General features: G+C 41.5%; 15 protein-coding genes across 18 annotated transcripts; 11 read left to right on the plus strand and 4 right to left on the minus strand.

Moving 5' to 3' along the window:
• Positions 1-568: 568 nt before the first annotated feature.
• Positions 569-12,271, minus strand: ubtd2 (ubiquitin domain containing 2). The gene is made up of 3 exons (XM_079237439.1): positions 12,149-12,271; positions 8,993-9,229; positions 569-2,090 (listed from the first exon to the last, which is right to left on the minus strand). The coding sequence occupies exons 1-3, from the start codon at positions 12,216-12,218 to the stop codon at positions 1,579-1,581; spliced, it is 819 nt and encodes a 272-aa protein (XP_079093565.1). The 5' UTR covers positions 12,219-12,271; the 3' UTR covers positions 569-1,578.
• A 15,805-nt stretch (positions 12,272-28,076) lies between these two features.
• On the minus strand, positions 28,077-30,468 carry adrb2b (adrenoceptor beta 2, surface b; the record flags this gene model as incomplete). The annotated part of the gene is made up of 3 exons (XM_079237871.1): positions 28,077-29,115; positions 29,936-30,227; positions 30,345-30,468. The coding sequence occupies 3 exons, from the start codon at positions 30,466-30,468 to the stop codon at positions 28,077-28,079; spliced, it is 1,455 nt and encodes a 484-aa protein (XP_079093997.1).
• A 16,982-nt stretch (positions 30,469-47,450) lies between these two features.
• On the plus strand, positions 47,451-84,516 carry LOC306753533 (actin-binding LIM protein 3-like; the record flags this gene model as incomplete). The annotated part of the gene is made up of 22 exons (XM_079237413.1): positions 47,451-47,469; positions 50,198-50,362; positions 60,616-60,799; positions 63,458-63,570; positions 64,955-65,081; positions 65,487-65,580; positions 66,011-66,098; positions 70,053-70,111; positions 70,563-70,643; positions 71,188-71,343; positions 71,551-71,580; positions 72,371-72,482; positions 72,761-72,865; positions 74,439-74,489; positions 76,994-77,131; positions 77,237-77,301; positions 77,662-77,803; positions 80,755-80,784; positions 82,044-82,102; positions 82,360-82,437; positions 84,108-84,188; positions 84,403-84,516. 22 exons carry the CDS (start codon positions 47,451-47,453, stop codon positions 84,514-84,516), a joined length of 2,091 nt encoding a protein of 696 aa, XP_079093539.1.
• A 2,560-nt stretch (positions 84,517-87,076) lies between these two features.
• LOC306751367 (actin filament-associated protein 1-like 1) lies at positions 87,077-100,987 on the plus strand (the record flags this gene model as incomplete). Its single annotated transcript, XM_079234933.1, has 19 exons — positions 87,077-87,098; positions 92,800-92,928; positions 93,788-93,868; positions 94,024-94,109; positions 94,194-94,311; positions 94,409-94,498; positions 94,659-94,873; positions 95,127-95,306; positions 95,409-95,492; positions 96,047-96,149; positions 97,515-97,670; positions 97,895-98,109; positions 98,266-98,411; positions 98,530-98,611; positions 98,803-98,911; positions 99,279-99,446; positions 99,552-99,718; positions 99,886-100,011; positions 100,152-100,987. The coding sequence occupies 19 exons, from the start codon at positions 87,077-87,079 to the stop codon at positions 100,176-100,178; spliced, it is 2,304 nt and encodes a 767-aa protein (XP_079091059.1). The 3' UTR covers positions 100,179-100,987.
• Positions 100,988-103,387: 2,400 nt separating this feature from the next.
• fgf13b (fibroblast growth factor 13b) lies at positions 103,388-114,293 on the minus strand (the record flags this gene model as incomplete). 2 transcript variants are annotated; one of them, XM_079214184.1, is made up of 5 exons in its annotated part: positions 103,388-103,967; positions 106,155-106,353; positions 107,652-107,755; positions 109,936-110,046; positions 114,263-114,293. In XM_079214184.1, the coding sequence occupies 5 exons, from the start codon at positions 114,291-114,293 to the stop codon at positions 103,828-103,830; spliced, it is 585 nt and encodes a 194-aa protein (XP_079070310.1). In that variant the 3' UTR covers positions 103,388-103,827. The 2 variants fall into 2 exon arrangements, with proteins under 2 accessions (XP_079070310.1, XP_079070309.1); XM_079214183.1 differs by lacking the exon at positions 114,263-114,293 and adding an exon at positions 110,569-110,764.
• Positions 114,294-128,847: 14,554 nt separating this feature from the next.
• On the plus strand, positions 128,848-135,229 carry f9b (coagulation factor IXb; the record flags this gene model as incomplete). The annotated part of the gene is made up of 8 exons (XM_079237873.1): positions 128,848-128,935; positions 129,382-129,551; positions 129,643-129,667; positions 129,760-129,873; positions 132,414-132,545; positions 132,857-133,293; positions 134,015-134,159; positions 134,670-135,229. 8 exons carry the CDS (start codon positions 128,848-128,850, stop codon positions 135,227-135,229), a joined length of 1,671 nt encoding a protein of 556 aa, XP_079093999.1.
• A 2,625-nt stretch (positions 135,230-137,854) lies between these two features.
• On the minus strand, positions 137,855-150,924 carry mcf2b (MCF.2 cell line derived transforming sequence b; the record flags this gene model as incomplete). The annotated part of the gene is made up of 26 exons (XM_079237388.1): positions 137,855-137,995; positions 138,150-138,262; positions 138,674-138,789; positions 139,310-139,482; positions 141,370-141,415; positions 141,537-141,615; positions 141,735-141,827; positions 142,046-142,261; positions 142,747-142,872; positions 143,558-143,650; positions 143,840-143,932; positions 144,087-144,156; positions 144,739-144,854; positions 144,934-145,000; positions 145,120-145,220; positions 145,676-145,764; positions 145,974-146,154; positions 146,234-146,425; positions 146,872-147,063; positions 147,715-147,834; positions 147,941-148,055; positions 148,223-148,347; positions 148,460-148,609; positions 148,838-148,954; positions 149,200-149,334; positions 150,874-150,924. The coding sequence occupies 26 exons, from the start codon at positions 150,922-150,924 to the stop codon at positions 137,914-137,916; spliced, it is 3,051 nt and encodes a 1,016-aa protein (XP_079093514.1). The 3' UTR covers positions 137,855-137,913.
• A 6,276-nt stretch (positions 150,925-157,200) lies between these two features.
• arr3a (arrestin 3a, retinal (X-arrestin)) lies at positions 157,201-162,137 on the plus strand (the record flags this gene model as incomplete). Its single annotated transcript, XM_079237874.1, has 15 exons — positions 157,201-157,208; positions 157,891-157,921; positions 158,038-158,098; positions 158,208-158,252; positions 158,355-158,545; positions 158,892-158,951; positions 159,062-159,138; positions 159,251-159,386; positions 159,536-159,620; positions 159,719-159,791; positions 159,878-160,015; positions 160,182-160,265; positions 160,368-160,391; positions 160,481-160,530; positions 162,079-162,137. 15 exons carry the CDS (start codon positions 157,201-157,203, stop codon positions 162,135-162,137), a joined length of 1,122 nt encoding a protein of 373 aa, XP_079094000.1.
• A 1,439-nt stretch (positions 162,138-163,576) lies between these two features.
• Positions 163,577-165,530, plus strand: znrd2 (zinc ribbon domain containing 2). Its single transcript, XM_079214142.1, has 3 exons — positions 163,577-163,732; positions 163,868-163,952; positions 164,129-165,530. Exons 1-3 carry the CDS (start codon positions 163,622-163,624, stop codon positions 164,563-164,565), a joined length of 633 nt encoding a protein of 210 aa, XP_079070268.1. The 5' UTR covers positions 163,577-163,621; the 3' UTR covers positions 164,566-165,530.
• A 449-nt stretch (positions 165,531-165,979) lies between these two features.
• On the plus strand, positions 165,980-168,182 carry fam89b (family with sequence similarity 89 member B). The gene is made up of 2 exons (XM_079238094.1): positions 165,980-166,390; positions 167,176-168,182. The coding sequence occupies exons 1-2, from the start codon at positions 166,136-166,138 to the stop codon at positions 167,431-167,433; spliced, it is 513 nt and encodes a 170-aa protein (XP_079094220.1). The 5' UTR covers positions 165,980-166,135; the 3' UTR covers positions 167,434-168,182.
• Positions 168,183-170,547: 2,365 nt separating this feature from the next.
• Positions 170,548-196,519, plus strand: ehbp1l1b (EH domain binding protein 1-like 1b). 3 transcript variants are annotated; one of them, XM_079233411.1, is made up of 23 exons: positions 170,548-170,660; positions 174,911-174,968; positions 175,471-175,566; positions 176,166-176,219; positions 176,318-176,496; positions 176,675-176,793; positions 180,711-180,885; positions 182,121-182,468; positions 182,594-184,438; positions 185,596-186,117; positions 186,423-186,527; positions 192,019-192,265; positions 192,363-192,511; positions 192,764-192,812; positions 192,937-193,261; positions 193,557-193,627; positions 193,822-193,858; positions 193,952-194,001; positions 194,401-194,521; positions 194,639-194,738; positions 194,824-194,897; positions 195,133-195,247; positions 195,540-196,519. In XM_079233411.1, the coding sequence occupies exons 1-23, from the start codon at positions 170,557-170,559 to the stop codon at positions 195,625-195,627; spliced, it is 5,031 nt and encodes a 1,676-aa protein (XP_079089537.1). In that variant the 5' UTR covers positions 170,548-170,556; the 3' UTR covers positions 195,628-196,519. The 3 variants fall into 3 exon arrangements, with proteins under 3 accessions (XP_079089537.1, XP_079089538.1, XP_079089539.1); XM_079233412.1 differs by having other exon boundaries at positions 194,410-194,521; XM_079233413.1 differs by lacking the exon at positions 182,121-182,468.
• Positions 196,520-197,395: 876 nt separating this feature from the next.
• On the plus strand, positions 197,396-204,098 carry LOC306753962 (CAAX prenyl protease 2-like; the record flags this gene model as incomplete). Its single annotated transcript, XM_079237875.1, has 8 exons — positions 197,396-197,505; positions 197,657-197,759; positions 202,439-202,522; positions 203,046-203,124; positions 203,212-203,379; positions 203,480-203,551; positions 203,733-203,795; positions 203,878-204,098. 8 exons carry the CDS (start codon positions 197,396-197,398, stop codon positions 204,096-204,098), a joined length of 900 nt encoding a protein of 299 aa, XP_079094001.1.
• A 6,473-nt stretch (positions 204,099-210,571) lies between these two features.
• LOC306750734 (uncharacterized protein) lies at positions 210,572-214,133 on the plus strand (the record flags this gene model as incomplete). The annotated part of the gene is made up of 2 exons (XM_079234205.1): positions 210,572-211,001; positions 212,212-214,133. 2 exons carry the CDS (start codon positions 210,572-210,574, stop codon positions 213,948-213,950), a joined length of 2,169 nt encoding a protein of 722 aa, XP_079090331.1. The 3' UTR covers positions 213,951-214,133.
• Positions 214,134-214,733: 600 nt separating this feature from the next.
• dpp3 (dipeptidyl-peptidase 3) lies at positions 214,734-223,648 on the plus strand. The gene is made up of 19 exons (XM_079234808.1): positions 214,734-214,769; positions 215,998-216,156; positions 216,276-216,420; positions 216,531-216,620; positions 216,784-216,921; positions 217,270-217,344; positions 217,593-217,683; positions 217,946-218,076; positions 218,390-218,520; positions 218,834-218,892; positions 219,809-220,003; positions 220,111-220,223; positions 220,311-220,403; positions 220,522-220,584; positions 220,745-220,869; positions 221,809-221,929; positions 222,245-222,424; positions 222,766-222,928; positions 223,136-223,648. Exons 2-19 carry the CDS (start codon positions 216,032-216,034, stop codon positions 223,276-223,278), a joined length of 2,181 nt encoding a protein of 726 aa, XP_079090934.1. The 5' UTR covers positions 214,734-214,769; positions 215,998-216,031; the 3' UTR covers positions 223,279-223,648.
• A 5,255-nt stretch (positions 223,649-228,903) lies between these two features.
• rbm14a (RNA binding motif protein 14a) lies at positions 228,904-233,798 on the plus strand (the record flags this gene model as incomplete). The annotated part of the gene is made up of 7 exons (XM_079214358.1): positions 228,904-229,064; positions 230,243-230,427; positions 230,726-230,905; positions 230,993-231,102; positions 232,169-232,450; positions 232,544-232,767; positions 233,342-233,798. The coding sequence occupies 7 exons, from the start codon at positions 228,904-228,906 to the stop codon at positions 233,796-233,798; spliced, it is 1,599 nt and encodes a 532-aa protein (XP_079070484.1).
• Between the last annotated feature and the right edge of the window lie 6,575 nt (positions 233,799-240,373).

The following is a 240,373-nucleotide window of genomic DNA, read 5'->3' on the forward strand; positions in this document are numbered from 1 at the left end:
GAACCTTGAGATCAGATCAGAGAACCCTGAGGTCAGAGCATAGAACCCTGAGATTAGAGATTAGTTTAGTTGCATCACTGGCTGGTTGATGTTTGCACATTTGTTCTCAACATGAGAACACCAGTTGGCAGCACTTCATTCAAACTGAACTTTAAACTTGCTTACAGTGGCTTCTTCTTTCTAGACGGCCTCTTTGCATCATAGTGTTTTTTTCAAGAAATATTCCATGTTCTGTCTGGTTGAAATGAGAAGATTTAAAAGAAGGAAATTATAATCAAAGGTGGTGGTGGAGGGGTGGGGAGGGTTTGTAGTTTCATCGACATGTGTGTTGGCCAATATGTCGGTGCAGCATATGTTGAAGGAAGAGGTTCACATTAAGAGTGGAAGGATGGTCAAACATCAGGCCAAAGGTGAAAGATCCACTATGGCATGCCAACTGTAAGAGAATGTAAATTGCAATAATACTGCTATAATGTTTGTTCCACTTCTATATAGAAATATGAACATATTCAAAGCAAATAATTAGACAGAAATTGAGGAATAGAAACAACGATCAATTTGAATTAAAAACATTTTATTTTTAATCAAAATATGCAACTGTGTTTCTGATGTTCTATCCTTTTGCCACACGAATAATTGTGATTGTGTCTTGATCATATACGAACATCCACGCACACATACGCTTATTCACACACACACACACACACACACACACACACACACACACACACACACACACACACACACGCACACACAGGCTGACTTACTACTTAATGTTTATTACACGATTGCTCTGATTGTTCTGTGAAGCAGAGTGAAATAAAGCATCTAATCCAGCGGCAGCTTGGTAACACAACGTCATGTGACTGCAACCTCTCGACAAGAGGGAGGACACTTGTGTTTACTAACTAGCAACCTTTCTGTACAGCGTGGTATACTGGCTTAATCCCCAAAAGACTTGAATAACTGTCACGATTGTTTTAGCATCTTTATTCTTTTACTTCTGAATGGGCCATGTTGAATTGTTTTGTAATGAACATGTATTTATATGTGTATGTATAACCCTGTGGCCTCATAAACAGAACAGTTTTGCCAGAGAGGAGAACTTGAGCGAAAACGGAAACACAGAAACATTTGAACATCAGTGTTGCTCAGAAAACCCTTTATGCCATCGGACATAGTTCTCTTTTTGTTGTTTGGTTTCCATTGGAACAGTTAAAAATACTTCAAAAAGGTCAAAATTTCAACGTGTAAAACCAAAAAGAAGAGTCTTTTCTCAATTCAAGAGTCCTTTTGCTCCGGCAGAGAGCCAACCTCTGCCCGAACAAAGTCCTTCTCAGCAAAAACTAGAAGAGAAGAGAAGATATCAGAAGAGAAGATATCAAAAGAGAAGAGAAGAGAAGATATCAGAAGAGAAGATATCAAAAGAGAAGAGAAGAGATCAAAAGAGAAGAGAAGAGATCAAAAGAGAAAGGTAAGAATCAACTTCAATTCTTGTGTCTCTCTATTGTTATCTTCCTTCTTTCTGAAGGCCAGCCTCCTGGCATGCCCACCTCCAGGCTGCCAGGTTGGGGGGAGTTAATTTTCCACCGGCGTCGGCTCTTGCGACAGTGCTGCCACTCCTTCCGCTGCCACTGGCCCAGAGGCCTCTGGCGTGTGTCCTGTTGTCGACACCGGCTCGGACTGTGGCGGCTGGCTGAGGATGACCTGCACGACATAGTCCCTGGAGATGTTGAGTTGGTCCAAGCGCAGCCTGTCAGTCAGTGGCCGACCTGAGAAAAACCAGCGCTGGATTGCAGCAGGCACACCCTCCTGGCTGTGTAGACGACGCTTCATCATGCCCACCGTGTCCGTGGAACGGACCGCCAGCCGAAGGTCGCGGCCTGTAGAGAGCCGGAGCCGGAGCTGGCACTCGCCTCCTGAGGCGGCGTCGCTGGCGCTGCCCGCTGACGGTTCTGCGGCCCCGGAGTCTGGATCTGAACCGTCAGGCTCATCAGAGCGCTCTTCAATCATGTTGACGGGCGGAGAGAGGCAGTAGACTGGCAGCTGGTATCGATTTCCTAGTTCATCATAGCATTCAGTCAGAGCGCCTGGAAGAATGGGACAATGTGTCAACACTTTTTTCTTTTTACAAAGTCTATTTTTACAGTTGTGACCATCATTCCTATCAGTTACGATAACATAATCTTCAGCTTCATTGAAAGTTTGGTTTGACACAGAACATTTTTCTCTGAGAGTTTAGACAAGTCTATTCTGACATTTCAAAGGAGAAAGTGAGGTTTAAACCCCGCCAAGTTACTTTAGGATTTACTGTAATGATCTACTGTACTTACCGCAGCTATATTCACATTTATTTCTTTATGCATTATATACATATGTACATACAGTATACCAATATAAACAGAACAGTGTGCATGCACAGTTATATTTAGTACACAAGGTAAATGTTTAACTGGGAAGTTCCAATACTAAGCAATTAACAACTGAAGTTAACTTTTCAGGTAAACCCTCAACGTTCCCTTTATTATTTTCCTTTCAAATGAATGGCCTTGATAAGGAGTGCTTTCGGGTGCCTTGCTATGCATGAGCGTGACAACTTTTTGTCACATTTTGTGTTGTATTTAAATTGCTGTTTACTTTTCTAAATTTTCATTATTGCATTCTTAATCTAAAAGTCAAACACTCGCAGAACTTTTTCTATTCAACAAAGCCGAAGCCTGAACTCCTATTCACATTTCGCTGTCATAAGATGAAATGGAGAAATGAGAGTCAGACTCAATAGAAAAACAAAGACTGAGGAAAGAGGAGTGAAAGCAGGAGAAACTTTAAAATACATTATGCCACTTTTGACCGACTGTGATTCAGGCACAGAGTAGAGAGTTGGATGTGAAAGGGAAAAATAAGATGCAGTGAAGAGGTCACAGGATTCCACAAACAGAAACGTAATCCAGTGGTGTTTGCAGGGGGGGATCCCAAAGGGTCCGCAAGGGGATTTCAGACAGGTCACCCTGCATAATAGTTTGTCACTACTTTGCCCACCTGAAAACACCAAGTAGTTTTATTGTGGTAATGGCTGTTTTGCTGGCCTTCTGTTTGTTTTTTTAACCCTTACAAGTTATATACAATTGTGAATCAAAATTCATCCCAGATGTTTTCTCTTTTTATTGGTTTTGAAAAGATTGTAACATTGTTGCCCCTTCAGAAAACATTTGGAGCAAATAATTAAAGACCAGGGAGAGAATTCTCCTCACAAAAGTCTTTTCTGTAAATAATTAAAAGGTTTAAAGTCTTGTATCGTTTTATGACTTAAACTGAGGTACGAGCTGCTTGAGAGAGACAGTGAATGTTGTGGTAAGTGAGACTGAGATGAGTCAGCAGAAACCCACAGGATGTTGCTTTCTGCTCGACAGAGTGAATGTGAGACAGAATGAGAGCTTCGCTCGCTTGTTTCTAAAACTGAAATGTGTGGTAATGTGGGTAGAAAGTGTGCAGCGCCTTATAACAATAGCATTCACCAAAAAACCCTCGGTGTGAAAAGAAATACAGAAGTTATTTCAAATCAAACAACCAAAAAACTCCTTTAACCGCCATCGTTTCCTATCACAGACCCTCTTCGTCACGCTCTATTACACACTCCTCTCTGGTGTGAAGCATAACTATTTAACTACCACTACAACCTCTGCTACCTCCTGCCTTTAGCTGTAAGCCCATTAATTTAGGCCTTTTAAACATCAGATCCCTAAGTAATAAGTCAGAGACGTTTTTATCATCAGAGACATGGTCATCTCAGGGAGACTGTAGTTCTTTCATTGAAACAACCCTCCAGATTGTACACATCTCCATCAACCCCGGCTGTCGGGAAAGGTAAGGTAGTTATCTACAGAAGAGTATATAAATGCAATCCCACTTTACAAAGCTGTTTACTTTGTTTGAACATCTTGGTTTTAGAGTAAAGTTCCAGTGGTCATATAAATCAGCGGTTCTCAACTGGTCTGGCTCCAGGACTCACCATCACCCCTTAATGACAAGCTGCGACCCAAATCGAGGAACATTTTCAACTTCTCAAATTTATTTAATGAAAAGATGGTGCAGTTTGAACCTGAGATAGTACAGAATATGTATGCCAACACAAAAACAAGTTTAATGATGAACCAAAACGAGCAGCTGGTGGCGATGCTATAGGGAACTATTCCTGTGTACACTCAATTAGCTGCATTTTAATGAAAAACCCCAAAGTGTATCTTTAGGACACGAGGTATTACAACATACATAACAATTCAGAATCTTCAGCTATTTTTAAACAGACTCAACAGCTTTCATGCACAAACAAGTTCAACAACTAAGAAGTAGTTTCAAAAAGACTCAAATTACCTAACTTTAACACAGAGAGCTCCTCTCATGTTTCATCTTCAGCTCATCTAATCATTCCAATACACAGATATTTCACAGCGACACGGCCATCTGGAAGGAAGTTAAGTGGTGAGCGAGAGTTGTGTGAAAATCGCAAACGCTGCTGTGTTTCATGTTTGTATCATAACATCGACTTGTATATCGATGTCTTTAATCTTCCGGTTTCCCTTTTTTAATAATGAACATAGACTATCGCCACCTGCTGGTACGGAGTTATTTCCTCTCACGCAGGCGCAGAACGTTCATGCTAGTTCGCCGTTGTCGGCAGTCTTTACGGTGCTTTCAAGTGAAACTTTTTTTGGCAAGACACAGGCAATGTGAGGCTGTCGGCCTTTGTTGCTGTGTCTGGGCCTTAAAATTCCTTTCACGTAACAGTGACTTAATATCTGTATAACAAGATAAATGTTACACGTGGTTCACTGACATTCTATAAACATGATTTGGATATGATTCCCTCAGTATATCTCACTTGCTCTTCTGCAGTTGGCTCCACGTGAATCCTAATGGGTTCCAGGTGGTGCTAATGTCTTTTGGCTTTTCATTAAACAACGAGTGTTTAGATTGGGGGTGTGGGATCAGCCGTTGCACCGAGTTCAAGACATTACATGGAGCAAGAAAACATTTGTTTACAGTAAAAAGTCTTTGTTGCTGCAGAGCACTTTTGCGTGGCCACCCAAAAAGGACTGAAACATAGGCTGATGACGATGTGATTCAGTAGAGATGACGTTTTCATTTGTTGAAGGTTGGAAAACATCCAGCATGTTGACCAACAGCTGATGCAAATGGATCTAATCTTCTGCTTCACAGAGAAACTTTTCAAGACCGCAGATCAAGTTGGTCACCAAGCCAATTAGACGCTCTGAAGGAGCCCATCAATTGATGCATCTCTAATGAGTGAAAAGTGTCCATAGTGAATACAGGGGGAGTTAAAAAAACAACTAAATACTCAACTCCATTTACTGAATGGCAACAATAAAGTCTGCACTGTATGTTCTAGTACAGTAGTAATGTTTCAGGATCATTGATAAAAAGCTTAATTGTTTGCCATGCTAGCAGCGTGGCTTTAGGGATGGTAATGTTTGCCAATCGGTCCACCGCTTTGGTTCAGACTATTGAATACAACTATTGGATAGATTGCCATGAAACATTATGTGCAGACATTCACAGATAAACACTATTAATTTAATTTTTAGAATATGTTATGCTTCTGATTTAATGATAATATAATAATAGCATAATTATGCAAGTACACACTTTCAAAGTGCAATATAAACTGATTTCTTCAAACATTGTGAAAGAATATTCTAAATAGATAAAAGACTTGAGAATGAAACCACACAACCAAAACTAAAATGAAATGGGCTCTCTGGCTCTGTTCAACAAAATGTGCAATGCCAAAGTATTATAATGGTAGGGAAAACCCTGTCTGTTGGCTAAAATATCCTTATGTAGACCAACACGTGTTTAAACACAACAGGCCATGTCGAGTTCAGCAGAAATGAGTAACGTCATGTCCATATGTCACATGATAAGTCGATAGCGTAATTGTCAGACAGGCCTAATGAATCCTGATGTCGTTGGTGATTCCCTGACTTTTCCATCTTGTGCCACCGTGCCACCACATATGTCCCAATTATTGGATGGACTGCCATGAACTTATATGCCATGTCAAAATTCATGTTCTTCTCAGGATGATTTGTAATCACGTTACGGATACCCTGACTTTTCTTCTTGCACCATCAAGTGAAAATTATTATTTGTCCATTAAAAAATACCCAACAGCCTCAGCGGTACTTTGTGTTTAGCGCTGATTAGAAAAAACGAAGATGTTTAACACAGTAAACATTACACCTACATTACACATGCTAAATATCAGCTCGTTAGCCTCATCAATGTGGGAATTTTAGCATGCCAACATTAGTTTTTAGCTCAAAGCACCACTGTACCCAGTTGAGCAAAAAAAGAGCAATAGAAAAGGCTGTGAGTGATGAAAACATTGAAGTGAGCTTGCTGCTCTTTGTACGGGAATGCTGGATTGGCGAAACGGTGACATCAGGCCTGGGGAATCCACAGCTGCAGCACATCGGGATCTGATCTGACCTGGCCAAACTAGTAAAGGGAAAGGAGCACTGCCTATGTTTAGATGCGAGGAAAGCCTGTCTGTTGGTAACTGCTAAAGCAAAATCCTTCTCAGGTAGAGCTGACCTTGAGAATTAGTGTAACTTTTGGCCTACTGAAAGAATAGATCTGTCTCCCTCGGGTTTTCTGCAGAGGAGTTCGCCCAGCCGTTACAAAATATTTGGGAATAGTCCAAAGTAAGTTTCTGCTCACCACCATGTTATCTATTGACTTTTGACAGAGCCAGTGTGGTGTTTTATATCAAAACAAGGCAGTAATCTCACTCTGTTTCAACATAGCAATAATCAATATTCCATCCACCTGTAGGGTGTGTATATGGCGGTACGATATGCATCATACAGAGGTTACAGTTTAATATTGCGATATAGTGCGGTACTGTAAGCAAATTGGTATATTGCAATTTTTTTATTTAATTCGAGGAAAACTGCCATAGAATAAAGAACACACCACAATGTGCATAAACTCTAAGAAACAATATTTACTTTTTGGATGGAATCAGAACAGTGAGATCTGCATTTGCAGTTATCACAGTCCCAGTAAAACCAGACATCTTGACTGATTTATATATATATATATATATATTTATATATATATATATATATATATATATATATATATATATATATATATATATATATATATATATAAGTTTGGAGGGACAAGTACAATAGAGAATGCCACCAAAGAGACACTATGTATCACCACCCAAAACAATATCTTAACAAGAGGAAGATAACAATTCGGCCCTGCTGATGCCCCTCCTCTTCCTCCTTCTGCTGACATGGATCGTGGTTATCTGGATCGTGGACCATGCCTACTACTCATTATATGAATCATTTCTGTGAGAGGGATCCTTCTCTGTTGCTCTCCCGAAGGTTTCTTCCCTTTTTCCCTGTGAAAGGGTTTTTACTATCTTTATTGGGTGTGTTTTTCCTGATCCTATGTGACGTCCTAGGACAGGAATGTTATGTGTACAGATTGTAAAGCCCTCTGAGGCAAATTTGTATTTGTGATGTTGGGCTATATAAAATAAACTGAATTGAAATTCCTTTCCTCAGTTGACGTAATATGGCTGTGTAAATTACACAAATTAGGAAAGCCTGCACAAGCGCCTGATAAATACCATGTGGAGTTGTTGAGCTTCTTGAATCTGAGCCAACTGTATTGATTGGTTTCTATGTGAATGCCCTCCAGTAAGTTCTAGAGGATACACTATCTGTATATGTACCTGAAGGATGACTTCATTACATCCTACCAAGGACACGCCTCTTTTAATGTATTATTTATTGATTCCTCATACGGTACAGTGTATACCTCCTAACAGCTTCAGTCTGAACTCTTCAATGCGGTCATTGAGATATACTTAGGGACTCAGCATCTGCAACTCCTTTTAACTGCTGGCTGAATACTGTAAATGCTTGTTGTTGCTTGGAATCAGGTCCATATCGATTAAACCCTCAATCATTGTGTACAGAAGCCACTCACCCAAACAGAAAAGAGTAGTCATGTGTGGCAAAGTTTACTTCCGGTTTATGAAACTTCAACATCAGATAACACTTGAAACTATGGAGGACGCATAAGCTACTTCCTGGAGAAGCTTTCTTTCGTCCCTTAGCTTCTCAATTCAAACTCTGAACTCGCAGGGATGTATGTCGTGGACGTAGATGCATGAGCTTAAGATGAATGTTTTATTGCTTCAACATTTCAAGCAAGACAAACATGGAGGTTGTTCTGAAGCTAACCACCAAAATCTGTGTTTGAGGCCAGTTTTTTATACGTGCAGTTGCAACATCATGTTTCCTTTGCTTTATTTATTTATTACTTTTTGGGACAAAAGATTTTGATTACACTTTCACATTTAAATCTAATTATTAGACATTTGCATCCAAAGAAGACTTTAAAAGAACGTTATTTTCCACCTGAATTCAGTGTGTTTTCATTTTGCCCGTCTGCTATCTGTTAAAACGTGTAATATACAGTATATTACTCTTCTACTCTGGAATGCAACGGCAACATTTCTGAAAGATTTTCACAGGTTGCCAGTGTCGTGTGTGTGGGCAGCAGCATGACAGCCCCCCAAAGTGAAGCCAAATCATCTGGATCTGTTACCATAGGAAGTGCTTGATTTGATATGCAGCAGAGTTTTCTGAATGGAGCACGCCTTTTAAACATCTGCAGTTGTTGCAATCGCAATTTAATCATGGATGCAAAAACTGGGATCTGGCACACAAAAATAAGATCTGCAGCTTCCAGAAAAGCCTCAAACTCTTCAGAAATTCTCTACAGCTGAGTTCCTGAGTTTTAGTTTCTCTCGAGAACCATAAAAAAGGGAGTTGAAATTCTTCAGGTAGTAATCATCAGTACCTCGAGCAGTATTTCATGGAGAGTAAAACAAACACAATGAGGTATCTGCTACATCTACCACTGTGGAAATGTGTGTTACCGTGCGGCAGTGTGATGCTGGCCCCGTCGAGGATGGCCTGAGCCAGCAGGTGGTCATTGCTCTCAAAGGCGCTGGCCGCGGCCCGCAGCGCATCCCAGATCTCCTTCCGGCCCTCGAATGCTGGCGCCGTGTCCCAGAACTCATCTCTCTTGCTGCGCAGCTGGCCCTCAGTCATCGGGTAGTCACTTTTCCATTTAGGCCGTTCTCTCTTCAGGGGCTGGTTACGCCCTAGAGTCACTGGGAAGGGGGGTGAGAGAGGAAAGGAGAGATGGAGAGAAAAGAAAGATAGAGGAAGACAGGAGGGTGGGAGGGGATAGGAAGGAGAAAAAGATACAGAGTATGAATGTGAGGGTGGGGTAAATGGAAAGATGTGGGGAAAGAAAGAAAAATGGGGATAATAGAGTAGGGGGAGGGGGAGAACAAAAACAGAAACAAAGGGCGATGTAGGGAAGAGAAAGTAGATAGACGAGGAGTGGAAGATGAAAGTCAGAGAGAGAGAGAAGGTGGGGGAATACACAGAGGATGAAAAGGAGAAGTAGGGATGAAGAGTAAAGGAGAAAGAAGGAATAACAACAGTTAGGATTCATCTGAAACAAAGCATCAGAAGACAGCTCACAACTAAACTCAGATGACACATTAAACATGAGCCTACACCATCATGTTATATATACATGGAACAAACAGACTGAGAAGAACCGGAGCTAGAAGTGTTGTGTTACTCAACTCAGTTACATGGTTATGGTTATAGCATCTAACAGTGCTCCATCTGCAGCAGAATGGCTGATGAATAACACCATCTGGATCAACACCGAAGGGGACAACAGGTACGGGACAGTGTGTGTGTGTGTGCGTGCAACACAGAGACCGAGGAGAGGATGACGGATCAAGGTGTTGAGTTACACCTGCTGCTGGTACACATGTTCTCGGATGATTACGTGACACAGTCCGATAACACCAACCTTCAACTGACTGTTTGTAGTAAATAGGAGCTCTAACTGAAAGACTGTTTACACTTACATTTACCTATTCTCTTTTTTGGTTGTGTATAATGCCATAATTAACTAGTATACAAGACATGCAAACTGTACAAAAGTATTCTCTTTTTAAAATGGCTCATAAAACCACCAGATTATTGTATTTAATCGAGGGACGAGGGGAAATGAGGTCCTTGGTTGACAAAATAAGCAACTTAAGTTGTGTGTGGGGGGAAGTTTAGATGTCTCAGCAGTAAACTCGAAAAGTTAATAGCACGACACATGGCTATGAAAAACAGCAGCAGCAGCTCATACAGACTCAAACACAGAATATGTACAATAAAATGTGTGTAATAGTGATCTGCCAGAAACACCTGCCTGAAACCATTTGTACTTGTTACCACCAACTTCACTGCTTTCTTCTTTTTAGACTATTCTTATTGCAGGTTATCATTAAACCATTTTTCAGACAATGAAAACTTTATAGTGGCGTAAAGAACACAAATAAATAAAAATAAAACACACAAATAAGTAGATATATATACAGCTACCACTATTACAGGGTTATTATTGTTGACCATGTATTCCACACCTTCTCCCGCCCTCAGACCTCTTATATATTTCAACACCGGTACCCATGGCTTATCAAACACTCGCCACCTTCCTACATTCTTGAATTTAAGCTTTCCACATTGACTATTCGTCCGTTTGTTCACTTTTGCATTAACCTACTTTCCAGCTCCTCCATCTGCAGATAATTTACAAATGTAGTTATGAACACGAGTCTATTTGCCTTTCTTTCATTAATTCCCAGAAAAAAATAGTGATGGGCCAGTCAGTATGTGTAAAAGATGATTTTGTACCAAGGTACCATCATGCTTGAACTAGATAAACCTAGTTATCACACTTGCTTTGGTGGAAACAGATACATTTGAACATGTGTGTTTGGGTCTAACGTCCTTGTGTCTGTCCTCATCAAGCAGGGAGTCAAGTAACAGCTGCTTGTCTGCATCTTGTTTTAACAGGCACAGCTTCTTGTTACTCCGAACGCAGATAAAGGGATCTCTGAAACCTGTGTATGTGACATCTAGACGTCCGGGAAGTCGGGGAGATAGCCGAACGTGTCGTCATGGCGGATGCAAATGGAAAAAAGGAAGTCATTAAGGAAACCAGGCTATAGCTCAGCATCACAAAGTGCTCAGTCCCCACCCCCCAACCCGCCATATCTTCCAATCTGGGATTAAAATAACTCACTGACCAGAAGTGGAACCCCCTTTTCAGACCAGACAAGCAGGAAACTACAGTACAAAGTTGTCTACAGCACCGTAGCTTGAACAATTAAAAGTAACAAAAGATCTACTGGTAAAAAGCAGTGTACCCTATGAATATGTGTTGTTATTAGGGTATAACATGTCCCATAACCTTAGGCATTGCATGCACTAGTTTATTGCTTAATAAATACAATAAACTTAATCTAGTCTGAACTACTCTTCTCATAGTTGATTAACAACATGGTGCTTATTGCGTTAGGGCCTTGATCTCCAAAGAACCACGGTTAAAAACACACATCCTTCATCATAAGGGTGAAGCACCCCTTTAACTTTTGACACCTCATCATCATCATCATCATCATCATCATCATCATCATCCTTTCTCCCAAAGACTTTACAGCACTAAACATGCCCCAACGCCTCGCTTACACAACTCAATAAAAAGAATAAAAAAAACGCTTCTGACATCCCCCCCCCCAAGTGCTGCGCGCGTTCAGAAACCAGTCCGGACATGATTACAAACAGACCGCATCCCTCCCTTGCAAGCCATCGCCGTCTGTGACCCATATTTGTTATGCATAAAAGCTAGCAAGCTAACGAGGCTACATTTTAGCCGGCTAGCTCCGTCAAAAGCCAAAGAACAAAAGGCAGCGTCGCACACGAAACACCCCCCAGTGTATAAAGTAGCGACGAGGCGTCGTCTCTTGCTCCACGGCCCCGCTGGGTGGAGGCAGATACTCGGGAGGGCTGCCGTGTGTGTCTTCCTCTGTCTGGCTCGGCTATAAAGGAAGGGAAGAAGACCTCCAGCCAGGACAACATGTAAAAAAGCCCACAGGAAGCCCCCCTAAAGAAATTAAAATAAAAGCCAAGCTCGTGCGCACTACAACGCGTTGCTAAGCCCCGTGAGTTACCTCCGGTGCCGTCCGAGTTCTCGTTCAAGCTGCCCGAGGAGTCGTGGTGGCTCCCGACACAGCCACCCATGGATGTTTCGGCAGAGAAGCCCGGGCTAGGTAGCTCACCCCCCGGCCCACAGCTAGAGCTACATCCACTAGCCCCTCTCTCGCTCCCTCTCTCTCTCTCTCTTCCCCCCTCCCCTTCTTTCCTTCCTTCCCTGCCGTCCTTTCTCCTCGTTTCCTCCCGTCCTTCCTTGTCTCCTTCCCTCCTCCTCTCAGCCTTGGCGGGGCGCAGCAGGCCCCCTCATCTTCATCGGTGGGGAAGGCGGAGAGAGAAAGAGCCACAGAGAGGCTCAAATCGGTACAAGGTGACCGAGAGAGGATTGAAGGAGAGGGGGAGAACGGAGGAAGAGAGGAGAGAGAACAAAGGAGGAGTGAACTGTTACATAGAGAGGATGCAGTCTCCTTTGGGGCAGCAAATGTTTTAGACTTTAGACTCAGTTGATGATAATGTTTTTTGACACATGTGCTTGGCTCTTGTGTGTGCGTGTGTGTGTGTGTGTGTGTGTGTGTGTGTGTGTGTGTGTGTGTGTGTGTGTTTGTCTGTGCAGAGAAGCTGTTTGCTTTCCTGAAGAAGACGCAAATCACGTCACCTTATTTGTGAATGTCAAGGAAGCCCCCTGCTGTTAGCTACTGTTGGATTTTACATTCATGTCAACAGAAGGCTGGTCTTATATTCTATTCTATCTTGGATAGTAGTGCCTTTTTCTCTCTCTCTCTCTCTCTCTCTCTCTCTCTCTCTCTCTCTCTCTCTCTCTCTCTCTCACACACACACACACACACACACACACACACACACACTCTAAATCTGTTTCGTACTGTAGGTTGATATAATTCACAACACAGTGAAACAGTGTTGTTGTGCTATTCTCATGCATGGTAGGGGAGATTTATTTATCTTTTTTGTCAATATGAATGGGATTTTACAACACAGAGAGATGTAGTTATTGTAGTCTGTCTTGCAAAGGCATTTTATTATACTATCAATACATTTCAGATTGGAACACATTTATTGATCAGATTTCCCAGTAGAGTGAAATATCTTCTATTCTATTCTTTAATTGTAGGGATTAGTGGTTGAATTGTGAAGGTGATTGTTCATTTAAACAAGCAGACAATTTGCGGATACAAATCCGATTTTACATCACATAGTGAAATGTATAGCTTCCTATCCTATTCCATTCTATGCTATTTTAGTCTGTCTTACAGGGAGGCTCTTTATTATAGTACCAGTCATTTTTAGGTTTTAACACACAGCATGTGGTCGCGTGAAAATTGGGTTATTATTCTATTCTGTCCTTCTCACTTCTATTCTGTTCCATGTTTTTCCGTGGCGTTGTAATCTTCTCTTCTCTGTCAGAGCAGTTCTACTCACCCTATTTCTGCATCTGAATGCTGCAATGTTACACCAGATGGACACTCTCCCGCCTGCTCACTATCTTTAGGACTGTCCTGAAGAGACTTGAGTGTAATTTGACTCACTCACACACACACACACACGCACACACACACACACACACACACACACACACACACACACACACACACACACACACCCCCCCCACACACACGCACACACACACACACACACACACACACACACACACACACATGCAATAGCAACGCGATAGCGAGGATACCTTTACAACAAAGCTGTGTGGAATTACAATTATTTCCCATTGCTATGAACTGAAAAAAGACATTTACGCAGCACAGAGCACTTGGAAACCCCTTTCCTGATTGTTGCATGACATAATATGATGTAACAAGTTACTCAGAACACACTTGACATGTCGCTGCATATTCTGAGATCAAGGTCACAGCAGGAAATTCAGCACATTCATTTTTATTATCTTCTCTATACCTCGTCTCCAATTCATGACGCAAGTGATTGCACTTTGCTTTTTATAGCTGGATGTTTTTTGTTCAGGAGGTTTCTCTCTTGCCTGACGGTAGTGATTGTAGTTTGGAATGCTGATCTTTTTGGGACGAGGAAGGGAATTTAAATAGAGATTACTGAAGCTTTATATAATCTAAAACCACCTTATTATAGGCATGGTCTGAGTCTGAGTTTCACTCAAAAGGTCTGAGTGAAACTTTAAACTTGAAAAAAAGATTGTTTATGTGGTTCCTAGACTACTGCTGTTTGTTCACTACAGCTTTGTTAGAAGCACCAGTAAGCTGTGAAATGGCACCGCACTGTTCAAGGCAAGAATAGGCTGTTGACCAAACAGAAAAGTGTGACAAGCTTATTTCTGAGATTTACAGTGACCTCGAGTGACTTCAAATTAAAGAGCAAAAAGCTTTAATAGCTAAATTATTTCATGTCGATAACACAAAAAAGGTTTAAAGAACACATATTGCCATGCAGCTGAATTTCAATGGCAGGCATGAGACACCCAAGACACTCTGTGGACAGTATCTTGAATAGCAAGGTTTGAAAAACACATTTGTGTTAACTTTTCACAGTATTAAAATGTTTGTCACAGATGTTGTTTCAAATTAGATTTGTTTGAAAACATCAGCTCCATATGTATGAGTGCATGCAACTTATGCCACAGTAAATAATATGTATAAGATGGCAGAAGTAAAATCACACAATTTATCCATTTGATGATGGCATCGATTCCTGCACATTTCCTTGTATGTTATGAACAAGAATTTGACAAATTTGCCTTATGCCATATTAATCAATTAAAAGTGTTTACGTGATGCAACTTTAACTTTTAAATTGTGATCATTCATTCCATGATGCCTGATATTTGCAGAACAACAGAAGAATAAATGAAGTTGTCTTCTGCTCGTATATGGCTCAGTCAGTAGATGGAGCCAGAGAATCTGAACTGCAGACGGAGGTACCGCAACTGTGTGTGTGTGTGTGTGTGTGTGTGTGTGTGTGTGTGTGTGTGTGTGTGTGTGTGTGTGTGTGTGTGTGTGTGTGTGTGTTTTTATGACTCGAGGGGACATAAATCTTTTTCCACAGTCCTATAGTAGGGTCTTCTTTATGGGGACAAAATGCACATCCTCATAACATTTAAGGTGAGGGTAAGGTTGAAGCTAGCAGCAGTTATGGTTAGGATAAGTCTTCAGGAAATTAATGTAAGTCAATGTAATGTCCCAAGAAGCCATAAAACACGACTGTGTGTGTGTGTGTGTGCGTGTGTGTGTGTGTGTGTGTGTGTCAGAGGAACAGAGAGAGTGATGGAGGCTAAAGGTCACAAGCATCCATGTTCTAAAGATTAAATGTAATTCTAGGCCCTTAATGGAATTCCAACAGAAGCTCAATATTTGTTTTGCTCTTGCTGGTTTAGACATTTAATTCACTGTATCATTTACGTGGGATATATTTGGCACCACTTATATGCACTTATGCAAACAAACTAATATTGTCATGCTTTCTCTCTAATCTCTGTAGCTGTTGTTTCTTTCCCCCTTTATTCCCCGAGACTGTCTTCCTTCTTATCTTTCATTTAGGCAACAGAACAGTGGACACAGAGGTTAATAGGTGTGTCATTGATTTCTTCTTAACTGCCTAGATCCATTGATTTACTACTATCTGTTAAGAACAACCCCCCCAAACCAGATCTATATAACTGGAGAGTGTATTTGATGGCGACTAGAGAGACTGGGACGTTTGGAGCTTTTAAAATCATTCACATCCAGCTGTGTGTGAAGGAGGCTGGCAGCCGGTACACACTTGATTGTCCTGTCATTGATTTAAAATGACCTGCTTTGTCATAGCAAACTGCAAACAAATTAATGACAGAGACTGGGGACAGAGCCAACAAGAGAATAAAGAAAAAACAATCAACGTTCAGCACAACATGCTTTTAAACTTAAATGGCATTAGACGGCAGGAGATGATGCTGGTGAAGAGGGACAAGAAACAAATAGCGGAGGGGGATCCCAACTCGCCTCCTGTGCATAGAGGGCCCATTCCTAATTGCGAGCATCTGTGCACAGATTCATTAAGTCTACAGCTTTATTTTCTTGCACACACTGTTTTGTGGTAAAATGTCAATATGAACTGCTGGGGACTGATGGCAGCATCATTAGAAGATGACAAAGGTGAGGGTATGGGTGAGGCTTGTAGCGATTAGGGTTAGGGTGAGTCTCCAAGAAATGAATGTCAGTCAATGTAATGTCCCCAAAAGTCATAAAACACAACGTTGTGAGAGAGAGATGTAGACAGAGAGAGTGATGGAGGCTAAAGGTCAGTAGCATCAATGTTCTAAAGATTAAGCGTAATTATAGGCCTTTAATGGTTTTCCAACTGAAGCTTGTTAATTTGTTTGCTCTTTCTGGTTTCTAAATTGAATAAAACGTGTTGCACCTGCACGACTCAGTGCACTCACATGAAGGCCATCGGCCCTATCAGCACTTTTTTGACTGGCATCTTATCTAATGTCGATCATCTACACTATCATTTCCATAGGATATACTGTATTTGGCTCCATTTATATGCACTTCTGCAAAAAACAAAACACTTTATTTTTCAAGTTGAAAAAACAAACCTTTTCACACACTGACCAGCTTTTCACAGACGTCTGAATGTAATTGTTCTTTATCTGGCATTTCTCTCTAATCTCGGTCGCTGTTGTTTCTTTCACTGTCTACCCCCTTTCTTCCCCTATAGATGGGCTTCCTTTTTCTTTCATCTAGGTAACAGAACAGCGGACACAGAGGTTGATAGGCTTGTTATTGATTTGTTCTTAACGGCCTGGCTCTTGTGCTGGCCCAAAGTCTTCAGCCTCACATCTGCCCTGTTATTGATCTGAAGCTGCTGTCCCAATTATGTGGCCATTTGAAGATGTTCAACTGCCCCATCCGTGTTGAAGATTTGGCTGCTATGGATCCATTGATTGACTACTATCGGTTAAGCGCCGCTCCACCCCAAACCATATCTATGTAACCAAAAAGTGTTTTTGATGACGACTAGAGAGACTGGGACGTTTGGAGCTTTTAAAATCATTCACATCCTGTGTGTGATGGCAGCCGGCACACACTTGATTGTCTTTCATTGATTTATTGTAAGTCGCTTTGGACAAAAGCGTCAGCTAAATGAAATGTAATTTAAAAATGACCTACTTTGTCAGAACAAACTGCCACAAATAAAAGATTGTGATTGCGGACAGAGCCAACAAGAGAATAAGGAAAAATAGACTTTTAAAAAATCTATCTTCTAGATGGAGACAAAAAAAAGATGAATCGTAAAATGTATCTGTGGATTTAGTCCTTGGGTTTTTGTAAATCGTGTTTACTTTCATTTCACACATACTGTAGTGCAGTTGTTTGTATGGAGAATCTACAAAATCAAAAATAAATTACCTAATGTGACAATGACCTCAGCATCAAACCAGCTCAACACTGAACAAGAATGTTAAAGTCCTTGAGTCCAAGCCCAGACCTGAATTCCTTTGATAATCTAAGGACCGGATATTCACTTGCATGATGAGCTCTTTACAGACACACCCTCCTTTACATGTATATCAAGCTGGAACAAAAATGTAAGGAATGATGTTAATAGCCTATGCAAAATCTAGATGTGCTAATCTCGCACAGATAAGTGAACGTTGTATACATTTCAAAAACCAAAGAGGTTTCTGCAAAGTGTTTAAACAGCTGAGTTCTTATTTACTTATAGGAGATTTAAGAGAAGATTCTTGTCATATTTTAGCTTTGTAAATTTACATTTCTTTGCATGAAGTTTTGTCAGGAATCTAAACTATGATCAACTTTGAACTGAGGCTGCGGCACCACACAATGCAGAATAACTCAATGGTTTACTGTGTTCTTTCTGTAGGTGGTGCAATGTAATATAATGGATGCATTATTAGACTCTTAGTCTATACGTTATCAGTAACATCAACAAGGACAGTAGCCCTTACTCATGGGACCATAACAGATGTCCACTTTGAAGAACTTATACATCAACGGAACCATAATTAAAAAATATTACAATAATGACTGCAGTTTGACATGAGAGAGAGAGAGAGAGAGAGAGAGAGAGAGAGAGAGAGAGAGAGAGAGAGAGAGAGAGACAAAGAGGGGGGAGGGGTAGCTGACCTTCTTTTACTAATTTTGGGCATTACTGCTGCTGTACTGGTGGCTTCGTATATCTTATCATTCCAGAGTCTGTCTTTTCTGTGTGTGTGTGTGTGTGTGTGTGTGTGTGTGTGTGTGTGTGTGTGTGTGTGTGTGTGTGTGTCTTGTCTCTGTCTTGTTATGGTAAAGCTTAGATATATGGAGATTAGTCTGTCCTCCTCTTGATGTGTCTCCCACCACTTACTGTATGTATGTACTATATAAACACAGCCATACGCTTTACACTCAATACATTACACTACTGGACATGCATCTTCACAACCGCTATAATATTTATGTTCAAGACAAATCTTGTTGCATGACTTCACTGTTCTGGTTGGTGATTTAGGGTGACGAAGTATTTCAAGGAGTGAACTCCACAGTGAAATACTAACCTAAACTGCTATAAATTGAAATTGATTGTTTGATCTTTGTTTCATTCCCCACCATTTGTGACCAAAATGGGAAAATATCAACCCCAATCTAGTCCATGAGAAAAACGTTCCTGAAATAAATACAAAAAGACCGACAAGGACTTGATCGTAAAAAGTAGAAAATACAGAAGATAAAACAAACAGAGCCTGTGTCTGACACCAACTGCCACAGAAGGATAGAATGTCAGCAGCAGGCTCGGGGTTAACTGCACCATCCATTATTTGTAATCATCTTAAACATATCATTGCTGTAGTGTTTGCAAATATTTAGCACTTCACTAACACTGCCATTTTCTTTATAGCTACGAGGACCGTTTATTTTGTGTTGATTTCGTGTTGATTTTGTAAGTCCCTGTGGACAAAAGCGCTAATGTTTCCGAGCACCAGGGTCCCTTGAGAAAACTTCTCATTTTACGGCAGCAGGGTCTGACAGTCTGCCTCTCTCAGTCCTGGTTCTGGTTCTCCTGTGCCTCCCTTCCCTACGGCAGGCGCAGAAATACTGCCTGAGTCTCCAGCAGCGTGGTGTTGGTGTTGGCTCCCAACGGTGGCACTGATGACAAGCATTAAGAATAACTAGTTAGAGACCAAAAGATTGGCTGATGGTCTTGTTTACTTATGGAGGCAATATACTGTTGAGGCATCAATATTAAATCAAGATTTCTTTATAAAAAGTTTAAAGTTCCATAACTTTAAAGAAAAGATTCCATAATAACATGTCTTAGTTTGAAGAAATATTGCACGGTCAGTAAATAATTGTGAGAAAATGGACAATTATATAATAATATTATTGTTATGAAATGGATTAATTTATAAAAAGTGAATGAATGATAAACCTATGAAGCTACACCATGAAATATGAATCCGAAACTAAATGTGCTTGGAGGGGTAAATCGGGTTTTACCAGGACACAGCTTTAATCATAATTTGGCTATCAATGACTTTGTGAATTATTTGAACCTTTACAACAATTACCCACTTGATCAGAGGAGACTTCATCATTCATCATGATCAGAGTTTCAGGCACTACGGGCAGGACGGCAGAGAGAAGAGTTTCTGTGAAAGGCCAGAGGTCAAATTGCAATCGTCACCCTGATTTTTCTTCCTTTGGTACAACATCACAACGTCTCTCTCAACATCTTTGTACTCGGTTTCCACAAGTGTCCACTGTAGTGAAAAAACACAATTTGTTTGTGGAAAACTGCAGCAGGCTTTGGCAGCTCTTAAAACACAATTAGCAACATAATGAAATAAACCAGCAGAGTCTCTTGTTTGACAAGGGAAGGATTAAATAGGTATGCCAACTAGTAGCGTAATACAAACACCTCTAAAGATGGAGGCCTGGTGCTTTCAAATATCAATGAACATTTCTTTCTGAGCTCTGAATCACGCAAGGCCTGAAAGTGGCTATGATACATATGCATGGCTACAATACTTCTTGCATGTGTACTTTTTGCATTATTTCTCTATGTTTGCATTGCCTTTGTCCTGTGTTTCACAGCTGGATGGCCTGCAGGGAACACAGCAATGTGATCAGAAAGGGAGCAAGATGCTCCATGTCTGATTTGGATCGTTTGGCAGCAGTGTGAGTCAAATTCGATTTTGGTATCACAGTTGTCTCCTAATGCCTCCTGGCATTATTGGATAATAAAAGTCACGATAAAACGACAGGAGTAACGACAGCCTCAGACAGCCAGCGTGAAGTAGAGAGGCTGGGTCTCTCACTTCTCTTTGTCGGTGTGGCGCTCCGTCTGCCAGGCTAAGAAGGTGTCTAAGTGATGCTTTAACTCTAATCCAATTAGATCTAATCAGGCCTGATGCAATGTAATTCAATGCAGCTAACGTGCAGTGATGGGATTTCTTAGAATGCCGACAAGAAACTCAGGAGTTGTAAACAGCAATAGCACTTTTGTTACGTTGACATAGAAAACACTATTGTACAATGGAAGCATGCAAGCATTTTGTTGTTTATTTCAGTGAAAAACTGTTAAAACATGAAATAAAACATTAGTTAAAGACTTAATAGACAACATTCTGTACATTAACATAGCAGCAAACAACTATTATCTATGCTAAGATATAGAGTTGTAGTGTCTCCCTGAGCAGAGAATGAAGTCACTCTCCTTCTGTGGGTTTTGTAATGTGAGTCTATGCTTTCTTTACTTAGTTGCACCGGTCAAGCATGTAGTGCATGTGAGACTCTCTGTTGTGACACACTGGCTAGCTATTGGACAACCCGCTGCACTGCTGCACACATTCAGCGGTTACCGCTGATAACGCTGTCCTGTCTCCCAACATTGGTGCGGCAGTGTAACACCCTTCCTCCGGTAAACAGTTTGCTTTGTCAGCACTGTTGCCATTGTTTGCACCGTTAGTGCTGTTAGCATCGTTAGCTGCAAGACTTGGCTGCCTTTATTTTCTTGTCAAAGTGAGACTTCCTTCCGTGCCGGTGTCAGGATGCAGTGCATTCGTATCAACAGGCTTACCAAATGGGAAAGCAGGACAATCAGGAATATTTAACTTCTTGTGCTGCCCATGAACTGTACCAAACACACACACACACACACACACACACACACACACACACACACACACACACACACACACACACACACACACACACACACACACACACACTCGCTACAGGAGTTACACAGACACATTGGTCACAGTCTGCAAATATGCATACACACGTTTTGCACGCATGAATATGCATACATACATGGATGCACACAGGCAGCCTGTTGCCAAGGCTGCCAAGTCGGCCGGTGTGACACCATATGTTGCGTCACAAATGCGTCACAAGTGTTCAGTCAGTGAGATACAAACATCAAAGGAATGTTGAACACTCAGGAAATAGCCAGGTCTCATTTTAACAGGAACGTAAACACGTTTATATTTTTGTTTAAACATTTCCATAATGCACACATGATAAATAGTATTTACATTTGGATGGCATTACACACATTACAATATTGTATTTATTATTATTCTTTTGTGGACTTTAAGAAAACTGTCTGAATGAAAAAAGTTAATGGACTAAAAATTCATAATCCAGAGACAAAGAGTAATCATTGACCTTGTTTGTAGTTTTGGTTGTTGCGTAAAAGGTTTTACAGATGCATCTTTTATAATGGTGGTCTGTGGGGGAAAACTATTTTTGGGGCGGTAGGGTTTTGTTTTTGTTTTGTTGCAGTACTCATAGCCACTGGGAAAAATTGGCAGAAAATTTACATCTTTATTATACTTTTTTCTGGTTAATGTCCTGGCTAAGCCAAAAAAGTCAAACATATCAGTATATTCTATCATTTGAGATTTAGAAAGAAAATCCACTTTTGGTACTTCCGGGCCAACTAAAATACTGTTTCCTCGCTAAGTTGAGTTGGCTCACGGGTAAACCCTCTGGCCACCTTAGAACAATATGGATCTGTCAAGTTTAACTATGCAGACCATGGGAAGGTCAACACACTCAGTTGAGGACTGTTTGACTTTCAACTTCCAGAATACCACGAAGGTCCCAAATACCACCCACAGCTGAAGTCGGGCTCCTTTAGTTTGATGGTTGATATTAGGTCTTTGAGTGGTACCAAGACTTCTCTGGGTTTCATACTTCTGTACAGCTGTAAGGATCTGCAGGTTCTGTCTGTTTATACTTTATACCATAGACCTCACATTTTGTGATCAATATATACCAGCTGGAATACTTCTCTGCTCCGTTCTCAGACACTCTGGAGAAGCAACAAATTTGCAGCGGCGCCATAGTGTGTAGGATAAGGTGCAGCCTATAGGTGTTTCTGACATGCTTCACTTCCAGTGTCTGCAATGTTTATCATCTCTCCCGTCTATCCTAGTATTGAAAGATGAGAAGCTACACCCAGGCCCAGGAGACCTTTCTTAGCATAGCATAGAGACTGGACAGCTAGTCTGGCTCTGTCCAATAGTATAACAACAACACAAAATCCACCTACTAGTACCTCTAAAAATAATTTAAGTGTAAAATAAAGTACTCATCGCTCCTCCACCCACACAAAAACCCTGCTTGTGAGATTGGGGATGTGATCCAAAACTAGATCATGTCTCATTTACAGTTAGTCGCCTGGTCAGTGTTTTACGGCAGAATGACGTGTGAGCAAGATAAGAGAGGCCATATTTATAGACCCAAGCTACAGTATCTGAACTGACCTAGTGTCGTGTTGAGTGGTTGGATACCATCTTGTGTTCCCATACCTGAGTTAAAATCTGAGACTGTTGCTGGTTTTGAAAACTTTGTGACCTTTCAGTCACAACATGGATACAACAGTGCTTTGAGTTAATGAAAGCTTATTTTCCTTTCTGCACTGTTTGAAAGCAGTTGGCAATTTTCCCCACTTAGGACTCCACTTACGGTCAGGATTTCTTTTGGAGCCTGACCTCAGCAGCTACAGTATAACAAGGGAAGGATTATCAAGTAGGCTGCTTCATGCCCATTAACCAATTTGTTCTTGAGCCTCAGATTCACAAGGCTCTGAAAGAGTGTTTTTCCATTGAACTGCTGAGAAGAAGAAAACAAACATCTCTGCTTTCCAAAAGTTGGATATTCAGGCAGGGTAGGCTGAGCTTGGCCACTTTCCTTCTTTCCACTAACAGACTGCCTCTCTGCTATTCATCCCGCCGCTCGGGAGCCGCTGCAGCTGCAGTCCATTTTTGTGACAGGTGTCAGAATGTTTGAAAAGGGTCAGGGTCAGGGTTTTTGGGAAAGCATGGCTTCCATAGCCTTGATTACCTGCCGTTTAGGTTTAGGGTGCAAGAGTATGACTAAGTACAATTTCACAGATGATGGACCTCCGTGTTTGAGTCTGGGTGTCCTGTTTCAATTCTTTGCTCTGTAATAATAGTGTATTACCAACCGTGACAGCTATCTTTGTGAAGACCGATTCAAGTTTTCAACCTTCAGAATGAATAAAGAATGAGGACATTTTGGCCAGTTCTCAATTTGGGAAAGACCTTCAAAGGCCTGTTGAAGATTCAGACTTGGTTTTAGGTTAGAATTAGGTTTGGATTAGAGTTAGGGTAAGGGTTGGCGTCAGGGATTTAATTGTGATGGTTAGGTGAGGATAATGGGCAATGCATTATGACTATGAGTGCAAGGTTGTTGTGTGTGTCATCATGGCAACAGCAGAAACTTCCACAGAGGTGGTTTTTAGTGTTGTGCCCGCCATAGCATCGCAACCTTGTTCAGACATGCACACACAAACAGATGTATGCTGGCACCGTATATTCTGGAGAAAATGGAGAAAATACTGTAGAGTAAAGCTGCCTTAGAAATGTTCATACCTTGCTTTATATTGTGTCAATGAAACTCCAGTGCTGTGTTTTATAATTTGTTGTTGTCTATTGTGACAACAACGTACAAAACTGACCCTTTAAATGAAGAATACAATAAATATTGACATGAAGGTGTTGCAACTAGAGATACTGTGCATGTTGTTGCCATTTTACAGTAGGTTTTCGCTGACTTTCGGGGTTGAAAAGCCCCCCAACTTAAACAGCACCTTCAGATATACAGCACAGCTTTTGGATTTCACATCATTTTTGGAGAAAATGCATGTGACACCATGCAGAGAAGGAATCTGTGAATTATTTATTGCTTTTTGGCTGGACATGGTGGGTCGGCTTCAGTTCAGGCAGCAACATACGCTCACCATCTATAAACTCTCTGTGATCATAAGATACACTTGGCACATCTCTCTCACACACACATTCAGGACACTGTATCTGTGTACAAATATTCTGCATAGCCAGTGTGTGCATGTGTGTGCCTCTGGTTACATGTGCTCATGTTTTTGCACATATGACATGAGAGAGCGTCTGTGTATGCTTATACTTGTGCATATGCATACATTTAAGGATGTAAAGTGTACCTACATGTTTGTGCCTTTTTGCAGGTATTCAAGACAGCGAGGGAGTGTACTTGTGTGTGTTTATCTAGAGGGCACACAACCAGCCCTGTGTACTGTGTACAAAGGCCTGAGGCACAGCCCAGAGGGTCTCTATTTTGATCTATAGGATTAAAATGCATCTGCCTGTAAACAGGGGCGTGTGTGTGTACGCATGTCTGTAATCATGCATGTAAATGCTTGTGTCTTTGTGGGCGACTGTTCACTCAGAATATATATCATTGCCGATTGCCAGCTTTATAACGCCAGTTAACACCTCGTAACAGGATACGTGCAGACAATGTTTGCCAGGGAAGTGAGGGCAGACACTTATATGTGACAAAGGAAGGTGGCAGGATGTAAAACATGTAAAGCATGCCGCTTGTAATTAGTTGTTTCTTAATCTAGCGTTGTAAACAGATACGTGCTCAGAAAGAGGAACAGAAGCTACTTGGTATTTATATCCATGCGTTAAAATCTGCCTGAACATTAGAACGTTATCACTGAGATTCAGTTTATATTTCATCAAAAATGGTTACTCAAATTAAATGCTAAGTATGCACTCTTTCATGTTATCAAACCGTTAGGTATACTCGCAGTCGTGGTGTGACAGACAAAAGACACAATACGCAACACTTGCAAACATTCAGAAGACAACCCCTTTGCAGGTTTTAATATTACAAACAAACAAAAGTAAGACAGGACACTAATAGATACAGCTAAGGACACAATATAAAAAAACATGCATATAAGATATATCCACCGTTAAATATTAAATTAGAAACTTGTTCCATGGAAACAGGTCACATTCACAGACACACAAGTAGGCCACACAGTGAGCTTTCCCATCAAACTGTAAAGTTGCATGTGTGTGTGAATTAAGGCAGTATAGCTGATTGTATTTCCTCTGCAGCAGCTGATACTGCAGCTGCTGTGACCGCCTGCACCTGTCACTGTACGTCAAGCCTCACACACACACACACACACACACACACATACACACACACACACATGCACACGCACACACGCACATGCGCACACTTTGACTTGAATGCAGACAGACAGGTTGAGTCTTCATGAATATCTTGGATGACTGAATAAGCACAAAAAGCCTCTGTCCCATGGGCTTAGTTAAAAAGGTTAAAGTTGCAGCGTGACGGGAATCACATTTCTGTTGACAAAGAGCCTTTTGATTTGATTTTATTATTGATTTTTTTTGCCCAAAACTGACAGAGTTATGGTTATTTCTAATAAGCCTTATGAAAATGAGATTAGATTTTCGGATGAATGCTCTGCTTGGTCGACCGCATGCTCGCGGTCACACTGTTTTTCTATAGCCCATTTGGCCACTTGACAAATCACAATGTGCAAAGCAGTAGTTGCCACTGTTTAAAGGAACCATTCGATTTGTACCCAGTCTAACAAACTGTGATTTCCTGATAATTTGGAACAAAAGAAAATAATAATGTAATTCAATTTACATCAAATCATAAAGTCAGCGGCTCGTTTATCCCAAATAACCTCAGTTCACCGGGACTGTTTGTTTGAAAGCAAGCTATGATATATCAAGGGCATGCTAACCCTCTCGCTCTCTCTCTCTCTCTCTCTCTCTCTCTCTCTCTCTCTCTCTCAGCCTGCCTCTTGAGATCACAGCTGAGCAACAAATTAAAACAATACAATATCAAAACTTAATTCTCACAAAAATATTGAAACGCTTATGAATAAATATGTGGAGAGATGAGGTGACATTGATGTGAGTCTGATGGAGGTAGAACATAGAATCTACTCCTTTGGTTAAAAGCTAAACACCTGACAACCTTTAGTTTGTCTCAGTAATTCAAGACAAATATACAGCTAAATATATTTTTGGGAGTGGAGACTCATGTGTCAGTGCTGCTTAAACTCCACATGTAACAACTAAACATGATACAACATTAAAACAACTCTTTTGTTCTTTTTTTATATTTAAATAATGTATTTTCAAAAAAAAAACACAACACATACAGATCATATTTACTTTACACACATGACACTTATTGACCCTCAATAACTTGTTCAGGAGTAATTTTACACACACTCACACACACACACACACACACACACACACACACACACACACACACACACACACACACACACACACACGCACGCATGCATGCGCGCGCACACACACACACACACACACACACACACACACACACACACACATTGAATAATTATATACATATAAAAGCAGGGTTGGGGAGATTATTTTCACAATGGAATTTGTCCACTTGTCTGTATTGTGTGTGTATGTATAATGTAATCTGATTGTGTGTGGTCTTTATAGATAAACCTTGTGCGGGCTACTTTATCATCATCACTTTGAATTTGGAAAACAAAGATATGAAAACTAATCGAAACACACTTTTCGTTTCTGAGTAGTATGACACGTCAAGATTAAGTATGTGTGTTATGTTTTTGACAATGTTATAAAACCACATCTCACTGCATGCAAGTAATCTCCCCAGCGCTGTCTAATTTGTGATGGAAGAAAGTGGAAGTTATGATAGCCACAAGTCTCAGATATTTGTCTGATACACAGAAATACACCAGTACATTATCTTGGACCAGCTGTGATGTTTATCAGGCAGGAATGAAAAACACAAATCTAAAGAGGTTAATATAAGTGAGCCTCAAATGAGACCCTCTATTTCAAATAAGACTTTTTAGCTACAGGGCAAACAAAATGCATTTTCCAATCTCTGCTTCATAGGATTTGGCTGTTTGAGCCAAACTCTTCAGGTTATTAACGCTGCAAATGTGGTGAGTGTGTGTAGAAAATGATCAGTCAGGGACTTGTATGACTTGCACAAAACACTGCTACAACAACTATAGTACCCACAGTAGATGTTGCTCAATACAATCTGAATAATTTTCCATTGTTGGTAAGCAGTCATTCACATGTAACAGTAGAATTGTCCTGAAATATTTAACTCCAATATTTGTCCTGTAATTCAGAGATGAGCAATAATTGACTGTCAATTAAAACATTACCTTTTTGTAAACTGGGGGTGAACAAAATAATAAAGACATCTTCCAATAATAGCCCCATTGTACCAATGTGGTGAAGCTCGTAATGTTTAATTTCACTTTGCTAATGCAGTTATCATTATTTTTGAGGCTGTACTTTTTGTATAGTTTTGCATTATGTACAACCTTATTGTACCTCAATAAGTTGTGTTATGATGCCTTGAAAATTCCCTGAAAGGTTGACGTCAGACCTTTCCAAATTACAAATACTGTTGAACGTAGTTCACTTGTGTAGCTGTTATTAGGAATACTACAGCTCTAAAGAGGGACAGTGATGTGAAATTTGAGTCGTTCTCAACCCAAAACCGACATGCTGAGCTCCATTACATTGATGCTCACGGCATGACTTTGCACACACAGTGTAAAGTCTAATGTCCTAATTGGTCAAGCAATAGAAGCAAGATCTTCCTCACAGCTCCCATTAGCAGAACTGTTAGCCTGCCAGTTTGTCAGGGAACCAGGAGCTACTTCTAAAACCTGCTCATGGCAAGAAGCTGGATGAGCCAGAGTCAGTGAGCTGTCCTGGATAGAGCTCTCCAAACTGCCCTTCCACCCTGACCTCTGCTGACTGTCCAGCCCCTTGACACCATTCAAGTCTGAGTTCCCATTGGTCCTACCTGGGGGCTTGGCGTAACAATCTCTGTCCCTGCACCATCCCCTCCTCCCTCCCCCGCTCCCCCATTTGCTCCTTAAACAGAGTACCTCCTGGAAAGCGTGCCTGAAGTCGGGGCTGCGGCAGTAGATGAGTGGGTTGAAGGCTGAATTGGAGTATCCCAGCCAGTTGAGGAGTCTGAAGAGCAGCTTGATATCACCCAACTTGAGGAAGGACACAAGGATGTTTAGGATAAAGAAGGGTAGCCAACACAATGTGAAGGTTCCCATGATGATCCCCAGAGTTTTCACAGCCTTGTGCTCTTTCAGACATAACTTAAGACGCTTTGCAGCAGAGTGTCTTCCTTCCCCTTTTTCTGTCCTTGCTCTGTTCTCGCCAGACTTTTCCACCTTAACATTGTCTATTCCTCCGGTTTTCTTCATGTTTATTATGTCCTCTCCTGCTTCTCCTCCGACCTCAGTTCCAGACAGATTATTCATTGCCGGACTATCATCGGGATAAGTCAGCTGTGCAGTGTAATGCAAGTTATAGAAGTGCCTCTCCCTCCCCCTGATCTTCTCCAGCTGTTTCTGAGCCTCCTGGAAGACACGGGTGTACAGGACAATCATCACCACCAGCGGAAGGTAGAAGGACACGATTGAGGAGGACACCGCATACGCTGCATTGGTGTTGAAATCACAACAGTACTCATCAGCCAAGCACTTGCGCGCTTCGTCATCTTGTGACACCCACCAATTCAGATGGATGGGCAGGAAGGAGATGAGGGAGGCCACTGCCCAAACCCCGAGGACCACTGCAAAGGCCCGACCCCTGGTAAGCGGAAGGAGACAAGAGATTAAACCTATTGTTGAATAGGGCAAACGTGTGAGTGAAGACAGACAGGTGAGATATTTTGAATTAACAAAATGTTGGCTGTCCAAAAGTGTAATAATGGTGCTTTAAAAGCAACATGATAGGCTCAATTTGTTAACTAACACACTATCCTGTAGGGCCACATCCTAAATGTAAGTGTATTAAATTGCACTTTTCCAGTATGTTGCGACTCTGGCCACACCCCAACAGGTTTTGGATTTGACGGTAGATAAAACAACACCTGCTGTGATAATACTGGTTGCCGTGTGGTCCGATGTTCCGCATGCTGGAAAGCTTGAACATGTAGGGAGTTGACGCTTCCTCATACAATGGTTTGTATGGTATCTTACGAAAAAGTGCACATTTTTTGTGAGTTTTACGACATGAGTCTTAATTAATTTGAGGAAACAAAACTGGTTAAGTTTAGTAAAAGATTGTGTTTCTGTTCATAAAAGAATTAAGTGACTTCTCATTTGACACGAGGCACAGACAGAGGTCTCCTGGGTGAAAGACCTTTGTTTGTTTGACCCCTCCCCTCGCTTTATACTTCCTTGTTCATTATTACGTGAATTACACATGCATTGATGGGTTATTTGTGGGGTATCTACGAAATAATTACAACTCATTCATTTTTAGGTATTGCGACAAAAGCTGTACGAGAACAGCCTGAGAGAGAGGTGAAGCATTTTCATTTTGAATAAAAGCTTTTTTTTTTTAAATTAGACAATTGTTGTACTTCAACCCCCACACAGCAAAAACTAAATCATCTTGGTCATACCTGGTGAGTAGCGTCGGGTAGCGAAGTGGCGAGGTGATGGCAAGGTAGCGGTCCACAGCAATCACACACAGGGTTTCGATGCTGGCCGTCACAAACAGCACGTCAGTTGCTGTCCATAACTCACACATGAAGTTTCCAAACTGCCAGGTTCCCAGCAGGATGTAGCTGGAGCCAAAGGGGACCACAACCAAACCCATGATGAGGTCGGCAACAGCCAGCGAGGCAATGAAGAAGTTGGTGACAGTCTGGAGCCGCTGGAACCGCAGGATAGCGGTTATCACCAGCACGTTACCTGGACAGAATAAAACAGATTCAGAGTCATTTTCAAAGTATTTTAGTCTTCAAACTACAATCAATTCATCCAACAAACCATCAACTAACTGAAATAATGAAATGCTCTGTAACTTACCAAACACTATGGCCAGAACAAGAATACCCATTGCAACACCCAGCAGCACCAGCTCTGCATCGCTGTACTCGGATACCAGGGAGGTGTTGCTGTTCTGTGATTGGTTAGCACTCCCATGTTCCATGATCTACAGTCAGAACACACAGCTTTGTTCATCGTGGATTAAGACAGCGCAAGTGTTGTAGGTTCCTGCTCAGGTTTCAAGTCTTTCCAAATTGGAACAGAAGTTTCAGATGAAAGAACCCAATTAGTTCAAGTCCTATGCCATGACCAATGAGCTATCCTGACTTGAACTACTTAAGGTCAATGCTTCAACTAGCTACACAGGGTGGGTCTTGGCAAGAAATGCAGTGGGATTCATATACACACGAGAGAGAGAGAGAGAGAGAGAGAGAGAGAGAGAGAGAGAGAGAGAGAGAGAGAGAGAGAGAGAGAGAGAGAGAAAGAGAGAGAGAGAGAGAGAGAGGGAGGAGGGAGGACATGCAGAGAGGTTCCTGTTTACATTGGGCTTCAAGACTCTGACCTAATCCTTCCCTAGCATATGCCGCACTGGTATTTGCAAAAGAGAAGATGCAGCAACACTGGCAGAGAAAGACCAGGCAGTGCATGAACTGTCTTATTGTACCTTTTGGCTCTGGGTGAGTTTGACTTCCAGTATGTTGCAGTAAGAAGATTACATATATACAATATGTTATGTGGTATGCTGCAGCACAAAGTAACTTGCCTGCCTAAACTGGATCACGATGTATATTTTTCTCATAATGATTGGGTAGGTTAGCTGTGCATGAAGGCTTGTTTACACCAGAGTCCCAGTTTAGAGCAGACACCAGGTGGTCTCTGTGTACTACCGTTCAGTAGCTGCTTGTCATCTAAGCTGCATTCTATCTGTTTAAGTGGCTGTGTATTTATTTTCATGTTGCTCTTATACAAGGTCTTATGTTTTGTAATGCTCTGACTAGCTCCCCAGGTTGTTTGGTCCACTGGTTATTCCATGTGCATATTCACCTGGATATATATATATATATATATATATATATATATATATATATATATATATATATATATATATATATATATATATACATATATATATATATGCGTTGGCTTTATTCCAAAACAATCCCAAAACTCACACAACACATGTTGATGCCAGCTGTGAAGGTTGAGTCACATTGATTCACAATAGTTCACCCAGTTGTTCATGGTTAATGAGCAAAGTGTTGACATTTGGGATTTCTTTCAAAAAGCCAGGATGGACTATGACAAGATTATTTTTATTACAATCATTTCACAGGTGGAATAAATTGCTGCTCCTTTTTTTTGTCATCCTTCCTTTAAATGTCTCAACATATTTTCCTATAACATAGAGGTGCCAGAGTGTGGTGCAAGTGATGGATCTGTTAGAAAGTTGAGTGCAAACTCATTTTAAAAATCAATCTTTCATTACTGATGCTTTGAAGGCTGTTTCATTTGTAATGAATAAAGCACGGCCCGGTCTCTCCCTGACAGATGATAATGCACCGCACTCAATCCAATACTAGGTTATTTATAACCAAAGGAACAACTTTTTTATTCATGTTTGTAAAATGTGAACTGCACTTGTGGCTTTCTTCATGAAGCTTGAAGATTACCCTGCCACCTTTTATACTGATGACCCTTGATGGTGCTTGTGACCGTTCACATTGAACAGATCGATAATCTAAGCGGCTGGAACACATATTCAAGCTTGCAAAAAAGGCTCTGGTCACTCTGCTCTACCGCCTTTGATCAGCCACACACACACACACACACACACACACACACACACACACACACACACACACACACACACACACCTACACACACACACACACACACACACACACACACAGGAACTCTCTGAGGCATATAATCAAATGCAAAAGATTTACTGACATAAATATCGCAATATTTAGGCAGAGATAGCTTGGTAGTGTTGATTGTACTGAGCACTGAAACACACAAAAATGCAGAACACCCAGCTTTTAAAGTAAGATTAACTTATGACAGAGATGTCTTTGTACGCTTTGAGAAAAGTACACATGCTCTAACAACTGAGCCACAAAACCTGTTGCTGTCCTGATCAAATAAACCATATACAAGATGAAAGCTAGTTTAACTAAAGAAACTAAACATTTCAGCTAAATTAGATTTGGTCAGAGGTCTTATTTTTGTGGTGGGGGTTAGGGGTTAGGGTTAATTGTGAAAATCTGCTCCTTTTATAGTGATAAAACTATATAATATGTTTTAGTAACTCCAGAAAAACTTGTTGATTTTGTATTTTTATTTCATTGAGCTGACCCCTCACCAGTGGGATAATTTAATAATTCTGAAACGTCTGAAACAGTAAAAACTAAGATAGCCGTGGTGTCATCACGAGTAGATGTTTTAATAAACATATGCATGCATCTATGTACAAACACCAGACTTGACATTCCAGTTAGTTTCCCTACCTCCAGGCTCCGTCCTGCGCTGTACAATCCAATGATTTGATCATCCAAATGCCTTTAAATCCACAACACAAAGTCTCATCATAATGTGTTTGTCAGGAGCTTCTGGTCTCTCCTTCTCTACTGCTGAGTTTTGAGTGTCTGGTTTTGTGTGTGACACACACACACACACACACACACACATACACACACACACACACACACACACACACACACACACACACACACACACACACACACACACACACACACACACTGCCCCGCTCTCGCTTTCCCATACATGTAAACACACTCTTTCAGCCCTCGACCACACTTGCCCTTTTGAAGCAGCTGAGCCCGTCACCCTTTTTTATAAGCAAGCCCCCATGACATCACAGCTAGACAGTAGCCTATCAGACGACGAGGAATAGCTTTTAGTGTATGCTGCACGTCTGCAATGGACTCACAGCTCGACAGCACTCATTAGTGAGAAATACTAGTTTTTTAACCTTTAATTTATTCAGGGAAGGACTTTTTCAGCACCACCCTACTTTACATTCACACATTAGAGCTGCAGTACTAAACCACAGCCTTCAGTTTTGGGCTGCTGGGTGGTTGTACTGCTGCAGTTGAGCATTAAAACACAATAACAACCTTCAACCTGAATGCTGTATACTACAGTGTATTCTCATATGCTTCCTTATCTCTTATTATTGCATTAAAAAGACACTGTTGCAAGTGCAGTTGCAGTTGAGCCAACTAAAACAACTTTGGGTTGGGTCAAGGTTGTAGTTGGGGTAAATTGAGACAATATAGTAAACACAATACTTCCTCTTGTATGTTGAATCGAGGTTAGAGGACACCACAAGACACAGGACGTTCAGTAACATGACTTCTGCTCAGCTCAGACAGCTGAACATCTATTTGCCAATCTACTTGCAGCTTAAGCTTAAATGGAATTTAACTGACTGTACTGAATCATGCTTCACAGTGTTCCTGTATTATTATGTTTTATATTTAAACAAAAATGTTGAGTATCTGAGTTATATTTTGAATTGAGCTAAAGTTTTTCATGTGTTATTGAACACACAGCTGATGATAAACTGCAGCAATTTAACGGCATCCAACCATCTCATCACAATGCGTTCATCCTGGCTGCATGCCGGATCAATACTCATCTATATTGATAACGTTAGGCATGTTCGTTTGAGTTCAACGCAAGTTCACAAGTGAGATTGAGCACAACTTTATATAAGTAATGTTCGAGGAGATAAGTCATAGTATAATTACACAGGATACCATCTGCCATTTATGTGATGTATCATCTTTTTTTTTACTTTGCCAAACGTCCGGCTGAATTGCTTCAGTGAGTCTTCATTTTAAGAAAGAAAGCACACTTAGATGATGTCCTGCGCGTTTTGTTGTTGTTGATGTCACCTCAGTCACACTTTGTGCTTTGCAGTAAACGCTTTAACCACAGTCAGAGCTTCTATATTTTGATAAACATGTATTTACTTTTCATGATGCATTTATTGCAGCAAGTTTGTAAAGAAGCCCAGAGCAGCATCCATGTGGCCAAAATGACTGATTAGAGACAACGCTCTGTGTGACCATTTGAACACCGTGATTCATCTAGAAAAAAGCAACTCAGCTCGTGCAAGTGCAAGCTGCAAGTGCAAGCTGCTATCATCCTGCTGAGCAAGCAAGCAGTTTATTCACAGGGCTTCATGTTCACATGAGGAAACCACATGAAGACAGAAAGTGGTGGCATGATTGGTGAGATATTACCATCAAAATGACTTCTGCATCTTGATCCAACCTCTCACTGAAACAATTTGCTAGCAAGACAAATAGGGAAATTCCAGAGAGTAATGCACTGTTCTTCATACACACAGTTAAATATAGTTGAATATGCCAAATGTTGACGTCCTTGAAGAAAATTAAAATCAACACCAAGCTACTTTCCCATCTAACAGTACACTCAAGTTTTTTTTCTCGCCCATAACTCATCTCAGTAAAATCACGCGGCCTCGACTCCCACTAACTTATTTAGCACACAGTCAACTTAAAGAAAAAACAAGCGTTAAATATCTCGGATCCTGCGGTCATATTGAAGATAGAAGGTGGAATAAGAGGAAGAGGTGGAGAAGGCGATTCACTTCACAAGGTTATTTGGATGTTATCAAAGTTAGCAGTTCCCTGTTATGTCCTTGTGTGTTGAGTTAATATTATATTGACAGATTGTTTTTTTCATACCGTTTCTTGGTATTCACTGCACGTTGCTGTCATGTAATCAAACCCTTTCAGAGAACTTTAGCTAATAAAGAAGTTTCCTTGTGCTGCTTGGAGGATACAATGTGATGAAGTTATCTTACTGTCACATTACCAGCGTGTCGAGTAATTGGATTTCCCTAACCTCGGGATTGCATTTCTCAGCAACAAACTAAATAAAATCAGCTGACAATAGCTTGGTCATTTGCATTCAACATAAAGGCTCTGTTCACTTATGTTATATCATTTGCTACAGTATGCTAATTGAATTGAGATTTTATGAATGAATCAAAAGTCCGACATACGATGTGATCCTACATTGTGTACATAGGTTAAAGGCCTAATAATAATAATAATAATAATAATACATTTTATTTATATAGTGCTTTTCAAAATACTCAAAGACACTTTACAAACCTAAAAATCATCATAAAAGAGCTATACATAAAAACATAGAACACACAATCACACATTCAAAGAGGTGGGTTTTGATTTGAGATTTTAATAAAGAAAGCTCAGAGCAGTCTCGGATGAGAGTTTGGGGAGAGAGTTCCAGAGGGAGGGGCCATCTATGGAGAAAGACTCTGTCACCGACTGTACTTTAACAATTGTAGAAGATTAGTTCAAATAAAACGGTTTGTCGGATGTGTCGTGTTTTCTCCCGCCAGTGAGGGAAAACTTGCTTATTAACAAGCTGAAGCCAATAAGAGCTGCTGATGGCTCACTTAGATAAACAGAACTGATGTAAGATTTGTTTTGCTTGTCTACTATCACTATACACACAATTTAATGTTTTATTTTGATGCCATTGTCCATGTTCTACAGATGTCTGCCACTGCACTCCACGTTGAATCCAATTTGATTGAGTGCAAACAAACTTAATTTACCACACCTAATATCTTATATGCTTTCTCTGTTATTACAATTTTTAGGCACTTCATTGGTCCCTGCCCTGAGAGGGGCACAAAGGCCAGGCAAGGGAAGGTGGTGTCCAAGAAGACAGCTAAAGTGGTCCAGATAAAGGAAGCAGCTGTGAATCCCCATGTTGTCCTGGACTTTGAGTGGGGCGATAAGAAGGCCACGTCACACCTCCACTCCTCGTACAGGAGGAAGCAAGAGGAATACACTGCAACCAGATGTTTCTGTTGTCATTTTTAGCTAACAAGTCTCAAAATTGTGTCAATTCAGTATATTTCAATAATTGTCTCAATTGGTTGTTGAGAACCTGTTTGACATTATCCATTGGTCTGTTCTGATTGTATTTGACAAGAAGTTCATAACTTCAAACGCTGAATATGTTTGATGCAGTGGCTTTAATAAATGTAATTTTGTAGGGCTATCTCTTATTATATTTCAAGATAAAAGCTTGGCACTTTCTCTAAAGCCCATGTTGCATTGTAAACAAACTTATAATGCATTATAATCTTATTGCACTGTAAAATTATTGTTATAATTTTCACAATGCTTTATAACAGCAATCACAAGACATTAAAAACGTTTAATAATGACTTACAAAGTCAAGTTTCATAATACTTCTCAATTGCAAGAACCATATTTGTCATACCTTATACATTTTTTAATAATGAATTATAGTCACTGTTATAATGTATTGTAATGTGTTTAGAATACACTCTAATTCGTACATTGTTTGCTTTAAGTATAGGGACAAATGTTTTTGGAACATTTTGTCTGTTGTTCTTACATAGATTTAATTATATTTATTCACTTTACTTAAAAAAAAAAAAATATTATTTATAATGTGATATTTTACAATTTATGTTATTCAAAATTGCTTTATAGTATGCTATGATTATTGTGATAAAGCAATGTAAATATTTAATGCATTTCGCAGTATTAAATTGGTCAAGGAGATTACAGTAGGAACACTTAAATAACAGTATAATGGTTTTTTGATACAGCTCAGTACTGTAATGTTTACAGTATTACACTGTTGTTGTAGATTACAGTAGGTACACTGTATAATTACAGTTGAATGCTGGATGTTGTAGCTGCCAGTAGTTTACTGTAATTTAACAGGGGAATTTGTTACATTATACTTTCATCTTGGTATGGGTCGGTGTGGCCATATCCTCCTGTCTGTTTAGCGCCAACACATTCCTCTTCCCACCTTTTCCTGTCCTTGCCCTATACCTTCCTCTTTCTCCCTCCACATCCTAGCCCCTAGATATGCTGCTATAGGCCTAGACTGCTGGAGGACATCTTAGGATACACTGCACTCCTCCTCTCCTTCCCTCCCTTTTTTGATCCTTCTCTCCTCTTTACCTCTTCTTTCTCTCCTTCTGGGTAAATGATTGTCTCTTCAATGCATATTACTAACTCTACTTTCTTTTTCCATGGATTCGTGGCTGCCTGGAACCAGGGCGGAGGACCCTGGTCCTCCCCCTGGCCCTGCTGATGCAACCATGGCCCTGCTGATGCAACTGGCCTGGAACCGGTCCTGCCTACTGCCATGGCCCTGCTGATGGAACCGGCCGGGAACCAGGCCTGCCAGCTGCCATGGCCCTGCTTTCTCCTCCCACTGCCCCTGGGATGCCCCTCCTCTCTACCTCCTTCTGCTTAATGGATCATGGCTATCTGGATCATGGACCATGCCTATTACTCATTATATGAAAAATTGAATGTGCTGTAACTCCGTTACGTTATTCATTCTGGCCACATGACATCTATTGCTTCTGTCCATCCGGGGAGAGGGATCCTCCTCTGTTGCTCTCCCTCAGGTTTCTTCCCCTTTTTTCCCTGTGAAAGGGTTTTTACTATCTTTATTGGGGGAGTTTTTCCTGATCCGATGTGAGGTCCCGGGATAGGGATGTCATGTGTACAGATTGTAAAGCCCTCCGAGGCAAACTTGTATTTGTGATGTTGGGCTATATAAAATAAACTGAATTGAATTGAATCCTCCTCTCCCTGTCACACCTTAACTCCTTATATCCATCCCTTTACAGCATAGCTCTGCGCCCGATACAGAACCCATTCGGGTCTATAATCTGATGTCTCAAAGTCGATACTTGTCAGCTGTTCTACCTGCTCTCACCTCAACTGACCTCAACTCTCCACCATCCAAACTCATGACTTTGTATGTAGAAACTTTTACAGAGTTCTGACATACGTTGGCATCTTTAATTCTGCTAATTTTGCAACACATATTCCATTTTGATTTTGATCAGTATAATGGAGAAATGTTTTTTAATGAGCGTAGATCATCAAGTTACAAAATGCTTACACTGCAAAACAGCCCGACACAATATCACTTCTCGCAATAGAACATATGCTAATACTGTTTGTTTTTTAATCTATTGTCCTGTTACTGAACTGACTTTGAATAAAAAAACAACAATAACAACTTTATTTTTGAACAAGAAAACATTGTCGTTGACATTAAGAGCAATATTTTTACACTTAAAAATTCCCCTCCAGCATTTTTCACAGCCAAGTCTTTGATTATCAGTCAAGGAAAATTAACAGCGGTAACAGTGAAAGGAGATTTTGAGATTGTGTGAATCTGTCTCACGGTCCTTTTTGTGAGATTCCTCTTCTAATCTTCTCTGTTACTTTCCACTAAATCCAATATCCAGTGAAGCTAAAAAGCTTTAAAACCTCTTCATAAAACCAGACTGCCTGCCTCTGTATTGAGTGGCTTCTTCAAGTGGTGGGACCGATCTATAACGCAGCTACGTATGTGAATCATGTGGGTGAAATTTACTAATATGCCACATGATAAAATGCATTTTTCAGCTGTAGTATTACAGCACACATTTGTTCATGCTATCGTTGCCAGGACATGTTACAGAGCAGAACCAATTATCTGTAAAACCACATTGGCTTTTATCTTACACAATTTGACTGACATCATTCATGCACACTGCACCAAGAAAGACATAAGAAGCAGAAATAATCAACAGCAATTATTTCTTTCATTTGCAGTGAGTGAACATCCATAAGAAAAACGGAAACATTCCCCGCCTCATATGTGTTCTTGGTATTACCTATTTGTTCTGCTAAAAGATGCTTGGTCTGGACAGTATATCCTGTATGTGCATCTGGACCAAATAGACCACATTTTACTGTTTCCTGCTGCTGTAATAACCTACACCAACTAGTCTGGATTTTAGCCCCATATCTTTCCTGCACCAATATCCGACAACGGCTGCATGGACTACCGTGTTCTGGGAAAATACCATGACCAAAATAACATCGTGAAAAAAGAGTCGACAATAATCAAATTAAGATTTGTGCAATATTCCAAGTTTTGTTGTAAAATTGATTGGCATCAGAGTTTCATTGGGTTTTTCTTTCACATACGCTCTACCACATTTTTCAGAATATGCAGGACAGATGCCAAAAAGGTAGCTGAAGAAAAGTTTGAATACTGAATTAAACTACGAGGTTGTACTGTGACGTACTGTGTGATGTACTACAGAGGAGCTGCCTTCAGCCATTCATCAGGCTTTGCTTCACTCTGTAGCACATAACATGGAATATGAGTGGAATGGTTCTGAAGTAAATCCAAACACAACATACCGCATACAATATATATATTGTTCACTATCTCCTGCTCAGCCTCACTCCTCCTATACCATGTTTATGTATACAGCCCCCGGCCCCACTTCTGCCTGGCTGAGAAAACTGTTTTGACAGATGTGATGACTGGAAGAGTCAAACAACGTGGCGAAAAACATTCATCATAGCAAGAAAATTGGACGATGACCCTTCTCTGGATCACAGTTGTTTTCAGTTGCTATGTCCGCCAGTAGACTCGGTCAAGTGTGAGCATACGTGAGTGAGTGTGCACCTCCGTGTCTGTCCACGGCTACTCTCGCGTTCTGCTGGGGCAAACTGCGAATTATCTTCCGGTGGCCAGTTATGGCCAGATGCTCAAAGAGCTTGAGCATCCGGCCAATTTGGTTACTCAAAACACATTTTATTGCCTGTGTACTGCCATTGACGGCCTGCTGACTCCTCACTCTCCGGGGGACGGTTAAGAGTATAGTACACAGCTGGGATAACAGTGATAACACAGCTGAGTGCATCTACGTCCCCCAGAGACACAGTGAGGGGTGGGAGGTACACTTTTATTGTTTTGGTCAGTGTGTTTGGCTAACAGTGAGTTTCACTATGTTTTTGACAAGAAGAAATGTCTTTTACAATACCCATTGGTGTATAGACAGGGGTTTAGCAAATTGTGGGTCGTATTCAATCACAGAGCAGTGGTCATTGCTAACACACCTGCTGAAGTCGGCACTCTACTGAGTACACATTTCTACACACGTGTTTCTTTCATAAATATAAAATGGCATGACTATGGTGTGTGTGTGTGTGTGTGTGTGTGTGTGTGTGTGTGTGTGTGTGTGTGTGTGTGTGTGTGTGTTGATAGGTCAGGAGAGGTGAAATGAAAGCCCAACCTCTCCCAGATCATGGATGAGGCACATAATACACCCTCTTTCTGCCAGTCAGCACCTTTCCTTTCCTTCCCCGCTCTGTCTGTCATCATCGTCACTCCCACTCTTCCTGTCTTTCCATCAGTGAACCTCTCTCCTTTTCTCTCCTCCCTCATCGCTCTCTCCTCTTTGAGCCCGTCTCTCCCCATCCACCGCCTCTCTCATCACTGCATCTCTACTTCCTTTCTTTGGTTGTTTCCTCATTGAGTAGCTCCTATACTCTGCTGCTCATCTTTCATCTCTACTTATTTTCCTAGTTCACCTGGCGCTTTTACCCACTTCCCTTTCCCCCACTTGTGTCATTTGTCATCCCCTTTAAAACACTATTTCCAAACAATTCTCAACAGTTTTCACCTCTTCAATATCAGCAGATGCATCAAGCGTTCATGAATTACACCAATAAGCATCTCAACAGCTTTGGATGTGGATCTTTTACACAGAGAAAACATTTATTCTGTATTTATTCTTACTAGAAACCTAAAGTCAGATTCAACATCGTTCACCCCTCCATATATCATAGTTTAATTCGGCTAACTCACTCGTTTTAATGAAAAATATATGTTCAAACTATTTTTTAGGTGCATTGGAAAAACCAAGATATAAATTGCATTAGTCTACCATAACATGTATTTTTTCCAAAAATGTATTTGCATTTTGTATTCTTTTTTTCATGGGCTGATAAATAGAGATGAGACACCTCTGCTGTTCAGGGTCATATTGACCCGCTCACAAAAAATCAAGCTAAATGAGTCATAGGATTCATATTGAAAGTAAACTTTATTTATGTTTATTTATAGTGTTAAAAAATCTACATTGACCTCAAGATGGTCTTCATCTTCAGACACTTACTCTTCTATGTCATTGTTGTGATCAAGGATGTACTCCAGAGCCTTCAGGGCCATCATCCTTTTGTTTTTGTTTTTTCATTTGAGTTTGTCCCTTTATGGTCAAATGGTCAAACTTGGGTCAGATATAGTATTTCCATTCATAGGTTACGTTAATGTATAGCTTTAGTGCTGGAACAAACCAATATGTAATTTAACTGTTACTTTAAACTCAACTGATAGTACCTTACAAACACAGTCACGCAAGAACCATTTAAGCTTTAGTTCAGTCAGTTATGGTACTCTCCTAATTGTCCTTACAGTGACTGGGATTTTGCCTTTCGAAAAACATGCTTAAAACAAAATATACAAACTGGAAAAAATGAACAGCCAACTCATTTGAGTGTCTTTTAGTTAGTAGGCGTCCGCACAGTATTTTGAGTTGTGAGAAATACCGCTCTCATCTGTCCTGAGTTGATTTTGTTGTCTCTGTGACTTTGCAGATAAAGGATCAGTGTGATTCTCATAGTGTTATCACAGTCAACAAAGACTGACTGAGATTATTTTGTGTCTTCCAATGTGAAAGATGACACCATTGGTTTAGTGGAATAACACACAACAACATGTGCTTTGGCTGAATGATGGTTGAGATAATCACCATCTGATATGGTGATGAATACACACTAAGAGAAAGCCCTGAGGTGATTTTACCATGACGTTTTGTGAGAGAGAAGAAAATCCTGAATACTTGCACTTTTGTGTTTTCATGCAATGTATTTTGGGACAAGGTGGGAGGCAAGGTATTCATAAATCGTCTATCTCAAGATAAGTTGTGTTTAATCTTTTATTTAGAGAAAGAACAAGAACATTGTGTGTTTTATCAGATATACTTTTATCTACAGTTATAAATCTTGTGTTTTTGGGAAGGGCAATGTGACCTTTGACCTCGAGATTCTGATTTTTTAACAATAACGGTGACTCTTAAGGTTACAAAGTTACAAGGTTACAAGGTTCATTTATTGTAATTGTGCAACAGCGTTGGGCAATCAAATGCAGTTTGTACCAGGACTGTTGACACTTAAACTAGGATTTTTTTTTTGTCTGCAAATAGGAAGAGAGACTCCTCAATGTGACTGTATATACCGGTACAGTACATACTTGTGTCTCCATACTGTCATAAACACACACTGGCAAAATCCAGTCTTACGGCCTTTACATTTAGGGGTGTGATGAATAAACGACACAAAATTATAGTAAAACACTTTTTCTATAAGGCCGACTAGACTTTCACAGGCAGAGGACCAACTACCTTCAGGTTTCTGGGATCTACAATCTCCCAGGACCTGAAGTGGGCCTCCAACATCAACACCATCCGGAGAAAGGCCCAGCAGACACAACCGACCTCAGGAGCTGCTGATCCTGTTATACTCAGCCATCATCCAGTCTGTCTGTTCTCTGTTCTTCCATCACTGTGGGGTTTGGATCGGCCACCAAACAAGACAGAGACAGACTACAATGAATAGTCAAGTCTGCAGAGAGAACTATTGGTTCCAGCCTGCCCTCCATCCTGGACTTGTGCACCTCCAGAGTCAGAAAGCGAGCTGGAAAGATCACTGCAGACCCCTCACACTCTGGACACAAGCTGTTCCAACTCCTCCCCTCTGGTTGGTGCTACAGAGCACTGTATGCCAAAACCACCAGACACAGGAACAGCTTCTTTCCACTGGCCGTCACTCTGATGAACAGTTAATCAGACACCTCCATCTGCTTTACTTGCACTACTCTGACTACTGTTGTCTTTAATTGTCTTTTTGTCTCTGTTGTATTTAGTGTCTTTTTTATATTTATCTTGTGTATTGTATATTGTGTATTGTGTATATATATCAGTGGTGGGCTGTCAGGGCCTGCTAAGCCTTCTCTGCTGACCTAAACAGAATCACGAAGTTATAGCTATTTTATATATATATATATATATATATATATATATATATATATATATATATATATATATATATATATATATATATATATATATATATATTTCTAATTTTAATAATAATTAAAAGTGATATCTATTTTATAATTTAATTTTTTTTCACAAAGTATTATCATAATTTTTTCCCTATTAGCTTATTTTCTGGGTGCGCCGCGCCCAGCTTGCGCAGGTAGAAAGTCCACGGCCCGCCACTGATGTATATAAGTAGGAAGAGCTATGTGAAACCGGAGTCAAATTCCATGTATGTGCAAACATATGTGGCCAATAAAGCTGATTCTGATTCTGGATCGTATTGACGCGGGGCAAAAGGTGATTGGTTGATTTGGGGTCTGACAGGTGAGAAAAATCGCCTTTTTTCAGACAAAGATTATGTTGATGTTTCACTGTGTAGTATTCACGTTCTCTGTAAAAGTACTCATAACAAAACAACAGGTCAAAAAATATATAATGGCGTGCAATTTAATCCCTTATTGATAAACCACACAAAATGATCCGCTGACTTTGCAGTTTTTCTCAGCTCTAAGGACATTTTTGTGTTGTTTGGATTTTTCTGGCCTAAAATGTTACTGTTTTTGGTTCAAGCTCACTACTCTGATCCACGTTGTCTTCATAAGGAGACAGATATTTCCCTCTCGATCTCACTGCAAAGGTATTTATTTATAGGCTGGTGTTGTGCCACATTTCCTACAGCTTGTTACTTCCTGTCCAAGAGGATATGACTACTTACGCCCCTCTCAGGCACCACACCATGAGGCTTCATCTTTTTTAATTTGTCTATTTGCTCCTCCACCCACAGCTCTTACACTGTAATGTGCAAACACAATGATTTACCTGCTTGCACTGGAACAGCAGCGCCCTCATCATGATAGTGCCATACTGTATTGTGAAACTCTACTAGTTTAATGCAACATCTTACCTGGTAGTGCACAATATGAAAATGTGAGCCAAGTGGAGGCCTCCAATCTAATATTACACTCGTCTATGAACATCTCAAAGTCAATGTGTGAATGATTTACTCATGTTGATAGTTTCAATAAATTCTCGACTCACATTGGTCCTTCTTTTTTCACTGAAACAGACGAAGAACAGCATGTGGTTGATGCTGCTCTTGTTCCTCAGTTCACATGTGTGCACATAAAACATATTCACTCACCCCAACTTCCCCATCAGCTGCATCTGGTCCGACTAGCCACTTCAAAAGACATCTTCTGTATTTCCTTTTTTGGAACATAATACTGTGCAAAAGCTTTCGGAAATTAAATATCTAACTTAATCACGGAAAAGATGCCTGCCTGAGTATTTAAACCTCCAATGTGGACATATGTGATTTTAAACTACCTGTTTCATGCCTCAGTTTTATTTGTTAATTAAATATTTTTATTTTGCTCACATGAACACGCACACACACACGCACGCACGCACGCACGCACGCACGCACGCACACACACACACACACACACACACACACACACACACACACACACACACACACACACACACACACACACATACACAGTTACGTTTAACACACAGTGCAGTTGCCAGAAAATGTTCTTTTGAGGGAACACCCCATTGTGTCCCAAGACTTGAGGCAGACTTGACAATGGGTCATTAATCACACCTAAATGTCCCCACAGAAACACAAGCTGGATGTTATATTCCAGGTGACATATTGTTTTTCTGACCCCCAGTTGACTTCCGATTGAAGTCATCAGCCAAGACCTGAACTCTGACTCTTATTCTGAAAGCATGTCAGGCAGAAAGGCCACAGAATAACTACTGGGATCTGACTAAAGGAATCAAACTCCTACCGACACTCAGAAAAGACACGACACGACACACACATGAGTACACTCACACGCACATGCACACAGACACACACAGGCACACAAGCTGAAGTTTGGCTTCTTCTTCTTCAGACTGAGAGGTAACTGTTTTTGTGTTGAAGAGGCCTTTGTATCGAAGAGAGAACATCAGTGTTCAAACTGGAATTATGTTTTTAAACAAAAAGAAAACTTCTGACAAAGAAATTAATACTTTGTTGTTTTAAAAATGGTGACATTGTTAAGACTGCATAATGGTTCTTATATGCAATTCATATAATTAGAATTGTCTTCGTGCATCACAGTGACAATTGTCATTGTTAATGCCAGTGACACCACTACATTATCCAGAATGCATCTCAGGTATTTAGTGTTGTGTTCTATTTTGATATTTCCGTAAAAATAAACAAATACCTGCACTCCCTTCAGAGACGTGGCTCAATGAATGTTGTCTTAACTTATGCTGCCACCCTTTGGTGTGTCTTTGTAGCTACAGATAATTGGCTCATTGTAGCCACTGGGGCTGCTAAACTGGTCTGTTCAGTCATTGTGAATCTTTTATCCATCTATAAATCTGGGATCAATGCGATACATTGATCCTATGTGGTATAAATGTGGTAAAGATAGATTCAAATTGCACTACTAAGTCGGTCAATATGAACAATATTTGCAGTGTTCTTTCTGTTAAACATTATTGGAACAGCACAATATAAATTACATTCAGGGTGGATTTTTCATAGATTCTCTTATGTTAATATATTATTATATGATCATTACAGTGACAATGAGATAAAATACCATGATTGAAGTGGCCCGCAGTCGGGCCAACATTAACTGACCATTGAGAGCCATTGACATACTTTCATATTACAGGAATATTACATAAATACCATAGGACCGACAAAATACCAAATTACAAACACGTCTCAAATCCCAAGAAAGTCCCCAACACATGGCGCCTGTTTCATTCCGAACAGGTGAAAGTGATAAAACGTCTTAATCATGGTGTTATATGCCACAGTGGGCCTCAGCGCCTGTCCCATCCCTCCCTCGTGTCATTGGCTGATGAATCTGGAGACCTGCAGACAAGCACAGTCCACCCGGTTGTTATTAAAAACGCGAAGGAGCTGCACGTGAACGATTTTGTTTTGCTCCCTGCAGGCCTTCGTTTATAGCTCTGTATTGCATATTATTGTCAGACTAATTTAATTGTCGTCTGTCCTTGCGTGGTTATGGAGTCAGGTTTTAGGTTAACTTTTCATTTGGGGTAGTTTATTCTGGTTTTATTTTTGGCCTTGTTATTTTAGCCAGTGTCTATGTTTATCAATTAATGTGCAAAATAACTCTCTTGCCATTCCCCTGGACTGTGGGGTCCAAACAGGACTATAAACCATGGGAGACCTTGGATTGTAATGAGAAAATAAGCTAATAGGGAAAACAAATCATAATACATGCAGTGTATTCGTGAAAAACAATATAACAATATAACTTTTAAATATAAAAAAAAAGTTTCCATTTTTTGTTATATTACATTTCAATTTAAATGTAAACTTTGTGATTCTGTTTAGGCCCGCAGAGAAGGCTTAGCAGGCCTAGACAGCCCGCCACTGCTATATACACATGTCTGCTGTACATTCAGACGGAGCAGGTGTGTTTTTTGCTCGCAGTTTGGAGCTCAGACGCTGGGCGGCGCCGTCGCACCGCCCGGTGAAAGACGCGCTGACGGGCCCGAGTCTGTGGCAAACCCTCAGACAGAAACTCACCACCCGGCATTTCAGCCTTCACACCGGAGCGCGCGGGCGTGCGGGAACGCACTGGCTTTCAAGGAGGGATGGACGCCTCTGCGCCGGTCCAGAGGACAGCTGGGGTGTGTCGGGAGGGAGAGGCTGAGGCTGAGGCTGAAGGCGCGAGGAAGAGGAGGAAGGTGCAGTCAGTTTCGATTTAACTCCTCAACCGGCTGCCCTTACGCAGGGCGGAGAGGTAGTCTGACCGCCTGGCTGTATAATCCTCTTGCCGGGAGGAGCAGGGAAAGCCCTCACCAGATTGAGACACAGAGAGAGAGAGAGAGAGAGAGAGAGAGAGAGAGAGAGAGAGAGAGAGAGAGAGAGAGAGAGAGAGAGAGACGGAGAGAGAGAGAGAGAGGATTTAAGTCTGACAGGGACACAGAGAGTTGACAGGAGTGCTTGGTCATATCTGGAGCTTGTGTCCTGCAGCTGGAAGCTTCATTTAACTGGCAGACAGACTCCGAGGAGGACTATCATTCAAGCTGTTTGAATTCCACTTCACATCATGAGTGGACCGACCAATGGTAAGCTGTGTGTGTGTGTCTGTGTGTGTGTGCGCGTGCGTGTGTGAGTATGCTGGTGAGGTGCACACGTGTAGGCTGTGTGTGTGTTTCCATGTGAGTGTGTATGTATGTTTGCTTGTGCATAATCAATAACATAATGTCCTGGGAGTGTTTAACCTGAAGTAGACATAAACAGCCCTTCAGTGAGGTTATTGATCACTGCCTCGCTTATTGACACTGTATTTCATCATGTTATTAGCCGGCTCTCTGTCAGTGAAGGTTAAAGACAGAGGCTGATATTGTGTATTGATATTTGACAGCATTCATCAGTATTTGCATCATTGTGATGGTTTCAAGCGGTGTTGATTTCTGTGCTTCTGATAACAACCAAGGGTCACAGGACCCACTCAATTCATCTATTGTTTTATTAAATAAATGTGTAAAATTGTTCTCTTTTTTGTGTGTGGGAGAGATCAGTATTCATCGCAATCAATAGTCAGGTAAGGCAGTCAGAAGAGCCTTGGACAGATATTAAGATACTTTGGAGAGAAGAAACAGGAAACCCGCGGTTCTTGGATAGCAGGAGGACAAAGCTGCACATCTCTGGTCTACACTGTGCCAGGCACATATTAATATGTCCCAATGTCTAAACATTGAACCACAGAGGGATGTTTTTTATTAATGTGAAACCACTGAATCCCAAATATATATTTTCCAAAAACAAAAGCAGCTCTGCGGACAAAGCGAGTACTCACACCTCCTGCAGCCGCTCAGTTTTATATCTCTCACCTAAAGGGAGATATTTCACCTATAAAAAAGGCTCTAGCGGGGCCACACTCTGATGCAATTATGACCATGTCAGTGTAGCAGAGGGGCCTCAGGTGAGCGACTGTAACCACAAAAATCTCCTACACAAAAGAAAATGATTCCCTTTCAGCAGAGTGGTTTGATTCAAGGGACACCTTATTGTTTTTTATCCAAAATGTCAAAGGTCAGGATAAATATGTGTTGCTGTCAAACGACTTTGATGCCACTCGCTGCAGAATTGTAGGCAAATAACATTACTTTTTTTTGAGTAAACAGATTAAATGTGTAGACGAGGGTTAGAGGCACAGGACATTCTACCTGGCTGTTGGTGTACTATGTGTTAAGACAATGCACACACACACACACACACACACACACACACACACACACACACACACACACACACACACACACACACACACACACACACACACACACACACATTGAAGCACATAAATTACATGCATAGTCCATGAACATGTTGTCACCATCATCAATTACATACTGTTAACTAGAACATACAACATTTAAACCTAATAATACCAACGAACACACACAAATTAACACATTCAGACTCTCTCTCTCTCTCTCTCACACACACACACACACACACACACACACACACACAGGTGGCTTTCTATGTCTGTGGTTCCAGTCCTTGTGCTGCCATCTGGCTACGGCGCGCATGCCAGCTTTTATGGTGCACACACACACACACACACACACACACACACACACTGAATAACACATACTGGTCATACAATTTGTTAGGATTTTTTGTCCCAATTGTACCTTTCTCTCTGGCTCTCTCTCTCTCTCTTTCTCTCTCTCTCTTTCTTTCTCTCTCTCTCTCTCTCTCTCGCTATCCACAACTCTGTCTTTCTCCTGCTGTCATCAGCTTAAATCGGGATGTTATGTGTGTGCTGTGATTGCATAATACTCTTGGAGGCAGCAGTATTAACTGTAATGTAATGTAATTGGGTGGAATACAGTGGAATCATTGTTTAGATTGTTACACAGTGGATAGAGGTCAGTTGATTATTACAGGAAATCTGAATCAATATTGATCGAATAGGCTGCCAGTCAGTGAAATCTATTCACAACTCTCCTGCTATGACACATAGTTGTGTGTGTGTGTGTGTGTGTGTGTGTGTGTGTGTGTGTGTGTGTGTGTGTGTGTGTGTGTGTGTGTTTCAGACAGCGTAAAGCAATTACTTGTTTTTCCAAAAGAGATTTGTCCAGTTTTATAAGCGAGGATAAAAGAGGTGTAATCCCAAAACAGCCCCATGTGCCCTTTTTTGACTGAAGGCCACCAGCAGTTTGAAATTGGTCTCAGTTAGTTAGTGTCCGTCTTCCTCTACACCTGTCCCTTAAGCCGCTTCCTGTACAATGAATGGCTGTAAGTCGCGCTGATCTTCTGGCAGAGTAACAGACTTTCCAGGAGCCACTACTATTTACAAAGTCAACCACTAAGCCTTCTCCGTCTCCCTTAAACCTTCACTCGATTGTGTGATCATGTTTGTGTTTGATATTGTGTATGTATTTGGGTGTTTTTGTCTTATTGATTCGCCAGGATTGTTTGCCATTGTGTTTGTGTGTGTGTGTGACAATACATATAAGTGTTTTTGTTTTTGAGAGGGACAACAAACAAACATCTGTGCTGATGTTTGAGAATGAGTCAACTTGAGGGTCTGATTTGTATTTACTTTATCTTCAAGATAAACCTGAGCAGCTGTTTCCAGATTAATTATGAATTAAAGCGAGTGTTTAGCTATCAAACGTTCCTGTAACAAGACACTTGCCTGGGAAAACAAATGCGTCACATCGTTTATCTTTTTTTCTCCATCACGTTGATATAAGACGTTTGAATTCAGTTGAAAGGATGACAGAAGTAAGGGCTTCACAATAACAATCCGCGACATGTTTCTGATCCTCTCTTCAGTTCAGTACCAGTCGGGCCTTTATGGAGGAAACAACAACAGCAGCTCTCCCCTCTCCAGCCGTGGAAATTCACCCATTGTGTGTGAGCGCTGTGGGGAGGTGTGTCGTGGGGAGGTGGTGCGCGTCAAAAACACACACTTCCATGTTCTCTGCTTCACCTGCCAAGGTAAGAAGCTGCCACACACCTACACACACAAACATGCGTCTGTATATTCAGTGCACATTAACACCTTCTCACAAACACTTGCATCCGCTTCCATTCTCTTCTCACAAACATCTCATATTCATTATTTTTTGTATTATTATCTTGGATTTATATGTTTCCTTGTGTGGATTCCACCCACACCAAATTGGATAATTAAATATTTAATAATTGCCAGTACTCAGACAATAAGGAACCAGCACAATTGAATCAATGATAGCTTCACTGAAATAGAAACTGAGCTGTGACTTCACCAGGATCAAAGTTGATGACAGAACATTGGTAATCGGATGCCACTCTCACCAAGAACAAAAGGTTTCATGTGATATTTATGATCTTTAAAACATTAGAGGCGTTGTAGTTGTGTTTCAACATCCCAGCGGCCACTGCATCACAATGATGCAAGTCCAATGGGGAACAATTAGTGTACATGTCATTTCTAAATACCAAAAACCCATGGCAGTGATACTGCACTACTACGGTTCTTCTACAATATGTGCCAGGTGAGTCACAGTCAGAGCATTTTCTTCATTTCAAAGTGAAAATAAATTGATTCACATTTTTTTGAACTTTTACAATCAATAATGGGCTTGAGTGCCCTTAAAAATTAATCAAAATAGACTAATGGAGCTTGTTAATCAAAAAAGTGCTCAGGGAGGAGACCCCAGACTTCCCGAGAGAGGTCCGGGCCCCGAATGTTCTGAAATCCTAGAAGGTAATAGCTGGCCTCTTACAGAAGCAAGTTGAGTATCCCTGTCAGCCCATATGGTATTTACACTTGATACATTCTGCATTTGGGACGATCAGTATGTATATTTTTCTTTGAGCCTCACCTTTAAAAAGTTGAAGTTGAGTGTGAGAGTTGGAAAACACATTGAATTTGTCCAGGTGTGTGTGTGTGTGTGTGTGTGTGTGTGTGTGTGTGTGTGTGTGTGTGTGTGTGTGTCTATATGAGTTTTTATGTGTAAAAATGCATGTATGAGCTCCACCACTGAGCAGGTGGGACAGATCACACAAATAGAGGTCTGGAGTCAGCAGCTAGCTTAACTGTGCTGTCAGCAGGTTTTCAGCCCCAAGTCAGACTCCAACCAGCTAACCTCCTTTCTCAAGCCAGGACCCACACAGTCCCAAAACACTGATCTCTCTCTTTGATCTGACAGTTACATCGAGTGAATGCACGCAGCCAAACAACACCAACAAGGAAGAGGGTTTTCTATTTTAAGTCTTAAAAAAACCCTGAGCTGAAATTGTTTGTTTGCTCAATCGCATCACTTATTCCCTCTGAAAAGACACTTATTGACGGAAGTGTTCTCCCTTTGATATTACAGTATTCATTATTACAGACAATTTATCTTGCAGAGTAAGCTTAATGACTTTGAGCTAATGGGCTCCATCAGCTGATGAAGTGGACAAGAATCAAATTGTCAGCTTTTCCAGGCATTTTTTTCTCCTCTTTCCTCCCCCTCTCCGTAGCTCTCTTGTCTCTCATGCTTTGTTTGGAGCTGTGAATGTCAGAGAGTCACAATGCGTCTTTTTTTGGTGAATGGTGTAATCTGCAGTTACTGTGGCTATTTAGGATTTAAAAGATTGTTTTGGGAGAGCGGAGAGGAGATTTGGGATAAATGGAATGGAAACAGATGAGCAGGGTGAGATAGATGAGTGTGTCGGTGTGTGATTTGAGATTGTCTGTTATTGGGTAGCATGGTGACTACTTTAGGTGGGGTGGCCTCAGTTTTGGATAGGACAGAGTTAGCCTTGATAGGTAAACTTTCTTCTCCTGATTTTAATAAGTGTATTATTTGTTTGTTCACTACTTTAGTCCAGACTAAAACTAACAACTATTCGGTGGATTGCCATTGAACGTGATACAAATATTCATGATCCCCTCAAGGTGAATCAATCGATTCCTGATTGATTCCTTAACTTTTCATGTAGCACCACCACCAGGTGAAAACTTGAGTTTATGATCAGTCTCACATTCTTATCCTTACTAGTTAGACTGTAGACTGTTAACCCCCCCCCCCCCCCTCCTCCTCCTCTTTGATCTATTCTGATCACACTCATGCAAATGCAGAAGAGCTTCAGCAAGAACATCCATCCCATGTTGATGATGGAAGACAGTGACAGGACGGTAGACGTGCGCTGGATGGGCAGATCGATAGCCTCATTGATACCTCCCCCGGGTCCCCCTGTCTCTTCCTCCACATCCTCATCCCCTTGCTTTGCTGTCTGCTTCCCTTTCTCCTCACATATGATGCCTTCTCGTTTCCTCTTCCTCTAATCTCTCCCTTGACTCCCATCTTGCCTTTCTTTCTCGTTTTCTCCTTGTCTTGTCTTCGGCCCGAGTCTAAAATAATCCTCATCTCTCCTCTTCTGCATCGGAAAATTGAACCCATGTTCATCATCTGTGACCTTACAGCATCTCTTTTTTGTAAAGAACAGTCATTCCTGGGGAAAAGGACAAATATAGCATATAGTCTGATTCTTACTGTGCATCGAACCATTTCATCCCATCCATGGAGACTTTTAGAGGATAATTTTCAGGAAGAAAATTAGCTCTCCTCGAAGGTGGAATACAACGGGCACACACTTCATTTATTTGAATTTATTGTACAACTGCAGGGTCTTCACCTTCTCAACAGAATATAAAACAGACTCATGATTATTTTTATCGTGTAAAGCTTACCAGGCCTGACCCACTTTTGTTTGAAACAAGTTTGCACACCATGGAGCGGTGTGTTTTATCAGTATTAGTGTATGCTCAGCCATACAGACAGTCACGGATGGCTCTTTCTTCGGAAGAGACTTCAAGGACAAACTGTGAAGCATTTATCGCTGTATCAGCTCAGCTGTGCGGCACTCTTTTGTGTGTGTCCTTGTATGAGCATTTGCATTGGGGCTCAGTGTGCTGTTGTATTTCTGTGCACACTTATATGTTTTCTTGCGTATCTGGAAGCTAAATCAGAAAAAGAGACAGTCAACATGTATATCAAGTAGAGATGTTTTGATACCCCTTTTTTCCTTCCCGATACTGATACCGATACCTGGACATGTTCAGGTATGAATTCCATATAACTTTATTTTATTATCTAGTTTGACAGTCACTGAAAAATACGAAAGGAATAAATAACAATTCTTCGAACATAATCATAATAAAGCGATTGTGAAGCTAACGAAGGAAGTAGCTAATGAGTGAGCCATCATCCAGATAGCTCAGATCAGATAGCGAGTGACACATGTTGTTGTTCCTGTGCTGCCTCAATGAGCAGGTAAATGATAACGTGATATCGGAAATGCCTCATTTTAGGCTGGATCGGGTATCAGCGAGTATGTGATTCTATGCACCGATCCAGCCTAAAATGAGGCATTTCCGATACTGGTATCGGTACAACTCTCGTATCAAGCCTCCAGGAGTTCTTGTTTCTTGCATCCATCTTCATTTATGTTCTTTCTTTTTAAATCAGTTCTTTGCGTTGCCTCTTTCTCTCATTCCCGAGACCCTGTGCGTGCGCCGCTGGCAGTAAACAAAGAAATCATTATTTGTTGACTTTCTGCCAATTGAGTTTGTATGCGTGCATGTGTGTCCAGACCCCAAGCACTTCAATCTAATAGGCTACAAATCACTGCTAACAGATGTAGAAGAAAAGTATCTAAATACTTCAGTGCCAACGACGAACTGCAGCTGAACCCGCCCCCCTGATGAGCAGATGGGAGGGGAAGTGGGAGGCTGGTGATGAATGAAACTGATGGAGCAGAGAGGGAAGAAGGTGATCGTCACATGAATAAAAGAGAGGAGAAAGAAAAAGGCGTTGAGCATGATTTCATTTATTGATTTGTATTTATTTCATTTATTTGTGACATGGAATGTATTTTCTGTTTGCTTTCCCTATACAAGCCTCATCTCCTTGGGATTAAGCCTTGAATACTCTGATTATTTTTCTTGTCACATCAATTGTGAATTTTAGGTGATAAATAAAAAGTTTCAAGCACTTTTTAAAGTCCCTCCAGTTCATGCGCTTTCCCTGTGATAGGTTTTCTGGAATGCCTTTCTTTTAAACCCAAGACAAAAGTCACGGAAACATTGCAAGTTAAACATTGAAAGGGCGAGGGCACATTGACAATCCAAGAAAGGCTTCTTCATATTTTGATTGTGACAGACATGTTTGCCGGTTAACCTCAATCTGGAGCACTCGCAGCATCAAATCACTCAAGTTTCTTCATTGTTCTCACTGGTGATCTTTTTATTTTTTTTTACGTCACTCATTTTGAGAAGCACTAGTAGGACTGATAACATCAACAATGGCTCAGTTACAGCAACAATTGCGATGCAAAGCAGCCAATAATCAGGGTATGTGTGTTGTTGTCTACTAACCCAGCATTATGTTTAAATCATACATTTATTTTGACTTAAATTGACCATTTGTTTGGGGTCGGTAACCGCATCGACTGCAAAACTTGTTCAGACTTGCTGAATCACTGAACCAATGGAGCTGCAGCAAAGATGGTGCCATTTACTTCTTACTGATCCAATATGACGGCTTACAAATGAGCCATTTCTCAGTCCTTTAATTTCATTATGTGGCCTCAATAATTTCCCATAAAATTTCTTTTGATCGTTATTTCTGTCTGGTGATGATAAATTATAGAAAGTCCTGCCACAGACGGAGTATGGATGTGCTAGATGGTGAGACAGAGTGGAGGCTGGATGACTCTCTTGATGGTTGTAGACGGTCATAAAAATGCTGTTACTCTCTCTGCCGGCACTTCAACCGTCCAGCAGAAACAATCGCCAGTATAGGTTGAATTCGCTTAAATTCAAGATGCCAATTTTGCATTAATGAAACCGACTAGTTACTGTGAATAGGACTCTGCCGTCTCTTAGCTGCTGTTTTATTTACCTGCCCAGTTAATGCTGACGTGGCACATAGAACCGCCAGAGTTTAGAGCAACAGGGGTCAGGGAACATCAGGGTAAGGTCACGTGGGGTCATATGTTTTTTTCTTCTTCTTCTTGACAGGTCATGGAGGCGACTGACATGTCTTTGACCTTTTTGAACATTAAGCTTCAGTCAGCAAGTTGAAGTGGCAATGGGAAGATTTGTCTCGACTGTCCCTGAAAGACTAAAATGTCATGTGACCGAGGGAGTAATGGATGGTTGCAGGCTGGCCCATACTCATTGAGTTGCTGTGGCAATTCTGTCTTCTATTATGACGTTGTAAATCTGCAAAATGAAAAGCTTAATGAAATGATTTAGGCTCAGACACACTGTTATACACATTTAATGGGATTCCTGACAGGTTGGATGGTTTAGTTCTGAGTTGTGACCTCATGCTCATCATACAGATATGGTGGGCCTCTCTGTACTTGTACTTGCATGTTGGAATATTTAGAAATAACAACCCATGACATTTACTTTCTGTCTCAAAGAAAAACAAAACCTCTCCATCAAATCTGCTGAGCTCTGCCAACTGTTCATCTTTCCTCGGAGCAAAGTTTCAGTACAAGACCTGAAATAGGTTCATTTCAGTCGAATAAAGATGCACTGACAGCACAGCTGTGCTTTGAACAAAATGCTAATATGCTTACAATGACAATCCTTCTGTCCTGATATTTATCTGAATTGTGTTTGCCATCTTTATTTAGCGTGTTAGTATGCTTTCCTTTTGCTAATGTGCATATTTAGTGTGAATGTCTGCACAAGATTTTCTTGCAATCCATCCAACAGTTGTTGAGACATTGCAGTCCGAACCAGAGGGGTGGATTGGTATATATAGTCTAATAAAAACACCACTTAAATAAGTATAGAAACTCAATTACCAAGACAGATCAAACCTATATTTAAATATGACTTGGTGGTCTTCAATGTCCAAGTTATGACATTACAAATACCCTAGTTGAATATTAAAATGGATGCCAATAAACACAGCCAGTCCATGCACAGATTTTGTTCGGTGAGGACAGTTCTTTGAAAATGGCCTGTGATCTGAAAATCCAAATATACCAGAGGTCCATCTGGAGACCAGCCAAGCCTCAATGGCTCCCTCTCTTTCCTGTTTGCCTCCACATCTTAATAGCTTTCCATTTAGACAGTGATGAATGTGTGAATGCTATCAGCAGAGTGAAAAAGGATAAAAGGTACCCGGCTATCTTCCTTCCTTCTTTCTAAGTGTGTGTCTCTTGGAAATAGAGGGAAAGAGTGTTTGTGTCCATATGAAGGTTTGTATATATCATGTTGTCACAGCTGCTGAAAACCACATAGCTCCATCTTTTGAATCCCAGTGGATAGTTTGACAAAAAGCTTGCCTTGTTGAACATCATTTTGTGACCAGCTTTAGTCTCAGACAGACTGATAAAGGTCAGGCTGATATTTTAAAGTTGTGCGACAGCAGCTTTGCCATGACAAGAATGCAATTATCAGAGACAGAGGGGGAAAACTAAAATACTATACAGCGTTTCCCGTGTTTGAGAACGATGTCCTTGTTTTTCTTTCCTTTTATTAATAAATTGATTCCATCTTCAAACTAATACAATGTAAGAAGATCATTCTCTTAATGAAGATGATGTTAAAGACATCACATCTGTGTTGGAAAATCCCCTTCTTCAATATCAATATTTTCAACACATATGCTGAACATGAACTCGGACTGGTCTGTATCATGCACGTGAACACTTTGCACCAAAGTTTAAATACAGTGAGGAGTGTGAAGGAGTTCCATCCTGTTTGAATGTTTTTCTGGCATAGCTCAGAAAGAAAAAGAAAAAATAGAAACCCATAATACTGGTTTAGAATTGAAATGGCCACATTTAGACAATTCCACAGACAATCAGCCTTTTTGGGTTGCTTTCATATCTTGCAATAATGCCTTTATTGTCTCTTGTTAAGCACTTTGATTTGTCTTGTTGTTGGAAGGTGCTATTCACATAAACAATCTGCCGATACTGTTTACAGTTATGTTGCTCTTGGCAATAATGGCATTGTTTATGGTTAACATTTAATGGATGTATTGCAATTGCAGGTAATCTAGGGACGAAGATGTGCAGTAAACAGCAATGCCATCTTAATATCTACATAATATTACAATAATACACTTTTAAAAAGGCATTGAAAGCTACCATGACATGAGCCCATAGTCTTTGGGCTTCATGAAAGTATTTCTCTCTTCATGAATGTGTTTGGCTCCATGCTTATATGGAGAAAACTGAACTACAACTCACTTAATTGTTTCTTTACTGTCTTTATGACTCCAGGTTGGCTCCAACAGACATATACATTAGGGAGCTGGACTGCTTGTCTTTGTCCACGGTGTCTCTTTCTCTGTCTGAGCCACTTAACACACTGGCTCGGATCAGATCGGATCCATTCACTCCATTGGGTTTAGAGCCATTAGCTTAATTAGAGCCCATTCAATTCACTGTCAGATATTTTGATCCGTTGGCTGCCTTTCAAATGTTTAACTTAGTGTACTTCCAGGTTGTATCATGGTGCAGTGTATACATCCACTGGCTGGCGTTGGGTAATACAGGTTATAACATGACAGATAAGTTGACTTTTCCGCAGCTGAATGGGTAAAGCATGACGCTGACAGCTTCAGGGATTCAATTCAGTTTGGGGGAAAAAATCTGTTGTGGATCCCGAATCGCTATTATGAAGTCTTTAAAACACAACCGATGGGAGGTAAGAGTGAGCTCCTTGCCTCCCTGATAGCTGGAGCAAATCATCGTTCAGCTCCTTTTTAAACAATCTAACCAACCAGCTCAGCAGAGACCACTTCATCCTCCAGCACAGCTGCACCAGAAGCAATCATTTGGCTGAAGGACTTTGCATTTGCTGAATAAAAGCCATACATCATGCTGTCAGTGAATGTAGCACAGTGTTCATGTGTTCCTTGGCCTAGACATGCATCCATCACACTGCACTCCATAGATGCATATTAACATATTTATTGTGTGTAAATAATGTACACTTGCAGGTACATATTTACAAAACCAGGTGTACACTCAGGGACACACATACCACATTTCTTCAATCGTACATGCACAGACAACCAAAACCTACTGTAAAAGAAATTACAGATTAGTTGGTTACTGATCTAATCCTCAAAATCAGATTAGAGTACTAACCCTTTAAAGGTCAGAAAGAACAACAGATTGCACTCTTAACAACCCCACCCCCTCGACGACCACACACATGCTAAATACTGGCCATGTGTACTGTTAACTACCCTCAAACCAGGCTGCCAGTTGCATAAAAAAAGACATAGAATTTGTCTTAAATATAACTTTCACTTGCTAATTGTTAGATTTTCCTGTTTGCATTAAGATTCAAAATCATATATAATAAATTCCCGATGAGTGACACATGTAACACTGTTGCCGAATGCATTATGGGTGAAGAAGAGCAGAAATGGCGGATGCAATAGCGACAGTGACAGCACACCACAACTAGTACCACAACTATGGAAGACGTCCTGCGTGGTACCGGTATTATAGACCAAGGACCCAAGGACCTCATCAGCTACGGTGACGTTGACAGCCCACCTGATGAAGACCCTGGAGAGGCTGGTCCTTGCCCATCTCCGCGCTCTGGTGAGTTCATCCCTGGACCCACTTCAGTTCGCCTACCAGTCTGGCATCGGGGTGGATGACGCCGTCATCTTTCTGCTTCAGACATGCCTCTCTCACCTAGAAAAGGCTGGAAGCACTGTGAGAGTCATGTTCTACGACTTCTCCAGTGCCTTCAACACCATCCAGCCTTTACTTCTGAGGGACAAGCTGGAGCAGACTGGGGTGGACCACCACCTGATTGCATGGATCCTGGACTACCTCACCAACCGTCCACAGTATGTGCGGATACGGGAGTGCGAGTCAGACCGGGTGTCCTGTAGCACGGGAGCCCCACAAGGAACCGTTCTGGCTCCATTCCTCTTCTCCATATACACCTCGGACTTCAACCACAGCTCTGCAAACTGCCACCTGCAAAAGTTCTCTGACGACTCTGCAATCGTCGGCCTCATTTCCACCGATGATGACAGGGAATACAGAGAACTAAATCAGGACTTTTTAGGATGGTGCCAGCGAAACTGCCTCCAAATAAACTCCGTTAAAACCAAGGAGCTGGTGGTGGACTTCCGCCGGGGTAAACACCCTCCTCCGGTACCGGTGAGCATCCAGGGACTGGACATTGAGATCGTCAAATCTTACAAGTACCTGGGTGTTCACTTGAACAACAAACTGGACTGGTCCGACCACGTACACGCTCTTTACAAAAAGGGACAGAGCAGACTCTTTCTGCTGAGGAGACTGAGGTCTTTTGGGGTGCAGGGAGCACTCCTGAAGACCTTCTTTGACTCTGTGGTGGCATCAGCCATCTTTTATGGAGTGGTCTTCTGGAGCAGCAGCATCACTGCGGCTGACAGGAGCAGACTGGACAAGCTGGTAAAGAAGTCCAGCAGCGTGCTGGGACGTCCTCTGGATACCGTGGAGGTGGTAGGCTACAGGAGGATGATGATGAAGATCTCGTCCATGATGAACCACGCATCCCACCCCATGCGGGACACTCTGGCAGCGCTGCACAGCTCCTTCAGTCACCGGCTGATTCATCCCCGGTGTCTGAGGGAGAGGTACCGCAAGTCTTTTCTTCCCGCTGCGGTCAGGCTGCATAACACACTGAGCTTCCAGTAGACCACTTTGACAATCGAACACTTGAACTGAACTTGGTCACTTTAGCATTCACCTGGTGCAATATTACGTGCAATACGTTTACGTACTTTTTTTGCATATACTTTTCTATTCAGTCTGTATCTTAATATTCTTCTCTACTGTTTTACTGCTTATTTATATTTATTTATATTACTTGTTTCTATTTTATTATTCTTTATTCACTTGTGAGCAATGCTGCTGTAATCCTGTAATTTCCCCACTGAGGGACTAATAAAGGATTATCTTATTTTATCTTATCTTACACCAAGTATAGGAGAAAAAAACAGCGGTAAATTACATAAATCCAACATTTGAAATAATTGTGACTGTGGTACAAGCGTCCAGAAAGTTATGGATAAAGAGTTCAAATGGTTAACAACTTAACACTAGCTAAATATAATGGATCAGCAAATGAAATAGTCAATGTTGCCCGACAGTGACTACATACAGTACAGTTTTCTCTTCTTGTGGAATGATGTGAGCTGATTCATGTTTTGGTTTCCTCCCCGTTTGTCCAGTTTGTGGCTGTGATCTGGTGCACTCAGGTTTCTTCCACCACTCTGGCGAGTACATCTGTACAGAAGACTACCAGCGGCTCTACGGGACTCAGTGTGACAGCTGTGACCAGTATATCACTGGGGAGGTGGTATCTGCACTGGGGAGGACATACCACCCACACTGCTTCGTCTGCAGCATCTGCAGGTATAGTTGCAACATACTTCTGTAACTTCTTGCCTCATATTCAGAAACATCATTCAGAATTCATTTAAAGTATTGTAATACAATATATTTCAAACATAGTATGGTTGGCATTGGTAGTAGTAATAGTAGGGTAATTGGATCCTCTTGGCACTGCTTCATTAGTAACTTGTAATTACAAAAACTAAAACAATTAATGAAATTCTCACAGAGCGCCACATACTGAGATTTAATGACTTCGCAAGTCTGTTCATAACCTCTTGCACACCGCAGGTGGCCCTTTACAATTAAAATGCAATAATGTATGACAACTGCGGGCCAGTAAAATCCAGTATGGTATCACTGCCTAGTGTACGCCAAAGCTACTGCACAATCACAACAGTGCTAAGAAACACTGGAGGCGATGTCAATGCAACTTGATATAGCTAATTAAAAGTAATAAATCAAAGTTTTTGTCCTCTATATATCCCATAATACAAGTTGAAAGCATATTTCCTATTTCCACGCCTCTCTGATAAGCTCCCAGATGTGTTTTTACTTAACATGACATCACTCGGGCTATTTTCATAGGCTTTGCATAAGAAGTGAACATATTCACTGTGACATCACCCATTGCTTTGAGGACTTTTGTTTTGAAGCCTCAAGTGAGAAATTCAGGCTGTCACCATCTTGGTTTTTGACTTGTCAACACAACTCTGAATAACACCGTTTTAGGTGCCAACATGTTTTTTTTATTAACTTTCATGAACTGGAAAGACACTGTGAAAGTTATAAGATGAAAACACGGACAACTCCTAGACTGAACCTGTTTTATGGTCTAATTTGCCCCCAGAGGATTTGTATATTATTATTAAAATATGAATATTTTTTGGAGTACCAATTATTGAACCACACTGGTACGTGCTTCAGTGTAGGCAAGATGTTGATGAGACTCATCGAAGATTAAACAAGTTACTATTTAAAATATTTGAAATATTAAACACTTCATATGTGCTTTGTGTCGGTTGTAGTTGGCTGGTCTCACTTTACATCATGTCAATTTAGTATTGGCTTCAGTTCAGTTCATTCAAAGCCGGAGTGAATGTAATAAGTGAATGAAGGGTGACTGTAAATATGATAATATGAAATGCTAACTGTCAGTTGTGTGTGTACGTGTTTGTGTGTGCACCCACTCTACTGAATAAGAACATACTGCACTGAAATGTGAATGGAGCTTATTCATTTTGAAAACAACTGTGTCAGCATATTTCAATAAAATTGTGTCTCTCAAATGAATTTTTATTCCAAGCATTGACCGACCTCTCACTCAGATGTGTGCAGAGTCTAGAAATGAAATCAGAAGAGCGGCCGTGTCGCATAATATAGAGCTGAGCCGTATATCGTTTATGACTCCCAGACTATTTGACTTGTAACTTGATTTTCTTGCAACTTAGCAGATATAAAAAAGGTCCTCACGTCATTGTTATGTTTTTTTTGTCCAGCTATAGTTGATATATATATATATATATATATATATATATATATATATATATATATATATATATATATATATACGTCATTGTTATGTTTTTTTTGTCCAGCTATAGTTGATATATATATATATATATATATATATATATATATATATATATATATATATATATATATATATATATATATATATACGTATATATATATATATATATATATATATATATATATATATATATATATATATATATATATATATATATCAGATTATATACACACATCACATGCTCTCACTGTCACTACAGTACAGAGATCAGTTGAAAATCTTCAATTACACATGACAAAATACAAATTGATATTGTCACAAAATAATGTTGAATCACGTTTGTACTTCCAATGAACTTTCTGTGTTTTTGAGGCGACTGTAGAACAACAGCGGCTACTTCATAATTTATCAGCCTTTGTGTTGCAGTTTTCTTATTTTCTACCCGAGGAGTCTTGGACACGTCTGCTGTGATCTGGATACAGATTTGTATACAATGGCAACCATTGTATTCAGATGTCTGCATTGCAGATGCTCACCTCTGCCCTTGCACTATGTGGCTACGGCTGAACCCTCGAGCTAAACGGCATTTACTGTGTGTCTTGATTTATACTTCAATGCCTTCTTGAATTAATATTTCAGTCCGGTCTGCTAAATCAAAAATGAGACATAATGGGGGAAGATTGTTGACACTCCACCACTGTTTCGTTGTTCAGGAAAGAAACCTGAAATATAATCGCAAATGTTCTTAGATACTGAAGGTCTATTGTTTTACAAAACCTTTTTCATTGGGGACTATGAGAAACAATGTAAGTTACAATGTAAGTGATTTTGAATGAATAAAGGATATACACAAAATCTCCTACTGGTGTTAAACTACATAAATGCTGCTCAGTCTGTTTTTTTTCAGTGCTATGAAAAGCACAGCTGCCATTCCATTTAAATCTATTGTGTTAGGATACAAATATCAGTTGCATTTGTCAAAATGTCTGCAAACAAAACTGTTGTATGTATTTGCACAGACAGAAACTGCACCACTAGGGGGTAAGAGTTGATTTTGTGTTCTGGGTGAACTGACTCAAGTAGAATTTCTGCAACACCATATCTGCATAGCTTTAGTGACATTTTATGTGTGTGTGTGTTTTCAGGAGTCCGTTCCCAATTGGAGACAGGGTGACCTTCTGTGGGAAGAAGTGTGTGTGTCAGCAGTGCTCACACACTCTGAAAAGCGACAAGCCCGTCAAGGTCCATGGACCAAGCTGTAAGAACCACACATGCAAACCACACCACACTGTTCATTTTGAATGTTCAATACACTATATTAGTGATAATTGACAAGCTGTGCAGTTATACAAAAAACAATGCATGTCGTTTTGAAAGCTTTTGTGGTACAATAGCTACTTGCCAGCAATCAATTAAGTTCACATTTTGAGTCATGACCAATAAAATATCAATACTTTGAAGGATAGGGACAAAGTCAAGACCAAGGCAGAGCGAGACCGAGTCAAGATCTGAAAGATCCACATTCCCATACAAACACCCACATAGTGTGTGTGCATGAACATGCCATGAAAAATATATTAAAATAATCTATTTTAGTACTGCCTAGGTGAATTGTATATGTGGGTCTTGAAATATCCAATCACCAGTCTTTTTTCTCGGAGTGTGACGAGGCTAAGACCTTCAAAAAGTCGTCTTGAGACCTGGATCGATTTTGAGTTCTACAGCACTGGTTTGTACTGTAGGCAAATATTTTTCAAAACTATTCACAGACATAAAGTTTCCTTTTTCTTTATAAAGGTTACGTAACACCCAGCCCACTGCAGTATTTATCAGGCATTACTCAAACAAGAGTAAATAGTGTATTTGTTGGTTAATATGTCTGCATTTGGGTACCTTAACACACATTAATTACTAAAGTGAGTATTTAAACCAGCAAGAAGGTACATATTGACTGAACATAAATTACAGTGCTTATGTAATGGTAAAGTTAATGAAGGGACACGTCAACAATCGGTGAGTTTTTTGGATATTTGCCGACTGGCACAGAAGAATAATCAGGCTCTAGCTACACACACAATGCATTGTTTGTTTCAGTCTCTCAGAAAAATGTAACATGCGACCAGCATTATTCTTTAATAGCAGTATGACAGAATAAATTACCTAAAAATAATGCATACCTGCTCATTTAGTAGCAAGGATCCTCTGTGGCCATCATTTTATGTAGCCTACATGTATCTAAATAAAATGACCTCCATCTAACTAATGCATCCAGCATGTAAAACCGTTTATTCCCCTAAAGGTGAAAAATAAAACCTGAAGAGGTCCACTGTCCACCTGCTGAATGCTGCAAAACATAGCCACATCCCCGGCAGCTGCACACCCACACACACACCCACACAGAGAGTGGCCTGCTAGTCTTGTAGCCCGGTTCTTGTAGCTCCATCTGGCAAAGACAGTGTGACTTTAACTACAGATGGGAAAGAGGGATGAGGAGGAGAGGGGAAGGAGCAGAGAAGGGATGAGAGGTTGGCAGAGCAGAGAGACAAGGACAGAGTGGAAGGTCAGAATGTTGAAGCTGCTCTTATCTTCTTTTTTTGTGTGTTCCTTGCTGCATTTCCTGATTCTCCTCTCCGCTCCTCTAGACTGTGCAGGCTGCGGCGAGGAGATCAAACAGGGTCAGTCTCTGCTGGCTCTGGAGAGACAGTGGCACGTCAGTTGCTTTAAATGCCGAACTTGCGGCTGTGCGCTCACTGGAGAGTACATCAGCAAGTAGGTGGCTTAATCCCCCGTATGTACAGTCTCTACTGTAGTTATATTTGAGCCAATATAAAATATTTTCTCTTTCATATCTGAAGCTATCCACTGTGACCATTCTGCTTTGAGAAAGCTTCTTGGTTATGTCACGTCATGGAAAAGTTTCACCATCACCTGTCTTCATCCGTTATTTATTTACAAAACGATAACCGACAATTATTCCATCCGTCTTTTCATCAACTAGACAGTATTACTCGGAAGTCACCATGAAAAATCTTAGTTTTTGCTCCAGTTGAGTCATGTAGCTGAATCTTGCATCAATTAGCAATGTGTTACAGGATACATAATAGTGGAACAGTTGCACAAAGCCAGCAGGTGAATTCAATGTGAGAACTTTTTTTTGTTGTTATACCCTGTCAGAGATGGGATACCTTACTGCGAGAGTGACTACCACACACAGTTTGGCATCAGGTGTGACAGCTGTAAGAGGTACATCAGCGGCAGAGTACTTGAGGTGAGTGCTCTGTTCCATGTGTGGATATGTTTGTATGCTTAAGACAGATGGGAAACAAGAGGGAGAATGTGTCTTTGTGGAGGAAAGTGTGGGTTTGTGTGCCCGTATGCCAGTATGTGTGTGTGTCCGTCTATAAAAAGCTGCGAAAAAACGCAGCTGTCCCTCTTTAAATGACTGAAGTGTTGACTGATGACGAAGCAGCTTTTCAAAACCAACAAAGCAACACTCTCCCATCTCCTCTATCCCAATTCATTCCTGTTTTTTTCTATTCCTTATCGCGCCTCTGCTCTCTCTTCATTCCTCGTTCTCTTTCTCTATTTCTTATCACCGCTTTGTTCTGGTTTCCTCATTTGTGTTACCCGTTGTCGTCTCTCTCTGCCTTATTTATTTCCTCTCACTTGTACTTCCCTTTCCTGTTCTTCTCCTCTAGGCTGGAGGGAAGCGATACCACCCCAGCTGTGCCAGGTGTGCCCGCTGTCACATGATGTTCCTGGAAGGAGCGGAAATGTACCTTACAGGTGAAGGATGGGAGGAGAGGAGGGGAGTGGCCGACACATTGCGCAATATATATGTAAATCCAATAGAATAGATTGTTGGTTTTGTGATATAAACGGGTTTCTGCGTATATACAGCTTACAGTCATAGTAATTGAATTAGATGAACCCTGAAAGTATCCAGATGGCCTATGTGTGTGTGTGTGTGTGTGTGTGTGTGTGTGTGTGTGTGTGTGTGTGTGTGTGTGTGTATGTGTGTCAAAGAGTACATATATATATATATATAAATGGTCCCCTGATAAGCTTTTAACAAAAGCACCTTTATATAGCTTATTGATCTCACATATACCACTCTTTACCACACTCAGTGGTAAAGACACACAAATACACACCCTTTTCCCAAGCTGATGTTTTTTTTGTACACAAAGGTTGGAGTCAATTACCACTCAACCTTCGTCTCTGCTGTGTCCATTACTCTGCGCCTGACAGAATTAATCTGAATGAAACCGACTTCACCGGAGGTTTAAATTGAATCATCCAGGAGCTTCTGCTTTACAAATGAGATGATAGTAATTCAAGTTAATAATCTCATTAACTCATTCATTAAGGTTGACATGAGGAACCGGCAAACCTTCTTGACCATGTGGGATAAACTCGCATTTTATATGCATTTTGCTTAATATCCAACTAAATGTCCTACAAATTAGTCTGAGAAGTAGCTGTTTTGCATGAGCAATTCTTTATAGGAGGAAATGCACCGTAATGTTGGCCATAATATTTATATGGAGCTACATATCATTTAGAAGTCCAGATGATTAAGTGCACTGGTCTTTCCCTGAGATTAATCTTAACCATACTTCAACCACAGTTCAGCTTAATAAATACATGCTTATATTGGAGGAATAAGGAAACATGCTGGCTGTGAACATTTTGCAGATAAATATAATGTCAACATGTCTGATATGTTGAGGAAAAATGAGCGACATATCTTTGAAAACATGATGGTAATGCAAATGAGATGCACAGGAGCATACTGTACTGAAGGAGATATGGTTGAGTAAACAGGCCACACATGAAAATAAGGGCGCTAGAATTCTAAACTACACAAATGTATCCTTAAGATAAGGGTGAAATGGATGAAGAAATGCAAATAGTACAGACACAGGTGATTTAGCCTGAGTGAGTTGAATCCAGATTAAATGTAGAGCTACTGTACCGTAACATGTGGTAGTCGCCACACAAGTGGACACCTCCTGTTTCCCCTCATTGACATGCTGATGCTCACTTGCTCACAACCAACAGTACTACTAAGAATTTGCATATTGTAACTAAAGTCTGTGTACGTGTGTATTAATCTATTCCTGGAAATATATGCACGTTCCATTTTCCGTCCATCCCTGTGAATCTGCTTGAAAATATGTTTGCACAATTTGTGTGTCTGAATATGAATGTATGTGTGTTTGCTTGTGTGCTGCGCTCCGGAGAGCTGGTTACATTCACTCCTTTTGATGACTTCACACATGTGGACGGCTGAGCAATCACCCTAGTGAGACACACTAAATTACACCACACGCACACACAATCCATGCACACACACACACACACACACACACACACACACACACACACACACACACACACACACACACACACACACACACACACACACACATTCAATCAATCTCATGATGCATGTCTGGAATAAGAAGTGGCGTGTGTTTGCGTGTGTGTGTGTGTGTGTGTGTGTGTGTGTGTGTATCTTGTTTGTTTGTTTGTTGTTTGAACATGAAACAATGTGTTCTCAATGTGTTTTCATTATTCAGCATTTTACAAACATCTGATGATGCGAGTGTGTTATATAACCTCCAAGTCCAAAATAATGGTAACACCTCCCGTAGGTTTCACTCAGGCGTTCTAAGTGTTGACTCTCTCGCTGTCCTCCTGCAGGTTTAGGACTGCAACTAGAATGTTTTCTCATCATTGGTGCACTAATTGATTCTAAAACTCTCAATGATGTCTAAATAATAACAAGTGGGGCAACAGACATCAGTAGGTTAAAAGAATGGAAGTAATCATTGTACAGATCTGGCTGCTAACGCTAGTCTGATGTGTATGCTGTTTCTCATGGCAGCATGATTCAGCAGAAAGCAAAACTCCTGAGGCCATTTAAATATCTGCTGCTTTATAACATTAGAATTTCAAATGACACAAGCATAAATGTCAATATTGCTTCCCTCGATTTCAAAGGCTGCATCCATCCCTTTTGAATATAACATAAGGAGGCCAGTTTTGTCCACTGACCTCATTTTGCATGAAGTTAATAAAAGAGTAAAAAAACAAAAGGCAGTATAAACATAGCTGAGACTTCATTCCTAAATGAAATAAACAAGAAGGACTCAGGAGATACATTTGAATTATAATTTGAGACAAATTTCAAGAAGCTAATTCTCTCAGAACTAATGTGCAGCGCTGCTGTTTTGGATTGAATTCCTTTTCTCTGCACCATTTAGATTTTCCTCATCCAGGAGATAAAGGATCTCGAGTCCAAGGCCATACGTCTGTTCGGCAACAGAGTTGAGGAGCGTGGGTGGGACGGGGGTGCACTGAATCACTACGCATGGTTCCTGTCTACAGTATTGATTTTGTGTGTGTGTGTGTGTGTGTGTGTGTGTGTGTGTGTGTGTGTGTGTGTGTGTGTGTGTGTGTGTGTGTGTGTGTGTGTAATCTCTGTGTATCTGTGCGTGTGTATGTGCAGGTCAGATTTATGATGTTGATAGTAGTTGTATATTAGAGCCATGATCAGCTAACTGAGTCCATTCGGTTACTGCATTGCCCCAAGGCCTGAGAAAGTGTGTGTGTGTGTGTGTGTGTGTGTGTGTGTGTGTGTGTGTGTGTGTGTGTGTGTGTGTGTGTGTTCAAAGGGTATATATTAATGTCATTACAATGCTGTAAAAGCAGTGGTTCTGTTGAGCATATGCTCAACAGAACCACTGCTTTTACAGCATTGTAATGACACACACAGGGTGTGCAATAAATGTGCATTTCTATATAATAAAAAAAACAATAAGACTAAATAATAAGACTTTCTTTTTCACACAATAGTCCAAAAATACATGTTATCCTCTTAGCTTTAGTGCTTTTTTTCAATCTAGATTGTTTTGGTGTGAGTTGCCAAGTGTTGGAGATATCAGCCGGAGAGATGTCTGCCTTCTCTCGAATAAAACAGGACTATATGGCACTCGGCTATATGGCAATCAAAAATACATTTAAAAAAAACTCAACAGCAATGTCTCTTTCAAGAAAGTCAAGATAATACCTCGTCTTCTGGCCAAAAGTTTTGGACAACATTACATTTGGACTTGATGATGAGGCAAAACAAAAAGAAAAGTTCCCCAAAGCTATTACAATTATCCTTGAAGGGGCATGAATGTGTGTGCCCAATTTTATTGCAATCCAGATTGTTTTCCAATAGTTGTTGAGACATTTCACTCAAAACCAGAAAATGTAGAAGTCATCGTTGCGCTAGAGGAAAAGTCAGCGGATTCCCGAAGTTGGTAGGATTCCTCACCAGAGGACCATAAGTCTGAACAGAATTTCATGGCAATCCATGAAATAGTTGTTGAAATGCTTCTGTGCAGAACAAAATGGTGGACTGACCGACAGTACCATCACTTAAACCACTCTGCTTAGCATGGCTAAACTATATCTCTCTCTCTATGTCTGTCTCATTTTCTCTCTCTCTCTCTGTCTTCCTTTATGTTTATTTGTGTGTGGAGACAAGAAGACGCACATCCTCTGTCCTCAGACCAGACAAACTGCCTCCACAGCCTCACGCACTGACTCCTGTGTGTTGTTTGATGTTGATGCACTGGAGAGAGGCTGATCTGCTCCTCATAGGATCCCATAAAACTGCATGGCAGCTGCCCACACACACTAAACAAAATAAACTGAGCTAAAATGGTCCGTGTTTGTGTGCAGGTTCAGAGGTTTGGCACCCCATGTGTAAAGAAGCAGCTCGGCTGGAGAGAAAACTGAGGGTAAGCAACACTCAAAATACCCACAACCCGCTGCCATTTCTCTCTATTTCTGTTTCTGCCCTCTTTGTTTCTCTCTGTATTGGAAATGTCTCATTCTTGGTTTACAAGTTTCTTTGCATTACAAGAAACTAACTAAAACCAGTGTCACTTCTCACGTCTTTTCTTGATAAAAAGACCTCATCAGGGATTCCTCCCAGTGAAAGATTTTGGAGTGTGTGACACGTAGTTTGAAAACCACAACGACTAAAAGACTCCTAATTACAGTCGTGTCGTGTGTGTGTGTGTGTGTGTGTGTGTGTGTGTGTGTGTGTGTGTGTGTGTGTGTGTAGATAGGTGTAATGCTGTTGTTGTATATCTTTACAATGGATTTCCATGTAGTTAAACTGGCTGTGTTTGAGCTAACTTTACTTTGACCTCAGGCTTGCTCTGACTCTTACATCTGTCCTAACAGCTGAGACGCACTTCTGAGACGGCGTCCATTTCTCCTCCGGGCTCCTCTCCTCTCCTCGGCTCCCCTCACCGGCTCATCTGTGTAAGTTGCCATGGTTATGCTAACAATGATATGGTGACGCCCTCAGCTGTCACCGCTTTCAATCAAAATATAACCGACAGTTACAGACGCACAAAGAGTCCCTGAAAACTCTTTCTGTCTCTAATCCATCTCTTTCTTGTTGGTCCTCCTGCTGCACCCTATTTTCCTTAATAGGGGGGTGTCTGCAGCACCTTCAAGCCTTCGTCATCTCAGAACCTTTTATTCATTCTATGACCTTTCTAATAGGGAATTGGTCTTAAGCTGTTATTAAACATACCCTCAGGTATTTTGAGGTAACCTACTCAGCCGTCAGTCTGTTTTATGTTTGTGTGTATCTGTATGAATCTGTAAGTCTACCAACAGTCTGTTTATGTTTATCATCACGCCTCTCTGTATTTTCTGTCATTTTGCTTCCTGCCTGTGTGTCCTTTTGTATGCACACAATTTATTTTTATACAGTTTTTATATGTTTCCATTTCCTCTCTCTCTCTCTCTCTCTCTCTCTCTCTCTCTCTTTCTCTCTCTCTCTCTGTGTCTCTTCCAGTCTAAAGCTGAAGTTGTGGACTATAAGCAGCTTGCAGCTCTGCCCAGGGTTAAAGCCGTATATGACATTCAGAGGCCGGACATCATCCCTTATCAGGCCGACCATGCACACACACACCTCTCAGATGACACTCTGGAGCGATACAGCTGCGGACAGGTACACACACACACGCACACATAAACACAAACACACACACACACACACACACACACACAAACACACATACACTCACACACTCAATCATGAAAGTTACAGTGGGCTAGTCTGAGTAAACATTTTTCTGATAAAAAGTCAGATGGCAGGATATTGATCAATCATTTTTGTTGTCAAAGTAATAAGAAATATATGTTTCTTCTCATCCAGTCATTGGGCTCCATATCACCATACTCCCATGTAAGTACTCCATCCAACAATTGTATTCCAGAGGTTTGCTTTATAGTAGTAGCTGTACTTGGAAACAACACAATTGGAGGCAAATTAATGCATATTTAAGAACGGTAAAGACGGTAAAGTTGATTGTGATGGATCAGTTTTCTGCAGCAGGGATCGGCACCAATGGGCCAAACATGAGCCATGTTAAAGACAGTTTCTTAATCACAGTGTTCCAGCACTATCTGTTGGGAGCGTTCAGTCACAAACATCAACTCGCTTTTTAGCGCCACATCAACTCCTATCTTGTTATTGTTGGGAATTAAACTGTTTTACACATTTCTGTTTTCGTGACAAATGCGATACAAAATCCCAAAGTGCTGGTAGATATTTTGTCTTTGAGGACAGGGCGAGGCTAGCTGTTTCCGTCTGTTTCCAGTCCTAATGCGCAGCTTAGCTAACCAGCTACCAGCTGCTTAGCTATATAGCATACAGATATAATTTGATCTAACTGTTGGCAAAAATGTGACTATTCCATACAAGTATGGCTGCTTCGAAATTAAAGGTATTTTAATTGTGTGTGTGTGTGTGTGTGTGTGTGTGTGTGTGTGTGTGTGTGTGTGTGTGTGTGTGTGTGTGTGTGTGTGTGTGTGTGTGTGTGTGTGTGTGTGCATGTGCAGAAACTTCCATAATATTAAACTGCTTTCAACATGATTAAAATTGTGTTTTGAAAGGATCCTTGTGTCGGCCCCTATGCTGCATTTAGTAAATGAAAACACATTCTCTCTCTGTCTCTCCCTCTCTATATGTCCAGGATCTCTTGGATGGTTTGGAGGTGAGAACGAGGCGTTCCTCCAGCTCTGCTTTCTCTGATTCCCCTGCACACAGTCGCCACGGAGGATCCCCACTGCATTATTATCTCCCCGGTAATGTGCCCACTCAAGCAGAGACACACGTACCACACACACACATTCACACAGAGAGGATAAGGTCCCTAACTGGAAATGTCGACTAGCTCTTTGAGTGGGTGCAGCAGGGTGTCGTGTCCCGTTCCAGCAGCCCCCCTGACACAAAAACATACACGCTCACATACATGTAATTCTTCAGGTTATCTGTCTTTCTGTTTGTCTGTCTGTGGGGACGTGGGCCATTCTGTTGCTCATGCTTTGGTTTCCCTCACTGTGATTGGCTGCGCTGGCTGTAGGCAGTGAGAGTGGCAGGAGTTCACCCTATTACAGTCAGCCTGAGCCCAGGTGTACCACACCCACCACCACCACCTTCCAAGCCCCCAAGCATTTCCATGTACCAGGTAGGCCGTCATCCGTAACGCTGACCCCTGACCTGTTTGCTAACCTGAAATGACCCACATCAGATCATAACCGACCCACCCTCCAGATATGTACTGAGCCCAGACTCAGTAATCACTAACGCACGTCCTGACCCCAGATCAACACTAGCTACTCTCCTAACAGACATACAACCTCATTCCCAGTGAGCCTTTAACCTGACCATGGTAATATGACATTTTTATCTGCATTATTATGAATGCTGAAGTTAGTTGTTGACAAAAAATGTATCCAAAAATTATTTTGATCATCATTTCATCACCATTTTTCAAGCAAAACTGCTAAATGTGAGTATTTGTTGCTTGCACCTGTTTTATTATTGAGGACATCTTTAGTTTTTGAATGGATGAAGAGAGAGAAAAAAATTGGGTTTGTGGGAAATTGTGGCTGTTTTTTTCCCCTTTTGCTTTATATTTTATAGAGATTCATCAGTAATTAAAATATTTGTCATTTGATTTCCGATGCCTAAGAAATGTCCCACACCATCTCAACAAAATAAAATCATCCATCCGTAGAAATCGCAGCAGTTATCCTTATTCTTCTCCCGCGGGGAGTCTGTCTGATTTATCTTACTGATCTAGATCTCTTGTATGAGCGCTTTAATGTAGCTAACTAGCCAGTTCATTTTATTTAAACACTTCATCAACCCTCCATTTTATCAAGTTAATGCTTCTCCCCTCCCTGAATGTTGTAGTCTTTGTTCCCTTCACTTTAAAAGGCCTTTACTTTTCACTGCAAGCTGTGCATTTGGTTTCCCTCCATCATTTCCTCCTTGTCCCTTTAGTCTATTTCTCACTGCATGTTCCCTCTCTCCGTTTTTTCCGAGGCTGTTATTCCTCGCCAGCCCCTGCGACATCACTCTCTTCATGCTTTTCAACACGGAGCAAAATATATTTGGTAGATGCTTTTATACAAAGTGCCTCACAGCATCACGAGTGCTTACAAATTTAGCATGGATAGCCCGTTGGGAGTTGGACCTCTAACTTTGGCAGATTTAATGGCACACTGCGCAGAACTTGGAAATATCTTTTAATGTTTTTTTTTTGTTGTTGTCATAGTTGTTTAATTGCAGCTCCTGACACCAATTCATTTTTAATTTACTGTAATGTGTTGTTGTATTGCTTTTCCAGCACTTAGCTGAGTGATTATAGAATATTCCACCAAACCAGAGCTACAAGGTACCACATGCTCCTGTCATTTCTAAGTTTCTCCCTCTCCTCCCCTTTATCTTTTCCTCTGCCTCTCCATTCAGCCCTCTATCCACCCTTCAACTGCTCTCCTCCTACTTATTTATTCCTGTGCCATCTGCTGCTCTTTCCAGTAATAAGCCTGTGAATCTGTATTAATCAGCCTGGATGCACGGCACTGTCGCCGCCGCAGCAGTTTATCACCCATGCTGTCAGCTTTACGGTTAAGGGGACTGTGAATGTGTCCAACTAATTTGGAGGGACGGGTTTAGTAAGGAAATCCACATTCCTCTATTTCCACTCTTCCCTTTGCTCTCCACACTCATCCTCTCGTTGCTTTTGTTCTCAGCTTCTGAGGAAAACAACATCTACAGGAAACCCCCCATCTATAAAAGAAAAGGTCAGTTGATTCCTCACAATGTTGCGCTTTTTATAGCTTTTATTAGGCTATCTACCTGTTAGTCCGTTGCTTGTCAATGACTTATCAGTATGAAACATGCTTCTGTTTGTCTGACTTAAAGAATCTGTTGGAGAAAAGATAACATCTAACATCTGCTGCTTCTTATGACGTTCAGTTCTCCAAGGAGAAGAAGTCGGAGCAAGTGAAAGCATTTTGTCTACAAGCCTGCACAGGCTTTATGCAGCCAGCGTGTTTCTAATATTATGTCTGTAAGTTATGTTAACCGACCAGCAGATTGAAACCTTTTTTATTTGAATTTGGAAGAAAAATGTCAGTTCACAGGATCCAGCTTCTCAAATGTGAGGATTTGCTGCTTTTCTCTGTTTTATACTATTCAAGATGAAATATCTTTGGATTCTTTGCTGGTGTTTAAATATACTGAGGTTGTATGTAAAAGCTAATTAGACAGCATTTATTGACGGCAGGAGGTCACCTAACTGTTGGTTCAGCTCGAAACAGCCTTTTTCACGGCTTGGATTACAATACATTCCAGCTGTGTAAAAGTTACGATTATTGCTGTGTAAGTAAGTAAGTAAGTAAATAAGCGTGAAAAATGTGATGCTGAGTGGATTTGTTATATTTTAAGGTGAATTCATAATGGAATTGCAAGTAGAAACACATCGTCCAAACTGTGTAGTAAAGTAGCAGCCAAGTTATTAGCCCTAAACACCATGTACAGTACAATCAACAGGTAGATCAACGGGTAACTTCTACTGAGTATTATCACTGGGGAGGCATCATATAAGCCCCCATACTGACCTTGATAAGATAAGGGGAGTGTTCTGATGTGACCGATCTATATTCAAAGTCAAATTCAGAGTTTCTGCTGCAATTAACACAGTGGGCCGCATGCTCAGTTTTTCGCACCATAGGAATCCCTGACCTTATGTTACCTTTAATAAAATAATTCCAGAGTTCCAGGTGGGGACATTTTTGTATTTGGTTAAACTAGAGGATTGCATCAGAAATCAATGTTGGAAGAGTTGAGGTATCTTAGCGGGAGAGAAAAAGGTTAGATTGTGGCATTCACCACGCATCACGTCCCTCCTTGTCTGAGGAATAATAACATGACTGTAACCTGACTTGACTAAAAACTAAACTAAACTCCACCTGAGACGTTGGGTAGTTGTAGCCACATTAGAGGCGAGATTACATATTCAATTGACGATTCAAAAAGGGAAGTAAAACGGAGAGAAGCAGCGCCAAATACTCTGAGTGTGTAGGTGATCCATCAGTGCTCAGATGGCGGGTCCAAAAGACATACAGTTCCTCTGAAACACCTCTGGACGATTTACGCTGAGCTACAAAGTGCTGACAAACCTCTCTCCTCAGTCTGAGCAGTCTGGGCTCTGTGGATGGATTTGAATTTACACCACGAATCATTTATAGAGCAGCTTTCATATTAAGGCAACGTTCCATAATCGGGTATTTATGCTGTATATTTAGTACCATAATGTATGTCATAGTCAAAACTCGCTGCAGCTCAAAAACAAACTTTTTCGAGCTACTGGAGGAGGTGTTGGGTTACATTACCAGACGCAACAACTGAGAACAATGGCGAGAGTTTGTGACAAGTAGCGCACAAATGATTACAGATTTTTACGGTTTTACGTTTTTCCTTTGATTCCTTTTAATGTTTCTGTCATATCTGTTTTAGATGTAAACATATGAACAGGATTGGGGTAGAGGAGGCGGCCTCGGCCCAAGACATGTATGCATGGCAACTGATTCAGAAACATTGATGAATGCATTTGTCGATATAAAGATTCTTTTTATCTTTTTTTTAATGACCTCAGAAAATAACAAATAGGGGAGAGATTGCTTCCTTGTTTTTTTAATCCAGTTGAAATTCGTAGTGTTCAAAGACTAAAAGTCTCATTCATGCATCCACAGCATCAATCGAAATATGACCTTTATTATATGTCACCCACTTTCTCTTTTCACTGTCTAACAAAAGTCCTTTCATCCTCACGAGGAAATCAACACCCTTGACAACTTTGCTTGCTTACTGGAAGTTGTGCATGATATCATATCTCATCGCATCTTCACTGACCTCCTTTCCGTTCTCTGTTCCCTTGCTTTTGATGCATCCTCCTCTCTTCCTCCCCCCTGCTGAGCCCTCCCCTCTCTGTGAGTAAATGAGCTATTTTGTCCGTCTTGCTTCTCCCGCGCGCACACACAAAGAGACTCAAAAACCCCAGTGAATCCTTTTTGAGACCAACAACAAACAAACAAACCAACCAATCCCAATTTGTTGATGCAAAACATGTTTCAGCATTCTTGCCCCATGGTTAACTCTTCCCTTCTCAGTGCCGTCTTGTTATTTAAAAAATGTGAATCAGACTAGAAATGCTTATGGTAAAAAAGGGTTTGCGATAGCAAATTGTGTTGAGGAATTCTGAAATTTATCTCTCTCTCTTTTTCCCTTATCGTCTCTCCCTCAGACATGTCTGCCTCGCCAACAGCCATTAAGAGTAAGACCAATGAGAACCTCCTCAATTCCAGTGGCCTTTCTACCTCCAACTGTAACAGCGTTTATCACCCAAACTCCAACTATTACCCATACACTGGCTCTCCAAAAGGTACTGTTCCCTCTCGTTCTGAAACACACACTTTGGCACAAACACATGCTGTATTTACACGTCCCATCCCTCTCTGCCTTTTATTTCCTCAATCTCTCGCTCTAGTCTCCAGGGTGAGGAGGTTTTCGTCCGGAGGAGAGGAGGATGGATGGAATCACAATATAAACAAGGTAAGAAAGGAAGACAATCTCCTGCTTCTCACTTTTTATATTTGAAGTGTGTTTGTTCATATTTAATGAGCTAGTTACTTAAATGCTTCTTTCCGACCTCGCCAGCTGGACATAATACAGAAAGATGCTCTTCTCCTTCTATCGTTTCATATTCATCCTTCTATCTGTCCAAACAACAACCATCACTTCTCCTTGTCTCATTCTGCTTTGTTCCACCACCATCTATCGACCCGTGCATCCATCCCACTCAACTAACTCGTATTGCTCCCATCTATCCGTCCATTTCCCCGCCTTCTTTTCTGGCCCCTTTATTTAACCCATCCTTCTATTCCTCCCCTCTCCCTCCCTCCCTCCCCACAGGGAATTGGCAGGATGATCCTGAAGGAGGAGATGAAAGCGCGGTCAGCTTGTCACGACAATGACCAGTGGGGAAGCAGACGCAGTTCTCGCTGTAGCAGCAGGGAGGCGCTGAACAATCTGGAATACGGCTCCCTCAATGGCTGTAAGTCTGTGGTTGTGAGGGTTGGATTTTGTAGATTTACTACATTTACTATGCATGGCAGTTTCTTGCTCATTTGCTAATTAGCCCTAAATACAAAGTAGACTACAACTGAGGCAGATGTGAATTACATTTATTTGACAGGTATTTGGTCATGAGCTTAAGTACTTCCAAAAAATGATCATTTATCTATTGATGGCAGTAAATAAAAAGTAAAGGGATCACCAAAGTTATTACAAATAATTAAAAATGTCATGGTGTTCCATCCAACAGTTATCAAGACCTCATGGAGGAGCTACAGGAAAAGTCAGGCGATCACCAAATGTCAGCTGGCTTTGTTCTCTGGGAATCCTAAATGTCTTTACAACATTCATGCAACAGAACAAGTGCAACAATAGGCCAAAGTGGTGGGCCGTCTGATGGACATTTCCATCCATAAAGCAATGGATGGCTCAAAACTCATCTCAACAACGATGGTGGGCTCGGCTATGAAAAGTGGTTGTTATTAGCGTAAGGTATCCATAATCTGTAAGCACTGACGTGGTCCCTTAAGGTCGCATTAGGGTTGAGACTGTGGTTTAGGTTAAAGACTGAAATTAGGATCAGGTTTCAGTTAGTGTAATGATGATGATTTGGCTGCTGTGGTGAAGGTTAGAGGTTAGGACATGAATATAGTCACCTAAACAAGAGGATATATGTGTCTCAGTGGCGGGCATTTTCTACCTGGGCCTTCTGTGCCGTCTGATATCGTATACATAAATACGCGCATGAACTCTTCTTACTACTGCTGAGTTCTGCTAGCTAGCCTTATGTTGACAAAAGTCCTGCTGGCCCACTGACCAATCACAGCGCATGTTAATGCTGACTTACTTCCAGGCCACCTTGCAGGCTCTGACATGTCAAAGAATACGCCCAGCATGTCAAACTAAAGATCTGATTGGTTGAAGTCTGTGACAATCATGACAACGTCCCCATGTACTTTAATCTGCAAAGGCCATCTATAAGACCTCGGGCCGCTCTGCTTCCATAGAGATGAAATCTGATTGGATAAAAGCTCTCCTTAAAAAAAGCTGCACTAGAAGCAGCACTCCAGGCTGGAAGCAGAGCAACAGAGGAAGACACAAGATGTGAAAGATTTTTTTTTTATAAAATAGCTTTAACTTTGTGATTCTGTTTAGGCCAGCAGAGAAGGCTTAACTGGCCCTGACAGACCACCACTGGTGTGTCTAATTGTGAATCTGAACAAGCTGTAATGAGGGGAGTTTTCCACTTTTGTAATAACTCTCCCATTGATCCCATTCCTCATTGCATTCAGCACGAGTGATCGAGACAAAGATGAAGAGACTGAGAGAAAGAAAGACAGAGAGTGTTTAGGTGGAGGTCAATTGGGAATAAAAGAGAGGGTGTTATAACAGGAGAGCCTGAGAGAGAGTGAATGAGATAGAGAGTGAATTAAATTCAAAAGAGAGAGGGAGTGAGGAGCTAAAGCAATTTGGAGCTGTTCAGATAAGATGTATGACATGAAGCCAAGGGGTAATCAGGGTCAGAGCGGTGGAGAGAGGGAAATTAGCTATGTGCACAGGGAGGTCAGACAGAGAGAGGTGTTGATAATGTGGGTGTTCATTGCTGCGTAACCACTGGGGGTTTATATAGACCGCTGTTATTGTACTGATTAAAATACTGAGACATGTGTGCTCATCTATTCTTCAGAGGAGGCTAATTCCAAAATGGGATGTCCACCGTTAAATAGAAGCCACATGAACTCCGACTAAATAATTGACTGACTAACGGATTTTGCTTCCTTCCATCGATGGCAATGTCAGTCTGACTGAAATGTCTCAACTATGATGTGCCATTACATTTTATACATACGCTTGTGTTCCCCAGAGGAGCAATCCTACTGACTTTTGTGATCCCCTGACATTTCCTCTAGTGCTAACATCACGATCATATGTAGTTTGAACTGATATATCTCAAAAACTATTAGGTGGATCGCCATGACTTTTCATCTATCGCCACCATCACCAGATTTCAATGTGTCCTTTGGTTTATGACTAAAAACTTGCTTTTGAAATACCTATACTTTGTTTTAGTGCTAATTAGCAAATGTTAACATGCTAGCATGCTAAGCTAGACAGTGAGCGCTATAAACACTATATCTGCTAAACATTGGCATTTTAGCAAGTTAGCGTGATAGAGTTAGAATTTACTTCAAAGCACCATTGTGTCTAAGTACTGCCTTTTTGTCTTGTTACTTCAGCAATTACGATGGTAAAAAAGTATTTAAAGAAATGAAAGCTCTATTCTCCATTTTATGTTTCTTATTCAAGCACCTGGTTTACAAAGTTCACTGGGTTGATGCCATAAACATATGCATTTTTAACATGAATGGCTCGGTGCTGCATGGCTGTGCCCGTGCTGCTTCATATTTTATAAGTTGTGTAGGTCACGATGGTGATTTGTCTGCATGTCAACGCTGTCCAGGGCATATCTTCACACAGCTGATGTTTTATAGATGTCCCACAACAGCTGGCCTTCTTTATTTTCCCTGCACTGAAAACTAACCGTCATTCCAGTTAACTGTTTGTCCTCATACTTTTACTATTTGACAGGTTTATGAGCTCCACGTAAACCAGTCTCACAGGCTGCACTTGTTTACATAATCACACAGACACTAATATGCATGTATCCATGTGCACGCACAAACATTATGTGTTTCTAAAATGCAGTTGGTATAGGTTATCTAAACTCCCAGTTACAGTTACAACCTCAGCTGATTGCTCATTTAGCACACATCATGTAAACACCTCCACTTCCTTATGATGAATACAGAGTGTTTGGGCTCAAGACACAAGACTGTAGTGACTAGAGACTTTGTATTTCCAAGGCGTATCGTGATGACAATAATTTACTGTCCTGTGTGTTTTCTCCCTCCTTTGCCACTCTGTCCTCAGCTCCAAGGTCCGCCTGCAGTGCAGACAGCGGTGAGTGGTTCATCACTCTTTTATTGCTGTTGCATGGATTTTAACCCAATAACAACCCAACTTTGCCTCCAAATTTGCTTTTGAACATCATACAATTGCATTATTGTGCATGCACATTGTCGTATGAGGGCAAAACCATACCATTTGAATAGAATAACAAATACGTGTGAAAATTTGATGATTTCAATGGCAGCAGAGATTACAGGTCACCACTATACTATAAATGATGAATGATCAATTGATGAATGAGATGCTCCGGGCACTCTTTGATGAAACAACCATATTTCCTAGACACACCCAACGACTAATCTATGAGACGTATTTCTTCGTGGAGAAAGATAGAGTTGTAGATGAGAAAACCCATTATAGTTCAGCATCTCACTACTGCTGTACAGTAGCTCTACACCAGCCAGCATTCTACTATATCACGGTGTTTCATCCTGGCTCTCTGACATCGCTGTGTAATTTAATTTCCTTCAACAACAGAGTGAACAAGAAAGAGAGCGAGAGAGAGAAAGAGAAGATGGGCAGAGCATGAAAGCAAAAGAGAGGCATGGCTGGGAAGAGAAGAGCAAATGACTGGCAGATAGTGAAGATAAGGTAGTGAAAGTACAATAGAGGACTGAAGAAAAACTTAAGGGGAACCGTGTGACTCCGCTGCCCTCTGCTGCTTCAGCTGAAGACGTGCACAACACACATGAGGGCCGGCCAATGGATGCTAGTGGTTACCAATGGTTACAAGAGAGGCGTGGCCATACTTTAAGATTTCCTTTAGATGTGATGGTAGGGTGTTCATATTAAAATGTGAAATGATGATGGGAAGCAGCAATACACATACGCTTGTGAATGTGAAGGTACATCTGCAGTTTATATTTGTATTTTATGAAGTTGTATTTAACCAGAGGATGACACGGCACATTTAAATGACTGAGATGTCATTTTGTGTGTGATCAGAGTCACATTTTATTATCAGGAGTCTGTCAGGTGGGTGTTTTGAGAGCCAGTAGGACCCTTGAGGTTTACGAAACAGTTACAGTATTATGTTTTTCAACTATTGTACCAAATGGGATAAACCGTTTCCCCAGTGAGACGTTCTCAGAAATTGTACAACAAAGATGTGAGAAACCCTTTTCTAATCCTTCCCCAGCTGCCAGTATGAAGAGATTCTGCACTCCATATTCATAACTTGAGTGTGTTTGTATCATTTTGCATACTTCCTGTGTTTGTTAGTGGTCATGTGTTTATTCTTGTTCCTGCAGACTCATACAATGCCAAATCGTCCTCGCTGCCAGGCTACCGCAGGAATGGACTAAACAGGGTAAGCGACCGTGCTCACTCATTGTGTGTGTGTGTGTGTGTTTGTGTGTGTGTGTGTGTGTGTGTGTGTGTGTGTGTGTGTGTGTGTGTGTGTGTGTGTGTGTGTGTGTGTGTGTGTGTGTGTGTGAAAACAGAAAACCCCACTGATGGGGCTTTTTCTACAATATTTTATGATTTCTCTCTACTATTTCCTCCATTTTAATGGTCAAATGTATCTTCTCACTCCATGTTTGCTAAACTGTTCTTGTGTCCTGGCAGCCTGGGAGCGCTGGTGCAGATTATTACCAGTATGACAGCAGTAATGCAGTTAACTGGCAGATCAGAGGTAAGACTATTGTATAGATCACATCTGCTTATTTTCTCCTTATTTACCCCCCCCTGATGTATATTGTTCAGAGTGTATACAATGATGGAAAGAGGCGAAAAAGAATGCAACAGTTAACATAATTGATAACGGCTTTTCTCTTCTGCTTTTCTTTCAGAATACAAGGTAAGACCGAGTAGACTGTTACTGAGTGAAAGGTCTCGATCAATGGGTAAAAGATAAGGATGATGTGTTGTATGTTCAAAGTTCATATTTAATTAATCTCACTCTGTAACACCAGCTTGACTCAGTGAAAGTTTGTGAAGCTGACTGACTCAAATATTGAAAAGTATTTACAGTGCTTTGAATACTAGAGAGTTTACCAGCTTCAGTGGAAACTAGGGGGAAATAATAGTTGGACTTACTCATATTCTTTATTGTTCTTCCTTCTCCTACAATAATAATCACATCAAAGAGTAGAGATCAGGAAGTGATTCATAGGAATAAAGGATTTATGTTGCACACACATTGTTTTTATTAAGTTCTGCAACTATTTCTCACTGAAGAGTTATGGGCAAAGGGTTGTCAGGAATTATCAAACAACTCAATAAGAGTTCAATTTTCTTTCTTGAACAACTAGAAAATAGATTCAAAGAAAGAGACTTTAAATTTTGTCAAACGTCATTCGGTGCATTTCTCGTCTTTTGTGTGACTGAAAAGAGTCAAATCCACTCTCTTTTTGAAATCATATAAAGTGATATGATTTCAAAAAGAGAGTGGATTTGAGTGGATTTGACTCTTTTTAATGTAGAAACTCTAAAAACATAAACAATGATTTTCCCAAATTCTATACCATTATCTGAACCACTTTTCCTAGTCAGGGTCGCGGGGCACTGGAGCCGACCCAGCTAACATTGGGCAGGTCACCAGTTTATTGCAGGGCACATCAAGAGATAGACAACCATTCACGCTCACAGCTACGGGCAATTTTAGGGTCTCCTAACCGATTTTATTAGTCTCCAATTAACCTGAGCCTAAACTGCATGACTGTGGGAGGAAGCCAGAGAACCCGAAGGGAACCCACGCTACCACAGGGAGAACGTGCAAACTCCACACAGAAGGACCGCCCGGGATCGGGAATCGATCGGGAATCGATCGGGTCCCTCTTGCTGTGAGGTGACAGTGTGAGCCACTGCACCACTGTGCAGCCCGATTTTCCAAAATTCTTTCAGCACAAAAACAGATTTCTCTTAATCTCTTTTTCAGTGAAATCCTTATGCCTGTGTGAATAATAGCACTAAACTGAAGGGCTTAATATGTTTTTCTAATTCATTTTAGCATCCATCATTGTTGTTGGTGCGGCTGTTGGCCAGTAGAGAGTGACAAAGATAAATACAAAATCAGTCTACCGGGAGCACCACGATAGCAGAATGGTTACTGTGCAAAGTCAAATACGCCACAAAAAGTTTACGAGTATTTTTTTAGTGGTGCATTTGATTGATGTTGTAAAAGTAAACCACTAAGAATTACATCATTAGTGAAAGTCTCTTGACTGAGCATCTGAATACTATATAATAATAATTTGATTTACAGTTTCTGCAGTTTGTGTGCCTTTTAGTGCAAGAAGTGAAATACAAGTTATGTCCTGTGTGTGTGTGTGTGTGTGTGTGTGTGTGTGTGTGTGTGTGTGTGTGTGTGTTAGATCTACCCATATGAAGCCCTAATGGTGTCAGTCAGAGGGCAGCAGCGTCTACCGAGTGATGTGGACCGAGCCAGACTGGAGGTACTCTTTTACAAAATCTTCTTCAATAACTGTCTTATAAACACAGACTGACCAACCTTACCATCCATCGAGCCATGACAAACATGTTTGATACATTTCTGAGACATATAGGGATTACTTGAAATTTCTCTTTAAGCTATTTGAAGAAAGTTTATACACGCAAAAGATTATCATTGACTTTCCCTGTCTAAATGTATCTGTCTCTTCCCTCCAGCGCCATCTCTCACCAGAGGAGTTCCACAGAGTCTTCGGCATGCCCATGTCTGCCTTTGATCATCTTGCTCAGTGGAGGAAGAACGAACTGAAGAAACAGGTCCGGCTCTTTTGAGAAAAGGAAGCCACCAGAACCGTGTGCTCTGAAAAAAAGCCACCAGAGAGGCCTGTTGACCCCAAATTGACTGTCACAGGGGAAGAAGAACAGGTCGAAATAAAAGTATTTTCTCCTCTGAGGCGCAGAAGCCGAACTGTTGGCCTTCTGATACCAACTCGCCAAAAATGGTAACAAAACTGCAATGAGAGGGAAAAGAACTGGAAGCAGATCATTAGGACTTTGAGAGGCAGCGGATGAGCCACACTGGAGCTGTAACAGACATAAAGGCAAAGAGTGGGAGGAGTTGTTCTGCTTTTCACTCTCTTCCCAGCAGGTGGCAGTGTGTTAAGAGGTTAAGAGGAGGACCAGGGAAGTCTGTACTTGACCACCCTGAAGAGGGGACTGTAAGCTGAAGTACCTCTTACCACACTGAGGGTCTGCCACGCTGCGCCACACTTGCACCCATGCTGAGAATTGGGAAGAGAATAGGCTGGAAGACCTTTGACAAGAATAGTGTGAGTCTCACTAACATATAGGGTTAGACAGTGTTTTTTATATATAATGTGCAAATATTGAAACCCAAAGGTTTTCTTCTTTTTTGATACTGGCATGTGTTTATTTTGTCAGTTTATTATTTATTTTGTCAGTATTTCTGAAGCCATATGAGTGTTTTGAGTTCTTCTTTATGACATGAGCAGACTGTACAGTTCACTAATTGTAGGGTTTATTGTGAATTAACTATGTCATAGAAATCAGGTTCTAGTAGTATACACGTTAGAAATTGACATCTTTGTTTAGCTTTTTTAAATTAAAAGGAATGGACGGTTTTGTCAATTAATACATGCAGCTGCGCAGTATTTTTCATGGATGAATATCCAGACCCTCCGAATACAGAGAACAAACAATGCTCAAGTGAAGGAAGGAAAGGAAGAGGTGAAGGAAAGAAGGATTGAGCACCAAGTGACAACGGAAGGATTGTGTGAGGAGATGAACAAAGAAAGATGCAAAAAAAGAAGTTATGACAAAGGGAGTTTAATACAAAGGTAATGGGTGTCACGAAAGTAAAGTGTAAAGAAAGGATTTGGGTAAAAGTGGTGTGTGTGTGTGTGTGTGTGTGTGTGTGTGTGTGTGTGTGTGTGTGTGTGTGTGTGTGTGTGTGTGTGTGTGTGTGTGTGTGTGTGTGTGTGTGTGTGTCTATAGGTCTTCAACAATTCATTAAAGCACACAAATGAATGTGTTTGATACTAACTTATTTTGTATTTATTTACTATTTACTGGAGTATAATTTGCAAACCTGTATCTGTAGCTACTTCTGAATAAATGATTCAAGCATCACTATTTTATTATTTATTGCCTCCATTATCATGTTTCACGACCCCTGGATGGTTTGTTCTATAGGCTTTTTATTTTTGGTATCATTAGGTCAGTGGTTTCTTTAAAGGATTCAAGTGGTTCTAAGTATATCGAAATGTTTGACTTCATTGTAATTAGATTCTGAGCTGTACTGTAATTTGGGGGAGTTTTTGAGAAATCAATGACTACTAATTTCGGTTATCTCACAACTTTCATCTTTACCTCAGTTCAGCAGACCAGCAGCAATTACATAGACATTAGCTTTTTGGCCTTTAATTCCACAAACAAAGCACCGTCTAATTGTGACAGCTCATTAACAATTGCCCCCTATTTAATTTATAGCGGCTCAGGGACCCCAAATTATTCACTAACTCACTTGAAAATGGCAAACATTGAAGAAATTATATATTTTGTTATTACTTGTATATTAATGTGACACTTTATAGAGCCTACTGTTGGGTAGTTTAATCTTTATAAAGTCATGTTTTGTATTCTAAATCTTAGTTAAAAAAAAAATATATATATATATATATATATATATATATATATATACATATATATATATATATATATATATATATATAAATATATATATATATATATGTATATATATATATATATATATATATATATATATATATATATATATATATATATATATATTCTGGTGGACTATAATACTTTAAATACTCTTAAATCTTTATATATTTGATCTTTTATCTTGTGTGTTTGTATTTCAAGTGGTAAGGCGCTACTGATGACGACAAAAAAAATTCCCCTTGGGGATTAATAAAGTATATATTCATTCATTCATTCATTCAGAAGGGGCCTCATTCTACCGCTGGCAGTCATACAATACAAACACTAATGAACAACATATTGTGGATTGCATCTCCTCAAATGTGACTAACGTTGCTTCAATATGAGTATTTTTATAGTCATGTTTTTTAAATGTGTGGTAAACCAACATACTGTAGTAGACTTTAGTAGAGCGTAGTAGAGTGTACCGAGACTAGCACTAGGACCCAGAGGAGCTTTGGTCGATGAACCAGCGGCTACCGACTCAACCGATAAACTGCAGCGGCCAGTCTGACTCACTTGGCCGCACGGAGGCTGGTGGAGCTCCGCTGTGGCGAACACGTCTCACATGGAAACAACCGTAACTTTGAAATGAAACTACTAAGGGAATATTACGGTAAATAAGCACAGCAAGTTTACAAGCGACATGGACTCCAAACGCCAAAGTGGTGAGTCTCTCTTTTAATACTACACGTAATTATTCGCGACAAAGAATCACAGTAACTTTGCGAAGAAGCCTCACAGTAAGCTAACTTGCATGTAAAGCCATGAATGTACTTTGAGGCACACTTCTTGGGCTATAAGTGCTCACAACCGCGCGACAAAAACATGATAAATACATTATAATAACAATGAGCCTACACTACTTGTCACTTAAACTCATCACAAGAACCGCTATCGTGGGCCAAACACGTTTGAAACAACTGAGGATAAGAAGGTTTTACTTTATGTGCGTCCTAATCCCATTAGTCAGTTTATCTGAGCGGTTCGCCTCGCGCCCTGCTCCTGTCTGACCGCTGGAGGCGAGTGACGTCACATCACTCTCGCGCCGCTTAGTGTGTGTGTGTGTGTGTGTGTGTGTGTGTGTGTGTGTGTGTGTGTGTGTGTGTGTGTGTGTGTGTGTGTGTGTGTGTGTGTGTGTGTGTGTGTGTGTGGACCACGGCGGTGTGGATGGAGGAGGTGTGTCCTCCTCGCTCAGGTAGTGTGACGCAATCTGATGCCAACGGAGGAAGTGCCCCGTTGGAAGCAGCGCTGCTGGAAGTGAAGCTGCAGCAGCTGAATGGCTGCTCTGTGTTTAAAACTCCTGCAGGAAGCTGCATGATGTGACACCAGCTGATGAAGCAGTGGCCTTGATTTGGAAATCTGGCAGACAGGCTCACAAGTGACAACAATGACCATTCTGCACACAAATCAATCAATAAGAGGAAAAGCCTCCATCCATGCTTTAATGCCCCACCATGTTGCCTACAGGTAATTGACTCAATAGGCCCAATGTTTAGGCAAGAATTTACACAAAAATTCAAACGGATCAGCTGAATAGATGGATGACCTATGACTCTATTCAAAGACTCAAATCAGCCTCCATACATTTTAAATAACATCAGTGGGGTCAGCTCATAAACAGCTGTTTAATCATGACTATCATGTGATGACTGTGGTGATATTAATATGAATTACGCCACCGTGGGTGCAGCATACTCACTATCAATGTTACCTTAATCACATCAGACATTTTGACTTACTAGTAAGAGAAGCAATAGCAAAATACTCTCGCTGTGGAAACAATAGACACGATTGATGATGGCGTTCTGTGCTAATATTGCAACTTCTGCAACAAACAGGAGAAGTTAAAGTTGTAAAATGGCTTTTGACGATGCAGCATTAGCACTTTGGGAGTAACTCTGTTTAGTGACTGACAAGCCTTGACCTCGACCATGGTACCTTTTACATTTCCTTTTCCCTCTTCCTTCTCACCCAGTGATCCTCCACCCACGCCACTCTTTCCACTCGCTTTCATTTTAAGTCTGTCTGAGCTCTACTGCACATCTAATCTACTCCATTAAAACTTTCTGCGACAGAGATATCCAAAGCAGCAGGTCTGTCCATGTGGTGTTGAGTTGGTGGAAACACCACTGATGTGGCGATAATACTCTTCTACCAAACAGGAAAAAGACCATCGTTACACACATTACGTGTGTGTCTTTTCATCTAACTCTTGTCTAGAAAGCAAAGCAAAGCCCTTTTCACAAATGTTGAACTATTTCTTTAAACTCTCTAGCTGGGAGTTTTTTTTCCAGTGGTTTCGACACAATCGGCGCCATCACATGACATGGAACCACTTGATGTCATGCTAATGTCAAAAACAACGTGTTGGTTAGTGAGCTCTAGAGGTGCTGGTATAAGCAGATATTGTCGCCTTTTGGACAGAGCCAGATTAGCAGTTTCCAGTCTTTATGCTAAACTAAGCTAACCATCCTCTGGTTGATATTGTTCATATTTACAGTAGAGACATTACAGTGGTATTCATCCTCTTATCTAACTCTCTGCAAGAAGGCCCTTTTATCAGAACGTCTTACTTTTCTTTCAGCTGGTGGAATAGGGATTATTTTTCACACCAGCACGCATCAACATCTTCTTTGTTGGGCTGATGAGCCAAGGCCTGTTGCTTTCCCTTTGTCACTGTTGGATGCCTCCTAACCTGGGGAAACCACAGCACAAGAGTTTGGGTTTTGAATTAGACTCATGCTGTGCCACAGTGTCTGCGCCAGTGTCATGCTTCTCTGTTTCCTGTGTGTCCTCACCATTTACTATCTGAGGAAAGTGATAAGATACTGAAAGAATGTGAAAAAGAGAGAAACCCACGACTATTTCCCCCAGCTGTTTCTTTTTAAAGATCTTGCCAGTTTGGTTTCTGAGGGGGGGGGATTTTGAAAGTGTCAGACTGAACACTAACCAGTGCAGTGACACCATCTACTGTTGTCATGAAAATATCAATTACAGGATACTGAATCTCTGAAGTAGTCTTTTGTCTGCGAGGGAGCTGGCTGGGAACGCCAAGACTCGAACTCTGACCTCCGTATGAAGAGGATGGGTGTCTGGAGAAGGGATGGATGAAGGCAGACGAGGGAAATGAGTTAAAAAGAAAGGATCAGAGAAGGAGGGAGAGAAATAAAGGAGTGGAAGGGAGAATGTGGGATCTGGAGGGACCTCAGCCTCGAGGAGAGTCGGGGAGGCAGGAAGAGGGAGCCTGCTGTAGCGCAAAATAGCAGCTTCACACGTTGGATGCATTAAAACGTATGTCCGTGTCACATGAGTACAACTTGAATGTTACTGTTTCAGATAATCCAGTGTGTCAGGCAACATGATTATCAATGAGTTATCAACATTATGTAATGCACTCATCGTTTTATTCCTTGTCCTGAAGGGAAATAAAATAAAAGGAAGGCATTGTTCGGATGGGAGAGGCAAGTCGGGGAGGAAGTGTGATTGATGGGTTAGATTTGAAATGGATGGGAGTAACAGTTTAAGATTAGGAGGAGAAAAGTATCTTTTTTTCTTTCACCCTGCCGAGTAGTTGTTGTTTTGTTCTGAGCTGCAACCAAACACAATAAATCAGTTCAAATGAGAGTCGCATGGCCCAGGTCTCATGACTGACCTTCCGCAGGAGGCCTGTCTGCGGTCGGACACACAAACATGTGGGTAAAACACACAAACACAAACGTATCTTTGCTCTTTGTAAGACTATATCGCTGTGTAGAGGGACAAATGAATAGTGCTCCCAGTAAGTTAAGTCCATTTGCAAATTCGAAGAGGAAATATGTGCCATTTGTGTGTGTGTGTGTTGTGAGCGTGTGTGTGTGGAATGGGGGGTTACAAAGATCCCTCTGTGGGTAAGACCGACCACAAGCCTCCAGAGCAGCTGATTCTCAGCCTCTGAACCCTCCGGTCCCCGAGAGAAGAGAGAGAGACACAGACTTAGAAGAGAGAGATGTAATTGAATGGTCAGCCTTGACTGTAAAGTCAGACTTCAAGAAACAGAAAATAGACCAAAGGCCCATTCTCAAACTCCATGAGTTTACTGGATTTGTTTACTCTGAGATTAATGACATTGAATCTTGTGTTTTTTCAGCCTGTGTTGGAACATTTCCTATAGATAAGTGAAGTACAATAGATCAATATAAACATTCGTCAACTGCTTCTTCAATAGAGAGTGAATGTGGGAGAGGAGGGGGAGACTCGCAGTAGGATGGAGGAGAGAGTCAAGATCAAGAAGGAGTGGAGAAACGCTTCTGTCGACAGCTAAGAGAGAAAACCACAGCTGCTGGCTGAGAAATACTACACACACACACACACACACACACACACACACACACACACACACACACACACACACACACACACAGCTGCTTGATATCCTATAACCCTGAATGCCCATGGATCGAAGCGATGCAGCTGTGTTGCACCACACCCCTCTTGTGTGTGTGTGTGTGTGTGTGTTTTTTTTTTTGTTGAAGTTTCTGACATTGTATTGTTTGCTCTGGTCTTGCAGAGCATTGTGGTCATCTAATTTTGGCCCTTTTGGATACAATAGACTATTATCAGACTGGGGGGGTGACGAAGGAAGCTGCGAGAGCGTTTCTCTCTCTCTCTTTCTCTCTCTGTCCTCGCTGTGTGAAAGAAGAGAATGTTTTGATCTTATTTGATCTTAACCCCGGTCACAACATGTTTTTCACAGTCATTGTAACGTCTGTCTAGTCGTCACTGAGGAAGTTTTTCTCACTACTTTATGGCACATTAGACACTTCTTCCTGATAAAAATGAAATTAAATGCTTGGTATAATGATCTCAGAGGTTAATCAGACTGTTTTATTATTTATTCCTAGAGACGCGTTATAAAGGAGGTAGATTACTTTCTCTATGGGCAGCTCATTGACTTGTGACGTGCCCTTGAACTTCCATTAAACCTTATTTGTGTTTTGGGAGAAGCAACATTGTTGATTTTACAATTGTATTGCCAAAAATGACAAAGATTTTGTTTCCCCCAAATATTTTTCTTGGCAGTGTGGAAAAAGCCAATTAAAGAGCATGTTGGTCATGGCCAACTTTCCACTGAACCCCAACTGAAATACAATATTTTTAGGGTTAGCAGCTCCTAAACTCTTAAATATCCAGTTTGTCTATTCAATGGTAGAAGCACTAATTCATCCTATCAATAGTGGCCAATATCCAGTATTTAATGAAAGGTCAGCCAATAGGACTGGAGCTGTCTGCTTAACACTTCAACTAATGTTCTTCATGTCAAGCGTCTGCCTCTCAGACATCTTTTATGAATGAACAATCAACTGAATGAACTAACAGGCAGTTTGGTAACCATATCCTATTCTATCTCAAGTGGAAGTACAGATTTTATTCTTTACTTTGGCTCCATTTCCTTTAGGGAAGGAAGCTTCCTGCCCCATCCTCCCCAGCTCCTTTTCTCTACGACTCCCCAACCTCCTCCATCCAGGCAGGATGTGTGAGAGTGTGTCAGAGATTTTGAAACAATGTCAAGGTCAACAAAACACACAGGATGTCAGTGTTGAACATGAAAACTATTATTTTTTAAAGAAAGTTTGAAATATTCAAACTGCAAGCGAACAGACTTTCTAATAGACAGAATGACTCTGAGGCGGACAAAATGAGTAGGGCGATGTGTTAGGATGTGAAATAGCTCCTCGCTGTCAGCTGTTGCAACAGGCGGTAAGATGGGTTCCAAAGTGACTTCATCACTCGTGAACTACCAGTTATGGCCTTGCATGCGTGTGTTAAATTTATATTTGATGCACTTGTTGTAATAGCATAAGAATGTTAGCCATGTTAAATGGGACATATCATCCTCATTTTCTTATTTGGGATTTCTACTAGAATATGTTTACATGCTTTAATGTGAAAAACACATTATTTTTCTTGAATGGTTTTGTCTGAATCTACCTCTGTTTAAAATGCTCTATTTTAGCGCCTGCCTCTTTAAGCGCCCCTCAGGAAAAAGCCCAGTCTGCCCTTATTGGCTTGCAAGAAAAACATGGCACACCTTTGCAAAATTAGTTTCCATACTCAGATGGGGGACGGCATATTCTAATAGGCCTACATGTGACATAAGAAGGGAGACAAATCTGAATGGCTTGTTGAATCATATCTCGGCAGCCCACAAAAACCTGCCTGGGTTGAGAAACAGTTTGTGGGTTGGTAGGCACTCCACATTCCCAAAGGTACGTGCACAAGCACTGAAAATGTTTTTTTAATTATATCCGTCTGGGCCTTTTTTATGGCGCCAAAGCACAATTTATTGTCACGCTGCATGATACTAATGTGTTCTTTTGTGGCTCTCAGTTGTGATGGAGCGACTTGTGAGCGAGCTCGGCTCTCTGCTGAAGATGCTGGACCACGAGACCATCAGTCCTGCCACTGCGGACCAGGTGGCCTCCATACGTAACATCCTGGACTCGACGCAGCTGTCAGGTACGGAATTAAGTCTCAGATGGAGGGGACGATGTGCATAACCATGGTTTTGTTCTTATTTCATTGAGACTGCATTGAGTTTTCTTACATCAGTGAGTAAGCAAAAGCATTTCTGAGTCGAGAGGTTTGTTCAAAGTCACACTATTACAGTGTTAATTCAGACGAGGACGGAGCATTTCTTTCTTCCTCATCATTTTTGAATGGGGAAACTTTTTTATCATGAGCTAGCCATACTGCATTAGTACAGTATTTGTATTGCATTTAGAAACATGCACATAGACATTGAATCTCAGTGAAGTCTTGACAGTAAATCCTTGTTTATCTGGGCGATGAACAGAAGGACATCGGAGCTGATAAAAGGATTGTGGTAAGAGGATAATGAAATGTAGAGTTAAATGAGGATAATGAGAGGTCAAAGAAAGGAGAAAAGCAAAGCATCCTGATAGTAACCCACCCTCACAATAGTTTAAATGGACTCTGCCTGCCCGACCCATACTCACATTATAATTTTCCACTTCAAATCAACTTTTTACAGCCAAATACTTGCAGGATTTTTTTTTGTAATAAAACGTCTGTTCCAAGAACGTCTGGGATGTTTGGTAAACGTTCCCACACATTTTATGACTTCTGTTATTTTGTTCTTTTGGTACAAAGATTTAAAAGCTCCAATCTGCACACTCCCTTATTGTCTAACTTAGGGGTCTCCATACAATTTGTTTAAAAATGCAGATTGTTCAGTAATGACACTCACTGAGCTCACTTGTCTCTGTACACTCTGGTAATCCTGACCCGAGCATATACCACAATCCTAACCATAACTTTCACACCATTTCTAACCCTAAATTGATCTTTTCCACAGTCAATGGATCAGACATCTACATGAACAGCTGTCTCTACGGCAACGGCACCAGTTTTGTAGAGTCGCTGTTTGAGGATTTTGGTGAGTCAAACCAGTTCAGTGATATAAAGTCTTATGAAGAAATTATCATAAGTGTATATTTCCAATCATACCACAACATCTAAAAAATGCATGATATCCCAAAAAGTATTATATGCTATCTTTATGATAACATGAATCCTCTGCTGTTCCATCAGACTGTGATTTGCACATGCTCAGTGTATCTCCAGAGGAGCAGAAAGAGCAGAAAGAGGAAGAGGAGAAGACTCATCTCAATAAATCTGTAAGTCGTCTACACGGTATGTAACCGTCAGTCCATTTACCTGTTGGCCTCGCAACTAAAACCTTGGTTTAACTTTCTCCTCAGACACCGACTGACACGCCCCCTCCTCTGCCAGCCACCCCTCTCCCTGATGACTACTATGAAGAGGCTGTTCCTCTAGATCCTGGATCCGCCCCCCAGTACTTTACCACCAACATGACCAGTTCTGTACACAAACTCCAAAACAAAAATGTGCACTAATAATTTCAACCAACCGAATTATTAGAAGTTCCTCCTTCATCTCATCTCCTCTCATGCAGCTTCCAGGAACTCAGTGGAGGATGCGTATTATGAAGACGCAGACGATAACTACCCTATCACCAGGATTAATGGGCCGCCCAAAAACTCCTGTGGGTCTACCCGCTTTTGTGCTTACTCATGTATTTGCAATTCAAATTCACAAATATAAACAGAGGCATGTTATGATCACGAAGAAGCTAGAATACATGAATGAACAGAACCAGAATTTATTTGTGTAAATGAATCAGATATGTTATTTTTGTTTCTCAGACAATGACTCTGATGCTCTGAGCAGCTCATACGAGTCTTACGAAGAAGAAGAGGACGAGGAGGCCAAAGGACGAGAACCATCTCAGGGGTGGATGGCTGAGGAGAGTCCCGATGGACCAGTAAAAGACTGCCACATCTGTGCCTTCCTCCTGCGAAAGAAACGCTTTGGCCAATGGGCTAAACAGTTAGTCGTTGTCAGAGACAATAAACTGCAGGTAAATGGAGGTGTTTAGGTGTGTGTGTGTGTGTGTGTGTGTGTGTGTGTGTGTGTGTGTGTGTGTGTGTGTGTGTGTGTGTGTGTGTGTGTGTGTGTGTGTGTGTGTGTGTGTGTGTGTGTGCGTGCGTGTGTGTGTTAATGTAAATCCACAAACTCTTTTCAAAGGTTATTTTTAGTACCAAGTGAAATCGCATCAAATGATACATCAAAGTATTTTTCTTTTATTACGGTATCCCACTCTCTCTTTACAGTGCTTTAAGAGCATCAAAGAGAGCACTCCCCACACAGAGCTCCCGCTGAATCTGTGTAACGTCATATACGTCCCGAAGGAAGGCCGGAAAAAGAGACATGAATTGCGCTTCTCATTGCCTGGAGGCGAAGTTCTGGTCCTGGCGGTTCAGAGTAAAGAGCAGGCCCAGCGGTGGCTCAAGGTACCTTCATTCACTACATCAGATAACTGGTGCTGAGACAGACAAGGGACAAGGGGGAATATGGCTGTGGGGAGAACATACGTTTTATTTTTCTGAAACCAGGTGGTGCAAGATGTTGGAAGCCAATGTAACAACACTGAAGGATCCACCTCTCCCATTATACAGAGGAAGTTGGAGCTTGACAAGGTGTGTGCATGTGTCTTTGTGTGTGTTAGCTACAGTGTGGTCTTTGTGTTTTTGCCAGATAAATCAGTCACAAATGTCATACAAGTGAGGTTCTCGCTGTTCAGTCAAACAGTTGTCTCTCGCTATTTCTTTTTATGTACTTTACTGTAATATGTATGTCATTCTGAATCTATACTCTAGTTTTCACATTTCAATGTCTGTCGCTGACCTCAGCTCTTTCCGCCCACGCATGACACAACTGTTCCTTTGGCTTCTAGTTATAGTGAGTGAGGTGACATTATGGCGGTTGCTGAGCTGGGAAGCCTTCAAAGAGCCTCTTGCCCGCAACAAAGTTTTGGCACAGAGCTGCAGAATGCGTGGTGACATGGCAGTTACACCCCATGTTGCCAGAATAGTTTTAAAAATACATAAAGGGATAAGACTTTTTTTCAAGAAACTTATGTGTAACTTTTGTTGACATTATTGGTCAGTCAACGGAAAGATGAATTTGTTGAAACAGGGTAGATATATTATGGTAATGTATAAAAATAAGTTTTCCACTTTTTCTTTGCCAGGTGCTGCAGTGTGACCGGCAGGCATCAGATTCAGACAGCGGGCCAACAGCAGAAAACCAGTCCACTGCACTGGGACCAGGACGGGACATCAGTGACTCGCTTAGTAGGTTTACCTTCATAAGCAAGCAATTATTGATTCAGCTGTCATTTTTTACTCTTTTTGCCATTTCTTACTCTTTGTGCCAGTTTGAATTTTTAACTGCAGTCCCTTGGTATGTATAGCAACGTGCATTTCATTTGAACACATGAAACAAAGCACGCTTCATGTTAATTGAGTGAATTCCAGACTGTGGTCACACACTTGATTCAAAATTGTCACTGTGTCTGGTAAATGTTGGCAGACTGTTCCATGTGTGAGCTCTTATTGAAAAAACTGACGGTCTCCTCATGGGTATTATACAGGCCCCTCAAGCCACAGATCTAGTGTATCTATCATCGATCAGCAGTTTACTGATTCATAAAAGCATGAGGAAGGGAGGAGCAAAGCCACACAGAATCTTATTGACAAGACAAATGTCTGTAAATTAGATGCAGTGAAGACTAAAATGTCCTTGCTTTCCAAAAATGTCCTCTACTCTCATGGTGTTGGAGTCAAGTCCCCGCAAACACAAAAGCCCACATATACATCCTTTTAAAGAGTCTGATCTAAAGCACATACTCTATTTCTGTGTATCTATCCACAATATCAGGAAGGGTAAACTAGAGGCTCTAAGATGTTGGGTCAAACAGTCATATTGTCTCAGTGTTGTTACAACCTGCTGTCTGACCGAGCGACTCTGATCCTAAAGAGACAAGAGCGAGAGGGAGGGAGAGACAGGAAGTGAGGCGCGAACAGATATGACATCCTTCCTGTCCTGTCTTCCTGTGATTGTCTCCCACTGACGTCATAGGAAGTAGGGTGGACAGAGCGCTGCAGCACCTGGTGCATGTAGTATGAGCACGCATCACACTCTCGGCATATATTGAATGAATAAAAAGAGACCTCTGGATACAGTATATTATTGTTGAATTCTGAATGGACAATGAATCCTGACTTCACAAGAATGTTTTTGTTTTAATGTAAATTATCAAAGGTATATTGTTTTTGCCTCCGCCCCGGTGACAGCATTCTCGAGAAGGCAATATCTCATGAACGCCTTGAGTCCACAGTTGAACTTGGTGGTCAAAGCTCACTGTGACCTCACAAAATACTTTTTTGACCGTAACTCTCAAGAATTCATATGATAATTAGGACAATTTCCCACAAGTGTCTGATAGTATATAATGATAAAGTGATGACATTTTGGACAGACATGTGTAAACTGCAACAGATTCATACTATTATTAACGCTGCTAATGTGACACAAACACAGCTAGATACTACATGACGGATGTTCATCATATAACAGTTACTATATAAGCTGTATATCAAGTGCTCCTCGACACGATGACCACAGGGTCAGTCTGACCAGGGTATGTTTGATTTTAGACAGGGGGAAGCGCGGAGCGTTCTCAGAGCTGACGGGGTCAATGAGCAGAGCAGCTGGGAAGAAGATCAACCGGATCATCACTTTCTCCAAACGGAAACCTCCGTTACCAGGAGAGCCGTCCTCGTCTTCTGGTCACCATGACAACCCACGCTGTGGTGAGGTCACATTGATCGAGATGCTACTTGGTTGATTGACTGACTGGTTGGTCAGTTTGTGGATTGCTTATTTAAGCGACTGATTGATGAATAAAGTATAGGCAGAAGCATTTGACATTAGATTAGTTTGAAACAAGTAATAGGTTAAAAATAATGTCCATGTCTGCCATCTTGTCATCGCTTTCATATTCCTCCTCTCTCTCTCTCTCCCCCCCGCCCCGCAGGCTTCCTCAGTGTGTGTGTGAGCGGCTCTTGGAAGGAGCGTTGGTGTGTTGTGCGAGGAGGAAGCTTGTACCTCCAGAAGGACCCTGGGGACCGGCGGCCCCCAGTCATCGTGGTACCGCTCAAAGGGGCCGAGGTGGCGACAGGTGGCCTCGGCCCCAAACATCCCTTCTCCTTCTGCATCCTGCAGGCTGGCAGCGAACTGGCATCTTTAGAGGTACTCTATGGCGGTGGCAAAAGATCTGTTTTAAGCGGCAGAGGAGATTTAATTTACATTCGTTTGCTTTTCTTGACAGAAAGGTAACACATGCACAGGGATGACACACCTAAATGTTTTCTAGAAATCAAGAAGCTTTGTTTGTGTGTCCATCAGGCCAGCTGCTCAGAGGATCTCGGACGCTGGCTGGGTGTGTTGTTCGCAGAGACCGGCAGCACCACTCTGCCTGAAGAGCTGCACTATGACTACATCGACGTGGATACGCTCACTGACATCCGGCACGCTGCGAGACACTCCTTCCTGTGAGTCACTTCCTACAGAATATGTTTGCGTGTTTCCACATGTATTCAACTGGAGTTTTCTGCCGCTTAACATTTGCTTTTATCCGGAAATACATCTGTCTCTGTGTTTTCCTTTCAGGTGGGCCACTACCACTGCTACTTCCTCCAGCAGCGCTTCAACAGACTCCAGAACATATGATGAGGTCTATGAAAGTGTCGCGGTGAGGACACATGTGAACCTGTGATAAAATATAATATCATTTAACTTTGATTTCTTTGGAATTGAACATGATTCAATTACACATATAAATCCCTTTGGCTGGACAGATTTTGTTTAAAAAAAGGCATTGATGCATTAAAATAAAATTGGCTCTAGAAATGTAGATTTTGAAAATACTTGTTTTTTCTCCAGGAAGGGGATGTTGAGAGCGTAGCTGGACAGGTGAGACGTCATGCCTCCTTCTCCAGCAGGGACTCTGAAAAAACTGAACAACAGGCAGCCGTCAAGCGACACGCCTCCAGTGAGTCTCCTTTCGTTGTATAATTCATTGTTGCTAGAAAATATGGGTGAAAATTGTTCTCCTAATCACGATTGTGGTGAAGAATAAAAGTTTAGATAGGGAAGATAGGGAAATGGCTCAATTAAATGTGTTCTTATCAATAAACTGCACCAGCATTAGGGGCCGATCACACCGGACGCGACTTTTAAAAGTACACACTGACATTGATGACCTGTGCGACTCTGCGCAAGGCGCTTAAAAGTTGAGGATATTTCTACTTTTAGGCGTGCCGAAAAAACGCTAGAAAAACGCAAAGCGCTGCATTTAAAAAGCGAGCATGAAAGGCGATGTGATCGGCCCCTTACTCTGTCTATTTATATTCTGTTAGATGTAAATCAGTACGGACGGTATGGAAAGACGCGTGCAGAGGAGGACGCCAGGCGGTACCTGAATCAGAAAGAGGAACTGGAGAAGCAAAAGGAAGAGCTCAGACATGCACTGATCTCCCTCCGCAGGGAGAAGAAGGAGGTGAAGGAGGAGATGACGAGTGTTACAGGTCAGAGACAAATCCTACACACAGCACTGTTTAGACTTCAGCTTTGTAGCAGTACTAACTTATGAGTGTGTGTGTGTGTGTGTGTGTGTGTGTGTGTGTTTGTAGGTCATGGTGTGGAACAGCGGTTAGCCAAGCTGGAGACGCTGTGTAAACAGAAAGAGGAGGAGAGGGTGGAACTGGAGCTCAGACTGACAGAGGTCAAAGAAAACCTGAAGAAATCATTGGCTAGAGGAGCCCTGGGTCCTCCCACCGACACCAAGATCAGCATCAAGGTAGGCAGCTACAGCAAAGACTGTATCTCTATCTTTCATGATCAGTCATTTATCAAGCTCTGGACATACAGTAAGACATACAATTACAGTAAATTCTAAATGAGGGAAATCTGACATTTGCGTTTGTGTGTTTTGGTGTGTGTGTGTGTGTGTGTGTGTGTGTGTAGGCACAGGGCAGTAAGGTGGAGAAGGTTTACAATGAGACTGTGCCCATCAACTCAACTGAGCTTCATCGTAAACGCTCACCGGCTCTTTACGCCTCCTCCAAGGGGAACGTCATGCAGAAGGCAAAGGTGTGTGTGTGTGTGTGTGTGTGTGTGTGTGTGTGTGTGTGTGTGTGTGTGTGTGTGTGTGTGTGTGTGTGTGTATGTGTGTGTTAGATGAGAACAGCTAGAAATGTTTTCCTCACTTTTTGCTGTGTCATGGTTTCCAGGAGTGGGAGTCAAAGAAGGGGACCTAGACTGAACATAAACGGATCTACAGATGGATTCATGGAGAGAGAAAAAAGCTGAGCTGTGAGGGGAGGATGTGTTAAAAGAAGAAACGTAACTGGCACTGGGAAGAAGAGGAAAGAGATGAGGAAGAAGAAGCAGAGGTGGAAGAGGAAGAGGACAGACTCTGACACAATCTTCCCTCCTCTATCAAGAAAAAGAGGAATCTAAGCAAGTAGAGGTAGCGCGGTGATGTCTCAACCACTGTAAATATGACAGACTTCACTGATGTACCAGTACAGTATTAATGTGGATCACCGTGAACAGTATAGTTTGCCTGTGTGTTTACATTTGCACAGCGCTGCAGAACAGGAAAATGTGATTATTTCATAGAAATGCATCACAAAGGGAGTGTGGTTCATGGACACTGTGAGTTCAGAGTTACAGGCAAGACTTCCACGGATTGTATTCCTTTTAACAGGATACTTGTCAATGTAAAATTAAAAACTAAAGTCAAGAAATGATTATTATAACCGTAAATTATCTTTATTAATAAGAGAAATATCCCACATTTTGTAAGGTGTATTTAAACCATAAGGAAAGCATATTGAGTATGACACTGTTCCTGAAACAAATGAGTCGATGTTTATTACTGCAATGTGAAACGATAGGTTTTTAACCATTATATGTGTAATTTCTTTGCCTTTTGCACTTTATCTTGTTGTATTTTGTGATTACACAAATGTCTTGGAAATTAGCCTTTGCGCCCCACTTCGACTGATTGATGAATAAAGTATTGCTTTAATGCTTTCCCTGGCCATCACGGCGACATGAACAAACACACATGTTGGATAAATGATTACTTTATCAAGACATGTTGTCTGTTCCTTTGTTTCAGCCCAGTTCCTCCCAGTATAAGTTCACTGGAAGAAACCAGCAGCACAATCACAACTCTGAACTATTAGCGCCACCTAGTGGTGAAATCAAACGTAAGCGCTTGTTTTAAGGGTGTCCAAATAGCATACTTTGGCTGTTTGTCGGGAATTCAACAAATCAACATAATTTATCAGTCTGTATTTATTAACAATGATACATTCAAAAACTTGAATAGGTTTTTCTTATGTGTTCATAGAGCGAGTTCATCATCGTCACCATCCGTGGCAGCCCGTACTTATTGTTTAGGTGTGAGCAGCTTCCCAACTTCCTTTTCCTGGCATTGCATTGTGGGAGGAAACACACTTCAAACATAGTCAAATAGCCAAAAATAGTTTTTTTTTTTTTTTTTTGTGGTTATGGAAATAAGTAAAATAGTTCCGTGACATGGGAGCGTTTATTTTGTTCATGCTCGGCTTTAGCCCGCACCTCTAATATCCTACAGAGGTGCGTGACTCCCATTTTGTAAGTCGCACGCGGGACAACCATGAACCACCATGAAAATGTTTGTTTTGAAAGTTATAATGTAGTAAAATATGGTTCAAAGCAAGATTTTTCTATGTACAAAAACACTTTATGAGTTTTGGAAGGGCTTCGAATTGTTTTCTTTCCATAAATGTTTTTACTTTTGGACTTTAAAAGGCTCAGAGTCACTAAAAGAGTTTGAATCATGCGAGTCAGAAATAAATCTCAACAGCAATCACTGTAATTAAAAAAACTACTTGCTCAATCTAAAGGAGTATAATTATGGGCATTGATTTCTTCATTTGGAAGGGATTTAGTTTGACTCTAACTAAAATCAGTTTGTTGGATAGGACAAAGCGCTGCTGGAGGAAAATGCGTCAACACGAGAATGAACGTAAGCAGTTTTTATTTTTAGTGTACTTTGAACATTGGTATATTTTTTGTATGCTTTACCAGTTTGAAAACAACATCCTCAAAACCTGGTTAGGCCTTCTGAAATATCAAAAGAGAGAACAGTTGTGCTGCATCGATCTGTATGAAACACAATCCTACTTGATACAAATAAAGGGTCAGTTCACCCGAGAAAAACAAGTCTCACTTTTCCACTGTGGTACATTGTCAAACAGATAGTTTACAGCTTATTTTCCATTTATTTAAACATGTCTCTAGAAATTCCATTACAATGGAGGAGATTGGAATCTAATTTATGGTGCAAAACGTTAAATACATACAAAATATTGAACGAAATCGGTAGAATCATGTCTCCTTTACTCTGATAACCAACAAGTTTTCAAAGAGCCTGTTTCTTCACAACACAACGTAAATCCATTCAACTCCATTGTAGTGAAGTGGTGGCAGAAATCTGAGATCGATGTCACAAAACCTGGCAAATAAAAGCAAAACTATCTGCATACCACGAGAGGTCGGCTAAGTATGATGACATATTTCTGTAAATGAGGTGAACTGACACTGACAACAGTTTTGTATAGCACATACAGTTGATTACATTTATAATATTGATGAATACTCAAAGCACTTCAACATAAATGGGCTAAACAAAATAAGACAAGACAATAACTTTAAAAAAAAAAGTGTTTATTTAGTGCATTTCTAGTTTGTCCACAGCAGGAACCAAAATATTAAGTTAATCTGTGCTCCCATTGGTCCAGGTGGTTCTGGCTCTGGTCCAACACCATTGGTCCATTACATGTTGTGGTGCAAAACTATTGGTGCAGTATAGTGTTCACTAGTGTTCTGGTATGACACTGTTGGCTCACTAGTGTTCACTTTAGGTCAGGAACACGTACGACCAGAAAAGAAAACGGACCTTCGGCATGCTGCTACTGAGCAGAGGTCCGCAAGCTTCCATGCAACAATAAACAAACAGCAAGGGACAACAACAACAACAAAACGGAAAGATAAACAACAGCATTACTTGTAAGAAGTAAGCATGGAAGCATATACAGTAAACCTTATTCTTACCTGCTAAAGCCCTCAGGAGGTTTGTCTGATATACGACAGATCTTAAAAAGGTAAAATCCCCCCCCCACCCCCCTCCTACAGATACATGCTTGCGCGCACACACACTCGCTTGCCCCCCCCCCCCACACACACACACTCCTACTGCAAGCACGGTGTGTACTTGATCACACACACACACACACACACACACACACACACACACGCTCACACAGGCGCATCTGCATGCAAACAAATAATCAGTCCTCATAAGTATACAAGGAATACATATGTCATTTTAAAAATATGACTTAACCCCATGAGCTCTGTGTAAACATAGCATATGGTAGAATAGATAAAGACTTCCTTCCTTTGTCACTAACTTTCTTGCCACTTTCCTTTTCACTGCAGTAACTTAGTTAACACTTGGACTCTTTGGTTCTCTGTAACAGTCTGTTTGTCTGACTTTGTGACTGACTGACTCTCTCTATCGCTCTAGTCTCCCTCCATCTCTCTCTGATTATAATACAGCAGGAAGAGTAGTCAAGGGCAGAGATTCATGGGTTCTGTCCCTCTGCAGAACAGAGCAGCAGAGCCAGACGGATTGATTGTCCTTGATTTATTTACATCACAGTCAGTCACAGTGGGCTCCGTTAAGTGGAAGAACACATTCCTGTCCTCCGTCATTTAGTCCTCGCCTCCTCCTACCCCTCTCCAGCCGGATGTGTGGGCATGTCGGCCTGAGATCTGTGTTTGTGTGTGTGTGTGTGTGTGTTCTAATCGTGTATGTATGTCTTCTGTGGGTGTGTGTGGGGTAGGGGGCTAGGATAAGTCATTGTTGCTAGGCGACTTCCCTCCTCCGTTAAGTAGGGCCGAAGCGCTGCGACTCTTGGTCGGTGTGCCGCTGCCTGACCGTGAGAGTTCTGTCAGGTCGTGGAGGGAGGGCTCCCTGTACATGGCCACTGCACACGGACACAGAAGACAAGAGGCATTGATTAATGGATAGCTGAGCTGCTGGTCGATCTGAATCACTCATGTTTGGTATGCACGCCTTGTTCAGGCAGTCAGGTACATGTAGATCCCCCGCACAACGGGCACGCAGAAAACATGGAAAGGTTTGCTTTATTGAAAGTCTAATTAACAAGAAGTTCTGACTTAACTGCCAATGATTTCTAGTCTTAAACAATCATAATCAATTATTAGTTTTCCTCTTAAACTGCAGTATTTTTCTCTTTTTTTTGCCCACACGGAGACAATATAAACACACTGTAATGCATTAATGAAATATATATGCAAGCATGTTAAAAAGCAGTTGTCTTTTTACACACCCAGCAGGTACAGAGCAACATGAGCATCATGTGGAGTCGTGTTTGTGTCTAATATTCTCCTTTTAGCTCCGTTTTGCTCTCCACTTATCTCTGAGGAAAACATCTGGCTCTTTAGCTGTTAACAATGGTGCTGCACGAATGAGTTGTAAATAAATCACGGAAATGAGTTTGTGTCTCAAAGTTTATGTTTTTCTGAGTGGGTTTTTGGTTACATGCCTGAGATGAGGAATGTGGTTATCACAAGCTTCAGAAAATTTCATATTTTGTTCCATGACCAAAACATATTTCAGTAAATACCCATCTTGAATTTTTAGGCTTTTACATGTCTTAAAAAAGGCCGTTGCAAAGAAGCGGCTAAATGAGACAACAAAGCGTTATCACATGGAACGCTTGTCCGCCTACAGCTTATATGTAATTATGTAATATGTGTTTTTAGAGCGTGTTCCCTAAAAACAGCTGCTTTTCACAGTAGTGGAAGTCATTGTTACTATAAAACTATTATTACGGCCGATCTATATTTTTCTCTCTCATTCTGTTTCCAAACTTATTTTATACTGTAATATCCACAGTACAGATTGTTATTAGCCTCTCATCTGATTAGTGCATGTGTCACAGATTCCCATGCACCAATCAGAAGAAAGGTAAATGACAATCAGTCAAAGTCTGATGACTGTGGTGGATTGTTTGCTTTTGTCGCTTTAGTCACTCGGCTGGGGCCGGGAGACGACCTGTTTTTTTACGTGCTTCACTTAGTCAGGCGCGGTTAACTGTTGGGTGAGGTTTCCGTTTAATCAATAATTCACTTTACAGCTAAATGACCCATGACCCCTGCATGATGAGACAGTTTGTTGCACCTGTGCTCATTATAGAGTTCACCTGCCACACTAATCTCCAGTACACATGCAAACTATATAATCAACGCTTCGTGCAGTCGCCATGTAGACTCTTATTGAAGCACATTAGCTTTTGAATGTTACATTTCATAAACAATAATTAGGTGTTTTTTTCGCCGCTAACATTGACGTTATTTGTTGCTTATTTAATCTTATTTATAAAAAAATCCCCTCCTGGTCTTTTAAAGGGAAGTTTTCATTTCTCCCATACATAACGGTAAATTAATGGAGGAGAAGTCCATCCTTTTAGTTCGTAAACTTTATTATCCGTCCCATGGAAGATTTTACTTGCTTCACTTTCGCTGTCAAAAGACATCCCGACATCCGGTTGTCAGGTCGGCCGAGTGGTCAGACAAATCAAATGGTAAAGCTAATGTGAGGGATTTTTTACATTTATTTAGTGCTGGAAATCCATTTATCTTTGTTTAGTTTATTCATTGAGCCTTCCTGCTAATTTACTGCAACTCCATCATCATCGTCACCGTTTTGCACATGTTTTTAGATGCAACATGTGATTGTCCCCTAAGGATGTTTTTATTCATCTCTGCTTACTGCTTCTAGAGAAATATTGACTATTTCTACACCAAGTTTTCACATTATTTAAGGCATATACAATTACACTTCTTTAAATAATAATTTGTCTGATCAATAAACCACGATTGGCTTCCACACTAGTTGTGGTGTCGCAAAATCCTTCATGTGTGAGCTGTGATTTATTAAGGTGAGCACAGAGTAACTTTCCCTCATCAGCAGATTCATGTGACAACAGCTTACTGGTGTCAAACTCTCTTTAATGTTTGTTACAGAGACATTCTATCGAAACCAAGTTTTCTGGTGCTTAAAATATAGGAATATGTGTAATGCAGAATAAAAGTCCACTTAACTTAAATTAACTTAAGCCTGTTTGAGAGCAGTTTGCGTCCTTTACCTTTGAGTGGTTTCGGTATGAAATGTGCGGCGGCCTTGTTCTTCTTCACGTGGTTCCCCTTCATGATTCCACCCTCCTTGTTGAGTCCGAGGTACCAGGCCCGACCCGAGGCCTGCTGCCGGTACAGCATGGAGGAGTAGGTGACGTAGTAGTTCTCAAACACCGACTCCTTGAACTTACACTCGGGGGTAAAATGTTCCTGAGGGGAAAGTGGGTCAAATATTAGAACAAATCACAAAAGAAAGAAGACACAACGGTGATGAAATGGATATGAAGAGGTGAGGGCGTTCGCCTCACCGAAGGGAGGAGTTTGTAACGGAAACTCCACTAAAACATGTGAGGTCATTCCACCATATTGCCATCAGTGTATTCGGTTGGCTGTTTGAGTCATTATCTCGGCCGGGCGATAGTCTCCAAAAACAAACTGCACCAACTTAGGACAGCTGACATTTGCATTTCCTTATTCCTGCATTTCCATAGCAGACAGCTACTCCCTTGAATATCAACCAGCCCACTGAGAGAAGGATGGTACCCAGGATGCCGGGGGGAACGGGAGGATACAGGAAGAAAGGATGCTCTTTCTCTCTGCCAACCATTAATTAATTTTAATCAAGCTGTGTGTGTGTGTGTGTGTGTGTGTGTGTGTGTGTGTGTGTGTGTGTGTGTGTGTGTGTGAGATATTGTGAAATAGATTCATTACAACTAGATGGACACATGTGCTTTGTGTGTCTGCATGCACACGCAGTTTGCATGCAGGTGAGAAGATGAAGGGATATGATATGATATATTATGGCCGACGTAAAGCCTCCAGGACTGGACACAATGGGCCAGATATTGAGGTGGTGTACATGCCTGCACAGGCGTAGCAGCATGACTGTTACTTTGAGGTGTGTGTGTGCCTTTTTTAATTTTCTACTTTGTTAGTTTTCATCTTTTAGGCTCGCAGGCTTGTTTAGATTGCTGAAAATGCGTGTTATTGTTGTTGATTTTTTGTTTTGTTATTGCATCTACACCGCCCACCATCACCGCTCAAGAGCTTAAAGCGAGGCACTTAGTGCACCAACACCGCCTTCTGACCGGTCTGAGAAAAGATATGCACAGTGGGGATGTTTGTGTAAATCTCAGAGGGAAAAGCATGAAAACAAATCTAGGATCTGTTTGTAAATGGACAAAAAGTAATCTCCCTTTCAAAGAATGGCCACAGGGAGATAAACAAAAGGAGGCTAGATGATGATCTGAAAATCAATCCTGTGAAGCCACAATATCAGTAGATGGATAGAGGAGTTTCACACACTGAATAATAACAGCCGTTGAGTCACAAGGCAAAACTGTAGTTAAAGCATTGATGTGGTGATGGGATGATGATGAGACTGGCCACACTAAGGGCTGCTGCTTCATTACTCAACCTGACCCAAAGAAGAGATTTCAGTCCCCCACAGTCTGTAATGATGATGATAATGGTGGTGATGTGTGTCTGTGAGAGTGCGGTAAACCTACAGAGGTGTAGAGAAAGCCTTCGTTGTTCATCGCCAGATAGAGTTTGGTCTGGACGCCCTGGATGGCCACCACACGAAGTCCCACTGGGATCAGGTTGAACACAGCTATGAATGCAAACAATAATCCACACACACACACACACACACACACACACACACACACACACACACACACACACACAAAACAAACGAGCAGTCACAGAGTGAACACAGGGGGAAACGGAGAGAAGAATCCTCATCAATAAGGAAGCATCTGGTCTGACGGCACCTCCATTTTGCCACAGAGAAGCTATCTAACAAGGTCAGTGAGGCGTGAAGGCCACGGAATTACACTAACGATTTAGCGGCCGGCATTGAGACGTGGGAAAGGCTTAGAATTGCCGAAAAGGCACATTGCAAAGCAGGGTTTAGAAAACATTTAGTAGGGCAATGACCAGTTTAAGTTTACAGCTATTTCTACTCTTATACATTACAATATTCCTACTGGAGCTACAACTAAGTATTATTTCCACTAGCAGCTCTTTTTATATCAATGGACTCATCATTTAGCCAATGAAATTTCAGAAGTTAGTGAGAAGATTACCCAAAAGTGACACCTTCCTTGTTTTGTTTGAGCAACAGTCAACGTTGTTTTAATTTACAATTATATAAATCATTTCATAGCAAGCAATATTCAAAACTGTCGTTGAATAATGTTCTTTCAATCATTTAATCAACTATCAATTATATAATCTTCTCAGGACTAATTCCTACTTTTGATCATGTAGAGTAAATATAATTTCATGGAATGTTTTTTTGATGCAGATATCATTGCCAAAATATAAGCCCTATGTGTTAACACAACCAAAGTAATATAATAACATTTCAAAAGCCCCAAATGTCCCTTGCGAGGCACAAGGGTTACACAGTGTGATGCTGATGTTCCTCACCCTTAATGCATGCTAAAGCACAGACAGTCTGATTTAAATGTATTCCAGCAATGTCAGATGAACAGATAGAGTCTACATTGGTCACAAAATAAGTATGCATATAACAATCATATTACACATTTTGGGGCGCATCGATAAATGACATCACAACACTGATTTTTTTGTTTCATATTATTTGTGGTTGTTGTTCTTGTTTTCACCATTTGTGTGCAGTCAGGCACAAGCAAAGCATAATTAATGTTTTTTCCAGTAAAATCTCTGTAGCAGGGACATAATTATCCCTGGAAGTTTGATGAGCCAGGCCCTCGTATAATTACACACATTTAGCCAACCATGTTTTTCATAATGACTGCGGTTTTATGGAGAACTGGATTACATGGATTACCCATTGAAACCCGGTCACGGGCGGCTCATTTCACGCATTTACATGATATATACACCTTGAAATCATCCAATTAAAGAACACGTCGCCTTTGTCGCCATGTCTTTCTCTTTCTTGTCCACACAACAGTTGGTGGCCCGGGAAGTAGCCGAGATTAATGCGCGACGCTGGCAACACCGACTGTGCACGAGGAGGAGAGTGATTACCGCCTGAACCACAATAGCAGAATGAAATTATCTGTATCAATCACACATTGTAGCCGTGTGTGTGTGTGTGTGTGTGTGTGTGTGTGTGTGTGTGTGTGTGTGTGTGTGTGTGTGTGTGTGTGAGAGAGAGAGAGAGATAAAGGGTGTTCTCTGGATCACTTCAAGTATCTTTTGCAACGTACATCCTGTGGATAGTTAATCAATTTCTTTAACCAGTTAACGTTTAACATCTGATACCATCTGACAGTTGGAAGAAAAGCAGCCACCAGTTTCCCAATTAAATGAACACCTGACATGTTGCTGTGTGACTTCCACAGAATGAAGTTTATCATTAGATTGGATTTAGCCACCAAAGTCGGGATTTGGGAATTGAACTGAAACAGACCTTGATTGATATGAAACCTTCGATATGTTACATTTATCTATTGTATTTTAAAGTAGTGGTTTCAGTTTCTACTGTATATTATTATATCATTGTATCTTCCTTTACTTTATAAGTAGAGCAAATGGAAGTTTTAAGACTATATTTGTGTCAGCCTTCAGTTATTTCTCTACACAAGCATAGCAAAGCAGTTGATGTGCATTTATATGATCAGCGTTGGAGTAACACATGCACATTTGTCTTTCCAGAAAGTTATCAGCTGATTAATCCTCAAGGAAAAGAACGGTTCGTTGCAGCCCAAGTTGGTTGTTGAAATACAAAGCAAATTAAGAACCATTTAAAATGTGGATGTCTACTCTATTCTGCAAGTCCAAAGGTGGACTTACCGTAAGTGCTATCTTCATCCTTGGTCCCATCAATGGTGCCATCAGGCTGCATCTGCAGCTGGAAGCCCTGGCTACTGGACAGCCTGGTCACAATGCCCTTTAACTGGGGCTCTGAGAGGAGCACAGGAGAGGACACACATTAACTGCATTCACTGTCATTTCATCAAATGTACAAAATCCAGCAATCACAAAGAAGCCGGAAGTATCAGGAGGAGAAGCAGATTAGTTTTCCAATCACTGGGCCTTAAGGGCCCGATGACGGTCTCTGACCCCTGTGCAAAGTGGCGCACACACAAATCCCCCCCCAAAAAATGGACAGATCCAACATGATAACAGGAGTATAGCTCCAGCTCTGCTTAAATGGGGACCCTGTTTAAACGAGCTCTCCATCAGCTATCAAAGACACACGCTGCTACAACACTTTGCTGCGGGACAACACAAAGTTGTTCACATGTGATGTTTGTGGTGTCACGCAACAGGATTAACTCCTGAACCACTGAGATGACTGGGGTGAGGGATGAAGGACCAGCCTCAGTGATGAGAGAAAATGGTGTTTGTTGGTGGTGGACGGTGATGATGATGATGATGATGCTGGTGATGGTTCCCCACTTTTTTTCTCCCCCACTCTCAGACCTGGTGGTCGTTTTCTCTTCCGTTTCTTCCTCGATCCAAACAGTTTGACACGCGAGAACACGTTCAGCTTGCTGGGCTTCTCGCTCGTGCCCTTGCTGTTGCTCGGGCTGCTGCTGCCGCGGCAGGCATTCGCCTTCTCCCGCGCCTGTCGCTTCTGGCGGATCAGGGAGCTCGCGATAGCCGCTGCCCGGGACATGTTCCCCCGATGGAGTGGAACAAGGCTGCGCGTCCCGGTTGGGGAGGGATGGCGTGGAGGTGGGTGGTGTTCGCGGATGAGGCGGTGGGGGTGTGTAGATTGCGGGGGGGTTTGTCTCTACACCACCCACGGCTCAGTTCGCATCACGAACCGGCCGCTGCAGTCTCGTGATTTTAAGAAGCGTCCAGAATCCTCCATCGGTGCGTCCGGGCGCTTCATGGTAGTCGTTAAACAATCCCAATAATGTGCCAGTGAGTGAGCGGTGATGACGCCGCCTCACGTCCCGCAGCGGGTCCAAAAGGGGCAAAGGCGGTCTGATCCCCCCCTCAGGTGATCCTCCTGGCTGTCCCGAGAGAGCGTGGAGGAGGAAGAGGGAACCCAGTCCTGGGTACAAGTGGCGAATCAACAGCTTATAAACTGGTGCGAACAACACCGGGGTGGTTGGTAATGATCACTGCAGCTGCGGCTTCTTCCTCCTCTGCTGCTGCTGCTGCGGCTCTGCATCGCTCCTCTTCGACGCTGTCCGTGACCGAAATGCAGCAACCGGAATGTTTGTCAATGAAACGGCTCCGAGGGAAAGGAGATCATGATGCATGCAGCCGTGCCGTGCCGTTCATAAAACTGCTGCAGCCCTGCCCGCCGTGAGGAAGAAGGACGAGGAGGGGGGGGGGGGGGGGGGGGGGGCATGTGTACGTGTTGTGTGTGTGTGCGTGTATGTGGAAGGGGTCGGAGAGGTGTGATGAGGGGCGTTTGGGCAGCTCCTCCTCAGTCACAGGGCACCTGTAGCCGTCAACCCCACGTGGCATGATATTTACATGTTATCCTGCATGTGTGATAGGCAGGGAGGTGGAGAGGTGGAGAGGGAACGGAGTGGAGGGTGTAATAAAGGAGGAGGAGTGAGAAAAAGGAGTGAAATGAAAGAGAGAGAGAGAGCAGACGGGCAGGTGAATTAATGGGAGGAGGACTAATGGGAAGAGGGGGGGATATTGAGTTTGGTGAGAGAGGGAGAAGCTTGTACACAACCTACAAATTAATTGGGAAAAGAGAATGATGAATGAAAGAGAGGAGGACAAAGGAGAAGAGGCAAAGGACGTGAGAGAGATGTACAATATTGAGTGTGTGAGAGGCTGAAGGAAGAAGAAAGGAGTTATATAGGCGACACGAGGAGGCATGATATGAGGAGGAAAGACAGATACATGCCAGTGAAGGGACAATAATGGAAGGTTGAGAGAGACCTAGGAGTGTGTGTGAGAGAGACAAAGTGGGAGAAGGAGGGGCTCTCATCTTATTTTGGTGCAGAGGTTCACCACTGCTGAGAGGCTGCAGCGTGCAAGAAGGAGGTGAGTAACGAAGACAGCACTTCAGTCCAGATGAGCCAAGTCTTTCTCTAGAGGTCTTGTTTGCATTCGCACCAGAGGCGATGCACACACACGTACAGCAGCAAACAGACAATTCATGCATGTCGACTGGCCGCAGGCAAGCCTCCACAAGAAAGCAGATGCACAGCTGTCAGCGGCAGATACACTTGCAATGGCGCATGGCAACTGCAACTCCCAGCTGGTCTTGAGGGAGACAAGGTTGCGGACAAAGAGCCGAGCAACTGACAGTGGAGGTCGACCTGTGGCACCTGGCGCCGAGCAGCAGGCAGAGCCAATGCATGCTGTTCACCAGAGGAAAATCGATGGCTGGAAAGCAAGAGGATGTCATGAGCAGTAAATTGCATGACTGGAGTGGACATCTCAGTAGTCCACTGTGAGAATAAGCCCGTGTCTGGAGGAGAAAGTGATGGACTGTGGACAGAAACTTGGGTCAGGACCATGGTCAGTGAAGCGGAGCCTCTGTCCTGTGCTTGACTGAAGGAGTTCAACTAACACCAATTGTCTTCTGGTTAGGTAAGACCATTGCAAATGTACAGGTGTATATATAGTTTAGGTGTTATCGTACAGCTCAACCCACTCCCTGCAGACGGCACTTCAGCCATGAAAGATTTCATAAGCAATCTGTGATGTCATCTAAAGCATCAAAATATGAAAGCAAACGTGTACAACCACTGTAATGAAGGGACTGAAAGCTAAGCCTTCATCTCTCATTTATGAGCTCCATGCTTTTAAAACCACCACGTGTCCCTAAAAGCAAAGGCAGCAAAGACCAGAGGTAACACAATGTAACAATAAGCTGCAGGACAAACAAACCAGATACCTCTGAAGAACATAATCACCACAGTTTATCACGCTTTAGCTTTAATTAAATCAGCACAATAACACATTGTAATGTTATAAAAGAGTATGTGAATCAAGAATCAAATTAAGTGAAATTAGAAAGATACATTTGAGCTGATATAATCTTTTATATGATTTAAAAGTGTCAACTTATATATGGTTTGGTTGGAGCTCTGTAGCTACAGCAGAACTCAAATAGGTTGGAGAAGAGGGAGTTAATCCTGACAGAAAAAAACTATACAGTAAATATCCAGAAAGAGCCTTTTTCTGTGTGATTCTATCTCTAACTATGAATTCCAGTTATGATCAGAAATCCAGCAGCATGTGGCAGTATTAATAATCAAGATAAACACATTGGAACAAACCGCTGAGGCCTTTCGAAGATCGGCCATCAAAGACAGCAGTGAACAGTGATGTCTACATCAGACTCGTTGAAGAGCTGTGAAATTGACGTGCTTTCCTTTTACCTGAATCCGTTTTGGGAAATTCTGAGTTAAAAAGCTGTTTTGCATGATCATATTTTGGTAGAGTAGACGATGTTAGAAACCGCCCTGCAGGCTGACATGGATTTTGACAGTAACAGGAATTGTGCTAAGAGCCGAGACTTTTGACTTAAAGTCTCTGATTTATTTAGCATTCCCCAACTGACACTTCTGTCAAGTTTTATGATAATTTAAAAAGTTGGAGTTGTGAAATCCGCCCTGTGAGCTTGGAGGACACCGACGGGACAAGTGCAGATCTCAATTCCTGAAATGCTTTGATATCGTCCCCAAGGATGCAAAGGATACATCAGAATAATACTAAGAGCATAAATTACAAGGCCATACATTATGAATGGATGGAATTGAGGGCATACGTCCAAACAAACGGTTTTCTCCAGAGTCCAGCAGTCTCTGAATAGAAGGGCGCGTCCGGCGCTGCTTTCAGCACCATGGACAGCGCTTCAAGTTTTAACTCAGTTAACAACACGTCTGACTTAGTTTCTACCAAAATGATCGACTTATTTCAAACACCACCATATAAAACCGAACATTTAGTATTTTGAGAACAAGTTAATGCCGAAAACAATCTGTATAAGTAGCATCAACAAAAGCACCGATGCAGCGTTTTAGAAAAGTCCCTTCAGAGACTTCCGTTGACCTCAACTCAACCATGTGTTTATCCATTTCCCCCTGTAATAGTATATTCCCGCAGCAACAGCAGCCGAGTTACGCTCGTACTTTTGGATTGCTAGGCCGGGTCAAATCTCTTTATTCCACATCGTTCCCCCCGGTCCTACCTGAGGCCGATCGGCGGAGAGGGAAACTCATGCTGCGCCCGTGGAGCTCCAGAGCCTTGTGCTCATGGCTTCTCGCACTTTCTGGTGTGCGCTGCGCTGCGCTACGAAAAGAGGAGGAATTACCGAAGTTCTAGCCGGAGAATTCTCCACGGGATTGGATCCATTAAGGCCGCGCGCACGGCGTTGACGGGAGATCATTACAGAACATTAGAGGCCATTAAGCCGTTGGAACCGGTCATTAAAGATTCATCTCAAGGCCCCGCTGATCTGGCACAATAAGAGGGAGAGGCAGCCAGGAGGCCGTTCCCAAATCCAAGGATCTATCGAGGAAGTGTGTGTGTGTGTGCGTGTGTGTGTGTGTGTGTGTGTGTGTGTGTGTGTGTGTGTGTGTGTGTGTGTGAGAGAGAGAGAGAGAGAGAGAAAAAGAGAGAGAGAGAGAGAAAATACTGTACAAGGAGGTGCTCTGTAGCCTCTACTTTAACCAGGTGGCCTACACTCCCAGAGGCCAATGCTATTTCTCCAAAAACCTAATCATAACAGCCAAGCAACTAAAGATTAGTTGTAATGAAGTGCTTGATAAGATGGTGTAGAACAGTGATTTTCAACGCTGTGTCACGGCACACCAGTGTGCTGTGAGAGATAGTCAGGTGTGCTGTGGTAAAATGTCTAATTTCACTTAATCGGTCAACAAAATATTATTATGCCGCAAATATTTTTCCATTGTTGAGTGTCTGAGCCTGCAATATAGTGGCTGGACTAGTAATTAAATACTCTTCCATGCCAGTAGGTAGTGCAATAATGACCTATACCATATATTATGCTACAATGTGACATTTTGTAACTTTTTGGGTTGTTGGTGTTTTTTTATGTAGAAAATGTGCCGCGGCTCAAAAAAGGTTGAAAAACACTGGTGTCGAAGATCATATACAATGCTTTCATGTTGAAATAAGATGATTTAAACTATCATAAGGGGACACAAAGGGGGTGAACTGTATGTTAAGGCTCTAATCGCAAACAAAAGTTTAAATCCAAGGATTTTGTAGAGCTTTGTACTACATCAGTGGGTCTGTGGGCTACACCTCAATGAATGCACACCAGCACAGCACATTACTGTATATAGTAACAACACTCCAGTCCAGAATTACACACAGCGTCTACACGGCCACCTATAACTCTACATTATCAGCCCATTACATTGTTGTGCTGTTACAGTGCTTCCTGTGAAGCAGCCTGTTAAAACACAACAGCATCCACATTACTGAGATGATATAAGTATCACAGAGTGTCTGCTGCTGCATATGCTCCAGGAGCCTATAAAAGCCATTGAAGGCAGCAGGATGTTGATGAGGAATATGCACACTCAGCATCTTGAAATGTCAAACTACTTGAAAAAGAAACATCAGGTATCTAAATCTCAGTTTTTTGGGGGGAGCAGTTGTGTTGTGTCTGCCCACATCATTGTATAATTATGCTGTGGCCTCCTGTTATGAAATAACTGTTGGATCAAGCAGATGGATTTGCTAGGTCACTGCGTGCCTGTGGTCAGATTTAGTTTCTTGAGTTGTCTCAACTGAACAGAAATACCGTTCTAGCTTTGAACAAACACACCACGTCTCCCAAAATAGCTTTGTAGCCTTGGCCTGAAATACAAAACCACAAAGATGCCAGCAGGAACATTTAGGCAAAGGTTCCTAAGCCAACAGCCTGGGCAGGAAGCCAGTATCCAATCACTGCAGTCTATTCACTAAAACCTCTATGAGGTTTCCCTTAAGGTTTGGAGAGCATCAGCTTTCAGTGATTCACATTATCAGCCACTAGATGGCGCCATATGATCAGAAAACAGAAAAAGGGAGGTCGTGGAATTGGCGATTCTGTATGTGCGCAAAGGGGAACCCCATAATAATGTCTGTCTTCCTTACTCTCATGTGCACCACAGAGTCTGCAACCCTTGATATCTGAATTCACTGGTAGTATCGTCTTAAAGGGCCTGATGGCTGCTACACTACTGGCACAACTATCTCTTCTTTTAATAATAATAACACACTTTTACGTTTTACTGCCACACATATATTTGATATTGTATAAACAGTCATAGTAATGGCAAGAATAGAAAGTAAGGATGGACATTTAGAAAAAGTTTATCAGGCTGACAACTGGCCGACTACAAAGAACACATTAGGTTGCATGGAGAACTCCATCACATCTCTGTCACATTTCTTTTTTAATAGAACATGGACAGCCCCTCATCCACTAGCATATGGCAGCACAAAGGGTGGAGCCAAAAGGTACACAGATTATACAATAAATAAATCACACATTGTGCTCCCAAATTATATCACCGTCACCACATCTCTCCTCGTGATTAAGAAATCAACTAATGAAACTACTTTTGAGGTGATAAAGCTAATTGTGTGCAGGCGGTGATCTTAATGTGTGTGTGCATATATTCCAGAAAGTTGTCTCGGCTATAATGATATAATGGAAAACTTAATCTTTTCAGGATCTAAATAGAATTTTAAAACAAAACTAAGTAATGATTGTGAGATAATTAGTCATTAAATAATTAATAACAAACCTAAGATGATACAGCCTCATTAGTGGCTCTTTGAGGCATGTGTACACAGGACAAACAGGGGAGTCCTTTTTCCGGAGTTACTATTATTTCTCTCTAAAGTAGTAACATTTCCAATCTATAAATGATTCTATTTAGAGTCAAATCCAATGATATAGACAATGTATACTAGAGTAGGCACATGTAGTTTTAATCCACATTTATAAGCCTAATCTTTTTAAGAACAAGATGTTAATGAGTTCTTGTTCTTCCCAAACTTAATCCTTAATTAACGCCACTATTATTATATAAAGAACAGTACAAGGTGACATATAATGCTGCATATAAGTCCACCTGAGGTGGACTGGGTGAAGATATTTTAGGGGAAAAGTACATCAGGCGTGACGTATTTCTGTGATTGTAAGAGTGAACATTGCTGCTGTCTTTTGACTCTGTTACGTTGTGCTGCTTGAAACTATTCACTGTAACAAATGTGGCCTCAGTAATTGCAACAATTAATACTCCATTTTTCTTCCATTAAACACTTGAAGTATCTTAAGTGCTTTTTTCCTGTTGTTGTTACTTTCATTGTTAAAAACTATATACACATTAATTATCTTTTCCAGCCCTTTGGGGGTGATGCATTAAATGAACAATCAGCAAACACTGCTTTACTTAAGAGGTTCAGTTTCTTTGAGACTGCTATGGTATGTGGTGAAGTTGTACTGGGTAGCATTATACTGGAAGGTCTAATATTTGGGTCCACAGCGTTTAGTGTGACAAAGGCAGAATTTGTAATAGGACTGTTGTATTGGAATCCCTTCCAGTGTACGGGGGTTATTATGGCTCTGGTCTCAGTGGATTTATCATCTTTTAAAGCACCCTTCATACTCATTGGCTTGCTTTTATTGCGTTTGCTTTGTATCCTTCGAAGATGCTTTATGAGTAAGGGCTACAATAAATAAGGTGTATTACTATTCTGTCAGCAGTCTCTCGTTTCAGTTGAACACTTTGTTGCTATAGCAACCCCTAATGGTACAGTTCCATAGCAGCTGGAGTTGAACTGAAATTGTTACATCGCGCCTTTCCTCAGGTCTGCGACCAAGAAAATGTTTGTGTACATTCGTAATCTGTTCATTTAGTTTTTATGGGATAAGTATAGTGACAAGCTCACTATCTCTGAAGATCCAAGTAGCTGTGAGATGCTCATTTGTTCTGGGCGGGCGTTGGATGGGTCCAATTGTCAAGAGGCTACAGTTCGTTCCCCGTGTGAAACGAGAAGTCAACGTTGATTTATAAGTTACATAACTTGCGCACTCCAATAATGGCACTCTCGTGGTTATTTGAACCCAACAACGATCTTTTCCTCAACCTAACTAATTAGTTGTGTTGCCTAAACCTTATAACGTATTGCACAATCTTTTCCTCAACTTAACCAAATAGCTTTTCTGTGAAAATGGAAGTTCCCAAAAAATAACCCATTTAACGAACGGTAACTGACACTGCTGGCTTTTGTAGGAAAACGCATGAAAGATGAGGCCTAAAATACGACCTGTCGTATGAGGATACGTTGTTTCAAGTGCGGAATGGGCTCATTGTTGCCCCTTGAGGCTGTTAGGGGGAAAGCATCAGCTCTCCCCAAGATCAAGCACCAGTGGGGTTTCCTCCATCCTTGCATATCAATTACAAATTTGAACCCATCAGTCTCTATGAAGCTATCCAAATCGAAAAGGTTCTTATATCTCAGTGCAGACTTTACCCTCAGCTGTTTGGATTTCTACCAAATTCAGATGCCGATAAAAACAAGCTAACCAATACAAATAATTACCTTTACTCATGTGATCAATAGATTTCCTCGGACAAATGTCCCACTTCTATTCATGCGTCACACAACAATATGGATGTCGATTGACTGATACATTTGGTCTCACAAAATAGTCATTTCATTTTCTGCTGACTTCGAACTTTATGATCAGAGTGTTTAGCACATTGCACCTGAGTGAGGGAGATTTGAATGAAACTCCTCCTAGACATATGGTGTATTGAACAAACTAACCTCCACTTGAGATTATTGGAAAGACAGAACAAATCAATTACAATTTTTGGCAAAAACACAAATATTGTTTATAGAAAAATAAATCAAATTCTTAATAGCCAAATTGATTCATTCGGCTTCTATTGTGGTGAATTATACAATATGACAAGAATCGCTTCACGCTCCATCTCCCTGCTTTCTCTTTTGTGAATGAGTGGGTCTCGTGCATCGGTTTCACGGACAACTCCCTTTTATGTCTCCATGGCAATGAACCGCGCGTGTATTGTATATTGCTGCCCAGAGGGGAGGAGATTAATCTGTGTGCGCGTGCCGCTGAGATTACATCCGAGACGCAGGAACCCTTCAGAGTGGAATAGCCTATCTCAGCGATTTTTTTATGTATACATGCATGCTGTATATCGGATATTTCATTGAGCTATAAACACCATATGGTTTATTGTCTATAATGTGTTTGACAGCGGTAAGAAGCTAGATATGTAGAGAAACCATGCTTTCAATCAACATAATTTAAAACACAATTACATTTTGTGGAGGTTTTGTTTAGCCGACGATGCTTTTAGTCCATTGTATGTGTTCTGTTTTGTGTGGACAGTGGGAATAAGTATAGCCAGTTTGCAGATCTCAGCAACACCACAAAACCATATACTCCCTCTTTTGCCTCACAATAAATACAGAAAAAAACGCCTCGGATCTCCTACCTGATCCTGACTTTCTGATTTTGGTTCATTATCACTCACCTTTGGCGGCATTATCCTCTTTGTTTTTCGTTTTTCCACTCATGGAGCACTGCCGCTGCTGCTGGTTGTTGAATCAAACTTCGGGTGAGAGATGCAAGGTTGCGGTTTTACTTTTTCATCCTCGTCAGATTTCTTTCCACACACACACACCCACACAGACACACACACGTCCAGCTCTCACCGCCCCTCTCTGCCTCTCTCTCGAAAGCCCGACTCTGCTTGAGGACCCGCCGTGTCTTTATAAGACACCAGCAGGAGCGCTACCAAACGTGCGCGCGCAAAAACTGCACTTGCACGCGCACATTGAGAGACAAAGAAATATTTCACCCATATGCAAACAATCTGATATCCTTTGGAACTATTTAATCAAGTGCAGGTGCTAAAAGGCACCCTTTAATGGTTTTAAGCTTGAACTAATGGCTTTTTAATGGTTGATAGTTATGTATAGCGTATAATGCCTCCAGGTTACGGAAAAAACAACAGGAATACATAAAAACAACAATGATTATAATGAACTCATACTATTACAGACACTATGTAAGTCCTTATCGGAATACTGAGGTAGAATCAAACAGATTTTCCTGGGGGATACTTTAGTAGGATGGGCATCTTAAAGAAGGTCACCATATTCACGAATTTGTCTTCCAACCGATTAAAGCAGAGCGACCTGCAAACTCAGCAGTAACAATATGCAAATGAGTCATGTCATTGATCATTTAATCAATTTGTGTTAGAAAATGTCTTTTTTACTGAGGTTGAAGTGGGATATACTTATCCTACCTGAAACATGCTGCCTCCATAGTGTGTCGGTGTGTCTATTTATCTAAAGTCCCTTTCAACATTTATTGAATGTATAAGACAGCCTTATGTTTATTATTGGAAACTGTGTTTTTTTAAGTTAAAATTGCGTTACATTCAGTCACAGTACAAAATACTATTTATTTACTCAGTCACATGTTATTCACTACTGAAACAGTGACAATGTCTATGATATTGATAGTTATACAACTTGCAGTATCCCACCAGAACAATCACTTCATGCAACTCTATTTTTCTCTATCCCCCCTCTCCTCTTCTGACTCACAGTATACATTGTCTCATATGACAAGTCATTGTCTCATCCATCCATCGCTTATCCAGGGTCGGGTCGCGGTGGCAGCAGGTTCAGCAGGCCGACCCAGGTTTCTCTCTCACCCGCAACACTTTCCAGCTCATTCTGGGGGACCCCGAGGCGTTCCAAGGCCAGCCAGGAGATATAATCCCTCCAGCGTGTCCTTGGTCTTCCCCGGGGCCTCCTACCAGTGTTTATATATACTCTTGCATAACAGGTCAGTTACTTTTTGGGGACTTTTTTTGACTCTACCAAATGAACCATCAGACCAAAGCACAGCCGGCCCTCTGCAAGAGCCCCCCGGAGGATTACTGTTCTCTGCTGAGACCAGCTGCTCTATTAGAACAAAAAGTGCCGCACACGGCCTGTTCCCATCAATAGAACCCACTCGTAATAAAATGCTCCTGGTTGGAAACATTAGAATCAATGCAATCAGACAGAGTTCTCACTGGCAACTCACCTGTAACGTGAACATGAATACATTTAGAGGGGTCAAGCCTATAGAGATGTTTAATTAAACTGCCTCTGAAATATGTTTTGCCGTTGGTGAAATATCCCTAATTATATTTTCCTATTACTTCTCCTGGAGCTAAGAAAACCCAAGAAATCCTCAGGTACATTAGTCATATTTTGCTCTGTGACTTGCCAGTTATAACTGCTCTGAACTGGTCCCAGGCCAGCTGTACACAAGGGAGACATTGACCTCATGAGTCATACACTGGCTGTAAAACAGCTGTGTGATTACACTACAAACTTATGTTAGAAAATAAAATTCCAAGCGTTTTAGAGCCTGTTTTATTTTTCAAATTCTTTGTCCCTCACCAGTTTACAGTCAATTCACAATAAAGACAATCCGATTATAGTACAATAGAAAAATTGGATAAGCATGGACAATACACAGTCTGGATAGGATTCTGCTCACTGGGGACAAGCTTTCCTACCAGATTGCGTTTCATGGTTTTAACCCACTTTGCGTGCCTCTTTGCGTTTACATGTGAGATGCTCAACATCAGCGGCCGCCTCCTCCACTGCTGAGCTACTGTTCACAGCACTGACCGATCTGATCGGTCCCAGCACGGAGTGATCTAATCATAATTGCTACCAAATGGGTGATGAACCTGTTCATCTTTTCTGCTGTAAAATCTAAAGTTTGCAAAGGTGATTCATACAATGCAGTTGCATAAGAAATGGAAAGAGCGATGCATGCCACCATCCCATTTAAATCCCCCCGGCCAATAAGTCACCACAAGGCAACTGTTGCCAAGAAGCTGCTGGCTCAAGGCCATGAGCTGGCTGTCAGTCACAGTGATTTGTTCGCATGCCACACCCTGTGTAACTCACAGTCTAATCAAACTGCCCTCAATACTCAGGATCAAGCTTGGAGTTTGGCTGTTTTTTGCTTCAGAGTATAAATTGCAGCAGCCACTGAGGAGTTAGAATAATAATGTCAGTCTCGTCTGCTGTATCTAAATGACTTTCAGCTGATTTCTCTACTCAAAAAAAATTAAAATTAAAAAGATTCAAATCTGGACACATTACTGTTTGTCTTCTGTCTTTGTGAGCTCCTCACAAAGACAGAAGACACAGTAATGTGTGTGTAAGCACTCAAGTTGCTCCAACTTTTTTTGTTTTTGTGAGGACATTTTGGCCCCTTGTCCTCACTTCCTAAAAAGCTGTTTTAATTATTAAGAGTTGGCTTAAGGAGTGGTTCTCAAACTGTGGAGCACGCCCCTCTAGTAGGGCGCGAAGGTATATTTTTATATAATTTGTATAATCCTTTATTAATCCCACAGTGGGGAAATTATTCTCTGTATTTTACCCATCCTTTGTAATTGAGGAGCAGTGTGCTGCTTGCTCAAGGACACTTCAACATGAAACTATAGAGAACAGTGATCGAACTGGCTACCTTGTGGTTTCAGGACGACCACTCTCCCCATGAACATGATAACTTTACATAGTACAAAAGTACAAAGTACACGGACATAAAACATCATTAATAACACATTGTGAAATACCTGTACTTTCGTGGAAATGTTTAAGTTACAGCTTTAACAGGTTACGCTGCACTGTAACAAAATAACTGTAGAATTTACAGTAATTAGCTGGCAGCAATTAGCAAGTAAGTAGCTGTAGTATATTTCACAGTATGCTTACTGTAAAATTAATCACAGTACCTGTTTGTAGTCATTTTTACAGTAATAATCCCAGTACTGTCATTGTTATTACAGTAGTTATTCAAAAACTCTACTTGTCATCACAGTAGCCGTGTACACAGTATACAGCAAATATAATATAATAATAATAATAATCAGGTCAAGGGGGAAATATATAAAGACAATTTGAACTGAAAAAAGTACAATTTCAAACAATAAAATGTCCATGACTGACTTTATTGCTACTGTATTGAACTGGAATCCTCTCCCTGGGCGGTCGTCTTCTCCATGAACTGGAGTCTTCTTCCTGAACTAGAGTCCTCTTCCCTGCAGTGGAAGGACAGAGAGATTCAATTGTATTTAATTTCAACCTAACATTAACAACTAAAGTTCTCTCTCTCTCTCTCTCTCTCTCTCTCTCTCTCTCTCTCTCTCAGAGCCACATTACAAGTCCATAAGGAGTGAGTATTTTATACTCAACAAAAGATTAGTCAACAAAAGTAGTCTTACTCCCAAAAGGCAAACATGAGCCTGGTTTAGTTTTTTTCTTTTCTCACTCATAAGAGAGCTTGACACCAGTGATGATAGGTTGTGATGGTCTAACACAGGGGTGTCAAACATCCGGTCCGCCAGGGGGTCCAGTCCAGCCCGCGGGATAATTGTTAAAATTGCAGAAAAAAAAGAAAAGAAAAAGCACCAGGCCTTGAACCACCAATCCTCAGATTGTTAGACAGGAATGCTAACCATTGAGCCACTCTAGAATTCTAAAGTTACATTCTAGAATTCCATTCTAGAATTCAATGGACTCTCCACTTGAGACTATCGACTCAAGGAACTCCTCGGGGACCGCCAAAATCTCATCAACACCCCGAATGAATACAGCCAGTTGAGCAATATCTCTAGTAATGTCAGTGCTCCAATCAATTCTAAAATGGAATTTTAGAATGGAATTTTAGAATTCTAGAATGGAATTTTAGAATCCTAGAATGGAGCACTGATATTACAGATGTTGCTAAACTGGCCGAATTCATTCGTGGTGTTGATGATTTTGGCGGTCCCCGAGGAGTTCCTTGAGTTGATACCCATGACAGACACCACTACAGCCAATAACATTGTTAGCGCTCTCGTTGAAGCGCTGGACCGGGTCGGAGTGGACTGGACCCATGCTGTCAGTGAGGCTACAGACGGTGCACTATCAATGATCGGGAGAAAAACAGGCGTTGTGATGAAATTCAGGGAGAAAGTAAAGCTGCAAATGGAGGATAACATTTTGGGACATTTCACTGTATTTTGCACCAGGAGGCATTGTGTTGCAAGTCGTTAAAAATGGATCATGTCGTGAAAGTGGCGTCACAAATGCGTCACAAAGCAAGGGAATCTGCAGAGGATCAGTGGGCTGATGTCTGAATTTTTGTTCTCTAGTGTATTGTAGAAATACCTTAAAATAGGGTTTATCATCCAAAAACCTTCACCAATGATTTAAACATAGATAAATATTGTCATTATGTATGCGTTATTATGCTGTGATTTTACTGGCCCCTTAACTAACATTAGTTTGACACCCCTGGTCTAACAGGTGGTTCATGCATTTTGACACAGGTATACTGATTCGAGCATTTTCAATAATTTCTTCTTTGTGTATTTAGCTGTGGGTTAGACACACAGGTAGCACTTCGTAATAAGTACACGGTGGTCGGGTGTATTAGGGATGGACGGGAGGAGGAGTACAGGGCAGTGGTGAGTGACTTTGTGGAGTGGGCCGGTGAGAATCACCTGCTTCAGAACGTGGCCAAGACCAGAAAGATGGTGGTGGACTTCAGGACGAAGGCGACGGCTCAGAGTCCTCTGAGTGTTCTTGGAGAGGACGTGGACATAGTGGAGGAGTACAGGTACCAGGGGGTTTCCATCGACAGCCGACTGAACTGGAAGGCCAACATCAACGCTGTCGACAAGAAGGGGATGAGTCAACTCTTTTTCCTGAGGAAGCTTCGATCCTTCAATGTGTGCAGAAGATGCTGGAGATGTTCTACCAGTCGGTTGTGACCAGCGCTCTGTACTTCTCCATTGTCTGCTTGGGGAGCAGCATTGGAGCCGGTGACACCAACAGACTTAACAAGCTAGTTAAGAAGGCCGGCTCCATCATCGGCTGCAAGCAGGAGTATCTGGAGCAGGTGGTGGAGAGGAGGACGCTGAAGAAACTTTTGTCCATATTGGACAACCCGGACCACCCTCTCTACCACCTGCTGCAGGGCCAGAGGAGCACTTTCTCCAAGAGATTCATCACGCTCCGCTGCAATAAGGACCGTTACAGGAGAACATTCCTGCCTACGGCAATACGACTTTACAACAAGTCACCTCTTGCTAGATCCTCTGTGGATTAATTCATCACTGTATACGTGTATGCTATTACAGTTCACATACGTACACTATCTATTGTTTACATTTAATTTGCTCAATTAATGAATACACTCTGCGGCTGTAAATATATTTCATCCCAGTTAGTTGTATTCTATTCTTTTGTGTGTATATATATATATATATATATATATATACATACATACATACATATATACATACACACGTTTATATTTTACTTTATTTGTATTTTATTTGTATATATCTTTCATCCCTGTTGCATCTTTATATATTTCATCTTTTTTCTTGTGTGTTTATTTGTATCTTCAAGTTGTGTGGCGCTACGATGACAAAAAATTTCCCCTTGGGGATTAATAAAGTATCTATCTATCTATCTATCTATTTAGCATTAGTAAAGCATGAATAAACACTGAATTCATCATTTAAAAAGTAAAGAATTTGAATTTGAATTAGAATTGAGTAGAAGTAAAGTAGCATAAAATGAAGCTACAATGCTTACATAAATTCACATACCTTTTACCTTTGCATAGTAAATTTACTTGAAGTATAATGCCAAAGCAAAAAGGTAACCGTCTATGTCACATATGCGTGAATTAAATTATTCCGACAAAACTGGAACCTCATTGTATACACAAACATTTTGCTCCTATCTTGTCAGTTGGTATACATAAACTTCCACACCCACAGATGGATACGAACCAAAACTCAAGAGTGATATACGAGCTGTCTTATAAACTGCAATAAAGCAGAAAGCTGCACTCATCATGTTACACTTCTCATTCCACTTCTCACAGACTGGCTCATAAACTGTGTGTGTTACAGTTTACAGCTGTCAAATAACTTACATAATGTATTTATTTTGTTGGCAGCATGAAAACTCTGTTTATGGAGCTGCACAGAAAAACATCTTTTTTAATTAAGCCAATGATACTAGAGTAACTCCTTCCACATGTACAGAACAAACCTGTGAAATAACTGAATACATTTAGTAAACATTCTTATCCATAACCTACTGCTTACACATTTCAAATTCTTACTTAACACCTAACCATTCCATAAAACTAATTAGTCAGCTCGCTAGCAAAAGGGCAAACATAGAAATGACAACTGCATGTTGGTACTGTATTTGCTCACGATCTAGACTGATCAAAATAACTGTGATAATGTAATAACATCACAGTTAAATGTTTGAATCTGCCCAGTTTAAAGCCAGGGCTGCACCCTTAGCATGTGACAAACTAACAAAAGGGTCTGCAGTAAAAAAAAATTAAAAAAGACATGGTCCAGAGTGTGAACACAAGAAACACGCAAATGCTAGATTTAAATATGCTATGCGCTTTATTAAAAGAACTGAACAGGCCATGAGGGCAAAATCCATGGTCAAAAAGTTTCAACAGAATAATGTCTATTTCTGGAAAGAAATTAAGGTTGCCAATATCCCTGCCATCCAATATTGATGGGGCAATTGGTTCGGACAGTATTGCAGATCTGTGGAGTAAACATTATAGGGATATTTTCAACAGTGTTAAAAGTGACAAATGTAATATTGGTGATGTTCCTAATGATGCTGGTGTGTGTATTAGACCTGATGAAGTGTTGTATGCCATTGAAAAATTCGCATAGAACAAAGCATGTGGCTTTGACCAAATAACAGCAGAACATCTGAGGCATGCTATAGCAAGTGAATTTCAGTGTTACTTGCTAGGTGTTTTTCTGAATTGTTAATGCATGGCGTACTTCCTGAATCTATGCTGACTGTTTTGTTAGTGCCAGTAATAACAAATAAAACTGGTAAAATATCCAGCATTGAAAATTACCGACCAATTGCTCTGGCCAGTGTACTTTCTAAAGTACTAGAACAGACAGACTTATGTATTTATGCACTGAAGGAAGTTGTTAGTAAATACAGGAGACATAACACCACAAGATGTATGTGTTTCCTGGATGCATCTAAAGCTTTTGATCGAATTAATCATTTTAAATTGTTTGTCAAATTGCAAGAGCGAGGGGACCCTCCATATCTGTTAAGGATTTTGCACTTTTGGTATTCACGTCAAACCATGCGAGCTAGATTGGGTAAGAGTGTATCCGCACCCTTCCTAGTAACCAATGGCGTCTGACAAATACTGTCACCTGCTCTTTTTAATCTATATGGATGACCTTTCTAAAAAGTTAAAAGATTGTATGGTCGGGAAAGTCCAAGGTCGGCAAGACAGGCATAAACGTGGTCAGAACAGGTAGGTAAGCAGTACAACGATATGCTGGAGCGTTTTGGCACTATGGACAAGACAATCTGGCAGAGGACATGTGCAAGTGAGGGGACCTAAATAGTGAGCTAATGAGGGAACGGGCTGCAGGTGAGATGGGCGTGAGGGCCAGGTGACGGTGATGAGGGGTAATCAGGTGTGAGTGGCAGGATCTGAAATGACAGGAGAGTGGTTAGAACTGACAGACAGGATGAAAACACTTAATATGATGGGGAATCTGTGACAAAGTCACTATAATGTCTACACTGTGGGTGAAAATGAATCTTATTCAGTATTAAAGTTAATCGGACTCACCGATTCTTGGCATTTTGCCAAAAGCCGATCTCCATGAGATCAGCTTTTCTGCTCTTACGTCTCTCAACAGAATACAGATCTAAGCTCAACATTGAGCATGACTTGAGAGTGGCCATATCAAGCCTGAAACCCTGTTTTAAAAAGATTTGTAGAGGAAAGAAGGCTCATTTGCAGCCACTAATAGTATCTAGTACCGTTTAAAATCTGGACACATTACTGTGTGTGTCTTGTAGGTCTGTCTTTGTGAGGAGCAACTTGAGTGCATTTTTCCTAAAAAGCTGTTTTGAGGATTAAGAGTTGGCTTTAGGGTAAAGAGAGCCTTTGTGTGTGCTGGTGCTTAGCAACTTTTACAATACGTTGGAATATGGGATAATTATGTCCCAATGGTAAACACTAAAGCACAGTGTAACAGGAGCACAAACTAGGGATTACTCAAAAAGTCAGCAAACTGACTCAATAATGTCATTTCACAACAGACCAAATAAGGCTGCAGCAAATCGTGTGTGTGTGTGTGTGTGTGTGTGTGTGTGTGTGTGTGTGTGTGTGTGTGTGTGTGTGTGTGTGTGTGTGTGTGCACAATTACCCCATTTGTCACGTACGCCATGCTGCGAAAGCTGCTTATCGGTGAAGACTCATCATTATGAAAAAAACATGATCAACAGATGGTAATGTCAACAATCACACAACAATGTCTAGAACTGCTCTTTTTCTCATTTCATTTCTTAATTTCAACCTAACACTGCTTTTTTATTTTAACTTTTTCTCTTTATACCTCTCTCTCTTCCTGGTATACACAGAGATTGAAAATCTCGACCCACCTTGTTTTGCCTGTCCTTACTCAACTCTCTCTCTCTCTCTCTCTCTCTCTCTCTCTCTCTCTCTCTCTCTCTCACACACACACACACAAATGTGAACAAACACACATACTGTGCGGCCTCCGAGATGAATAAATAGTGTGTTGTTGTACTTTGGAGTCGTGGATCTTTCTCTACGGCACTCAGTTCAGGCTTTGGGTCTACAATCAAAAGCAGTTGGACAAGATGGCTGGAGTTTGTTTACTGGCCTTTATAGCTGGCTTACTGCTGGAGACATATGGACGGCCCACTGAAATCAAAGTGGAAAACAAAGGTAAATGACAGCGGAGCAGGCAGCCAAAAGTCAGAATTGTTAGGAGGCGGCTGGAGGACAGGTGGTCATTTCTAAAAGCCTAATCTCTGACCCCAAGTCTTTAAGATTTTTTAGAGCCACATTACAAGTCCATAAGGAGTGAGTATTTGATACTCAACAACAGATTAGTGAACTAAAGTAGTCCTAGTACCAAAAAGCAAACGTGAGCCTGGTTTAGTTTTTTTCTTTTCTAAGAGAGCTTGACACCAGTGATGATAGGTTGTGATGGTCTGACAGGTGGTTCATGCATTTTGACAGAGATATACTGATTCAAGGCTTAGTTTTTTATATTTTATACGAAGGAGTTCTGTGTAACTCCAATTCAACTTTTTTTTTAAAGGGGTTCTGCTTGAGAAAAATGTCAGTGTTTTAAATAATTCCTTCTTTGTCTTCTGTTACCTTTTTAGAAGCTGTGTTTGTGTCTCAGCAGACAGCAGACACGGTGCTGCGCCGCCTGCGCAGGTACAACAGTGGCCATCTTGAAGAAATGCTGAAAGACAACCTGGAGCGGGAGTGTAAAGAAGAAACCTGCACGTTAGAGGAGGCCAGGGAGGTGTTTGAGGATGATGACAAAGCTGTGGGTTAGACACACACATATAATACAATCTCCCACTGTAAAGAACTCTCAGGTTTCTTATTAATGTCTGTGTTTTTAAATTTTACTTCAGCTGGCATTCTGGGCCATCAACATTGGTAAGATAAGTGAAAGAAAATTCTCACAGTTATTTTGAATTTGAAGCACACGGTCACCTTGGAACCTGTGTATGTTTTATACTTGTGTGTAGATGGTGACCAGTGTAAGCCACCCCCCTGCCATAATGGAGGTGTGTGTGAAGACGGACGCAGCACATATATCTGTTATTGCCAACCAAACTTCAGTGGCAAGAACTGTGAGATCGGTGAGTTCTTTCTTTTCACCGACAAATATATGTATAAAAAAATATGCGTGTACATACATAAATATATATACATATATATATATATGTATATATACACACATATACATATATATAAACATATATAGTAACAGTTTATAATAACTACACACTATTTAGCATTAGTAAAGCATGAGTAAACACTTAATTCATCATTTATAAAGCATTGTTCCAACATGAACACTCATAAGAAACTCACTAGTATGCAATTCATCAACAGTTATACATGTTTTATTCTTGATTAATAAGCTTGATTATTATGCGTTTCATGATTGGGTTTTCATACTTTATAAATGATGGATTCCCCATTTGTAAATTAAGTAATATATATTGCAAACCAATTATTAAGGACTTATAGATGATGCACTAATGGTTAACATGTGCTTTATACATGTATTTTAATACTGCAATTCATGATTAATGACTAACTAGTCGTTAGTTAAGTATTAGTCAAGTATTTTGTGTGACCTCATCTGAACATATTATTGATTATGAGTATCTAGCTATCACCTGGATTGTTCTCCTTACAACTGATGTGGCGTGTGCTGTCTCAGGACCTCTAGTGGGTGACGAGCTTGCTAGCTGGCTAGCAGTATTAAACAACGTTTATGAAGCACATGTTAACCATTAGTGCATCATCACAGTGATTCTTAGCCATAGGGCCACGGCCTCCCATTGGGCTGCGAGCGCCACCTAGGGGGCCGTCAAACCGTTCCGTGTTTCACCTGTGGGACGCGAGGGACGCATAGGTTATGAATTGAATTAAGTCACCAGAGACATTACTGTTATCCACGAGGCGCTCAGTAGGTCTGTGAGGCATTCCGGTACCATATCGGTAGTGCATGCTTGTCGCTTTTCGGCAGGCATCAACATTTATTGTTCACAGCTCTAGTTGAGGGCACACCGGACGGAGCTACTTATGTCTTAGGGTTAGAACTTCAGACACGTCTTTTTTTAAATGACACCGCCGAACTGCATGCTGGGACAGCTTGCACAGGAAGAGACAGTAGAGTCTCCTGTGCAACGTAGTTTCATGATAGTGGCCAGATATACCCAGCATGCAGTTCGGCGGTGTAATTCTTTTTACACCGTGGCTGAAATTCTAGCCCTGAGACCTAAGTAGCTCCGTCCGCTGCGCCCTCAGCCCTAACGCTAGCCTCATCAGCTAACGCAGCACTGAAGGCTTCACAGCTAAAGCGGTATCTAGAGACCAAACATCCAACGCTCGTGAGAAAGCTGGGGGGCGGGGGGTTTCAAGAGAAAGGACGATGTACTCCAGATGCAGAAAAGGTCTGTCATGCCAGCTGTCACAGATATGAAGAGCAACTTCTGGTTCTGAAAACATGAAGACTGCTGAAGCATATCATTCACATCATAAGGCTATGTTTTGATTTGCACTTTATTTAAATGTTATTTACTGTTTATTTAATTAGAAAATTATTATTTTGAATTGTGTGCACCCTTGTCTGCACACTAATAGTTGCCCAATAATTGTGAACACACAGATATTCTCCTAAGAAAGTAAAAACCTCACTTTTACTGTCTTAAATATTCAGGTTTGAGGTTTATTAAAATTGTGGATTAACCGAGACCGAGAGTTGTTAAATAATACAATGAATCCTAAAAAAAAATTACTTATATTACCACATTATGTATTTATGAAGTTTAAATTTTTTTCTCAGTTTTTTTTTAGAGTCCCCCTTGTTTTTGTAGAAAAATCAAATTATTTGTTATTTTTGTCTTAATACGCCTGACTTGAGCCTTTACATTTGTTATTGTATTAGCTTGATTTGTTCCATGACTTGTTGTCTGTGCAGGTTTACATACACATGATCAATACATGTCTTTGTGATGATCACATTGTAGCATGTCATTTATTTGACAAGGTTTTTGTTAAGGCTTGTTAAACTGCATGTAGATTTGATTTAGTCAAGCCAAGAGTGAGATCAATTAGTTAATAAACCAATACAGTGTTAATATTTGAATGGGCCCCGGGGCACTTTGTACTTGAAAAGTTGGGCACCGAGGTCAAAAAGGTTAAGAACCCCTGATCTATAATACCTTAATAATTGGTTTGCAATATATATTACTTAATTGGTTTGTAATATATATTACTTAATTTACAAATGGGGAATCCATCATTTATAAAGTATGAAAACCCAATCTTGAAACGCATAATAGTCAAGCTTATTAATCAAGAATAAAACATTTATAATATATATATTATAAATGTTTTATTCTAGATTAATAATAATCAAAAATATAACTAATAATATAATAATCTATATATAATAATATAATAAATAATATAAATATATATATATATATATCATCTTAGCATTAGCACCCACACACCGTGTGTGTGTGTGTGTGTGTGTGTGTATATATATATATATATATATATATATATATATATATATATATATATGCACACACACACATGTATACATACAGTCATATAGGGTGCTAAACGAGATTCCATTTGTTTTCATGCCTGTTTCCAGAGGTCAGCCAGCAGTGTTCGGTCAACAATGGGGGATGTTCCCAGTTCTGTGTGATGAAGGCAGAGATACCAGTGTGTCAATGTGCAGCTGGTTACAGTCTTGGGCCAGACAAGAAGAGATGTGAACCAACAGGTTAAAATCAAATCATAATTCATATATTTGTATGTATTTTTTTAAATATGTATTCAGTTGTGGAATAAGTGCTCAGAACTTTCATGACATAAAATTATGTAAAAGTAGCAATATGATGTTCCTAAAGTATACCTCATGAAATCCTGGTGTCAGTTGCTATACCATCTTTTTAAGCCAATGATACTGGAGCATCTGCTTCCACATGGACAGAACCAACCTGGGATTTCACTGACCTTAACCACAAAAATAGCTGCATATATTTAGTAAACATAATCATAGTCTTTTCATTTTGTCCTTTATTCCCCACTCAGAACAATTCAGCTGTGGCCATGTGAACAGATCCCCCTCGTCCGGTACCAAGTCCATGATCCCGCGGTCATCAAACACGACAGACAACTCTAAAAGAAAATACAATTCCAGCTCCACCCTGGAGGATGACTACCATGACGAGGATATTTCCCAGTTTTATGATGACTACGACATCCGTACAAATGATTCAGACTCGTCCAACATCTCTGTGGTCTTTGCAGTAAAAACACGATCAGTGAGATCAGATTCAAGCTTCTCTGTAAATCCAGCGGAGGTTGTCAGGAACAGCGGGGAGGCAACTAGTGTCCCTGAAACGGAGAAAAAGCAGCTGCCTTCCTGGGCTTTCTTCCCCACACTGCCCACCATCACAGCACAAGACAACAATGACCAGAGGATTGTGGGAGGCGATGGTGCAATTCCTGGAGAGATACCTTGGCAGGTACTGTAGTGTGGAGTGCAGAATAAAGAGATGGGGATGAGCTGAAGGCAAATTGGTGTTATTCACAAATGGATTCAGTTTCGCTTTCTTGTTTACAGGGGGGGGAGGGGGGATGCTTCATTTGAAAAGCATGGTCACTATAACAGTGCAGATGTGAACACTCTCCACTGCAACATTTCCAGGTTTTTGGGGCAAGAAATATAACAAAGACAGTGGACTTAGTAGAAGGTAAAATGGAACAAGTCAGAATAAAGAAAGCCACATGCATTTGTCTTCAATTGACCAGGTTTCATTGACATCTTTGTTTATTCTTTCACAAGATGTGACGTATTATGACCTCACCTGCAAATGGTGAACAATATTTTGTAATTGGTTGTTTTTTACTTCTTTGTTTTGGATTGTATGTTGCTTCTCCATCTAATCTTGAATAAATATATATTTTTGAAAGTCTGGAGATATTGAAGCAGAAAAGAAAAGAAGGAAGGAGAAGCATAGTGGGGGGAGAGATTGTATCTCACACAGCATTGTTAAACGTCAAACCTTTATAGTGAAGTAAAACTGCTGGATTGTCCCTTTTAAGAGGCACAGAGGTCAAAGTGGGAGCAGGGAGGTGAAAGATTAGACTGAAGATGAAGAACAGAACATGTAAATGGGAAAAGGAGAAAGTGTGTGCTGTGATGTTGCTCTGCCATATTGTACATATGAATGTGTTTGTGTGCAGGTGGCCCTGATGTCTCACTCAGTCATCCTTCAAAGAGCAGAGGCTTTCTGTGGAGGATCTCTGCTCAGTGAATTATGGGTCGCCACCGCTGCCCATTGTCTGAAGCAAACTGGTACTGCTAAACTGGTTTTCTTCGTCAGAGTGGGTAAGTAAAACAAATGTTACTTTCATATTGTATTCTATGATCCATAATCATAACAAACTAGTCTTAATCTTTACAAATTTGTTTTAGGACCATGTCGGTTATTTGCACGTTTTATTCCAATAAGAACACATTACTGCTGATTATTTCCCAAAGCATGACTTTTCTATCCTCCAAGCAGTCATTGGTTAAATGTCATGTATGAACAAATAATTCATACCTGACACTTGTTGGAGATAGATAATCTAACAGTCATCAATGTATTTTATCATTGTGTGGTAATACAGTGACCTCGTCGTTGTTGGGGCACTCAGTGGTGCTATGACGTCTGAGATTTAAGATCAGAAGAGAGCCATCACATTGCTTGGTGCAGAGAGTAATACTACTGAATATATATATATATATATATATATATATATATATATATATATATATATATATATATATATATATATATATATATATATATATATATATATATATATATATATATATATTAATCTGTGCTTCTAGGTGAACATGATGTGAACCAGGATGAGGGTCCAGAGCGAGACCATGAGGTGGCAGAGCAGCTTACACACCCCATGTATGATGCGACAATTTCTCTGTATAACCATGATATTGCACTATTGAAGCTTGCCAGTCCAGTGGAACTGTCCGACCAACGGCGTCCCATCTGTCTGGGTCCCAGAGACTTTACAGAGACCATATTGAGGGACGCCAGCAGCTCTCTGGTGAGCGGCTGGGGAAGGCTGAACTTCGGAGGCATACAGTCTCCCACGCTTAAGAAGCTGGAGGTGCCCTACGTGGACCGCACCGAATGTAAACAGAGCAGCAAGGAAAAGATCACACGCTATATGTTCTGTTCTGGCTCCCGAAATGAACGGAAGGATGCATGCCAGGGGGACAGTGGGGGGCCGCATGCCACTAAATACAGAGACACTTGGTTCCTAACAGGTATCATCAGCTGGGGGGAGGAATGTGCTGTGGACGGGAAGTATGGCGTCTACACTCGAGTATCCCGTTACCACAAGTGGATCAGTAAGACAACAGGGATCCAAATAGACAACTGACAAATGTAAAGGAATAAGAGAGCTGCCAGCCAACAAAACATACAGAGGAAGTGAAATATGTTCTTCTATTGAATCATGTAATTTTAGATTCTTACAATAAAAGGTAATCAAATGAGTATTTTTTTTTTCTTTAAATATTGCAAACTAATACATTTGAGCTCTTCATAAAATGTTTGATTTGCAACTAAATGCCATCATGATATGCCAATGTAGAATTGTATTTCATGTTTCTGAATTGAAAACAAGTGTTTTCAGTTCTTCGGTCAAATTAAACCTCTACTCAGGTTGAACGTGGATCCAAACTGATAGAGATACATTACGTCACAAATCTCCTTTAAAAAAGACTGATAAAGATGTTATCTGTCCCACGCCAACAGGGTCAACGAAGCTAAAAGGAGACTCATGAAAATATAACCAAAGGAGTCTATCCAGCCCCACACAGTCCTGAGCATAGGTCTAATCAGCCAGGTTAACTGAAAACACCTGTGTGGGTCTTCAAAGGCCTGGCCTGCTCGCCATGCAGGTGTTTTCACTCACTTGCTGATTAGACCTCTGTTCAATCGTTGGGCAGAGATATGCTGACAATTCACCCCCCAACTCCACTAAGCTGCATTCAGATCTGAATGACCAAGGCAAGATGTACATGAATAGATCAATGTCACCCTCCTTGTTAAATTGGTACATTGGTCCTCACATCTTTACGGTTTAAAGTTCATTAGGCCTTTTTGACAAGAAACATTTTTACAATTATATTTATTTATGTTTTATATTATTAATTACACTGGTGTTACCTGCTATGTTTTGTCAAAATCGCTGCTGTGAAAAGGGCAGATTTAGCAGGAGGTAAGATCAGTTAAAACACTGAAATAAATTGGCAGTGAATTTTGGTGTGACCATGTCATATGGATCATAAACGTGAGCGCTGTCCTGCCTCAATAGATGCAACAAAATTAACAGCAGAGTAAAGGAGATGACAATCAGGCACAGTCTGTACACGCCAACATAGTCCTGAAGGTCTAATCAGGCAAGATGAGTGAAAACACCTGTGGGAGCGTTCCCTTTATGAGGCTCTGTCAGTAGGCCTTCACTATGTTATGTCAGGAAGAAATCACAGCAGTCGGGTTGAATCAAATCAAATAATCCTGTGTTTATATTTAGGAAAATAGGCATTATAATACAAGCTTTCAGATGATTCAAAATATCAAAAAAGTGCAAAATGAGCAAAAGCAGCAATCACCAGTTAAAGGTACTGTGGAAAAGACGTAGCCTGACCATGAACACATCTGAAGTTACACTTTAGCCTGTGTTGGGTGGATATCAAATAAATTAAACATGATCTTACTCATTATTGAGTTTCATTGGTCACAGCTTATTTAGACAGTCCGGCACTCACAATCAAGTGACTATAATGTCCCCACTGTGGGTGAAAATGGATGTTATTCAGTTTTAAGTGAATTTTAATCTTGATAATCCAGGGATGCAGTAAATACTGCAGGTCACTTGACAGATGAGTGCCAACATCTGACTGTCCAAAAAAGGTTTACCATTTAGACTACTGCTGTCCAAAGTTGTGTTCAACATCAAATTCTTTTTTGATTTTTACCATTTACATATTCATAGTTAACAGAATAGCTGTCTGTAACTTAAGTATAAAATAGTCTCCCGTGAACGTTTTTTTTCTTTCATTAAATTAAATACTTCAACTGGCAATTATAATTCTACACTAATTTATTTATTGTTACTACCTAACACTGAGCATAATTCCCATGTTGGCGTAAACTATCAGTACAGATAGAAATAAAGCATCAGGCACGTGATTTGTCCATGCAGAGCAGCGAACAACAGAAACATAAAGCGCGTCTCATCTCAGCTGCAGCAGAGGAGGATAATATTTATTTGATGCAAAATTATCACCAATCTAAAATCACCAAATTTAAAGGAAAAATATTGGCTAAAATTATTAATAGCAGCAAAAGTAAAAAAAAAAAAGGCTAAGCAATCACATTTTCACCTACACATCCCTCACCAAAACCATTAAGTGGCAAAACAAACCCACGATGGCTGATATGAATGGGGAGACCTTGACTGACTATTGCTGAATATTCTTTTCTTCCCTTGTATTTTTTCGGTCCTGTACATTCACCAAGAGGATGCTAAATGTCTGAGGCGGAGTAACCTTTGTAATTTGTGACATGCATAGTGACGTAGCTGGTTGCTGTCAAAGATTTGAATTAATTGAAAACAATGACACCACGAAGTAAAGCTATTTTCCATAACTGACCGTGTTATATCAAAAGAAGCCACAATAATTAGCTGAGCTGTTTGGCACATTAATGATATGTCGATAGGCATATGCATGATTTCGGTCATATTTTATAAGAAAATAGAAATGATAAAACTTGTCCAACAAAAGTTCAACGTCTTCAGTTATAACCCCGAGTCCAAATAATCTACTGCTGGAAAATATAATTAAAATAGATAAAGGAAACAAGGTCCCACATATGTGCTTTGCATTGTTACAGTCTTCTGAGGTCCAGCCTTCTGAGGTGAACATGTCACAGTAGTTGGAAGAGTAAAATTTGCAGGTGATGTGCTTCAATCTGCTGAACATCTCTGCAGTGTCACGTGTCCCTTTTAGATCAGGTGGAGTCTGTGTGTCATCTATGCTCTGTTCTGATTGACTCTTAGCATGTCTCTCCCAGAATCCTGTGCAGGTCCTCGGGTAGAACACGCCCTTCTTCCCCACGACTTATATTCCTCACCATCCTGCGATTACACACGTAAAAACAGAGACACGTAAAAAGTAACAATTTTAACATGAATTCATTTTTGTATTTTCACCTCAAGGTTCGTTTGCAACTCAATTCAAGAGTATGTGTAAATACAACAAATAAAAAATGAAACAAATAGCCTATTTTACCACATTCCCGACATTTCCTCATGCAGTAGCTGGATGACATCACCGCAGTTAAAGATGATGTCATCAGTGCTGGCCATGCTGCTCTCTACCATGACCCTGTACCTGCCCGCCACCTGGAAGAGAAGAAAGACAAGTACAACGCAGGAGAATGGTGCATGTTGATACTTTTCCACATGCACAGCAGTCCTAGATATATATATATATATATCTATGAATAGATTGGACCAATTTAGGATTTAGAGTGCCCTCATCCCGAAAGTATTTTGGCTCTGTGTTGGTCATCAGTTTATTGTTGGCGATGCAAGAGGCCTCCCGCCATCCAGTTGAGGGAGGCAACAAATCGGTAGCTGAGTCCAGCACACTGGGGTTCAGGCAGGACCTGTACCCTTGGTGTCACCAACCAATAGCACCCGTTGTGGTCTATAAGTAGCTGTTATAGCTGCAAGGCTTATTAATGTTTGTAAATTTCCCCCATAGACTGAAGAACATATAATTTCTACATGTTATGACTAATAAACTCTCACCAGGGGGGCCGGCTGATCCTCCTCGTCTGAGTCCGATAAGTTGGAGAGGTCTGTCGCTGCTCCCCAGTCCTCCAGACCCTCACAGATGGCCACTGAGTGGGCAGGAACAGGCCAAGCTGCAGGTGACAAGACAGCTTAGACGACTAAAAACAGCAGCGCTACACTAGTATTCCACGATCTATGTGTATCCACTGTGAAAAATGACACCCATGACAAAGATATATTTCAGTTCGTCCAGGACGTTAATGAAAACTACAAAATGTTTCCTACACTTCCAATGAGACCAATATTAACGGTTAGGTCATTGGAAAGGTTTGGGGCTACAAATATTTATAACCAGCTGACATTCAAGTTAACACAGAAGAATCATTGCCATAAAAGGGTTAAATGTTCATGATTACATTTTTCACATATCTTATATTTAATTTGGGGTGTGTTTCCCTCAAAAATAATGTTATAGTTAAAGTTGAGAGACATCACTAAACATCTCTCCAAAGAAGGAGGGACCAGAAAGTCTTTCGAAGAGAGAGAAGGTTTTCAAAAGAAAATTTAGCAAGTAAATAGTGTCAGTACTAAAATGTTATAAAGTGATTGATGTGTGTTGTATTTTGTGGGTAATCTGTCTCAGCAACTCACTGCGTCGAGGTGACTGAACAATGGGTTCCGTGTGGGCGGGGCTTGTGTCTATTGACTCCTCCCCCCGTAGCCTGTGGGAGTAACTTGTTGTCGAGGAGCTGTGAGGAACAGGGAGACACGCTGAGCAGCCTCCCACCGACGCTCCGCCCCACGACACACACATCTCTGATGCACTAAACCGCATCACCATTGGAACAAGACACAACCACAACAAACAAGACAACAACAACAACATCCACGGTGTCACAAAACGAGCTCATTCGCATTCTGTAAATTAAAACAGCATTCAATTAAGTTCACAACCACATATATTTCAGCGTCTGATTTTAAGGTATGGTTGAGTTTATAACACAACTATCAATAATACCAGAGATCGCTGCAATATATGGAAATATTACTTTGAGTACACAGTATTCTGCACACATACACGGCCTAAATAGCATTTGCAAATGCTATAGCGAGTTGCAACAACGCTTTGTGACCAATTGATAGGTGTTGTCACCATTACAACTAACAACAAACATTGTCATTTTCTTTTGTATTATTGAAATGACCACAGATGTTCCAATCCTATTTCTATGTTTGAAAGACTTTACAAATTACTTACAAATGCTATGGGACCGCACCTAGATCATGTCCACAAATCATTCAAAAAGTGACATTCAAAGCATCTTACCCTGTATCTGTTAGTAAGAATAAAAAATACCACGAAACATTCTCTGAATAGGATTATCCCATGCTCATATCCTTTGACTGAAATGTGAGTCTTTGTGAGTGTATCCACCTTCAGGATATGGCTGGCATGATTTCAAATTACCAACAAACCTCAGGAAAAGACAAACAACAACATATGTTCGTCGATCTCTCAGAACTTTCTGACTTCCCTTGTCCCAAACTAGATGAAAATCTTTAAGAATGAGTCACATAGATGCAGTTAAATATTCTAAAACACAGCATGGGCCCTGTAGTTCTGGACACATTTTTTCTCAGTTATTATGAAAGAGTGCATTTGTTGGGAACTATTTTCAGATTTGTTTTAGTTCACAATGATGCGCTGGTGTTTACGGCAGCAGATACAGTATGTGGGATTGACTAAATAAAAGTAGTGTGCCCAACAGTGTAGCTAATTGATGAATTTGGAATTGTTTTTGGACAATGGAGATCTATGGCACAAAGAGATGAGCTATCAGGCTTTGGCTACACAAACAATACTTGTTTGAAGGATCAATGAAGTGTTGGTTTTGATCTTCTCATTTACATTTGACCCCAAAAAACTATGAGCCAATGCTGATAATTTCCCTACGCAATGATAATTGTGAAGCTCAGAAGACTCATCAGACTTATCAAATGTATGAAATGCTAGCATGCTATCAGTAAACGGAACATTAGTTTCTCCTACAAAAACGACACAAACACACATACATCACCACCAACATCATGTAAAGCTCCATTTTGACACTTTCCTTGAGAACCAATGCTTTCAATGACTAACAAGCATCAGACTGTAGGCTCTTGGAAAACCTTGGATAGTGTTCCAACAATTTCCTCTGACTTAAACTTTGACAGTTATCTCTTAAACATTTAACATGTACACTTGACAGCTGATTTTTGGTTATTTACTCACCCTGTGACTGACACACAATTAAGAGCTGTTTAAGCATCCTGGTAAGGTGTTGATTGCACTGGTGAAATTCAGCCATGTGGCATTTCAGCAGAACGGGTAGTCATGAAAACCAGTTCTCAAGGGTAATGAAAACAATGCTAATACATCACAGATCGACTCATTCAATAACGTTAACACACTGCATACATATGATCATGCTGCTTTGTTATTAAAAAAATAGCATGTGGCATGTGGGTAAAATTGAGGCGTTATTTCAGAAATGTAATTCCTATTATTAACACTATAAGGGAGAGAAGCCTTTTCCTTAATGTATCAAGTTTAAATCAATGTTGGAAATGAAACTGGGTTAAAAGTGAGTTGACCCGTCCCCACCACTACACATCGGGAGGTGATAAACTGACAGAGGATGAATGAGAGAACATGCAAAAAGATTCACCTGTCAGAGAGGTGGTTGTCTAAAAGTGGAAGAGAAGGAGCCTCATCTGAGAAAAGGAGAAGGGACAGAGGACACAGACACATTGGCAGATATATTGCCAGAGCTGAATACAAGTTAAAACTAAAATAAATGATGTCAGTGAATGAATTAATAGCATCCATAGAAACCTTGACACAGTTTCTGCTGGTTGGTGAGAATTTTTCGAATCTCTGTCAGCCAGGCAACTTTGACCTCCAGTGTGGGAGCCTAGACAAACACACACAGAGAGCCCAATAACCACAAGAGAGGTTTGAGTGAATTAGCTGAAGGTACACACTGAAACACTACAAACAGAAATAGAAAATAGAAATAAAAAGATAAAATACCTGAACTATGTACACTACTTCTCTGCCACTGTACCAGATTTCAAATTTCTTCACATCTCCTTTCACATTTTCTGTGATTCCCACCGCACTCATCTACAAAAAGATAGAAGAGTAACTACATTTCACGATCACCTGTCATCCTCACTGAGTCTTATTTATTTTACCATGTTGACCAATAATATGCAGTGCAATTCAACCAAAAATACACAATAAGCTTCCTAAAAGGAGGATTCATTGGAGAGCTGTTGAATTGGATTGCATTGGTTGTAGCTAGCTGTACCTAATGAAGTGAGTGTATTATATATTGTTACTCTGAGGCAGGATTTGAAGCTGTAGAAGGGTGTCCTCTCGTGAGTGTCCTCGTCTCTGCGCTTGCAGAAGAGTAGAGCAAGGTCATAGAGGAAGAGATGCCTCTGCATGGGTTTGAACCTGGCCAGCTCCTTCATTCGCACCGCTGCCCTCTTATGGCTGATCCACACACTGAAGCCTCCCTGCATCACCACTCGCCCCAGCTGGCTGAGGTCCCCCTGGGAAAGACCGGTGGACCGAAACGACATAGATGAACTGAACCAACGTGTAAGAAATTCATCGCACACAACACCAAATTTGCTTTGAACTCTGCGCTGCTGTTCCACGATAACTTAATTAAAAAAACAGAGGCCATATTGAGGCAAAATAATTTGGCTCCAAATTGGATAAAAGGGTGACAGAGTATACATTTTATTTATGCTATAAGTGAATATACAGTGTCAGAGGAAATTATATTTTCTGAGCAGACTGAAACACAAAATTTAATTACATGTTAACGACCTTCACGTCAGCACATAAGGCCAGTCAGTTGCTTAGAATTTCCCAAGATCATAACACTTTTTAGTTTAATTTAATAGTTACATTTAATTAATGCCTGAGGTAGAAGAAAATAAAAGGCAATGTGAAATAAGATAACACAATCTACATGAGGATTTCATGAATTGTTCGTTCTATCTTATCTCTTGATTTGACTGGTTGCTACCTGGTATCCAGTGATGGCTATCTGGTGCATGGAGTCGTTAACAGACTTCAGCAGCTCCAGCATGGAGTCCAGAGCCTGCTGGAGTTCACAGCGGTATCGCTCCTCCGTGCAGTGCCTCAACAGCTCCTGAGTCGGGACAGGGACACAGGACGACAGGTCATTGTTTTTCAAGTTAAAAATCAAGTCTGCAGGCATGGATGTTGTCCATATGTGTCTGTGCCCGTTTAAGGTAAGTGTTCTGATCTGACTATACATGTCTTGATTGCAGCTGATTGCAGTTCACTTATGTTATCCAGAGTGAAATATTGCAACTATTGGATGTATCGACATGACATTCATGTCCCCGTCAAGATTAACTGCAATAACTTCGGTGATCTCTTAACTTTTCTTCTCGTGCTGTCATCAAGCCCAAACTAAGGTCAAACAGGTCTAAAAGAATAAACTCTGATAGTGAACATGGTAAACATGTTAGCATGCTGATGTTACCGTTTAGCTAGCATGACTGCAGACTCTTCTTGTAGCCGATATGATTGCGTTTATTAAATCTATATATCAGAATTTTGTGTGTTAAATGTACCATTTGTCTCATTATGACCAACGCTGCTAATCAAAAGTCACTCGATGCTTGATACGGTTTTGCATCAAGGCAGCAAAATCTTTATCATATTGCAAAAAAAGATGTCAGGATTTTCTGAAATGATGGACATCTAACCTCATGTTGACACCTAAAAACGGAATCTCTTAAACATGCAGGCCATTGTGTGAGCTGTGTTACTAGAGGACGCTCCATCACTGACTGACTTAGATTTACCTTGAGGAGCAGCTGGTACTTGGTGAGGCGCTGGACTGGTTTTAGGAGGTAAGAGTCCAGACCTAGCTTGTGGTCCAGCTTCTTCTGGCACTCCTGCAGAGTGAAAGAGAGACTTTGCTGAATGAAGGAGGCACAAGGGGAAAACATGAATGGATTCTAAAAATAAGAAACACAACAGCTTTACAAGCAAACCATCTCAAGATTAAGTCTGCTATTAACACTAATCCTCATGACTTTCAATGAGTGGAAACATGAATCATAAATATTATGGTATGAAACTACCTTGAAGAAGGGCGATTCAGAGCACTGTCTCCATAGCAACTCGGAGCAAGACTTGTTCTGGCAGTAACGCTCATACACCTGGAACTTCTCTTTCTGCTCACACACACACACACACACACACACACACACACACACACACACACACACACACACACACACACACACACACACACACACGTACTATTAGATATAATATGTCATATCACTTCACATAAAGTTCCAATGTTTCTCCTAATGTTGTCTTTACCCGTCGCAGGAAGCAAGTCCCCACCCTCTCAGGTGTCTCCAGGCAACCTTGCAAATCTTGGAGGAAGATCCTACACAGTAAATTTGTCAAATTAAATTTTACTCAAATTGAAAAAAAATGCACTAAAAAAAATATAACATTTGGTCATAATCTAAATAGAGTAAAATCTACTCTCACCTCAGAGTTAATAATTCGGAGTATTTTTTATTCTATTCAGTGTTTATATTTCACTCTACATGATGATAATTTACTAGAATTCTATATAGAATTTGATTAAATTCTATCGAGAATTTTATATAGAATTTGATTGAATTCTATATAGAATTGAATGAAATTCAGCTCTCTTCCATCCAATTACCATCAGCTCATTCATTCCAGTGTAGTGAGAGGTTTCATAGATTTTATTATGAATATTTTTTCCTACTCTACTGGCTATGGCTAGTATTTATGCTCCAAAATGATAAAATATTACTACTTTAGAGGAAAATAATAGTAACTACGGAAAGATTACTCCCCTGTTTTCACTGTGTAAATGGAGTGGAAAACGAACGGAAATTGGATTTGCATGAAAAGACGTGGAGACAAGGACAACTGTATGTGTGTGTGTGTGTGTGTGTGTGTGTGTGTGTGTGTGTGTGTGTGTGTGAGTTGCCTGCTGTGGAACTGGTAAATCTCTGGCATGTTGCCAAAGAGAACGTCCTTCTGGCTGCATAGAGCTGAAGGAAGAAGATTATACATGGACGGGTCCTCCATTTCTGCCCTGTAGCCCTGATGAGAGGAGAGGAGATACAAACGATCTCAAGACCAAACCACAAAATGCCATAAAGATAATCTAAAATCAACTCACCAGAAGTACAGAGAGCAGCTCGTCCACATAGATCCTTTCTGTAGCGATCAGTTCCTTCATAATATGGCTAGTAAAAGTGAAAAAGAGAGACAAATTTAGAAAAACAGGAAACAACTATGCACACTGTGATCTTGGCAAAAAAAAAAGAGGTGAAGGATCATGAGTGACAGGTGAGAGACTGCGTACCGTGTGACCTGCTCTGGATTGTCTTCTGCCTCTGAATCTGTTTCAGTGGTGGAGCCATACAGACAGCTGCGGTTGCCTTGAAAGTCATGCATTACCTCGATCTTACATAAAACACATTAAACACATATTTTAGCTTGCAAACATTTTATAATTAACACAAAACACAGGAGGGAGTATCATTACTTGTGCAGCTATGCAGCCATAAACCAAATTGACACATTAGTGGACAAATGTAAGTTTTGACTGTATGTTAGCGCTTGAGGAATAGGAATAGCTAACGTTAATTCAATTCATTCTGAAGTCTGCATGCATGTGTGTACCAAAATTCAAAACAACCTATCCAAACGTATGCTGCTGTAATCCCGTAAATTCCACCACTGTGGGACTAATGAAGGATTATCTTATTTTATCTTATCTAATAGTTGTTGAGACATTTCACTCTAAAACACTAAAGTGAAGTCATTACAATTCATCCTCTGAGGACCACGAATGTCTGTACAAAATTGAATAGCAATCAATTTTACAGTCGACTTAAAACACACAAACACACACACACCTTGCGTTGGCTGTTGTTCCTCCTCGCAGCTCTTTTGCCAGGTAGCAAGTCAAAGGAGAACTTGGAGTTCAGGACATTAAAGTCTACACCTGTGGGGAGAATCACAGATGCACACAAATGTTGTGTTAAAGGAGCAAAGAGGAAATGCATCCTGGACATGAGTCATACAATAGAAAACAAAATGTGGTGCTGAATGTCAAATACAGTGGGGCTTAAATCATGAAAACAAATCCACACAAAAATAAGTGTAGGAAAACAGCTATGGGATGACAAAAGGAGCAGTTGAGTTGGGTCGTACCATGTTTGGGGGAAAAGAGGGGTGACTTGCAGCGCTGCGAGGCCTGATCAGGTTCCGGCCTGGGGGCCACCAACTGAATCGGTCTGATTTGTACGTCCGCCAACTTTTTCAGACACTGCTCCCTGTTTCTGATCATGGACTGCACCGCGTTCAGCTTCTCTGCTACCATGGCAATTTGGGACTAGGAAGAAAAGAGGTGTAAATTGAGCAGAATAGCGGATCATCTTGTGCGTTGGTGTTCAGTAGCGGTGGGTTACTACCTGCAGCTGTGGGGTGAGTATGGCTTCAAACTCCAGGCTAAGAATGTCCTGGTTGTTTTTCAGTGCAGATGGCGCCCTCTCCTGGTGACAGCTCAGGTACTGCAGTGCCTCCTGAGCTCCCTCTCTGGTTTGGAACTTGTCCACCATCTGACTGGCCAGGAGATAGGCGCCATCATCACACCACCGGAGGGCCTGCACACATACAAACAGAGGACACAACACAAGAAAACACATTTAATCGAGGCGAGGCATATTTTTCAACGTGATTAAAACAAAGAACAAAGAAAAGGTTCATGTGAGGATATTAAACAATGGTCCTTTTCAGATTTGTGTCCCTCTTATGTCATAACGTGACGTAACAAAACAATAGCTGTCTTACAGGAGCATAAATAAGATAAGATTAGATGGATACAGATTTGATGACATTGCACACCTACATTTGTGTGAATTATTTTGTTCTCAAACACGCAGCCTACACCACATGATGTTTTTCCTGAAACTTGCAATGAAAATAGAGGGAGCAGAGCATGCACGGTCAAAATAAGAGCAGTACAACAAAAATACGCAACAATGAATTATTCGTCCATGTTTTTTAGCACCAATAATTCTGACTTTGTGTGTCGTGGCAACATTGTTACCCCTTCAAGACGGAGCAGCAGGTCTCGTGCTCGGGTAAGCGATGCCCGCTTGGTGCGTATGGCAGTGGTGATGACGTCACAGCGATGTCGCAGCTCGTTGCAGCGCTGCACGATGAGCGCCAGGGCGTAATGGTGGTTGGCGGCCAACTGGTGGCCGTGCAGGATCGCCACCTGGGCCCGGGCCATCTCCTCCTGAGGCACAAACACACACATAAAGGTTTAAACTAATTTTCATTGGGGGCTAATGTTTCCACACATGCAGTAGAGGGCTGCAGAAAGGTCACATTTGTGTAGACCAACACAGAAGTTAGCATCGTACTGGTAGCCTAAACAAAAGGCCAACGGGGTTTTTCCATTGGATTTTGGATCATTGCAGAAAATAAACTGGGGCAAACAAACGTTTAAATTACTTACACGTTTTGTTCAGAAAGATAATCTTCAACAACACCACTTTTATGATTTTTAAAACACAACGATTTGTAAACACAACCAGGCTGTGAAGGTGGACTAGTCTTACTCTAACCAAAAATTCATTCAACATTTTTCATTTGAAATATGTGAACCAGAAGTGCAAAGAATGCTGACTCACTTCTGTGTTTTGGGAGTTATTCCCGCAGCTCTCTATAGCACAAGGTGAAGGCGTTTAAATAATAGTATGTTATCACAATTGAAAAGGACAATGATGTTTTGATATACTCATGTTTAGAACACCTTCAATTTGAAGGTCCTTTCACTGCTACACTGACCACTATCAGACAGTCAGAGACAAAACATGTTATTAGAGCATTTTGCTCCGCTCGGTCCCTTCCTTCAAGCAACACCTCAAAAGACTTTGTTTGAGACCTGAGCGCGTGTGTCCAGCATCTCCAGGTCCGTCAGTAGCTGTTCTGTCAGAACCACTGTGGTTCCCACGGAAGCAATGTCCATCTCCTGCTCACTGATCCTCTCCAGTGCCTCCTCCATCTACACAAACACAAAGACACACACACACACACACACACACAGAGTCAATCGTCACAGCCGTGTAACATCCAGTCTGGGCTAATAGAACAGACGCCAATCGCCACACCTGCTGAAAACTCATTTCATACTGCAGCAGCTGGAGGTACTGCTGCATCTTCAGGTGGTGTTTGTCAAAGAAGCCGTCAAACGCCTCCTCCATGTCTCTGAGCTGAGCCAGGAGTCTGAAACATACATGATCCACACATGTTCACACATGCTGGCTGGTTTAATAGGATGTTAATGTCAAGCAGGGTGTGTCTTCTAAATCCTCTCACATATTCATCCTTCTCTCACTACTTTTTAAACGTGTCTTGTGCCAAAGTAATTTCTCTAAATAAGATGTCTGTACCTTTGAACAGTGCCCATGTCTAATTTTAGGTCCCTCTCCTCCTCTACATCTCTCTTAGAGGCCTTGACCGTCTCCAGGTTCGACAGCAGCAGCCTACCTTCTTTCTGCACGCTCCGGATATCGTCCTGAAACAACATGGCAAACAAAAAGAAAAGACAAATGAAATCCATAAAATAAAAAAGAGCCAGACACAGAGATACAAAGTGAGAGAGGAAAGAGAGGAGAGCCAGGGGAAACCTTCATCTGTCTGTATCGCTGTGTGTGGGAGTGCAGCAGGAACTCAATGGCATTGGCTTCATCCGGAAGTTCGGTCTCAGATAACTCCGATCCAAAGCCCTGCAGCAGCTGGGCGATCTCTTTTACTGTCACCGCAAAGGTCTCAATGGCCTGCAGAGACACACACACACAAGCCAAATTAGCCATAATTTTTGCCAAATTATACAAGCACAAATAATAAAAATAACGCCTGCAAGATGAGCTCAACTGATTTATTTTAGTTGCAAACACCATTAGGGAAGTTTGCAGCTAGTGCAAACATGGATTTAATCGATCTTTAACTTCTTTATATTCAACAGCGGCATTCCACGCTCTGGGACTGGGATCTTAAGTGTATACCGTGCGGAGGACGATCCAGTCGCTTTGGCAGTACTCCACTTTTGCCGTGAAGTCTGTCGTCAGGTGGTTTTCGTCGATGTATCGCAGCAGGTCCCCGACCGAACGCAGCATCACCACCTAAAGTCACAGGACCACAAGGCATCCAGTAAAACAACATCATGTTTCAACTTGTGTGTTTGACAGCATGCAGTTAGAGGAAACAAGAGAAGAGCATCTACTGTTACTCAAAATGGACAGGAAGATTGTGTAGAGTGTAGAACAGAGACAGGATTGTGCTGTGTCAGATTTTTAAAAAAAAATGTTCTTTGAAAAATACAAAATGTTCTCCCACCCCTCGATTCTCAGTTTTAACCCCTTCTCACCGGCATCTTTAACAGGAAGTCATCCTGGCTGAAGCGGAAGTCCAGGTCAGTGCTTGAAGACGGACTGGGGGCTGAGCTAAACAAGTCGGAGGGGCGGAGCACCAACACCAAATGCAGATTTCCTGGAAATGAGGTCTGAAAAAGAAAGTGTATTATGGTATCAAGCTACGTATTATTAGCTGATTGCACGCAATAGTGGACTGAGAGGACAAAGGATGGAAGATAGTAGTAAGTAAACATACATTAAGACACAATTGTAAATCACTTTTAGAATAATATTGTTATATACCATGAATGTATTGAGAGGAAATGTATTCATGTCAGCTTTGCAACGTGTTAAACTTGACTTGTGTGGCTTTATCCTCCACCACATCCCCAGATTTGGGCAGAAGAGCACAGGATGAGAGGAGTCAGACAGTCAGGCAGGAATGTCGACAGTCATGCGGTGCAGCAAAGCTCAACACAGCATCAGCATCTCTCTGTGTCAATCAGGGAGGAGCTCTCTGACAGTCAGCTCCTCCGACTGACATTGCTTCTTCGTCACTCTTCTTCATGATAAAGTGCCTTGCATGCCCTCTCTTTTCCATCTCTACACAAACCTTGAGCGGACGTATTATTGTTGTTATTTCTAATATTATATTATTCATATATAAGATAAGACATATATATGTGCACTTTATGAGCACTGAGCAGAGCAGCGAGCACGTGTACCAATAGCGATGATGACTCTTTCCTCACCTGCTTGCTGTCTTTCAGCCCCATCTCTCCTCTCACCAAAAATACCTGTCCGCCCCACATTTACTTTGAACAGTTAGCACATATTCAATAGCCTGAGGAATTATCAATCACAAGGAAGGAATCCCACTTCATATAAGCCTCTTCCACTCTATGTCAACTGGTCGACCTGGCAGGGATCTAGTGCACAGTATCTAGCTGCCTTCTAGCGTGTTGTAATTATCAATACTAGACTTTTAAACAAAACTGCTGACCTTACAACAAACACACACAGCTGTCTCACCAACTCACCTACAGGCCTACCATAGCCTTTTGTACCAAAGTCAATATCAACCGACTCCTAAAAGCAGCCATGCTCGATGTTATTGGATGATTGCATCCCACACATGCATTTAGATTGCGGGCATTACGTATTTCACATTAATTCCCAAATCTGTTACATAAGGGTGCATAACTTGAAGACACTCCACAGCAACTGTAGGCTACAGACTGCAGTGCCAAAGCTGATAGAGGCACATGCTGCTCTCTATATCTGCAGCTACAGACACACACACAGACACACACACACACACACACACACACACACACACACACACACACACACACACACACACACACACACACTCAGAGCACGTTTGTCATTGTCCTGTCCTGCACACAGCCTCTTAACATTTAACTGCCATCTGATTCTGACCAGTCTCTTCGCCGAGAGGCATTTTACATATCTAATGCAGTTTGTGCTGCACTAAGAGCACGTCCCAGCCTCTGTGTCGCAGTACTGAACTGTCTTAAGAGCCGCTCGTCTCTCTCTCTCTCTCTCTCTCTCTCTCTCTCTCTCTCTCTCTCTCTCTCTCTCTCTCTCTGCTCGTCTCTCTGCTGCAGTATCCTCGCCGCCCCGTTTGAAGCCTCCCACCTCCCCACCTACCGGAGAGGACTTACCGCGGCCCGGCGCAGGCGGGGGAACCCCCGCAGCGGGTTGGACTCGGCCATGGCTTTCGGCGTTTCCCTGGTCCCCCTGATGTCCCCGGGCTCTGGAAGTCTGCAGCCGGGACGCGGTGTCGGGAGCGAGCAGCCGCAGAGACGGCAAGGTAACCTCCACTGCAGTGTCCGGGCGTCCCGAGCAGCGCGCTGAGTGCGCAACTCTCCTCTGGACCGGGAAGGTGGGTGTGTTTCACCTACCTGACGTCAAAGCCGAAATAAGTTTGTCACTCCACAGCTGCACAAATGTCCATCTTGTTACAAGCGGCAATCCAATAGGACAAAAACGGTGATTTCATTTGATTTGCATTATGATTCCACAATATTTATATGTAAGCATAACTGCCCTGCCTCAGCCTACTGCAAGATAAGTTGTCTTACCTTTTCTCAACTTGAAGATGACTTTAGTGCATGCCTGTTATGTGTAATTGCTAAGCAGAGAGACACTAAGCACTGGTCGGACCAGAAGAAGAGAGAAAGTAGCTATTGGTTCATTTCACTGAATCCGCTAGATGGCGCTCGAAACTCATTGTAAACCACCTCTGGATCACCTTTTGACATAAGCGGCAGTCATGGTGCAGTTAGGGGGCCTCGGAGTAAAGACGTACTATTGCCCCCCCATTGACAAGCCCCGCCCTCCTCCCACTATGAATAACCTCCAGCTCATCAATGCAGACCCAGCAGAGTATAACACAGCTTCATTATTGTGCTGAGAGACCAGAACAACTCCAAGGTGTTCTGTGTGTAAGCTAGCTGGTATTACAGCCCCTGAACACTTTGTGTAACGTTAAATAAACATCACTACAAGCAACAATCACATTAAGATCAACATTAAAATCATTTAGATTGTATTTATTGAGAGTGTAACTCAACAAAAACTAAAAAAAATCTGCTTGATCCAGACTGTGCAAAGTGAAAAGATATGTTCATCATCTGGTGCAATATATAATACATTTAAATACTTTCATATACTGTTTTTACTCCGTATTTTTATTTACTATGTGTCTCTGTGTGCAATTGATAATATAAATTGTTTTATTCTGTAGATATTCTTCATTTCATTATTCTTATGTCTATGAGTTATGTTCAGGTTGTGCAAGGTCAGTTCAACAAAAACTGTCTGTGAGAAAAGTTCCTCAAGGTTCCACGCTTTGCACTACAACACTCACACCTGTTTATCAGTGTATTGACAATAGGGAAGCAGACTGGTCGTTGCACGTTCCAGCCTTGTGAGACAAGACCAGGACACGATGCTGTGTTAGAGCCAATTAAATGTTAGATGTTCATGACGGAAAACCGTGTATTAAAGAGCCGAACTTCCGGCTGTTCGGGAGTGTTTTGGACGGTCTCCCTGCGTGTTGACTGGACGACTCCCTGCTATCGCGATTGCAACGCTTGTTACTTTGCTTGTGATCAAAGAAAATAAATTGTGAGAACAAGAGAAGTTGTCGAACTGAATTCTTCCTACACCAGGCATCCAAAAATATTACGCGCTAGCACAATGCTGCTGTAATCCTGCAATTTCCCCACTGTGGGACTAATAAAGGATTATCTTATCTCATCTTAACTTCATCAGATTCATATGCTGATTGAGTAAATACGTTTTTGAGGCCTTTAAGAACAACTTTGGGAATATAAACACACTGAAATAGTTAAGGTGCTGACTCAGGGTCCCTTTACAAGAGAAATACAAGATAAGTGAATAATACAGCACCCACCTTTATTGATTTTGTTGGTGTGGATTTGCAGCAAATTTGCAATGATGAAAATACCCAAAAACATTTGACAAGGACTGAACCTGTTTTCTAGCTTATTTAATGCCTAAAAGGGCATTAAAAAACAGTAAATAGACTTATGGTCCCATATAATGAATCCTGTTTGCTTTGGGGACTTTTCCTCAAACACCACCATTTCATTTATGACCAAAAACCTGCTAAACTAATGATGCAACCATGAGCCTCGTCTGTGCTTTGTGTTTAGTGCTGATTAGAAAGTGTTTGTTTTCTAACATGCTAAAATCATAGCATCAACATTTTAGCATGTCTGCTTTCTGTTCTAAATAATTGGTTTTGCTGATTGTGCCCTCTGGCTGACACTCCCTAATTTGCGTTCACTTAGTTGATCCTAAATAAAACCTCTCATGGGAGCAATGCCAACTTGGCCATGTGCTAGCACATTTCAGGCTGTAGCCTATTTATATATACTTCTTATCTATTCTCAGCAAATTCTGTGAAAAGAGGGTGTCATCTTGCAATGATAATGCTTTGTTTTGATTAAAATTAATATATGGAAATGTTTTTTTCCATATGAGAACTAATATTACACACTTGGTACAACACCACCACACACTTCCCGAATAATATATATTAAAAGAAGAAAACAATGTTTGTTAAAGAATGAAAGACAAAAGAATACTTTCATGTTTATACTCTGCATTCAACCTGGTGGCCTCTGTTTTGAATGGGCCACAATATCTGTGTGCTATTTCAGTAAGATTATGAAAGAAGTAAGCATTACGTATGTAGTCTCACACTCTCTGCCTGTTTCTGCAGGTATAAATGAGTTATCCTTCATCAATTCACCCCTTTGTCTCCGTCATCTTCTCTTAATATCAGTTTCAGTCAATTCAAACTAATACAGAGAGTTTTGAGTATTTCCACTATTTTGATTTCAATCTGTATATTTGAAACAAATGTTTTGAATAAGATACCACAACACTATTTTCAAGCACAATCAATGCTTTATATCAGAGATTCAGAAGTCCAAAATATTTGCAATCTTTGTCTCTTTTAATGTGCGTGTTCATTGCTCGCCATGTGTTTGGCTTGCTGAGAGCCAGGGAAGCCACACTAATTCCAGGAAACTAATTGCACTGCAGACAAAACAGGTGATAAGTATGGTCGCATGTGACCTGTTCCAATAAAACCTCTGAGCCTACTATATGTGTTTTGTTTTAACTTGGCCAGATCACTAATATGTGCGGTTCTACGAGATGTTGCCTAATTCAACAAATAGCTAAAGCCACCTGAGCAATACATAAGCTTATAAAGCTCTCACGTAACACTTAACCTGCACAACCTCTATATTTGATTTGAGTGAACTTACATCTCAGTTCATCACAACATAGTGACACTCGCCTTGTGGTCACTCTGCTGGCTGGATTCCAGCTCAGACCTTTTGTCCCATTGTCCCCCTTTACTCGCATCTTAATAATAAATGCAACATTTTAGTAAATCATAATTTTTTCAAAATATCCTCGCTGAGCCCACGAGTGTCCAAATAATAATAATAATAACTTTATTTATATAGCACCTTTAAAAATAAAGTTCACAAGGTGCTCTACAGAGAAGCAAAGAAGACATAACTTAAATATCGGTAAACAAAAAGGACTAAAAATAAAGGCAATGAATACTACAATAACCAAAACAAACAAATAATCACATATACAAACAAAACCAGGTGAACAAAAGAACAGCATAATATATCATAAAAGGACATAAAAGGACGACATCACTTAAAAGCAATTAAAAGGATTTTGAGAAGTGATTTTAAAGAAGTTGCTTATTCTGCCAAATGATGGTCGTAAAGATGTGTTTCCCCATCATTTATTCTTGTCGAATATAGAAAATATACACTGCAGGTGCTGTGTTTAGAATCGTCATTTAGAGTAATTTTACCATCAAATCAACGATTACGTTTGTGTCAGTATGAGTCAGTGTTATAAAAGAATCCACTGATCTGAACCATTGTATTGTCAACAAGCCTCTATGGCCCTCATTTTTTACATTAAATATTCTGTATGTGCTTGTTTCATCACTTGACAGGACACCGTGACACTACTAAAGTACCCATTGGAAAACAGCAAACTTTGATATCTTGAAGAGGACGTAAAATAAACTTTGAACATGAGGTTCTTATAATGGATCTATTGAAGAATTTTCAGAGTTTCAAAGGTCACGGGGGAATCTTTCTGGTGATTCTGGATAATCTCTGGCATGTTCAGTTGAATAACACAGCTTACTGTTACTTTGCCGTCGATGCTCCAATCATCCACGCCATAATAAGACTAGGAGCCCTTAATCTGCTGAGATCAGACTGGAATACTGATAATCTCCACACTGCTCCACAAAGACCTACAAATATTACCTACTTTGTATTTGTACTGTTTACCTTTTGTTTTACAATATAACACAATTAATTAATTAATCAGATTTGTTGTTTCCTTGAGAAAAAATATATTGCGAACTGTAGAGTTCAGAGGTAAACCAAAAGCTTTTGTTTACTATTGTCTTTTTTGGTCCATCCTTTTCTCATCTGTAGAATTGTGTTGTACGTTTTCTAGTGCGTCACCTTTGTGTCTGTGAGCTTTCATAAGCAACACTAAAAACATAATAAGCAAAAAGCAATAAGGACAGTTTCTTTCAAAAACAAGACAACAACACATCTAGCAGCAAACCTCACGCCCTGACACATCCAGAACCCCTCTGAGATAAATTAACCCTGATTTGAACGGACCTTAAAATGTATGACCCTGATTTATTCCAAATTAAAGAAGCCCGATTGCTTTGTTTGTGGAGGTGCAAATGGGATTATCAGCCTAACTACTACCGCAGCCATGTGGCGACTATGTCGTTGTATGTGTGTCCCTGTGATTTAGCTGGCTGGTATTATCAAACCCTTTGTAGTCCAAAAAAAGATAGCAGCTGATTGCTTAACTGGATTATGAAGCAGGCATCGACAGCAATAATGGACAAGTTAAGCCCGAATGATGCTCAGTGAGAGGCTGCACGTATAAAAAGGCAAACCAACTTTTGCAGACATCACTCTCCACTTACCCTGACTCACTTTACCAAGCTCCAAGACTACTGAGAAGAGGTAAGACTTCATCTTGATGGATGGATGGATGGGTGGATGAATGGATGGATGGGTAGATGGGTGAATACATCAGTTATACTAATGCTGGCAAACAGCAGTTCCAGTCAATTTGCAGCATGATTTTACTCTTTGAATTGTTGGGTTGTGCAACAAACTCTGAAAATCAGAGAGTTATATTAACCTATTTGGTTGTTTGGTTTTACTCATCCTAATTGAATCCCACTGTACATGTATACTTTCACGGGCCATTTTACAGCGTACAATTTCCTAAATGGGAGTCGGGAAGTGTTTCGACAACAAATCAATGTAAATTAGAAAGATAGATAGTTTTGCTAAATGCTTGTGTCAACACAGCAGGCTACCACAAGGCTTCCAAGTATGGCAAATGGAGTATTAAAGCAGCTTAGGATGCGTTAAATGTAGAAGGCAAGTTGCCTGTACCTGCATGTATATGTTGGAATTAAAGTTAAGTTTTAGGTGTGCTAAACTGATATAACTGGTAAAGAGTAAATGTAAAATGTTAAATACTGAAGTTCTTGATATTTTTAACAAAGTACCGATGTAGTTCATTGCTTCTGGCTGCAGCAGTCACAGGTGAGTATTTTCAGTTATAGCTGAGGGATGCACCTGTGCTGCACCTCTCCATGTTGCTTAAATGCACATGCAGCCCTTATCCCTGAATCCACATGGTTGCTTTGGATTGGAAATGACTCCATCCAGTCTCTTCAGTCTCCGTACAATGAATGTATCCAATAGATCTCTGTGTTTTTCCTGCACAGTTAAAAAAATCGATTAGGCTTCGTGTTGAGACAGGACAAGTAAATGTACTGGAAAAATAACCAATCAAGCTTTGAATTACCAAGTTTCAAGTTACCAAGTTGTATAATTGCAACAGTAAATATGAAGTAAAACTCGCAAGGGAAGGAAAGAAGGAAAAGGAATTTGAGAAGTTAGCAAACCCCACTTTATCATTAATGATCAACAATTAATCCAATGCTTACAGTTCTCTGACCTTTCTGTAATAATCATTATTACGAGGCTATAGAGAGCTAAAGTTAGTGTCCGAATAAGTCCAGGAATACTACAGCATGGTACTGAATGGGTTTTATCCTTTTAACGGTCTTTGAATAGTCCAAACAAACAACAGCTTTGGCACCGCTGGCACGTACATTGGCACGTTTGAGGGGAACACCTTGTGACATAATCGTGTGCCCTTACACAGATGGTGTAATCTCATCGCAAAGGATTAACCTCCTGTACCCTAGAAACAAAACGTAAATCCAGTCCGCACAGACAGTTGATGAAGGATCAATGTCTTAATGACATTATTGTCCGACCTCCTACTCATGCTATGACTTCCTAATAACCAAAAGTCACTTGTTTTTCTTTCCTTTAAACAGAATACTCGCAGAGATGGCAAAGTAAGTGTTGTTTTGCTTTTGTTATTTGCTTTCTTTCCCCCTAAAGTAGTTCTCTTACGTCAACTTCACCTGGTTCAAGAAACATTCATAATGTTTTACTCAATATTCACATAGTTCTTTTGTGAGAAATGGATCCTTTTTCCTAAAAGGAACTGACGCACTGACATTAAAAGCTGAGTTGCAAACTTTGACCTGGGTCCGGCAACCCCTAGAAATGGAAAATTGTTTTAAAGTATTTATCTAAGGTTCGTAAAAGCTTAGCTGATGCATCGGTTCAAATGGGGTAGGAGGTAATCAGCTATTTAGGATCCCTGGCACACCATTTGTAGCTCCCTCACCTGGGCCAGCCTCTCAATCCGGCCACGATGAGGTAAAGCTGCTCCACACTTAGCTGTTCCTAACTGGATAAAAGGGAATAAGGGATTACTGGCCCTTCTGCTCCCTGCAAAGGAACACACAATACCATCAGTCTCAAACTAATCAATATAGTATCATGTCAATCCAGACAGTAACTCAGTTACAATCACAAGCTACTTATGTTGGCTATGCTATTACAAATATATAGTTCTGCAACTACATTCAACTCTTCATGAATAAGAAACAGTCAAATAATAATAATAACAACATCTAATGGCAGACGAAAAATACATCAAAGTTGTGTTTATCTTCTTTCTTTTCACAGGGTTTTCAAGAAGACCAGTAAAGGTGGAGGCGTAAGTTCCAGTTGTCCTGAGTTATTCTCTCATTTTCTTTTATTTTGTGACTTTAAATTATTTTTCATTAATAAAAAATGAAACACTGAACTGTTTCCCTTGCTTCGGTCTGACAGCTGACCCTGTGCCTGGGGAAGAGAGACTATGTGGACCACATGCCCAAAGTGGACCAAGTTGGTACGTTCCTGCTTCAATGCACGTGTGTGTGCGTGTGTGTGTGTATGTGTGTGTGTGTGTGTGTGTGTGTGTGTGTGTGTTAATATCTTCTGCACTCTTACATTTACAGATGGTGTTGTGAAGCTGGACACAGCTGATTTTGCAGGCAGGAAAGGTAACTTCATCAATTTTCAAAGTCCTTAAAGACAATCACTTACCACGTGGAGTCACGGAGATGCAAGTGATCGTAATTAAATAATGAATTATGTGTCGACAGTGTTTGTGCAGCTAGCATGTGCCTTCCGGTACGGCAGTGACGACCTGGATGTGATGGGCCTGTGCTTCAGGAAGGACATCTGGATCACGGCAGTCCAGATCTACCCAGATTGCCACAAGCCCACTCTGACCGAAATGCACAACACCCTGCTAAAGAAGGCTGGAGACAACTCATACCCTTTCACTTTTGAAGTATGACATTATGTCCAGACACAAGTGTGACTGCTGAACCACACACTCTGCCTTTTGTGTTTGGGTTGAAAGGAAATGTTTATTTTACAAATTGATTCATGGGCACAACATTTCATGGACAGTTAATAATGGAATTCAATTTTTTCAAACATGTTGAGTTGCTTAATGTGCAAAAAGGGTCCTGGCAGATTACTTAAACTGCTTGTTTGATACATTAATAGTGTGTTGGAATAAGTCTGAACTCCCATAACGGAGTCCGAATACATTTTTGGGCTGCGATCTCTGAACATATTCTTCATTCTTTGTACAAACAGATGAAGATAACTCTTCTTCTTCGTCTCTCCAGATTCCCCCCAACCTGCCATGCTCCGTCTCTCTGCAGCCTGGACCCGATGACAAGGGGAAGGTAAACCTCATGCTAATCTGCAAACATTCACCTCTCCATCCATAGTTGTCCAGTGTGTAAGCAGCCATCCTCGCTGCTCTTGTTGCTCACATTTGATATTTGCTTTTCAGGCTTGTGGCGTCGACTTTGAGGTCAAAGCGTACCTCGCCAACGACAAGTGCAACGCTGATGAGACGATTGATAAGAAGTGAGTATGCTTTCATTCTGGCGTCTCTTTGTATTCATTCATCTTCTAGCTGTTGGTCGTACTATTCCGCCTGATGAATGGTCTCTCTCCTCTGGCCCATTCTCCACCACAGGGACACCGCTCGCCTTATCATTCGTAAAATCCAGTACGCCCCCAGTCATGTGGCCGCCGGGCCCAAGGCTGAAATCTGCAAGGGCTTCATGATGTCCGACAAGCCTGTTCACCTCGAAGCTTCTTTGGAGAAAGATGTACAGTAGCAAAACTTAATGGTTTAAAGTGTAATGTCTCGGCTCTTCTAAATGTTTGTTAATACTTCCACAGTGAGTTTGAACGCAGACTTTGTTTTACACCACCATTCCCCACCAATAACTGGTTGTTTCCTGGTTTTTGACCACAGCTCTACTACCACGGTGAATCCATCCAGATCAAAATCAAAATCAACAACGAGACAAACAAAACAGTTAAGAAATTCAGTGTCACTGGTGAGTAGCTCTGCTAACAGAAACACTTTTGAGACAGATTTAATATGACTGTTACTGAGAGCACATCATTATAATCAGTTTCCTTCTTCCTTCTTCAGTGGAACAAACCACAGACATCGTCCTTTACTCTGCAGACAAATACAGCAAGGCTGTTTTTAACCAAGAGTTCGGGTAGGTGGACTGAAAACGGAGAAGCACAGCTAACACGAGCGTGCAGTTTGGGGTGCTTATGTTAGTTTGTGTTTAATCCTCCACAGAGAGACAGTGGAGCCCAACAGCACCTATGAGAACACTCTGTCCATCGTCCCAGTGCTGGCTGAGAACAAGGAGAAAAGGGGGCTGGCTCTGGACGGACGACTGAAGGACGAGGACACCAACTTGGCCTCCACCACCATGTAAGTGCACACATGGAGCAGACATGGACTATGGCAGGATCTACATGTACTGCATGTACCTTTTCTAGCATGTCACTCTGTGTTCTGTTATATAATAGTTTTTAAAAGGACACTTAATTGAATTAAACATTCTAATCCCACAAATCCTTGTTGTAATTCTCCATAGGCTGCGGCAGGGTGTTGAAAAAGATGTGTTGGGGATCCTGGTTTCCTACAAGATTAAAATCAACCTCATGGTGGCCGGAGGAGGGTGAGTGTCCAATCCTGTTTCAATATCTTTGGTGCGTAGAAACTTTTTGGAGAGAAAAAAAATGAAATGAACTAAAACAAACTCTCTCTTGTCTTCATGTAGCCTGCTGGGCGGCCTCACTTCCAGGTGAGTAAGGTTTATTTACAGTCATATCAAAGGGCATGCAGCCAGGGATTATGAATCACCTGTATTGTTATTGTTGTGTTTCTCTGCAGTGATGTCACAGTGGAGCTCCCGTTGCAGCTCATGCACCCCAAACCTGAAGGTATTGTTTCAATAATTCACACAGACGAACATTATCTTGCTGATTCCAGTGTATCTACTGTATTTTTCTTGTTTTTCCATCTTCTCATCCTATTTGTTGTTTTCTTTCACATCAACCTACCATCCAAACTGAGCAGAGTAAAGGCTGAACATCAGTGTAAGTACCACATTTTTGGTGAAATCATTTTGTTGAGATGTATTGTACACGCAACAATTACTGTACAGTAAAACTCTTTTTTTTTATATTATTTTAAAAGTAATTGTCCCTTTATGGTATGCTACAATAAATGCAGTTCAGTGATCATCCATATGGTAATTTGATGCGTAATGTTGTATGTTATGGGAAGTGGTATAGTAATTTCAGGTATCGACTGTGTTATTTTTGTCCACGTGTTTTGAACTTCTCTTTGTGTGTCCTTCTTCCCAGAGAGGATGTTACCCTGCAGGTTGAGAAGAAACCCACAGAAAGACAGGAAGACAACGAGGGGGAAAAAAGCAAAGAAGAAGAGGAAGAAGAAGGATGTGAATGGTGAAATGTACCAATATCACAAAAACCAAGCAACTGAACAGAATGACCTTTTCCGCTCACCATATGCACAGATGTAACAGTCCCTTCATATATTGTGTTGTTCTTGTTTTTGTTGTTTAATTACTGTCAATTAGCTGGAGAAGAATTATTCTGTAAAATAGTATTCAACATGTAGAGACTAAAGACTTCTGTACTACTTCTGTTCACATACAAATTTAAAATCCTTTACTTACTTCAGAGTACGAGAAAACAAATACTTTTGAAGCCTGTAAACCACTGTGCTTTGGACTACAGTGGCTCATTCTTATTTTTGAATGGCACTTTCCTCTTTCTGTAAAATGTATCAGATTATGATTTTTCTGTCAAGTCACATTACCAATAATACAATAAAATTATTGTAAAAACAGAACTATTGTGGTGTAGGTTTTGTTTATGTTTCTGTCTCCGCTGATTTAAAGGCGATTTGATATGTTTGGTTTTGTTTGGAGGACAGAATACAACACATTGCTGGACTCAACTGGTATTTGTTTTATTTAATAGGATGTCAGTGTCAAGCCTGTGCTCACTCACTTGACCCACAACATGCAATGCAACATGTTCTAATTATGGTGCAATTTGTTACAACATGTTACACTTTAGTTGATAGGAACACAAAATAGGAAGCATTGGCAATTTGAGGATCCAATATATAAATGATTGTGAACAGTAATTATCTCCCACACACACACACACACACACACACACACACACACACACACACACACACACACACACACACACACACACACACAGTCATTTATACATATTTAGTTTTCCACTACATTAAAGTCAATAAATTGACGCAGCATATTTTTTGGTGCTTACCTTGTTGTTTATATTGATATGACATAATAGAAAATAAAGCTCTTTTCTTATTATTTGTATTTGTGTAAAGGCTATTGGCAGAAACTTGGTGTGCTAACTGGGCAAGGAACCCTTAGCCTCCTGTATACTTCTATTATTATCTTATTCTGTTTCCAGCTTGGAGGGTCATGATGGATGAAGTGCATCTAACAGTTCACCTGAAAGACCTCATGTGACTTCATGCAGAGCGATTAAAGATGAACAAGTGGCAGCTTAACTTTCTCCATGCCTCTCTCTGAGGAACTGAAACATTCAAACACAGTCTTGCTAAGTGTGCTTCTCTTGGTCTTCATAGTGCCCCAATTCAATACTTTATACCAATTGTGGCAAACCAGGGGAAAAGCCAAGCCTATCCAGCACCGGGGCAGGTCCTCAAGCTCAGGTTGGGGGAAGTGATCGTGGGCGTGTTCTATACAGTTCAGGTGCTGCAGCCACGAAGCTCATGACATTGGTCACACCTGCACCCCTCCAAATCCCCTTGGTTAACGCACATTTCAAATCACAAGCCTTTAAAATAAAATGCAGTATTTATATAGTAGAAATATGTTGTTCAGTTTTCTGAGTGTGTAAATTATGCAGTGTTGTAAAACTATTTTATAACCAATGTAGTGTATACATCTTCTGTCGCATTAGATCAGATAAGATGTAATCAAAAATGATCTTCTATAAATTACTCATAATCAAAAACATGAGACAAATGTGTTGTCAGCTAATTTTTGTAAATATATGAGCCATGAGTTTATAGTTGTTATTTTTAAATTAAAATATACATTTGGAAAGGAAATGCTGGGGTCCAACTTATAATCAATGAAAATATATTTGTATAATACGTAGTTAGTTAGTGATATTTATATACGTGTCTTTCTATAATCATACATTTATTTCCCTACCATAATGGTATTTACAGCTGGGATTGAATTTGAAGTCACTTCGGCTTAGACATTATACCTATTTAGTAAAAAAGATTAATTTAAGTAGAGGCCATTAGATAAAAAAAGTACACTGTGGGAAACTCCAACAGGGGGCAGTAGTGCAACGCTACAGAGGCTAACAGCCGCAAACCCTCAAAAAAGAAGAAGAAGGAACTTGGCGACTCTGACGTCATCACGTAGAACGTGTAGCACTGAAGCAACATGGCTCTGAATGGAGGTTTGTGAAGTTATGATCTTATAAGCAAGCGAACTTTGACATTTATTTCATTCAATCTTGCTATTCAGGGGAACGTATTTTGTCGCGCGTGTAAATTGGTTACCGTGTGTGTTTTTATTTCTTCTGAAAGTGTTCGTCAGCACCGAACAGATTACGTTAGCCGACGTTAGCCGGGTCGGTTGGCTAGCTAGCTTATCATCATTCCTTAGCAGAGCACTGCGGCAATGCTAATCACATTCTAGAAAAACACAACAAAACATCTCGCGTTACGTATTCTAATCACTGCTGAAGTCTTGTGAAGTCGAATTCCTACATTTGACAAAGAGCTAACATAGACAGACATCACACACGCACACGTTACAGCAGTGCAGAGGACTGTGCGTGCGTGCGTGTGTGTGTGTGTTAAAGCAAAAGGCTCTAAATTGTGTGAGTCCAGTTAAATTAAATCAACACTTTGAAACTGATCCCAGATGATAAGGACTTTGAGTGGGAGCCTCCAACAGAGGAAGAGATGAAGGTGATCGAGGCTCGCAGGGAGCGACAAGACAAAATCAGCAAGCTGATGGGAAGCTACCTGCTCAAAGGATACAGGATGCTGGGAGACTGCTGTGACGTGTGTGGGGTGAGTGAAGTGGACTTTGATGCTGTGTGTGTGTGTGTGTGTGTGTGTGTGTGTGGTATTGGTAGCCTCAGTAATGTAGAAAAGATGGAGTCGTCTATCATGAGTGTTTAAATAAAGTTTGGTTTGTGTTTCCAGACAATTCTTCTCCAAGACAAACAGCAGAAATACTACTGTGTCTCGTGTCAGGAGCTGGACTCTGATGTTGACAAGGACAATCCTGGTATATATATATATATATATATATACATACACACACCCTCGTATTTAATGCACATGAGTATTAAATACACCCACTGTCTCCTTTCCTTCGTGGCTGCCCTTTTTGCTTTGAGCCTTTTTGTAACTTTGTGTTCTTCTTCCCATCTTTCCCGTTCTCCCTTTTCGCCACCCCTTCAGCTCTGAATGCCCAGGCAGCGTTGTCCCAAGTGAGAGAGCGACAACTTGCAGCTCAGGCCAATGCACCGGCCCAGGCCCCCGAACTCGATGGGGGCCCCAGCAGCAGTCAGGCAAGTGTGTTAGTTCCTCTGCCCAGACCAGAGCACTGTGAGGGGGCTGCAGCAGGGGGGAGAGCTCTCCTGCCTCCGCCTGCCGTCCCTCCTCCTGTCGCTCCTGCCCCCGCCCCAGTCCTGGCACCTCCTCGTCCCCCAGTGATTCCACCGAGCCCTGTCCTCCAACCTATGTTGCAAGAAGCTGAGGAGGCTCTTCTAATCAAACTTCGGTGGGCCACTAACCAGCTACAGAGTTCGGCCTCCATGGAATCAAGTATCCAGCTCTGCAGCCTCATCACCAGCTGTGCCAACTCGCTGCGCAGCCTCAAGGAGCTTAGCCAGTAACCGTCATGGAAAAGGTTGAAACCCTGGAGCGCTGTTTCTACTCGCCTCTGTCCTGGGATACTGACTCTGGTTGGCTGCTCTGCAGCATCTCTCTTTGACTGACTCCTTGCATAGAACTGAATTTAAAATTGGTCAGCAAATGCACTTGAAATAAGCTTAAAATTTCATAAGTTCACAAGTTGCTCTTGAGTTAGCGTACCTATATGGCTGGCAGAAATATCATGTTACATTTGTTTCCTAGAACATCTAAGTACACATGTTTGAACATTTGACTGTTTTTGTCAATTTGTAAGAACTGAACATGTCTAAATGCACATTCGTCATTGGTTTGAATTTAAAACTGGCCATTAAAACAAGACATAATCTATTATCTACAGTAAAATAATGTGAATGTATTTTTACAGTTGACTGGCTTTGATTAATCCAAAAAGGCCACCAAATTGATATCTGGTCGGTTTTCTGATTGTTTGTTCACTAGTATCCAAAAATGGTGACTGCTTGCAAATTCAAACAAACGCTAAAGCTCTTTTGCCCAAATGTCTGTATAAGTGTTTGTCTGCACATGGAACAGTGTCTTTGCTGATATACAACATACTACTAGCCCGAAAGTCACCAATTATATTGTAATGCCTGTTGGTTGTTGGTGTATTGTGGAGAACACCAGTCCTCTGATAAGAGATGCATTTTTCTATTAACTGTTCAGTCTGGATTCACATGGATAACGTTGTCTGAGTGATGCAAAGATTGTCAACGTGTGCTGGCAGTTCTGAGGTTTTTATTGTAAATATATTTGATACATGATGGTGGTGACGATGGTCATGTGATGCTCAGATGAAATGGGCAACATTCAGGAGTCAAAGTCATAATTCTTCATTCATTAAAAGCATCTAGAGCAAATAAACTGTGCACTGTACATCAATAGAGCACTTCATATTAGATAAAGACCAGCTTCAGTGTTGTTCAAGAGTTTTCTATGAAGTATAATCACATCTGTAGCCATATTTAACGATATGCCTCTTGGTTGCAACACACAAGCTGCCACTATCACACTGAAAAAGAAGTTATTGACACGTGTATTTTATTAATTAATGAATGTACCTGACTAGCAAATCATCAGTGTTTAATATCGAGGCGTGAGACAGCTTGAGTGTATTTGTTGTGTCTCAACGTGACTCCGCAGTAAACCAGATGAATCAAACAATGCACCGACAGACAGTCTCCCTTTCCCCCCAATAAACCCAGAGTAGCGGGGCGTGGCGCGGCCGGAGCCGGGAGGAGTCGGGGGGCTGTCTGTGTGTGTCGGTGAACTCTCCCACACAAAGGAAAGGAAACTAAACAAAGCCAGGAACGGGAAGCCTGACATTAACTTCTAATTCAATGCCTCATGCCGCAGACGTCTCTCGTCCAAAAGTCAGGGATGCATTGACTTGTTTTTCCTTCTGAAAAGCCCGTTTCCAACCCATTGGAGAGAGGGAGATAGCACCTTTGGGTGATGGTGAGACGGCTTTAGACATAGGCGCATCTGAGAGGGGTCTTTGGCGTCGCGGCCCCTGCGGAGTCAGCTGCCGCGATGAACGGGAGTCGGCGCAGCGCGGCGGGCTGTCCGGTGAGCTCGGCCTTCACCGTAGAGGGGCTGCCGCCGCTGCCCAAAGGCCTGAGCGGGATCCTTAACTCCAGCGGCGGGTCGTGGCGGGACATCGAGAAGGTGCACAGCAAGAGAGCGCGCATCCAGGCCGACATCAGCCGGGGCGGCGGCGACGCGCCGCGCGGTCACGGCAGGACCGGCGGACTGGACGCTGCTCTGGCTCTCCTGCGGAAGGAGATGGTAAGGGGCTCTGCGAATATCCTGCCTTTGTCTGCAATGTCCTGTGCAAAGAAAAGCTGGCCAGCTGGCCTGTTCTGCTTCACGCAAATCTGCACGTGTGATTAGAAATAAATTTGACAGAAGAAAAACACTTCACTCAAGCTTCTGTGGCTTTTTCCAAGCATTTAAAAACCATAACAAGCAATGGAGATAATCTCTTTATGTGGTAAAAAGTGAAAATGAAACTCCGTCTTATGTGAATAATGATTGCATGTATACTTATTTAGAAGAAAAACAATAAGGTAAGGTAAGGATATTTATTGTCATTGTAAACACATACAATGAAATGAAATTGGCGACTCATCAGTCAGTACAGCAAAAACGTATAAAATATTAAGACAGGACATTCTAATTTAAAACAAGAAAAAAAAACAGGCATCAATGGCTTAACAGTGAAAAAGTGTTGTGTTATTGTGTATTTTTGTCCCCCGTAGCACTGTCCTGTGTGAGCTGGGTGGGGTGGTGTGTGTGCGGGTGTTGGAGGAAACCGCTCTGGGGGAAAAGCTGTTCCTCAGCCTGTTAGTCCGGGTTTTAATAGTCCTGAATCTTCTTCCTGATGGCAGTGGAACAAACAGAGAGTGACACGGGTGTGTGATGTCTTTGTAGATGTTGCTGGCTTTCTTCTAAAGGCAATGGAGATAAAGAAGAAGGTTATTGTTTCTTACTCTTTATGTGGTAAAAGGTGAAAATTAAAGTTCCTCTTAAGTGAATAATATGTGTTGACCAGGACGTACTTTGTGTAACAGGTCGGCCTGCGTCAGCTGGACATGTCTCTGCTTTGCCAGCTGTGGTCTCTCCATGAGGCCATCCAGGAATACAAGGGCTACTCGCTTCTGTCCGGGGCCACGCTCAGTGCTGATAATGGATCCTCTGAGGAGGAGGACGAAGATGACGAGGAGACAGGAATTCCCTCACAGCCTCTGTCCTCCTCGTCCCTGTCTCTGCCTCCACCCAGCAGCAACTCCAGGGACCAGTGGATCAAAGACTCCTTTCATATTCCCTGATGTCGATACACACATGCACCATGCACTGTGCTGTTTTCTCAAAGTTCACGTCTCTTACTGTACTTTTAGTTTTAGGCACCATTTATAGTTTGTAATACCGTGTATCTTCTGCCCAATCTTCTGCCCAATTTTCTGACCATGGACCAATCAACTAGCAATCAAAAGCCCTGGTGGTTGACTGCAGTGTTTCTGATATTGCACTAGTGTTCAATGTCTTTGATTGTATATCTCATAAAAATTAAGATAGACTAAAAGAAAAAAATCAAGATAGAGAAGTGAGACCGGATGTTTTCAGCCTTTTGCTCTTCATTGCATAGTATTCATTCTGCTTGCTTGTCAGTGAAATGGAGCCGTGTAAAATATTTATAAAAATTGCTGTAAGTCACTTTTGATACAGGCCGGTTTGTGGTTTCCTGATAATTTCTGACTTTTTAGACTCCCTGTTCTGTAAAACAATCAGGACAATCTTTCCCATCGCACATTTTCTGCCATTTAGTGTCTTGACAGAAGTACAGAAGTGTCATCAATCTAATGCCTGTATTCTCTATAGTTCTATAAGCATTTGACACAGCATACACATGTTTATGAGCCAATATAAGGAGGAATTATTTTGAAAACAGCGTTTAGCTTGTCATTCTATAACACCATTTTTAAATCTCCTGACATCTGTTGTTGCATTAAGAGCTTCAAATAAAGTATTGCATGTATACTTCTTTAGAAGTAGTATATTGGCTGCCTATTAAATGTTAAAAACCATTGAGGTTTTTGTAACTCTTTTTTACGTTGTATGTGAAAGGACATTTTTATCTGGATACCTCTTGGTTAAATACAGTTATGTCTGTTATTGAAATACATTTTGCGTCATCTTGAGACTTCATCAGCTTAAACTCAACTGAGTAAAAATGAGGGTATAATTTTAGGAAATTATTAAACTAAAGGCTAATTCTGGTGGGATTCTGCTGGAATAAAGGCATATTAAACTGTAATTAAATTATCTTAAATAATCAACTTTTTCCCATAATATCTGTAACATGTTTTTTGTTTAAGCTCAAACATTTATAACTGTACAAAGCATATGACTTTTCAACTGTGTTTTATACAGTAAAGTGGCCCAATCTGCCCAGTGGAAACAGTGAAATAGTCTTGCTAATCCTTCAGAAAAGCCAGTAAATTACGTACATACTTATGTATTACTTACTAAATCTTTTTTTTTTTTAAACTACAGCATACATCACATACATGCACAGTATTTCTGCATTTCAATTAAAGGTAATCAGAGGATGACATTTCAAAGTGTGACCAACAGGGGACACACTGCCCCTGTGAGAGAGCTCCTTCACTCCTTCAGGCCTCCCTCTGAGGTCATGGTGAAGCAGCAGAGTGGGGAAAACCATTTGCTGTGAGGAGAGCAGGAATGAAGGGGGAGTGACGTTGAGAGTAGACAGCCTCATGCTGTTCTCTATTTATAATCAACATATGTTGTGGTTATTGTTAGAAACTATCTGCCTGTCTGTCTCTCTGACAGTCGTGAGCATTTAACTGCGTGGGTCCGCCTCTTCATCACAATGCACGTCTTCTTCCCCGTTGGTCTCTCTTCAGTGTTGCTCCTTTCTTTCTCTGCCCCGCTCTTTGTCTTGTTGTTGGCCAACTATTCACAATTGCTGTTATTATCACTCCCCATAGTTACTTGTCAGGGCTGTTAGTGCACTAGTCAGGGGATTATTTTGAATAAATAGACACCAGGCCGGAGGTCAGTGTAGTGGCTCTCAGCAGGGAGAGCTAAAGGACTGTAATTTGTTACGGTGTCACAATACAAAGGTCTGTGTGACATGAAAAGCAGAAAATATAGTATAGCACAGTGGTCGGATCTGTTTACGATGGGGTATGTTGGAAACAGGAAGCTACAAACTGTTGGTACCAAGAGCATTAATGCACCTCTGAATTATCGACCCACGATGTAATGTTAGACCAACTCTGAGTCATGAGAGAGTTGTTCCCCTACTGCTGCCCTCCACCCAGCTGCCTCCGTCCATCCATCCATCCCTGTTCCCCCACCTAAAAATACACTCCTGCTCTCACTGAGGAAAATCCCTGTGCTCTGACCTAGCTTGAACACACACACACACACACACACACACACACACACACACACACACACACACACACACACACACACACACACACACACACACACACACTGGCCCTCTACATGGAAACTGTTCCTCTGTAGTTAACTGGATGAAACACACGTTTCTTGAAAGCACTGAATGACGCAACTGAAACTCAGGAAGTGCCATAAGTATGAGGTCAAATTCTATTCTTTATACAGCCATGGGTTTTATGTAATTTAGGCTAAAGACTGTAAGTTGCATGACAGTTTACATGATTATACACCTGCTGGAGATCTGAGTGTACAGAGATTATGTGAAATATAGATAAGCTTGTTCCAGTGACACAGACAGTCAGGATCAAAGTCTACAGGAATGACTGCAGACTGTCTCCTCGGTGCTTTCACACATACAGTGAAGCAGCAAAGAGAAAGAGACCTTTGCATACTGCTACATCACCACAGAGTCTTTGCATATCCTGTCTCTCTCTCTCCCTCTCTCCCTCTCTCTCTCTCTGCCTGTCTATCTGTCACAGGCTGTTGCCACTGAAGGAAGGAAGGCAGCAGACCTTTACAACATGACTTGACTATAAGCGCGTCTCCATGTGGATTATTGCCAGAGAAAAAGAGAGAGACACGTTGTCGCTGCTGCTGCAGTAGTTTTGGGGTTGAAACGTGAGCTTCACGTCAGGGTTTACTGGCTGTTTGGATGACAGCGAGCAGCGAGGAATCGGTTCCTCTTAGCTGCTCTGCTCGGCTCCTTCATACATGGCGACATTTCTGAGCGTGATTCAACTTATTGCCAATGAGCGCAAGTCGCAGCTTGTGTGAAGTTCATTATCATCATCATCCTCAGCAGCAGCAGCAGCAGCTGCTGAAGAAGAAGAAGAAGAAGAAGAAGAAGAAGAGGTCCTTTTAAGGAACTTGGATTATTGTTGCGCGCAGGAGCACGAGTCTTTCTTTCTTTCGTTTTTTCTTTCTTTCTTTCCCTTGTTTATATCTCACCAGAGGAAGCTATGACTTCGGTGTGGAAAAGACTGCAGCGCGTTGGTAAAAAAGCTTCAAAGTTTCAGTTTGTTGCCTCTTACCAGGAACTGGTGTTGGAGTGTACAAAGAAATGGTGAGTTGGGATCATTACAGTTACTTTACGAGTTTCCCTGCCATGACCCATACGGTCAACTAAATAACCCTAACAGGTTTAATATGTTATTAGCTATAACAAGACTCCATTATGACAAGTATGATGCTGTGAGAGTTTCCACTACGTTGACAAGGATCAGGGCGTCCCTCTATGTATGTCGCCTCCATGTGATAAGCGGCTCCACAGTGATAGCGGGTTCGATTCCCGACCGCGCCTATTGACAAGGTTTGTGTTAACCTTTAGATAGTTATCAGTAAACAGTCCATTCTAAAGGACTATTGTTATTTAAAGACTAATCATATGATGTACATATTTGTGCAGAGAAATTACTTGTAAAACACAACATTGGCAGACGTGTAACCAATATGACATATAGTCTTAGCATAGTCTGTATTTGTTACTTGTTTTAATGTTACTAATGTTTTAAAACTGTCATTCCATATTTATTTTTAAAATACATACAAATGCAGGCCAGGTGTCTGTGTTACACTGTGAGCATGATTTAGTTTGACATTCAACATCAACATTCAATCGTGTATCATTGTAATGATAAGTCAAATCAGTAGTCTCATTGTTATTTCATTTCCAAGCAATCAAATCACTTTGCAGCCTCTCTGTAGGGCTTCCCCCTCTTGTGCAATTTCCTGTCAGACGAAACATTTGGGAGGTGGCCAGGTGATGCAGCGATGAGCATTATTCATTCTGCTCTGACATGCACTGACACAGCATCAAAAATAAAACATACTTACAAAATACTGTCAAAATGTGTCAGTAAAAAGTGCTCGGGTCACGTTGAAAAACAATACTGGGAATAATATCGCCACCTTTTTCTGGAGCCACCTTCTTATCTGTTCAGATTACATTGAAGTATGGAATAATTGTGCAAGCGGCTTGTCATCAGAACGATAACAAACACTGTTTTTTTTTTGTTTGTTATCCTGCAATGATTTAAGGCGTTTATCAATAAGGTGTCAGAGTTTCATCAGCAGCAGAGAGAATAGAAATAGAGGGGAAGAGATGTTGTGTGTGCAAATATAAGGGAAGGGATAGAGCGATTTAGAAAGAGTGGCAACTCCCACACAGGATGACATCAGAGTTGCTAACCCTTTACCAGGCTCAGAAACAACATAGCTGGGAGAAGAGAGGACAGGTGGAAGTGAGGAAAGGCTGGAGATTCATCCAAAGTCCGACTACTTTAGGCCTAAAGTGGTTTTCTTCAAAAGAAATTCAACCCAAAGTTGTGGGATTAAATCTAGTGGTCAGAGTTACTGATACTTAAAGATCAAGTCAAACATCAGAGGTGGGAAATTAATCCTTGCTCACAAGGGGGTTGAAGGTGTCTCATAAGGCACGTGTGTGTGTGTGTGTGTGTGTGTGTGTGTGTGTGTTCTAATTTAGTGCTATGATTTGAAACCATTGACTTTCTTAGAGACTGCCACCGCTATACAGACTTACTGTGATGCATTTAAAGTTACCACAAGGTAACAAACCAAATATATATTGTTTTGCTCGAGTGAGATCAAATCCACCTCAACGCGATCTTTATAGTATATTTTCTAAAATGTCTTAATTCAAAGGTGGCTGAGACCTATACAATCATATTTGCCGCAGTTGATATGAGATGCGTCTTTAAAAACACCAGTATCATGTTTGTAAATGTGTGACCAGACTGGCGACAGAGGCACCACAACATCTGATGTTAGGTGAACACTACGGTACAGAAACCAGTTCATTTGAAAACCAGTAGGAATGTAACACTGGTCTAGCACTGTATTTACATGAGGATTCTTCAGAGGTCTTAAAACTTGTCAGGCATTTTTGTGTTTTTTGTTTCCATATACATAGCTCATAACCCTATTATCTATTTTGCAAAGAGAAACCACTGATAGACATACAAATTAGAAACGGCCTTCTAGAGGTGTGCATCTTCATGGTCCTCACGATTCCATTACGCTTCACTTGACGATTCAGAATACACAACGATTCTCATTTTCATTCTCATGTATATCTCATTTTATGGCCACTTTTTCATCAATAAATCCAAGCAGATAAAGTCAGATCTATCTGAACTTTTTATTTTAAAAACAGTCTGTCCTATGAAAATATATTAGAAGTACATTACAAGTGTGCCGTCACAAATACGGTCCTTGTAGCAGTTCTAAGGGGCACTTCCTGAATGCCTATATGGCATTTTACGGTGTGTGAATTATCCTAGCGGCTAGCAGATTAATATGCAAATTTTGACAATTTAACACAAATGTAAATGATGAATTGAGGACATTTTGGACAGAGATGAAAACTGCAACTTGACTGTTTGGCAGAGGCATACAACAGTGAGTTGGTAGTTATATGTTTTCATTGTTTGTTTATTATTTTTATGCAAGTCGTGTTTTTATAGGTTTTGCAACATGTACATGTTTTGGTCTTTTGAGTTTGAAGTTTTCACAACTAGAATTTAATCATTGGTTTTAGTGGATGTAAAAGCTCTAAAGAACTCTCTACTTCACCTGCTCAGTACCAAACAGCAGAAAGACAAAGTTAGCAAGTAGCTTGTGAGCATTTAACAGCTACTCAGACAGATATTTCCCTCAGGAGTTTTTAGAGACCAACAACAGAACTAAAAGAGTAGAGGAATATTGATCTACTTTCATCAGGTTGCCACGATCGTCTTCTTTGCTCTGTAATTGTCTGACTTGTACGCAGGTCAATCTAATTAGATCTCGATTAGACGCCACAAGTAGTGCGCCACATTAACTTTAACTTCTATTATATTCATAATGTTTTCTTCACAACCTGTATCTACACGATTCCATGACTGGAAGGAGAAGATATTCACCATAACTAGCTAAAGATAAGCAGGCCTGGAAGCTGGTACATGACAACAGTCAGAAAATGATAAAATGATGTCGACACAGACAGTTTAGTGGCACAGATATAATTAAAGACTTAGCAACATGCTATTTTTACAGTAACACAAGGAGTGCTTTATGTGACCAAAACATGAGATGGGCTTCATGAGCAAGTTGATTTTTTTTTCTCTCTGTAAATGTGTATATGTTCTGTTTTTACCGTCGTATCGCAATCACAAACACCACATGCTGTTTTAAAACGCAACATTTCATCATGGGTGTGGGTCATGTTTGTCACTCCTCTAGTCAGCTGTGGACTAAACCATTGTCTGCTGAATAAAAAAAACAATTACAGTAATTACATGTTACACAACTGCATTACACCCTAATGTTTGCGTGTGTAAAACCCATACTTACTGAGCTCACTGGTTCAGAAGGTGTTATTGTGCCTCTGTGTTTCGGATCATACTTCCTTGTCTCCTGTTTGAACTGTTCCTTCTTTCCCTCCTCCGTCATCCCCGCTGTGCCTCTCAGGCTATTTCTAATGCCACGGGCAACACACACACACTGTGTAACATAAACACATGCACACACACACATGCCCTCTTTGCGATACTTGAGCACTGATATGCTGCAACCTGAGACAATATTCAGCTATTCTATGAACTAACACTCAAAAGAGCATCTGTAGGTGTTGAAATAGAGTTGCAAAGATAATATATTTAGAGTTGGCTCTGAGATTCGAGAAGTAGTATGAGTTATTATTATGAAATGGTATATTATTTGGTGTGTGTGTGTGTGTGTGTGTGTGTGTGTGTGTGTGAGAGACGTGTGTGTTCTTACTTCCTGTCAAAATGCACGTCTAACATTCACATATAGACTCAGATCACATGACTCCAGTTTCCTGTCATGCCACAGAGGACTGAGAAAATACAATGGAGACAAACATAAACGTGTTACCAACACGCATGTACAAAATGACAAGCACACACACACACACACACACACACACACACACACACACACACACACACACACACACACACACACACACACACACATTTAGCAAAAATTATACATTGTGTAGCCTAATAACAGATAAACAGCTGCATGAAATACACACATAGCTGTACACATTCAGAATTGTACCAAATGACACCACAGCCATCTGCATAAACACTCACTCACACATTTGACTCCGAGGCATTATTATCCTCCAGGGACTCACAAGACCTCACAAGAGCTTGTTTTCTATTAATACTGATCAAATGGTTGTTTTGACCTTTTTGCAAAAGAGCAGATTAGGTCATCAATATTATCAGGAAACAACATGAGGCGAGGCGTCATTTCTGTGTGTTGATTTTTTTTCTTTTTCTGTAGGCAACCAGACAAGCTGCGGGTGGTGTGGACCAGGAGGAACAGACGCATGTGCTCCAAGGTGAAACCACTAAACTGAACCACCACAAACATACACACATAGAGGCGCTCACAGTCTCCTGAGCTGGAAAGTAACTCACATTTACTCAATAACTGTACTTCAAGACAATTTGGAGCTACAAAGTTCCTTTTTTAGCTAGTTTATATTTCTATCACTACGTTCAGAGGGAAATATTGTACGAGGAACTGCATTACTTTTATTTAAAAGCTTTAGTTACCTCTTATTAAGTAGATTCTGATTATTAAAGCAACATAATCAACAACACAAGTGTTTTTATTTTATAAATTAAACCAGGTGCAACATTAAATGGATGTTCACATTGATTCATGATTTATATAATATATAAGATTCTGAAATGCATTGTGTTAATGAGTAATACTACTACTTTGATTATGACCTTAACTTGTAACAGAGTATTTATACACTAAGTATTGCTATTTTTTCTAAAGTAAAAGTTTGCTGTACTTCCATCACTGCCTCACAAATGGTGTTTGTTGTGCAGCTCCACAGCTGGCAGCCTGGAATCAAAAACCCCTACAGGGGCATGGTGGTGTGGCCTGTCCCAGAGAACATCGACATCTCTGTTACGCTCTTCAAGGTACCAACTTAACAGAACACACTGTTTACTCTACACACATGCAAACGGCAGAAATGGAGAGTGGAGAGTGGAGAAATATAACCAATGCAGAAGCTTGTATACTGTCATGTATGCATATGGCAAGATGCTTCATTTGAATGGCATAGATGAGTATTGGAAATAACTATACACCAAATCATATATATATATATATATATATATATATATATATATATATATATATATATATATATATATATATATATATATATATATATATATAAACAAAAACAATAAAACATTATACAGTACAATAATTAGGAATGTATTCAGAAGAATGTCGTATACATGAATGTATGCAATTACGATTTAAGTTGGATAATAAATAGTAAAAATAAACAATAATTCACAATTATATAATAATAATAATAATAATAATAATAATAATGATAATATGTCTCACACATGTACACCTCTTGCATAAATAATCTTTTCCACAACCAGAAGAATTAATTGATATATTCATTAAATGACAGCATTTACAAGAACATGTGTGTGACACCGTGTGTGTAATGGTCGTTCAAGATGTCAACATGTCATTGTTGTTCTGACCTCTACAGGAGGTCAATGCGGATGAGTTTGAGGACAAAGAGTGGACCTTCGTAATCGAGGGTGTAAGTATCTCTTGACTGCTCCTCTGCTTCTGATTCTTTCAATTGATTTGATTCAAAATCCTTTACGGATCACGGCTGTTCTTGTTTGCCATGTAAAGGAGACCAAGGGGCATCGTAAGGTGCTGGCATCAGCAGACATCAACTTGAAGCGCTTTGCCAGTCAGACGCCCACCCAGACGGACCTGACGCTGAAGCTCAAGCCGCTGTCTGTCAAAGTGGTGGAGGCCACGCTCAAGCTGTCGCTGTCATGCGTCTTCGTCCGTGAGGGGAAAGCCACGTGAGTAGTTTTATCTCAGAGAGCGCTTTAACAATACGCATTGAACATGGACACCAGGTTGAGAAATGACGCCTCAACCACATTTGAAACACTGACCAGATTATTTATCAAAAGGATTTGTTCCTCACTAAGTGATGTCCATGTGATAAATGTTTGCTCTCGTGTTCTTGTTCCTCAGTGACGAAGACATGCAGAGTCTGGCCAGCCTGATGAGTGTCAAACCCGCGGACATCGGCAACATGGACGACTTCAATGAGAGCGACGAAGAGGAGGACAAGAAGTCTGTCACTGCTTCAGGTGGGCCGACCAACACACACACTGCTTCTTCTGTCTGATCTTCACTGTGAGGTCATTCTCCTGACATTTCCTCCTCCTCTACCTTCTTTTTCCTCCTGTCACTTCTTTTGCTCTACTCTTTTCTGGCCTCCGCAGTTGTTCCACACACTCTAACTCGCCCAAATCGCCCCGCTCCCCCTCCACCTGACAAGCGAGACTCCACTGGATCAACCTTTCCAGTCTCAGGTAGCTTCCTCTTAACCTTTCTTTCACCTGCTCCTGCTGTTTGTTTCTGTCGCCATGAGTAGGAGGTGTGAACAGGAACGCTCTCTCTCCGCCTGTCTGTTATTGGGAGGCTCACTTTATATAACAGTAATTCACACACTCATGCCATTTGTTCTGCATATACCACATATTTCCCATCCAGACATTATTGAGAAGCATGTGATGACAAATGCCATAGATGTTTTGGAAGTTTGTTTGGAGGCATGAAAAGCTTCATGCAACATGGCATTTAAAGATTTATGTGTCCAGACAGGCATTACTGTCAAATAACCAATCAAGTTGCATGGCTTTAGGGCACACATTGTTAACCCAATAGGCACCAGTGGTGGAACAAGTCCATAATTTACTTAATTAGAAGTAGTCATGCAACAATTAAAAAATACTACTGGTAATGAAAGTAAAATTGCTGCATTCATTTAAAATCTTACTTTTATAAATTACCAAGTAAAATGAAAGTACCTAGTACGTACTAAAGTGCTCATGCAGATTAGCCTTTCCAGGCTCCTTGGTAAATATATTATATGATATTTATCACTTATGTATTAATATTTGAGCAGCATTTGTGTTGTTGATAGTCAAGGTGATTTTGAATTCTTAATATAAATTGTTGGTAGTTTAATCTGCAAAAAAGAAAGATATCTTAGAAAGATTTTTCTAAATGCGAAATGAGTTTTTTAATAAAATAATAATACTAAATATATATATATATATTTAAACGGTTGCTGCATTAGAATGATTCAAATTTAGTTTAGAATATTGTGAAATTAGTTAATTTGCGTTAAAACAGATTTTTAAAGGAAAATATGTTATAGTTATATATGTAACCAGTAACTAGAACTGTCAGAAAAACTAAGTAAAGTAAGAAGTACAATGTTTCCCTTTGAAATGTGTTGGAGTAGAAATATAAAGTAGTAGAAAATGGAAATACTGAAGTAAAGTACCTCAAAACTACACTGCAGTACCTAAGTAAATGTACTACTTTCCAGCACTGATGTGTCACCTTTAGTCAAATCATCAACTGCCATTGACTCCCAGTTCATTTCATTTTCATTCTCAATTCATGACCTTTTCTTTCCTCTCTTTTTCATATCTCTTTATGCAAAACTCGACTTTCCCTCATCCATCCTTCCATCTATTCATCCAGCCTGTGGGCGTGATGGCGGTCCTCCCAGTCCTGTTGTCCTCTACCGCCCTCCTCTACCTTTTGCTCCTCGCCCATCGCCCCGTCGCAGCCGACACCTCTTCACCACCACTCCTGTTCAGACAGAGACACAACCGTTCCCTGGCCCCTCCCCTCAGCCCTCACCCAGATCCAAGCATAAAAAATCATCAAACCCTGTTTTCCCTGAGGCTCTGGCTCCTTGTGACCCACTACCTAATCCTCCAAGCTCACCGCTCACAGCGGCTACTCCCTCAGTCCAAAGTGCCTCCTCTGTCCTGCCTCTCTCTGATGTGTCTCCTGCAAATCCTCCATCCCCAAAGTCCCCCATAATCACACCTTCAACCCAAAACATTTCCTCTTCCATTCATCCTCCATCTCCCATATGCTCTGGATCTGTGTCAGTGACGCCTTCTTTATCAGTGCCATCTGTTCCCCTAAATTCTTCTTCAAATACCCCCTCTGAAATGCCTTTTAAGCCGCCCAGTAGCTCCGAAGCTGGCATCACCTCATTAACTCCTGAACTTCCCTCCCCTGCGTTGTCACCACTCAAGACTATCATAACGTCTTCCTCCACAGCTCCCCAAATGTCTTCTTTCACTGAATCCACTACTATAACCCATCAGACCATCTCTACTGCCTCCCAGCCTCTCCCACCTCAATCCTCCTCTCCCTCTAAGCCCACCCTGTTCTCTGAGCCTCCATCCACTCGCCCTCCACTCACCCGGACCCTCTCTCAGCCTCCCTCTTTGCCCAGAATCTTCCAGTCATGCTCAGGAAAAGGTATCAATGTGGCTGGCTGGCAGACAGGCACGCTGCATGCTTTCCACTAACTACTGGTCTAGTTTGACCTCGTCTTTCACATGATTTAGAGTCCTGCCCGTGTTATATAAAAGTATGCTCTTATACACCTAATGTGTGGTGTGAGGAAGATCAGTTTGTCATGATATCAGAATTTAGGTCAGAGTTAAACATGTGGACGTTTTGACAATGGTGCAGTACCTCAGGCAAGAACACAAATTAAGTTATTTCTTTTGAAGAGTTGATTCATACCATCAAGGAGGTGAATCTTCAAAAGTTTGGTCCGTTTCAATCCATGATTAGAGACTTCTCTACATCTTTCTAGCATCTTGTTATTTCTAAACTGTTTTACAAATGCACATTGCAACTCCCCTGGGATACTATTACTTGTTATTAATAATAAGAATATATCTCATGTAATGGCAATACTAAACTCAACTCGTAGTAGCGTAGTCTCGCAATAATTCCCAATTTAAAATATACATAAACCCCTTGTATGTATTTACAGTATATTGAAACATCCATGATATAACATGAACAACGTATACAAATATATGCACTTAACTGGCTCTTACAAAACTCTTCTTCCACAAATGATTTAATTTCTGATATGTAAACCATAAGGAGATATTTGTGATTTACAACACTTTTTTTTAAAACCTTTGAACATTAAGAAAATGTAATATTGAATTCAACCGTTTTAATTATATTGTTTTACATTTATATAATTTTTTTCAGCTGTGCTGTTCCCCTTTCACTCTTTGCCTCTCGCTGAATATACATTTGTTTGTCTTTGTTCCTCTTTCGTTCATCACTCTTTCTCCCTCTGGTCTCCTCAGTTCCTATTTCACATCAACAGCGCCCCCTGGAGGATCAAACTCCTGATGATCTTCCTTCAGTCTCTGGTCTGTTTCTGCTGTGACTGTCTAGAATAAAGAGACGCTCCACTACTGATATTCTTTTCAAATCTTTAAAAATATTTTTTTCTTCTCTTCTGTCCTTCTATGGTTTGCTTATCATACCTTTCACCGTCTGTCCTCTCAACTAGGCCGTGCTCACATTTTCAGACCTCACATTGTCAAATCAATCGCCCGCCCATCTTCTCCATCTCCCTTTTCCGCTGATGCACCTCCTCTTGACTCAACTCCACTCCCCAAAACTCACCCCAGTGTCGTAGAGTCAGGTAACCAATGTCACTTCCATGTTTTATTCTCCTCTGACTTCTTCCACCATCATTTCACTTTCTCCTATAAACCTGCTTTATCTGGTCTCCCCTGTTTCCCTCTCTGCCTCATCTTCCCTCTGCTTCCTCTCCTTCCTCTTTGCTTTCCTCAGGTGCTCAGGGGACATGGTTGACATCTGGTAGCGACATCACCCCTGTCCCCTTGCTGAGTAGTCCTGACCTTGATGCCCTCTGTGACCCCGCAGCTCCAGCCCTCACTGCCTCCCTTCCATTCTCCTCACCCCCTCGCTCTTCTTCTCTTTCCACCTCAGTTGTATTCTCTTCTCCTCACCCTCTGCTTGCTGTATCTCCTTCTGCTCCATCTGCTCCGATCAGCTCTTGTCAGTCAGGTATACCAGCCAACTAATTAGATAATCTCCTGTCGGGCTTTATTACAGCCAAGACCATTACCTCACGCTTTATGACTTTTTGGAAGCAGATTTCATAAAAAAATATTATCTTGCTTTTTAGGCTCAACCTTCCCCTTCACTCAAGTAGACGAGGAAACAACTCAGAGCCCTCTGAGCCGGGACAAGGGTTCTCCTCATAATAACCGGGCAGTGGCCAACATCAGAGTATCCAACCAGCCAATCAGACCTGCCCAGGATTCAAAGGTGGCCATCAAAGAGGAACCAGCAAGTATCAGGTGAGGTCATGCGATCATATCACATGAGTGATTACATTTAGATTGCTTGGTTTGGATCCTTAGTAATATGTTTGGCCCTGAATCGCTGTGTGAAGCGAGAATGTGTCAGCATACCTCAGAGCTGAAGAGGCGCCTTGACGACCGTGGCCGCCCCAACACCGCTTGGGAGAAACACACACAAACTCATGAAAGGCACTTTGAGTGCTTGAAATTGCATGAACGCTTCAAATAATAGTTTTTTGTCAAAATCTTTCTTGATGAGAACATCTCATGCCTGTCTTTCAAATATGAAGCTACTAGAGAAAGTTGGCATTGCATAACATAAACACTATACACCGGGAAAACAGTAAGCCTGTCTCTGTCCAAAAGAAACAAAATCCACCTACCCGCACCTTTAAAGTTCACCAATTAACATATCATATATTGTTTGTTTAATCTGTAAAATAAATACCCGGGAAGTGACGTCATTTTTACACTTTTTGTACAGATTTAAGGAACAAAATAAAATGTGTTAATTGGTGAGCTTCATAGATGCTGTTGTTACTTTTGGACAGAGCAAGACTAGCGGTTTTACGCTCTCAATGCAAAAATAAGATAAGAAGTTAGCTTCATATTTACCGTACAGACATGAGTGTGGTATCAATCGTCTAACTCTCTGCATGAAAGCAAAAAAACTTGTATTCCTCTTAGTTGCACAGATGTACAGTTAATACAGCAGTCTCCATACTATTGCCGATATGGCTTTTTCGGACATCAATCTTTGTAGGAAGGGGAGTGCATCATTGGGATGAAAATTTAGGGAGTTATCCATCCAATCCAATCATATGTATCGATCAGCATCATGGCAAACTCATGACGGTCTAAATGACCCCAAGCCAGTCCACCTTAGTGCTGACTGAGGCAAACCTGCTTCAGCTTGCGTGTGTGGCTGAGTAACAGTTTAACCTTGTTTGTTGAGCAAGAGATTTGTCAAACTATTGCTCAAGGCCTCATGGTTCCTTTGTGCTTGGTGATTGTACTTCCTTGATGTTAACATGTGCTAACAGTTGCAGTGTGTTTGTATCCTGCCTCCGGTTGCACTGACCTTCCTGTACATGGCAGTGGAATAATTATCAGGCCTGTAGTCTGCTCTGTATCCTGCTTGTTTCCACCCGTAATCACCTCCTGTACGGTCAGCCTTGTGAAGTCTCACCCACTCATCTCTAGATCCTGACCTCCAATATTTCTGTCCCCAGTCATGCCCAGTCATGTTCAGAGCTGATAATAGCCCCACCGCCTCCATGGCCGTTCTCCTGCTGTGAGAGCTCCACCCCTCAGCAGCCCTCCACCAATGTTGTGGCAGCATTTATCACTCCCAAACAGCCAAATGCTCAGAGAGAAACTGATTTGAAAACACCAACTAATGAGATGGGTGTTATTAGCGCCTTTAAGGCCGAAAAGCCGCCATTGGCAGAGCCAGAGCCTGAGCCTGACTTTGACGACATCGTCTTTGAGTCATTTGGGTCACAGCGACAACAATCAGGGGGCTTGTTTCTGGAGGAGGATGACGATAAGCGAGATACTATCAAAAGGTTTCCTCCGGGGTGAGTATTTATATTCGCAGATAAAATCAAGGCCCAGAGTATTAAAAAATAAGTTTGCAAAATGTGAACTGATAATAAACACACACACATTTAGGATTACGTAATATTCTTTATCTGTTCTGCAGTCTGCAGAAAAACTTTGAAAAGATGTCTGGAGATAAGCCTTCACTGACGGAGCCGTTAGAGGGAGCAGCGATGAAGAAGGAGCTGATGATCAAGGCAGAGCAGGAGAAGCAGAGTGAGAAGAAACAAGAGGAGGAAAGGAGGAGGAAAGAGGAAGTAATGCTCCAGAAGCAGGAAGAGGGCAGAAAACATGAGGAAGAGAAAAATAGACTGTTAGAGGAAGAGAAGAAGAGGCTCTTACAAGAGGAGCAGGATGTCAAGAAAGAGAAGGAGATGAAGAAATGTGAGGAGGAGAGACTCCTGAAGGTGAAAAAAGACAAACAGGAGAAGTCGAGAGAAGAGGAGGAGAAGAGGAAGCGGGATCAAGAGGAGAAAAGGAAAAGAGAGCAGAGGAGACTGCTGGAGGTGGCGGAAGAAAATAAAACATGTAAGAGGGAGGAAGAGAGGAGACTTGAGAGAGAGAGATTCTTAAGGAACATGAAAGAGGAGGAGGAAAAAAGGATAGAGGATGTGAGAATGTTTGAGGAGCAAAGGAGAAGGAGGGAGGAAGAGAAAAAGAGGCTCCTGGAAGTGGAAGAGCAGAAGAATATGAAGGAGAAACGCTTGAAGGAGGAAAAAGAGATGGCGCAACAGAAAATGAAAGAGGACGAAGAGAGAAAAAAGAAGGAGGAGGCGGAAAGACAGAAAAATGAGGCAGAGAAGGAGAGGATGAAGAGGGAAGACGAGGAAAAGGAAAAATGTAAGAGGGAGGAAGAGAAGAGACTTGAAAGAGAGCAATTCTTGAGGAAAAGAAAAGAGGAGGAGGAAAAAAGGATGGAGGAGGTGAGAATGTTTGAGGAGCAAAGGAGAAAGAGGGAGGAAGAGAAAAAGAGGCTCCTGGAAGTGGAAGAGCAGAAAAATATGGAGGAGAAACGCTTGAAGGAGGAAAAAGAGATGGCGCAACAGAAAATGAAAGAGGAGGAAGAGAGACAAAAGAGGGAGGAGGCTAAAAGAAAGAAAAATGAGGCAGAGAAGGAGAGGATGAAGAGGGAGGAGGAGCAGAGAAGGAATGATGAAGAGAGAGAAAGGGAGGAGGAGAGGAGGGTCAAAGAGGCAGAGGAGAGGAGAAAGAGAGAAGAAAATGAGAGAGTACTCAAAGAGGAAAAAGAGAGGGAGGAGGAAAGATGGAGAGAGGAGAAAGAGAATGAGAGGCTCTTTAAGAAGGAGAAGGAAAGGATTGAGCGGAGGAAAAAAGCAGAGGAGAAAAGGCGTGAAGAGGAGGAGAGGAGGAAAGAGACACTCTTGAAGGAGCAGAAAGAAAAGGAGAGACGACTGCAAGAGGAGCAAATAAGGCAGGAGGCAGAAAAGGAGAAAAAGGAGGATGAGGAGGAGAAGAAACATTTAGAGGACAAAGAGAAAGCAGAACGAAAAATGAAGGAGAAAGAGGAAAGAAAAAAGGAAGAGGATGAACAGAAGAAGAAGCTTCTGCAAGAGAATGAAGAGATGGAAAGACAAAAGAAAGAGGAGGAGAACAAGAGGAGTAAGGAGGACCGAGCTGCTCCGATCTGCAGTCTGCAGGCCAACAAGTCAGATGAGGATAAGCAAAAGATGAAAACTTTAGTTTCTCCTTCTTCTTTACCAGTTCCTCAGCTAAATGCACACACCGACACCGCTCCTTCCAGTTTCTCACACTCGCCCACAGCTCTTAAAGATGTGACACACACTCTACTTCCTGCTCCCCACCTCCCTCCTCCGGACACAACCAGCATTACATCCGAGCAGCTGCCCTCTCAAATTCTCAGCCAATCACAAAACAGAAAGATGACACTTCAATCAGTTGATAAACCGAGCGCTGCCACCAGTGAGCGGTGAGTTACACATCTGAAATAAAAAAGTCATTATTTCACTGTAGCTGTTGATGTAATATTTGTTTTCCCATACCTCAAATGGCTGTCATCTGCTTTCTTCAAACAATCAACAAATAAACTCAATTTATCAAAAGTTACTTTAAATTCACTTCCTACTGATTCAAACATCATACTTTGTTTTGCAAATATGCCCTAAAGTATATCAAGTTGGGCTGAATCATAATTTCTCCGTTCTTCTGTGCTGATTATTTTGTGATTCTCTGCTCATGTAAGGTGATCTATGTTGTAGGGGAGGTGGATCAAACCCCAAAGTATTGATACCAGCAATACTAAGTATTGTCTTGAGTAGCAAGATTGTGCTTACGAGCACTCTTTGCCTCTCTGCTGCTGCTTTTTTGCATGTGTTATTTCAAAAAATCCACACACTAAAAATGAATTATTTACCATTTAAAGCTGTCTTGCATTTTAACATGCAAATGTAATCAGAAGTAACTATTGATGCATTTACCTCATTAATCATGACACATTTCTTTGCTGCTTCTAATCATTTAAAAGTGTGTATCAGTGGTCCTGGCCGTTGTATTACTTGGTATCACATTTTGTGGCATTGCCCACCCCTACTATTCGATGTGTGTGTTGTCGTTGTTGTATGGCTTTTCCTCCTCTCTCTTTCCTATTTCTGCTGAACTCTTTTTGAAATTCTTCAACCTGCCCCCACTTCCCCTCTTTCTCTCCAGCCTTGGGCAACCCTCTCTCTTAAAGGAAAGTTCATTGGCAAACATTGTTATCCCAGAAAAGAAAATATCTGCCACATGTACTCCACGTGGCATCTGTTCAGGCCCCAGTGTTCAGGATAAAGCATTCACACTAGAGGTCTTGACCCTGGTGCCACAGAGGCTGTCTGCTGAGGTTCCTCTTTGGAAAGCGCTAGAAGGGAGAAGTGAGAAAGATACTTCTGAAAAGATCTCTGCAAGGGAGGGTACAAAACCTTTATGCAGAGGGTAAGAATGGATGAGGGGATGTGTGTCTGTCTGCTTTATCCTTCTTTCTGTCTATCTGCGTGTCTGTCTGCTTTGCTGTTCTGGCTTCTCAGTGATGTAATAGGTAGCAAATGTAAAACTAAAACTCCTTTTTGTGCTTTTATCTTTTTCTTCTAGCTCACACAGAGAAGATGCTGCAGAGGTGGACACTCCTGTCAGGGAGGCGCACCAACCAATAGCAGTAAGAGACTCAGAAACACATCACACACCCCCATCTCCTGCTGAAACCCGCGCACCACCAGTTAAAGAAGAGCCCAAAGAGCCAGAGGGACCCAGCATGGAACCAGAAACCTTACACGAAATTTCCCCCAAAACAACTGTCGCTGGCACGGCTTTGGCGCTAGAGCCGCTGCTTCCCTCAAAACCAGAACCAGAACCAGGACTGCGGCCGGAACAAGTTCTCCAGCCATCAGGAAAACCACAACAGGAGGGAGCAGATGAGGAGAAACCAGCTAAGGTTGAGACTAGTGGTCAGGAGAGTTTCCCCAACAATAATGAGCCAGTGTGCAATGCAGAAACACAGCTGTGGGCGACAGTAGAGGAGACCACATCGGAGACCGGAGTGGAAAACCCGATGGAAAGTAGTGAGAGCACTGAAGAAAAGGATGAGAACCATGAGGAGGGTGGTGTTGCAGGGGGGTGAGTCAGTGACCATTCCTTTGCAACATGGCATATGACTGCTTTTGCTTCACACACACACACACACACACACACACACACACACGCACACGCACACGCACACGCACACACACACACACACACACACCTGTACATTTATTAACATTCCTCTAACCAGTGCTTAGTTGCAATTAATCTCATCTGATGCCGTTCTCTTCATCTCAACCACTGTCTATGCTGTTAGACTGGCTGTTTAAATGGACATTATTTATTGAGAGCTTTTCACAAGAGTACATTTTGTGTGCGTGTGTGTGTGTGTGTGGTAGGGCCCAGAAATGTGAACACACAGAGGCAGATGTGTGTGTTACAGAGCAGCAGTTGGAGCCGCCTACTGGCTTCATGTCAGCAGTAGTCGGGGTGTTCTATAAAGGGTGAGTCTCTCTGCCTGCCTATTGCCTATCAGCTCTGTTTATTTTTTATAAAAAATAATTAATAGTTTAATTTGAGGCATTATGCAAACACGTTTTTGTAGATCAAGCTTAAATACAGTGAGAACACTGCTAATAATTCGACAACTTTTTGATAATTGAATAGCTTGTTAAATACAATAAAACATCTTTCTAAATGTTTCATAACACAGGTGCAGTGAAAGACCAGCATTATGCAAACACTTCAAAAGGGGGATGATGTTTTATATAATTGACTGGTAGTATAATAATCAAGAGTTAAAACTTCAAATTATATTTTTAACAAATAATCATATCAGAGGTTTTAAGATAAAAACATACATGTTCTAATAATGGCCAGCAAATATAGCAGTATGTTTACACAATTTAGCCTATTTATCATACATTATATTAAAATTATGCTATGGGCTTGCTACATTTGCCATATAGTGTATATAATATGAGTGCCAAACAGTTTGCCGTTCAATAACTGCGCTGCTGAGAAAAACTGCACTGAAAAGCCACCATTTACAACCATGAACTATACTTTTGGTCCAAATGGTTGATGTACCTTTGTTTTGTATTTTGGTAATACTCCATTCAGTGAGCTGTTGAACCCAATGTGCTCATAATTCCAGTGTATAGTAGAGAATGTCTCTTCTGTATACACATTGGCTAGTTGTGTTATCTTTCTCTGAGCTGCATGGCACCAGACAGCGTTTTCATGACTTCTGGTCACATTTTTTTAATCATGCCGGAGGGCTTTGGTGTTGTGCACTAGCTAGAAATAAAGGGAGGACCTCGGTGCAGCCAACAATAAATGTTTCCTCTGTACATTTTGGACAAGCACCAAAACAAAGTCTGAGAAAAAGGAACTACTTAATAAAGCATGCTGACTGGCTTTCTGTCACACTGTTCAGAGCTTGCTGAGGTCATTTTAGGGTGAGAACTGTCTCAGAGATTTCCTGTCCCTCGTCTCTGTCCCTTTAGCTATGAGACAGTGACCTCCATCCTGCAAACAACTCGACCCACTGATGCAAGTCATGCACACCGCTCTACAGGCCAACCATGCATCCTTATAAGTAATGAAGATCAGCCACCTTTACATGGAGTGGATGCACAGATGCTGCACTCCGCTGAGCCAGATGACCAACCACTGGTTCCCGTTGGTGTGGACATTTCTCCACCCACAGCCTTCTCTGATACGACAGAAAACCAGACCATTAGTGAACAGACTGGATTGACTCAGAGACTTTCACGTGGGCTAAGTCTGGTGGCAAGTCTTAGACTAGCAGCTAGTGAGCAGGAGAATGAGAGAGAGCAGGAGAGAATAGAACACATGAAGAGGGAGGAGAGAGAAGAGGCAGAGAGGTTGGAAAAGGAGAGAGAAGAGATGGAGAGGGAGAGGGAGGAGGATACAAAGAGGCTGGAAAACGAGAGGGAAGCGCTGGAGAACAGTCAAAGGGAAGAGAGGGAACGGGCAGAGAAAGAAGGGAAGCAGCATATTGAGGATGCAAATAAGAAGAGGAATAGAGAGATGGAAAGGGAAAAGAAGAAAAGGGGAGAGGAGGATGGTGTAAGGGAAAGGGAAGAGGATAGCAAAGGAGAAAAACCACAACAGAAACAGATTTCTGGCTCTATGTCACTGCAGGAAGTCATGAACAACCAATCAAAAAACTGGCCTCGTCTGAGGGAAGTGGCGTTGGATGATATTGCGGATGATGAGAGGTTACAGGTTGATGAAGAACAGCCAGAAAACAAGTGTGATCCCAAATTTGTGAAAATGAATAGTGTCCAACTGGTTTCAACCGGACCTGCTGATTCTGTCACTGTACCCAGAATAACAAGCCAATTCAACTCCCAATCAGTCAAATCCAAGGACTCTGTAACTGCTGTTAAGAAAGCCCTGGATAATACTGTTCTGAGATCAGTTAAAAAAGGCAAATCCAACCTGAAATCTGGTGCCATCCCAGTGTGGTTGAGGGAGGAGGAGGACGAGGAGCTGGAGTTTGAGATCGGACAGGAAGATCTCGGCTCCGTCTGGCAGGCTGAGCTGTACATGGACATGGAAGCAGGGTGAGTAAGGGTGGGTGAGAGATAGCTGCAGGGAGAGAGCAATGAATAACCAGGAAAGAGTTGGTTATATGAGAGAGATCTGCTTGTTGCGTCTTGTGGATCAGAGAACTCTGCCTGTAAGTTTGTGGTGTATGAGTCCTCTTGTCATCAAGGCTTTCACTCGCTATATCTGCAGAGAAATAATAGTTACTAAGCACTATCCTTCATTTCATTTTCCTGCAGATCTTTTTCAAGAAAGTTGTGTGTTGACATGTTGTTGTGAGTCATGCACTGGATGTGCCGCCCCCAAACAACATAATGACCATGTTGTTTGTGAAGGAAACTGTAATTTCCTCTTCACATCTTGTCTTGGTTATAGGACTTAAAATAGAGGTTTTCAAACTGCGAGAAAGATAATTGGGGTCAGAAACAACGGAAAGCCTAATTATCAACACAGCTATGGTACTTAAAAACCCTTAGTGAACAACTTGTTTGAAATATCTCACTCCTTCTCAGAGTCCTGACTCAATCTGAACACATCGACATGATAAACATATTTTTTTATATTCCGTGTAACTAACCCTTTCCGAGGACATCTTCTTTATACATCTCATTCAAAATAATTCAAAATAATCACTCCTTAAAACTCAAGACCTTGCCTCTGAATCATTCCATTTTTAAGTTTTCTTCAGTTTCAAAGTAATCCCGTGATAGCTGTCTGTCTATCCATGGATAAACTGCAAACAGGAGCTGCCGATAGCTAATTTAGCATACTTTTAATGGTGCCAATTTGCCAAAGTTTACTAGTTTTTCCAGTTTAGATGAACTTAGTCAGTTCGATATTGTTGTTGGAGTCATTTAAACATGGAAAAAAAGAAGGCATTGGTCAAAGATGCAGCAGTAGTACAGCCTGCATGAAAAAGAGGGAGCTGCATAATGGATGTATCTGCATCTACTGTATGTTCCTGTCCATGAATGTTGCTGTCTACACAGCTGTCATCAATGAATTGTGCCAGGCTCCTCTCATTTTGTTCAGTAATCATTGCAGCTGTAGCACGTCGGGTAGCATGGATAAGTGGATTGGTTTGGTCGTTGGATATTGCAATACAGTGGAGGATGGAGCATGTTTTAAATTTGTGTCTTGTTTTCGTTGTCCAGTTATGCATCATCTTGCATCGCCACACTTCTGTCCCGTCAAACTCGTGGAAGTCGGGGGCTAAATCTTGGGAAAAAAACAATGGGGATATAAAGACCATTGGAACTCTTGAGACAGTCGGGAGATTTAGCTGAAGTGTCTTTCTTTCACAACACTTTGCTCTGCCTTCAAGTTACTGCTGATTGGTTTTAAGTTTTGCAAAAATGAACTCTTTTTTGACTTGAATTTCCACCGACCTCTGTGAGATTAACAATATGGATCTCTGGCTGCGTGAGCTAAATGGTTGTATGTTGCCAAAGGGGAATGGAGCTGCATGACAAGGATCTGTTGCTGGTCAGCCTTTAGGTTCAGCTCTGAAATCTCCTTTTCTGTCTTCAGCCCAGGCCACCCATCCCTTGCTGTTACCCAGATGCCCCCCTTACTCTCTTCCAGTGGACACACCTTTTACCACAGCTCCGCTGCCAGTCACCCAAATACAACTGAACAATCTCTAACAAGTCTGGGAGAGCATCCTCATCTCAAACCTCTTTCGGGGTCTAATCAAAAGGAAGGAAACGGTCAGAAAACTAGAGCCAAATCTGCTCCCCAATATAGTGGAGCCCAAAAACAGTCAATGAAAGAATGGAGAGATGATGATGATGTCACAAACACTGGCCACAGCCTGGAGGTAGCAGCCAATGAGAAGGAAGAACTTGTTCAATCGTCGGTGGTGCCTTGGCCACTTCCTCTGAGCGCAAACACTGCCAGCATGCACTTACACACCAAGATGCACACAGGAGCAAACGTCAGTAAGATCGACGATGACGCAGAAATTGCCAAAATAGCGACTGAGTCACACAAGAATCTTGAATTGAGGGATGATGAAGAAAACAAGGACACACACATCACAAAGAGTGACAGTCCTCAAATGAACAGCCCCCACACACAAACACACACCACTGATCTCAACCAACAAACCAAAGTCCAACAGCTCCAAGAGGAGGAGAGGCAGTTGTTGGCTAAAATCAATCTGATGACAGGTGACTCGTCCCCTGTCTCTGGCCCTCGCAGTATGAAGCTCCTCATCCCCGACCCCTTTGATATCGACTGTGACGACACAGAGCTTGTTGATCACACTCAGTACTGCTTTGATGCCCTGCAGGAAATATCACTAACTGAGGCAGAGGAGCCACCAGCCAATGAGCTGGAGCAAAATCCAGAAGGAGAGGAGGATGTGTAAGTTCAGCATGTGCTGTCAACCTGTGCTGCTCCAGAAAATGATGTGCCACCAAATCCAAATCCTTGTGTTTGTTTGGGTATGTGATGTACAGAAATGCAGATTTGAAAGGAATTAAGTCACACAAGTGAGCTTGACAGTCACTAAAGATTTGACATGATAAAATTAAGGATACAAATATATTTGTATTATTAACGATCATTAATAAGCATAAAGCCTTTTTTTTTTTTTTAAATAGGGAAACAATACTATGAAGAGCCACTAGCGGTTGTGTGAGGCTGGAGCAGTGCCTATAGCGAAATGCTTACATCAGCATGCTAAATGACAATAGTAATATTCAGTTTAATATCTTATTAAGTACAGCTGAGGCTAATGCAAATGTTTATTTGGTCATAAACCAAAGTACTGTACCAAATTTTACAAAAATCCATCCAGTAACTATCGAGACAAATGCCTTATGGAGGCACTAGAGGTAAAGTCAGAGATTCTCCAATCCAAAGTAATACGGAATCATCCTCTTGGCCATGGATATATTTTTTCATTTTCATCATGTCCGTCTGGACTGTGGTGGTGGACAGATCATCAGACCGGCATCCATAAAGCCATGCAACTAAAAACCTGAGCAACTCAGCTTAGCAAGCAAAATGTTTTTATTTTGGACTCGCAAAAGACTTAAACAGCTCTGGCAATGTGTGTGTTGCCACTTGGCAGCATGCGTAGTTTCAAGAACTGCTGCTGTGTATGATGTGTTTTTCAACTGAATACCCAAAGCACGGACAATTACATGACATAGACAAGTGTTTGGTGAATCTGCTTTGTTTCAAAGTGATTGAAATTGGCCGAACAGCATAGACCTGTGTTGAGAAAACTATGCAAAAGGTTCTGCTGAATGCTCCCTGTCTTGCCCCATAACATCAAGGCTGGGCTGCCAGCAAGCTTGCATGTGTCTGGCTCATCGCTGTTGGAATAATCTCCTTTGTTCCGAAAACAGAGTGTCTTTACCTTCATGACCCGTCATTCTCTGTTGTGTATGTCCTGTCTCCTCGCAGGCTTAAAGGTCAATGTGCTGACTTACCTGACGGTGGAGAGAAGAATCCGCCATCACAGCTTGGAGACACCTCCAGCAGACACACCAGCAATGAGCGCTCAGACGTACACATCACTCCTCCCCTTTACAGTGAGATTACCGCATCTCGGCTTCCTACGTTACCAGAAGAAGACACCTCTGACCTTAAGTCCCCTCAACCTGCACCAATGGTCCGAGAAGAGGCTGACGGGAAGGACAATGCAGCTGAGGTAATAATAATACTGATGTGCACATAAACGATGACATGCTTTATAAATCACACACAAACAAAACTGAACTTGCTCCTCTCTCTTCTTCCTCCTGCAGGGCCTGGTGAACTCCAGCCAGTCGTTGCTCCAGTGGTGTCAGAACATCACCAACGGGTACCGGGGGATAAAGGTCACCAACTTCAGCACTTCCTGGAGAAATGGTCTGGCCTTCTGTGCCATCCTACATCATTTCCATCCAGACAAAATGTACGACTTGCAAGTAACATAACCTGCTTCTGAGCTTTATGCCTCTTTACTTTATACTTTGATCTTTGTTTTGCATTAGTTGTTTTTATATGTTATAGCTGAAACAATCAATTGTCAATTTAATCAAGAAAATAACAAGCAAATTAATCGGTAATAAAAGTTATTGTTAGTGTCAGCCCTACATGAATTTAAATGTTAACCTGAATGTTGCTTATATTATTATTATATGCGTCCCTGGTTTTGTCCCATTAGAGATTTTGACCAGTTGGACTCTCATGACATCAAGCTGAACAACAAAAAGGTAAAGACGTGGCTCATGTTGATACATCTTATATTCATCTCTTAAGTGCCATCAGCAGTGTTCATAGTTCACTTATTAACAGATATTTCTCTTTGCTTCTGTATTTGTCTTCTGACCACGTCAGGCGTTTGACGGGTTCGAGGCGCTGAGCATCTCTCGCTTGTTGGAGCCGTCCGACATGGTTCTTCTGTCTGTACCCGACCGGCTCATAGTCATGACCTATCTCAGCCAGATCCACTCACACTTCACCAACCAGGAGCTGAGCGTGCTGCAGATAGAGCACAACAGCAGCCAGTCCAGCTACGGCCCCGCCCTCTCCGGCCCCGGTCCCACTCACGTCGATGCTGCTGCTTTCTGCATGGCCAGACTGAACGAAGGCGTGAGCTTAGAGGAAGGAAGGAGCGGCACGTTGGTCGTCCCTCCACCGAGGACCAAACGACTGGTTAAAGGTAGCCTCTATGCCACCTTTAAACATGTCAACTTTCTTATACTTTTACTATTATTTTTACAACCAATATTTTATTTATTTATGTATTATTGCAGTCGAGCTCACTTAAGATTCCATTCCATATTGAAAGGTATTTCTTGCTGGAGTCATGATGGTTTCAGTTGAACAATTTGACAAAAGACAAATGTCGTAAAAAAAACTAAAGAGGAAATTATTTAAAGCTTACTCCCAGAAATTGGGATGAATTATTAGGTTCAAGAATCCAACTTCTAATAGTTGTTCATATCTGCTTTTAGTAGACGAGTCGATAACCCCAGTCCCACCACCAAGGTCGGCTACCAAAGGAGGCAAATCTGGATCGACTCAGGTGACACTTTCTCTGCCTTTTTACTTTTAACTGGAACTGACTTCCATGTTTAAACTGTAATGTAATTTTCTCAAACAGGATAACACTTTCAATTGTATTTCCACATAGAGAAAATAAACGCATGGCCTTCATTTACTGTATGTCAGCCCTGTAATAGTTATTGTTTGTGAGAGTTTCATGTTTTTCTTTCCCAGGATGAAGACACAAAGACAGGATTCACTAATAATACAGGTGAGTACCTAAAGCCCAAGACTTTTAAAGACTAGTGTGTATTCAACTTTATCTCTGACACTTGATTTGTCCTGTGTGTGTCTCTGTGTGCAGAGTTGCAGAGTACAGTTGACACCCAGCCTCCCAAACATGAGGAAACAATGGTCAGTTATGTTTTCCTCCGTGAACCCTTTCTCTTCTCTTCTCTTCTCTTCTGACTCTTTTCTTTATCTTTGACTCTCCTTCTCACATCACATCATATGGAATCATGAACATGACTGATGGCTGCCAGAAAGAACAAATCATATTTGTGTTTCATTTGTACAAATTTGTTCACATCCATTCCAACCTTCTGGCCGCTCTCTAATCCTTTGACCATCTCCTCCTACTTTTTTTCCTGTTTCCCCAACTCCCTCTTTCCTTTGATCTCCTTCCCCCTTTTTCCTCTCTTGTGTATGTTCATGTGTGATTGTGTGTGTGTGTGTGTGTGTGTGTGTGTGTGTGTGTGTGTGTGTGTGTGTTTGCATGTATGTATGTGTGTGTGCGTTGTGGCTTGTGGTCAGTGTCTGCAGGACACCAGTCAGTATGTGCTGAGTGAGCTGGCAGCGTTGGAGTCGGAGCAGAAGCACGTCGACAGCAGAGCCGCAGTGGTGGAGAGACGACTGCGAAGCCTCATGGAAACAGGTGAGTCTCACCTACGTGGAAAAAATATATAATCAATAAGTAATTAACAAGAAGGGCTCAGGGAGCATCAGTGAACGGAGTAGGTTTGTTCATATACAGTTTTTCCTTTTTATACAGGAAGTGACCGTAATGAAGAAGAGAGACTGATCCAGGAGTGGTTCACTCTGGTGAACAAGAAGAACGCTTTGATACGCAGACAGGACAATCTGGAGCTACTGTAAGACCTCTCAACACACAATAAATACACACACATACGGTACACAAGCTACTTCACTTTTGCTGATTATCGACTGTGTCTACAGACAAGAGGAGCAAGATCTGGAGAGGAGGTTTGAGCTCCTGAACAGGGAACTTCGGGTGATGATGGCTATAGAAGGTTAGTAGCCAACAGAGGTGGAAGAAGTATTCAGATAATTTACTGAAGTAAAGGTAGTAATTCAAAGTGATTTACAGATGACTGGCATGCTGATAACTAAAACCAATCAAATAAATGCATTCCACCACTGGCAACCACTTTGCCATCCTATCTGCTGTTTGCCACCAGCATGACCATGTGACTTGTTTAATACAAGACCAAAATGTGATGTAAAGTTCTGCCGTTTGTCCTGCAGACTGGCAGAAGTCGTCCTCACAGCAGCAGAGGGAGCAGCTGCTCCTCCAAGAGCTGGTGTCTCTGGTCAACCAGCGGGACGAGATCATCAGAGACATTGACGCCAAGGAGAGAGGGTGAGTGTGTGTGTGTGTGGGTGTATAGTTGTGTGAGAAAGACAAAACAAGTCGCAGGGAGACAGCAAATCCCTAGAATACGAGCAATTACAGAGAAAGCATTGAAAAGTAAAAAAGATTGAAGGTAAATTCTTGTAAGACTGACCTGCAAAACATGAAATGTATTTAATTCAATGATGTCAATTATTTGTATTCCTTATTTACAATCAATTTAATTGATACAGGTCTTGGTATAGATGGCTAAGAGGGCATGTCTGATGCACTGTATTGATATATGGGTTTGTGTTTGCAGGGCAATGGAGGAGGATGAGCGTCTAGAGCGCGGCCTGGAGATGAGGAGGCAGAAATATAATAACAAAGATAAGTGTGTCCTACAGTGAGATGAGAGGTCCCACGCAAACACACACACACACCGCTTTTATGAGCAAAAGATGATCGTTCAGGACTTTTGGAGCTCTATAATTCACGTTTTTTTGAGTGCCTTTATTTTCCTGAAGAACTGTTAAAACCCATTCTCAAGTAGAAATATAAGATATGGGCTAAAAACTGTGTCTTCTTTAAAGTGTTTTCTTGAAAATGAATAACTGTTATGTCAAAGTTTCCATCCGTCTTAAGTATTATTTTTGATTCAGTTCACATATCCTTATTTATTTAAATAATGTGTCAGGTTGTTGTACATGTGTGGTGTGTGTATTCATGTGTGAGTTTGTTCAGTATTTGAATACTGGCTTTTTCTCTTCTTTTTTGAATAAAGAATAGGTTACCCTTCTTGACACAATCTGCTGGATTAAAACCAAAATGTGCCTCGTCCTTTCGTAACATGCCAAAACATATTAGGTATAAAAATAAAAAGTAAGGCCTGAGCTGGACTCAAACTCACAATATTGAGAGTACAGGGTACAGATTTTAAACTTAAGGATGATACCTAACATGACATTTTTATAAACCCAAAAGGCATTTCCACTTGTTGCAATATTGATTGTTTTTTTGTTTTTATATATGTTGAAAGTATTCTTACTTTTAAGGAGTTGTTAAACCTTGTGTGCAAAACAAACCCTGTTAAATAATGTGTGGTTGTGATGTTCATGCTTGAATCACAGAAATGAAGCGGTTTCCTCTCTTCTGTGTCCTTGCACTACTGTAAGCATGCTGTGTTATGTGCACTGATGAAGTGGTTCTCTCCCTCATATTACTACTGTATACCTGATGCTGTCTATATTTATGAGTTGGAAATATGATGAATGATATTAATAAATACATTGAAGAAACATATATTGGTTGCTTGCATCATAATTTGGTTGTTTGGTTGTTGTTTTTTTGGACCCAACATGAAGCTTTGAAATATAGTACAATTTGATACATTGACTGTTCCTGCAACAATTAATTTTGGATGCACCAATATCATTGGATCTTGTATCTGTGACACTGGGGCTGATCTATTCAATTAAATGATATATGTATATACTAAATACATTATACATTATGTGTATATATACACATTAAAATAACAGTAAATGTATATCGATGTATTCATTTTGAATTTCTTTTACAAAGTTTGGAAAGCAATGTTTGAGTAAAGCCTGATGTTAACTTACACAAAAAAGGATGATCTTACCTCCACACAGTGAGTCACACAGCTTATTAATTTAATACTGGTGTCGGATCGGCCGATACTCAAAGGCCAGGTATCGTATCAGGAATGCCGAATATTACAGCCTCAAATGTATTTTTTTCATCTTGTTGCACTGGATTGCAGTAGAAAGTGAAAAGTTCCTGTTATTATAGTACATAATAAAAAAATGAAAAGTGAAGGCACCTCTGGTTAACCTTACCCAGTGGAAACATAGCATATATCTGTTGAGTGAATCTATACAGTGTGTGTGTGTGTGTGTGTGTGTGTGTGTGTGTGTGTGTGTGTGTGTGTGTGTGTGTGTGTGTGTGTGTGTACACGCACACCTGTGTATGTCCCCTCCCAGCGTATTAGAGCTAATCCGCTTGACTCTGCAACACAGATCTCCACTTTATAGGGACATGCTAATCTTAAATGACAGAACTGATCTGTTAGCTGGAGCTCAGTATAGGAACCTCCTGAAGCTCTGATAGAAAACCCTCAGCTCGGTCATGCTGGAACCAGAACATGACCCTACAATGCAGGTGGAGCACACCCGTACAAGGTGTTGTGTGTGTGTGCTAAGCTGCCTTCTGCTCGCCTGCCTGTACGTTGGCAGTTTGTACGTCTGGAGAAGCAGCTTACCCAGGTACACAACTCGCCAGCAGACATGTGACGGTGCTGTTAGACTGGACTGTTAAACTGTTTCTATGTGTGTGTGTGTGTGTGTGTGTGTGTGTGTGTGTGTGTGTGTGTGTGTGTGTGTGTGTGTGTGTGTGTGTGTGTGTGTGTGCGTGCAGGGACCATCCTAGTCTGATAAAGCGTCGCTGTGCCAGTGTGTTGCTGGTCTCTGCACTGTCACCTGCAGTGGTGAAGGCATGGATGCACTGGGCGGATGTCAAGGTGAGCACACATGAATAAAACACAACATTCTCTGCATCTCCTTTCTCTTCGATTTTCCAGTCGGTACTACTTTACTGCAATAAATAATGTCCTAACAAACCACTTAGAATTAAACTCCTCCAATTTAAACACTAATAATCTGATCTGGCTGGTTCCACACATTTGATGAATTTATACTTGAATATTTCCATTTCATTCTACTCGGAGGGAAATATTAAGTAGAGCTATAAACCTAAAAAATGTACAAATACTTTAATGACCACAAACTTCATCTTGGTGCAGCTAGGTGCACCATGTGAAACCATTTTAAACAAAATACTTTTACTAACAATGGAGTTTATTTTATGTTGCAGTATTGTTACTTCTACTTAAGTAAAGCATATTGATCTAACCGCTGATCTATAAGCAAAAATCACACAAAGAATATGCACCCTGTACTGATTATATAAATAAATTTAGCAGAGCAACATCTAGATCTTTGACAGACTTTGTCTAGTCACACTAAACGCATGCCATGTATCAACTATATGAAGCCAAATGATTTATATCACAATATAAAGTGCAAATACTATATTTTGGTAATATTAGTAACACTAACGTTAGTTTACTAGTGCAGGAAAGTGTCCCTGCTTCCCTATTAAAGTCACGCAGCGTTACACGGTGACTTTACTTGAGAAGACTGTGCTGTTATTGTGCTGTAATTAATGTACATTTGCAAATTGCTGGTAAAAAGGAAATATGAAGGAATCATAATGAGCTTCATTACCTTGTTGTTGCTGAAGTTGAAGTGAGGACTCTGGTCAGAAATGTTGTAGCTCTTGTTCCAAAATGTTGAGAAGCCTCTCCTTCCTCTATGTGGTCGAGAGAATAAGTGTCCATCGGCACACAACATTATAGTTACTGTCATCTTTTGTATAACACAACAGAGGAAATGCAACGTTGCTGACCCCCTCTGTCTGCGTGACAGCTAGCCCTAACGTCTGTGTTGAAAATAATGTTAAAACGAATTATGGTGTATTCCCGCTCAAAATTACTGTATTGTGATTCACAGCAACAGTTATTTACAGTAAGATTCACCCGGGAATGAATTTTGACCATGATGCATTGCAGATCTACAGCAACATGCTGTATAGGAGTTCTACAGTAAGAATATGGCCAGTATACAGTAATATTACTGTGAAAACTACAGAAACTTGTTACAGTGTACATAAAGTCCAAACATCTCTGCTGGTCCAGCTTCATGTATCCAGTGGTTCACATTCACAAAGAAAACATGTTCAATTAGTTTACAACTCTGTTAATGATTCAATTGTAAAACCGGTAAATAATGTGAATATAAAAATGATTCATAAACGCGTCAGTAATGAAGGTCCTATGTTTCTTACTGTTGAATAACATTGTTTATTACAGAACGAGCTCCTGTCGTTAACCTAAAATACTTATTTTATAACATTGATCATTTTATGAAAATCACAACTTAAACAGATTCCAGTACTTGAAGTCACCATCATGTCATACAATTGTATTAATACTCTATATATTTAATAAGAGAGAAGGGAACATAGATTTGATTTGATTTTTTATTCATTCATTTGAGGGGAAACCTGGTCACCAGGAGTACACCCATCATGAATAGGACTAATTGGAAATTAGTGTGTACATTTTTGGAGGTCATGTCATACAGTTGTATTAATACTCTATATATTTAATAAAAGAGATGGAAACATAGATTTACTTAGATTTTTTTTTTTTATTCATTCGAGGGGAGAGCCTGTAGTAGACCCATCATGAATAGGACTAATTGGAATATTAGTGTCCAATTCGTGAAAAGTCGTGCAGACTTGAAACCCTCCTTCTCACGTACGTCCACCGCACCAACTATAGCCCGTGGTGGATTGGCATGTTGGTTCTGTGGAGCACACTTGAAACCCTCCTTCTTACGTATATCTACCGCACCAAATATGGCTTGTTGCGGATTGGCATGTTGGTTCTGTCTATAACAAGACTTGGAAGTCATCTTCGCACGGGATATGTTTGGCAGTTTGTACACTTGTATGACGAGTTCGATACTAGAGATAAACTCTATGGGGTGGTGTATGACAAGTTCAATACGAGAGATAAACTCTATGGGGTGGTCAGTATGACAAGTTCAATACTAGAGATAAACTCTATGGGGTGGTGTATGACAAGTTCAATACTAGAGATAAACTCTATGGGGTGGTCAGTATGACAAGTTCAATACTAGAGATAAACTCTATGGGGTGGTGTATGACAAGTTCAATACTAGAGATAAACTCTATGGGGTGGTCAGTATGACAAGTTCAATACTAGAGATAAACTCTATGGGGTGGTCAGTATGACAAGTTCAATACTAGAGATAAACTCTATGGGGTGGTGTATGACAAGTTCAATACGGGGGAGAAACTGCTGAACTGCGAAGGTTGCGAAGGGTTTGGTGGGTCGTGCGGACAATGTATGACGAGTTCAATATGTAAGCAAAGAATCTCTCCCAAGCATCTTGTCTTATGGACGAACCATCAAAGCCACGTTGAGCGATATCGCATCACTAACAGTTCAAAGGCACATCAGGAGGGACGTTCCCTAAAACGTTCCATAATGACTCATTCCATCTCCATGGATACGACAGGGACGAGATTTTCGAGGGCACGCATGCGCTATACCAGGGATTCCCAAGGGTGCGCGAGCTGCCTCTAGGGGGTGCGCAAGAGGAAAAATGTAATGGTGTTCTAATGGTGCAATAATTAGTATTAAACATAATTTAAAAAAAATTAAGTAGGATTTTTTAATTATAAAAATTCCCTTTGTAAGATTTAAATTTAAAATTAAAAACGTACAATTTAATAAATAGATGAACTTCCGGTCCGGCCGCCACACTGTCTTTTACGTACACACTAGCTAGCCTAGCTTGTGCACCTAACGTCATTTCATTCATTCAGCAACATCCATGAAAATATGTTAAACTGGCTGAAATCGGGGAAGCTGTCAGGTGGGACATCTGAAGCTATCAGTAATAAAAGAGGAGAGGGACAGAGAGAGAGTGAGGAACCAGAGGCGAGAGAAACGGAGAGGTGCGTTGTGGAGAGACCGGGAGCACAGAGGCCCATCGCGGAGTCAAGGTGAAAAAAGAGGAAACGAGAGTGAGCATCAGACTGGGAAAAAAAGAGGAAATATGATGACAATTATCTGGGTCTGGGTTTCACTTGGATTGGCAATGCAGATTGCCCGAAGCCACAGTGCGTGTTGTGCAGTGAGGTTCTGGCTAACAGCTGTCTGAAGCCTCTTATTTGCGCCGCCACCTGAACACCAAGCATGCCAGTGCAAGTCAGAAGCCCCTTACATTTTTTAGATCAAAATTGGAAGAGTCACAAAACAGCCAAAAACAATTGCAGTCTCATTCATGTGTTGGGTCTAGACAAAACGCACTACGGACTTCATATCTGCTCAGTTACTGAATAGCAAGGAAGGGTCTACCTCACACAATCGGCGAAGACGTGTGCTTGCCAGCTGCTAAATAGATGGTGGAATGTATGATTGGAGAGAAAGAAGCTAAAAAGTTAGACATGATCCCGGTGTCCAACAACACTGTCTCGCGCCGCATCGATGCTTTGTCCGAAGACATCCTGACAACGTTAGTCGGTCGCGTGAAGAAGAGTGAGTTTTACTCTCTGCAAGTAGACTTGACAGGCTGAGCCACCTGCGCTGCATGTGAAAATCCTCATATGGACTCCTCCTTTTTTATTTATATCTGTTTCTGAGCCTATGCATGTGCCACTCTTTGTTCTTTACGTGGCTTACTGTGTTTAAGTAAATACATGTGAAATGCAATCTGCCTCTGAGCCTGTGCGTGTATCCTCGCTATCCTTATTGCTCTTTGAAAGTGACGCCTTGTGTAACTGAAATGTATACAGCGGACTAAATCTTGTAACAAACGCCACGCGCAAGCAAACAGTTCTCGCATTGGTCCGATTTTATGCGGCTATAAATAGGCTCTGTTGCGTTTTTTTTTTAAGGTGTGGGGGATTGGGGGTGCGTGAACCCGGTCGGGATGTAGAAGGGGGTGCGTGGCCTAAAAAGTTTGGGAACCGCTGGTCTAGTGAACATTACAGAGCACAGCAAGTGATATGCACTCACTAAATTGCATTTTGCTGAAGTATTAGATTGTCCAGTCCATTTATATCAATAAGACTAGGCTCAGACATCTCAGTATAGCACCAAACTACATCCTCCAAAATGAAACAGTTAATCAACACCTCTTTAAAACAGTTATGGCCTTTATGAAGGTATGATTTGTTGCAAGGCTGCAGCTTTAGAATGCATTAGTTGTTGTGTCCCTAATAAACTGACAACTGAATGTGCATACACTTATTGTCTGTGCCCAAAAACCATACAGCAGGAGCACAGTTGAGCATAAAACCGGTAGGAGGTCAAAGGTCAGTGTCAGTCAAGCTGCTAGGGTTTCAGGTCTTTCTCAAAGACCCTGCACAGAGGATACTGAACCCTGACCGTCCAGGTGAAGGGCCGTGGCCTCACTCCTGGGGGGATATTCACTATTTGCATAAGGAGTTTTGTGAGGTTAAGCCTGGGGTCACACTGGGTTGACTTCATAATCACTTGAGGATAAAACATTATCTTTATAAAGCCGCATTCTGCTCCTCCAGGTCGATGCGTCTGTGTGGGAGTTGATGGGAGTTCGTTTGGAAGGTCTGGTTCCTGCAGCCGTGCTGCCACTACTACTAACCATGGTATGTCCGAGAGTCACAACCCGGATTAAACCTTAACAAAAAACATGTTTCTGTCTTTCCCAACCTCTTGTAGAGAATAGTTTTTCTGTTAGATGTCCAAGAATTCAGCGAGATGCAACTTGAGCACCTGCTTGTCGCAGTTGATTTCATAAAGGCATCACAGGGTTTGGCTAAGAGCGCTGATTTCATTGAGAAGTCTGAGACCAGATTTAAAGTCTAATATCCAGAGTTCCTGTGAAATAACATTGACTTTTTAAAATTGCTTTTACGGCCATATTTTTCTTAAGTCAACCCAAAAACCTTTTACCTCGTGGATCCTGTTTGCCTCTTAGCATGTTTTATTCAAGCTGCACTAGAGCAGTTTTGACGTTTTAGAGATTACATTTCCGTACCGCGTGGCTTTACAACCTCCCATGTGCATGTTTAAAGCATGTCCAAAGAAATGTGCCCTATAGTCTCCATATCCTCTTCTTTAATCATTTTATATATACTTCCACTGGATGTAATAAACAATAGATTTCAGGTATTTTATCTCGGCCCCTTGGTTCATTCTGCGATGGACAACCCCGAAGGCTTCACTGGGGAACTGCAGTCGGCACTCGGTGAGTTATATGTTCCGTCCCGGCTGGGGAGTTTTACATGTGTGCCTGCATGCATTTGATGTGTAAGTCAAGCCTTCATTTTCCCAGATGTTCAATCATGGATGTTGTGTGTGGGCGATGCAGTGTGGCTCAGGAACCAGGTGGTGGCACCGCTGACGGAGGAGCTGGTGTTCAGAGGGGCCATGCTGCCCATGCTGGTGCCCTGCACAGGAGCCACAGCTGCCATCTTCACGGCCCCGCTGTTCTTCGGTGTTGGTATTTGTAACCAGATTTTCAGGCTGACGATAAGTCATATCACATGTTGGCAAGGGCTTTATTATGTATTTATTCAGAGCTACTTTACTTGTCGTTCTAGCCCATTTACACCACATCATAGAGCAACGGCGCCTCCACCAGGACAGTATGAGTGTCCTCCTCGTGGTGTCAGGTGAGTGGGCTTTTTAAACTCTCCTCTAAGCAAATTCATTCAAATAAAGTTAATATTCTGTCACATTGTGTGTGTAATTTTGGGATTGCTATACGAGTAAAACACCTTTTCGTACATGAATTAATTAACTTTAAATGTGACACGTTTCATGGGGGAAAAACTCTGTGCTGTTCTGTTGTAGGGATTCAGTTCTTGTACACAACTGTGTTTGGTGCCTTCACTTCCTTTATATTCATGAAAACTGGTGAGAGATGAACAGCACATTAACCACATGCTCACGTACAGTACACGCCTCATTACAGTGAATCTGTCATCTCTTTCTGAAGGTCATGTTGTGGGTCCAGTTTTGTGCCATTCGTTCTGCAACAGTCAAGGGCTGCCAGACATCAGCTCTGCCCTGCAACACCCTCAGCGAATTGCTCTACTTTTCTCGTATCTGATGGGGCTGCTGATCTTTCTGGTGCTACTCTTCACGCTGACAGACCCCTTCTTCTATGGTGCCGTTCCTGTCTGCAGCCTGGCTGACCCTGAAGCGTCTGCACGCTAGATTCAATTCAATTAAATATACTCCCGCTCCTAAAACTACGATGGATTTCATTTTATTATATGTTAATAAAAAAGTATTTTTTTATAGTGTGTGTGCATTTATAGGTGTGTGGGTGGGTGTGTGCATGAGAAGAGAAAGATCCCAGCAAGTCAGACATTTCCTGCAGGGTTGGAATTATTTCCTACTGTATTGAAACGCAACACCAGTACAACTTTCACTGGCTGAGAGAGAAAAAGTGTGTGGGGCAGAGAAAAACAGATGAACTGTGAAAGTGAACAAGTGAGACGGGAAGGCAATGGAGTAGACAGCAGGGGAGAAAGACACATATGGAGAGAGGCAGACAGACAGAAACACAGAGGCCAAGTAACACTCCAAAGCAACCAAAATGGAGAGGAACCAATACGAAAGTCACATTGTTAAGACAAATAAGGCTATGAAAGACAGGCTTGTGAGAAAAAACTGTTAGAGCCAGAAGCAACACGGGCAATGCCAACAGACACTAAGGGAGAGAAGAGAAAAATAAAGGAGAACAGAAAAGGAAAGATGGAGGGGGAGGACGGGGGAAACGTTTGTGTGTCCCCGAGGAAATGTAGAATGCGGAGTAGCAGAGTTGACGAGGAGAGGGTTCGGACTGAGAGGTGAAAGGTTGTGTCAGACAATTAAGATTTATGAGTCAGACTGATGAGCTAATTATACAAAAAAATGTTTATAACCCAGACGAGGAAAGGCAAAGCAAGTTTACATCAACGATAAAGACTGGAAAGAAGGGGAAACAGCAAGCAAGCAAAAACAAGCAAGCAAAAAGAATGTCTAAAAGTATATATTGTATCGAATCCATGCAAAAACCAAAGCGTAAAAAGCACAATGCATTGATTTTTAAGGGATTATTATATCTTGGCTGGGACCAATTGCTATAGACATCCATAGGTGACTTCAGGTGTAAAGTGCTAATTAGTGTAATAAGCAGTTGTTGTTTTTTCCCTTAGAACAGATCCAGACTAGCCGTTTCCCGTCTTCATGCTAAGCTAGCTGGAGTGTAACAGCACCAGTTCCTCATTACTTCTAATAACAACTGGTCAAAAACTGCCCTTTCTACTGTCCTCATTTCTGTGAAATGTTGGAAGGTTTAAAGGGAACAAGGATGTTTTTTTCATATCTTTATTTATCCAAGAAAAATACTTCTCATCATGCTCTCTCTCTGCTTTGCTTTCATACATTTCAACTCAGTCATAACTTGGGATCTTTCCAGTACAACAAAGTCTTCAGCTGGCCACGCAGAGTTTAGGGATTTGGGGGACTTTGCTGCTCAGGATCAAGCTTGACAGCAGTTTTAGCCCGAAGCAACTGTATTACCTATTTACCTGCCCCTAATTTTTTCCGGGAGAATTACACTGAGATTAAATGTAACAACCTCCGATTTGGCAGACAGCAGAAATAATAGAGTGAAGACAAACAGACTGTTATTTAACTTACCCACACAGAGCTTGTCTGCAGAAGATTTTAGCATTGTTGTTAGGGAATGATTTACTTCCTTTTGCTGATGCTGAGTCAGGCAGTTTACTGTTTCTTTGCCATTTTTTTCAAAATAGCTTTTCTTTGTGAGACACAAGCTGACAATAGAGTTCAGGTTACGTGGTTGATGTGGATGTGGGGTACAAATGTAGTTTAAACAGGAGAAGTCCAAAGAGAATGGAAGGAAATGATGCAGAGAGAAGTCAGACATATGGTGGGTTATCTCAAAGGTCCTTCGCATCTGACGTCTGTCTGTTTCTGTTTCTTTGAGCCTTTGTCTCCTGCCTCTTTCTTGGGGTCTCGTCATCCTTTCTCCCCACTGTTAATCCATTTACCACTAACACACACACACACACACACACACACACACACACACACACACACACACACACACACACACACACACACACACACACACACAAATGGCTCCGTCTCTGGAGAAATATGACTGTATCATGAAAGACACAAAGTGTAAGATGTCTGTCTGTGCGTTTGTGTGTGTGCGTGCGTGTGGGTGTGCGTGTGCGTGTGTGTGCGTGTGTGTGTGTGTGTGTGGCTATGGAAAAGCTGAGCCTATCATCTGGAAAAGGAATAATCTGTCAGGAATTATGCTCTCCCAGTGCTCTCTCCATCTCTGTTTCTGCCACTCAGCAGTTCTTTAAACCTTAATAGTTTCTATAAGTCTGAGGTTTGTTTATACATGTGTAATTCTTTATGTGCAGCAAACTCCAACTGCAGTTTAGACGATCATGCATTAGTATCACCCGAGCCTTTGCTTAGCCTTTGCAAAGCTAAAAATTTTTTTGGGACAGATGCAGTGTGGCCACTGCAGTTTCCATCAGCGACCGTGTTTGTTTTAAAATTGCCATATGACTCCTAACCGGAATTTTAGGAGCAGCTGTTTAATGATATTCATTTTTTCCATTCTCCATTTTCTTTTGCCAGTTTAAAGAATTCAAGGCAAGAAGAGTTGTAGATGAAAATGATAAATTAAGACACAAATTAGATTTTCCAAACCCTCTCGCGGCCCAGTTTGTTGACAGTTTATGATCTGAAAATCTCAAATTTGTAATGGGAAGCTTTTAGGTGTGAACATGTGTGAAACTGAGCATGAAGGAATGATGACATGAATGAAAAGTGTGCTCAGTAAACTATTCCAAGGTTAAATACAGGTTAGTAAAGGTCTTCTGGCATATAGACGTATAGCTGCGAGCACAGTTCCTAACTCGTTTACAGCTATACCTCTAAAAGTGTCTCTTAGCTCTTTTAGCTGATGGTCCAAACAACTGTAGACATCAACTCAGAGAAGTATTCCTTCTGGATTCATCCATTCGACAGCGACCCCAGTCTGTTCAGATATTTGTGGTGAAGATTTGTTGACAGTCTGGGTGTGGATGGAGAGCACATGGATGTCTGCTATGAGAGATGAAACATATGGACCTTGTAGAAGAAGTGGATAAAAGTATCGTCTTTTTCCTCCACTCCACAGAAATCACCAGGAATGCCTCCACTCTATTATTTAACCACAAGGCCACAGCTAATTGCTTCAATGTGTGTGAGTGTGTGTGTGTGTGTGTGTGTGTGTGTGTGTGTGTGTGTGTGTGTGTGTGTGTGTGTGCGTGCATGCATGTGTGTTCATGACATAAGACACCCACGGTTGGGAAAAATTAACAACTGACATGTCCTGCTGTATTTGATATGGCACAAATGGTTCAGTAGGCCTGAATGGTACGTCTGAACTCCACTGACCCACGGTAATAAGGAAATGCAGTTTCCATGACATCAGTGTGGAAGCGCGGTGACCTCAAGACCAGTGGCAGTCCTTTTTTTTTTTGCTGAAAGTCAAGTTTTCATTTAAATATGAAAGCAAAGGCATGGAAATCTTGGTCTCTGTCTTAGTTATGAGTCAGGCTGTTTTCATTCACCGACAGAGAAACAGAATTGCAGAAGAGGAATATATTTTCCATATATACAATGGTAGTTGTGATTGACATGCAGTAGATTTAGTAGCGTATTGCCTGAAACTGTGCACTCTTATCCCTCCATCATGGCCGTCCTTTCACCCTGCCTTCGTTTGAAAGCACTTTTGCATTTCAACGTGGCTGGAATATTGCACAAAGTAGTTATTTTATAGCATAACAAAGTCTTTAGTCTTGTTAAATACATGTCACATGTTCTTTTAGTGAAATGGCCTAAAGTGTATATTCAAGTGTGAGCAACCCAGAGACCAAAGCTTTAGTAGAAACCAAAGAACATCAAATCAAGAACAGCTATTCAGCACAAAAAAATTGAATTTGTGGTCGGAGTGAAATGGAGCTTTGCAGCTGGAAGTTACAGTTCAAGTTGAGGATATATCAGAGCCAGTAACGATATGTGGCAAGTGGTTAGGAGTCAAGGAGCTAGACAGTAGGCTGTGACCTATGAGGTGGGGAATAGAGAGTCAGAAGATCTGTATGTTCCATTAGAGGTCTTCTGGTTGGGAGATAGAGCAGCCTGGAGGTACTGTAAGTAGATTAATGTTAAAGAGGGGGGACTGGGAGTGCAGGACTATGGAAAGGAGAAGTTGTGTCTGCTCTATCAATTACATTTTGGAATGTGTCTCTGGGGGCGTGGCAGTCTGAGCAGGAGGAGGAGTCAACCTGAACGATAGAACAAACAGACCAAGAGTGGGGAGTTTTGGGAAAAAGCTGGGGGTCTGAGGGAGAGATTGCTGACTTGGGAGCCCAAATATTAAGACTAAAAGAGAAGAGGGGGAGAGGAGTAGCAGGGAGACGATAAGGAAGGGGAGGAGAGGATACAAGAGAGGACGGACAAGAGGGATGAAAGAATAACAAGGAAAGGAAGAGCAGAGACAGAGGAGGATGGGGGTAGTCCAAGAAAAAGAAAATTAGAGGATAACAGGCAGAGGATGAGGGATGTGGAGGAGGAGGAGAAAGAGGTGGGGAACAAGACCAAAAGGCTCTTTAGGATCTCCAGGATCCTGAGGTTTTATGTTTTCTTCCCCCTAGTTCCGATGGTTGTTACATAACTAGAAAAGACTACTGAATTGTTTGAATGTATTGTATATATTCTGTCTGCCAAAACCAACAGGCAACAGCCAGCCGACGCATCTGGAGAACAGGGAGAGAGCACAGAGCACTACCGCTAATAACAGATTCAACTACACAAGTAGCAGCACTTTTCCATCTCATCATCCCGCGTTGAGACGCCACAGCGATATATGAGAATGACATCAAGCTGCCTAAATTGTGTTGTGGCTGGTCACACTTTCCACAGAGGACCATTGTTTGCCAAATCACTTTTCCACTTGTGTTGCTGTATTGTTCCACAATTCAGCTTGTTTGTTTGTGGTCATTTGCAGTCTCTCAGGCAGTTGCAGCTTTACATTACTGTGACATTCCCATCAACTGTTGGCTTCATTTGATATTCTTATTCTTATTTAAATTTTTAACTCAGCTTTGATTTTGCACCATGCGTACCCTTCATGGCGGACGGATCATGTGACAGCAGCGGAGTTACCCTCAATTTACACTCCTGCTCCCCAGCTACTGAGAGGTCAGGCTGATGCACATCTGGCATTTCCTGTTTCCTCTCCTCCATATGCCCCTGAGTGGTAGCCACACACACACACACTCACACGCACAGTGAAAAACCTTATACCCTTAGACATCTGTGCCAATACGAAGTTATTTTATAACAGCATGAAAATGAACTCACTCACTCACACACACATGTGCATAGTCCAACAGGTATTCCAGTTCCATACTCAAATGTTTCCATTGGACTGTTAAAGGTTCCAGCTGGTATGTGCTTTGTAGAAAGAGGGAATGACGGGTGGTGGCCGAAACAGAGACAATGGATCGGAAAATGGGGGACAGTAGGATAAATTAAAAAAATGAGATTAAGAGAAATAAATATAGGAACATAAAAACAACAAGATGCTGACAGGGAACAGGAGAATCAGGCAGAAAGACAGAAGGGGGAAGAGAAAAAAGAGGAGAAGAAGAAGGGGGAGACGATCGTTGCATCTCTCAGAGCTGACAAACACTTTCCACTCCTGTGGATGCTGTGCAGCCTGCAGTGAAGGTTGTGTGTGTGTGTGTGTGTGTGTGTGTGTGTGTGTGTGTGTGTGTGTGTGTGTGTGTGTGTGTGTGTGTGTGTGTGTGTATGTGTGTGAGAGAGAGATGAGAGTGCATGTGTGTGTCTAAAGCCATAGGCAAGTTGGGAGGGGGGCAGAATGGTGCCGTATGGTTTTCATAACTATCTGAGGGTTTTCAATTTTGTAACGCACACACACACACAACAATCCGTCAACCCCTCCTGCCGTCCCTTATACACTGACACATTTTACCAGCCCCCTCTCCCAAAAAACACACAATTCTTTTTCCTCTACGTAGCCTCCCCCCTTTCCACCCTCCCCCATCTTTCTCTCTTGCTGAGGTTCAGTCAGGAAGACAACTTTGCGGAGGCAAGAGAGCCCTGCAGGATCAGATACAGGAGAAGGTGTCCGATACTCAAATTCATCCCTTTCATAATTGGAGTCTATTTAACTCTTTTGGACTCACTTGAAAGGCAGATTGCTCCATTGAACAATTTTGGACCTTGGACTATACAGGTACTTCACTGGACTTTATTTTGGACTGCACTGGACTCAACTGGACTGCATTGGTTTATATTAAATGCATATAGGATCGGGGATAATCTGCTTCATTGTGGCAGCAGTGCTGGAAGTTTGCTGATGAATTGAGTTTGACTGATTCTGCACCGTAGGGATATTTGTCCAGAGCTTGGGCAGTTTGGGATTTATCTTCCTCAGTTTACTTTTAGTAAATTAGACCAGATTATTTATTCAAATACATATTTTTTAACAGGAGGTCAGAAAAAATAGTTATTTTTCCTTTATCAGGTTATTTATTTTGACAGTAAGGTTGGAGTACTAATGTTGGTCTAGTTTGAACCTCATGTCTTGGTGGAGGATGCAAAAGACCATCAGGAGCAGTAGCAGCTTCAGCAGCATGCCTCTCCCCTGTGTCCTGTGGCTGCTGATGGTCTGTCTGGCTCCTGGAAGCGAAGGCCAGAGGCTGAGGGAGACGGACGGGGAGCAGCCGGCAGCCAGCGCTCAGCTGGCAGAGAGAGACGCGCTCTGCCACCCGGAGGGATGCTACACTGTCTTCCTCCAGAAGAGGACCTTCAGGGAGGCTGGGCGGAGCTGTCGGGAGCGAGGTGGGACCCTGGCAACGATGCATACCCACGAGGCAGCGGGCGTGGTCCATGAGCTGCTGTCGGCCATCGAGGGAACCAGGTCAAGGCTTCGCGTCTGGATTGGGCTGCACAGACCGCCGCGCCAGTGTTCCACCACCCGAGCACTCAGAGGATTCGTCTGGGTCACAGGCAAAGTCTCACCTTTTTGACATTTGACCCTTCAGTGTCAAATTTTAGTGGAGCTATTTTTAGTGGATTTTGATAACTGAGCTCAGAAAAGAATTGCCCCAAAATAAGGAAAGGTACAGAACGGTACCAGGTTTCTAACAATCTAATGGAAAAATGTGGGCCAGTACAACTAAGGCTAAATCTGTTAAAAAATATTTAGTTAGTTAATCACTTGATGAAGTTAGTTCAGCTGTGTTGAGACTTACATGTGCCAAACTAAATGTACCAAAGCTAGAGGTCTTTGTTTACCATACATTTTAGTTTTAAGTGAATATGGACCTGTGATGATACAACAATAGACTTTCCGAAACTGGAATCAACATTGACAACCATTAGGTTTACTTCAATAATAAACTTTCACTCAAAGGCATACATAATTTGTAACAATAATCATGAATAGATTACGCAGGCCCCCGACCCTAACCTCTCTGTCAGACTTTGGTACCCGAGCCAGCCTCCAGCTCTGCACCGACTGGATGGTTACTGCATTAGCGACTTGTGTTTCACAGAGACGTAGCTGGCGCGACAGGAGAAATGAATTCCCTTTTGACCTCACTGCTACTCCTCAACCGGATTTAGTCATTACAGAAAACTTGACCCACTGAATGCCAGATTGTTATTTTATCTCTCAAAGTGTCTGCTTTGGTCTGAAGTTAGAACAAATATAACATTTTAAAGAGTTATGTGGCCAACTTAGCTGTTGTTGTTTTTCATCTGCCATGAATTAAAGGATTTGTTTCCCTATATTATAAAATTCCTGGCAGTATCTAGCGTTAGCAATGCAGGGATGGTTTTGGATTAATTTAACTAGGTTTGATATCGAGATTTATTCTTGTTCATATATGAAATGTGGAATTTAAAAAATTTGGCGACTCCTTGTGGCAGTAACGGAAATGAAATAAAACACTGGCAGACAACAATGCAGACTGCTGTAACCCCCGACCCAACCCAGAAGGAATGACAATGATGAGGGTAACATCAACATAGTCTTTTTTTTATCAAGTCAAATAAAACATACTACACATGGCAGCTTTAATCAAAATCTTAAGAATTAACAATTAAAATGTACCATAGATCCAAAAAGAAAATGAAATACCAGCAAAGAAATTTCGTAAACTAACAGAGGGAACTTCTATTTTTACTGACCGCCTTGTCTTCATCTTCCAAACAGGAGACCAGGACGGCCAGTTCACCAACTGGCTCCGTGAAGACACCCCTGGGACTTGTGCGGCCCCTCGCTGTGTGGCCATGACCGTCCACACTTCTGAGAGTGGACGTGAGAGCAGTGACAACTTCCGGTGGATCGACGGCTCCTGCGCGCTGCCGTTGGATGGATACGTCTGCCAGTACAACTACAAAGGAATGTGTCCACCCCTGGAGGACGAGGGCAGTGGTCCGGCTGTTTACTCCACCCCATTTCACCTGGTCAGCACACTGCTGACCCACGTGCCCTATGGCTCTGTAGCGGCTCTACCATGCCCTGCAGACGGCTCCGACCCGGAGCCTCGGGCTGAGCAGACGGTGCTTTGCATGGAGAGAGACGACAAGACGGTGGGCTGGTCCCGGGATGCCCCGCTGTGCACATCCAGTGCCGCTCCGCCGAACCAGGACTGGTGTAGCGAAGATCACGGCTGTGAGCAGTACTGTCAGAACACAGACACAGACTACTACTGTTTCTGCTCTGAGGGCTTTACGATCGATGTGGACGGCTACAGCTGCAAGCCTGATCCCCTGAGCCTAACAGACCAACCAAAATTATCCGCTGACTCTGCCGGTCCCACTGAGCAGCCGCATATCAAAGAGGTCTGTGTTGAGATGGGGTGTGAGTACGACTGTGTGGAGACACTGCGGGGCCTCCGCTGCACATGCCCTCCCGGTTACCAAATGGGTCCAGATGGCCGCAAATGTTCTGACGTCGACGAATGTCAACAGCAACCGTGTACGCAACTGTGTGTCAACATCCCAGGCACCTTCCACTGCACGTGCTACTCTGGCTACCAGCCAGATGATGACGATGGTGAGTGCGCGGACATCGATGAGTGCGTCTTTGAGGACAGCTGTGATGGCCCTTGTGAAAACACAGTGGGGTCCTTTACATGCCTGTGTAACCCCGGGTATGTGTTGGGCAGCGGAGGAGAGTGTGTGGATGTAGATGAGTGTGTGGGGGAGTCGCCCTGCCAGCAGCAGTGTCTCAACTATATGGGAGGGTACCAGTGTTACTGTGACAATGGCTATGACCTGCAGTCAGATGGGCTTGCCTGCCAGCCTTCGCCCGATGATGGAGAATATTCCACTCTGACCCCTGACCCCAGTGACTTCCCTCACATGCCCGAATGGGACCCTGACCATGATATTCTCTGGGCCACCTCATTCACCCCGGACCCAAACTTCGAAGCTGACACTAACTTCGACGTTGGCTGGCTGACAGAAGCCCCTGAAGTACTCTCCCCTGACATGGCTCATGGGTCAGACAATCATCTGAACCAATGGGATGCCGTATCACCAAAGCGATATCCGACAGTCCCATCACCAACGCAAAAAGACAACACAGGCAATGAAATTGATCATGAGGCTGAAGCTAAGACTGAAGGTCGTGACGCTAGAGATAGGGGGCTGGCTGACACTGCAAATGGCTCAGCTACTGGAACAAGGCAGGGTGAGGGATCTAAAGCGGATAGCGCAGAGGAGGCGGGAGCTGAATCTGCTGCAGGTGAACGGAAGCATGACAAGAGCTGGTTACTGGTGGCCCTGCTGGTGCCTCTGTGTGTGTTCCTCGTAGTGATGCTGGCTCTGGGGATCGTCTACTGCACCAGCTGTGCTGTGGACAAGAGCCTGAGCTTCTCAGACTGCTATCGCTGGCTACTCCCTTCAACGCCTCCTGGCAGGAGGGACGGCAAAACCCAAGCATGAACCCTAAAATAAACAAATACACACACAGATGTTTTTTTCTTTCACATTTCTCTTGTGTGTACTAGGGCTGGTCACTAAACCTACCATTTGGATATAATAGCCAACTCCTTTCTGTTGCAGACCCCTTGTAAATACTTCACTTTCTGATTGTGTTTTTAGAATTCAATAAAACCAATAAACTGATGGAATACTGTGTGGTTTTATTAAGGGCTTTGTTGATTCAAACAACAAGGGTGGGGGGTGCTGGAGGTTAGGGGAGATATGTCACGGTCTCCCACAAACCGGAACAAGTTCTCCAAGGTGTCACCTTGTCACGATTTCCGGTTGTGTGAGAGACCATTTTTGTTATTACACGTGTACAACGTTTACTTTGGCCAAATGATTTTGAGAAGTCTTCGACTATGGAAAAGATCTCCGACGAGGATGGGATTCGAACCCACGCGTGCAGAGCACAATGGATTAGCAGTCCATCGCCTTAACCACTCGGCCACCTCGTCCTGTGTCAGCAGCTTGAGGCATTATGAGTAATTATTTAAAACTACGTGAATGTATTATTTGTATTCTTTTGTTTGTTTTTACTGTCTACTGCTTTTTTTGGGACAGGACAACGTGTTTTTCATGCGTACCCGTGGCAAGATAATTACTATTTGAAGCGCAGCGAAAAGTCTGGTGCAGGTACTTTGTAATTGGTTGGTTTTACCATCAATCAAATTGTACAACCTGTGATTGGTTGAGGGGCGGGTCTTATGTTGGATAAATACAGGAAGTATACAGCCGAACGTGAGACTGCAATTTGACGGAGCTATAGAAGAAAAGAAGGTAATGAGCTATTGAGTACTCACCGTTAAACCTCTCGAAGTGAGCGGTTTAGATGCTCTTCATGCGTATAAATTGTTTGTGTAATATTTGGGCGTACTGCTTTGCTTACAGCAGTTGTGGCAGCAAGTTTAAATGCTAGTAGCGATCAGTAGCTGACTTAGCTTTCGCGCGAGGAGCTAACGGTAACGTCAGCGTTGAGTTAGCCGTTTGCTGTAGCCTGAATACTAAACGTATTACCATTAACGTATCATTGTTTTCTTAAAAATAAGCGATTGTGTGGTTAGTAAGCTGCTTTAATGGAGAATTTAAAGATGCGAGTGATTCAGAATGTTGGCGCCTCGGTTTATTATTTGTAGGTATTGGTATTAATTGAAAGTGAAACATAAATTGGAATATAACGTGACATCAAAATGAACTGTCGCACATGTAAAGGGCACATTTCACAATGAAATGTTTCTTCAGCATTTAACCTATTCTAGTATAAGGAGCAAGTGGGCAGCTAATATACAGCTGGTGAGCACTTTGGGGGTGTGGTGCCTTGCTTTAGGGCATCTCGGCAGTGGCTCCTCTTCAGCTACCAGTCCACACTGTACTATTTATTTTAAATACAGGCTTCAATGTCAATCATGTTGATAACGTTTAAACAATGAGGGGGAAGTTATTTTTAATTGAATATTATTGGATTATTTAATTTTGGACAAAACAAGCAATTTAAAGATTTACCCTTGGTTTAGCTGTTAAACTGTGATTGTTAATCACAACATTTCATAGACTAAACAATTGTAAAGAAATGTTACCAACAGTTAAATTGTGGCAGCCTTGTTTGATAGGTCAGCTGTTCGAGTATTTGGTAGAATTAACAGTAAGAAGTAGATTTTTACCATAACTTGTATCCTTTATACAATAGTTATACTTGGCAACACAAGCTGCATATTGTATAACTTTAAAGTAAAGTTTACCGTTTTTACTATACATGTGTTTGTACAGTACACAATCTGTTTCACAGGTGGGAAAATACTTTATGTAAATTTTAAAAAGCCAATGATGTTTGTTCTAAATTGATTTTTTTTTTCTTCTTTTATCTCTGTATCCCTGCTCTCTGCCTCATTTATTTGTCTTCCACCTTTCTTTCTCATCCCATTTACACTTCCCTTACTCACTTTTCCTACCTCATCTCTCCCGCTTATCCCTTTTCTCTTTCCCCACTTCCGTTCCTCCCTTAATTCAGTTCCTCGTCGTCAGTGTTAAACCTCAGACTTAAGATGGTGGACTCCCAGTACTACCTCCCAAATAAGATTGCTGTAGCTGCTCTTGACTGCAGCGAGGCCTTCCGTTTGCTTTCACCTCAGGAGAAGATGTACGCCCACTACCTGTCACAGGCAGCTTGGTACGTTACTAATCACAGGATGTTGCAAGGTCAAGTACTAATGAAATTATCAAGTTCTGACCTGTTTTAAAGAACAATGACTTAACAATTGAAATCTTGTGAACCTTTTGCTCTGATAGGTATGGTGGTCTGGCAGTGCTGTTGCAGACATCCCCAGAGTCTGCAGATATCTTTGTCTTGCTGCAGAGAATCTTCAGGAAGCAGACTCCTGCACAGCTGGAACAGGTCGCAACGGCAACTGGACTCAGCTCTGAGGAGTACCAGGTACACAGCTGTCGTGACTCTTTCACCCACATACAAATGCAAACCTGTGTAAAGATGTTGATTATGCGATACAAATTATTATTTTTTTTTTTCTTGGTTGATGTTGTAAGGCATTCTTGGTGTATGCAGCTGGTCTTTATGCCAACATGGGGAACTACAAGTCTTTTGGAGACACCAAGTTCATCCCAAATCTACCCAAGGTAAAAATCCAGTTCAGCTAATTTGCAAACAGTGTTTTTTTTAATGGGCATTGAAGACAATAAAGGGAACACCTGTACACTCTAATGCAATTAATTAAAGTTTGATGTATCACTTGTCTAACTGCTGTGACATAGTTTAAGCTGTCTACGTCTGTCCACCCAGGACAAGCTGACTGCTCTGGTGAAGGCCAGCCAGGCATTCCAGGACCAGCCCACTGAGATGGAGGCTCTGTGGGACAGCTGCTCGTGTCTCCTCTACTCCCTGGAAGACAGACAGAAACAGCTGGGGTTGGGTGACAAGGTGGGATCATTTATTATTTAATACAGAGTTCATTTCAGTTGTGACTATAAACTATTTTGTCCTGTAGTATTTAATGAAACCTCAATTGTGTTGTCAGGACATGAAGGATTTGATACATGTTAAGATTACGGTTCTCAATCTGCATCATAAACTCTGGTACATTTAATATAAAAGTAGATGGTAGCAAAATGTCAAATGGTCTACAGTTTGGTATGTTTAGATTGTTTGCAAAAAAGCCTTTCTCCCTCTGAACCCAAACTTCCTGTGAGTTCTTCAGGTGACTTGGCACTGTGGCACCGATGAAAAAATGCATGGCTCATTACGTATTTTTTCTGTTCTTCTCTTTAGGGCATTACCACCTACTTCTCAGGAAACTGCAGTCTGGAGGATGCTGAGCTGGCCCAGAGGTTTCTTGACTCTAAAGTGAGTAATATTTATTTCCGTTGTTGTATCCCTGATCTTTTGGAATAACCTGAACTTTCTTTTCTTCTGTAATCCATTCTGACTCCTCGTTCCTTTCTTGTTACACTCCATTTACGTTTTCCTTAATCTTCTTTCACCTCTGCCCTCAATTTCAATGGTTCATCCTGTTTCTGTGTCTTTTATCACTCCCTGTGTGTCTCAGTCTAGTTTGGCTTATTCTTAGCTGTGTTCTTGTGGTTTATCTCTAGAAACTGTCTGCTTACAACACCCGGCTGTTTAAGAGGGACAATGAAGGGAAAGCCTGCTATGAGGTGCGCCTAGCCTCGTCTGTGCAGAAAGGTCAGAACTACAGTCTTACATGAGGACTACAATAAGATTGATAAACATTTACAACAATCTTTTACTATATTGCACTTGTGACGGGATGTATTATGTATCTCATGTCGACTCTGCGAGACAAATTCCTGCTTGTGAACTGAAACTATTTGATTTGTGATTAACAACCAATTAATGTGGGGAGATTTTTTTATTTTTATGCAATAATTGTTACATATGCTACACTGACGGTTAAAGAAATGACATGTACACTACTGCTTCACAGACTGCGCAGTGGAGGGGGAATGCGAGTCACGCTGCGGCAGCTTCAAGTTTGAAGACAAAGAGTTCACTGTGAAGAGAGGAGACTATGCTCCTCTCATGGAGAAAGTCTGTTCTTACCTCCAACAAGCACAGGTGAGGGTTACAGTGCAGACTGGTCAATTTTTTTGGCTGTGTTTTAGCTGTTAAGAGAATCTCCCAAATATAAAGTTGATACAGCAGCGAAGTGTCCTTGAGCTCGACGCTGAACCCCAAGTTGGCTTTACAGCAGCCCACTGCTCCCACAATGCTTGGGATGGGTTAAATGACAAATTTCATGGATGTGAAGATTTGAAATGAAGTTTCATAGATTTCTTTAGAAGTGACTTAAGGATTTTGAGCCTAAAAATAACCTTCCTGCCACAGTGCCGGTTGTAATTCTTCCTCTGTTTCCAAATACTTTCCACAGGGCTACGCTGCCAATGAGAACCAGAGAAAGATGCTGGAAGAGTACAGTCGCAGTTTCACCTTTGGCTCAGTTGAAGCCCATAAAGAAGGCTCTCGCTACTGGATCAAAGACAAGGGACCAATTGTTGAGAGGTGAGCCCAGTGAACTCTAAAAACATCAAATTAATACAAAATGATCTCCTTACTTATGATTTCAAACCATAATTTATCATTTATAAAAAGAGGTAACTTGCTGTGTTTTCTCTTGTCTGGTCCAAACTGACTCTTTAAACTTTGTGGCTGTTGTAAAGGCTTCCAATGTGGCTGTTGAATACTGACTGCTTTCATCATGTAGTAATTCTCCCCCCCCCCCCCCCCCCCCATTCCAATGTGGCTGTTGAATACTGACTGCTTTCATCATGTAGTAATTCTCTCCTCCCCCCCCCCCCCCCCCCCCCCCCCCCAGTTATTTAGGTTTCATAGAGAGCTACAGAGACCCATTCGGCTCCAGAGGAGAGTTTGAAGGTAACTGGCATGGTGATCAGGAGCAGTGAGCTCCATGTGTTCATTGACATGCAAACTGTGATCATGGGCCTCTCCGGGTTTCTTTGCTGTAGTGCAGAGCTGAAGACTATTTAGGGGAAATTAACATTAGCAGCAGGAACGTTTCCCAGAGATTAGGAACCTTTTGAGGAACACGCTGCATTTTGACCGCAGGGACCAGAGTCTAGACGACCGTCGCTGATTGGCCAAGCACACACAGCGCCACTGCACAAAGTCGTGGACCGAGCAGATATTCCACTGTATGTCAAAGACTTAATTTCCCTCGGAACAATGAATCTTATCTTATCGCTTCATTCATAAGACAAGAACGTACTCTAGTGTTGCTCTAAAATGAAGGGGAAAGCATTTCTCTTTGTTTGATTACATTCAAAGGAAAGTTAGTCACCCTTTTTTTTTTAAATGAGTTGGGAAGCAGACGGCAAAGCTAGAGTGAGTGACTGGTCAGGCAGTAGAATAGAGAGACTGCAGTGCTGTGAATGAGATAAAAATAAATTCTGATTTGGTTCAGTGCGGTTTTAAATCACAACAATGGGCTAAAAGGAACTTTGTGGAACTCGTCTATTGGGGTTGAGCTACTTTTAAAATAGTTACTGAAGTAAATACACGCAGCTTTTAACTAAAGTGGATAATATGTAAATCATGTTTTAATCCAAGCAATGATTCATTTTAGAGGGACATAGTATAAAGAAGATTGTTCAATAATTACACTATTTATTAGGGTAGTATTTATGTTGCTATTGATGTACTTTGCTAACATTTAAAATAAGTGCTTATGTGTGAAAGTGTTTGTATCTGTTTTTATAAAGAATTCAAATAACAGGAGGGTTTATATTACTTCACGATTAGTCAAATTGTTTTTTATATCTATTCACTCTAGGTTTCATAGCGGTAGTGAACAAGGCGATGAGTGAGCGTTTTGCCAAACTGGTGAGCTCAGCAGAAGTCTTACTCCCTGAGCTGCCTTGGCCGAGGGAGTTTGAGAAGGACACATTCCTAAAACCCGACTTCACTTCGCTGGATGTTCTCACCTTTGCTGGCAGTGGAATACCAGCTGGCATCAACATCCCCAACTGTATGTACGCTGATGTAGTTTTACACTAAGCGCTATGGCAAATAATAATGTTGGTTTAAGTCTGTCAGTATTATACTTAATAACAATGTCTCTGTCATTGTGTGTAGATGATGACATCAGACAGTCGGAGGGCTTTAAAAATGTGTCGCTAGGAAATGTGCTGGCTGTAGCCTATAATACACAAAAAGAAAAACAGACCTTCCTGGAGGAGGAGGACAAGGTAATGCATGCAGCTTCCTGGTTCTCACACAGCAGCTCTTGTCTCCCTCACACACTCCTGTAATTCTACATGTCGTGTGTGTGCTAGGATTTGTTTATCAAGTGGAAGGGCCCATCATTCGAGGTGCAGGTTGGACTTCATGAGCTGTTGGGCCATGGAAGTGGCAAGCTGTTTGTCCAGGTCAGTCAAACATATTGATCTCACCCTGTTGAAATGTTTTTAATTTTCTGACTAAAGAATCATCGGTGAGGAAATAAAAACTGATTTAAGTTTTCTTTGCTCACCGTCATCTCCATAGGATGACCTGGGTAAATTCAATTTTGACCAGAGTAAGGTGACCAACCCAGAGACTGGAGAGCTGGTGAGTTTTAGTTTGTGTGGACACCAACTTTTAACTCTGTGTTCAGTTGGTTAAAAAAAGGACAAAGTAGTTGACGGTGTGAATGTTTAAATTTCTCTTTTTTTTTTTTTTTTTTTTTTTTTTTTTTTTTTTTTTTTTTTTTTTTTTTTTTTTTTTTTAGGTTTCCAGTTGGTATCGCGGCAGCGAGACGTGGGACAGTAAATTCTCCACGATTGCTTCCTCTTATGAAGAATGTCGCGCTGAGTGTGTCGGACTCTATCTGTGTCTCATCAAGCAAGTCCTCAGGTACGTTAGGTGTTTCACTCATTTTAAGTCTCTGTATTTAACATCGCTATACAGTAGCGACGACGCTTACAGAGCGAGACACTCTGTTATATTTCCTCTTTCATTCGGTTTCACACAGTTGACTCTATGTGAGAATCTAAATCGTGATTTGTTACTCCAAGCTACCATTTCTTGGGCTGTCACTAATTTCTTTGAAAAATTGATTTTCCCCATTCATTCAAATTTGCCACACCTTCAAGTCAACCTTAGCTGATAATAAGACCTATGTCCTTCTTTTATAACACTGACTCTTTGTACACAAGACAGCTCTGTTTGTTAATGCAGTTGCAATAAAATGGTTATTGCGCCTAATGGGTAATCTCAGTTTGAATAGTTAACATCGGTATGAAGTTTAAGACCTGTAGGATCAAAGAATAATTATCTTTATCACTCCTGATCTGATTGGTCGTTCTGATGAAACTGAATTTCTAGAATATTGGAGATTATGTTTATTTCATGGTGCATCTGCAGGCGGTAGTTTGAAAGAGTTTAAAAAAAGTTGAACCTCGAAGCCTTTTTGAGTTCACATCACCAAACAATTATTAGTGGATGTGGATCAGATTGTGAGATGATGATATTGTTTGTCAGATTCCACTGCATTATTATCCATTAAGGAAGTCTGGTAAATAATGAATTAAGGGACACGCATAATACAACTTTATTGTATTGACTTGCACTTATACTTTCCCCCACTCTGACTCTAGCTCTTTTTAGTTTTTTTTCTTTGATTAAATAGTTCCTGTTGATTTGAACTGACTCTGATCAGCGGTTCTTGTTTCCCCATCTCTGGTTTAATCACCTCAAGAGTTAAATCTGCTTTCAGACGGGTCATAGGTGATTTGTGGCTGATGGCTGTGAAGGAGACTAGCATGTTAAACATTGTCTGTATGTATGTTCCAGCATTTTTGGCCACGAGGGCCAGGATGCCGAGGACGTGGTGTACGTCAACTGGCTCGGCATGGTCCAAGCTGGACTGTTGGGCCTGGAGTTCTACACAGCTGAGAGCAAGAGCTGGAGACAGGTAATCTGTCTGCTTGACGAGTTGCTTTTCTCCATACTCCCTACTTGGACTGATTTGAAACCTGTAATAATTAATCATAGCTTTTATACATGCATACATACTCAACTTTAATTTATATCGATCTTCAGAGATGTGTACCGTGTTTACAAGACAAGTCAATGTACAGACCGTTAAGCTTGTGTTTCTTACAACCTGACTGGCCCAGTTTAAAGGGTCTGTGTTGTTTCATAATTCAGTTTACACAAAGTCCGTCTCTGTTTAGAGGAGTGTCAGGAGGAGGTGTAAACAGTGTGTCGCATGTCTCGATCTCTAAAGGCCCACATGCAGGCGCGTTTCGTGATCCTGCGTGTTCTGCTGGAGGCTGGGGAGGGCCTGGTGGGCCTGGAAGAAGTGACGTGTCCAGAGGGCAAGCCTGATGCTCGAATCACACTGGACAGAAGCAAGATCCACACTGTGGGGAAGAACGCCATCCACAGGTTCCTCTGTAAACTGCAGGTATGTTTTGGTTAATTATGAGTTTTGACATACAATTCAGACGGCACATTCTATATAACAGTGTATAAAGTACAACGGATTAAAGAAAGTACAACAAATCCTGAAAAAAATATATTGCTAGATGAAATCAATATAATGTAGATCAGGTTGATCAGCTTGATTGCACTATAAGCCTGCAAGAGACAGGGGTGCATTAGCTCTCTTATAGGTCTTTTGAGTGATGCATGTTTTTTTTTTTTCCTTTTTGTTTTTTTTCTTTTCATTAATTGTTTCTCTCTATAATAATCAGATTAATTCTCTACACCCAATATGTTGCTAACGGGAATCCACCCTTTATGTAGGTCTTAAAGTCAACCGCCGACGTGGAAGGAGGCAGAGCTCTCTATGACCGCTACTCTACAGTCGACGACAGCGGTGCTCACAACTTTGTGCGTCTCCGTGACACAGTATTGCTGAGGAAGGACGCTCGTAAGATGTTTGTCCAGGCCAACACCAGAGTCAGTGGTATGTACCTGTGGCTATACCTGCTATGGGGGTTCGTTAAAACAGATTACACTTGTTTGTAATACTTGATAATTCTTTCTAACTAATCAAAATAAGAATTCACATTTTGAAAATGGCATTTAAAAACATTTTACTGTTCAACATTTGGAGTTACAGACTGATTGTGGATATTTATGTAGTTTGAGCCAGACTCTGTATGGTTTTCAGGGGACAGCGTAGAGCTGGCTGTCTACGAAGCCAGCCCGGCAGGTTTGATTCGCTCCTTCACCGAGCGCTTCCAAGACGACCCAGAGCAGCTGGAGGCCGACCTTTTGAAGCTGTGCAAAAGAGATGCTCCCTGCTGGTGTTGATGGATGAGCTGCTTCAACAATACCAACGGAAATTAGGTGTTTTGTATGTGAACGCAAATTAATTATTAATGGATGTTTTTAAAAAAGAAACGCACAACTGTGCTCCAAATCCTGTTAGACACTTCTCAAGAGACGAAATGTAAGTTTCATACTATACTGTTAAGCCATAATAAGATCTTCCAAAGATGCCAGTTTTTCTGGACATGACTCAGATACAATGTCAGGTGCTGTCTTTATCACAATCAAATATAAAAATAAATGATTTGACCACTCTTTTGAAAGCATTTAGGACATATTCTTCCAATTAGAAGTATTGAGAACTGACCAGTTAACCAATGCTGCCTGACAATAAAAATGGCTCCTGGGTATAAACATGTATCTAAGGGACTGTGGATCATTTTTAACTTTCTTATCATTGCAAGGTCAGAATGTGGCTTCAAACCTTAACATGTTCATTATGATCATTATTTGTCTAGCCATGATTAATTGAAAGGTTAAGGTTGTTAACAAGCTGCCATAACAGCTTAATTTTGACAGAAAGGCAGAATAATACTTGAACTTAAGTCATGACTGATTACTTGACTGTATACAATATTGATGTGTCTGGAAGGCCTAAGGAAGCGCTGTACCTACAAATGCCCCGTTACATCTGCACAAATCAAATTTGTTTGCTAATATTTTATTTTTCTACCAGAACCGTTAGACAGTCGTTCATTCGTTATTATGAAATTCATTCACAATCTCAGATCGACTTTCAATATATTTTAATAACATTAGAAATCCCCCTAATGCACATCCTTGGTTGAAGTCTGTATGTCGACATGTCTGCAGAGAGGAGTGAGTTGTTAAAACCAGTCAGAAACTGAACACAGTAGAAAGCACCTGTTGGTTTCCATCAAAGGAAGAATCGACAACCACAATTCCAAAAATACTGATAAAGGAAACTAATGGCTTCGTGTCAGTTTGCAGAACGGTCAAACGTTTTGGCAATAGAGCAGAATAAAAAGTGCCCATAATTTGCAGTTAAAACGACAAACAACCAGTATCGTGACAAGTGTTGGTTTTGAAAAACTTATTTAATTCAAAGCTTTGCTTTATTCCAAAGCTTATTCCATGGTGAGACCCTGAGATGCTGTAACCACATTCACATGTAACTCTACACAGTGCACCTAAATCGGTTCCAGTCTAAAATGTGTGTTCACTAGAGGCTTGTACCATTGTCCTGTTTGTGGGGGGAGTAAGGTGGAGTCTCTGCTGCTCCCTCAAGACTACTGAAGAAACTGCAGCTGTCTGTGTCATTTATAGAAGCAGCGTTCCTCTGTAAAACCAGACCCCTTTCCTCCTCTTCCCTCTTTTTGTGAGGGTCCTCTTTTGTGTCGTCATCCTCCTTAATTACTTCCGCACCTGCTCCTCCCTCCTCTGCCTCTCTCTGTGAGCTTTGCTGATCTGGTCTTGAAGGAGTAGAAGGTGTGTGATAGGCCTGCTCTGCCAGCTGAAGGAGGGATGGAGAGGTGAAGGGGGAGAGGGAGAAGGAGACCTTTCGAGAAGGAGACGGGGACTGGTATGGTGAAAGTGAAGGGGAAGCGCTGGGCGAGTCATATGGAGAGAGACATGGGGATTGATAAGGGGAAAGAGAGGGAGAAGCCACGGGAGAGTCATAAGGAGAGAGGGACAGAGATACTTTGGGGAAAAGGGGAGGTGCCATGAGGGAAACACATGGGGAGAGGGAAGGACAGAGTGATGGCAAATTGGAGAAGCTGGTCATTGGAGTGGGCTGCATGTACTCTGAATCGTGTGGAAGATTCTCCATTACGTTGACTCCAGCTTCACTTTGGCCTGGTTCCATCGGTATTTGACCCTGAGTGTCCTGAGCTGTGAGATCAATCTGAGTGTCTTCAACTGGGTTTTCAGCTTGTACCAGACCTTTACTGGGATGGGCGGTTCCTTTCCCCTGTTTCTGGGCCTTACATTTTCCTTTGGTTTTGGGCATTAACGGTGGTGGCGGTGGACGAGCAAGTGGGGGCGAAAGCAGGCTTGAAGACTCTGTGGAAATCCGAACCTTAAGGCTGCGGCTGAACATGCGGCGTCTGGACAAAGAATGCTGGGACTGCAGGAAGAGGGGGTTGATGAAAACGAGAGCGCCACGGCCGGAGCCATAGTCAAGCTCTCGGGGGCTGCGTGTCGTGATTGGACAGAACTCATGGAACAGGGTGGGATTTGAACCTGCTCGTTTGTCAGTGTCGGAATTATTTCCCGTCTTGAGCTGGTTGTCTGAGTCTGTCTGGGGGGCGGCAGCGGGCGGGACTGAGGTTACTGCGTCTGGCTTCTTCTCCTTGTCTTTCTGGGACTTTGGGGCCTCCCGAGGCCCACGGACGTTTAGGTGGGAATTCCAAAATTCTATAAAATATAATTTATGCCTAATTGGTCAATAATAATAAAAATCTCATCTTTCGTTGTGCAAAAATGATTTGAAATCATCCTCTAAGAATGATGTCATCCTGAAGTATCAAAGAGTAAATTTCATGGCGGAGGCAATATACTGTTGATTGTTTTATAATTCGTCAATGAAACTTTATTTTAACCACTTTAGTCTTTCGACTCATTCGTCCTTCAATTAACAAAAGTATGTAATATGTTTATTACTTCGCAGCTCGGAGGTTTTGATAATAATGTGCATGTAAACAAGGAGTTGTGTTCACTAACCTATTCCCATATGTGAGATGGACTCAAGCTCTTTGTGGGATGTCGCCTTTGCAATGGCTTCAGGAAGCTCCAAAGGGAAGCGTAATACATCTCTGACACACAGACAATATACAACATTAACACCGACATTTGCTCTTGCAGATCAACAAATATTAACGGTGACGAAAGAGGAAAAACTGCTGATAACATATTGAATAGGAAGTGACAAATAAAAAACAAATGGTGAACAGCTGAGCAAAATGAGAATGAGGAAGGCGAGATAGTACCTGCTGACACAGTAGAAGGAAATTAATCTTGGGAGATCTGGAAAGCTGGTGGCTGAAGTCTCCAGGGCCAGAGCTGCAGGTGAGGAAAATACAAAGTTGCATTGTTTGCGTAACCAAAGCAAAACAGTCTTATTTCATGCAATTCAATCTAAGTATTGCAACTAGCTAGTGCAATCGGACAAAAACCTGACATATGAGCACACAGGTACGACTACATATTTGTTTACCAAAGAAGGCAGATACAGTCTTGATGGGTCAGACACAGAAATCACAATATAAAACTCATGGGAGTTGTCATACTTTTGCTGGATTGTTCCTCTCTGATGCCAAATTGTTGAACAAAGGATGGCACACTGTCATCCGCCAAGCGAACACACAGCACATTTCTCTTGGACGTGCGAGACTTCCGCACCAGGAAGGTCTGCAGGAGGACGAGGGATTACTGAGTGCATGTGTGAGCGTGTAGGACATGGAAAGAGAAGGCTTTTGGCCTACACGTATGTGGACATATGGTGTGTGTGTGCGGCTCTGACCCCAGGAGGCTCCCTCTGCAGTATGTGCAGGGCGGTGGCAGCGTTGATGGAGAGCTGCAGCCAGACAGGAACCGTGAGCAGGAGACGATCCAGTACACTGACGCTTCTCAGGGAGCCCCGTCCCTGTTGATGCCCCAGCACCTTCCGCTCTGACGACTGGATGGGCTCCGGGAAATCATACAGCGGCTCTTCTTGCGCCATCTACACACACAACAAAAATTACACCCATTGCAATTAGTTGTCCTGCCACTGCCCACACACCCATAGTGTGGCTACAGGTGGTTATTAGCTCACCCTGTGGCTCACATTGATAACAGGAAGATGGTAAGAGTCTCTCTCTCGCTCTCGCTCTCGACAGCAAGTCCAGACTTGGTAAAGTGCAGCAGCTCAGACGGAGCTTAAATGAAGTAGGAGGACAAACAAACATGTAAGATATAGAAACACACACGTCACAGATAGCGATGTAATATCAATAACTAAACATACGCTAGCAATGATATTATTGGTTTTGGCTGTTTTCAGAACAAATAGGTCTGTCCCGCTCATAAAGTTTTACCGCAGCCTACATGTCAACATCTGTCTGGATCCGCAGCGCGCATTCCTGTAAAGCGTGCACATTTCCTCTCAAACTATGAGTATTCCTGTTGTACAATTACACCACGTTTGTGTACCTCGGAATTCTAGTTTTTACAATACCAGGCTCGTTGTTTACCTCTTTTCCCCGGTACTTCTTTGTATCCCCTCCGGATCCACTTTATGTTGACACGCTGCTCTTCTTTTCCATCAACTTCTCAAGGATGAAAACTTTGGCCTGTCATGACGTGTGGTCTCAGATCCGGAGACGTCTCTCTTCTTCGGCTCCTCCCCCTCGCCCTCACCTGGAAACAAACACGTGATACTGTACAGCCAATGCCGCGGGAAATATTTAAAACTGGATTAAATGAAACCCAATATAACTACGTTAGAAGTGTAATAGTAAGAGTGGTTGTAGACGTACTCAGACATCTACTGAAGTAAAACAAATAGCAATTATTTACAGTGTTATACAAGACATGTATTCACAATTTTTCATGATTAAAATGTATCAACTTATGCATTGTTGCCCATTTAAGAAAACTATATATTGTATTATTTAGTGAAGGATCTGAGTTGCCTAACTTTTACTTATCCCTCACTACCCGCCATTAATATGAAGCTATTACATCAATGATATTTAAGTTTGGTATTATAGCGCTCTGAAGCGCAGTAGACACACGGTGCTCCATAACTCAATTAACGTCAGATCAGGTGTGGTGGTCTTTATGCTTTAGTCGTGTGTGCACGAACATACTGGACAAATCAAGTATCACACCGAGTCAGTAAGGGACTGTGATTATTTTTACAACGGAATGACTCTAGACAAGAGGAAGAATACACCATTAAAGAACACGGACCAGCTGGCTGGTGCAAATGTGATGAAACTGTGGTTTTCAGCCAACCAGCGTCCTTCAAGGAACCGGATCCGGAAGTGAGGTTTGAAATACAGCTCCAGGACCGCGTTGGGTAAGGAGTCCGTAAAACGTTACTATGCTAGCATAATTATACGGCTTTCCCCACGTTTTAAACACAATTTAATGCGCAACACGATTAACGGTAGTTTATATAGTTACGTTACGATAATTCACACCAGCCATGACGCTCTAGCTCAAGCAAATATTGTATAACACTGTGATGAAACAACTGCGATAGCTAGCTAGCTTAGCTAGCGTTAGCTACATCGTCAATGTTTGCGTTTAACAAAATGGCCAGTAGTGTCGTAGTTTTTAGCTAACTGTTGGGCACATAACTGATCGTACATCTTGAAATGAAACCAGTTGTATGTTATGTTGTATGCGTTGTTTGTCTGGCATTAACTACCGTTAAGCTACGCAGACTTCATTCAACGTTAATCTGTTTTCACCGCGAAAGTTAAAAGCTTTATTGGCTGCGTTAAGCTAATAACACCCGGTCAGCTAACGTCAATATGCTTCTTAGCAGATAATGTAACTAGTGATTAAACTGTTTACGTCACCAGATTCCGATGGAGACGTTTCCACCAACGCATCATGTTTTTTCTCTTGTACAGATGCCTGTTTGACACAGAGATGAGCGGTGAGAACGTGAAGTTGTTTGTCGGGAACCTTCCTTTAGATGCAACTCACGACGAGTTAACGAAGCTTTTTTCTCCATATGGAGAGATCAACACCTGCTCTTTGCTCAGACAGTATGCCTTCGTCACTCTGAAGGGAGAGGGGGCAGCAGACAGGTATTCCACGGTTCAGCACCAGTATTATGAATGAACAGTCTAGAAATAGTCTTGCTTATGTTGGGGATAAAATGTTGATATGAAAGCTTATACACAAACAAATTACACAAAACAAGGTATTTGCCACTTTTGCTCATCAGGTAGCGGCTTAAATTATGAGTCAACTAAGTTCCACTAATTCAGTGAGTTTTGAACACATTAAACATAAATGCAATTGTTGCTTACACTGTCAGTGGGTGTTTGAATAAAAGATGCACGTTAAGTTATCCTGAAGAAAATGTATGTGTTCATTGTCTATATGAACAGTAAAAATAAATGTATACATAATGTGTATATCGTCTACAGTTAAAGCAAAAATATACACATTGTGTTATATTAAATACATATAGAGAAACACATTTGAAGTGCACAATAAGGTGCTTACTCTAAATGCAAGTGCATGATGAAGGAAAGTGCAGGGTACCAGTTAACTGCTGTATGACAAACATCCCAATTACGATGAAACAAACTTTACATAGATGCACATCATTTATGTCACAGTATGACACTGCTGTTTTTAAAAAAACGGTACAGGCAGATGCATTTGTCATGTGGAGTAGACAAGGAAAGAAAAGTTGACCGTCAATGTAGCTTGTGTTAATAAAGAACGATTTAAAGTCCTAATATTTGCTCAAAACATTCTAATGGAAGAGCTTGCCAAGCAACGTGTCTAAGAAATCTAAAATACACTCAGCCGTTATCAGTGTCCAGCAGCCATTTTGTAACTTAAAAAGCAGTGTCCAAGGGGTGAAAAACTTAACCTAGCTAATGGCCTTTTTTCAAGTTGTTAAAAGGCAACTAGAATAGTAATATAATAATAAAAAGTCTCGGACCGAAGTCAAACTGAACTAGAGAAGCTCATGGTGGTTTATAGGTTAGCATAATATAACTGGCAGGTTGGTTGGGTTTATTGCTGCAGTATCTTAAAAACTTTGAAATACCATAATGACTTGATGTTTGGCTGGGCTGACAAAACAAGATAAACTCGACCCCTGCTGCGGAATCAAACATTTATAAGTTTCAAGATACTTAGGGTTCTAAAGGCCATTTACAATGTAATGCATGGAATGAAATGAAATATAAAATCACTAGTAAAACCAAAAGACGCTTCAACATATTTCTCATTCTTACTCTTACAGGGCCATACGACATCTTGATGGCAAAGAGTACAGAGGCAGGCCCTTGGTGGTCGAGGAGTCGCGTGCACGCCCACCCAACTCTACTAAAGTGTTTGTGGGGAACCTCGCCGCAACATGTTCAGCAGATGACCTGCACGGGTTGTTCTCAACCTTTGGAAGAGTTTTAGACTGTGATAAAGTCAAAGGTGAGATAGAAATTCCATCACTAATACTTATTGTGCAACACAAATATATGCAGGGGTACTCGTTAAAAGTTTGAGAAAAGATTTTGTAGAAGTTCTGATCTGTAATATACTAATATGAGCTGGGTTGTATATTGTAATGTAACAATAGTCTTCAGATAACTTGTCATCTAGACAGTTTTAATCGTTACATTTTGAAATAAATAGTGCTGAACAAAAATTGACTCTAGAAATATGGGATGAATGTATTTTATTTTTAATCAGTCTCATGTTAACACTGATCTTCCTGTATACTCTACAGCCAGATTATGCTCAAATGTTGGCTATGCATTTGTGCACATGGAGAGGAAGGAGGAGGCCCTGGTAGCTATTGACGCACTCAACGGGACCATGTACAAAGGCCGCCAGTTGGCCGTAGAGCTGTCCAAAGCCCAACCTTTGATCAACCAGATTGCAATGGCTGGAAACAACGGCGGTGGTGGTAAAGATGAAGTTATCCATTTGTGTTTAAGTGCTTTGCATCATATTAAATGCTGAAAACAACGCATGTTCTCCTTTCTCCTTGTAGGTGGCAGGGACGGTCTTCTTCCGCGACCACCTCCATCACTAGAGCACCATCAGAGTCAAGCAGCCGTGCTAGCTGCAGCTGCAGCTGCTGCGGCTGGACTACCAATACAAGTTAGTTAATTCTCCAGCAGGGCATCCACTATCTTGGAAAATATCTAATTTATGATCTCTGAAGACTAAGCTCATGCATTTATGAACAGTTACAAGCATTTGTAAAAATTTACTCTCACACTTCCCTAATGGTGTGTTCACACCGGACGCGGCGCGAATTTGCGGCGCGACCAGATTACATGTTAAGTCACTCCACAGACGCGCTGCGACGCGAATTGGCGATTTATTCGCGCCGCGGCGAGATAGACGCGTTTGAGGCGGCGCGAACAGAACGTTTGACCTGGGGCGAACAAAGCGAAGGACGCAGCGCGAATTCGCGTGAGTTGAATTCTCCCAACTGTGGCGGAGAAATCGCGTGACGCAAAGTTGCGTCAGCCAATCAGCGTTGAGAAGCTCCGCCCGTCACCACCGCCGTCTCCCCGTTTCTGAATGAAACTGCTGCTGCTCCGCCTGAACCAGCGCTGGTAGCGGCTTCATTGAGACGCTGTTGTGGGACTACGGATAATAGTATGAACCCAGACACCATGGAGTTTGATGTTCCGACATATGTGGAGTTTACACAAAAAGTATAAAGCAGAACTAGTGGTTATTTCCATGGTGGATGGCATAATCGGTATCGTTTTACGGAGATACGCGAGACGCAGTTCCTGGAGGAGTCGGTGAAATTCACCGCGCTGTGTGCGGCTACGGATGATGTTATGAACCCGAACACGAGGGCGTTTCATGTTTCGACATGTTTGGGACTTCCACAACAAGTATAAAGCAGAACTAGTGGTTATTTATTCCATGGTCGATAGCGGAAATGAAAGCTTCGTCGCTTGTCTCTCACAGATGCAAGCAACAGAGCTAAGCCACGCCCCCTTCGCGCCGCGATTTTTCGCGTTTGGTGTGAACACCCTCGTTTCACTCACGCGAGTAAACTTCCGCGGTGGACCGGTGTGAACACACCATAACCCTTCTTATTGTATAGCTAAATTAGGTTTGAGTGTGTATATATATATATATATATATATATATTTTGTAATGCTTTATTTTAAATGCTGGCATGTTTCCTCTTTCTTTATAGGTTCAACAAAGTGTCCATAACTCATTCTACAACACCACATCCTTTGACCCCACCTACGCTGCGTTGAAGGGCATTACAAGTGCTAAGGGTGCAGACGGGGTGATCTACGGTGCACTAGCCAGCCAGGTTTATGGATCCGTTGCTGACCAGGTGTATCAAGATATGGCCAATCACAATCCTTCAACTGTTGCCACTGTTGAAGAATCAGAGTCACAAAACGGACCAGATCCAACAACACTTTTCGAGGCTGCAAGAGCAAAGTTCTTTCAGGAGGGACAGAAGGTAGTTTCACATTTATAATGGGCTCCTCTGTGTTTATTTTTAGTGTTGTACATTTCCATGTATAATAATTTGTTTACATATTTGGAATTGAAGGTTCTGGCAGAGCAGCAGTCGGGGAGAAAGGCAGCATCTGCAGACAGTGAGCGAGATCGCAGCCCAATAAGAGGAAATCGAGTCCCCCTCCTCCCCGACCCCGTTCCAGGATCCTTCGGTCAGATACGACCTAAGCGCCGCGCCCTGCTGCCCACGCCACCTGGAGGACCTGAAGAGACCCCAGCTGCCACCAACACGCCTGAGGGGTCAGATCCTGTCGCTAGGTACACGTAATACATTTTGATAAAAGATGGAGGCAGAAGAAAAATAAGCATGTTCAGCCTGCTTCCACTTGCAATGACTGTATAGTAATGTATTTATATGAAACTAGTGGTGCAACGGATCATAAAGCTTACAGTTTGAATCGGACCACGGATTAGAGTCACAGATCGGATCAGCACGAAAGAAAAAAGGGAGCAAATATAACTTTTACAGATCCCTTCTTCTGTTTGATTATACATCAGGTCTACAAAGCTCCAGACTGTGTTTGTTTGTTTTACCACCATTTCAGCCACTCTGAAGTCAATTTACACACTGTTTGGTTGTCTACGATGTAACATAATCAGAGATCGGCAGCTAGAAAAGCATAAATACTGATGTCCTGATTGCAAATTTTCCTGAATATTAGCAAACACTGACGACTACCTCAAACTGTAATTAATCTGTGGTTTACGCCGTGCGTGGAGATCCGTACAGATCATGGATTGACAGTGGTCCATTACATAAACTACTACGATTAACCTTTCTTTGTTTCTCTCTTTCCTTTCTTCACCTCTTCAACTGTAAACTGCACTCCAGGTCTTACACAGAGTACTACCAACAAATGCATCAATACCAACAGTATCAACAGTACCAGCAGCAGTATCAGTACCTCCAGTATGCCTACACCAATCCTCCACCTCCTCCTCCGCCTCCACCAGCCACCACACAGGCACAGGCCTCCACCACAGCGCCCCCAGGGACGTACTCGGCGCCCCCAACGTATGCAGCAGCGGGAGCCTACGCAGCACCAGGAACATATGACACTTCAGGAAGTTACCACGCCTCATCAGGGAGCTACAATGCTTCCTCGTCAGGAGGCTATGACGCATCTGGAGGCTATGGGGCACCCGGAGCATATGATTCATCGGGAGCTTACGCAGCAGCGGGAAGCTACTCCGCATCCACACCGTATGAGCAGACACCCGCACACGGGCAACCCATGCCCCAGCGCCATGATTACCCTTACCACACGCCAGAACCCCCTTATCGATAGTCCCACCCCCACACACTCCTTCCACACTGCAGATGTGTGTGTGTGCATGTGTATTTACATAAGGGACAGTGTAAACCAGAGAGGGAGCAAGGTTGTAATTCGAATGTAGTTCAAATCGGAAGCATTTCCCCCTTTTCTCCATCCTAACCTAGTTTCTATCTAGCTTGCCTGTCAATTGATACCTGTGGCTTAGTGGGACAGCTATTTTTGTAATATTGTCAAGCGTTCGGTTACTGTTCGATAATGTGAGGCACAGCTGGTTCCCCATTGGATGTTAAGAGGCTTTACTGTTTCTTGGTACAACGTTGTTCTCGGAGGCCAGGGTAGGATATCTTAGTGGAGGCTTTTTTTTTAACTGAATCAAGGCCTTTTATATACTCTACATAAACATGTGCACCAAGTTCCTGGGAAACCTCTATAGGAAAATAAGCTAAATGTATGCATCATCACACATTTCAATTGCAGCACAAAATGTAATGCAACTGATTTATTACTAAATAACAATAAAAACATACAATTATTTAAACAGATGAACTTGCAAAAGAAAATGATCAATCTGCCTTTCTGGCCTCTTTACAAGATGCATTAGGCTTTCACCCTTTTTAAAAACTAATTTTCCACATGTCCTTATGATTCCAATTTTAAAATATAAACCCAAACACACATGCTAGTGTTGGCGTAGGAACAACCTGTGTGGAGTATGTAACAGGCCTCCATTTGAATTCAGCTGCATTGATCCTTTTATAACAGCCAGTCTGTTCGTCCAGACATTCAACTGCCCGATTGGTAATACACGTCGAATAGAGAAAGCAGCAGAAGAAGTGAAATGGAGCAGTGCTTCAGCAAGGTTTTTTTTGCCTTTACTGAAGAACCTTCTTTTTGTAAAGATCGAGAATGTTTGTTAATTAGCCGGCTTGTCTTTTGTTTTAGGCTGGTTTCACCGAATGACTCTCACTCAAAGTGATTATGTATAATTTGTCTATTTTGGGTCATGGACATTTTTGGTATGGCAACTCAATAGAAGGATAATCGCAAAAGCAACTTCTTGAATTGAAGGTTCGACGGTCTTGTTGCAACCCAATTAACTCTGGGTGATTGCATTTTGCCTGTTGGCATTAGTTTTCAAGGTGTGAAGAATTATTACAGTACATTTGTAGTCACACAGAATATTGCCAATCTAATTATACATACGTTAAGTTTCATAGTCACAAGGGATAGGCAGGTGTAAACATGACTCGGATAAAAGGATAAAAATGCAATGGGGTAAAACATTTTCAGCAATTTAAAGGATGTGACTTGGCTGTTTTCTTGGAGCAGTTTTCCTTGATTTACCGTTCTTGAGTTTTCTTGCTTAGCCCGGGCTCTCTGTATTTTTCGAGGTATACACAAACTCAGGAGTTAAATATATCCTGTCAAGAGTTTTGTTCAGGTCAGTGTTTGCCTCAAACATTAGAGCAGAATCATTAAGTAATTCGTAGTCATTCAAATTTATTTATTTCTTTGGTGTTGAACCATTGTGGCATGTGGGTGTATGAACTTAACGTGCTGCAAAATCAGACATTGCGTTCGATTTTGAAGTGCAGTTCTAAAATAAATGGGAGTTAGCGGTGATTCAAGCAGGTACAAGTGTATTTTTTTCTTCTCCTCTAAATGCAGTGCAGTGGTGTGTTGCTGTCTAGCGTAGGGTTATTGACTGAGTGGATATGAGGTGACAGTCTTGGTGCTGCAGGTGACCATGAGGGTTGTTTTGGATTAAGTAAAGGCCGCTGATTTTTCCGAGTAGCTGTGAGAAGGGCTGATGACCTTTCCTTTTCCCTCTTCTGATCTCTCCAGAATCACACACCTCTTTGGGACACAAGGATTCCAGGCTTTCCCTGTATTCATACCACACTTCGACATCGCCACATTTCTATCTAGATGTATTTTAACTGGGTTCATTGCATTTTACTCATGTAAAGCAGGCTACACGTGCAAATGATACTAATGCACACCTAATTCCATCAGTATTGTATGACTTACAGTAGTAGTTTCGTTCGTGATTGTAACACACCCTAGTAGTTACTCATCTTATTTCTAATTTGCCACCCGAGTTGGTAGTGCTGTTAGGTTTAAGTGACACACAGCCTCTCTAAATTTCCACATTATTCCACCTTCTCCATTTGAACTGTTAGTTGCATGCCTTGTTGTTGCTGCTGCTCCAGCCACCTTCTTCCTCTTGCTGATTATTGCAGCTAGAGTGGGAGGGAGCCAAACTGAGCCCTTGCCCTGGACGTACGCCACACGCAGCTGTAGCGTGGGATGGGGAAAACAGCGTTAGGCCTGAAACTGCTGTGGACGATGGGGTGTCCCCCCACTAAGGTAAACACTCAGACCACACACTCCTGCCCCTCCCTGAAAACACCCGTATACACGCTCAAACACAATCATACACGCACCTGTATCCATCTATTCCTCTCCTGTTTTCAGGGAGTTTTATGTCAGGATTTCAGATTTTTGGAAATTAATCTCACATCCTTTTTTGAGGGGAGATGAACGGTTTTCCTGCTTTTGAGTTTCCTGGTCACATCCTTGCATTTCTCCCCCCGAAACAAACTCTGCTCATACATTCCTGCTCCCAACATACTGACCGCTCACACACCAGATGCAGACACGTATATCGTCTTTTAGTCTAAATCTGAAGCAGGCACGTTGTTAGTTTACCCGTATCTTAACAGCCTGCCATTCAAGAGTACCAGGCCATTCCAGCCGGAGCTGGATGTGAAACATTTAGGTAGGATGGGTTGTGTTAGTTTTTGTAAATGTGCCCTCAGGGCCACTTTGGGATAAAGTGCCTTGCGTAAGAGCACATCGGTAGGCCCTTCATTTCAGAGTTGAATAACCTGGCTCAGGCTCGGTTGCTGATTCAACGCTCGACTCCCCTTCTCCCCCCAAATAACAATTTTTGATGCCACATTCTACTTGTATGAATGACAATGAACACAAATATTATCATTTTGTTTTAAATTACATTTTGTCCTATGTTCTTTGAAATGTTTAATTATCAATAAATACCTTTTGAATTGAACTGTAGCTTCTGTGTGAATATTTAAAGACCATTATGAATCAGTTGATGTATTACTTTTAACGTGTTATTAGTCACCAGTAGCTATTGTATTAGAACAGTAGCTAATCATCCCCAAGTGTTTGTGGAGGATTCACCAAATAACTTTAAAAGCTCAGCATCAGATGACGTTTTATTCAATTTTCTTAAAACATCAACCTATGCTTTTAAAATAAAAAAACAATAATTTGATAACAATCCAAACCTGTTATTACAAAAAAATATAATGAAGACATTGAATGTATGGAACCTCATTCCCTGCTTACAAGACATTTCAAGGACACTGCTGAGTTTCATGCCCTCAACAACAATGAACAGTTTACAGATGGACACTAGAGCACGGGATGAGTGTAGCGAGTGCAGTATACACCGTTCTGAGGGTATACTGAGGTAATGTGGTGAGTCGGCCTATGCACCTAAATGGACGAAGGATTGAGCGTGAAACTGCATCGACATCATGCGCCTTTCACTGGCAAAACATGGAACTGCAGTTTCCACTCGAACACACAAGTCTGGTTTCCAGCCGCCAGATTAGTCTGAAGTAGCTTCAGCGATGAATACAAAGCTCTTTTATTTTGTAGACAGACGGTTGATAATGGTCTTGGGAGGATAATACTAGAAGCAACCCTTTGAAGCTAACTTCCGATGTCCTTTTTGTAAAGTTAGAGTGCAGGTAGAAGTATTGTGTGCGTTGACAATCTACGTAGATACTAGGGCACTTTTTATTAGACTTTCCCAAACGGACTCGACTGTTGAAGCAGCTCAAAGTCTGAGACTGTTTTTAGGAAATCCACCCCCTAGAGTTAAAACCACAACTTTTAGTTTTGCTTTATAGCTTTTATGCTGTGCCCCTTACATTGACTTTAGTAGGTTAAAATTAAGGATAATTAAAATGAGGTATAATAAAGTATAGTGTACAGAGACATGGCTGACGGAAATGGGGAAACACAATTTTTCTGAAGTTTTTACCCATCTGCAGTTACAAAATGATGCCATAGATCTCTAAACTCCTGTCCAGGTCTGTACACTTTCTGGGCTTGGTTTGCCGAAATTGTCTGAAAAATAAAGTTGACGCTTCCGGTGAATCAAAGCCTGGTTTCAGGAAACCAGCCTGTGCTTTAAGAGGATGACTGGGAAAGAATAAGTCCAGTTGATGGCAACAGACGGGACAAGACTGGGCAAACACGTTAAAAACACCACACAATGTTGACCAGACCAAACACATATTACAGTACTTTGACTTTCAATCACAACCTCCCATGATGCTGCTGGCATAGTATGAAAAAGGAGCGAGCATTCAAACACGTATTGAAAATAGCAACGTTTTAATAAAGAGCGATTTTACAAGACTGCAATGTCTAGCTAGCTAGGTGATAACTGGCATTGACATCCATGGTGTTTTACAAAGATGCAGTTATGGTAACTGGGTTTGAAGTTTGATGGGTTACTTGCAAGTTGCATTTCTGCATGCGAGGCGGCCTTCAAATAGTTACGAACCCTACATTGTAAAACAGTTGATTATGAATGTCAATGAACGTTCATGTCAAGAGGTAAGTAAAAAATCTCATGGAGAAATTTCCTTAACGTTTTCCAAACACACCGGTAAGTGAGAGTTCACACAATGGTCATGCTTTTACCGGGCACACAAGCCAATAAAAAGACGACACTTAATCATGCAAAAAAGACAATTTCTTTGTCTCTAAAAAATAAAAGAACACAAACAATCTTTTGAGTTCTGATATCATCCATCCGTAGTGACCTTGAATAAGAAGAAGCTGCGCTTTGATGATGACTTTGGTGCAAAAAAATGTTCCTGTTTCGAAGAGGACAGACCCTGTCCTGTCCACTTCCTCGATGAAGACACTCTTGGTATAGACCAGTTGTGATAGTGTACCTTTGACCCCCCCTCTACCCCACCCACTTCCTCCTTGAGATGGACACACACATCACAAACATCGAACCCCCCCCCTCCCACACATCCCTGGATGATGACACCTTCAAAATACAACCATTCAAACACAGATACAGCAATAAATTGTCCCACGTACAGTACGTCATCCAATGGGGCTTCGATCACTTTACAGAGAGAGCACGTCTAAAAACACATGAACGGCATTTCCTATATACAGAGGACACGGTAACAGTCATGGGTTAGCCCAGGATGGATGGAGCTGCGTCGTGGGAGTGAAGTGCACGATGAAAAGAGCATTCAGCTGACAGAGAAAGACAAACTACTGGGATGAGGAGTAATGGAAGAGGGTGAAACGACAATTTTTCCAAATGTCAGCTGGCCTCTTGATGAGAAACCTCAGAGAATATCTGCCTGCATGGTGACGATTTCTAACTGAAGTCTCTCTGCTGGTCGTAGAGTCGTAGCTTCGGGGAGGTTGTTTTTTGCGTAGCCAGCAGTTACAGTTAAAGAATCAAAACCAAACGCCACCAGACAGTTGCAATTCTCTGACGATTTTTGTTAGGAATCACAAGCGTGTGCAGCTCCAGCTCTGATTCACTTTGAGATGCCAGGGCCGACGACTTCGGGGCTTTTTTGCGTTGTTTTCATCAGATGAATGATCCTTGGAACCACCTTAGTTAGATGTTGGGTTGTACAGACTGAGACACGGCCACAATAACGCTCACTGCCAAGTTGTGCACACTACCAGCTCACTAGAGACCGTTCATCTCTAACCGAGGAACTCGACCCTGTGTATCTCTAAGGGAAGGCGTGTGCACACAAACACACATACAGTACATGTACATAGAACAGACACAATCAATAGAAAACGACTTCATCCCCAATCAATTATTGCCCCTTTCAACTGTACATCCCAGCAATGATTTTAGGTTTTTGTGCAGCAGAGCGTTGTCCCCTCTTTGAAGGTTTGTGCTATATATATAAATGTATATACCGTCTGTCTGTGGGTCTAACTTGACCTTGGGTCTGCCAGCGAAAGCCACATTAACGTTTAACGTCTCATTAAAGCCTCTCGTCTGGCTGTCTGAATTCATCTGCATGCCGTCACAGCATCACTAGGGTCGTGATCAACAGACATTACCCTCGGTCGTTTGACGACAGTCTGGCCCTCATTTGACTCCTCCGACCTTTAGCTGTCCTGTCCATAAATGTTAACACTAAATTAGCAAAGCCCTATCCGTGGTTGCAGTGTCTTTGACTACTCCGAGTGGAGGTGAGACATCCGCTGCAGTGATTTCCCTTATCCAGCTTTTCTGGAGTGTAAAGGACATCACGGGAGACTCATTTTGAACAGGACGAATCAGGACAGGGAGGAAATCATACAGTTGGGAGTCAGACCATTTCTGATTGGCAAAGACTGAGAAACCCCGCCTTCCTAACGTCCAGTCAACTCTGTCTGGCTCAGTGCATTTTTCACTACTTTTAGAGCAGTATGTGTATAACAGAACAGGTTTAGAAAACAAAGTAAAACAGCATTCTGTACAGAAACCTGATGTGGACACA

Source organism: Taurulus bubalis (assembly GCF_910589615.1).
Source record: "Taurulus bubalis genome assembly, chromosome: 2".
In the NCBI taxonomy this organism is placed as follows: Eukaryota; Metazoa; Chordata; class Actinopteri; order Perciformes; family Cottidae; genus Taurulus; species Taurulus bubalis.

Excerpts from the sequence above, each read along its gene's own strand:
- znrd2 (XM_079214142.1), top strand. The coding sequence starts at position 163,622 with ATGAAGGTGATCGAGGCTCGCAGGGAGCGACAAGACAAAATCAGCAAG. Across the intron at positions 163,733-163,867 it reads ACTGCTGTGACGTGTGTGGG|ACAATTCTTCTCCAAGACAA; the intron begins GTGAGTGAAGTG and ends TTGTGTTTCCAG. Across the intron at positions 163,953-164,128 it reads TGTTGACAAGGACAATCCTG|CTCTGAATGCCCAGGCAGCG; the intron begins GTATATATATAT and ends CCACCCCTTCAG.
- dpp3 (XM_079234808.1), top strand. The coding sequence starts at position 216,032 with ATGGTGGACTCCCAGTACTACCTCCCAAATAAGATTGCTGTAGCTGCT. Across the intron at positions 220,004-220,110 it reads TGGCATCAACATCCCCAACT|ATGATGACATCAGACAGTCG; the intron begins GTATGTACGCTG and ends CATTGTGTGTAG. Across the intron at positions 220,585-220,744 it reads ACCCAGAGACTGGAGAGCTG|GTTTCCAGTTGGTATCGCGG; the intron begins GTGAGTTTTAGT and ends TTTTTTTTTTAG.
- fam89b (XM_079238094.1), top strand. The coding sequence starts at position 166,136 with ATGAACGGGAGTCGGCGCAGCGCGGCGGGCTGTCCGGTGAGCTCGGCC. Across the intron at positions 166,391-167,175 it reads CTCTCCTGCGGAAGGAGATG|GTCGGCCTGCGTCAGCTGGA; the intron begins GTAAGGGGCTCT and ends TTTGTGTAACAG.
- ubtd2 (XM_079237439.1), bottom strand. The coding sequence starts at position 12,218 with ATGGGTGGCTGTGTCGGGAGCCACCACGACTCCTCGGGCAGCTTGAAC. Across the intron at positions 9,230-12,148 it reads GAACTCGGACGGCACCGGAG|TGACTCTAGGGCGTAACCAG; the intron begins GTAACTCACGGG and ends CCCCCTTCCCAG. Across the intron at positions 2,091-8,992 it reads CAGCATCACACTGCCGCACG|GCGCTCTGACTGAATGCTAT; the intron begins GTAACACACATT and ends CCATTCTTCCAG.
- ehbp1l1b (XM_079233411.1), top strand. The coding sequence starts at position 170,557 with ATGACTTCGGTGTGGAAAAGACTGCAGCGCGTTGGTAAAAAAGCTTCA. Across the intron at positions 192,512-192,763 it reads CATTTCCATCCAGACAAAAT|AGATTTTGACCAGTTGGACT; the intron begins GTACGACTTGCA and ends TTGTCCCATTAG. Across the intron at positions 193,628-193,821 it reads GCAAATCTGGATCGACTCAG|GATGAAGACACAAAGACAGG; the intron begins GTGACACTTTCT and ends TTTCTTTCCCAG.